Source organism: Oncorhynchus mykiss, chromosome 15 (assembly GCF_013265735.2).
Source record: "Oncorhynchus mykiss isolate Arlee chromosome 15, USDA_OmykA_1.1, whole genome shotgun sequence".
In the NCBI taxonomy this organism is placed as follows: Eukaryota; Metazoa; Chordata; class Actinopteri; order Salmoniformes; family Salmonidae; genus Oncorhynchus; species Oncorhynchus mykiss.
The window spans coordinates 30,685,066-30,962,565 of NC_048579.1; the positions used below are offsets into that span (position 1 = coordinate 30,685,066).

Sequence of the window (277,500 nt, forward strand, 5' to 3'; positions counted from 1 at the left end):
TGGGGCCCAATCCTCTGTAGTGACTCAGAGGGCTTCTCTATGTGGCTGGCTACACAATGGAGGGGGAAATATGTTCTTTTTAATCAACATTGTTCTACCCATGAGCTGCCTCTTGCTTTTCCAGACAAATGAATTCATAACAGAGAGATTCACCCGGGACACTGGTGGAGAACAATAAAACAGAAGATGGAGACATGAGTTTCAGTCATGAATGAGTTTAGAATAGCCTAATTAATGGTTTAAGGATAAAACTGTCGCAAGCATCTCTCACTGGAAGTGTGTGTGTGTGTGCATGTGAGCCCACGTGTGTGCGTGTGTGTGTGTGTGTGTGTGTGTGCGTATCGTGTGTGAATGTGTGTGTGGGCATGCACTTATGTGTGCGAGACAGAGAGCACAGAGAAGGTGAGCGAGTCTGAGAAGTGTTCCTTCCTGTACAGTGTGTACAACATGTTGGTCAGTTCAAACTCTGCTTTAAATCCCAAGAACTGGCATGGACCACAAACCGCAGAGCTGACCTGAACAGCTTATGCTGCATTGTTTGCCTCCACGTAAATGAAAATCGCAAAGCAGATTAAAGTTGAAAAAGGAATGTAAAATATGCCACACTGCTCGGATAAACCACAGTCCAAAGGATGCAATTGCTAGACTCTTGTTTATCTCACGACATTGGCCATATTGCCGAGGTGAATGTTATACTGCATGTGAATCTGCAATTCGAGAGAAAGAGAAAGAAAGAGAGACGCAGAGAGAGAGAGAGAGAGAGAGAGAGAGAGAGAGAGAGAGAGAGAGAGAGAGAGAGAGAGAGAGAGAGAGAGAAGGGAAGGGAAGGGACTCCCAGAATCACTGTAAAATCATGCTGTAAGCCAGAGAATGATTGTTTTTGAAAAGAACGCATAGTCACATACAAATCAAACAAACAATTGCCATTTCAAATAGCTTCATGTATCCGGAAGCAAGATAAGAGACTGATTCACAATCAGAAAAACACTGTATTTAGGAGTATTCAGGAGGCTTAGACTACAATCAGGTAAAACATATGTCTTGTATACATTTCTGTGCCAATCTGAGCATGACAAAAACAACGATTCAACAGTATCTTTTAACATCTAGAAAACAACATTTGCTCAAACAGTGCTCACCGCTTTATTGAAAAGCGTATATTTATTTAAAGGTTTCATATATAAATGTAAAATGAAGGAAGGTCCCTGTCACCGACGGCAACGTTAAAAACACATACAGATGGGCTAAATTGACAGACGTGTCAAGCTGAGTGCATTTTACTGTATTTTTCGAATGAAAATATGTTTCCAAAAAATAGTGGTGTGTTGGAGCCTGTCTGTGAGGTAACAGTGTCTCAGAGCACTGAAGGCCCTGGCTAGAAGAAGATTCTGGCTAACTCCAAGAATCCTCATTTATTGGTCAGACTGTTATTACAGCATACAGCAAGAGAGCAGGCAGCAAATTAAGCTCGTCTGGACTGTGAAAAGGTCTCAGAATGGCCATGCTACTTATAGATGGGCAACTTTAAAGTATGGTCCTAAGGCTATGTGGCACACAGATTTTTTGGGATACTTTCTATTTAGATTTTATTGTCAAAATATTTCATCATTAATTTAACTTTAATCCCCCAAAAATATTTAGACTTTGTATTTGTTCTTGAAATATTTCAATTGTATTTACAACATTTCATTTCCACCAAAAATGTTGAATACTTTAACTTTATACAAAAACTATTTGGACTTAATTCTCAAAATATATTCTCAAAATATCTACACTTTATTTTAGAAACATGATTTTGACTTTTCATGTTCTGAATTATAATCATCATAATAATGCTTAAATGTTTGTATTTTTTCTGCAAGGCCTCAAAGTGACTTTTTGTCTGTGTTTTAGAGAAACTATTTTCTGCCCTGAAAATGTATTATTTAAATTATGCCATTTAAAGGAAACCTATTTCTGTCCATGTCTATTTTTTTTTCTGCATGGCCCTAATACGCTTCCATAATATTGTACTAAAGCTTCTTCCAGCAAAGTACTTTTACCTCAAAAGTGACTTTTTGTCTGTGTTTTAGAAAATCTATTTTCTGCTCTGAAAATGCATTATTTAAATGTTGCCATTTAAAGGAAAACTATTTCTGTCCATGTCTCTCTCTGGTTAAGAATGAACCATGGGGAGCTTCCATGCTGCAAGAAGTGGGACAGCGATGTTGCTCATCTGAAGTACTTTTACTGATTGGTATGATAGAAAATTCCGCTTTGGTTCGTTCAACCTATTCTATTTCATTTGTCTGAAATCAAATGACAAATGTAGATTTTTTTTATTGAATGAAAGATTCTAAATTGCCTTCAATATCTCATGCTCAAGTGCATTGCAGCCTATCGGAAGAGTTGGGGCGTGGCTTATTGGGTGCATTGCTTTTAGTTTGTTCTTTTTGGCCACCCCTGAGAGTGAATGTCATTCCAGCTAATTTTTTCTTTGTTGTATTCAACTTAGAGAGTTTAATTTCAACACTACCAGCACTAAAACAGTGGTGAAACTTGCATATGTGCATGTGATACTTAATTTTATAACCAATTGTTGACCTTCTTAACAATAGAAGTCTTAACCAGGCACTTAATAGCTAATAAATGAGAAGGTCTTATGCATAGATCAGCTTGAAGTCATTATTTCATCTTATTGAACCGTCATAATTTCTTGATTTGCAAGGAATTGATACAATTGCTTTTAACCCAATTTAAGACATTTGGATTAGTAAGTGAAAAATCAACTTGGAACAAGATGAAAAAAATTGGTTGGTTTGGATTCATATAGGTTATTTACTAGGTTTAATCTAAGTGGAGGGTTGAAAAAAAATGGTTGCAACTTGAAATATAGGTTTGGTAATATTCAAATATAACATTTGGCATTGAATCGTGTATTTGGTTTCAACAAATTTTGTTTTTCTCAATTGTGAAAACTTAACTTATTTACTTGTAACCAGTTGAGGTCTTTGTTTTGTTTGATCCATGGAGTCATTTCTTATAGTGCATTCAGTTAAACGTAATGATTCTTCACTGAGCATCAGAGTACATGATTGTGATATTAATGAACACCAGAAAAAGAGTGACAAATGTTATTTTCCTTCTAGAGCTATGTAGTCATAACATGGCCCCTGAAACAGAGAGAAATACTGCAACTGGCAAAGCTATCATAAAAGCTGCATAACTTGCCAACAACGTGACATTTTTTTTTATCAGAAATTGTGTCTCACCGACACTATGTTGAGTCTTCATTTGAATCAGGAGGCAGGAAATGTGTGATAAGATATTCGACTCAGGAAAACATCTGAAATAGGAAGTAACTTCTTGTAAAACAAAAAATGGCAAACCATACACGGACACCTGTGATACACAAAAGCATAACATAAGCATGAACGCATATGTCTGGATGGTCAGGGACCTCCGCAAGGCTCACAAAATCATTTTAGACCCAAGCCATCCCTTGTACCCGGACTTTGAACTACTCCCCTCTGGGTGCAGGTATAGGGCACCCCTCGGCAGGAAAAACAGAACTAGACAATCATTTGTGCCAGGTGTGATATCCCTCCTAAATAGCTACGGCTAATGTTCCTATCGACCCAATAAGGCCAGCAGGCTAGTCTCTTTTTATTGGTGTGTAACTGTTATGACAGGTGTATTTTTAATTTGTTTTGTTTTGTATTTAACCACCACCTTAAATGTGTACATGACACTGCAACAACATTTCTCCATGGGGACAAAAAAGTCAGTCAAGTATAAGCATTGATAACAAATGACATACAGGTAACTGACAAAATAATGAAAACACTTAGGTAAATTTGGGAAACAAAGTATATTGGAAGTAGGTGCTTCCACACAGGCGTGTTAACTAAGCAGTTAACATCCCATCATGCTTAGGGTCATGTAAAAAATTCTGAAAAGGGGCCTCCTGGGTGGCGCAGTGGTTAAGGGTGCTGTACTGCAGCGCCAGCTGTGCCATCAGAGACTCTGGGTTCGCGCCCGGGCTCTTTCGAAACCGGCCGCGACCGGGAGGTCCGTGGGGCGACGCACAATTGGCCTAGCGTCGTCCGAGTTAGGGAGGGCTAGGCCGGTAGGGATGTCCTTGTCTCATCGCGCACCAGTGACTCCTGTGGCTGGCTGGGCACAGTGCACGCTAACCAAGGTTGCCAGGTGCACAGTGTTTCCTCCAATGTGTCATTGGTGCGGCTGGCTTCCGGGTTGGATGCGCGCTGTGTTAAGAAGCAGTGCGGCTTGGTTGGGTTGTGTATCGGAGGACGCATTACTTTCAACCTTCGTCTCTCCCGCGCCCGTACGGGAGTTGTAGCAATGAGACAAGATAGTAGCTACTAAAAAACCAATTGGATACCACGAAATTGGGGAGAGAAAGGGGTCAAATTAAAAAAATTAATAATTTAAAATCTGGAAAGGCCATTATTTTGGCTACCTTGGCAATGCCCCATAGTATGACAATGACCCCAACCACAGGGCACAAGTGGTCACCGAATGGATAGATAAGCATGAAAACAATGTAAACCATATGTCATGGCCGTCTCTGTCACCAGATCTCAACCCAAATGAACACTTATGGGAGATTCTGGAGCGGCGTCTGAGACAGCGTTTTACACCACCATCAACAAAACACCAAATGATGGAATTTCTCGTGGAAGAATGGTGTCACATCACTCCAACGGAGTTCCAGACACTTGTAGAATCGTTGCCAAGGTGCATTGAAGCTGTTCTGGCTCGTGGCCCAACACTTTATGTTGGAGTTTCCTTTATTTTGGCAGTTACCTGAATTTATCTGAAGCTCTACACACAGGTTGAGTTTTTGACATAAATATTATTCTGTACCAAGACACAACTCTCAGATTCACAAATTAATCATCATCTCAGGTAGAAGTGTTTGTGTTCTCAAGTAAAAAAAAATAAAAAATAATAATCATTATACCTTCTGCGTTTCTGCTTTCTGGTTTTGAGGTCAGAGTGAATTCCACAGTGACATTGCTCTTACCACAGTTCCAGAGGCGTGGAGGAAAGGTAACCTAAGATAGAATTAGTAAAAGACTCATTGCACCTTGCTAAATGTCCATTATTCAATAGGGAAGATTCAACAGAGATTCAACAGAGAATACAGGTCTGTCTATACAAAATCACTCATTATATTAAAATAATTAGGGCGAAACATAACTATTTATAACTATTAATTAATTAATTAATCACTGGATAAGTAAGGGCAGACTCGATGACAGCACAGATCTAATTCTCCAGGGTCATAAACATGTCATCAATGCAGGACATTATCACCTCATCAACAAGTCGTCTTGCATCCCTCCCCAAACTCAGAATATCACTGAATATACTGCACATGCACTCAATAAAATAACAGCAATTTGTAACTGTAAGCTACTATAACAAGTCTTTAACTGGAAATGATCATTGTTCACATTGTTTCACATATCATTTCTCATTTCATTTGTCACGGAAGGCGCGTAAAAACACACAAAGTAGTGCAGAACTAATCAAAATACACTTTCACCTCATAGTCATAAAGTTACTTTAGGAAACAGGTTGAAGATGTGAGCAAGAAAGTATAAAACTATAGCCTTGGGGAATCTAAAGCAATAATTTCCCAAATTGCTAGTCTTTTCTTTTCCTGTCTCACCATAGAAGTTCAAATCTCTCACCCAGACAGGTCTCTTATTACAACTTACTAAATGTAAGTTGAGTGCTAGAATGCCGTTTTCCAAGTAGAAGCGACTTAATCAAGCCACACTAGTGGTTCAGTGATTGTACATCACAATTGTGAGATGCTCAGTGACACTGTCATTCTAGGGGAGGGTATTCAATGAAATCTGAAGTGACGGGAATCTTTCACAAGTTATATTTAATTTTTCACAGGTTTTATTTAAATTAAAAAGTACTTTATAACAATAATAGAACAATATAACAAATGCCTACTTGAATTTGTGTGATAAGTCTTTTATAACTTATTGATGTTGAAAGCTTCAGTGAAATACATGCACCTACGTAATTAAAATGACCAGACGGACCGACCGAGAGACAAAAAAGATAATCTTCCTGGAATTCCCGAAAGACCTTTTCTTGTTTTTAAGGCGAGAGGCGTCGGACAGTGGGGTTGAGAGGTCAACGGGACCAGTTTGCTGAGGACCAGCTGTCGGCCTGTTCTGTTTACGCACCATCTCTGGAGTGAAAGGCAAGCGCCTCAAGAGCTGTTCAAGATTCTCAAGATTCTGTTCTCATAACACTACACCGCTTCATAATGGAGGAGGAGAGAGAGAGAGTCCTCACACTCTGAACCCAGCAGCCTACCAACCAGGTCCACACTCATTCAACATCTAACAGGGCCTCCCGACTAAGGCTAGGTAAAAGATAGAAGAAACTTCAATACAATCGATCATACGTCTCAGCCGGTCCCTTCATTATGCTGTGTATTGCTTTGATTCGAGAACGGTGTGTCTCTTATTGGTAAAATCATATTTTGAAGGCGAGCTGAAGACGAGGCATCACTACTCTACTACACGCGTTCTAATCTGGAGGCCTTCAATAATGCATTTCCTAAATTATATTTTAACTCAACAGTGTGTAGTTTCATTCACAAAGTCTATGATTACAGATTTTAATGATATGATTCCAGGCTACGAGAGAAACGAGAGCTGGTGTACTTATTTTTAAACTGAATATTAATAGGTAATATTTTAATTGAGAGAGTTTTTCCCAAAGATTTGAAATGCTGATACTGTGTTTAAAGTAAATTTTGCCTGCACCTGTGGGGGGGAAAAAATGACAGTGCTCACTATGTATTTAAGTCAAGCTGGATACAGTAAGAGAGCAATATGAGAATACCCCATGACCACATAAAACAGCACTTTAATATTGACTGACTTCAAAGGGACAAATGCCAGAGCACCAGGAGGAAGCACAGACAGCAAAAACAATCATTTAATACATCATCATAAATATTAGGTCAAATTGTCACTTCTGTCATCATCTTTAAAGCAGGAGTTTATTATGTTTAATCGGTGTAATGAGAGGTTATCGGATAATTAAGGCGTCAGTTAAGAGAGAGATCTTGAGGGAGCTAGATTTGATGAAATGACTCACTTTTCACCTGTACACTTAACATATTTACGTGGTTACTTGGAGTAGCTAGCCTACCCGGTTCTGAATAATGTTGGGGTTTATCGAACCTGGTAACACTAAATACAAGGAACGTTTGTTTGTACAGTTTTATATGATTGTTGAGGTTCACATCATATAATTGACAATAAGCCATTTTCCTTTTGCACAAGACACTCGGAGAGGAAGTAATCAGAAGATAACTCTGGGACTTATCTTAACTCCTTTCAAATCAGTCAAGATAAGGTTGCCCAAATGAATTGGTAACGGACAGAGCTGCATTCACACTCTACAGTCACAGTGGCATATCCCTCTTTTAAACAGGAAACAATGAGGCTGAATCTTCCGAGATAACCTCTCTGGCTGAACTGTGTAAACCAGGGAAATTCCTATTGTTGGCAGATGTACCAGTAGGCCTCATACGTCCTTAGGCACTTAACGTGCAAGTCTTGGCTGCACAAGACACTACACAGCCTGGGGAGCTCAGACAGAATATACTGTACAACCAAAAAAATCGAAATCAAATAAAAACTTGGATGCAAGTGAAAATAGAAACTGTCATTCCACCCGGCTGCAAAAGGGCATAGTGGTGTAAAACTGTTAAATACTGTCGACCTCTACTCCTATCGTGTTATTCAGGGTTACAGACTGTCAGACTAACGTGAACGTCATAAAAGCAAGGACCTGAAACATCTTCCTAAACATCTGGACTCGCTTTGTTTACAGGGCAGACGAACTAAGCAAGTCCACGCTTGTGCTTATGAACGGTTTAACAAAGCTTACATTGAAGCAGGCGAACCCTTAACACGACTGATTAACTGCTGACAGTTTTATGGCAAAATGACTATTGTTGCTCTTTGAGCACTCATCATTAGTTAAATCTATGAGAAGGTATGATCCTTTATACTTTTACCACGCGTATTGTGCCTGTTTCTTCCCTTTGAGTTGGTCTCACTCTATCACCATGCCACTGCATTGCAACATGCAGGCACTCATAATTGCCCCAAATATGACAAAAACATGAGTATGACACACAATAAGTAGCTTGCATCTCCGCAATGTGCAGTAGGGGACATATGCAGGTCCCAAACCAAATGGAAAGAATGGCACAATCGTAAGGAAGCCCGGAAGCATTGAAAATATTCTATTTACGCCAAAGTGATTTTTATCAATCACGTTTCCTAAAAGCTCACCTGTGTTGGCTGTGATCTTGCCCCATGGCAGCATAGGTCTACTCCCAACCTGGTCTCAGAACATTTTGTATTTATCTGCACGTAAAACCAAGACACAGATTTGTTACGGTTCATATGGTTTGCATAGATTTGTGGATGTCCACCATCCATTTGGTATGATATGTATAATGAATACAATTTGTACAATATGTCATGATTTTGCAAGACTTATGATATGTTATGAATTCCAATTTGTTGTTGTAAACATTAGCTAGGTGGCTAGGGGTTAGGGTTAAGGTTAGGGTTAGGGGAAGGGTTAGCTAAAAGTGTTAAGGTTAGGGTTAGGGGAAGGGTTAGCTAAAAGGGTTAAGGTTAGGGGAAGGGTTAGCTAAAAGGGTTGAGGTTTGGGTTAGGGGAAGGGTTAGCTAAAATGGTTAAATTTAGGGTTAGGGGAAGGGTTAGCTAAATGGGTTAAGGTTAGGGGAAGGGTTAGCTAAAATGTTTAAGGTTAGGGTTAGGGGAAGGGTTAGCTAAAAGGGTTAGGGTTAGGGGAAGGGTTAGCTAAAAGGGTTAAGGTTAGGATTAGGGGAAGGGTTAGCTAAAAGGGTTAAGGTTAGGGTTAGGGGAAGGGTTAGCTAAAAGGGTTAAGGTTAGGGGAAGGGTTAGCTAAAAGGGTTAGGGTTAGGGGAAGGGTTAGCTAAAAGGGTTAAGGTTAGGGTTAGGGGAAGGGTTAGCTAAAAGGGTTAAGGTTAGGGTTAGGGGAAGGGTTAGCTAAAAGGGTTAAGGTTAGGGGAAGGGTTAGCTAAAAGGGTTAAGGTTAGGGTTAGGGGAAGGGTTAGCTAAAAGGGTTAAATTTAGGGTTAGGGGAAGGGTTAGCTAAATGGGTTAAGGTTAGGGGAAGGGTTAGCTAAAAAGTTTAAGGTTAGGGTTAGGGGAAGGGTTAGCTAAAAGGGTTAGGGTTAGGGGAAGGGTTAGCTAAAAGGGTTAAGGTTAGGGGAAGGGTTAGCTAAAAGGGTTAGGGTTAGGGGAAGGGTTAGCTAAAAGGGTTAAGGTTAGGGGAAGGGTTAGCTAAAAGGGTTAAGGTTAGGGTTAGGGGAATGGTTGACGAAAAGCGTTAAGGTTAGGGGAAGGGGAAGATTTAGCTAAAAGGGTTAAGGTTAGGGGAAGGATTAGCTAAAAAGTTTAAGGTTAGGGTTAGGGGAAGGGTTAGCTAAAAGGGTTAGGGTTAGGGGAAGGGTTAGCTAAAAGGGTTAAGGTTAGGGTTAGGGGAAGGGTTAGCTAAAAGGGTTAAGGTTAGGGTTAGGGGAAGGGTTAGCTAAAAGGGTTAAGGTTAGGGTTAGGGGAAGGGTTGGCTAAAAGGGTTAAGGTTAGGTGAAGGGTTAGCTAAAAGGGTTAAGGTTAGGGTTAGGGGAAGGGTTGGCTAAAAGGGTTAAGGTTAGGATTAGGGGAAGGGTTAGCTAAAAGGGTTAAGGTTAGGGGAAGGGTTAGCTAAAAGGGTTAAGGTTAGGATTAGGGGAAGGGTTAGCTAAAAGGGTTCAGGTTAGGGTTAGGGGAAGGGTTAGCTAAAAGGGTTAAGGTTAGGGTTAGGGGAAGGTTTGGCCTGGCACACGAATCGCCAATGGCAACTGCAACAACAGCCGACATAAAACAGAATTTTAGGTCGCATAACATTCAAATACTCACAGGCCACCTGTTCTACACACTAAAACAAGAAGCAGCTAATCAACCTTCAGATACACTTCTCTGGACATGCAGCTGCAGAGAGAGGCTTTGACCATTGGAGAGTCTGGACCCAAGCTTGCAAGGTAGCAATTCTATGAGATTGCAGTGATTACCTCCCTCACTCCCCCACCTCCCTACCACCCTCTCTTCCTCACTCACTCACCTACTCACTCACACAGTGCTCACCAGCGTTAAACCATAAAAACGTCATCCTTTCTAGTGATTCTATTTCTAGGGTTCAAACCTTGCACAAACTCTACAAGATTGACAGACAGTCCACCTATCTCCATAGAAACGGTATTTCCTGTATTAATCCTGATTGAATGGACATGTATCCTATCTTTCCATTAAAGCAAATCAAGCGTCTTTATTTTAAATTAGTCAAACTGGTGGATATAAAAACAATAGCAAATTGTTTGAGTGAAATGATTAGCCTGGATCACACTTGGTTGGCTAAAGCAGCTTAAAGCAAGGAACATTCATCACCAACAGGGTAATAACACGCTGACTGGAGAGGGGCTTAAACCACGCCAAAATACTGCAACAACCCAAACAATGGTCAAATGTCCACATTGTTTGTGTGCCACGGCATGGCACCACCAGAGTTGAGTTCTATCACGTTTAGACATTAGCATTAGGATGTTGAAATAGCTCACTAGAACATTTCTTTTCAATTAATGGCAATAATCTTCATGTGGAGAATGCAAATCTCTCATGGTGAACTCAATGTTTAGGTGTCCAGGTTTGCTTAGGTATTTTGTAGTACCATGGTGATGGCCGACTATTTCCTCTTTGTTTTTGAGGTTGATAATTTACTCCAGGTCAGGTGAGAGCGGTTTCAGTAATCAATAACAAAGTGATCAATAACAAAGCCCATTCTCAAACGTCAGGTACAAAGTTGGCCCCTCTATGGACATGTAAACAGACATGAGAAAAGATACCTTCAACGCGGACAAAGAAGTTCTTATCAAGTGACACATTGTCATTACTAACCTGGAGAGAACAATTAGGGAAGTGTGTGTGTGTGTGTGTGTGTGGATACATGTGTGTGTGCGTATACATGTGTGTGTACGTGTGCGGATGTGGTACATACGTGCCCACATGCAAGTGTGTATCCATGTGTGTATACAGCTATGCCAGCTGAACCTTCTAAATTCACTCCACACATAAGCCTTTCAAAGGGCAATCTAATATGACCTCCGCCTCGGGTCATCCACTTTTTCCTTGTGTTATTTCAGCAACACAGACCGAGCTAAAGCAGTTAGTAACTTCATCTCTGGACATATTCTTTCACAAAAGGTGTGTCTGTTTACAAAACCCCGCAAACGCGACTCTTACCCAGTCGGCGGGTACAAAGCCCCAGTCGAGTGAGTCGAGTGATCTCGGCACAGGGAGTGAAAGATGAAAGCCAGACGGAGGCTAGAGCTCCGCGCACGTGTCGGGTTGATGCTCTCATCGGCCTTCAATTAGACAGGTGGAAGAGTCTGCTGCAGAGAGGTCCGAGAGAGAGAGACTAGTGGTGGTGGGGAGTGAAGTGGGGGTTAAACCCAGGCCGGTGTTGGTCTAAACTAACTTTGTTGGGTTTGATACCCTTTGATATGTACACGCCACATGAGCAGCCCAGACTGTGTGCGGTGCAGGGCGATGAGCAGGGACTTGTCGGACACTTTATGGGATGCGGCAGTTGTTTATTAATCACTGGGTTCTGTGATGTGTCTCTCATCACTCCAACACGTATAATTAAGCTTTAAAGGGCATGGGAGGCTTGATGTGTCTGAGATTCATTTTTGTTTTATCTCCGTGTCTCTTTTGAAGTCAGTGGTGCAGCTTGTGCGTGTGTGTGTGTGGGGGGGGGGGGGATCAGGAATACTCAGCTGGGGTTGCCATGTTCTTTAAAATGTCTTGCGGCCACCTGCTTACATGACAACTTGTTTAGCCTCACATATCATATTCAGCCTAAATGAATGAATTGAGATTGAGATTGACAGCTCAAAAACCGTCAGTTCCTCAATGAACTGAACGATGAACAACTGTCCCCGTGGCGTCCTTGATTACCCATCAGCCAGCTGTGACACTTTTTGTTCCCAGTCCAAGCGTCTGACAAACTCAACAGCATCACCGGAACCGTGCGGCTTGACTGGCATAGCCCTTATTCACCCCATCGAAAGGCCACGTGAATTGAAAGACAGGCCACCGAAGAGGTTCGGATTCCCTGAGTTCCTCGCCACTTAATCTGGTCTGATATTGATTTACGGTGTCAAGTGGGAGATGTTGAGTGGGACATCAGAGGAGAATGTAAAGGCACTGCACGCCGTGGCCTTGAGATTCAATGTCACCTCTCCAGCCCGGGGACAGGTCCTCTGCCTCACCGCAACGTGAGACCAATCTAGCAGCCAATCACAGCCCCCTTGGACTGAAGTGACATCTCCCTTTATATATATATATATATATATATATATCACTTTCTCTGCTGGCTCTCTATCTACAATAGATAGACAGAGAGCCAGCAGAGAAAGTGAATGGGGGATCAAACCCCTGCCTCCAGGGGCAAGTGGAGTTTAGGAGCAACACCACTACTGCAGGACCTGCTCCCAGCATGATTCACTTACATTTTGGGGGGAATATGCTTCAAACAGAAGTTATGATCTTTTTTAGGGGGACACCTGAAAGATGTCCAATCTGGTGATGTGCCTTGCTGCCGTAGCTAGCGTTTCAAGACGCAGAACCAATGGGAGAACCAAGGGTGTCTAGCTACGCAAACTAATGCTAATGCTAAAATGTGCTATGGCACATTGAATAAAATAGGTGTTACATGTGTGGAAGCAGGTGAGGAGGCAAACTTTCAATAGTAATGGTTCTATTCCATGTACTGTCGTAGAGCTGGAGCTGGGGAGGTGTGAAGAGATGGGGAGTTCACCTGTTTACTTTGGCAAGGAAGATAGAGCAGGCAGACAGCCAATGAGATGTCATCTCTCCAATTTGATCACACAGTAATGTCCCTTCGCGACTCTTACAGAAAAGGCTATCTGACACGGCACATAATAACACTATAGTGGGGCATCCGTAGTCACAGTCTGAACATTTCAGGAACAGTAGAGTTCGAGGATGTCAGTGTATCCATGTCAATAAGGCGACAGGCTAATCAAATTGAACATGTCATAAGCCTGGAATGGACTCCAGCCGTGTTCTCAAACGTAAACATATCCTCCATTAATGAACATGACGTTAGTTCGATAGTGGCATATTAAGAGTAACATCTTCTCTAATTCCCCTAGGCAGGCAGGGATGTTTTAGGGAGGAGGCTTTGTTGATGCTAGAGGCACATCCTAACGCCTGAACAGTAATCAGAACGACATTAAGAAGTCTATTGAGTTTTTATGAATACTTATTTAATACTGTAGCGGGACAGTTACATGGCTACTCACAAAAGTGAAACATAATCACAGACTGAAACGAGTCCTGCAGAGACGGAGGCTGTCCTAATATGGACACCATACAGGTGGAACATATTGCAGTATACATTTTAACTCAAAGACAGACGTGAACATAATCACATACCGTATGTGCAACTGACTGGAGACCGAACTCAGATCTTTGATGTGACTAATGACTGTGTTAGCTTGCTGAGCTAAAGCCTAGGCATTAGCTGAGGGAGCTAACCCAAGTTCTAAGGTGTCATGCAAAAGTTACTCATCCATGTGACCATAACTGACCAATGAACGGTCAAGCTCCTTTGACCTCCTAAACATCACACAAATGTGACCAAAGAGGTTTCCACCAGGTTTGCTAGCACAAAGCAATATAAGCATTACATTGTCAACTCATGTCCTATTCGCAAGCTGACTCCAAAGTTATACATTGCATATTACATTTAACGGTGCATGTAAGGCCTCCATTTATCTCTGACACGGGACGATACGTCCCATGTCTGTATGTGTGTATTACTCATTCAAGCCAAGAGCTTTGTCTCTGCAACGTCAACAGCCGGCAACAGAGCAAATCAAACTGTCCTGCCTCCTCCTAGTCATCAAGCCGACGTTTCAAAGTCATTCGCCACGCAGCTGATGAACGCACCAGTTATGAGGTGACAATCAAGGTGTCACAACATCAAGCCTTACTAAACCACCCTGCACCACAGAAGAAGCCCTTAGCCAGAGAGTGATTTGCACTGACCTCATATTCATAGAAACACAGTGCACTTGTTGCACGTTCATAACATGTCCCGAAACCAGAGAAAAATAAATAAACTACTGGGGTATGAAAATAAACCTTCACTTGGCTGTGTAGTATGGCCCCAGAGACTGGACTGTTCTTCACAAAGTGGTTTCTTTGGTTTCTTCGGTGTTCTACGCAGCCTGGAGGGGTTTATTCCACTTATACCACAGTTCCTTGCCACAGATAAAAGCAATAAAAAAATTGCCAGTTAGAAAATGGATCTGCGTTTTGTGTCTCACAGATGTCATGAACTTTGACTCGTGTAATGAGGTGAATTGTTTAAAAAAAAAAATGTTTTTGAACATTCTCGATCCCTAGATGAGTTATTAGATCTAGGCCTCATTTCACCACAAACCCGAGGTTGAGGTTCATAGATTAACATTAGTCACGTGATAGAGGGGTGGGGGGGGGGGAAAGGGTTTGATCAGATAGAGAACGGAAACACAAACACAACTCACTGTACCTTTGGCACATTGAAAAACAAGTAAATGTGTGACGCTACTTTACCTTTCATCGCCGTCTGGAATTACAACAAGAGGCCAAAAGACGACTTGCATTTGCACAACCTCAACATACTTTGAAGTATCAAAGCAGTGATCAATGACTTGCCTTCTGAACGGCCATTTAGACTGTTGGATTTATTTGCATTTTTCTTGGCTTTTGACAAATAAACCAATATATGGTCATGTATAATGACAAATGTGGTAGTATTGAGTTCACTTGTGGAGGCACTGGCAACAAAGGTACACCTGCCGCAAAAAACACCTTTTAACTTTCAACATTATTTGCATTTTCAAGTAAGCACGGTAAACACAGTAGACCAGAAAAATCAAGGAATGTGCAGAGATCTGTCAGTTTACTTGGAAATGTACATTTAACCACAAACCTCAAGTACCGTTGTGGTTGTTTTTGAGTGGTTCTGAAATCCTGTGTTTTGCTGTTTAACTCTTTGTGACTGGCACAAGAACATCTCGGGCCATGTTGCCAGCTCTCATCGCCTGAACATGGATTCATACAAGCAGAGTGGAGGAAACAGTGGGGTCCTGTACTGCAGACGCTGAAAGTCCCCAATTATGTGGAAATTCTAGAGAGTGGTTGTAATATTTATTCTTATTGCCCAAAGAACTTGGAATTTATGAGACTCACCACAAAACACATTCCACCAAGCACAGCAACGGCAAACTTGAGGCTGCCTTACTCACTCACTCACTCATTCATTAATAAATCAGATGAAATAGCTACTGATTTATGGTGTATTTCGAAGGAAGTCTCCAGGCTTAGTTTTTCAATTCACTTTTTTAAATTAAATCAGTTAATTACCTTTTCTTTGGGGAGGCGTTGGCAAAATTAATGACAATGCTAATAAATCCATACTACAACAAACAACCTGCAGTATTTTCACCTCACACCTCCACCCTTCAATATGACCTCCTTAGGTAGGGTGTGAAAACCATAGCATTAAATATAGAAGCATGGGATCTCTATGGTGAAAACATTGCTGTCAATGACATGATCTCTCTAAATTGTCGTTGACTTTTGCACAAGACAATTTTCATCCAATATATTGATCAGGGTGAGATTCCATGTAGATTCCAATTGTTATTCTGTTTATTCAACAGGCTCAATGTAATCAGGAACAGGGAAAATCCTGTTCACTGTGCTCACAATGTTTTTTAGGCATGGACCCATGTACTGAAAAAGTATCATTTGAATCGTTTCTATGTGCCATGTATGTAATCTGCATGCAGTTGAGGATAAATACCAACCTCTCTATGGAAGTTTCACTGCTTTTCAGACACAGCGAGGTTGGTCAGATATCCTCAGATAATTCCTTCCTAAGGCTCAATGTACGACCATTATGTGAGTCTATTTTTAGCCACAGTGATGGATTCTGCTCGATTATTGTCCATTGTGGAGAGAGAAGGCCTAACATGCGTGACAAGAATTATTGGTTACGGCTGTGACATCCACTGTGAAATCCACTTTGCGCATGTAGCTCAGCTCAGCAACGGGTACAGGTATGTATTTCTAATGCACTACTGTGCAATGGCTGGTGGCTGCGTTCCTGCTTTCTCCCTGCATTCTCATAATAGGTGTCTGTAGTTGATCAATTCATTGGTAAATGCTCTACATACTCAACATAATTGCGCTGACGATGAATAAGTACCCATCACTAACTGTATGCAAACTCTCCTAATAGTCCAGGTGATATGTACAAATACAAAAGCTTGAAAGGTGGTTCACTTGGTACAGTTTGAGGCAGTGCCTTCAGAAAGTATTCACACCCTTTGACCTTTTTCTACATTTTGCTGTGCTACAAAAATGCGATTAAACTGGATCTTTGAGAAATAAAACCCTATATCTTGACTAGATGCGTATTCAACTCTCTAAGTCAATACATGTCATAATCACCTTCTGCAGTGATTACAGCTGTGTGTCTTTCTGGGTAAGACTCTAAGAGCTTTTGCACACTTGAATTGTACAATATTTGCACACTTCTTTTTAAGATTCTTCAAGCTCTGTCAAGTTGGTTGTCGGTCATTGGTTTGACAGCCATTTACAAGTCTTGCCATAGATTTTCGAGCCAATTTCAGTCAAAACTGTAACTGGGCCACTCAGGAACTCCAGTGTATATTTGTCCTTGTGTTTTAGGTTATTGTCCTGCTGAAAGGTGAATTTGTCTTCCAGTGTCTGTTGGAAAGCAGACTGAACCAGGTTTTCCTCTAGGTCAGCTATTCCCAAACTGGGGTACGCATACCCCCAGGGGTACACAATGCTGTTGGGCGTACGCCAAATAAAAATGTGATTCACATTTTCAAACAGTCAAATATTTTCCAAGGAGGTTAAACTTCACTGTAGTGTCCAAAACGTCTTTCAAGCTGTCAGGCATTCCCTAGGCAGCAAGAGCGTCTCGATGGATGATGCAGTGTGATGTTTTTTTCCTCACCTGAGTAGCCTCGTTTCAAAAATGTAACCATCTAGTGTTCAGCGATATAACAACACAATGTCAAATACTAGTCAAATAATTAACATCCAATCACATGAACTGTTACTCTCTCTTGAGCAGACATTTAGAAACAAAACATGACAATTTGAAAAATAAGCCACAGGAGTTTTTTTGTTGCAAGAATTAAGATGACTTTTGAGTAGTAAGACAAGTATAAAAGCAACAGACACCATTAATCAGAAGGGGCTAGAAGCGTCTTATATGGTGAGCTACCGACAGGCATACTATTGTGGAGGACTTCATTCTTCCTGCTGATGTGGATATGTCTGGGACAATGCTGGGGGAAAAGGCCCACAAAACTATACAGACAATTACTTCATCAAACAACAGTGTTTCACGACGCATCGGTGATATGGCAGGAAATGTTTTGAAACAATTACTGCTTCGCATACAAGCCAGTGAATTCTATGCATTGCAGCTGGATGAGTCAACAGACGTGGCGGGCCTGGCACAGCTATTGGTACAGTATATGTCCGATATGTTTATGGGGGGTCAATTAAGGAAGACATCCTCTTCTGCAAACCACTGGAAACCAGGACAACAGGATAATATATTTTTAAAGTACTGGACAGCTTTGGGACATCAAATGGACTTTGGTGGTCAAGATGTGTTGGTATCTGTGCTGGTGCCACAAAAGCCATGACAGGGAGACGTAGTGGAGTGGTAACGCACGTGCAAGCAGTTGCTCCCGACGCCACTTGGGTACACTGCAGCATCCACCGAGAGGCTCTTGCTGCCTAGGGAATGCCTGACAGCTTGAAAGATGTTTTGGACACTACAGTGAAAATGGTTAACTGTGTTAAAGCAAGGCACCTGAACTCTTGTGTATTTTCTGCATTATGCAACGATATGGGCAGCAACCATGTACCATTTTTACAACATACAGACGTGCGCTGGTCATCAAGGGGCCAAGTATTGACACGTTTTTTTTTTTAAATTGAGAGACGGGCTTAAAGTTTTCTTTACTGATCATAACTTTCACTTGTCTGACTGCTTGCCTGATGACGAGTTTCTCACACGACTGGCCTATCTGGGTGATGTTTTTTCTCTCCTGAATGATCTGAATCTAGGATTACAGAGACACTCTGCAACTATATTCAATGTGTGGGACAAAATTGAGGCTAGGATTAAGAAGTTGGAGATCTTCTTTGTCTGCAACACACAGGTCTTTCCATCATTATATGAGCTTACGGACAATGCCTAATGTGATATAGCGAAGCACCTGAATGAGTTGGGTGCACAATTACGCAGGTACTTTCCCGAAACGGATGACACAAACAACTGGATTCGTTTTCCCTTTCATGCCCTGCCTCCAGTCCACTTACCGATATCTGAACAAGAGAGTCTCATCGAAATTGCAACAAGCGGTTCTGTGAAAATGTAATTAAATCAGAAGCCACTGTCAGATTTCTGGATTGGGCTGCGCTCAGAGTATCCTGCCTTGGCAAATCGAGCTGTTAAGACACTGATGCCCTTTGCAACCACGTACCAATGTGAGAGTGGATTCTCGGGCCTCACTAGCATGTAAACTAAATACAGGCACAGACTGTGTGTGGAAAATGATTTAAGACTGAGACTCTCTCCAATACAACCCGACATTGCAGAGTTATGTGCATCCTTTCAAGCATACCCTTCTCATTAACCTGTGGTAAGTTATTCAAATGTTTTGATGAAGAAATTAGATTATATATGTAAGATGGCTAAATAAAGAGCAAAATTATTGATTATTATTATATCATTATTTGTGCCCTGGTCCTATAAGAGCTCTTTGTCACTTCCCACGAGCAGGGTTGTGACGACAACTCACACTCATTCTTATGTTTAATAAATGTATCGTATAGTGTGTGTGTGGCAGGCTTACAATGATGCCAAAAAACAACATTTGAGAGTGCGCTGACCCTGGTGCTAGAGGGGGTACGCAGCTGGATGTTGAATGTTTGAAGGGGTACAGCAACATCTGCTCTAGGTGATTGCCTGTGCGTAGCTCTATTCCATTTATTTTAAAATAACTCACCATTAACCTGTGGTGAGTTATTCCATTTTTTTGATGAACAAATAAGATTATACATGTAAGATGGCTAAATAAAGAGCAAAATTATTGATTAATATTACATAATTATTTGTGCCCTGGTCCTATAAGAGCTCTTTGTCACTTCCCACGAGCAGGGTTGTGACGACAACTCACTCTCATTCTTATGTTTAATAAATGTTCCATTTATTTTTAAATGGAATAGAAAAAAACTCCCTTGCAATGACAAGCATACCCTTAACATAATGCAGCCACCACCATGCTTGAACATATGAAGAGTGGTACTCAATGATGTGTTGTTTTGGATTTGCCACAAACATAACACTTTGTATAAAGTTAATAAAGTTAAAGTGAATTTCTTTGCCATATGTTGTGCATTTTTACTTTAGAGCCTTATTGCAAACAGGATGCATGTTTTGGAATATTTGTATCTTGTACAGGCTTCCTTCTTTTCACTCTGTCATTTAGGTTAGTATTGTGGTGTAACTGCAATGATGTTGATCCATACTCAATTTTATCCTATCACAGCCATTCTACTTTGTAATTGTTTTAAAGTTAACATTGGCCTCATGGTGAAATCCCTGAAGGGTTTCCTTCCTCTCCAGCAACTGAGTTAGGAAGGATGCCTGTATCTTTGTAGTGACTGGGTGTATTGATACACCATACAAAGTGTAATTAATAACTTAACCATGCTCAAACAGATATTCAACAATAAGTCCCCTTCTTTGCTAGGTAGTCACTCAAAGTCCTTGCAACTTATTACGTGACTTTTTAAGCAACATTTTTCTCCTGAACTTATTTATCAATAGACATTGATACATTTCAGCTTTTCATTTTTTATTAATTTATAAAACATTACAAAAACATCCTTCCACTTTGAGGGTAATGTGTGTAGGCCAGTGACACAAAATCTCAATGTAATCAATTTTGAATTCAGGCTATAACACAGCAACATTTGGAAAAAGTCAAGGGGTATGAATACTTTTTGAAGGCACAGTATAATGCTATTTGCATAACCTGCAGTGGTGCTTGTATAATCAAGACAAGTAGAACAGAAACAGGCAACAGAGGTTGAGTTAGTTCCTATAACTCTTCTCCTGGCACTGGGGCACTGCAGTGGATGTCCTCTTGCCAGGGTTCAGCCACAGCAGTCAGCACAAACTGAAGCTAATTGAGAAGAAGATGTGGAAGCCAGTCCTACTGGAGGGCCTGCGAATGACTCTGAGAGCCACCAAGGCCCCTGCCAGAGATTAATCAAAATGGTCGATCGATAACTTCTCAAGTGCTAATAAGCGCTGGCACATTTGGTAATATGTGAGCCCGTTCGTTATTTCAACTGTGCAGAGATTTATGGGAAATTGATTGTTAGGTCCAAAGTATGAGGTAATGTAGCACTTAGTAAATGAAGTAAAACCAAAAGCACTCAGTGATTTGTATTTCATTTACAAAGGACACGTCTAATCATTAGGAGTTCCATCTCTTTGAAACTCATAGAAAATGCTGTAATGACGGCCATGTTTTTTTTAGTCAGCAATGAGCCTATGACGCAGGAGATTACAGCAAATAGTAGAACCTTTCTGTCTTCCATCGTTGATTGGTTCTTTCTCAGATAACCAGGGGAGGGAGTCCTATTCACCATAAGGTGATTAAAGTCATATTAGGAAACCTTTATGTGGGGGAGTCGTAAAATGATTTGATTTCTGTCCTCCACTGTCTCCTATCAAAGTGATTGGTCTACTAGGTCATCTGCAGTGGCTGACATAATTGTTAATGAACCATTATGGCTTGCCCTCTCTCCCCCAGAAATGTAATCTCTGGCCAATTATTCATTTGAAAACAATGCCATATATCACGTGTGATATTACCACAAACTGACACAGTGTCCTGAAACGGTTATATATTTACAATCCAGTCTAGACATTACGTTACATATTGATTTCAATATGAAAATGTAATCATAATATGACAAACATTGCAAGTCATTCCCAGTATATAAATAAACAAGTATTTGATAAACAAATATATTTCAGGCGTCGATTTTTCATTTCACTGCATATTAAATAGTTCAGTCAACCTACTCATCAGATATAGTGCTATATCAAATCAAATAAATTTTTTTGGTCACATACACATGGTTAGCGGATGTTAATGCGAGGTTAGCCAAATGCTTTGTGCTTCTAGTTCCGACCGTGCAGCAATATATAACAAGTAATCTAACAATTTCACAACAACTACCTTATACACACAAGTGTAAAGGAATGAATAAGAATATATACATAGAAATATATGGATCGATGGCCGTGCAGCATAGGCAAGATGCAGTAGATGGTATAGAGTACAGTATATACATATGAGAGGAGTAATGTAGGGTATGTAAACATTATATAAAGTGGCATTGTTTAAAGTGACTAGTGATACATTTATTACATCCAATTATGAATTATTAAAGTGGATAGAGAAAGTGGATTGTGGAAAAGTGGATTGAGTCAGTATGTTGGCAGCAGCCACTCAATGTTAGTAATGGCTGTTTAACAGTCTGATGGCCTTGCGACAGAAGCTGTTTTTCAGTCTCTAGGTCCCAGCTTTGATGCACTGTTCAATGCCTTGTCCATCCAAGTAAACATAAGGCAGACCCAGTTCATAGAGAGAAAAATGGATGTTGGAAACAGGCTGTGTAACTTTGTGGATACTTACCAGTGATATTTTATTTTAAAAGATTTTTAAAAATTCACCTTTATTTAACCAGGTAGGCTAGTGGAGAACAAGTTCTCATTTACAACTGCGACCTGGCCAAGATAAAGCAAAGCAGTTCGACACATACAACAATACATAGTTACACATGGAATAAACAAACATACAGTCAATAATACAGTAGAAAAAGTATATATATATAGTGTGTGCAAATGAGGTAAGATAAGGCAATAAATAGGTGGCGAAGTATTTACAATATAGCAATTAAACACTGGAGTGATAGATGTGCAGAAGATGAATGTGCAAGTAGAGATATTGGGGTCCAAAGGATCAAGATAAATAAATAAATACAGTATGGGGATGAGGTAGTTGGATGGGATATTTACAGATGGGCTATGTACAGGTGCAGTGATCTGTGAGCTGCTCTGACAACTGGTGCTTAAAGTTAGTGAGGGAGATATGAGTCTCCAGCTTCAGTGATTTTTGCAGTTCGTTCCAGTCATTGGCAGCAGAGAACTGGAAGGAAAGGCGGCCAAAGTAGGGATTGGCTTTGGGGGTGACCAGTGAAATATACCTGCTGGTGTGCGTGCTACGGGTGGGTGCTGCTATGGTGACCAGTGAGCTGAGATACGACGGGGCTTTACCTAGCAAAGACTTGTAGATGACCTGGAGCCAGTGGGTTTGGCGATGAGTATGAAGCGAGGGCCAGCCAACGAGAGCGTACAGGTCGCAGTGGTGGGTAGTATATGGGGCTTTGGTGACAAAAATGGATGGCACTGTGATAGACTGCATCCATTTTGTTGAGTAGAGTGTTGGAGGCTATTTTGTAAATGACATTGCCGAAATCGAGGATTGGTAGGATGGTCAGTTTTACGAGGGTATGTTTGGCAGCATGAGTGAAGGATGCTTTGTTGAGAAATAGGAATCCGATTCTAGATTTAATTTTGGATTGGGTCAAGTCCAACCCTTATGGAAAAACCACATGAATTTCACATGTGATCTACTGTGAAGTTAATGCGATAACATGTGACAACATGTAAAAGCAACATGTGATAACATAAAACTACACGTGAAATAAATTGAGCTCATGTGAAAAAATGGTATGTGAAATAACTAGGGATGCAACATTTCAGCATGTGGTACTATGAAACTGCACGTGATAACATTTTAATGTTTGTAAAAATGTAAAAATGCAAATGAGATTTTCACATGTGAATGTTTATTACATGTGGAACTGCAATTTACATTTTCACGTGTTTGTTATCACATATGACCGTGCAATTTCTTTCACATGTGAAAGTATTTTTTACATGTAAAACTGTCAATTTAATTTGCACATGAAATGTTTTTCACATGTGAAAATGATATTCTACATGTGAGAATTAGGAAAAGGTTTAACATGTAAAAATCTATATGAAATTCAATTTTCACGTGAAAGTGTTTCACATGTGAAAATCCAATTCCACATGTGAGAGTTAGATTTTCACATGTGAATGTTTCTTACATGTGAAAGTGCAAATTACATTTTCACATGTGAAAAGGCACATTTCACATTTCAAAAATGTGTTATTCTCCTCACATGTGAAAATGTAAACGATGCATTTAATGCATGTGAACATATGGCTCCACATGTGAACAACTGACCTCACACTGACCTGTGTGTCTTTTGTTTTCAAGTGAAAATTTCAGCTCAACATGTGAAAACAGATATTTTACTTATTCTGACTATTCTCTCATCATTGATTTAATTAACTTCTTTCAGCAATTTGAGGGTTTTCTGTGTAGTTGTCTAATGTTGGTGAGGCATATTATTCTGTTTTAATGTTACTCCTGAATCACTATGATAAATATAATAGTTTTTCTTGAGTGTATAGGAAGTCCAAAGTTTAGGAATAGAGGTAAAATCAGTTATTGACACAGAAATTGTGGTGTGGCAGGAAGATCAGAATGCTGTGAACCAAGAGGTTGTGAGTTCAAATCCCAGGTGAGAACATATTAAATAATAATTACTGTAAATTACTGTAAATAAACAAACATACTCAATGTAATCATGTACAGTGGGGCAAAAAAGTATTTAGTCAGCCACCAATTTTGCAAGTTCTCCCACTTAAAAAGATGAGAGAGGCCTGTAATTTTCATCATAGGTACACTTCAACTATGACAGACAAAATGAGAAAAAAAATCCAGAAAATCACATTGTAGGATTTTACATTTTTAGATCTGCATGAAGGAATGGGCCAAAATACCAGCAACAGTGTGTGAAAACCTTGTGAAGACTTACAGAAAACATTTGACCTCTGTCATTGCCAACAAAGGGTATATAACAAAGTATTGAGATAAACTTTTGTTATTGATCAAATACCTATTTCCACCATAATTTGCAAATAAATTCATTAAAAATCCTACAATGTGATTTTCTGGATTTTTTTTCTTCTCATTTTGACTGTCATAGTTGAAGTGTACCTATGATGAAAATTACAGGCCTCTCTCATCTTTTTAAGTGGGAGAACTTGCACAATTGGTGGCTGACTAAATACTTTTTTGCCCCACTGTATGTCAAATATGTAAACTGAAAACACTGCGTGACGTTCTGGGGCCACCTAATGACTCTGGTTTTTTTTTGTCGGGCATAACCTATGAAATCTCATGTGAAAAATATTGACATGTGCAGATTTGAATCCACATGTGAAAGGTCACGTGAAAATCACCATTTGAAACTTCCTGTGAAATATCATCACATGTAAAGTGTTCCAAAACCACATGTGAAATAAAATGTTACATGTGCAAAATGTGGAAATTTCACATCTGAAATCATGTGGGGGTTTTTCTATAAGGGAGGGTCAAAAATTGAGAAAAGGAGAAGACTGTTTTCTTAAGAGAGACAATACAAGGATTGACAAGACTAAAATGAAAAGATGATTTAAAAATCATGGGTCACCTTACTTTAAACAACAACGATGTGAAAAAAATAGTATACAACTGAATCATTTACAGTGGTATCTGAGAGAATAACTGTATAAAATGTGTCATTCTTGTAGTTAATAGTCGTATTGAAAAAAAAATACATCAGGGGTTTAATAAACATGTGATATCATATTAACCATGAAAAAATCATTTTTTGTGTTCCTGGCGTCTGGACACTAATCACCTAACCTGCATGTGTTTTACAATATAGAAAAATTGTGGAGTTATTTTTCCTTTTCAAGTTGTTGTTCGCTCACAAAGTTTGCAAAGGGGTTCTGCAAAGGGCTCTCTTTCAAAGCTTTACCACTACAGACCACTTTTTTTATTTTACATTTCCTTAAGTCGTCAGCTCTTTGCACAACAAGGTGAGTTTTTCTTTTCAAAATACCACAGAGCATGTAAAGAGGTTCGGGGGGGGGGGGGAGTTAAATAAAAAGCTCTTTAAAATGGTATTTATAAAGAAAAAGACAAACAGTGTCCCTGTTGAAAATAAAAGCATACTGAAATCCATTCTGATGACAGTTGGAAGAATGCATGGCTTTATGAAGGACTTGAGCTCCATTTTTGCCGTATCTTTTAACCACGATTATTTACTTAAAAACACAAACGAGGGCCCTAGTCTGGCACTGTGGATGGCAGTCCTTTGATTGGGGCTCTAAGGCTTGAATTCTTAACTAATAAATTGTTCTACGCCTTTGTCTGAGGCATTAACGGCAGTGGTCTGCGTTTTTCTTTCTCTAATCTCAAGAATGTGCCAGCCTCTTGAGAAGCACAGGGCTTTCCCTCCTCTCTGAGAGTGGGCTCCTCATTTTGTTTTCTTAGACGGCTCCCCAGATTGACAGGCCTCGTCGTCGGGCCCTCTCCTCAGCCATCTGTTTGCACTGATTCTGTCCCAGCACATCAAAGTCAATCAAAGCCGCAAAGCATTTTAAAAAGACACACACCCAACCATACAGCGTGTGAGAAATAAGGCTAACTTTCATCGACCCCACAGAGAAAGATTGTTAGGAACTCCAGTGTTTGTCTGTATGGTTTTCCATGTTGGGTGACCTGAGACGGATCCCTTAGCTCATAGCACAGGTATGAGCAGCTTAGCTATGTTCTGCTCCAGCTCTGACAACAGCTCGGTGAGTAATTTCACCCCATCATAGACTGACCTTTTTTGGTCATGTGTTCTATGCCTTTAGTGCCATCTCTTGACATCGAAGGAATCACCTGTAGTGAATGCAGAAATCGCAGTTCAATTTTTTTTTTGCGGGGGAAGAAAAGATTATTCTGATTTAGGTCAAAAGGAAAACATCAACATGACTATACACTGCATAGTGACGTGAGAGATGAATCCAAGTTGACCATTGTGACTGGCTGGGTATTGTGCCACAAGAGTGTATTAGCCCAGCGAGCGAAAGCCTAGGAATCATTACAGGGAGCTAATACAAGACTTTGAGTTTCAGACAAGGTTACTCATGCAAGAGTTGTTCACCAAACCACATCTGTTCCAACTGCATCTATAGTTTACAGTGTGAAACCGTGCTTTTTACAGTCTCTGGTGTGAACCCATTAAATATCATAACAGAAATATTAGATGCTGTTGATACAATTCATCAATTAATATTGAATCGGGGAATAAACAGCATTTTAGGATGTGTGAATGTGATGATTGGAAAATAGGTGTGGTAGGCCTGCCTATTCAGGTTCAACCCCTGAAGGTAGCTAGACAGTCAGGGCTCAACAACAATAAAATCCAAACATTATTATTATTATTATCATCATGCTATTAGATCCCTGAATACAAACATATTTTATAAAAGCAGCCCTATAAAAAGCAGTCTATTTTCATTAAACTTTTAGGCAGTAAAATCTGAGTAGCCTGGTTCAGACCAATGATGTGTATAAACCCTGGATTGCGGATGCTATGTATTGGTCATTGAGAGGTTTTGAAGCCGTCGGTCGGCCATATTGGCACTCTCCAGTAGGAGCAGTCCTCCACCGGAAAGAATGGAATTCCATAATATTTTAATTCAATGTTTCAAGGACAAAATTGTGTATTTAAGTATTTTTGGGTGTAGTGGGGACAGTAACAGTACTCTCTTTTTATATTTATATATATATTTTTTTAAAATTATTATTTACTTGTATGTTGAGCTAACATAATTTTAAAGTATGCATTAAGGTGTCTGTAATTGTGTGAAAAACAAATGTAGACATGAATAAATGCATTTTTATAGCTTCCAAAATCTGTGTGTTTTTTTGTTGTTGTTTTACAATGGAGGAGTACCAAGATGGCTGCGCGGTGGCTTCAATACAGCGCAACCGTCAGTCATCCAGGTTTTACATAGGCTAGATTATTGAATAAGACACATTTTTTTTTAAATGAAACGCTTACTTGGTAACAAATCACAATTTCAATAATGTAACCCCTTGACTTTTTCCACATTTTGTTACATTAGAGCCTTATTCTAAAATCGATTAAATAGTTGTTTTCGTCAACAATCTACATAATACACCATAATGACAAAGCAAAAACAGGTTTTTATAAATTTTTGCAAATGTATAAAAATAAATAAACTGAAATGTCACATTTACAGAAGTATTCAGACCCTTCACTCAGTACTTTGTTGAAGCACCTTTGGCACTGACTACAGCCTTGAGTCTTCTTGGGTATGACGCTACAAGCTTGGCACACCTGTATTTGGGGAGTTTGTCCCATTCTTCTCTGCAGATCCTCTCAAGCTCTGTCAGTTTGGATGGTGAGTGTTGCTGCACAGCTATTTTCCGGTCTCTCCAGAGTCCTGAAGAGTTTGGGCTCTGGCTAGGCTACTCAAGGACATTCAGAGACTTGTCCCCGAAGCCACTCCTGCATTGGCTTGGCTGTTGTCCTGTTGGAAGGTGGAACCTTCACCCCAGTCGGAGGTCCTGAGCACTCTGGGGCAGGTTTTGAAGTCTCCCAGTCCCTGCCACTGAAAAACATCCCCACAGCATGATGCTGCCACCCCCATGCTTCACAATAGGGATGGTGCCAGGTTTCATCCAGATGTGACGCTAGCCATTCAGGCCAAAGAGTTCAATCTTGTTTTCATCAGACCAGAGAATCTTGTTTCTCATGGTCTGAGAGTCTTTAGGTGCCTTTTGGCAAACTCCAAGTGGACTGTCATGTGCCTTTTACTGAGGTGTGGCTTCTGTCAGGCCACTCTACCATAAAGGCATGATTGGTGGAGTGCTGCAGAGATGGTTGTCCTTCTGGAAGGTTTTCCCATCTCCACAAAGGAACATTGGAGGTCTGTCAGAGTGACCATCGGGTTCTTGGTCACATCCCTGACCAAGGCCCTTCTCCCCCGATTGCTCAGTTTGTTCGGACGGGCAGCTCTAGGAAGAGTCTTGGTGGTTCCAAACTTCTTCCATTTAAGAATGATGGAGGCCACTGTGCTCTTGGGGACTTTCAATTCTGCAGAAATGTTTTGTTACCCTTCCCCAGATCTGTGCCTCGACACAATCCTGTCTCAGAGCTCTACGGACAATTCCTTCGACCTTATGGCTGGGTTTTTGCTTTGAAATGCACTTGTCAACTGTGGGAACTTATATAGACAGGTGTGTGCCTTTCCAGATAATGTCCAATGAAATGAATTTACCACAGGTGGACTCCAATCAACTTGTAAAAACATCTTAAGGATGACCAATGGAAACAGGATGCACCTGAGCTAAATTTAGTCTCAGAGCAAAGGGTCTGAATACTTATGTAAATAAGGTACTTCTGTTTTTATTTTGAATAAATTAACTTAAATGTCTAAAAAAAGTTTTTGCTTAGTCATTATGGAGTATTTTGTGTTTTTTACCAATTCGACAGTGATGGATTTTTTTATTTTGTTTATGCGACGTTCATGTGCTACTCGGAAGTAGGAAACTCTGGAATATACCATTTGTTAACTGGTTGTAGTTATACACGTGCTGCGTTTAACGAATCAGCAAGACGAACAATTCAGAATTTCCTAGTTCTGACTAGTATGTGAATGCGGCAGAACGTTCTTTTTCGCGACAAATGGAAACGGCGTTTTTCGAATAAATTATGAAGGTACGCGGGGCACTTGACCACGTAACCATAACGTTCCACTCTACAATTAATTATATATGTCTACTGCTTGCTAAATATATTTTTTAGCTATAAAAATGATGTTACTTTGCAGAACTAGGATTGTCCTGACTTTCAAGATTCCCTGAATCTTGTCGCCTTGCTAATCTGGTTGGCTGGCAAGCTTCACCATCCATTTATTTCAGAACAGGAGTGCATGTTTTACCATGGCACGAAACATGGTGATAAATTGGCGCATGTAAATTATTAGGATATGGCAAATAGCCTATTAGTCAATGATTGCATTCTATCAATGCTGGCTTTCTCAGGCTACCTGAGACATTAAACAGATAGGTGGGAGGACATACAGGTTGATATTTAGGGTAGTATTTTTATTAGACACTAGTAGGTTTTTAGAGAAAATTAGATGTGTGTGTGTGACGTCATTTCGTCCAGCTGTTTTTGTGAGTGACATGACAAGAGGAACTAATGATGCACTACCCAATTTCGAAATTGCACCTTGTGCATTATTCTATTACAACTTTCAAGAGTACGTTTAAAGCCGGAATTAGTTCATTTAAAAAAATAATGGGGGAGAAGGGGGACCTTCGTGCCTCTCCCGACGATCATTCGCGCCCCACAGTTTGGGAACCACTGTTAAGGCTACAGATGAAATAAATGATGTTGAACTTCACAGAGTGGTGAAAGTGCACGGTACGTCATCACGCACTGATTTTTATCCACAAATCCGTTTAGTGGAAACACTCCGCTGGTGGGAAAATGAGCATAGTTTCTTTATGCCGATTCTAGAAAATTCGCATGAAAAACTGTCGCTAATTGGATGGAAACCTAGCGACTGATTCAATTGATTAAGGAACTTGTTGGGATGGAGAGGAGGTGATGGAGGACTGCCTCCTTGGTTACTAAGTAACGTAACCATACAAACACTACCTCCAACAGATCACAATGCGGAAGGTTTGAATTTTACTCGTTGGTATTTTCCCCCGAATCATTTCGCTCATTTAATAGTTTTTGCAACAATTGTAGCAAGTGTCCTTTCCCGACACTCTTTCAGACGCATGCATATTTAGCAAGTCGTTTATGTTAATTTACTTGTAACGTTAGCAGTTGCTTAGCTAAATGTAACAATGTAATGTTAGCTCGCTAGATGGCTAACTAACAAGTTACGTGGGCATCTTTCAGAGTGAGTGACATTATCGTAACGTCTTCAGAAAAGTTGTGCGTTATGCTTGTGATCTGAGAAACAATGTTTGAAAATAAGAAAGTGCATTTGACATAAACAGATAATGCATGAATTTAGATTTTTGGGTCCAACCATAGAAATTGATATGGTTATGAGTCTTCGAAGGGGCCACACGTAGCCTATTTGTCTGCCATAAAGCCACAGAACAGATGCATGTCCCATTTGGCTAAATACCTTTTTCAACCTGTGTACATTTCCACAATCGAAGGTCAGATTTACTGAGTCAAACTTTCCTCTCATTTTACAGGGCTCGAACTCAAAAGCAACCAGTGGAAAGTTAGCAATCACCTCAGTTGCTCTTCAAGACCATATCGCACGAAACTTGCTGCTTCAGAATTTGTCACTGTGTGACCCTGTGAAGACAAGATGGTGCCGAAGAGCCGCCACTGAAACACACTGCAAACGAAACCATGGAACTGTGAAACAGAAAGGGCCCCAGCAACACAATGGAGAGGAGAAAGAGTATGTGCTTGACCCAGCAGCTCCACCACTGACATTAGGTAAGCTAGCAATCAATCAAATGTATTTTATAAAGCCTTGTTACATCAGCAGTTGGGAACTAGTTCAACAACACTTTGGGAAGGAGGAGGTCTCATTGTGAGACCTGAGCTATTATGCATGACTTTTTTCATTTGTTGTTTGATATTGGGTTGTTGTCTGCCTCTGCAGCCCAGAAATTGGGTTTGGTGCAGTCCCCGGCCAGAAAACTGACAGTAGATGAATGGAGTCAGGTCAAGTCGAGGTCTATTCATGAAGGGGACTCCAAGCAGCCCTGTGTGATCTGCAGGGAGGAGTTTCGCTTACAGACTCAGGTATTCCTCTGTTCACAATACCTGATGTTTATTCTCAAGTCAGTCAGAGGACTATTTAAAAAAAAAAAAAAAAAGTTTTCACCCCTCTAGGGCAGCCCACTCCCCTTCCCAAACACACTCTCTCCCCCTCCCTTAGGTCCCTGTGTGTTCTAATCTGTGTAGACAACTGTACAAATTTACCCATACTGCCTTGGAACTCAACTGTGACACGATGATGTAGCAATCAGTGTGTTCCTGTGAGGGTCGTTCAGTCTTTTACACCTTTCTGATCCCCTTTTAAGATGCCAATCTCCTGAAGAATGCGGGGTAGAATAGACAGCCTTACAAAGCACAGTTTCCATATAGATGCACGTGTAAATATTAATTTGACTCGAGGGAAAAATGTTAATTATAGCCTGCTAACAAGGGAAAGGGACAAATGTGAATCTTTGTGGATTTGTTGATCTGTTTGACAAAAACATGTTAAATGGGTTTGTTATTAGTGAAACTACAATGATTTGAAATTGTATTTTAAGAGGTTTAGCCATTTTTGCAGGCCTAAATCATTTCAACATCAATTATGGCTGATTATGATTTCAGCTAACTAACACTTTACTAACACCAACCACAGACCATCCTTCCGTGGCCTCCAACTGCTTTTAAATGCCAGGAAAAACTAACCGCATGTTCTTCAACCGATTGCTGCCCGCACCCTCCCGCCCAACTAGCATCACTACTCTGGACGGTTCTGACGGTTCTGACTGAATATGTGGACAACTACAAATACCTAGGTGTCTGGTTAGGAGTAAACTCTCCTTCCAGACTCACATTAAGCCTCTCCAATCCAAAATTAAATCTAGAATTGGCTTCCTATTATTTTGCAACAAAGCCTCCTTCACTCATGCTGCCAAACATACCCTCGTAAAACGGACTATCCTACCAATCCTTGACTTCAGCTATGTCATTTACAAAATAGCCTCCAACACTCTACTCACAGTGCCATCCGCTTTGTCACCAAAGCCCCATATACTACCCACCACTGCGACCTGTATGCTTTCGTTGGCTGGTCCTCACTACATATTCGGCACCAAACCCACTGGCTCCAGGCCATGTATAAGTCTTTGCTAGGTAAAGCCATAGCAACACCCACCCGTAGCACGCACTCCAGCAGGTATATTTCACTGCTCATCCCCAAAGCCAACACTTCCTTTGGCCGCCTTTCCTTCCAATTCTCTGCTGTCAATGACTGGAAACGAATTGCAAAAATCACTGAAGCTGGAGTCTTATATCTCCCTCACTAACTTTAAGCACCAGCTGTCAGAGCAGCTCACAGATCACTGCACCTGTACATAGCCCATCTGTAAAAATCCCATCCTACTACCTCATCCCCATACTGTATTTATTTATTTCTTGCTCTTTTGCACCCCAGTATCTCTATTCTCTACTTGCACATCATCATCTGCACATCTGTCATTCTAGTGTGAATGCTAAATTGTAATTATCTCGCCTCTATGGCCTATTTATTGCCTTACCTCCCTACTCTACATTTGCACACATTGTACATAGATTTTTCTATTGTGTTATTGACTGTACGTTTGTTTGTGTAACTCTGTTGTTGTTTTGTCGCACTGCTTTGCTTTATCTTGGCCAGGTCACAGTTGTAAATGAGAACTTGCTGAACTGGTTAAATAAAGGTGAAATAATAAATCAATAAAAAATACTATAAAAACAGTACCATGTAAAAACATTCAGAAGTGGCTCAAAAACAGTCTCTCGGTTTCCCAGTCCTCCATATTCAGCCCCTCTCTGTGAAGCTTGTAGCCTGTGGGGTAAAGCAGACTTTTCTTGCAAGAGCTAAAATTCACTCCAGTCTAATGGCTTGTCGAGCCCCTAGATATAGATTGTGCACTGCAGGGGGGCCTTTCACTGGTGATGGAGTATGTTGGTTGGGCCAAAAACAATGGGAAATCAATATGGCTCCCCCTGCCCTGCAGAGCTTTGAGTACACTGGTTTGTGTGTGCCAATCACCATAGCTGAGGCTGCTGTCTCCTCTCTCCTTGTGAGTGCAGACGACAAAAGAGTCTGTGGGAGGTGGAGGAGAGGAGACTGCAGCCCCAGGTCCCAGCCCTCCCAGCATGGGCTCGCTGACTCCCACTGGCTCCTGAGCAAATAGTACACCACACACACACACACACACACACGTTATGTTCTTCTATCCTCATGAGGACCTCACATTTATTTCTATTCAAAATCCTATTTTCCCTAACCATAACCTCCACCCTAAACCCCTTACCCTAATTCTAATTGTAACCCTAAGCTTAAAATAGTCTTTGTCCTCATAGGGATGTGGGGACTTTTGAATAGAAGACCCACACACCTCTCACAGGACTCACCAAAAACACTTAAGAGATGTTGAAAACCAATACATACACACCAGCATACCCAGGAGGCTCTGCATGCCACAATCATTTCAAAACGACAAGTCATTCAGTGAAATGCCAAGGGAATTTCAGACGTATAAGAGGGACCGATTTTAAAAACAAAAATGAAAAATCTAGTTAAGGCTAAAGCTGATTTAATTCAAATATAACTATATTTATATAAGTGATTATAATGCATAAGTATACTGTATAATATTCAACAATCAACACTAATAATGATATTCATATTGTGTCTAGGTTTTGCTCTCCTGCTCCCATGTGTTTCACAGAGCCTGTCTGCAGGCCTTTGAGAGGTTTTCAGGCAGGAAGTGCTGTCCTATGTGCAGGAAGGAGCAGTATGAGACCAGAGTGATCCACGATGGAGCTCGCCTCTTCAAAGAGAGGTGTGCCATCAGGTAAACATCGCCAGAGATTGGACTGCATGTTTAGCTGGAATCAGATTAAACCTCGGCATGGACTAAAAAGCATACTCGATGGAAATTCCCCACTGAGAATGATTTTTAATCCAAGACTAATTTTAGGCCTAATCTAGATCCAGGAAAACCATACCTTATTGATCAAGTTACCATGTTCACCCTGTGTTAGGCCTGTATCCTTGCTGTTTTACCTACTTAAATGTTTTTCATATGGTCAATGATAGAATTCAAGCGTGTTGGCGTGGCTATGTTGTTCGGAAGTGGTACGGACATATGAGGAAAACAGTTCCCCCAAAAGACAAACAGCTACGACGAAAATTCTTTGAGACAAAGGTAATTTTAACAACTGTGTCATTTAGGAGTAGGGTTGAGGTCAATTCCTTTTTGATTCAGTCAATTCAGGAAGTAAACTGAAATTCTCAGAGATACATTTTTGGGGGGAATTTCAGTTGATTTCCTGAATGGAAAAGCAATTCAACCCAACCCAACCCTGATGAGGAGGGACTGATATGTGTATTATGTACACTGATTATGAAAGATGAAACCCTGAGAAGGTTCCACATCATGTACAGTTGACGTCTGAAGTTTACATACACCTTAGCCAAATACATTTAAACTCAGTTTTTCCCTGTCATAGGTCAGTTAGGATCACCACTTTATTTTAAGAATGTGAAATGTCAGAATAATTGTAGAGAGAATTATTTATTTCAGCTTTTATTTCTTTCATCACATTCCCAGTGGGTCAGAAGTTTACATACACTCAATTACTATTTGGTAGCGTTGCCTTTAAATTGTTTAACTTGGATCAAACGTTTCAGGTAGCCTTCCACAAGCTTCCCACAATAAGTTGGGTGAATTTAGTAACGGAGTCAGGTTTGTAGGCCTCCTTGCTCACACACACACACCTTTCCAGTTCTGCCCACAAATTTTCTATAGGATTGAGGTCAGGGCTTTGTGATGGCCACTCCAATACCTTGACTCTGTTGTCCTTAAGCAATTTTGCCACAAGTTGGAAGTATGGTTGGGGTCATTGTCCATTTGGAACCAAGCTTTAACTTCCTGACTGATGTCTTTAGATGTTGCTTCAAAATATCCACATAATTGTCCTACCTCATGATGCCATCTATTTTGTGAAGTTCACCAGTCCCTCCTGCAGCAAAGCACCCCCACAACATGGAGCCACCGCCGTGCTTCACGGTTGGGATGGTGTTCTTCGACTTACAAGCCTCCCCCTTTTTTCTCCAGACATAACAATGGTCATTATGGCCAAACAGTTATATTTTTGTTTCATCAGACCAGAGGACATTTCTCCAAAAAGTACGATCTTTGTCCCCATGGTGTTTATACTTACATACTATTGTTTGTACAGATGAACGTGGTACCTTCAGGCGTTTGGAAATTGCTCCCAAGGATGAACCAGACTTGTGGAGGTCTACAATTTTTTTTCTCTGAGGCATTGGCTGATTTCTTTAGATTGTCCCATGATGTCAAGCAAAGAGGCACTGAGTTTGAAGGTAGTCTTTGAAATACATCCACAGGTACACCTCCAATTGACTCAAATTATGTCAATTAGCCTATCAGAAACTTCTAAAGCCATGACATCATTTTCTGGAATTTTCCAAGCTGTATAAAGGCACAGTCAACTTAATGTATGTAAACTTCTGATCCACTGGAATTGTGATACAGTGAGTTAAGGGAAATAATCTGTCTAAACAATTGTTGGAAAAATGACTTGTCCTAAGACTTGCCAAAACTAGTTTAACAAGAAATTTGTGGAATGGTTGAAAAACAAGTTAATGACTTCAACATAAGTGTATGTAAACTTCTGACTTTAACTGTAGTTCTTCTACTTACTATATACTGAACAATGCCGTGTAGGGTCAAAACATGTGCCCTTATCTGGTGAGTCGGTCCACTGGTGACTGACTACCAGGTCACATTGCCGAGGCTTTCCCCACTCCTATAAGCTTTTGTCCCAAATGGCACCCGTTTCCCCATAGTGCACTGCTTTTGACCAGAGGTAATAGAGTGCCATTTGGGATGCAAGTCTCCATTCTTCCTGAAACTCACCCTGCCAGACATTCCTCACCTATTTAGCAGTGGTGGACTTTAGGTTGCTGTGATTGACGGATCGACAGCCGATCTGATCCCAGGTCAGTATGGAGTGGACACGGGCATCGGTGGAGGTGCAGGGTAGGGGAACCCAACTCTCTAAGCAGCTTCAGAGGGCCTTTGATGCCATGTGAATCATACACTGTTTGTAAACTAATTACGAAGAGTGTGTGTTTTGGTCAAACAGTCTGGACATTCCAGGGTCAACACAAAAGCAAGGGCCCACTGTGTGTTTGTCTGTGTGCTTGCACCCCCCCTCGGAAAGAGGGGGTTGAGGGAGGGTGCATATTTGTGGCAGGTTCCCTGGTTGTCATTTGCACTGGCTTTCTTCACTGTCCCACTTAAGAACTAAAATATTCCACAGGATTTGACTTTGATCTGAGGACAGAATACACATTATAAAGGGGTTAGTCCTTTCAGCTTTGGCTGGCTGTTGGTGGGTTCCAGCAACTGGATGGGGGCCTATCGACACTAAGGCCTCTGCCTTCTCTAGTCTGTGGCTCCCTGGAAAAGGATAGATTGCCACCTAGTGAGACTGAAATCTCCCCCTCCACGGTGCTGACTTACCTCAGACTGTAGTGGCGATTTGCAGAGACACAGCTGAATAGTAAACGCGCTTGAGAAGCACATATACTGATTTTACTGGTATATTTGTGTGAGCCTTGGGATGTCTAACAAATGCAGCCGGTTCCCTATAGTGCACTGCTTTTGCATTGGGCTCTGGTAAAAAGTAGTGCACTGTATGGGAATAGGGTTCCATTTGGGACTCATCCTTGGTTAGGGGTCCATTCCATCACTAGCCTTTCTGATAGCTAATTAAAGAGATGCCACTCATGTCGCTCTATCTAGAGCTCTTTGTAATCAATCAGAGTGCTTCAGTGGGTTCAGAGAGACCGATATTACGAGTGACACCTTGATTGCGCCCAACTTGTAATGTGCTCGGAGAGGTCAATGTCCTACCCACAATCCCCTTCTCTCATCCTCCATCTATAAACACTGCTTTAGCATGTCACGTAAACACGAGCAGCAATTTTATTGGTCTAATTAACTCTGTTGGAAAACATTAGCCCCATCCTGGTGACGGCCACGTCAAGGATGGGGATTGTCGGCTCCGAGGAATCTGAGACAGTGCAGGACTTCCATCACACAGAGACAAGTTGAGTCCCAATGGCATCCTATTCTCTATGTAGTGCACTACTTTTGACCAGAGCCCTGTGGGCCCTGGTCAAAAGTATTGCACTACTTTGGGAATATGGTGTAATTTGGGAGTGCCAACATGTCTGTCATCCTCACGGTAAAGCCGCAGTTGCCCTCAGGCAGCAAAGCCTTTAAGATATTCTAGTTTTCAGTCTTATCAGGTGATTCCGATGACCAGCTTTCCATTTTTAGCTTTTTGAGGTCCGACCCTAAGTCAACACATTAAGGAGGATAACTGCTGACATCAAGATGGATTGCGGTGAGACAACGCCATTCCCTCTCCCATTCCTTTGTTCCCCTTGCTCTGTCCCTTTTCCTGTCCTCTGCAGTGAGACAAGGCAAAGTTCACCAGGGCCCGTGTTGTTTGCCTTCACTGTGGAAAAGTCAGCCCATAAAACCTCATCTGAATGGCTAACAGTTGTTTAATTAGTGATAAAAGCCCAGCAATAAAGTACTTGGGATGTCACTGTGACAGGAGCGAGCTCGGTGGGGCAGCCTTTGTGTGTGTGTGTGCACGTTTCCCAGCACCAGCTATCTTTTCACTGGTTTCCATACATTTTCCTTGTAAGTCTGAGACGTGTCTGTATCGATCTGGCCTGTTAAACAACTTGACTTTGTCAGCAGGCTTCAAGCATTACAATATAGCACCAATTACATCTGATAAAGAAACAGAACTCTATTTGGTGTCCTATTGAATGATTCCCCTTTGTGTAACTAAATTGTTTCCAATTAGTTGCAGGAGTTGAATGACAGCTTTGTCCAATACTGTCATATGGACGTAGAGGCTTTCCTGAACGATATCGACCAGTCGGTGTCATCAAGCAGAAGAGTGTTCCATCAGTTTGAGAGAGAGCACGTCTCGGAGCCGCAGGAAGACGACTGGCAGAAAATACAGGAAAAGGTTTGGAATAGGGTTGCAAAATTCCTGTAACATTCTCAGGCTTTCCGGAAATCTCCACGTAGGATTTCTGGACAACCTGAACATTTTGGGAATTGTGCAACCCTACTGTGGAAAAAAACCTCACCATACAAATACCATGGTGCACTATCAAAAAGACTCTCATGAGGTCCTAATCCTGGTCTAATTCTCCCTGTAGCCATGCCATTCATTCAACATGCTAATGCTTGTCCAGGAGAGGCTGTGCTGCAGCTGCTACACAAAGTCAAACCTCCTAGAAATGATCATTCACTTTTTTTCCAAATGAATGAAGGAAATAATCCTCTGTGTTTACAAGAAAACAGAGCCAGTCTAATAATGCACGCCAACCCTTTCATCGTCCCGTCTGAGCCATCTGTACTGTGGTTCAAATTGAAAAGAGATCTAGATTTGCTGTTCCATAGGCTCTGTTGTACAGTATATAGGGCCTTTCAATGCCAGCCAATGGAGTTTCCCACAATCCCACAGGTTGAAAAGGGTGTTTTAAATAATAAAAAATAAAAAAAAATATTGTGTTAAGGTTGTGCGCAGGGCAACAGGTGTTGCTCAACCTCGACTCGTACAGAGAGAATCAAACAGTGAACTCACAGCGTGTTTAATCGCACACCGTGCACCTTCCTGGTGAAGGTAAACACCATAAATGTCGCAAAGCTCATTATCAAGCGTTTAAGCCTTGAGCGCGTTGACCGTTTTCTTTTCTGAATAAAGGAAGGAAGTTAATTATTGGCGGAGCTGCAGTAGATACCTGCCCCACAACGGTATCTCAGAGACACACGGCCAAACAATCAAGCTTGTGTGACACGCTAAACCAGATAATGTCCATTGAACTTAAGATAAAGGGGTGTGTATGGAAGCTATTGTGAGAGAAGATAGCCATTATAAATGTCTGGTAGCAGGGTTGGGGTAAATTCAGGAAGTAGATTTGATTTCTATTCAAAAATTTTCTCCTAGAGGCATTGAGGAAAATTGGAATTTCAGTTTCCTTCAGGAATTGGTATTGACCCCAACCCGATGTGGTAGTGTGGCGGTATTTTATTGAAGACCGCTTTTATTTTTAGGAATACTGGTCCATCCCTACAGCCCTGTCTGTCTCCACTGTCACAGGTCATCCAGAGAGATACACAGGACTGTCCCATCTGTCTCACCGCTCTGTGCAGCGCCAGACTAGAGACGGAGGCAGGGAGGACACTCGCCCCACACCACAGCAACAGACGCACTGTGCTCCTGTCCTGCTCACACCTCTTCCACCAGCCCTGCCTAGAAGCCTTCGAAGCCTTCTGTGTGGAGGGCCGACCTACATGTCCTCTGTGCAGGTCTCCCTACCACAAAATACTGGTCTGACCTCAGAATAGTTGATATAGAACTTCACAATATGAAAGATAGTTGGATGTAAGTAAAACGTATACACTCCCCTACGTATGTATTTGGACAATGAAGCGAAAACTTTTAATTTGGCTCTATAAGCCAGTATTTTGAATAAGATCAAATATCTTATTTTTGTGTATTTATATACATGTTTCACTGTTTAGAAATTGAAGTACTTTGTGTCTAGTCCCCCCATTTGAAGGTGCCATAACTATTTGGACAAATTCACTTAGTGCATTAAAATGTCAAACCTTTTAGTATTTGGTCGCATATTTCTAGAACGCAATGACATCAAGCTTGTGACTCTACCAACTTGTTTCAGATTATGTAATGTTATGAGTCACTTTTTGTAAATAAGAATAGAATGTTTCTAAACATTTCTACATTGTGGATGCTATCATGATTACGAATTACTCGTAAATAATGAGGAAGTTAGATGCATATATAGTGGCTTCGCAAAGTATTCAGATCCCTTGGCTGTAACCTAACAAAATGTTGAAAGTCTTATTCTAAAATGGATTAAATACATAATCCTCAGCAATCTACACACAACACCCCATAATGACAAACCAAAAACAGTTTTTTTGAAATGTTTGCAAATTAACAGAAATATCATATGTAAATAAGTATTCAGACCCTTTGCGACTCTAAATTGAGCTCAGGTGCATCTTGGTTTCCATTGATCATCCTTGAGGTGTTTCTACAACTTTATTGGAGTCCACCTGTGGTAAAATCAATTGACTGGACATGATTTGGAAAGACACACACCTGTCTATAAGGTCCCGCAAAAACCAAGGAATAGTCCGTAGGGCTCGTGTCGATTGGGACAGCTCTGGGGAAGGGTAGCAAAACATTTCTGCAGCATTGAGACTAGTCAGGAACGAGGCAAAGTACAAAGAGATCCTTGATGAAAACCTGCTTCAGAGTGCTCAGGACCTCAGACTGGGGTGAAGGTTCACCTTCCAACAGGACAACGATCCTAAGCACACAGCCAAGACAACACAGTAGTTGCTTTGGGACAAGTCCCTGAATGTCATTGAGTGGCCCAGCCAGAGACCGAACATGAACCCGATCTATCCCCGGAGAGACCTGGAAATAGACGGGGAGCGTTGCTGCACATCCAACCTGACAGAGCTTGAGAGGATCTGCAGAGAAGACTCTGCTGTAATCGCTGCCAAAGGTGCTTCAACAAAGTACTGAGTAAAGGGTCTGAATACTTGTGATAGTTTACATTTGAACTAATTTATTAAAAATTAACTTTTTGCTTTGTCATTGTGTAGATCGATGGGGGGAAAAACGATATCAATTTTCGAATAAGGCTGTAACGTATCAAAATGTAGAAAACGTCAAGGGATCTGAATACTTTCAGAAGGCACTGTAGATATACTCTAGAAAATGCTAACCTGTTATTGTAATGGTTTAACGTTAGCATGTTTTGGGGGCATGATCTTTCGGCATCTACCTTTCTCACTCATGATTATCCGTAATCATGGTAACATGTAGAAGTATTCAGAATCACACTATTCTTATTTAGAATATGGGACCAAATACTAAACTTGACAATTTAACACACTAAGTGAGTTTGTCAATACTTATGACACCTTCAAAATGGAGGGACTAGATACATAGTGCATCAATTTCTAAACGGTAAAACAGGTATGAAAACACCCTCAATGTGACATTCTGTACTGTAGTATCATAAAATGGGTCCAACATGCTGGAGTATCGAGTCAAATAAATTATATTTAAACATTTGAGAAATCATATAAATTTGTCAATGTTTAGATTGAGCTCTTCCAGCAGGTCATGTTGTGGTTTGCAGGCTGTAAATTACAGAAGGAAGGAAGGTGAATTAAAACAGGAAGTTATTCCTGTTGTTTTAATGAACAGACTTTAAATGCATTCATCAGAGGATAAATGCACAAAACAATTATCACAATCAGGCATCCATACCAATAAAGTGCAATTCTTCCTCAAGTCTCAGTCCTCCAGAATACGGTGACTTGTCAGGAGTTCATAGACATACTGCCATGGTAAAAGCAAGCTAACTTGTGCCAAGTGTGCTCTTATATATCAAAAAGAAGCCTGTGATGTACACCACAAATGCTGTTGAAGTTACAGATGAAAAAGCAATGTCAACTTAAACATGAGTTGTAAATGAGAACTTGTTCTCAACTTGCCTACCTGGTTAAATAAAAGGTGAAATAAATAAAAAGTTCATTGTTTTATTTGCAAACAAACCAACAAACACAAATAGCCAAGAACATGGTAAAAAAAAAAAAACACATTCATGTTAATTTGCAAAAAACTACATGCAGAGACACAAACTATAGCTACATCCAAAAATGTGAGAGGGGGCACAAAGTACGTGACAATCGCTTGGGGGGTTGTGTAGGTTGGAGAATTTAGAATTTTTCAAACATCCAAAACAGTTTTTTACTGCATTCTAGAGCCATAATCATGCTTATTTCTATGTAAAAAAAAAAATATCTAAGCATACCTCTTTTTAAACGAAATCTGAATGCAAGTCTCATTCAGTGCACTAGGTTATTGCTTGCTTTTCTAAAGTGTACCAGCTAAGATAGACAAGCTAGCTACTCGAACTTGACAGATAGCTTTAAAATGGCTTTTTTGGTGGCTAGATATGAGGTTGGGAACCTACCTGGGCTAGCTAAAGTCAACTTCATGACATTTCTAGGTCTAGCAGTATTACAGAGAAACAACTAAACAGGACAAATCTGAGGGGGCACATGCCCCTGTGGGCATAACGCTTCTGATTAGCTACTCCACCTACAGTACAGGCCACGCTTCAACATTTCAAACCCTCGGCAAGTGAGGGAAAACTAAGGCAACCAAAACTGTTCCCTTGGGCTGGAACAGGCCCAGACCGTGTGCACCTCAAACTCATTGGAAAAGTATGATTGTAATCTTGTGCTTATGGTGTGCTCCCTCGACCAATAATATGCAGCGACAGCATAATTCCGTCTGGTTATGTTTGTCCCAAATGGCACTCTATTCCCTACATATTGCACTACTTTTGGGGATAGGGTGCCATTTGGGATAATTTGCTATTGACTATAATAACGTGACATTCAGTTCGACTGCCCCCAGCCTCTGGAACGCTCTCCCGGACCACCTGAAGGCACCACAGACTCTGGGCTCCTTTAAAACGGGCCTAAAGACCTTTATCTTTAGGAAGGCTTTCTGTTGACAGCTGTGCTTGTAGTGTCAGCTGGGATCTTTGTCTCAGTGACCCGGTCTAGTTGCGTTAAAATATGTATTTCAATTTTTTATATTATGCACTTTGAGATTATTCTTCATAATGAAAACTTTACAAAATGTACAATAAAAAGGAGGTTCAACAAAGCTTAGTGCCCCGTGAAATACATTTGAAAAATATGTTAAAATAGCATAGTAGTTATTTGGGGAGATCAAGCTTATGACCAACACAACATTTTCAGAACATCCACCCACAGGACCAAACTCTGAAAGCAAAAAAAAGACGTGTGGAACACTATAGTTTTCCCATCTCGAGAGTGATCGCAATCAACAGCAACTAAACAAGAGATTCAAATTGAGACAAAATAATGAACGCACAGTACAGAGTGGGTGACGCAAAATAAAATGAGCACATTGTGACACATTCACAACTGGCCTGAGACGACCAGAAAGATGGAAGGATGGGCTAGTTCTTCCCCATTCAGTCTGTGTCAATGGAGGAGACACTGACTGATCTCTGGTGTGGTCACTTAGGTGAACGGGTACTAAATGTATCAGCAAGCTCTGCAAAGAGGGAAGACGTGGTGATACACAGACGCCTGTGAGGACATGTAAAACGGCTAAAAGCGATATGCAAAATGAATGAGTAATCAGTACTATTTTTTTTTTAATGCAGGAGAGTTCAACAGCAAGTAAGTCTATCAAAGAATGCCCTCGTCTTTTCAAAATGTGTGGATATTTTAAAATAAAATACAAATAAAATGTCCACTTATCAAACCAGAAGCCATCCATACCAAATACTATACACCAGGGCTCGCCAACCCTTTTCCTGGAGAGTTACTGTCCTGTAGGTTTGTCTGCAACTCTAATCCATCACACCTGATTCTAATAACTACCTGCTTGATAAGCACGAATCAGGTTGGTTACAACTGGGGTTGGAGCGAAAACCTACAGGAGGTTAGCTCTTCGTGACCAGGGTTGGCGAGCCCTGCTATACATACGAGATACTGAATAAGGTGACTATGGGAGACCACCAAGTCTTTACATATAATACAGATATTCTATTGTGAATGCCCCGTGGGCCACTGATACACGTCACATTTACTTCCTGATTCTCAAAAAAAGGAATTCTCTTCTCATTATACTTGTGAGAAGGTGCTGTTTTTTCTCTCTCTCCAAATAACACACTGAGGTGCATTTTATAACCAAAATGGGTTTTAAAATTGGTGAAATGCACTGCATGGGCTCAGTAACTGTGGTGGAAATAGAACAGGTTGGAAACAGACAGACATTGAAATAGGACATAAGTGTAAAAATGGCTACTAGTCAGCAAGCATCTCTTCAGCCTCTGCATCGAAAGGTTACATTGCACCTCCAAGCCAGTAGGGCATAGTGCAATTACGGGGGGGGAGATAACAGATAAAAAGTGATCAGGGAAGCACGGAACGCAAGAGGTTAGAGTGAGATGGGTAGAGGGTAGAATTCGAATGTATGAAAAGATTGAGGGGGGGAGAAGGACAGTAGTGCTGAGAGAAAGTCCCCCAGACATCGGCTGAGTGGCCCATGGTCAGAGTCACTGTTGAGGTCAACATCAACTGTTGTGATGATGCCAGTCTGTCAGGGGGCTCAAATGTGTCCCTGTTCAAGTCCTGCATCGATCGATCCAGGAGGAAGAGGATGGAATGTCACAAAGCTAAATTACTCTTCCCCTCAGCTCGCAGTGCCGTCAGACACTGTCGGTGTATACTAAGTCTCTTACACAGACTCAATCCCAGTACTGTCAAAATCTCCCTTTGGCTGCCATGAGGTGTGTGTGTGTGTGTGTCGGTTGTCTCTTTCACAGAGTCTTCTGATGCCCGTTGGCCGCGATCTTCCCAGACTCAGGGTCTGTGGGGCTGTTTGACAGTTGTAATTTATCCAGACCTGGCCAGGAGGAGATAAGGGGCAGAAATGTCATTACAAGACACACACAGACGATGAATATGTATATATATTTTTTGAAAAACACTGCCTCCGTCATTTGACATTTTCGACATCAGACATCCTGGGCCTGTCACAACAAGCTTTAGAGACTTTCCCCCTTTGCCTCGTCATCTTCACATCAGTCCAAAGGTACAGTGAATTTTGATTATCTATCTACATGGCTGCAGCCACAGTAGTCATATTGCTACCTAGGTTGCAGGGAATGCAGACCCAGGCAGCCTTGGAACAGGTTATGAGTTATGACAAAAGCCGCCATCTCTGACATATGATGTCATTTGGATTGATTATTACTGAAATGACCAAAAACCAAAAGGTTAAACGTCTCGTCAGTGCAAATAACTATGGTAAAAATGACAGAGCATGCAATCATACAGCACTAATTTGGTTCAGACAATCTGAGCACAAAGTGTATAATAATAATACAACTTTATTCATTTGGCACAATTCATACAGAGGCAGCAACTCAATGTAAAATAATACAAAATAGAGAAAGAAATGACAAAACAGTAAATCTGCAAAAAATACAAATACAAAAGTACAAACAGGATAGGACACGAGAATATTAATAGGATATTAAAATAAGACAAAAAAGTCAACTAAATCTAAAATATCCAGACTAATTCAAAGCAAGCTAAAAAGGTGAGTCTTAAGCCCGGTACAGATACAACTACCAGGACAAGACATGACGGTGTTACTTGGCTTTACAACGACGTTCGCTTGATCTGAACGGTCTAGTTTTAGAACGTCTCATGATGGCCGCTGAAGTTTCCAAGATTAAACCCGTCAAACGACACTTGTCAGTTTTGTCAATCAAAGAAAAATGCTAAGATGCTCTGTGTTTAGCCAAGAAGACAGCAAGCTAGCTATTTGCTGTAGTTAATAGCTAGCTTAAATTGCTGATATTTTCCCTGACAGGTCAAAGTGTGCCCTGTTTCTGGCGCATGTATTCTATGATACTTGTCTGCTGAAACACTTTGATACAAAACGACCCAAAAAATTGGTTTCAAAAGTTTTATCAGGTCATTGTACAGAGACATCGTTACCGTAGAAACAGTCAACCGACCATCTAATTATTTTTTAAATCTTTATAAAGCTTAGAAAAAAATTAAAAGACTGTCTGGTTTTGTCTCATCTCTGCTTATGACGGCTGTTGTATCTGTACCAGGCCTTCAACCTCTGGACTCTAAGCCCTGTCTAAGCCGGGGGGAGGGTTCTTAGCAAACATATGGAATTGTTTTAAAAAAATGGTCATACCAAGGATTATTTAGCCCTTTGATTTTGACATTTAAGACCCCTGAAGGTATCAATAAATATATATTGGATGAAACATAGAATTTGGAGTTACTGCTATTAGCCAATAGAAATGCGCAGAGTAACAGAGTCACAACATGGAACAGACAGTCCAAAGAAAAGTCCCCCAAAAAATCTAAAGGAAGTTTGTTCTATCTCAACGATAGAAGAGCAGGATTTTTTTCATGTATTTATCCCCTTATTTTAGCCATTAAACTATCTCCATATATACTTCCATAAAAAAAATGTAAACTGGTACTGGGGCCCTTCAGATGAGTCCAGGTCCGGCCGGCCGGCCAGCCAGACGGACCTAGACATTTTCATAATTTGTGAGACTCAGCTTTCCACAGAGGGGTTATATTGGTGTGTAGCCCAATCCGTTCGGACACTACAGACCCTGACAGGAGAGGCTGTACCGACTTCAGACGAGTCTTGTGAGGCTTTTTGGCACCCTAGAGCAAAACGGAGAACACCACTGTGTTCGTGAGAGTCATCTTTCAATTGAGTTTGTACACCAAACTGGTCGGACGCTACATACGATTTTGTGAGAAAACCGATTTTCGGGATGTCTTATGGTCTGACAAACACCGCTCTAGCTCTGCCACCTTTCACTGCAGGAGGTATCGGCGGATGGAGTTGATTGAGACACAGCCCACGCAGAAAAACATGTCTCCAGCTTAGACAGATTTTTATAGAGATTCTTTTGTTATGTTAATTATATTTCCTCGGGGCGCGACCACTGTAGGCTAAGGGTTAAGTACGAGACACACCATGAGTCAAGGATGACCCCTAGGTTCCTAACCTCATTTTTACTAGTGCCAGGTGACCAAGTTCGCTGTCCCCTCTGGACTCTTAAGCCAAATCACCAGATCCTCAGTCTTGTCCTCCTTCAAATGTACCAAGTTGTTGGACATCAAATGTATTAAGGCTCCCAAAAACAACTAACCTATCAGTTGATAGCATTAAGGTCATCTGGTGCTGCACATATGTCTAGCTGCATGTCATCTGCATAGCTATGAAGGGGTAACATGTATAGTGAGAACAAAAGAGAACCAAGAATAAATCCTTGAGGGACTCCACAGGTGATATCTGCTCTCCCTGATACCTACTTCCCCAAGCAGATCGGGATCAAACCAGTTTAGCACAGTATCAGAAAGACCAAACCATTTCTCCAGACTACCAGTTCTATCAATAGCTTATGGTCAAAAGTATCAAAAATGGCATTTAAATCTAAGACTCTGTACAGGTGGAGGATTTCAAATGCTCTTTCATTTATGGAAAACTAGCGCAATGTTGGGAGGCCAAGTTAGGGGACCATCTGGTTCCGTATTGCACAGGGACTGCACTGCAATGCCATAGCTTATGTTAACCATTTTTACAAGGAAACATAACGCAAACTCCTCACATTTAGACGATGAAGCCTGGCTGAGCAAGTCTGCCGCCGGGGCTGGATAAAGTAAGAAATGAACAACTGAAAACAATATCCTTGGATTTTTCTAGATGTCTGTAATAATCTTTGAGAAATGGGCTTGCCTTTCTTTTCATACAACTTTATTATAGATAGCAATATGTTCTTAAATAACACATAAATGAACCTGTAAGCAATCAATTGTTGAAAACAGTGTCCTCGGATTGTTCTCATTGCCCGTATTAATCTTTGACTAGGCTTAATTATTGTAAAAAGCAATGCATTCTTTAACACCACCGGTAACTCAATGAACCAGTCATTTTGTAATTTCTGCTTTGTTTGACATGAACATGAATATATGAATATAAAGATGTTACCTAATGCTTTCAAGAGTTCCTCTCGGATCGCTGAGGTGAACTTCCGGACTAGGCAGAGGGTAGTTACCACGGCAAACAGCAAGTTGTACGACAGGACGATATAGAAGTTTCCCAGCCAATTGAATCTCCCAAAGTCTCCGAGAAGGTCAAACCTGGTGATACCTGTGAAGAGTGTTAAGATATTAAATAAAAGACCACCAGATGCAATGTTCTTCCATTTGAGTGGATGGATTTCATGAACACAAAACAATCTACTATATCATGATGATTTTGAGATACTGGAACATAGGGGCTTGTCATGAAACGTAACATTATTTTGCGTAACATTACTTATTTTCCACCATAATTTGCAAATAAATTCATTAAAAATCCTACAATGTGATTTTCTGGATTTTTTTTTCTCATTTTGTCTGTCATAGTTGAAGCCTATGATGAAAATTACAGGCCTCTCTCATCTTTTTAAGTGGGAGAACTTGCACAATTGGTGGCTGACTAAATACTTTTTTGCCCCACTGTACATGTTATTTTTTCCCAAACACCTTTGGCAAGACGATCACTGTGTTTATAAGCACAAACCCTTCCCTTTCCACAACTGCATGGGGTTTCAGTGAATTAACTATTTAAGAATGCCTGTTCTTTCGGCAGTTGAGGCACTTTGGAAAGTGTCTCTCTTCAATAAGCCAACTCTTTCAACAGGCAAGAAAGGCCAAATTGAAAGAAGGGCTTATACCCCAAAACCATTTGATGTACACTGCATATTAAGATACTCAGGCTATGACGGATCCAGGATAGACAAACCCTTTATGTAACGGATTTAGCAGCCAATGCCACTCTTCCTGAGAAAAGGTCATTTTCATTGTCTGACGGATTACATATTATTCCTTTCATAGGAAACGGTTTTGTTAGTTGGACCTTGGACAATTTGTTAGCGTGTAAAAACCGAGTGGGGGAAAAAAAGAAAGAAATGAGCAACACCCCAGGCATCGTGGTTATCAATGAGACCACCGTCACCTGCACACATACACCTGAGTCAACTGCTCTGAAGTACACATATCTAATTCAAACAGTAAACAAGCAGAATCTTGTAGGTTTCCGCTGTAGCCAAGACAGATTGTGCAACTCATGGCGGGCGGGTCTGACCCCCTGCCGAGAGGGAATCCTCCATTCAGAATCATAAACAGAACAACGCCTGAACTTCATTAGAACTTCACAAAAATGACTTGTAGACTTCACAATGATATTATTGCTGGCAAAAATGCTCATCCCTGAGATAATAGGGCCAGGTAGCCACTTCCTCCTGTCCTCTATGTGGCTATGTACACCTCTGGGTTATTCTGATGAGGAATTCATGTGTGAGACCTGCTGCAGACAGTGCCAGTGCATGGTGAGGTTGATTCTCTCCTTCATCTATCTCTTCAGCACTGACAGAGACAAAAGAGTGTCTGTTTATTTATCCCCCCCGTATAGCACATTCTGTTGGTTGGAAGTATTTTATATAATCATTTCAATTGGAAAACTCATTTTGTGTATCAGTTTATAAACCATGTGCTATTTTTCAACTTGTATAGCACAGCTGTCATTTTTTGGTCCTTAAATAAAACTGGTATACTTTTTTTCTATAACCAATTTGTCTTTAATGCAAGGACGACAAACAAGTTCCTTACCTTCTCCCCCTCGTCTCTTCCATTTTTTGAATAGAATTGAATTGAATTTTGAATAGAGCATACATTTTCATGTATTCTTGTTAGCTGCATGTGTGAGACAACTCCACCAGTCCGATTTATGATATATATTTACAAAGATTAAACCGATTTTAATTCCCCCCCCTAAAAATAATGTTTTTTTACATCAATTAGTATATTTCAGTTTAACCATAATATTTGTTCGGTCTTTTCTGGTGGATTAATCTGAAATAGCAACCAACTTTCTATGGCTTGTTTTAAAAAGTGACATTTTGGAGATTATTTCATTTTCAAACAACCAAAAGTGAGATGTTGTAATCTGAATAAAGGGGAAAAGTGCATTCTTGAACACTGGGTGAGCCATTCTTACTAATCTGATAGCCAACCAATTCTGATTTAAGTATAGTTTTGTATGACTGAAGCCTTTAGTGACAGATCTAATGCTTTAATATTTAATCGTTTCTGACCTCCAAATTCATATTCATTAAATAAATAGGCCTGTCTCATTTTGTCTGGCTTGCCATTCCAAATTAAATGCAATATTTTTTATTCATATAATTTAAAAAAAAAACAAGCCGTGTAGGCAGGGCCATAGACAAATAGGTAAACTGGGATATGACTAAAAAGTTCAAATCAGGATGATTTTTCCACAAATAGACAGGTATTTTCCTTTTTTCCTTTCCATGGTAACAAGATCTTATCTACTTTTGCTAACTTTCTATTAAAATGTATTATAAAGAGAATTTCTTTCTTTCGGAATATGAATACCTAGTATGTCCACTTCACCTTTGCTCTCGAGTGGCGCAGCGGTCTAAGGCACTGCATCTCAGTGCTTGAGGCGTCACTAAAGACACCCTGATTCAAATCCAGGCTGTATCACAACCGGCTGTGATTGGGAGTCCCATAGGTCTTCCAGGTTTGGCCGGTGTAGGCCGTCATTGTAAATAAGAATTTGTTCTCAACTGACTTGCCTAGTTAAATAAAGGTAAAAAAAAAAAAAAAAAACACAAAAAAACACCATTCTATTGGTAAACGACACGTGAATGTAAAAGTTGTATCCAAAGAAGTTAGAAAAATGATCAAGATCCTCTATTTTTAATTGTACCTTTATTTAACTAGGCAAGACAGTTAAGAACAAATTCTTATTTACAATGACCGCCTAGAGGCCTTGTTCAGGGGTAGAATAACAGATTTTTACATTGTCCAGTCTGGGATTCAATCTAGCAACCTTTCATTTACTGGCCCAACGCTCTAACCACTAGGCTACCTGCCGCCCCTCTATGAGGCTGTGGAGGGATCCAAATTGTGGATTTAAAAGAAAACATGAATCATCAGCATACAATGACACCTTTGTTTTTAAGTCCTGGATTTCTAGCCCCTTGATATTATTGTTGGAGCTGAATTTTATAGATAACATTTCGGTGGCCATAATAAATAGATATGCTGATAGTGGACAACCTTGTTTTACTCCGACAGTTTAATATTTTGAGAAATTGCCATTATTTACTATTTTACACCTAGGGTTACTGTACATGACTTTAACCCATTGTATACAAGATTCTCTAAAATGTTAATATTCCAGTCATTCATACAGTGCCTTGCGAAAGTATTCGCCCCCCTTGAACTTTGCGACCTTTTGCCACATTTCAGGCTTCAAACATAAAGATATTTCAAACTTTTTTAACAAATCAAAAACTGAAAAATTGGGCGTTCAAATTATTCAAAATTATTCAGCCCCTTTACTTTCAATGCAGCAAACTCTCTCCAGAAGTTCAGTGAGGATCTCTGAATGATCCAATGTTGACCTAAATGACTAATGATGATAAATACAATCCACCTGTGTGTAATCAAGTCTCCGTATAAATGCACCTGCACTGTGATAGTCTCAGAGGTCCGTTAAAAGCGCAGAGAGCATCATGAAGAACAAGGAACACACCAGGCAGGTCCGAGATACTGTTGTGAAGAAGTTTAAAGCCGGATTTGGATACAAAAAGATTTCTCAAGCTTTAAACATCCCAAGGAGCACTGTGCAAGCGATAATATTGAAATGGAAGGAGTATCAGAGCACTGCAAATCTACCAAGATCTGTCTGTCCCTCTAAACTTTCAGCTCATACAAGGAGAAGACTGATCAGAGATGCAGCCAAGAGGCCCATGATCACTCTGGATGAACTGCAGAGATCTACAGCTGAGGTGGGAAACTCTGTCCATAGGACAACAATCAGTCGTATATTGCACAAATCTGGCCTTTATGGAAGAGTGGCAAGAAGAAAGCCATTTCCTAAAGATATCCATAAAAAGTGTCGTTTAAAGTTTGCCACAAGCCACCTGGGAGACACACCAAACATGTGGAAGAAGGTGCTCTGGTCAGATGAAACCAAAATTGAACTTTTTGGCAACAATGCAAAACGTTATGTTTGGCGTAAAAGCAACACAGCTCATCACACTGAACACACCATCCCCACTGTCAAACATGGTGGTGGCAGCATCATGGTTTGGGCCTGCTTTTCTTCAGCAGGGACAGGGAAGATGTTTAAAATTGATGGGAAGATGGATGGAGCCAAATACAGGACCATTCTGGAAGAAAACCTGATGGAGTCTGCAAAAGACCTGAGACTGGGATGGAGATTTGTCTTCCAACAAGACAATGATCTAAAACATAAAGAAAAATCTACAATGGAATGGTTCAAAAATAAACATATCCAGGTGTTAGAATGGCCAAGTCAAAGTCCAGACCTGAATCCAATCGAGAATCTGTGGAAAGAACTGAAAACTGCTGTTCACAAATGCTCTCCATCCAACCTCACTGAGCTCGAGCTGTTTTGCAAGGAGGAATGGGAAAAAATGTCAGTCTCTCGATGTGCAAAACTGATAGAGACATACCCCAAGCGACTTACAGCTGTAATCGCAGCAAAAGGTGGCGCTACAAAGTATTAACTTAAGGGGGCTGAATAATTTTGCACGCCCAATTTTTCAGTTTTTGATTTGTTAAAAAGTTTGAAATATCCAATAAATGTCGTTCCACTTCATGATTGTGTCCCACTTGTTGTTGATTCTTCACAAAAAAATACAATTGTATATCTTTATGTTTGAAGCCTGAAATGTGGCAAAAGGTCGCAAAGTTCAAGGGGGCCGAATACTTTCGCAAGGCACTGTATATAAATTCCAGTTGTACTTTATCAAAAGCCTTTTCAAAGTCAGCTATGAATACTAGGCCTGGTTTCCCATATTTTTCAGTGTTCTATCGTTTCCAGTACTTGTGAAATCATACGGAAAAACCACATGACTTCATGTGGAGAATCGCAAGTGTTTTAGTGCTCTTTAAAAAATATATATATAAATAAATAAGTAAATATGCTAAACTCTTATCATTCATTCCTGTGCTTTCTTTCAATGTTCTGAGTGTGAACTAACTCACAGTGGATGCACCCAAGTTGTGTGTGCATACATTTTTTATTAAAACACGACAAGCAAACCCAATATCGATACATCAACCAACCATTCAATTCATCACATTTAGCTATTCCAAAACTGTCATAGCTCACTGAGGTAATATTTGTGGATTTTTTATTTATTTTTATTCGGTAATGCCTGTGAAACCGCTGCACAACAATTAGATTAGGAGATTGATTGAGTGTCTGTAAAGATGTATTTACAGCCTCTGCAAGCAGTTGGCGAGCATCGAGGGCCTTTAACCAAATTGCCTGTAAAGAGACAGGAAGAGGGGGTGGAGAGAGACCGCAGTCAATACACCATGCCACTACGGTCAAGCTAAATGAATTTCTAATGCTAAAGGTTTAGATCTCGGGTTTGGTATTAGGAGAAAAGCTGATGGGAAGTAAAGGGGTTCTTGGCATTAGAGGAGACAACACTTACGTCCCAAATGGCACCCTGTTCCTTATATAGTGCACTACTTTTGACCACAACCCATAGGGCTATATGGCATATGTCTAGAGATGATGTAACCCCTCTTAGAAGAACCGGTCTTCCTCTGATCACTCGTTTCACATCAGCACCATTATGCAGAATGTAGCATTGTGTGTGTGTGTGTATGTGGGCCAAGTGGAATCCATCTCGTCTCACCATCCAGTCCAAGTAAGATGGATGACGCCGTGGTGATTACATTAACGGATTCATTTTTAATAATACATCCACTAAAATTGTCGGAGAAAGGTGGCTTATGTATTCAATCGACAGATTAATACGATAAAAGGACAACTAGAATAGCATCTATGTAATAAATGGTGATTTTCTGAGATGGTTGTACTCCGTTTGATAGTGTGCGCACCAAATGGCACCCTGTTCCTTATATAGTGCGCTACTTTTGCCCAGCCACAGTGTATTATCCCAGGAACAGCAGCCAGGCTGACAGGAGTGACTAGAGTCCTCTTTGCTGCAGTCTCTCACTGCGCTTTTGGGGACACTGCAGATAAAAGTTACACAAACATACATGGGAAGAAAAGTAACTTCTCAATGGGGGCGGGGTTTCTAGTGCATGCCTTCGTCCTTAATGGCACCCAATTCACCATGGTTCAAGTAGTGCACTATGTCGGTAGTAATAGGGCTCGACGCTGACCTTTTCACAAGTTGAAAAATGGAGGAGCACACAAAGAAATGTAGGAGCACAATGAAAAATATTTGAGGTAACAAGACGTTGTCTTTGTAGTAATGGTGCAATCATGACGGTCATGAATCTGCGCTCATTGTCCTCTCCATGGCACTCAGGGGCTGCGGTACAGTGAAGTAATCATTGCAACAATTATCATCAGGGTGATCATTTTTTTTCTTCTTTCTCCATAGGCGCACTGGTGCTCCTAAATTACAATTCCTGGTCGCGCCGCAAATATTTAGGCGCATATGCAAGTAAAATATTCACACTCTTGAGCCTGGGAATAGGGTGCCATTTCGGAAGCAGGCTATATCACTCTGATGTTTTCAAACACACACACACTTACATAACTGGTCGTTTTTAGCCGTCCGTTTCCCTTCCCTGAAATGTGTTTATGGGACTTTTACCCTTGTCTGCACCCTGACTAACCCTGCCACGGGGGGGGAAACAACAGTACAGAGCACTCCCATTTCAGCAGCGTTACAGGTCCCATGGCTCCCTTTCAAGAGAAGCTTAAATAAAACATGGCGTCCGTCCGACAGGAATTTTGTACAAGCAGCGGTTATCACAAAGACGTCAGACCCATTTTCTCCCACATCACCTCAATTCTTAGTGATGTTTGTGTTCATGTCAGTCCTGGGTTCAAATACTTGAAAAATGTATTTCAAATACGTTGAGAGTTTGCTGGAGTCTGCTTGGAGTGCCAGATTGGTAGTATTTACAATTTGGAGACTTTCCTATTGGTTTGTTAAGGATTTTCCCAAGCAGTTGAAACCCAAGTCATCGGACTTACTTTGCTTAAATCGACCATGCCCTCCGGTTCTCTCTCTCACAAACACGTTAATATCTTCACAAAATGGCAGAACGGTAACAATGAAGAGTTTTGATTTCCCATAACACACATATCCAAAACTCCATCTCCCCATGTCTTCCTCCGGAGGGCTTTGGATGAGGGTAGCCTTCAGACGTTTAATCCATCTCATCTATTCAGCGTCACAGAGCAGAACCTGTTGGTATTTTGCTACGCTCCCTACGACTCACTGTACGCCAACACGCACACAGACAACGCTATTTAAACAGCTGTGGCCTGCTCGCTGCGTGTCTATTGGTACCATTGTGAATGCGCTGCTAAACCTGTCATTTCGCCCTCTCTTGCTCTATTCTCTTCACAAATCGCCATGGCAAACTGTGAAGGAATTTAACTTGTTAACCATAACGGTTTGAGGGGCGGGGGGCTGGGACGGCAGGGGGTAGCTGAAGTTCTCTGACCGGCCCTTGTGGCCGTTTACTTAAGACCGGGAATGGGATGGTCACCTCACCTCCCTCCATCACTGCCCTCCAATACGTTCGTCGTGAAATCGATCCAAAGCAGTCCACTAAACACGTGCATCTGTGCTCACCTGTCGGTTCCATCAACTATGCTTTAGTGCCCTACGTAGGGAACGAGGTGCCATCTGGGACCCCCCAACCCAAAATAAAAATAAAAAGGTTGAATGAATGGCAGGAGAGACTCACCAAGTGTTCTGGACATGACTGGCAGGGCTGAACTCAGCACCAGGATGGACACACAGCAACCAATGATCTACATGAGGGAGACAGACAGGGTTAGAGTATAGAACTTTAACTCGTGAACTCGGGTTAACAAATAGATAGGCCGCGATGAAACGTTTGAGTGTGAGAACTGGGAGGGCGAGAATAGCTTCGCAAGTCAGTGTGTGAGTGTGTACACACACACACACACACACACCTCTTCAGAGTAAATGGATTCCACATATTGTGCAATTAGTACCTCTGAAGATGCTCATTACCAGGTTCTGCTCCTTTGTGGCTTTCGAGTCCTTTCACCGAGTCGTCCTGGCTAGTTACAAAGCCTCACCGTTCCCCCTGCTCATTACCAAGTGAATGGCTGCCACCGTGGGCCAAACAGAGTACACACACACACACAGCCCCCCCCCCCCCCCCCCCCCTCCCCGATTCTCTCTCACTGAAAATAAGAGCTTGCACGGCGTCCGTGTTTACGCAACACACAAACAAATATTGGGGCGAGAGGTCAACTGAACCATTCAGGTTGAGGGCTGGTGAGGAAGATGCCAGAGGAGAGGAGTGAGAGAGAAAGAATGAAAGCAAGGAAGAGAGAGAGAGAGCGAGGGCTGAAGAGGATGAAACAAAAGGAGGCCTAAATATATCACCTTCTTCATGTGTGTGTGTTTACCGTTGTCATGGTCGTGTCGTCTTTCCTGGGAGTGAGGCCTTCAAACACTCGCAAGCTGTAGAAGCCGACAACGGAGGACACCATCAAATAGCTGTTGCTGAATCAAGGACAAGACATCCTTACGCTTTCGAGACAAAACGCCGTAACATGGACATTTAGTGACATTTCAAGTGGTAAGTTGGCACCTTTTCACCAAGGGTAAAGGTGAAAAGAGGTGACGGCAGAATGTCCCGGGAAGTGTCCGGCTAAGCTACGTCTTAAGTCAACACCACCAGTCCTAGGAATGTCACTGGGGTCACCACGGAGCAGGGGCCCATATGTATCAAGTGTCTTAAGAGTAGGACTGCTGATCTAGGATCAGTTTTGCCTTTACGATCACAATGAACACAATTACATGGCCAGAGAGGACCTGATCCTGGATCAGTACTCCTTACCTGGAGACACGTTATACAGATCTGTCCCCGGTGCAGAGGGGGTCATTAAAAGGATACAACATGAGGACGATCTCCACCACGGCCTGGACGACTCCGAACGTGGACAGTGAGGTGTTCCCAAGTCCCCGATCCTGGAACGACAGAGAGGGAGAGTGTGTTTTGTTAAGGGCAACTTAGATAGGATAGAGATGAGGAAAGGAGAGAGTGTGCTGAAATAGCAAATGGGCTGGATTCAAATCCCATGCTGCAGGTGGTAGTGACCACAAGGCTAGACCATAAATCAAATCACCATTAGAAAATTAGGATCTCTCATGTCGTTGCGTAGTCGGAAGAACACAAATAAATCACGAGTAAAATAATTGTACGTGACAAAGTTAGAGTGAAGTACTTCGTGAGGTTCTATAATCTGTGGGCATGTGATTACAGAAGGAGAAGTTCCGACTTGGTACAAATCAAAGTTCTCTCTTCAACACAGACAGACAGAATCAAAACCGGCTTAGTAATGGATGGAAAGCGATGAAAGAGAGAAAAATACTCCCTTTTTAAATCACTGTCGATCATACAGCATGTGAACAGGTGTTCAAACAAGCGAAAAAGGCATTGAAGTGCTGACGGTAAAAAAACGTGGAACATTTAAAAAAAATTTTTTTTTAAAACAACAAAACAAATACTTTGGCAAACATATCGGATCTTTTCTGCCCTGCCCGTTTGAAGTTTGTGCCGGGAAAGAGATACATCTATATATACACACACACGCCACTAGCCTCGGCATCTGTGGGATATTTGCTTTTGTCAGACTTGGCACCTTAACTGTTTACGTTAACCACTTTTTTTTAACTTCAATCCAAGGCTCAATGAGCCGCTTTCTCTGTGTTGGAGCGACACAGCAGAGGAAGACAACGCCTGAGTCCCAAATGGCACCCTATTCCCTTTACGGGGCACTTCACCACGGCCCAAGGGGCTCATTTTCAAAAGCAGTGCATATACCGAGTAGGGCGCCATTTGGGACACACCCAAAGTCTTTGTCTGCTGTGGTGCACTACTTTGGACCAGGGCCCGTGGGGCTATTCTCAGAAGTAGTGCACGGTTTACAGAAGAGGGTGGCATTTGGGATGCTGGCCTGTCCGTTGGAGAGATCTATGCTGTGGCGCACAGCAGCACAGGGACACGTCATTGTTCAGAGTGCTGCATTTCTATCAAGTTGAACACTTCACCGGCGTCATGACTAGGAGCTAGCCGCGACAGCATTCAAACCTTAAAAAATAAATAAAAACACTTGTTCATACACTCTGCACACTTGTTCTAACACAAGCGATCTCTGGTGCACGCAACACACACACACACCACACAAAGAGAAAAAAAGGGAAGCCTGACAGGTCGTTTCACGCATTTTTATGCAAGTGGCATCTAAAGGAGCTTACTGTGGAGATGTGCTGCAGAGGCCCCCTCAGAGAATTAGCACACAGCATCTGGTGTCATCTATTAATAGTGGAGCGGGAGGGGTTGTGTGTGTGGGAGAGGGAGTGTGTTATGCTTGTGTGTGTCAACGCTATGGGAAAGGTAAACTCTTCAGTGTTACCGTTCTGCCATTTTGTAAAGATATTAACATGTCAAAGTGGCAGGTGTGTGTGTGTGTGTGTGTGTGTGTGTGTGTGTGTGTGTACGTGGCAGCTTTCTCATTACGCCTCTCTCCAACCTGGTCTCCTTTGCATTCTAGTGGTGGGTTGGGGCGGGCTGGGGCAGAGGGTAAGGTCGGTGTCGGTCGCAGCCTGCCGCGGCTGGCTCATTCAGACACGCCTTGGTGTGTTTGTTGCTTCTGGGATTAGCGGTGAGCAGCACCTGTGTGCAGGTGAGGTCGTGAGCCCGAGTGCAGAGCGTGTACACACACAGCGGTCGGGGCCCGCTGGGCCCTTCAGGTGTGTCCCGTCCTCCTCCTCCACACTTTGATGTACTTCACATAGTTTTAATGACGGATAATAACAGAAAGAAAAATATATATATTCTGTGGATTAAGATGTTTTTTTGTTGTTGTTGCAAAGCTGCAGATTGACAAGGAACTGACTGTCATCAGTAGGGTTTACAAAACTCTGGGAACTTTCAATACATTCCCTGGTTTTCTCAAAATCCCAGTTGGAGGATTTTGCGGAACAGGGAGGGAATAAGCAGGAAATCCCGAATCCTCCAACCAGGGATTTCTTGAAAACCAGGGAATTTATTGAAAGTTCCAGGAATTTTGCAACCCGAGTCATCAGTCAAACGTTCAGAGGTATGCGGTGGTGGGAAGGTGGGGCTCTGGAGGAAGGTTTCCCTAGGTACAGATCTAGGATCAGCTTCCGCAATTGTAACCTTTATAAAAAAATAAAACAATTTTTAAAATGGGACAATCCACAGTTGCTACATCCATTTTTGGAATTTAGAAATGAATGAAATACACTCAATGAGTCGAACCTAAGAAACCTAAGAATGCCTCGTGAGCTTAGTTCAACTGTCAGACCCCAATCAGAACCCAAAATATGAGCCTGTTTTACTCCAATGTTTGGACACAAAAATAAGTTTAAAACTATGAATGTGTTTATCTTGGATTGGTCAGTCATTTCATCAATAGCTCTAATGAATTTTAGAGTGGTTACATTTCTTCAGGCCCATCCCTCAGCTTTTTACTAAAACCGTGCGATGCTGTGACGCCCCTAATTCCACAGGGGATGATCCGGCAATAACACACACAAAAAAAAAGAAGAATAATGATTGGTCCTCTTAACACCCGTTCGCCAAGCTGTAAAAGGCCCTGTCCTGACTGGATCGGCCTCCTCTCCTCTCCTCCCAGGCTGTCTGAGTCAGAGAGAGGTGGAGGATGCTGGAGGTCGGAGCAGCCTGTGGTACTCAGTATGCCGAGTGCCACGCAGTGTTGTGAGGGAGTGAGAGAGGGGAGGGAGGGGTACGGACAAACATCCGCAGTGCCGTTCCATTGTGCTGCTGTACTCTGCTCCTGGCCCTACGGCTCATTTGACTTTCCCACAGTCTGGAGGTCATGGGCCCTCTCTTTTTCACCCCCTTCCATCTTCCTTTCTCCCTGTCCCTTCTCCATCTCTTTATCCCACCTGGCCCAGTCCTCCCGCTCTCCCCCTTTTCCCCCTCCTCCTTCCCCTCTTCCCTCTGAGCGCATAGGCGGCGTATGAGGGCATTGGGACGCAACCCCCCCCCACCCCCTGTCGCCGTAGCGATGTGAGATCAGAGGCGTGGCATCCATCCAGCTCATCAAACTCGTAAACCATTTAGCAGTGCTGTGGCTGTCAGGCGGAGGGAGGGAGGACTCAAGCTGCATGACAAGCGTAATTTGGGGGATTTTCAGCGATGCGTCATGCCAAAGAAAATATCTCCTCGATAAAATAATTGGAATGTCGAGGAGGGCAGCCATTCGCCCGCAAGATGAGCCGAGAAATGAGGCAGAAATAAGATACATTTTGTTGCCTTTGTCAGACGAAAGGAAAAAACACACACACGCACGACACTAGCGCACACGCACACCTCGGTCGTACCAGATGAAACGAGATAAAGAGATTAAGAAAGTACATTGCATGCAAGAGGAGATGCAATCTGGAGGGCCATTAAGCACTCCAGTCAGACAGACCGACTCATGAAAGGAGTTCACCTGGCCTGCCTGGTGCACACAGTACCACAGAGCTACTGACTGAACACACACACACACACACACACACCACAGAGAGGAGAGGGTAAATGCAGCTTATTTCACCTGCCGTGGACACACACACATCACACATTTCATCTGTATACCACTGTGAAATGACTTTCAATGAGGAGCAGCACAACAAAAAGGGGATCTGCTACGATTAACATCTGGCCCAGAGCTCTCTCTCCTTTCTTCCCAACATGCACCTGAGCATATCCGGAATTTGATTTATGTCCCCGGCGACTGCCGAGCAGCTTCGCAACGGTCTAGTTTAGTAGCGGCCTGGCTCTGAGTTTATCTGTGTTGTGTGTGTGTGTGTGTGTGTGTGTGTGAGAAAACGGGCTCCGGTGTGCATCTGTTTAAAAGGGGGGGGACCAGGAAGTAACTCTAGCCAGGCCTACCGTTGATCCCTTTGGCATGGCCGTCTCATCCACCAGCAGATAAAGGATATTCAGCGCCACCAGCAGGACTGAGATGGTCTACAGAGGAAGGGAAGGAGCCGAGAAACAAGAGGGGTTTTAACATGATTAGGCCAAAGACAACACAGAACTAAATCAATAAGTGGTCGTTTTGTCCGTCCCCTGGAATGCGTGTGTTCTGTAAGCAGTTCCACACTTAGCTTGAAGAATCTCGGGCACTTGGGCTCAGCAAACGCACCGCCGCTGTACAACACTGAGCATGCTAAGAGAGGCAGATTACTCTGTATGTGTGTGTGTGGTTCAATTGAAAGCCCAGCTGTCGCAGCGGTGGCTATTTAGCCGAGCCTTTCCTTAAACACGGCCGACAAAAGACACCACACCCTGGGGCTTGATGCTCAGCGCTACAGACGGGGGTCGGGTGGCTCCCTGTTCCCGATACAGTGCACTATTTGGGCCAAAGCAGCGAACCATATTGGGAATGTGGTGCCATTTGGGACGTAGACTGAGTTGACCCAGGAATACACCCCCAGCCGCCACCAAGGTTTTCTACTTTATATACGCCATGGGTAAACAGAAGAGGGGGGGGGGGGCTTTAGTGGGACTGACTGGCTGAGGTAGTATCAATCTGAAGACTCACCGTCCCTGTGAGCAGTATTAACATCACAATGGGGTACAGCAGGTTCTTCTCCCATGCAGAGGCTTTCTTCCTCCTCTCTAGGGGAAGAAAGAAGGAAAGGCAGGGGAGAGAAAGAGGATGAGGAGGGGTAGAGAGAGACAGAGAGGAAGAGACTGCGTGCGGAGAGAGAGGTCAGTGTTGAAAAAACCCCACATTTGCAGAATTTCTACCGTATATGCAAATACGAGCACCGCCTCAAATCAATCAAGAGCACCCCTCCGCGCCGGTCGGGTAGAAACCAGAAGCATCCGGTTTTCAGGGGGAGAGGAGAGGCGGAAGCAAAAACAGACACTTCTGGGGGTTCTTTTGCCAACCCACTCAGGAGTTTCTTCTACGCCTGGTACATTAGGTTAAATCAAGAGTGATATTATTAGACTGTTTTCCTAAATTGGCTCATTAATATATCAAAGATATTAAAAGGTGAGTAGTGGCACCTCATGGCCTCAGGGTTTATTTAGAGTTAGTTGGTTTGGTTCAACATCTGGTGAACGCGTACCAACACCATCTCTTCTCTCAGGGCCCAGAGGGGCTGAAAGTAATATGGCCTTCACAACAAACCAGAAAAATCACAGTCTTCCTCGTTAATTAGTCAGACAAATCTTCATTATAGAAACAGATCAAACAAAAGCTGAGATTCTGATGAAAAACTAGATTTTTAAGTCTACCTGTTAAAAATCAAGAGGTCGTGCTGAGAGGTCGTGCTGCTGCTGCTGATATGCCTTCTTGTTCGGATATAAACAGATGGTTGCAGAGATGAGGTCTCAATCGTTTTAAATCACTCTACACATTGAGAACCTGCCTGACCATAGTAACACGTCAGCATTGATGGCTTCTGAAGATGGACTGATGGGCCATGGACAGTAAAGGACTTGTGATGTAATGACCCTTTTGAAATCACTTTATAACACTGTGGTCCAGGTCCTCTCTCCCTCCCTGACTCCACCTCCCTCTCTCCCTCCCTGACTCCACCTCCCTCTCTCCCTCCCTGACTCCACCTCCCTCTCTCCCTCCCTGACTCCACCTCCCTCCCTCCCTGACTCCACCTCCCTCCCTCCCTGACTCCACCTCTCCCTTCACCTTTCTCTCCCCCTCCCGACATCTCTCCCCCTCCCGACATCTCTCCCCCTCCCGACATCTCTCCCCCTCCCGACATCTCTCCCCCTCCCGACATCTCTCCCCCTCTACACCTCCGCCCCTCATCTCCGCCCCTCACCTCCACCCCTCACCTCCACCCCTCACCCCCAGGTTTTCCTGTGTCTACCCTTCTCAATGGCAAGGCTGTGCTCACTGAGCCTGTACTTCGTCAAGGTTTTTTTAAGCTTTTGACCAGTAAACATGGTCAAATAGTTAGCCACAGTGTACTGTCGATTTAGGGCCAGATAGCACTGCATTTTGCTTTGAGCCCGTTTCTCAATAAGCACTGTAGTTTTATTTTGACTGATTGGATGTTCTTGTCCTGAGGCTTCAGTGTGTTGGTAGAACAGGTTTGTGAACTCAGCCCCAGGACCAGCTGGATGAGGGGACTCAATTCTTTGCTCAGCTCTTGGCATTGCAGGGCTTGGTAATGATATGAGGGGGGGGGGGGGTCACTATATTGTAGATGTTTTTTTATTATTAGTAGATCTTGGCCTAATTCTGCACTGCATGCATTGTTTGTAGTTTTCCTCTGGACATGTAGGAGAATCTTAAGGAACGCTGCATCATTAAGGGTGTCCAGTAGAGCTTACTTTTTAAACCTAAGTCATTGTAGTGTGTGCAGTACTCTATATATTTTGTAACAATTGAGAACTTTGGTCTGATTCCCTGAGATCTGCATCTTCTCTGGAAAATCATATTTTTTTGTATTTTTGGGGTTTATTTTATCTCCCTCTCTCCCTCTGTGCCAGCCTGGGCGGCCTGTGAAGTTTGCCAAGGCGCACTCTATATGCACCATTCTGCTAAATTAATGACATCACTAAAAGGCTGGGCACAAGATAAAAGTTTGCATCTTGTCTAATATCGTAAGTGCCTTTGTGGCCTCCTCTCCCCCTCCTAACCCCCCAAAAGCCTCGGTGTGCACCCACTGTACCTCATTTATAATATCCTAAAAAGCACAGGAAAGAATAATTATTGAGCAGAAATGCTTTGGAACTTGTCCAAATTAAGAAATAAGACCGAGGAGGGAGAAGGGGTCGTCAGCTCTTAGCAATATCCGAAAAGCCTACTTTTTTACACGTGTTTCAATGGGAAATTGAACAGGAAGTCCCGAAAGACAGCATCTGTCCATACATACTATCATTCGAGTGAAGCGTAAAAACGCGGCAGCGGAACTCACCCAGTTTATTCCTCTGATCTCGGACGATGTCCAGTTCTTTGTTGAGTTGGTGAGCGTTTCCGTGGGAACGAGAGTGAGATGATGTTGACCCTGCGGAACACGGAAACAACCACGTCAAAATGAGGGTTTTGTCAAAGCTTTTGACTGGTCGTCATCCCTCGTTATTCTTTTACACGTCACTCACCCAGGTGCCAACTTAAGTCATTGTGATTAAACTGCCAAGTATCGGGCCAAGTTTGTTCATTTGATAGAAATAGGAAGGCTAAACAGACTGTTCGACTAGCTACACGTGATCAATGTCAAAGACTTGCTCATAGTCGGAGAGCAAGTGGTGTCCCTTTAACAGTTAGATGAATCATTTGTCACTGCTCACGTAAGTACAGTTATTTCTCCAGAAAAGGTTGAAGTGGGTTTGCACTAAATGCCACAATTAAGAGCGTGTCAATGTCACATATGTATTTTCCTACCTCAACCTTTATGGCATTTCACTTATTTTATCTGAATGGGTAATCCTGCTTAGTACATAACAACGTGATCTCTCAAACAAAGTTTTAAAAAATATATATATATAATCTTGTGTGTCAGTGCTGTCTAGCGAGCGAACGGGTGCATGCTCCAACTAGTCTCGGGGCGAGGGATAAGACAGCGAGGGATTCTCCATGAAAACCGCAAAGGCAGCTCATTTAAGGCTAATTTATTTGGTTTTACTTCCAGCCATGACATACAGTTTGGAGGCCTCAAAGCCAAGTGGAAAGAGTAACCATTTGCATCCCCTGGGGTGATTGGCAGATCAAGACCAATTAGTTCAATGTTACACTGTTACTAGCGTGCAATAAAATATGATCCTTCATCTTTGTTACAGGGGTGAAGAACCAATCACTTCTATCAAATCTTTTTTCCACCCCCAACTATTATGACACACCCTGTCTGGATGGGCTTTGGGATCCAAAGAGAGAAAAAAACGACAGAGTAAATGGAGGACAAAAAAAATAAATCCTGTCTGTGCCCTGTCTAATACCTGTCCCAGGAACACAATTTGGAAACATTGAATCCTCAACCCAAATGCAGTCACGGTGCAACAGGAAATGACACTAGTAGTTCAACAGGACGTGATTTGAGTCGGACACAACATTGAGCCCTGAGGGGCGCCGTGGCTGTTCAGCCACAACATATTTTATCTAAAATCGCTCATCTATCTGGGAGAACGGATCCAAACAAACTCTGCACCCTCACCTTACCACAGTAATCCTTTTATTACACTGACTCCAAATGCATTTCAGGCTCCAACTAGACATGACTATTATTAGGAACATCAATTCATCTGAACACCAACCAAGAACAACATCATTACATGATAAAAAATCTAACGCAGGAGATAAAGGAAAAGTGCATAACAGCATTTTAAGAAGAGACATCGCTCAAGCAAAAGTAAGCAGAGTAGACAGCACCCCCCCCCCAAAAAAATAAAATAAAAGAGTTCCAGATTTAGTGCACGTATAGACGTTGCTACATGTTTCGAAAAATAATTTCACTTTCCAACCTTCACCATAGCTTAGCCATTACGTCACCTAGCATTATGCTAAGCAGAATGCTGAGGTGACGGGCGGAGGCGCTGGCAAGGTTGTTGTGCCGCATAGCATCTGGACCAGAGTACACGGCTGCTGCCTCGCAACACACCGCGTGAACCAGAGCGGCTAGCGAGCCTCAGACACATACTTCACATTGTAGTCATTTAGCAGACACTCTTTTCCAGAGCGACTTACAGGAGCAATTAGGGTTAAGTGCTTTGCTCAAGGGCACAAACAGATTTTTCCCACCTCGTCGGCTCGGGGATTTGAACCAGCGACCTTTCAGTTAACCGCCGACAACCCTTCTTCACCGCTAGGCTGCCTGCCTCCTATTGTTACGTCGCCCTCTCGCCTAATTGGGAACTGCGTCAGAAGATGTGGCATGAGGTACAAAATGAAACCCATCCTTATTACCCTCAACGGAACGCCGTAAAACTACATAGACCTAAGCATTGACAGCAAAGTACGGGAAGTAAAGCTATGAAAAAGGGAGAATTTGATATCTTAATCCATTGTCAAGATATTATTGTGCCATATCATTTGTAGCCTAACGTGCATAATCAATTTCCTCAAAATGACCAAACACACTTCATTAATCCCAATGCCCCAAATTGCAATAACTTAACGAAAGATGCGTCCAAATTTGATCTCCTTTCTCCTGAAGTGTAAACTCGTTCACTACTTCCCACAAATCAAAAATCATTGCCTAGAGGGAGTTTCCGCCTTATTTCTTATACTCATTTCGAATCAATAAAGGGAAGTGAACAAGTGCATACTTTGGAAGCAGAGATAAATTGGGACGTAGCTAGACTCTCTCAATAAAAATAGGCTATAGCATAGCAAACAGGGACACCTGGTGGAGGGGTTGTACCAAATCAGATTGCACCATTTTGTCAGGCCAGTGTAAACTATGCATACGTAAACGATCCTGACATGAATGACAGGCAGTTCAACCTTGTACATACATACGCAAGACATTTTTTAAAAGGACAAGCTTGCTTTCCCATGACTGGCCAGGTAGCCAGATCTGATATTTTAATGAGCGTGCCACTGCGTGTCTACCGGCGGTTCGTACGGTCCTATCAAACCTCTCGCAGAGTAAACACACACACACACAGCCGGAATAACCCACCGCTCTTTTCCATCTAGAGCAAGCAAACAAATCCTAAATGTAATTTGGGATGTAATTGCACAAAGAGATGCAAACTCAACCCCCCCCCCCCCCCCCCGAAGAGTAAATATACATCAACACAACCCATTGACTCCACTCAATAATCCCAAACAGCAAACATAAACAAAGTTTAACGAGAGAGGTCTAAATCTACGGGATGTCGGGCAAGAGATGCGGAGGACACAGGCCAAGCGAGGAGAGGACATTGGGCGCTTGTGGAGTGTGTCCTGTGAACTATCCCTGAACCTCTTCCTTCTTCTCCCCTTCTCGGGAAAGATCAGAGGGAATCTTACCCTCCACTCGTACCCTCCGAGTTTCACCCGAGTGTGTGTGTGGCGAACCCCCCCCCCCCAAAAAAAAATAATTCTGGGATTCCCGATAAGGCGACACGGATCTCGCTACTCAACGCCTGAGCGAGAGCTCTTTTCCCATCCTGCTCGGCCCGACGATAAAGGAACAGATTATACTTATTTAATCAGGTGTTCAAAGCACCAGCGTTTGGCGTAAGCCCTAGGACTCCAAGCAGCTAAAGAGAAGGCCTATTGAGAGGAGGAGCGGCGGAGCGTTTGAAAACAGCGTTATCAGCCCAAGCCATCTCCCGTACCTCCCTGGTTTGTAAAGACACTCATCCTCTTTATTTACTTGCATCTGTACACTTGGTTGCGTGCTTCACTTGATGTTAAAGTAAGTTTGGCGGTACTCTCAAATACTTCCTGCTTTGAGGGATTCCTCAACACTAAAGGAAGGAATCTGGGAACAGTGGCGGTAGATAAAAAGGCAATGCAGGCAGGTTTACAAATTGTGTATTTTACTGAGCAACTTCCCTAAACTAGAGCCTTTCCAGGTTGAATCAGAGTCCACCGTACTTAGACTACAACTAACTAGGCTATAGTTTATCAACATCTAATACACCACCATCAGAATCACAAATGGCACCCTATTCCCTACACAGCGCTGTGCCATATTCCCTACACAGTGTGCCATTTGAGACACAACCATTGTCCAGGATGATTTACATTCCCTCCTAATGAGGGGCCGGTAATTACCCGTCTGGGGGCTTGAGATCAAATGAGGAAATCACCTGGACAGTAGTGACAGTGTGGTGTGTGCTCAGACTTCTTAAATTGACTCTAAAACTCTCCACCAACGCAATTTATGGTCTCCGACCATGGCAGCTGCAGTATGTCCTTGAGAGAAAATGCGAGAGACAAGGAGCGCGAGAGAGAGAGAACGAGAATGAGAGAGAGGGCGAGAACGAGAGAGAGGGCGAGAACGAGAGAGGGGGCGAGAACGAGAGAACGAGAGAGGGCGAGAACGAGAGAACGAGAGAGGGCGAGAACGAGAGAACGAGAGAGGGCGAGAACGAGAGAAGGCGAGAACGAGAACGAGAGAGGGCGAGAACGAGAGAGGGCGAGAGAAAGCGAGAGGATGCGAGAACGAGAGAGGGCGAGAGAAAGCGAGAGAACGAGAGAAAGTGAGAACGAGAGAGAGAAAGCGACAGAGTGGGGAGGCTGATTTGTCAATGCTAATCGATTTCAGTGCGGCAGTGCTCCATCACACCTAATGGGGTAGTCATCTCCCTGTAATGAGCCATCACATTTCCTGGCCTACATCCCAAAATGCCACTCCACTCCCTACATAGTGCACTACTTTTGACAAGGGCCCCATACGGCTCCGGTCAATTTAGTTGACCATTTCGCTCACCAAATAGGGCGCAGGGTGTTATTTGGGACACGGACGTACGAACAACCTACCGTTCAATCTCCTTTGAAGGGCTTCTTCTTGCAAAGTGACGCAGTAAATCTGCTCATCCAGGTCCTCCAGGATCTGAGGAAGGGAGGATATGGCCCAGAGTGGGGCCGGGGAGAAACAGATGGGTGAGTCGGTTGGTTACATATTTGTAGTCATCGTGTCCTCAAGTCGAGTGTGTTAACAACTCAAAAAAGTACCCGTTTTCCAGAGTCTGACAGAGGAAAGCTAGACATCCAATATGTCTGTCAAACTTATAAACGGTCACTCATGTTGTATTACAGTACACATTAATACATGAAGCAGTGTGGGGGGGGGGGGGGGGGGGGGGGGAAATGGATCTGCTACCACCCAATTTGTTGAAGTCAATTAGGTAGCCAGTCGTGAGGGTTAAGCCAGTCGTGAGCCAGTCGTGGGGGTTATCTGACACTTATAAAACACACTGATTAAGGCATTTTTAAGAGATAGTGAATGGAAATTACTACTCACGGTTGGTTTGACTAGTAACTGGCCCATGACTGTGAACATCCTGGACAGGCCCACAGGAGTACACACTGGGTACGAAGCAAGTTACAAGTGGTGAGACACAATCAAAACACTTCCAGAACTTAGGGATGATTACAGAAATTGTATTTTAGTCCAAGCGATGTGTGATCCCCAACCAACCACCACCCAATTTTCCCTAAAAGCATGAAACTTGGTACACTTTGGGGAGCTCTTCAAAACGTGTTACATGAACTTGCCGCACATCGATCGTCAACTGAGATAATATTCCATTTAAAATGTGCACATATCCCATTGAATGTGCTCTTACGACCCAACACCAACACTCACTCAGGAGGAGCAGTCCCCCCATCAGAGAGATACAGGAGTAGAGGTACGGTAAATAGAACTCCCAGAGATCTGAAGGAAAGGAGAGGAAACATTATCCAGACCTGAACAAACACATTCAACCACAGCTAGACAAATACAGACCGGCCGCGTTCCCAAATGGCACCCTTTTCCCTGGGTAGTGCACTACTTTCGACCAGGGCCCATAGAGGTCTTGGTCCAAAGTAGTGCACTGAGGAGGGAATAGGTTGCCATCTGAGACAACACGCCAGAATCCCCATAGCCTTACCATAGAGCGACTCCATACTGGCTGCGTCATTGTCGATGAGCGCGGATGCCACCCAGACTATTCCTAGGATGAGCAGTCCGAGGAGGAAGAGCATCACAAAGGTCTCTAGAACCCGTGACTTAATGCCCTGCGAAGAAACACAGACAGGGGGGGAGACGTGAGGAACAGAAAGAGCCACGTCACCGTTTTTATTCATAACAAGCTGGGATTTTTTCCCCCAGTTCTCCCGAGGCCATTCACCTTGCAAGGAAGGGACGGCAAAACAAATTGTGCCCTATTCCCTACGTAGTGCACGACTTTGGACCACAGCCCTATGGTAAGTGTTGTCCGAGCCGGAACGGCCCATAGGGCAGTAGCCCATCTACTGTTTCTGGACAGGACGCTAGTCTATTGCAGGGATTTACCCTGAACCCTTCTCCTGAACACTGAGCACCAAGCAGAGGCATCAGGTCCAATTTTTTATTATTTTGTAGGACTCGACTCAACCCCACCTCTATATAGTACTACAGGGTTTTGACCGGATTTATTAGGATCCCCATTAGCGACGGCTTGTCTTACTGGCGGCCGACACATGACGGAAAAGACATTAGAGACAAAATGACAATTGACGTACATTTAAAAACACGAACGTGCAGTGTGCATGTAGATTGATCCGTTACACATCCATGTCAGCACATACACCCGGTGGTCACATAGGGGGAGAGGCTATGGTCAATAATATCAAAGGCTGGACTGAAATCGAACAGTACAGCTCCCACAATCGTCTCATTACCAATTTCTTTCAATCACCAGTCATTTGTGTCAGTGCAGTGCATGTCGAGTGCCCTTTCTCTATAAGCAGGCCGAAAGTCCGTTGTTCATTTGTTTATAGAGAAATTGCATTGTATTTGGTCAAACACCATTTGTCATTTGTTTGTAATTATTGATCAATAACAATCAGGTTTTTTTTTTAAAAACACCACTCCCACGCTAACTTGACAAAATTCAAACTTACACAAGGCTTTTCTTTCATTTTTTATGCACGAATACGATAACTCGCTGTTCGCTGTTGGCATATCCTGCCTAGGTTTGCCCACTTTGCCAATGAAGTAATCATTAAATAGTCGTTGGAAAGTCAGCCAGTCGGAGGTGCAGTCAGACTTATTAGCTGCTCCTTTTTTCCCCCCCATCTCTTTCATCTCATCAAACCATGGAGGCTCAACAGTTCTAACAGTCCGTTTCTAAACAGGTGCATGTTTATCAATAACTGGAAGGAGCAATTTCATAAATTCATAAAGTGCAGCGTCTGGATGCTCCTTATTAATCACAATCAGACCCACAAATATTTTTAACATCATCCACATAAGAGTCACAGCAAAATCTTTAGTATGATCCCTTATACACTATTTTAGGCACAGTTTTTTTTTAAATTGTGGCTTTCCTGGACATAGCCACTATATTGTGATCACTGCATCCAATACAGCTTCAGAACAAAGTTCTACAGTATTATTAAAAATGTGATCGATAAATGTGGATGATCTAGTTCCTGTAATGTTTGTTAACACCCTGGTAGGTTGATGAATAACCTGAACCAGATTACAGGCACTGGTTACAGTGAGAAGCTTCCTCTTGAGTGGACAGATTGATGAAAACCAGTCAATATTCAGATCCCCAAGAAAGTAGATGTCTCTGTTTACATCCCATACACTGTGAAGCATTTATACTTTCTCTATAAAATCACCCGCAATAATCTCGCGCTCTCGTATTAAAAACGGCATCGTTTTACATTCATCCTGCGTCCCAAACGGCAGCCTATTCCCTATGTAGTACGCTACGTTTAACCAGACCTCATAGGGGCCTGGTCAAAAGTAGTGCACCGTGTAGGGAATAGGGTGCTGTTTTGCAACGCAGCCTCAGTTCCAGATTGCAGCCCCACACTTACTTAACTGATCCCGGTGAAGTCCACGTTAAAGCACCTTTTCTAACAGTATATTGGGCCTATAAAAAGGGTCTAACCAGACTCCCAGCCGGGGCTCGGAGCAGACTGGAGGTTAAAGCATAAAAACGAGCTGAAGTGAAGCCTCACTACTGTCTGCAGATTAAGAGCAGGCCTCCCGTTACATCTGGGGGTGATTAGGGGGGCTCTTAACGCGCCCATTGCCCGGCGGCCCAACGCAGACAGGAGTTGGGGTAATTTGGGTTTTCCGGGTCACAGACCGCTGAGTGGTTAATAAAGTCCTCTCTACCTGTTCAAACAGAGACCACCCCCCCCCACCCGCCGGTGGAGGTGGACAGGCTCTGTCTGTGTCCCAAATGGCCCCCTATTTCCTGTATTTCGCACTACTTTTGACCAAGGCCCATATGGCTCTGGTCAAAACGAGTGTACTATAAAGGGGTAGGGTGCCATTTGAGACACACCCTCTGCCTACAACACTGTAGAGGAGATACCGTCTGGCACTTACAGGAATGGGCTGCAAAGAATGACTTACACATGGCTTGCGGATAGCCTCAAATTGGGCATCTAATCAATTTGTTACTAGGTAGCTGATGATGTGCTAACTGATGTGTGGCGTATTTATGATCAGGTACTATACATAGTGCAGTGATCCTCTGTTTGAAGGCGTCCTTTCATGTCACTTAACAGTTGTTGATCCCCTGTCTGAACTCTAAGGTTACCTATGACCATCGCCACTAGTACCACTGTCTTCCCAACCATTCTGATAATCAAATCACGTTCGGCAAACGGGTCTCATCTACACAGCTGTAAAATCTACATCCGCGTCCCAAATGGCACCCTGTTCCCTATATAGTGCACTACTTTCGAGCCCTGGTCAAATGCAGTGCCCCATATAGGGAATAGGGTGCCGTTTGGGACACAACCTAGACTCCTCATTCTCTCTACCTCACAGCATCATGAAGGCTCGATGGAAGGGACAAGTGTAGAATTTTCTAGCACAGCCGTGGGTGTCGAGTCTAGAGCGCCCCAGTGTGGCCACGTCTGATACAGCCGCAACTCTGCAGGTACAGCAGGCCTCCCCGAGTCTCTAAAATGTGTCCCAAATTACACCCTATTCTCCATTTAACCACCCGGGCCCTGGTTAAAAAAAATATTTTAAAAAAAGTACTACACTACATAGTGAATAGGGTGCCATTTTAGACGCAAAATATTTCCCCCGGTAGCCGTTATTAAAACCTATCTAGACTAGCGTCTCATGTTCAAGATATGGAAAGGTCTAAAATGGTATAATGACAGGCCCTTCATCTGACCTGCTCACTGAAACCCCTAGTGAAACCCCTACCCTCTCATGTGCTCAGTTCTTCCTACTGGACATTGGCTACATAACTACTGTGATGCTGACTGCAGTCTAGCAGCTCACATCAGACCTGAACTGGCCAGTGAGAAGATCTCAACGTCGGAGAAGAGGAGATGAGAGAGAAAGAAGGGGAGGGAGAGATATAGATAGACGGGGGAGGAGGAGGAGAGAGAGAAGAACGTCTGCGAGTATCTCGTCCCCAGAGGTGAGAAAGGAATGCTTTCAGAGACTTCTGTCACGTCCCACACGCGCTCTCTTAAGGAGGCCTTGGGACGGATAGGACCGTGCACGGGCCTGCTGCAGGAGGCGGCTCCACTCAGGTGCCTCGGTCCACCTTAACCAGCAGCCCATGCCATGCTGAAGGTGTATCTCCTCTAGTCCGGGCCTCTCAATCATTTATAAGCCTAAAATCATTACCCATTCAGATCATTTAGGGCAAAGGCAATGCCTGTCACTTCCCCAAATGTTATTCCTGGTTTCAGGTGTATTGGAGGGCCAAGTGGAGTGTCAGAAAAAAGTGTTTGGAAGTGTTTGGAAACAGAGGGTCTAAATTGTAAGCCCTTGAATTAATCACTTAACATATGGCATATTGCATTACTTATACTCTGCATTGTCCTGGTTTCTCTTTCATAAATAAGCGTCAATTTTATTCTTAAATAGATATATTTTTTCATGCCGATTGTAAGCAATGCAGACAGTTGCCACAATCATCGAAACGTGGGAAACGTAGACAACGCTCGTTTAAAAACAGGCAAATCAAATCCCCGCTGATCACGTCGCAGCGACTGTCTCCCGGGAAAAAGAAAGGGAGAAACATGGAAAAAGATCTGCGCCATCCAGAGCCCAGCGCCATCCAGAGCCACCCAGAGCCCAGCGCCATCCAGAGCCACCCAGAGCCCAGCGCCATCCAGAGCCATCCAGAGCCACCCAGAGCCCAGCGCCGTCCAGAGCCCAGCGCCATCCAGAGCCCAGCGCCATCCAGAGCCCAGCGCCATCCAGAGCCATCCAGAGCCCAGCGCCATCCAGAGCCCAGCGCCATCCAGAGCCCAGCGCCATCCAGAGCCACCCAGAGCCCAGCACCATCCAGAGCCACCCAGAGCCCAGCGCCATCCAGAGCCCAGCGCCATCCAGTGCCCAGCGCCATCCAGTGCCGAGAGTTTCTATTCTTGCCATTCTAAAATGTGTACACCACCTCTATATATAGCAGCTCTGAAATATTCAGCATCCCCCCTCGATCCTCACACCGCCGAGCATGGGGATAGCTGCCTGCTCTGCCTAGTGCAGCTCCACTGGAATACCAGGGAATCAGAGACTTCAAAGAAATGCGTGTGAGACACTGCACTGTGTGTGTGTGTGTATGCTCACCCAGACCCATCCCAAACCACCAGCAACCCAGGGGATACTGAATCAGAGGTCTTCACGGGTCCACCGCAACTCAAAAAACCTGAGACCCGGCCCGAACCCCCGAAACAGGTTAGAGTGCAAACGGGGCCTTGGATCTATGCAACTACAGCTGATATACCGGAGTGGACCAGACCACAGCTCTGCATAAAGCCTATTGCTTTTAGGTTAATAAGGGGAAGTTGTTGACTTATATTAAGCCTAGCCAACTACACATTAACCTGAATAACTTAGCTGACAACAAATAAATCAAGTTGTTACTGGGTCCGTTCGGGTTTGTGAAGGAAATCGAGGGGTCCAGTCCTGGTTGGATCCAACTTTTTGGACCCGTGAAGACCTCTACAGAGAATCACTGGATGCCTTAATACCAAAACTGAACATCCTTTTACTCCGTAGGATCAGAAATGACATATCTGGGTACTGCAATGTACAGCACAATGGCTACATGCATCCCTGTAACATGTCCTTGGAGAAGCATAGCTAGGCAGTGCCTGTGTCCCAAATGGCGGCCTAATTCCCTATTGAGTGCACTACTTTGGGGGTCAGGTCAAAAGCAATCCACTATATAGGGAACAGGGTGCCATTCGGGATGCAGACAGACGGTGTTTCATCAAATAGAGAGCCAGTTCTCTGGGAGCTGAATGTCATTGTGCCATGGTGTGCTATTCCCTCCACTTCCCCAGGGCAGAGAAAGGCAGAGAGAAGAGAGAGCGAAATACAGACAGAGAGACAGTGAGAGAGAGAGAAAGAGAAAAGAAAGAGAGAGAGAGGAAAGAGAGAAGGGATAGGAGATGGTACAGAGAGAGGGATAAAACGGAAAAGAAAGGGCGGGGCCACGCTGCAGAGAGATAGAGAGAGGGGGACAGGAGAATAAGGAAACAGGAGAGGGAGTACAGTAAATCTCACAGGGATAGAATAAAGAAGAGGATGCATAGGAAACACGGAGAGCCACAGAGAGAGATACTGATAAGAGAGGAGCTTCCAGCCCACCCATTAATTTGCAGCGGGTCAGCACAGTGGCAGAGATCATCCCACTGCCCATCACTCCTCTTCCTGACAGGACCATGTGGGATGGAGGGAGGGAGCCGAAACCCATCCCACCACTCCACTTCTCTACCTCTGCCGCGCCAGATGCCAAGGGCCCTTATTAGTGTACCCTTCAGCCCCGGCCTTCAGCTCTGGCCGTGTCAGAGACAGAAAACAGAGAGGGAGCCGCTGGACTGGAGAGCCTCCCCCTGTAAAGCCGTCGCAAGCTAAAACTTCTAAAGACACGGCAGTAGGCGCATGGGGAAAGCGTTTGCTTCCCGTTGTAGCTCCATCGTTCGTTTTCCCCCTACAGTGACTCCATCTTGTTGTCATTACCAAGAGGTGTCAGGCTGATAAGTCTCCAAAGAATAAATTACTGTCACCTGGGTTTTGTCAAGACAAGAGGACGGTTATATCGACGAGCACAGAGTGGCTCAATAGAGAAGGCCTGCCAACAAGCAACCTCAATAACATAACTGAAAATCATCCTTAAAATCGTGAATACAACTTTTTTTCCCCTTGACAAAACCCGGGATCAAACCAATGAGTAAGACTTTTTCTTGTGATCCAAGTAAACAAATAACAGTTGATGTGAATCTCAGGCTTGTATGTCAAGCACTATAATTTTAGACAGAAATATGTGTAATACCCCAAAACACTACCACCAGCTAGCTAGAAAATAAACAGACAATTTCATCCAACAATTCAAACGCAGTCCCTCTCTAGGAGCTGATCATTTGGTTTGAAAGACAGAGAGGAGAAGAAGAAAATCCTGAACAGTGCACTTTTCAAATGCTCTGCTCAAGCCAATGTGTTGCCATGGCGACGGACATTGTAAAGGAGGGGCTTTTCGCAAGACATTCTGACCTTAAAGGAAGGTACGTAAACATCACTTGCCAGAGCGAAGGCCTGGGAAAAATGTCTACATGTGCAGGGAGATTTGAAATAAATATCCAGGCTCCATTGTGGAGCACCAACAAAGAAGAGTATCTTAGTAACTAGCACAAGGCGGTTTTTGCCTCCGCAATAAAACACACTTTTTTTTTTTATCACCGGCTTTAGCCTAGGCCTGTAGATTGATGAGGAGCTTCTTTAAGCAGCAGATGAAAACTGCTGGCCCATAGCTGGGACAATTTCTCAGTCAGACTAAGTCTCTGTCCCAAATGGAACCCTATGCCCTATATAGCTGGGCAGGGGACTATACCAGCATCGTCACAGCCCTACTATATAGTGCACTAATTTTGAACATAACCTAAGTCGGCGTGGTCCATCATACAAATATTGACCGACCATCATAACAACGCTATCTACTGGTGGTGCATACTAGGGCTTGTAACCGGTTCAGGGAACAGAACCGAACAATTACGTTTTTCGAGGAACAGAATCCGAACCAGGAACGAAAGTGATCTACACTGTTCCAGAACAGAACCGTTATTTTAAAAGCATGGGAAGCAGTTAATAACGTTATTTTACAATACGCCTATGCAAAGCCCTCACTCTGTCACTCAGAAACGTATTCCAGTGTCTGCCTGCCAGCTGAAAACATTTGCCAGTGTTTGTGAGCGTGTGTGTTGCCCCTCCAAAGCGTGCAACCGACTGATATTACAAGCGTTATTCCAACATTTTTAGGGAGAGATTTTACGGATGCTTAGTTCTCACGTTTCACATTGGGTTAATTAAGTACAAAAAGGTAAGATGTTTTTAATTCTGGTGCCGCTCTGTGCACACTCAAGCTTGTTAGCTACAGTGCCTTGCGAAAGTATTTGGCCCCCTTGAACTTTGCGACCTTTTGCCACATTTCAGGCTTCAAACATCAAGATATAAAACTGTATTTTTTTGTGAAGAATCAACAACAAGTGGGACACAATCATGAAGTGGAACGACATTTATTGGATATTTCAAACTGAACTGCTCAACTGAAATTGAACTTTTTTGGCAACAATGCAAAACGTTATGTTTGGCGTAAAAGCAACACAGCTGAACACATCATCCCCACTGTCAAACATGGTGGTGGCAGCATCATGGTTTGGGCCTGCAGGGAAGATGGTTAAAATTGATGGGAAGATGGATGGAGCCAAATACAGGACCATTCTGGAAGAAAACCTGATGGAGTCTGCAAAAGACCTGAGACTGGGATGGAGATTTGTCTTCCAATAAGACAATGATCCAAAACATAAAGCAAAATCTTCAATGGAATGGTTCAAAAATAAACATATCCAGGTGTTAGAATGGCCAAGTCAAAGTCCAGACCTGAATCCAATCGAGAATCTGTGGAAAGAACTGAAAACTGCTGTTCACAAATGCTCTCCATCCAACCTCACTGAGCTCGAGCTGTTTTGCAAGGAGGAATGGGGAAAAAATTCAGTCTCTCGATGTGCAAAACTGATAGAGACATAACCCAAGCGACTTACAGCTGTAATCGCAGCAAAAGGTGGCGCTACAAAGTATTAACTTAACCTGTTAGAGCTCTAGGGGCGCTATTTCATTTTTGGATAAAAAACGTTCCCGTTTTAAGCGCAATATTTTGTCACGAAAAGATGCTCGACTATGCATATTCAGTTTTGGAAAGAAAACACTCTGAAGTTTCAGAATCTGCAAAGATTTTGTCTGTAAGTGCCCCAGAACTCATTCTACAGGCGAAACCAAGATGATGCATCACCCAGGAATTAGCAGAATTTCTGAAGCTCTGTTTTCCATTCTCTCCTTATATGGCTGTGATTGCGCAACGAATGAGCCTACACTTTCTGTCGTTCGCCCAAGGTCTTAGCAGCATTGTGACGTATTTGTAGGCATATCATTGGAAGATTGACCATAAGAGACTACATTTTCCAAGTGTCCGCCTGGTGTCCTGCGTCGAATTCGGTGCGCAATTGCCAGCTGCTTCTACTTTACCATTTGATTCAGGGGAGAAAGCATGTGTCCAAGAACGATGTATCAATGAAGAGATATGTGAAAAACACCTTGATGATTGATTCTAAACAACGTTTGCCATGTTTTCAGTCGATATTATGGAGTTAATTTGGAAAAAAGTTTGCGTTTTGAGGACTGAATTTATGGATTTTTTTTGGTAGCCAAATGTGATGTATAAAACGGAGCTATTTCTAATACACAAGGAATCTTTTTGGAAAAACTGAGCATCTGCTATCTAACTGAGAGTATCCTCATTGAAAACATCAGAAGTTCTTCAAAGGAAAATTATTTTATTTGAAGGCTTTTATGTTTTTGTTAATGTTGCGTGCTGGATGCTAACGCTAATGCTAACGCTAAATGCTAACGCGAAATGCTAACTCTAGCTAGCTACTTTTACACAAATTATTGTTTTCCTATGGTTGAGAAGCATATTTTGAAAATCTGAGATGACAGTGTTGTTTACAAAAGGCTAAGCTTGAGAGATGGCATATTTATTTCATTTCATTTGCGATTTTCATAAATAGTTAACGTTGTGTTATGCTAATGAGCTTGCTGATAGATTTACACAATCCTGGATACAGGGGTTTTTTCATAGCTAAACGTGACGCAGAAAACGGAGCGATTTGTCCTAAACAAATAATCTTTCAGGAAAAACTGAACATTTGCTATCTGAGAGTCTCCTCATTGAAAACATCTGAAGTTCTTCAAAGGTAAATGATTTTTTTGAATGCTTTTCTGTTTTTTTGTGTAAATGTTGCCAGCTGAATGCTAATGCTAAATGCTACGTTAGCCATCAATACTGTTACACAAATGCTTGTTTTGCAATGGTTGAGAAGCATATTTTGAAAATCTGAGATGACAGTGTTGTTAACAAAAGGCTAAGCTTGAGAGCTAGCATATTTATTTCATTTCATTTGCGATTTTCATGAATAGTTAACGTTGCGTTATGGTAATGAGCTTGAGTCTGTATTCACGAACCCGGATCCGGGATGGGGAGATCAGAAAGGTTAAGGGGGCTGAATAATTTTGCACGCCCAATTTTTCAGTTTTTGATTTGTTAAAAAAGTTTGAAATATCCAATAAATGTCGTTCCACTTCATGATTGTGTCCCACTTGTTGTTGATTCTTCACAAAAAAAATACAGTTTTATATCTTTATGTTTGAAGCCTGAATTGTGGCAAAAGGTCGCAAAGTTCAAGGGGGCCGAATACTTTCACAAGGCACTGTAGCTAGCTCTGGTCCAACGTTAAGCCGACTCTCGGAAGTTCAAAGACATTCAAAGCCGGTCATTGCTAAAAGGGATCGTCGATTTGAATGAATTTACTTTTTGTAGCAGGTTTAGAAGAACTTAGGCAACAGGTTAGGAGAATTAACTTGGCAGATAAGGATACTTTTATTAAGGTTAGGAAAAGGGTTAGAGTTAACAAAAAAATAAACTTGACAAAGGCTGGATTTCTTCTATACATGATAAGCCGCTCCTCCGTAGGAAAAATTCTGTGGTCCTAATTCAGATAACGCAGCGCTACTAGCTAAACCTCCTCCAAGGAACAAAGTAACAATAAACCTGTACTTTGTTGGGATATGAATCGGTTCAGGACTTTATTTTGCGGAATAGTGTAACGAAACAATTTTTACAAATTTAAATGGCTCTGTTTAGGGCTGTTGCGGTGACCGTATTACCGCCACACCTGAGGTCACTAGTCATGAAGGCAGTCAAATTCCATGTGACCGTTTAGTCACGGTAATTAGGCTTCTCCAAGCTTTGATGGTGCTGATGGTCATTAGTAGCCAAGCAAACTTGGTACTCAGCACTATTGTCCTTCTAACCACTCTGACACCAATGCAAACCAATCAAACCCTTAATGAGAGCCCATGAGCTCATGTTGCACAACATTTCTATAGGCTATGCAATCACGTGAGAAAACAGAGTGATGGCCTCTACTAAAAACAGGAGGATCCCATCAGCTTTCTATAGGCTAGGCCTACTATATTTATTTCTCAACTTTCCTCATTTTAAGCACATTGTTTATCTTTACAACAGGAGTATAGCCAACCTGGCTGGCATGAAAATGAACCACGGGAAAAGCGTCCTCCATTCGCTATTTAAGCCCATAGATGACATGTCTTGAAGCAGGAGAAACGGGAAAAAATACAGGTGCATGAAAATGGTCCATTCTAAGTCAAAACAAATTTCACACATATTATTTAGTATATGTAAAGACAAGATTCAATCAAGAATAGTCCGACGGGTGACAATATTAGCCTATCACTTGTAAATTATATATTTAGTAGTGATGCAAACCTTATCAAAAACATATGCTGGGCCCATAGGCCTATATGTTTTGATAAGATAACTAAAGTGGCCACATATCTTTCAAAAATTAAGCACATTAAGCCACTTTACAAGGGGTTTAGAGCCTAACTGGCATACATAAACAGTGTGAGAGTTTCAAGTTTGGGGAAGAAAATGTTCACCATAAAAATGCACCTTCATAATAAAAGCATTACATGCATAATCGCATTTGCGGTCACTTTTGATAAATGGTGTTTTCCCGCTAATGGAACATTTGCGCTTATAACCTACTGCTGTGTGTACATTGCTGCGCTTATAATGTGAAGAAATGGCCTAAAGGTTTATCATCAACATTATAAGCGAAATGTTCTGTTCTGACAAAAAGTAAATGTGGACAGTTCTTCCAATATCTTCAATATGCACCTCGAAATTGGATAAGGACGCGTCCAGTCGCGTCCCCGATGTGTCTGTCTTCACTTGCAGCCTATGAGAAAGACCTGCTCACGTGATGGGAGAACCGTGTGAGTGAGAGGCGCTTAGGAGCACGCTCAACACAGAATAGCCTGCATGTGCGCACTCCCTCAAATCGTTTGGAGAAAATATTTATATTTTATTCAGCTGTGTTCAATTGTATTCTTCATACTATAAAATAATGCCACGGAATTCCAAGCAAATCTTGTCTGCTAAATTAACTAGTGTAGCCCACAGCCATATGGCATAGGTCCTGATCTGACTAACATAAGGACAACTCAAGAGTATGCTATTCTGTTCTTCTGAAATAGAGACTACATTTTCTTCATATCATGCTTCTTTAGACCAGTCTAAAATAAAACAGATTTATTGTGAAGGTGTAGGCTATATTAACATGGATTTATTTGACTTTTTAAAATGTTAAATGTCGATGTTCCAAAGGTCTGCATCAGTGGCTTGTAGGTGTAGGAGCAAGGAGATGCTAAATGGGTTTATGTTAATTAACGGTCGTGAGACAGACAGTTATTTGCTTGACAATCACCGGCGGACGAAATTTCGTGACCGCCACAGCCCTAGTTCTGTTCAGAATGAAACGATTGGGGAAAAGACAAATCGGTTCCAACCCCTGGTGCATACACAACAGTCCCTTTTCCCTCCATGCCAGAGGGATCATTGACCAAAAGATAATGTTGTTAATATCTTCAACAACAACAAAAAAAATGACTTAATGTGCAGGAATCATAGCCAAAATGTGAAGGGGGGTAAAAACGGTTTGATTTAAAGTCTAAATGATCTGGCCCTTCATCACAAAATAGAGCTGGTCTAATATCTCTTTATAAGCGTGAGGTGATACCGGGTTGGCACACGGGCTGCAGCATAAAATGGGTTTCTTGAGCCAAAACGCTCAACTACAGGATGACGTTTAAAAATCTGCCACTTCTCGGCAATGAATTTAAAAAGCATTTTGCAGCCATTAGTAATTAATAATTGCGGGTAAAATTTGAGTCAGTCCGAGAGAGTTTGAGAGGTAATATGGTTAGTATTGGGTATTTCATGTTGGTGAATAAAGTTAGTTCATACCCACATTTTGACGGTAAGTCAATCCGATTCATCCACAATTTAGACAATTTGAAAGACTGGTAAATCACCCGGACAGCAGAACCTTTGAAGAGTGAGCTAATATATATATTTTTTAAAGCAGAGATTTCAATCTCGATTCAACTCTGAGAACTTTAGTGCCCTCATCAAAACTAAAACAAAGCCACTTGAAAAGCCTGACTTAAACCGTTACCAGCTCAATTCATCGTTCACTTCATTTCCGCAGTCAAAGGAACTTTTTCAGTGGCGTCACATTATGGCCACATAAACCCCTGAGATGTAATACTCAGTCTCTAATACTCTTTATCGGGAGAGGGCTAATATCACATTATAAAAACGGAAATACGCCTTTCATGTCATCCTGTGGTCGGTTTGTTGAGTGACACAGCGGGGTGCTTTATTTGGCCAAATGAGAGCAGTTGGGTCCCAGCCCTTTTCTCTGTTCACACACACACAATATACCTGGATGTGTAGCCAACATTAAGCAGTGCTTCCTCTCAGAAAACGTATGGACGATCAGTAGCAAGAAACAGTCATAGAAGTTCAAAATGAAAGAGTACAAAACCATAAAGTGGCAGAGGCTGGTGTGTTCCACTTCCTAGCCATCGTGGACTTTATTACAAGAAATCCAACCGAAACAAATTAGCAGCCGGGCCCCAAACAAACGGGGCCGTAAACTACAGTAAGAGACAAATTTTTATTTAAGTTTGCCAGGAGGGACATAAACCAGAGGGGTTTCAAACTGTGACATAGAATAGAGGTGCATTTAAAAGTAAATCTCCCCCCCCCCCCCCCCTCTCTATTTGGGCTCTATTGTGCTGTCATGTTGTTCCGTCTTTATGGACTCGCAGAACACGGGCCTCTGACTTTTTTTTTTCTTCTTCGGGATAATTAATTCAAACGAGGAAGTTCGCGGAGCCTTACAACTCGATTATTAGGCTGTCCTTTTGAAGTTTTATTTTAGGGCGGAGGAGGGAGGCCGAATCAGGCCCTAAATCACGGGGGCCGATGTCGTGGTGTTGAACTGTTTGCAGCGTCTGGCTTATTGGAACGGCTTGTCAGGATGTGGCGGCCGCCGAAGACCAGATTGTCGCCGTTTCATGGTTAATGAGGTTTTTGCGGCCGCAGTTTTACGGTCAACTGATGAGAGTCAGAGAAAGAGTAATGACCAGGCACCTGCTGCTGCCACTAGACATCCTCTCAAATCAGACAGAGACAGACAGAATGTAAACAGGAATAGATAGAGATTCTTAAACAATGAAAGGCAGGCAAACAGAATGATCTACTCTGAAACCTGCTCTGCTTAAGCCAGTCAACTCAACAGCCATTGGTCATAATCAAAAGGATGAATGACCGATGAAAACTGTGCTGTTTTGATAAGGCACAGCGGAAAAATTCAAACAGTTGTGTGACAACGGAGAAACCAATCACAAAAGATCACAAGTTCATCAATACTACAAGAGCATGTTAAAACCAAAATACACAGGTTTTAGCAGGTTGTTAGCAACTGTGCATTTTGTACCTTTTTTGATCCAGCAAATCCCTCGGACTCCAGAAAGAAATAGGCAAAGGGCATCAGGACGAAGAGGCAGAGATTGGAGAAGAGCGACACCAGATTCCACAGGCCTGTATGGGCAACATTTTATCTACTTAACAATCAATCAATCAGTCTTTCAAGAATGTCACCAAGCCAAATACAACATGACTGAAATCACAACTTACAATAAAACACCTCCTCCTCAGACCTCAGCTGCATACTAAATGTCACCCTATTCTCCACAGTGCAATACTTTTGACCAGGGCCAATAAGGCTCTGGTCAAAAGTTGTGCACTATGGAGTGCAATATACAGGGAATAGGGCGCCATTTGGGACACATCTCTTGAGTCATGAGAAAGAGTTGCTTTGGATAGATAGAAAGCACTGCTGCGTCCACTGGACACAATCCATTCCTGCAGTCATCTGCTAAACCGTGGACTCTGATGACCCCTTGTGGCTGGAAAGCAAGATTTATTTACTACCCTGATCTTGTAGATGTATGGGTGTGCAGACCTTTGTTCTAGGAAAGAACTAATCACACCTGTTTCAGCTAATGATATGTTAATGACTTGAGTCAGGTGTGTAGAATGTGGCACCCTGCAGGCCACCGGGACTGTGGTTGGTGACTATTTCCGTTGGAGTCATGTTTTAGGCAAACTTTGCAGTCATGCACAAATATTAATCAAGTCTTGACAAATGTAATTTTCTCTGATAGACCACCAGGTTCTGTCCAAAATGGCACCCTATTCCCTTTGAAGTGCACTTCTTTTGATGAGGGCCCATAGGGCTCTGGTCAAAAGTAGTGCACTTAACAGGGAATAGGGTGTCATTTAGGACACAAACCCACCAGTTTCTGTGGGAAGCAGATCTTTGTGACACGATGTATAAAAGGAGCGATTCTGTTATGTTACATGTGGTTAAGTGAGCGAAAAGCACTCAAAACAAGGAAGTCAATCCACATTGAACCTCTGTCCTAAATGGCACCCTATTCCCTACACAGTGCAATATTTTTGAACAGTACCCTATGGGTCCGGGTCAAAAGTAGTGTACTACATTGGGTGCCATTTGGGACGCACAAAAATAATAGAATGCTATGTGAATGACAGTACTGACCATGGATGAGGGAGCCATTGAGCCACTGAATGTAGTAGTTTCTGGGGAAGGAGAGCAGGATCTCATTGCTGATGATTGAGAAAGGCAGGAGGAGAACAGCCCCACCCGACATGGCCAGGGTGAAGGTGCACATGTACAGTCTGTGGGGAGGAGCCACACACACACACACACACACAGAGTGAATGAGAGGAATTAGTAAGAAAGTCTAGTTTGCTGTGGTATCAGTTTTGTTAAAAATAGAATCCTTACTTGCTTTAGCAATTTTCATATATGCCCATTGATTCTTGAAGAATATAACTAATGAATTGTTAGTTTTACGCCAATGTTTGTAAACAAACACTGTACAGCCTCAAAACATGGTTAAAACTATAAAACTTGTTTGTAATTAAGAATTCTAGGTTTAAGGAATTGTTAAATGACATGTATCGTAGTATTTATTCATATAAAATTGTCAGTGTCACAGCTCTGCACATCAGCATTCAAATACATACAATGGCGACATTCATGCAGCGGGCTATGAATCATTTGACAAAATTGTATTACTCAAGTATAACTGTAGGCCGGCCAACTGTCATTTAAGGATTAGTGTTAGATTACACGTCGCATTAATAGCGACTCTGCCGGTGTATACAGTGTGACAGGGATTAACAATAAGGGAATGAAGTTGTTGAGTGTCCCAGGGAGCCTCCCAAATGGCCCCCTATTCCCTATATAGTGCACTACTTTTGACCAGAGCCCTATAAACCCTGGTCAAAAGTAGTGCACAGCACTACATAGGGAATAGGGATCAATTTGGGACGCACCACAGTCGACAACTTAACTTAAATACTAGTGGTGCGGATGGCCACTTCAGTATCTATGAGCTAAATCTCAATATGACCCTCTCCCCCCCGACAACCTGGCATCCCAGCCGAGCAGGGGCCTGGGCTGCAGCCTACACGTGGAGGTTGCCAGATTCTGCTGCCCAGAGGACGACACCACACCATCTGCTCTGGTTCTCCGCGGGAAGCGGGCAAGGTCGCCGCTTTGATATATGGCTTGAGAACCTAATTCATTTAAAATGTTGAACCATTTACTTGGCTCAGCCGTTTCCCCTTGCAATATCACCGTCAGCTGGACCAAAGAGGACAAATGACAAAGGGGGCCGCAAACATATGGCCACGTAAAGGCCATTGTTATTGCTTTATTACCAGAGTTGTGTCAGGCCCTGCGTGCAGTGGTGATGCAACGTGAGTGACAAGTCACATCAGCCATTCAAACCGAGACAGGCTACGCTGTTGTTTCTCCAAAACCTGACTGCCTGACCCTCAGCCGTTCCACATATCTGATTTATTCCAACATTAGCACACCTGATTCATCAAAACAGGACTTGCTGATTGGTTGGCTCGTTGAATCAGGCGCTAATATGTGGAATGGCTGAGGGTCACGAGGATCGTTTCAGGAAACACTGAGATACTAAAAGTAAAGCTATTGCTCAACCGCTTTATTGAAAGTAGTTCCACTCACGATATTCTGTTGACGACAGCATCTTCATCCTCCTGGTCATCTGAGGGAGGGGAAACCACTTAGTCACAGCAGGTACAGCAAGTGAACCTTACAGAGACAGCCAATGGGCCTCTTGGGACTACAAACCTCATGTTGCCTGGTTCAAATCCCAGATGGTACGACAATTAATGCATCAATGGAACTTAGGGAGTCCCTTTTTCCTACAGTCCTAGTCTACGGACCAGTACCAAACGGCAATATATTCTCTATATAGTACACTACTTTTGACCAGTGTCCACAAGGCCTATGTAGGGAATAGGATGCCATTTGGGATAGTTTAGCTACTGTACTGGGTGCAGAGAAAAGAACAACCTAGCTTTTGTGGGCACAACAATCCCCAGAGGATCTTTGACGTGGTCTACTTTTAAAGGAGCTTCGAGAAACCAGGGCGACCTGGGCATCCCACATTTGTCCAAGAACAACGGGTGTAGAACAGACTTCACGACGCCTCGTTAGAGTGATTCGTCTTTGATTCTACATATTGTCCAACTTGCAGTTAGGCTGGCTATAGGACCCTTTTTACACATGATTATGGACCATCTGTCTATAATATCAACACACTTCAATGTGGGTGTGGGGTCATTATTTGCATCGTATGGAACATAATATGGAAAGCCATATACGTTCATCTTGAGAGAATTGCTTCCCTCTGAATGAATATCAAAAGGGTGATTGCATTTGCTGTCCACTACTGGCAATGCATCGGATGTACATGCATTTTCACCAGGTACAAGTCTCATAGTATAATATGCTGGGTTGGGGATATCTCTTTCTGTCAGTCAGACACAGGTCAGCTCCTCGTCACTCATTTACCATGAGGTGTGTCTAATGTACGTTACATAGTCATATACAGTCTTTACACATGTGAGGGTCTATGTGCAAACACAGCATGAACAAAAGACAGAGCTTTGCAATATTTGCTGTGGAAACAAATGGGACTGTGTGTGCAAGTATTAGGTGTGCGAGTACTACATAGATTTTTTTTATTGATAGATGTGAAGTTGGTACCACCGCATATTTTGCTATTTTAAGTACAATATTCACCATAAAAACAGAACATGACCACTAACCTGTTTTCCTCTTGTACCTGGTGATGATGCAATACGACACAATGTAGAGTACCGCAAACAGTAGGAAACAAATCTGAAAAGACAAACAAAAAACAATTATGAACACTTAGAAAACTGCCCTAGTGTACATACATGATCAAGGTTTACAATATCCGGCATGGCGCTGACGTGAACGCGTAGCACAACTTGACACACTTTATTAGCCTCCCCTACAAACATGGGCGCCATCCCAAATGGCTCCCTATTCCCTACTGAGCGCACTACTTTTGACCAGGGCCCATGGGGCTCCATTTCAGGAACCTGATATGGTACTACTACATTTACTATACTAATACAATAAACAGGCGACACGTGGTCTATGACAGCTAGTGTGTTAGGATATGCATCATTGGCATCATGTACCGTATACATGGAGTTAGTTCCTTAGGACAGCTATGATTGACGGAAGTTGGGATAGTTGCCTGGATGAATACCAGTCATGCATGTAGCCTTGATCAGGTTACAGACAGACCCCCCCCTACAGGAAAGGCCTCTCTCAAGTCTAGGTAATTCACTCATACAGGGAACGAATAGCCTGGGTGGGACGGTGCCGACACTGTTGCTGCCCATTATTCAACAGCACCTTGTCTTGTTTAATGAATACATGCCCAGTCTACGTCTCAGAGTAGGACCGCCGATGTCGGATCAGGTCCCTTGTGTCCGTGTGATCTTATTCATGATGATCCAAAAGTTGAAACTGATCCTAGGTCAGCGCTCCTAGTCTGAGAGACTTTATGAATCAGGTTACAGGCCACACCACACCCAAAGCAAATTGTGTAAACAGAATAGTTGCATTTGATGTCGAAGGCAGATCTTACTTCACATATACTGTTCATGTAAAAAGGCCCTAAGACTGGGTTAAACCATAAGTCATAATAGTTTGACACGAGATAGGCCAACATTTCCAATTTGAACGAACGCCACAAACTAGGCTAATTCATTAATTAGTCGACATGCAGCATGATCTGGAATTAGGCGTTCTAACAACGACTGAATGAAATTTTCAGAGTGCCATTCCCAAACCCTGGTCCTCAGAGACCCAGCATTGACAGAAATATCCCACATTCCCCTTCGGACAGTGGGACAGACAGCAACTAGGCCTAACGTTAGAATCATCCTCCTCTGCAGCAACGGCAGCACTATCAGCACCATCTCCACATTACACAACACGACAAGAGTCAGCAAGAGTGCAGGCAGACAAGACACATTCAACCTGGCTAAAGTACGCATAGATAAAGAATGGCTAAAAAAAATCTATAGTAATAATAATAATAATAATAATAATAATAATAATAATAATAATAATAATACACACACACATACATACATACACATACATGCATGCATGCATACATACATACATGCATACATACATACAGTGAGGGAATAAAGTATTTGATCCCCTGCTGATTTGTACGTTTGCCCACTGACAAAGAAATGACTAGTCTATAATTTTAATGGTAGGTTTATTTGAACAGTGAGAGACAGAAAAACAAAACAAAAATCCAGAAAAACGCATGTCAAAAATGTTATAAATTGATTTGCATTTTAATATATATATATATATATATATATATATATATATATATGAAATATATATATATATATTTTTGTATACCTTTATTTAACTAGGCAAGTCAGTTAAGAACACATTCTTATTTTCAATGACGGCCTAGGAACGGTGGGTTAACTGCCTTGTTCAGGGGCAGAACGATAGATTTTCACCTTGTCAGCTCAGGGGATCCAATCTTGCAACCTTACAGTTAACTAGTCCAGCGCAATAGCGACCTGCCTCTCTCTCATGGCACTCCACAAGGAGACTGCCTGTTACGCGAATGCAGTAAGCAAAGGTAAGTTGCTAGCTAGCATTAAACTTATCTTATAAAAAACAATCAATCATAATCACTAGTTACCTACACATGGTTGATGATATTACTAGATATTCTAGCGTGTCCTGCGTTGCATATAATCTGGCTGAGCATACAAGTATCTGACTGAGTGGTGGTAGGTAGAAGCAGGCGGGTAAACTTCCATTCAAACAGCACTTTCGTGCGTTTTGCCAGCAGCTCTTTGTTGTGTCAAGCATTGCGCTGTTTATGACTTCAAGCCTATCAACTCCTGAGATGAGGCTGGTGTAACCGAAGTGAAATGGCTAGCAAGTTAGCGCGTGCTAACTAGAGGGATGGAAGCTATACTGTTACACTGGCAATACTAAAGTGCCTAAAAGAACATCCAATAGTCAAAGGTTAATGAAATACAAATGGTATAGAGGGAAATAGTCCTATAATTCCTACAACCTAAAACTTCTTACCTGGGAATATTGAAGACTCATGTTAAAAGGAACCACCAGCTTTCATATTTTCTCATGTTCTGAGCAAGGAACTGAAACGTTAGCTTTCTTACATAGCACATATTGCACTTTTACTTTCTTCTCCAACACTATTTTTGCATTATTTAAACCAAATTGAACATGTTTCATTATTTATTTGAGGCTAAATAGATTTTATTGATGTATTATATTAAGTTAAAATAAGTGTTCATTCAGTATTGTTGTAATTGTCATTATTACAAATAATAAAATAATTAAAAAAAGCTTTTTTTTTCTATTTTTTCTTCTTCTTTTTTTATAAATCGGCTGATTAATCGGTATCTGCTTTTTTGGTCATCCAATAATCGGTATCGGCGTTGAAAAATCATAATCGGTCGACCTCTACTTGAGATGTTGCTTCAATACATCCACAAACTTTTCCTCCCTCATGATGCCATCTATTTTGTGAAGTGCACCAGTCCCTCCTGCAGCAAAGCACTCCGACAACATGATGCTGCCATCCCTGTGCTTCACGGTTGGGTTGGTGTTCTTCGGCTTGCAAGCCTCACCCTTTTCCTCCAAACATAACGATGGTCATTATGGCCAAACAGTTCTATTTCTTGTTTCATCAGACCAGAGGACATTTCTCCAAAAAGTACAATCTTTGTCCCCATGTGCAGTTGCAAACCGTAGTCTGGCTTTTTTTATGGCAGTTTTGGAGCACTGGCTTCTTCCTTGCTGAGCGGCCTTTCAGGTTATGTTGATATGACTCGTTTTACTGTGGATATAGATACGATTGCACCCGTTTCCTCCAGCATCTTCACAAGGTCCTTTGCTGTTGTTCTGGGACTGATTTGCACTTTTCTCAACAAAGTACGTTCATCTCAAGGAGACAGAACGCGTCTTCTTCCTGAGCGGTAGGACGGCTGTGTGGTCCCATGGTGTTCATACTTGCGTACTATTGTTTGTACAGATGAACATGGTACCCTCAGGCATTTGGAAATTGTTCACAAGGATGAATCAGACTTTGAGGTCTACAATTTTTTTCTGGGGTCTTGGATTTCTTTTGATTTTCCCATGATGTCAAGCAAAGAGGCATTAAGTTTGAAGGTAGGCCTTGAAATATATCCACAGGTACTCCTCCAAATGACTCAAATGATGTCAATTAGCCTATCAGAAGCTTCTAAAGCCATGACATCATTTTCTGGAATTTTTCAAGCTGTTTAAAGGCACAGTCAACTTAGTGTGTGTAAACTTCTGACCCACTGGAATTGTGATACAGTGAATTATAAGTGAAATAATCTGTCTTTAAACAGCTGTTGGAAAAATTACTTGTGTCATGCACAAAGCAGATGTCCTAAACGACTTGCCAGAACTATAGTTGGTTAACAAGAAATTTGTGGAGTAGTTGAAAAAACATTTTTAATGACTCCAACCTAACTGTATGTAAACTTCCGACTTCAACTGTAAATTTTCACACAAAAAACTGACGGTTTACAGATTAACGGTTAACAATCCTAGTCCCTGACCATTCACAGCCCTATAATTTATAAATAACGAAAGTAACTCCAACGGGTAAGTTCTCTGAACGGGAAAAAAAAAAATCTGATTCACAGCATTACATAGGATGAAGATGGTATAGTCCAAGCCGCAGCTCCATAGATGGCAGCATGTGTACAAAACAAAGCGCGAACCACCGCTTTTAATCATGGCAAGGTGACCGGAAACATGGCCGAATACAAACAGTGTAGCTACTCCCTTCGCAAGACAATCAAGCAAGCGTCACTATAGAGACGAAGTAGAGTCGCAATTCAAAGGCTCAAAACACGAGACGTATGTGGCAGGGTCTACAGTCAATCTCGGATTACAAAAAGAAACCCAGCCCCGTCGCAGACACCGACGTCTTGCTCCCAGACAAATTAAACAACTTTTTGCTCGCTTTGAGGACAATACAGTGCCACTGACATGGTCCGTGCTACCCGTGGGCTCTCCTTCACCGTGGCCAACATGAGTAAAACATTTAAACGTGTTAACCCTTGCAGGGCTGCTGGCCCAGATGGCATCCCTAGCCGCATCCCCAGAGCATGCGCAGACCAGCTGGCTGGTGTGTTTACGTACATATTCAATCAATCCCTATCCCAGTCTGCTGTGCACACATGCTTCAAGAGGGCCACCATTGTTCCTGTTCCAGGAAAGCGAAGGTATCTGAGCTAAACGACTATCGCCTCGTAGCACTAATTTCTGTCACAATGAAGTGCTTTGAGAGACTAGTCAAGGATCATATAATCTCCACCCTACCTGATATCCTAGACCCACTCCAATTTGCCTACCACCCCAATAGGCCCACAGACGACGCAATCGCATCTGAACAAGTGGAATACCTATGTAAGAATGCTGTTCCCTAGCACCACTCCCTAGCATTCTTCTCACCAATGTCCAGTCTCTTGACAACAAGGTTGATGAAATCCGAGCAAGGGTAGCATTCCAGAGGGACATCAGAGACTGTAACGTTCTTTGCTTCACGGAAACATGGCTCACTGGAGAGACGCTATCGGAGTCGGTGCAGCCAACTTGTTTCTCCACGCATCGCGCAGACAGAAACAAACATCTTTCTGGTAAGAAGAGGGGCGGGGGCGTATGCTTCATGGTTAACGTGACGTGGTGTGATCATAACAACATACAGGTACTCAAGTCCTTCTGTTCACCTGATTTAGAATTCCTCACAATCAAATGTCGACCGCATTATCTACCAAGGGAATTATCTTCGATTATAATCACAGCCGTATATATTCCCCCCCAAGCAGACACATCGATGGCTCTGAACGAACTTTATTTGACTCTTTGCAAACTGGAATCCATTTATCCGGAGGCTGCATTCATTGTAGCTGGGGATTTTAACAAGGCTAATCTGAAAACAAGACTCCCTAAATTTTATCAGCATATCGATTGCGCAACCAGGGCTGGAAAAACCTTGGATCACTGCTATTCTAACTTCCGCGACGCATAGAAGGCCCTGCCCCACCCTCCTTTCGGAAAAGCTGACCACGACTCCATTTTGTTGATCCCTGCCTACAGACAGAAACTAAAACAAGAAGCTCCCGCGCTGAGGTCTGTTCAACGCTGGTCCGACCAATCTGATTCCACACTCCAAGACTGCTTCCATCACGTGGACTGGGATATGTTTCGTATTGCGTCAGACAACAACATTGACGAATACGCTGATTCGGTGAGCGAGTTCATTAGAACGTGCTTTGAAGATGTCGTTCCCATAGCAACGATTAAAACATTCCCAAACCAGAAACCGTGGATTGATGGCAGCATTCGCGTGAAACTGAAAGCCCGAACCACTGCTTTTAATCAGGGCAAGGTGACCGGAAACATGACCGATTACAAACAATGTAACTATTCCCTCCACAAGGCAATCAAACAAGCTAAGCGTCAGTATAGAGACAAAGTAGAATCTCAATTCAACGGCTCAGACACAAGAGGTATGTGGCAGGGTCTACAGTAAATCACGGATTACAAAAAGAAAACCAGCCCTGTCACAGACCAGGATGTCTTGCTCCCAGGCAGACTAAATAACTTTTTTGCCCGCTTTGAGGACAATACAGTGCCACTGACACGGCCCGCAACTAAAACATGCGGACTCTCCTTCACTGCAGCCGACGTGAGGAAAACATTTAAACGTGTCAACCCTCGCAAGGCTGCAGGCCCAGACGGCATCCCCAGCCGCGCCCTCAGAGCATGCGCAGACCAGCTGGCTGGTGTGTTTACGGACATATTCAATCAATCCCTATCCCAGTCTGTTGTTCCCACATGCTTCAAGAGGGCCACCATTGTTCCTGTTCCCAAGAAAGCTAAGGTAACTGAACTAAGCGACTACCGCCCCGTAGCACTCACTTCCGTCATCATGAAGTGCTTTGAGAGACTAGTCAAGGACCATATCACCTCCACCCTAGACCCACTCCAATTTGCTTACCGCCCAAATAGGTCCACAGATGCTGCAATCTCAACCACACTGCACAATGCCCTAACCCATCTGGACAAGAGGAATACCTATGTGAGAATGCTGTTCATCGACAACAGCTCGGCATTTAACACCATAGTGCCAAGCTCGACATCAAGCTCGAGACCCTGGGTCTCGGCCCCGCCCTTTGCAACTGGGTACTGGACTTCCTGACGGGCCGTCCCCAGGTGGTGAGGGTAGGCAACAACATTTCCACCCCGCTGATCCTCAACACTGGGGCCCCACAAGGGTGCGTTTTGAGCCCTCTCCTGTACTCCCTGTTCACCCATGACTGCGTGGCCACTCACGCCTCCAACTCAATCATCAAGTTTGCGGACGACACAACAGTGGTAGGCTTGATTACCAACAACGACGAGACGGCCTACAGGGAGGAGGTGAGTGCCCTCGGAGTGTGGTGTCAGTTAACCTCTTTCAGCTAGGGGGCACTATTTTTATTTTTGGAAAAATAACGTTCCCAAATGAAACGGCCTATTTCTCAGGCCCATATGTTAGAATATGCATATAATTGCTAGATTAGGATAGAAAACACTCTAAAGTTTCCAAAACTGTCAAAATATTGTCTGTGAGTATAACAGAACTGATATTGCAGGTGAAAACCTGAGGAAAATCAAACCAGGATGTGGCTTCTACTTTAAAAGCTCCATATTCCATAGCCTGCCTTCGCTCCATTTAAAGGGATATCAACCAGATTCCTTTTCCTATCGCTTCCTCAAGGTGTCAACAGTCTTTAGACATAGTTCCAGGCTTTTATTTTGAAAAATTAGCGAGAAAGATAACATCGCGTCAGGTGTTCGCATGAGTTTTGCTTGCGCAACAGAGCTTGGGCAGCCATTGTGTCTCCCTCTCCTACTGAAAAAGAGACAGTGCCGGTTGATATATTATTGATTAAATATTTTAAAAACAACCTGAGGATTGATTATAAAAAGCATTTGACATGTTTCTGTGGACATTACGAATACTATTTGGAATTTCCGTCTGCGTTGTCGTGACCGCTTGAGCCTGTGGATTTCTGAACATAACGCGCCAAATAAACAGAGGTATTTTGGATATAAAAATATTTTTTTGGAACAAAATGAACATTTATTGTGTAACTGGGAGTCTCGTGAGTGAAAACATCCGTACGCGATTCATTTGATTGCTTTTCTGATTTGTGACCAAGCTACTTTGATGCTAGGTGTTCATAATGCTTTGTCTAGTGATCAATAAACTTCCACAAACGATTGGATTGCTTTCGCTGTAAAGCATATTTAAAAAATCTGGCACAACAGGTGGATTAACAAAAGGCTAAGATGTGTTTTGCTATATTGCACTAGTGATTTCATGAATATAAATATTTTTAGTAATATTATTTGAATGTGGCGCTCTGCAATTCAGCGGTTGTTGATGACAATTATCCCGCTAAAGGGATGGGTAGCGTCAAGAATTTAAATAACCTCACACTCAACGTCAACAAAACAAAGGAGATGATCGTGGATTTCAGGAAACAGCAGAGGGAGCACCCCTCTATCCACATCGATGGGACAGTAGTGGAGAAGGTGGAAAGTTTTAAGTTCCTCGGCGTACACATCACGAACAAACTGAAATGGTCCACCCACACAGACAGCGTGGTGAAGAAGGCGCAATAGCACCTCTTCAACCTCAGGAGGCTAAAGAAATTTGGCTTTCACCGAAAACACTCAAACTTTTACAGATACACAATCGAGAGCATCCTGTGGGGCTGTATCACCGCCTGGTACGGCAACTGCTCCACCAACAAACGTAAGGCTCTCCAGAGGGTAGTGAGGTCTGCACAACACATCACCGGGGACTAACTACCTGCCCTCCAGGACACTTACATCACCCGATGTCACAGGAAGGCCAAAAAGATCAAGGACAACAACCACCCGAGCCACTGCCTGTTCACCCGACTACCATCCAGAAGGCGAGGTCAGTACAGGTGCATCAAAACTGGGACCGAGAGACTCAAAAACAGCTTCTGTCTCAAGGCCATCAGACTGTTAAACAGCCATCACTAACATTGAGTGGCTGCTGCCAACATACTGACTCAAATCTCTAGCCACTTTAATAATTGGATGTAATAAATGTATCACTAGTCACTTTAAAACAATGCCACTTTATATTATGATTACATACCCTACATTACTCATCTCATGTGTATATAGTGTACTCTATACCATCTACTGCATCTTGCCTATGCTGCACGGCCATCACGCATCCATATATGAAATATGTACATATTCTTATTCATCCCTTTACACTTGTGTGTATAAGGTTGTTGTTGTGAAACTGTTACATTACTTGTTAGATATTACTGCACTGTCGGAACTAGAAGCTCAAGCATTTAGCAAAAGTCCCGTTAACATCTGCTAACCATGTATATGTGACCAATAAAATGTTATTTGATAGTACTTGTCAGACAGAGAACTTACAGTTTACTGTATACTGGTTGTTAGGGTGGGATTGGCGTGGGGTATATGGGTTCTGTGAGTGGCTTTGACAATTGTATTGGATTCTTCACATTTTACTCAACAGTAAAAAGAAGTTTGGTTCAAATCAGATGTTGGGAACTATATTTATTGAATATTATGTTTATTCTAAAAATGTAAAGGGACTATTTGGGTACAATCAATTAGCTTCATTTCTACAGAGATCAAATACAATTTTAACAAGATAATTTGGCAGGAATACTAATCTGTTTCTAACTGCAGAATTGATTTCAGAACCATCTGAGACGGTGGGTGTCATGGCTTGCTGAAATGACATGGAATGACTCTGAAGGTAAGGGGGCATTGAAGTGCCATCCTGCAGTTCATGTCATTATTACTTCACACATATCAATAACACGCTCTGGCCTGTCTGGTGCAAGAAACCCTATACACCCTGGTTTAGCTGCAAATACACTTTAAAGTCATATACACGTGAAAGTCAAACGTGTGACGCCAGTGACATAAGTAGGCTAAACAAGTTATAATTAGGACAGCGGTTACGAAACTCGGTCCTGGGGACCCCAATGGTTCACATAACCAGCTGATTCACATAACCAACTCTTGATGATTAGTTGATTACTTGCATCAGCAATGTAGTGCTAGGGCAACAACAAATATTTAGCATCTCCTGGGGTCCGCAGGGCCGAGTTTGGTTAACCAAGTATTAACACATCCATAGGACAGCATAGTCAAGCAGTTTCAGTTTTACATAGTTAGAATATGAGAGCTTGAGTTGAACAACAACGTTACGCCCAAGAGAGCAACATGTAAGAGGCAGCTCTATCAGAACCAGTTTAGTGTGTTTAACTGTTACTGTCCTAGCTCTTAGCTAGCAAGATAATAATCCTAATGGATTAATCTTATCGGCAGACTCAACAGCCTTGGTTTCTCAAATGACTGCATCGCCTGGTTCACCAACTAGTTCTCAGACAGAGTTCAGTGTGTCAAATCGGAAGGCCTGTTGTCCGGACCTCTGGCAGTCTATGGGGGTGCCACAGGGTTCAATTCTCAGGCCGACTCTTTCTCTGTATACATCAATGATGTCGCTCTTGATACCATTCTGTATACTTCTGGCCCTTCTTTGGACACTGTGTTAACTAACCTCCAGATGAGCTTCAATGCCATACAACTCTCCTTCCGTGGCCTCCAACTGCAAGTCAAACTAAATGCATGCTCTTCAACCGATCACTACCAGCACCTGCCCTGACTTAGAATATGTGGACATCTACAAATACCTAGGTGTCTGGTTAGACTGTAAATTCTCCTTCCAGACTCACATTAACCAATCCAAAATGTAATATAGAATCGGCTTCCTATTTCACAGCAAAGCATCCTTCACTCATGCTGCCAAACACACCCTCGTAAAACTGACTATCCTACTGATCCTTGACTTCGGCGATGTCATTTACAAAATAGCCTCCAACACTCTACTCAGCAAATTGGATGCAGTCTATCACAGTGCCATCCATTTTGTCACCAAAGCCCCATATACTACCCACCACTGTGACCTGCATCCTCTCGTTGGCTGACCCTCGCTTCATATTCGTCGCCAGACTTATAGATGGCTCCAGGCCATCTATAAGTCTTTGCTAGGTAAAGCCCCGCCTTATCTCAGCTCACTGGTCACCATAGCAGCACCCACCCGTAGCACACGCTCCAACAGGTATATTTAACTGGTCTCCCCCAAAGCCAACTCCTCCTTTGGCCGCCTTTCCTTCCAGTTCTCTGCTGCCAATGACTGGAACTTATTGCAAAAATCACTGAAGCTGGAGACTAATATCTCCCTCACTAACTTTAAGCACCAGCTGTCAGAGCAGCTCACTGCACTTGTACATAGCCCATCTGTAAACAGCCCATCCAACTACCTCATCCCCATACTGTTATTTATTTATTTGCTCCTATGCACCCCAGTATCTCAACTTGCACATTCATCTTCTGCACATCTATCACGCCAGTGTTTAATTGCTAAATTGTAATTTTGTTGCCACTGTGACCTATTTTATTTCCTTACCTCCCTTATCCTACCACATTTACACACAGTCTATACGCTTTTTATCTATTGTGATATTGACTGTATGTTTTGTCTATTCCATTTGTAACTCTGTGTTGTTGTTTGTGTCGCACTGCTTTGCTTTATCTTGGCCAGGTCGCAATTATAAATGAGAACTTGTTCTCAACTAACGTACCTGGTTAAATAAAGGTGAAATAAAAAAATATCTTTAAAAAAAATTGATATTTAACGTGGCTAACCATCGATGTGGCGCTCAAATAAAAGCGAGCTAACCAGCTAGCTAGTTAACTACTATTATACATTTTGAACGCATAGTCAACCGTTTACATTGTGGGTAACCTTAGACTATTGGCACTGGTAGCTAGTTACGTGCAACTTGCTATCTAACAAGCCAAAGTTAGCTTAGCTAGTTTTGACCTGTCAGCTGTAAGCAGCATCGCCACATATCAAACGTTAGCAAGCTAGCGAGACGAACTTACAATGTATTCTCGAACTTGGCTGTGGAAATTCTGTTCTCTGATAGTAACATCGTCTTCTTCCATTCTTCATATTGCAAATGCAAGTAAATTGCCTCACTACACACTAGTCGTACAACTAACGTCCATAAAAACCTGTCTATGGTCAAACGAAAAACAGCTCAGGTAACAGCCAAAGCTCACTGTTGCCGTTCCAACGAAGTCCGCTCATTTTCCACCGCCCAAAAAAACGCCCCAAAATAAATTACGTCATCATTCCTCGACGAAAAATAATGACCCGGAAGCTGTTTTACCCCCCGGTGTGTGTGTTTCCTGGGTCGATTGTCAACATCAATGGCTGCCGTCATGAATATACACGTGTCTACAATTTGACGTTTTAAGATAGTTTTGTTTATATATTTCATGTGTTCCAAGGTAACGACTGGTAGGTTTTATATTTTTATTTATTTGAACCTTTTTGGTACCTCTTTGCTTCATAAACAAGCTTTTCTTGCTTCATAATCATAAACGAGCTTGTTTGCTTCTCGCCACGCTTTAAACTCGGTGAGACACAGAAAATAATATAATTATAAAAGTCAGTGTCTTTCGCCAAGTAATAATAATAGCATAGCTAGGTAGTTAACGATAGTTAGTAATATCTGTTGCAGAGATGAAAGGCAAGGGGAAAGCAAAGAGGAAAGGAAAGAAAGACACTGGTAAATTGCAAAAGTATATGATGACAGTTAACGACTTTGTAAAAAGTAAGGTAGGCTGTGATGAAACTGAAGAAACGGAAGATGGCAGTGGCTTGAGATTTGTTAAGAAGAAAAATAGAAAAGAAATTCGTAAGGAGCAAAGAAAGATGAAAAAGGCTAAAATTAAGAATCACTATGAAGGCTACAAGGCTCTCAAAGCATCCACTGGTGACAGTGTGGAAGTTGCAACCCTATCTGATAAACAACAAACAAAGAAGGTTAATGGAAAAGTAAAGGAAGACGAGCCAGTATCTCAACAACTCAAGTCAACTCCTGTTGTGACTGCCACAGGAGAGAAGGCTGAGAAAAAAGGACCTAAGAAACCTTCTAAGAAAGAAAAGAAAAGAAACAAACTTGAGGAATCAAGAAAAAAAGCCCTTTTGGAAGCAAATATTGCTGAGGACAGAGAAATTAAGAGGTTGGAGAGATCTCTTGGGTATAACAAAAGGAAAAACAAACAAAAACTTCCCCAGTCATTCGCTGATGATGGACTGGATTACATTTTGGGGGTGCTGGATGCTGGATCGGCAGCTTCGGGGATAATGCATGACAGTGATGATGACATGGACATTGCCAAAGAGAAATTAAGGAAATTGGAAGACAGTGAATCTGAAATGTCCGGCGATGAGGAGGAAGAACAAGGAGATGACTCGGAAGAGGAGGGCAGTGAACTAGGCAGAGATGGAGACCTGGATACCATCGAGGAAGATGAGATAGAGGAGGAAGAAGATGGGATGGATGAGGGTGGCGAAAGTGAGATGGATGAGAGTGGTGGAATAGCTTCGGAAGAAGAGAATGTAAAGGATGAGGGAGTTGAGAGTGGAGACTCAACGCTTGCAGGGCCGAAAGCTGACACTGTAAGTTGCCCAATTCGAATCTAATTTGTGAATTTTAGCTAAATTTAAGGACCTGTTTCCCAAGACATCGATTAAGCCTTGTCCTGGACAAAAAATAATCAAGCTCAGTGGAGAATCTCTGCTGAAAACACTTTTTAGTCCAGCATTAGATTTAATCTGTGTCTGGGAAACCGGACCTAAATGTATAGACTGAGAATGAAACACTACTCTGTATGTATAGGCTGTCCCGTCAGCAGGAAAATACGTGCCCCCTCACCTACGGGACACCGGGGATGATAAGCGCAGAGCTGAGTTGGAGAGACTGAAGAGACAAGTCAAAGGACTTGTGAACAGGTAATGAATGGTGTGATGATCTTGACTACTATATGCTCTTTCATCTTAATCAATGTACCGTGGCACTGTTTTATCTGATGTCACACTGGATTTGTCTCAATTCATATTTTGGTGCAAGGGGTGCTCAAGGTCCATATGTATCAAGCGTCTCAGAGTAGGAGTGCTGATCTGGGCCTGTATCCACAAAGCATCTCAGAGTAGGAATGCTGATCTAAGATCAGATTGAGCTTTTAGATCATAATGAATACTATTATATGGACAGATCCTATATCAGCACACTTACTCTGGGATGCTTTGTGGATACGGGTCCAGGTCCCCCCTGTCCGTGTAATCGACCGAAAAGGCTAAACTCATCCTAAATCAGCACTCCTATTCTGAGATGACTGTGTAGCTCAGTTGGTAGAGCATGGAGCTTGCAATGCCAGGGTTCGGTTCCCACAGGGGACCAGTGTGAAAATGTATACAGTTGCTACTGTAAGTCGCTCTGAGTAAGAGCGTCCGCTAAATGACTAAAATGTCAAATGTAAACATACAACCCCGAGTCTTGTGTTTTGGTGTCCATCTTGGTTCAAACATTGTTGTCCTGTGCTGCATTCTCCTCCGTAGGCTCAGTGAGGCCAACATGGCGTCCATCAGTGGCCAGCTGGAAGAGCTGTACATGAGCTCCAGCCGGAAGGACATGAACGACACCCTGACGGAGATCCTCCTGGCAGCCTGTGTCACCCCAGCCCTGATGCCTGACAGACTGCTCATGGAACACGTCCTGCTTGTCAGCATACTGCATCACACAGTGGGGCTTGAGGTAGGTTCGAACCGCATCAACACAATTACCTGTCATTCAACACACACACAGCTGTGTCCCAAATGGCTCCCTATATAGTGCAGGCCTCTGGTCAAAAGTAGCACTCTATATGGAATATGTTGCTCTTTGGGACATAGGCATAATTTATAAGTGAGGGGGTTAGTCACAATCAGCTATAAATGACAGTTGAATCCTAATGGATTGGTAGCAGGTATAAATGTCTAGACCTCTGTTCTCTCTTGGTGACCTTTAGTTCACCCCTGTATGCTCTTCTGATAAGAGCACAGAAAGAAGAAAATAGTATTTTGTAACAGTTGGTGTGAGAAAAGGAGTAACCATTTAACCTGTGAAAGATCGTTAGCTTGTGGTTTGTTTGATTTACGTCCTCAGTGTGACTTGTCTCCAGTTCCTTTATAACCTAATTCCTCCCCTTTTGATGAATGGTGAAGTAGCAATTCACACCTTCCTATTAGCATTATCTCTTTCAGTCTTGTTTACTCCCCATCCATCAGTAAATAGCCACATACACACATTCACATGCCCCCAGCATTCTCGGTTCCATTGACTTCTTTTCTCTATTTTCTGACCTTTGACATGATGTACCATTTTGCAGGTGGGGGCTAATTTCTTGGAGACGGTGGTGCGGCAGTTCGCCGAGTTGTACAAGAGCCCCGGCGAAGGCAAGGAGTGTGACAACCTGGTGGCCATGGTGGCACATCTCTACAACTTCCAGGTGGTGCACGCCCTCCTCATCTTTGACATCCTGAAGATGCTGTTGGGGGCCTTCGCCGAGAAGGACATTGAGCTGGTCCTGTTCGTGCTGAAGAACGTAGGATTCGCCCTGCGGAAGGATGATGCCCTTGCGCTGAAAGAACTCATCTCTGAGGCCCAGAGCAAGGCCAGTGGTGTGGGCACCAAGTTCCAGGACGAAAATAGGGTACGGTTTGTCACAGCAACACCACTCTCAACATCACCCGCTGTCTATACGCACCTCATTGTTGGTAACATTATTCAACCAGGGTCATTTTACATTTTGATTTTGGTCATTTGACAGAGACTCCTGTCCAGAGCAACTTGCAAGTCAAATGTATTAGCAAGCCAACTCTCTTCTGAATATCTTCTCAATCTTTAGGTGCGCTTCATGCTGGAGACCATGTTGGCTCTGAAGAACAACGATATGAGGAAGATCCCTGGCTACGACCCAGAGCCTGTTGAGAGACTCAGAAAGCTGCAGAGAACTCTGGTGGGTTACGGATCTGATTGACTTACGCCTTTACAACTGTCATACCATATCCTCAAAACCATTCTTTGCTCAGCCATGAAATATTCTTCCATTGTTGACGTTTCCCCTGGTATCTTTTAGCTAAAACCGCCAGGGGGCGCTATAATCTCATTTAGGAGTTTATGTGATAGGTTTGAGCACCCAGATTAGGGGAGCATGAAGAAGTAAGGTGGGTTTGCCACTAGACACTGATCTTGGGTCAGTTTTGCATTTCCCCCACTAACATTGAAGGTTGGGATTGGGTAAGGAGAAATTGATCCTAGAGCTCTATTTAGGGGAAACTTCACCCCAGAGCGTTATGTGAATGAGTTGTAACTGTTGAGTTCAGATCCACCAGAGTTCGGGGGGCAGTGATGTGAAGCTCAGGGTCTCCCTGGAGAACCTCCTGGCTGCAGAGCAGGTGGGCCGCTGGTGGATCGTGGGCTCATCGTGGTCCGGACTCCCCATGATGGGTGACCAGGGCAACAAGACCTCAAAACAGACTACTGCAGAAGGAAAGGTACAAAAAAAACTAAAAGATCTGGGGCCGTATGCATCAAGTGTCTCAGAGTAGGCGTGCTGGTTTAGGATCATTTTAGTCTTTTAGATCAAAATGAGTAAGATTATATTGACAGGGGCAGACCTGATCCTACATCAGCACGACCACTCTGAGCTGTTTTATACACATGGCCCCTGTTGCTCCACTAAATCATTACTGCAGCTCTTTCATATTAACATTTGAGTGGTCATTCTGAACTGGACAGCATTTTCAATGTATTTTACTGATCATAATGGCAATTTCCCTTCATCCGTCTCCTCAGTTCAGCGCCAAGGTCTTAGACCTGGCCCGGAAACAGCGAATGAACACGGACATCAGACGAAATATATTCTGCGTGATCATGACCAGCGAGGATTACCTCGATGCCTTTGAGAAGCTGATACGGTGTGTTTTTGTTTCCCTACCCTTTTTGCAACATTGAAATGCTTGCATACCAAGCTAGCCACTGCCACATGTTTTAATATGTGGCACTACGTTATTTTCTGTGCGCAGACTGGGGCTGAAGGACCAGCAGGAGAGGGAGATCGTACATGTGCTGATGGACTGCTGCCTCCAGGAGAAGAGCTTCAATGCCTTCTATGCTGTACTGGGAGAGAAGTTCTGTGAGCACGACAGGCGGTTCCAGGTAAGAGAACAGTGCCCGCAATTAGAAAGCCTCTGAGTGCTGATCTACAATCAGTTTAGCCTTTTAGATCAAACTGAGTAAGATAACATGGACAGTCTCCTACTCTGAGCTTAATGATTGCTCAGGCATTCTGATGGTTCTTAATTGCTCCATAGCGTTGTGATTGGGACATTCACTCTATAGCCACCCAACTATGACCCTCAGTTCACCTCAACGGTGTGGGGAAAACAAGGGAGTGTCTCTACTCCCTCTCGCACCTTTCTGATGTTTCGTTTCATGCTGTGAAAGTAGACAATGGTCATAACCCCTCACTTCCCCTTAAGCTTCCCTTCAGGTTACTACCCCATCTATGATAGTGATAACCATTGTCCCATTAAAGAGCTTTCATCTGAAGCGGTGCAAATGTTTGGTGTTCACAAGCGGATTAGATCAGGATTATGCGTTTGCTTGCTGTATTTAATGGGTTGGAATCACAGGAGGTTGGTGGCACCTTTAACTGGGGAGAACGTGGTAAGGACCGGAGCGGAGTTCATGGAATGGTATCAAATATATAAAATGCATGGTTTCAAGGTGTTTGATGCCATTCCAGTCACTATGTTCCGACCATTATTATGAGTAGTTCTCCCTTCAGAAACCTCCTGTGGTTGGAATGGGTCATGGATTGTAATACTGGGCCCGTATTCATAAAGCGTCTCAGAGTAAGTATGCTGAACTGGGATCTGTTATGTTTTTCTCTCTTGGATCTTAATGAACATGATTGCACATGCACTGGTACTCTGAGACGGCCCCAGGCTTTTGAATTGATTAGGGGAACTAGGATAGACTGCTGGATTTCTTCCATATCCTCCAAACCCCAAGTAGTCCCACAGATCCTCTGTTGTATGTTTCCCCAGATGACATTTCAGTTCAGTCTGTGGGACAAATTCAAGGACCTGTCCAGCCTATCCACCAGCACCTTCAGCAACCTGGTCCAGCTGGTCACACGCTTCCTCCGGAGAAAGTGCCTCTCCCTCTCCATACTCAAGGTCTGACACACCATGTTATAGAGATGAAATCCAGTCATAAGGAAGTGATTTGATGAATGTTAAAGGGGAAGTTCAGTATTTTACAACCTAATGTTAGGTTTTCTTCTGACCCTGAAAGTAGTCTATGGGCCAGGAGAAACAAATCCGTGGTTCGGGTTTCTTTGAACTGCCACTACAAACGTCAGCTCGCTAACTTACCTTCGGATTAACTTTTGGTGCCACTTTCGCTCTTGTCTCTTTGTAGGTGATAGAGTTTGGTGAGTTGGACAAGCCTAAAGTCAAGTTCCTGCGTCAGGTATTGACTAAGCTGTTAAAAGACACAGAGATGGAGGATCTTACAAACATATTTGGAAGGTGAGTGACGTAATGCATCAATTTCCAGTCCAAACTGAGTTTAGACTGAGTTTCTCAGTTTCCGTTAATGCCATTTTGCATACGGGCCAGGGTATATCAATGATAAACACGTGTTTTCATCACGTATACATTTTCTGAGTCATTCTATAATTTGTTGAGAAGAAATTCTATCAGGGCCAGATTGCTCTTCTCTCCCAGTCATGAAAACATCTCCTCCTTGTACTTCGCCTATCCTGTAAAACCGCACTGCTGACGATTGACTATGTGAAACGTCTGGTATCAATGTCTTTCATTGTGTTCGGTCTCCTCAGGATTTCGGGAATTCCCAAGCTAGGAATGCTGCGGGAGGGCTTGAAGCTGTTCATCAGTCACTTCCTACTAAAGAATGCCCAGTCGCAGGGACCAGCTGAGCAAGCAGACCTTCTGTCAGAGCGAGCCGAGGTTGCCACCAAGGCCATGGAGGCCAAAGAGACTAAACTCAAACTGTAAAACACAAACACACACTGAGACCCTGGGAGAACACCAGGAGAACAAAAGAGCCCTGTTGGGGGAACATGCTCGTTTTTTTTACAGACAACAAACCCAAGAGATGTTTGTCTCTGCGTGCAGTATGAAGGTGGTTAAGAGGTAGTTTTGTGAGCCAATGTGGCATGCTAGCGTACCTGTAGACTTCCAGTCATTACGCTAATGCTCGTTAGCATTGGTTCGAGAAACTACCTCTAACATCCTTCATACTGCGCACGGCGACACAAAAATGGTAACCCACGAGTTCATCTGACTCTGGCTAAGTAGCACTATTCCTTTAAAGATTTCACCATTTTGTGTTTGTGTGAGTTTGAGGATTGCCCCAAATACGGACAGACCTCGTTTGAATGATCTCCGTTTCGTAAACAACAGAGATGACTTCTGATGACATCGTAAATATCCAAATGAAGTAGGGGCTTCATCAAGTGGCACTGCTAATGAACATGACGGTGGAAAATATTTCCAGAGTGCAGTTACTCTAATGTATTGAAGTCACTGTCACTCACGGTGGATATTTCCTTTGTCTGTATATTTTAAGATTAGGATCACTTTATTGGTCAGTTGCACTCAAGGCCCAATCGAAAGTTGACTTCTGCTCTTAACCCAATCCCTACACATACAGATTGTTTTTTTGGGGGGGGGGGCTGTTGTTGTGCCTTGCTCAAGGGCACAAAGGCAGGTAACGGCATTGAGGATTTGATACCAGCAACCCTCCAGTTGTGAGCAGTTCCCAACCGATTTTTCCCGTCTGACCCAGGATTCTAACTGGCAACCCAACAGTTGCTGGCTCGCCTCTCTAACCGCTAGGTTACCTGCTGCCCCCTTTGTACAAATTTCATGGTTTTCAGTTTTTAAGCTACATCAATGGTATGTAGTGTACTAAAATGTATTTTACAGATGAATACAGGATTAACCCAGTAAAATGTTTCCAAACTGTTTATAAACATTTGATGTCGGTGCATGAGGCAATAATAAACCTTTTTTTCACGTTGATTAATCTGGTTAACTGGGTCTCAATGCATTTGTGTTTTTTTCATGGCAGTGCATTAATTAACTTTATTTGCATAATGTCAATAGCAGTCAAACTGGGGTCATATTCATTAATGTACACAGTAGCAAAATGTCGTAAAATATTTTATATGGGAAATGAAAATGAGGGTTTCTTATTTGACAACTTCAGGCAGTTCTTCCCAGTTATGGTGTGTATTCTTCAATTTAGTGTCTAGTGAAGAGCTCTCCAACAGGTGGATAGCGAGCTACCAAGCATTTCTGAAAGTAAATGCATTTTTTTCCCCACGTGTCCCATCTCAAACTTTCAGAAACATAAAGTTCCCGTCTACTATCCAATCAAAGCCTGACATTATCCCACTCCTAGTTAGCAACTATTGGGTTAAAAAGCCCAACGTAATATAAACTCAGCAAAAAAAGAAACGTCCTCTCACTGTCAACTGCGTTTATTTTCATCAAACTTGTGTAAATATTTGTATGAACATAACACAACATTCCAACAACTGAGACATAAACTGAACAAGTTCCACAGACATGTGACTAACAGAAATGGAATAATGTGTCCCTGAACAAAGGGAGGGTCAAAATCAAAAGTAACAGTCAGTATCTGGTATGGCCACTAGCTGCATTAAGTACTGCAGTGCATCTCCTTATGGACTGCACCAGGTTTGCCAGTTCTTGCTGTGAGAGGTTACCCCACTCTTCCACCAAGGCACCTGCAAGTTCCTGGACATTTCTGGGGGAATGGCCCTAACCCTCACCCTCCGATCCAACAGGTCCCAGACGTGCTTAATGGGATTGAGATCCGGGCTCTTCGCTGGCCATGGCAGAACACTGACATTCCTGTCTTGCAGGAAATCACGCACAAAACGAGCAGTGTGGCTGGTGGAATTGTCATGCTGGAGGGTCATGTCAGGATGAGCCTGCAGGAATGGTACCACACGAGGGAGGAGGATGGTCTTCCCTGTAATGCACAGCGTTGAGATTGCCTGCAATGACAACAAGCTCAGTCCGATGATGCTGTGACACACCGCCCCAGACCATGACGGACCCTCCACCTCCAAATCGATCCCGCTCCAGAGTATAGGCCTCTGTAACACTCATTCCCTCGACTATAAAGTTGAATCCGACCATCACCCATAGTGAGACAAAACTGCGACTCGCCAGTGAAGAGTACTTTTTTCCAGCCCTATCTGGTCCAGCGACGGTGGGTTTGTGCCCATAGGCGACGTTGTTGCCGGTGATGTCTGGTGAGGACCTGCCTTACAACAGGCCTACAAGCCCTCAGTCGAGCCTCTCTCAGCCTATTGCGGACAGTCTGAGCACTGATGGAGGGATTGTGCGTTCCTGGTGTAACTTGGGCAGTTGTTGCCATCCTGTACCTGTCCCGCAGGTGTGATGTTCGGATGTACTGATCCTGTGCAGGTGTTGTTACACATGGTCTGCCACTGAGAGGACAATCAGCTGTCCTTCCTGTAGCGCTGTCTTAGACTTCTCACAGTACGGACATTGCAATTTATTGCCCTGGCCACATCTGCAGTCCTCATGCCTCCTTGCAGCATGCCTAAGGCACGTTCACGCAGATGGGCAGGGACCCTGGGCATCTTTCTTTTGGTGTTTTTCAGAGTCAGTAGAAATGCCTCTTTAGTGTCCTAAGTTTTCATTAATTGCCTACCGTCTGTAAGCTGTTAGTGTCTTAACGACCGTTCCATAGGTGCATGTTCATTAATTGTTTATGGTTCATTGAACAAGCATGGGAAAGATCTGTGAAGTTATTTGGATGTTTACAAATTATTTTTGAAAGACAGGGTCCTGATAAAGGGACGTTTCTTTTTTTGCTGAGTTTATATGCCAATTAATTTCCAGCAAAATTACCCATCTGTCTGTTTCACACATTTGTCTATTACTCCGTATGTAACCAGCTAGCGTTACTAATGATAACCTTCTTGTGGATAGAAGTTAACAGTGTGGTTAGGTTTAGAAACAGATTTTAATTAGAGACATTGCAGAAATAGGTGGAGTTTATGACTTTGTGGCTGTAGTAACTAGTGACGACTCAGAAACATCGCTTGACAGACAAATTCCTCTTTTGCTTTATTAACTAGTGATGACCCAGTAACATGCTTGACCGAGAAATTCCTCTCTTGCTTTATTAACGACCCAGTAACATTGCTAAACCGATACATTCTTCTCTTTTGCTTTATTAATGCTCAATTAAAGGGGAATTACTTTTTTTTTAATCACTTTTTATTTTTTTCAGACCTCAAAATTGGTCTTCTGATTTGATTTCATCATTGACATAGACTCAGAACATACATTTTTGTGGGGCTCTAAGAGTTGTTTATTAACCATTATTTTACCAAGTATAGTACCAGTCAAAAGTTTGGACACACCTACTCATTTCAGGGTTTTTCATTATTTTTGCTATTTTCTACATTGTAGAATAATAGTGAAGACACCAACATTATGAAATAACACATGGAATCATGTAGTAAACAAAAAAGTATATTTGGGATTCTTCAAAGTAGCCACCCTTTGCCTTGATGACAGCTTTGCACACTCTTGGCATTCTCTCAGGCAGCTTCATGAGGTAGTCGCCTGGAATGCATTTCAATTAGCAGGTGTGCCTTGTTAAAAGTTAATTTGTGGAATTTATTTCCTTCCTAATGCATTTGAGTCAATCAGTTGTGTTGTGACAAGGTAGGGGAGGTATACAGATGATAGCCCTATTTGGTAAAAGACCAAGTTCATATTATGGCAAGAACAGCTCAACTAAGCAAAGAGAAACGACAGTCCATCATTACATTAAGACATTAAAGTTTGAACATTTTTTTTCAAGTGCAGTCACAAAAACGATCAAGCGCTATGATGAAGCTGGTGCTCATGAGAGCCGCCACAGGAAAGGAAGACCCAGAGCCACCTCTGCTGCAGAGGATAATTTCATTAGAGTTACCAGCCTCAGATTACAGCCCAAATAAATGCTTTACAGAGTTCAAGTAAAATACTAATTTCAACATCTGTTCAGAGGAGACTGCGTGAATCAGGCCTTCATGGTCGAATAGCTGCAAAGAAACCACTACTAAAGGACACCAATAAGAAGAAGAGACTTGCTTGGGCCAAGAATCACGAGCAATGGACATTAGACCGGAGGAATTCTGTCCTTTGGTCTGATGAGTCCAAATTTGACATTTTTGGTTCCAACTGACATCTTCGTGAGATGCAGAGTAAGTGAACGGATGATCTCTGCATGTGTGGTTCCCACGATGAAGCATGGAGGAGGAGATGTGATGGTGTGTGGGTGCTTTGCTGGTGACAATGTCAGTAATTTAGAATTTAAGGCACACTTAACCAGCATGGCTACCACAGCATTCTGCAGCGATACACCATCCCATCATCTGGTTTGCACGTAGTGGGACTGTCATTTTTATTTTTTTTTAACAGGACAATGACCCAAAACACACCTCCAGGCTGTTTAAAGGCTATTTGACCAAGAGGGAGAGTGGTCGGGTGCTGTATCAGATGACCTGGCCTGCACAATCACCCGACCTCAACCCAATTGAGATGGTTTGGGATGAGTTAGACCTCAGAGTGAAGGAATGCAGCCAGCAAGTGCTCAGCATATGTGTAAACTCCATCAAGATTGTTGGAAAAGCATTCCTCATGAAGCTGGTTGAGAGAATGCCAAGACTGTGCAAAGCTGTCATCAAAGCAAACGGTGTCTACTTTGAATAGTCTCAAATATAAAATGCATTTAGATTTGTTTAACACATTTTTGGTTACATGATTCCATGTGTGTTATTTCCTAGTTTTCATGTCTTCACTATTATTCTACAATGTAGAAAATAGTAAAAATAAAGAAAAACCCTTGAATGAGTAGGTGTGTCCAAACGTTTGACTGGTACTGTATATTGACAGAAAACACACCTCTTGTGCACCAAAGACCCGGGGAAGAGTTGCAGGGTAGAGGATAAGAGAAGAATGTGCCTATGTAAAAGCTATGAAAAAAAAGGAGTAGCTTGCCACATGTTTGATTTTTTTTTGAAGTAGCTCTCATGCTAGAAAAGGTTGGAGACCCGTGGTCATACAATCTAGGAGTCTGTTTTGAGCAGACACCGTAGTTATAAGAAATAATCCTCTCGGGGGCAGTGTGAAACAATGTCTGAGCATTCATATAGAATTTACGGGACCATCATCACTACTTGTATGTTTTTATAGGTACAGTATATTAATATTACATTGTACTAAAGCATTCTATTGAAGCCTGTTTTAAGCTTGAATCTCTAGTTGATTAATCATCTTCCTGAATAACAAGGGGTTGTGTACTCCCTATGTTAAATTATAAATCCTACACAGTTACATTTCCTTGGTGTACAACCTTAACCATGACTTGCGGCTGAGGAGGAGGTGGTTGAGGAGAAAATGAATGGCTTGGTGTATGCCAGTGGCATCTGCTTGTCCATAGCCAACTTTATAGGTCACTTTCTAATCTGTTGTCAACGCCATTAGCGTTCCTCTGTGAAATGATTGACCTCTTCCAATGCGCAAGCGTCCATGTTTACGCCTTCTTCTAGATGTGCCAACTGAATCACTATTCAATCTTTTGGTGTTTTTTTTTCCCCCCCTTGAATGTATCAACATTTCGTTAATGAGTATTTGTGATGTCTAATCTCATGTTCATTCATATTCTGCGTAGACTACCCATCAGAATGAAAGGACACTGGGGTTTTTATTCCGTCTCTGACAACAGTGGCTGCATGTGTCGCATAGCAGAGTCATTGCGTTACATTTGATGCCTGCTCCTATTAATTAGCTCCATTAATAACGTTTGCATTCAGCTGTGTGTGGGCCTGAGTGGCCAGAGGGTGAGACAGGGCCACAGGGGTCACTCAGAGGAAACATCTCTCTCTCAGACCTTACAATGGCTTCTTTGGGAGGGTGGCAGTGCCTTCGTCCTCAAATCCTTTGTGATGTCTAATATTGATGTATTTTGATGAATGCGAAAGTTGAATCATATGCATTTTCTGAACCGCTACATGAAGAGACTCCCATGACGATATTGCTGGTCTGAATGAGTCAGTCTCTGTGGTTTACAACGAGAAAACCCAGTGAGTCAACTAGAGGCAGATTGGGACTGCAAGATAAATAGACAGACGAGTCAGTGAAGATCACACAGGCTATTGTATGCAGGTGGGAGTCATCAGGTTGGTATTGACCCCTGGGTGACCCTGCTGTAATGGGTCTGCTAAGATGTTCTACTGAAACCTGTCCAGATAGCAAACACAACCAGCCAGTTAGGTGTCTGTAATCCCATCATCTGTAGTACGTACTACTTAATCAACACTATACAGTACTAACATAGTCACACAGGAATAAACTAAATATGGAGAAGCTAGGCCTATTATTAGCCTAAGAGCTCAATATTTTACAACGCTTACACTGTAGTACAGTGACTGTAATTGCCTATTTATGTGTGTTGATTGCTACTATCAATGGTTGGCTGTGTGTGTTCCATTCAGACTGACTCTGGTAAATCACAAAAGGCAACTTATTCCCTATATAGTGCACTACTTTTGACGAGAGCCCTGTGGGCCCTGGTCAAGAGGAGTGCACTTTAAAAGGAATAGGGTGCCATTTGGGACACGTGTCGACTCTTGTCTACTGTTCAAAGCTCTGTTTCCTCAAACTTTGCTCCCCGTCCTGCCCTCCCAACGAGTTTTCCCGTCCAATACCTGGCTGGGAGGTGTTGATGAGCTGATAAAGGAGCTCGCTCTCTATATACCCACACAGCTGGGCAAACTCAGCTGTGAGGAATTACTCCTCAATCAATAACCAATACTAACACAGCAGGAACTCCAAACTTCTGGAACAAATTTTGGAACACTTCTTTTCTCAGTAAAAAAAAAAAAATGCATAATGCATTTGGTCGAACATGAATGAGAAGCATGGTACACTGTTAAACACATCACACTTTATAAATGTATAGCTGCAACGCAACACGTCTGTGTTTCCTGAACAAAAAGACACTGCATGTGAATGTGAACAGGCAACCGGCACATGTGGATCATAGGAGAGCTATTGGATATAGAGAGATATTAGAAAAGGCATTATGGCTAATAGAAGTGGAATATATTGCAAAGGAAATGCTCTTCATGCCTGGAGCACTGTGGTGATATTTACAGGCATGTAATTGCTCTGACATAGAACTTCTTAGGTGCTATGTAGGCCTAATTAGTATATATATAGCATGACTACTAACCTGGACTGAATTACATAGCCACAAATGCCATTGCAATTACTAAGAGCTCTACTTTCTTCCCATAGTGAGCTCAGTAGCCTTTAATGTTGTTGCCTTTTATACATTTGACTCATAAAGGCATACATGTTGTTGAGTTGCATATAACATAGTATAATCCAGAAAGACCTGCATTATAGTGTGTGGTTCATGTAATCTACACATGTTAGTAGGCTATTATACACTTTTGAAGATTCTGTCTTCCTCCTTGGTCTGTCTGACAGGTCGGGTCATGGGAATCGCAATAGCACTATTGGATCTGTGCAAACGTGCTGGGAGAGCAAACAAACCAACAAGGGGATCGTATTCATAAACCTTTGAAACCGCGCGTTAATCAGTATAGGCAGATACACAACACAAGTATTATTTTCAAAGGCTTGAACTCATCCGATTGCCATTCGATCTGCTAAATATAGACATGACGTCGTGACTAATTAAAATAACCTGCTAGTTCGCACGTTATGCACCACAATATGCATTTAGTCATCAACATTATTGCATCCTGTGCAAGATGACAGACTTCCCGACTATGTGTTGATCAAACAAAATCAACAGTCTTTATCAATCAAAGTTATACTGAGACCTGAAGGTAAATGATGGGGCGGCAGGGTAGCCTAGTGGTTAGACCGTAGGAATAGGAACCGAAATGTTGCAAGATCGAATCCCCGAGCTGACAAGGTAAAAATCTGTTGTACTACCCCTGAATAACCCACTGTTCCTAGGCCGTCATTGAAAATAAGAATGTGTTCTTAACTGACTTGCCTGGTTAAATAAAACATAATGACCTCTAAACTAAAACCAAATTGCCTACAAAATGGGATCATAGTTGGAAACGTGTGTTTAATAGATTCACATTCGTCAGCATGGAAAAACACATTTATTTAATGTCGCCTGTACCATGGGAGACGGTAAACAATAATTTAGCATGCAGACATGTAGACATTTTATAAACACAGTGTACAAAAATAAACGCATAACATTTTTCTGCACGTAAATGGTAGGCCTATATGACGCAATGACATAACTGTAAAACCACACAATGTTCAAAAACATGACACAAAAGAAAATGCAAAATGTGGCATGTCTGAATTTACAATTGGTCGCCATATCAAAATATTATGATAATAACCCCTATAGTGGAGAACCCATATGATTGTAGTGGACATTAGGGTCCTAAAACAACAGAGAAAACATGACATTGTCACATAAAACCATGCAATGTTACAAATAATGTACCTCAATACTACCTTCTAAAACGTCAATCTGACCTTGCTTGCTAGAGCCATTCTGCACACACTGAATCTCAGTCAGGCATGGATCCTTTAGTGTTTTCCAAATTATTCTCATTTAATTTCTGAATTTCCGGGTAGGTTTTAATGTTTTTATTACTGTAGGCCTACATGCATCTGTAGTTTATGGAGTGTATAGTTTTTCAAAAATGCACGTTTCCTTGTCCCACGTTTCCTTGTCCCTGTCTCAAGGTTGTGGACTTATATCACTGGTGTGGTTTCTCTCGTCGTCTGAAGAGCAATCCGAGGAGTTGTACAGGAAGTTACCACCGTCATCATCGTCACTGTCCCCGAAGTCTCTTATTCTGTTACTTTTTGCAGAACCAGTCTTTTGATAATCCGTTTGTTCCTGTCCGTCAGATTTCTCCTGGCCGTTTTTGTTGTTTTTCTTATTCTCTGCCTCCTGCGCGGCTTGCTCTTTGGCCTTCTTGCTCCGTTTCCACTTCATCCGCCTGTTCTGGAACCAAATTTTCACCTGAAAATAAAAATAACAAATATTTATGAGGCAATGTTTTGAATTTTTTATTTTTTATTCAATTATTAATTGGCCGTTTTTGAATACGCGTAAGCGCCGTGCGTAATAGGCACCTCCAGCACCACCTGACTTGACTATATAACACACAACTAAATAACAGTGTAAAACTGATTGAATAGCCTAATAGTGGTATGTTTTACAATGTCTCTCAAACAAACATGTATTTGTTAGAAATGTAGCTCTTATATACCTGCGTTTCAGTCAGCATCAAGGATGTAGCCACTTCAAAGCGCTTTGGTCGCGACAGATACTTATTCAGTTTGAATTGATGCTCGAGCTCCAGGAGCTGCTGACTTGTGAATGCAGTCCTTGGTCTTCTGCACTTTCCAAGCAAGTTTGATTGGGCCTGAGCTAGAAAACAAAATATAAGTCAATTTCTAGTAATAAGGTCAAGAAAAAAGCATGACAACGGGCGTGCATGTTTTTACATTAGGAATATTCACGCATTTGGATGCATTATTCGATAGGCAGTATATAGCAGACCTAGGCTATATTAATAATCCTTATATGCCTGCAAAACGGAGGAATAATAGGCATATGGGTCCTAATTGAGATAGGTTTAAATGCAATTGCTATGATATTGGCTTGCAAGATACAATTTTGTAATAAGCTAATTGAAAAACAAACGGTAATAATTTTAGGTTAAAATGGGGAACTTGTTGCTGAATATTAAATGGCGAAAAGCTTGAAATGAAACCGATTTAAATTGAACATATATAGAGACCACATAGCCTTTGGGATAAAAAATGTCTGCGTTTATGCACACTGCCTCCTCAAGAAACAGTACGAGTTCCGGTTCAAAATTGCCAAAATATTGTTAGAGCCAACATCTAACATTGCCATAGAATAAGTACTCAATGAGACCTAAGCTATTTGCCACCTCATTTTGAACAAATCTGTTAAAACGAACAGGAACAAAAAGGCAGTATCTGGTGAGCAAACAGTGTGTCGGCTGTGGGTTTCACACTCTTCTGTCACTTTCCCACTGTCCATTATCTGTCCATTTTAGTTCCTCTCTGAAAACCTATCACCCTCTCTCCTCTCAGTCAAACAGCCTTTTTGTCTGGGAACATTTCTTCGAGTCACGGGGCCATAATGTAAAGGCACCAATGGATCAATAGTGTAAAATGCATGAATTTACTCGCCACGTGTAAAGCAAAAACAATTATTTATTAGAAGTCCAAAAATAATGTAAAAGCATAGACGACAAAACGATGAAAAATAAACAGGTATACTCACAATACTCACAGTTAAAATCGGGCATTTTGGGCAGCATCATTCCCGCTGTGGAGACTCGCAGCCAGTGGTCGAGCTGAAAGGTCCCGGCAGACAGTTTGAGGGAGTCACTGGGATGGTGGTGATGGGACCCATGAGGATATGAATAGGACAGGGCAGGGTGCTGCCCGAGGGAGTAGGTATACATGGGGTGGCCGTAGAGAGCCTGGGAAGGGATCCCTGCGCTACTCTGTGGATGTAATCCAACAATACTGTGGGGACTGTTCAAGAAGCCCGGTTTAGGAATCAAACCACAGGAGGAAATCCTCGGTGGAGACGGAGTCTCAGTCCTTAAAGAGTCGGCATTCAATTCTGAGGCTTGTACACTTCCGGACGATGAAATGGAAGAGGAGGATAAAGAAGTCACAAGCGCAAGCGGAGATGTCTGCACCTTCGGCGGGTCAACAGCGAGAAGCGCATCGATGCGGAAATTTGTAGATTTCTCCATTTGAACCAGTGTCCCCGTCCTTTGCAGACGTTGAACAGTTAGTTGCCTATGAAAACGATGTTGAAGTGTCGTTGTTGTTCCACCTCTCAAAGTTTTGATCTCGGTTAAAGTATGAACGGTGAAACTCCACATGACACTTAATTCCTATTCGGTAGGGGATTGGTTCCACCCATTTGGCATGGAGTTGTCCCATTGGTCAATTCAAGACATGTTCACGGTGCGTTTTTTCGGCACATTGCATACCTCTCCAATAAATGAACCGCCCCACGTTGGTTGTTGTTTTTAAATAAGTTTTTTTTTTAAATCATATTTTCATTATACAAGGAAAATGATCGAAATGTTGCATAAAACGGATACATTTAAGAAAAAAATTTAGAGAGCTTGTATTGACATTATTTCGAGTTACAGTATGTAACTTTAATTTAATTCCACTGTGAAGACTTCAACGCCTGGTGATTGCAACCATGGGAAACTATTAAAATGTTTTTTTTTTTGTGTGTACATCTTTGTGAAGAGAATCGTTTGCCATTCACCGTAGTGACAGGGCTCGTTATTGTAGACTACAATATATATTTATTTATTTCTGCAATGTAAGATAATGGGGTGGGCATCGAGGGGCCAGGGGAATCCTAACTTCAGATCCGCGCGCAATTCCAATTTTCGACATTGTCGCATGCATTTCATTAGGCCTACATTTTGCCCCACAACCATGTAGGCCCATTCAATATTTTGGATTTTCATGGTTTATCTAGCCTACGTTTCCGTCATGTTGGTAATGACATACATATTCCCCAAAATATTTTGGATGAGGCCTATACAGTAGCATAATAGTAGCATTTTGTTATGTCTGAAAACGTATGCCTTCATCGCGCCATGCAATACATATTCCTCCCCCCGAAAGTTTAACGTCACAAATGAAAAACTGTGTCTATGCATGACCCGGAGATCTTACGAGCCCAACTGGGAAATCTAGCTGAGAGCCTGCCTTATGCCACTACCCAAACCCGAGAGATCGAAAAGTCCTACATTTTTTGCTCTGTCCCACAATATAAATGTGAAATGTAGGCCTAACTGTCTTGATATCATGGAGTGCATAGCCTCCCGGAACCCTGAAAAAATAAAGGTTATATGATGACTGGAGTTTTTTTTGTGTGTTCTGGGATGAACTCAATGCAACACATTTTCATCCTTTAATTATATTTGACTTTTCAAAGTGTATTAAATGATAAAATATTTCTAATTAGGGTAAGACCATATATATTTGAAGATTCTGAACTGACCTAGCTGCCCCCTGGATCTATCTATTCCTCTATGTCTCGGCTTGCAGCTGCTAAATGCACACCCCGCCTCATGCTGTAGACTTCGTTTTCCAAGAAAACATGCAAAACCACGACACATGTTTGAGATTTTAGGCTCTAATGTATGGCAATTATGGAAACGCAATTATGAAAGTGCACTAATTGTCATCAATTGAGACAAAAATCTGTGAAAAATCCGTAGTAGCCGGATACAATTGAGCGCACAAAATATGAAGCATAGATTAGTTAGTTATTTGAGCTATAGTTTCCGTGTAGGCCTATAGCTCTGGGGTGGTTGCCTTTTGGTCTAATAAGCCACTTAAAGTTAATGGAAGAAGAGGTCAAGATGAGAATTATTGACACCCTGTTGCCCTTAACTTGTCTCCCAATAAAGCTGATTAGTTTTTGTCAATTCATCAGCTAACCACTCTCTTGGGAACGGCGCAGACGTTTATTTTCTCTGGGGAAATCAACAAGTCACTGGGTAGTTCCAAGTAAAGGATCACCATTTAATTGGAAACCTTGATAATATCATGACCGATTACGGAATAATAGCTGAGTCTTAGATTGATGTGTGGCATCATGTAAAGTGAATCCACGTATGCACCACACAATTAGAAGGCTTAAACCTGAACCTAAAAGTTAATCAAATAATGGCATTGGGGTTATCTTGATATGACTTTTATCTCGCTCAGGCCTCAGATCATTTTCTCCTTTCGACATTTCGAACATGGATTAATTTGTATTTTTTTATGATGAGCTTTGAGATCCATTAAGAAAACGTTTTGACAGTCCAATTTCGGTAGTTTTGGAATTTATGAACAGCATCTGTGCCTTCTGAATCACTAAAACATCTCGCTTTCATTATTTTCTTAATATCTTAACAGTGCCACACCGTTAGATCTGTGCTTTGTCCCCACCCCCGTTTTAATTTCATTAAGGGGCCACATGAATATTTCTATTAAAGCACCAGTGAAATATGAAGCCATTTACTATTGGCCTGCACCAATCACGGAGATTTATTCCCCTTTTTCATCACATCAACAGGAGGTAAAATTAATATGGCACCCTGAGATGGAAGAGGACCCTAAAACCCCAGTCTTTCCTGAAAGGTGTTCATTTGCGCCGTAATTACTTTCACAATTAACTAAAATACAAATCAAAGTGACAAATCGAGATAGTTTATATATTAATTACCCTCGGTAAATGTGTTCATTGTGAAAATGCAATTTAAAGGGGACCTGCACTGTCTCTTCTATTGCAATAAACACATTCAATTAAATTGGCACAAATGACCACTGGCTTGAAATGTATAGGACTTTTTTTTTAAGCACATTTGTGGCACATAATCATTTTCTCAATGTCATTTGTTGAGGAAGCAGAGCAGGCCTATTTCTTTCCATATAAGACCTTGGACGATAGACTCCATTATTGAATATCATTAGTGGGAAGATTACATTCTGCAAGACCTGTGCATATGCTTTTTGTAGACTGCTGGACCTGAGTAGAGATCTAATTTCTCTGCATCACACACAATATGTCTAAACGTCCTTCTTGAAATTCAGTATTGCTGGCTAATTTGTTGGAGACGTGCCATCAATTTTGTTTGGCTGCAGAGAACTATTGATCATTTATCTCAATGTCCTTCAGCATGGTGACATGAACCACTCAATAGAATGTAGCTTGTGTTATAGGCCTATTATAATGCAGATCTTGTTTTATTTTGGAGGAAAATAGCAGTCGTTTTTAAGGTTCTCATAAAAAAAGTGACCAATTGCAATGGCCTAATAATTTATTTTGAGTAAACATCCAATGAATGAAAATTATTCAAAACTTAAAAAGTTTTATTCAAAATTGTTGATAATTTTCTTTCTAAGATAAATATCCATTATTGTTTATAGTGCAACATTGTTAAAAATAAATTATTATTAATATTATTATCTATATTGGTGTTATTGTTGTTTAGGCCAATCACATCGTCATTAACAACAAGTAGCCTAGGCCAATCATCAACACCACCATCCACTTCCGTCATCAACCTATAGTCTGCTGGAATTATACCCTTAAAAAGTTATAGGTTTACCTTTCTGTAATCCAACGTGTTTACGGTGAAACTATTTTATTTCATGAACCCAACGAACATTTTCAATTCCATGGAGTGACGGTCAAATCAGTCTGCTTTCGTGTTGTAAAATTTCAACCAAACGAGATGACGCGAGATAGGCCATTCATTCCGCCATGACACGAGACACCGTGATTGACGATCTGAAATGTTATCGAGGGAATCTTCGAAAGTTTGTTTCCAATTGACAATGGAATTGATTCATTGTGCACCTGTCAAAGTGTTAAGAAACCATGTTTATTATTTAATAGAATTACTTTACAGATCTTCTACAGAAGTTATTAGGCCGAAGGAGTGCTATTTGTTTATTTGGTTTTGCAGAAGCAGCAGCTGGTCAACCTGCATGCTAATAAGAAATCTCGCTGTGATTTGTTATTTAATTAATATATTGCCTTCATGGATTTTTAAACACAAGCAAAGAAAATCACAACTAATGGATGTGACAAAACAGGGCGCTATTTAAATATAATAAAGAATAAAGTGCACTTGTGTTCAGCACAATGAATGTTCAATGCCTTCTGCTCAAAGGCAATACATTGATGATGACACAGTTGAGTATGATTAACACTATCACTGTTTAGACTTTTACATCAAGTGTTTTTAAGAAAAAAATATACTAACATTTGCACCCCCTAAAGCGTCTTTTTATCCATTAGCAAACTGCAATGAATTTCCTTGAGGAGCATCCATCACCCAAAAACCCGTTTCTCCTTATTTTCTGTCAAGCCTTTCCATTTCGTATTCAGGGGAAATGTAGTGACGTGACATCCCACAGACAGTACATTATGATGATTTATTTTATAAAAAGACACTTCAAACCTGTGTGCTTAAATTGATTAGATTAGATGTAGCTACAACACCATGCAGTCCTTCATTTTTCAACGCTGAATTAATCTTTGACAGGCCAGAGGTTTATGGTATCTTGAAATGTGTACCTCTAGTCCCGATCTTGATGTCTTGACTTGGTCCTGAGACAAAAACAAGTTAACATGTATAAGCACAAAATGTGAGGCCATAATGGGTGCCTTTATCCTTTGTCCATTACTGTGGCAACTCTAAACAGCTAACTTACCACTTGTGATTTGTCCAGGTTAAGAAATTGTTCAGCTGTGCAGTGTGAATGTGTTGGTAAGTTTTCATGGAAGTGTTTAAGACATAAATTATTGTGGGGGTGAGCAGGTAAACTGAAAACTTGATGTCTGAAATTTCTGCAGATCACTGTAACAATAAAATAATGAAAATATCTTGACAATGATATACTGTATGACTTCTAATTGCACATAAAATGGCACAAATGATTGACCTTCTTTGACTTAATGGAGGGTGGAAAGTGGCTTAAGTATCTCAGGAGAGTTACTGGATTAGCTCTTTATATCTCTTTTCACACAGAAAAAGGATTACATCAATCAATCCTTCTGAACAGAAATGGGAGATTGAGGGAACAGTAGTATTGGTCATCAAAATAGTTAAAAGGTTTTAAAAACAATTCTAATAACTGCAACAGTTGGACAATGGATCCGAACTTTTAGAATTGTAAAAATCCTTCCGATATTGACTGAATTATAGCACAGACAAATAATGGAGGTTAGGGATTCAATTTAATGTAAAACGTCACCTTCTTTCTTAGAATACACTCGTATATATTGTGTTTATATTTTGTGTTAAAAGAAAGACAATTATTTGCACAAATACAATGGGGTATGTGCATTATGAAGAAATTAACAAACAGGTGGAACAGGGCTGTAACCACAAAAAGCATGCTCTATTTAGGAGAATGACTGTAGTATATATGAGGCTAGCCCTTGATCATGACTCTCAGTTCCATTACACATAAGAGTCATTGGATGAAAGCACAACCTGTATGGGGGAGTTTTGTTTAGAGCCCCAACCCTCAATCTGAACATTAACATGCGTTGCTTGAGGTATGGTTTTGGAAGCATAAGGACCGTCGTATCTTTCATATCAGCAAGAAATTATTGTCAAAAAACAAAAGGTTCAATTGATACACACCTTGTTAGGCTTAGTGTTTCCATATATCCATGTTACAGCGATTGTTTACAGAAAACAGAAGGAAGACCAGCACTAATTAGCTTTCTAGCATGTTCCAAACACATGTGGGTAAGAATACCTTGGGAAGTGTAGCAGAAGTGTAGTCTAGTTGGATGGAGGCACCCATAGCTGGATGGATCTATGCAAAACTACTACAGTAAGTACATATTTTTTATTGGAAGGATTCTTTCTCGCTGATGAAAGATAAGGGCCATAATCTTCCAAAGACATATCACAGAAGATCAATCAAATGGTATGTTTGCAGATATATTCAATCACTCCCTATCCCAGTCTGCTGTCCCCACATACTTCAAGATGGCCACCATTGTTCCTGTACCCAAGAAGGCAAAGATAACTGAACTAAATTACTACCGCCCCGTAGTACTCACTTCTATCATCATGAAGTGCTTTGAGAGACTAGTCAAGGATCATATCACCTCCACCTTACCGGCCACCCTACACCCACTTCTGTTTGTATACCGCCCCAACAGGTCCACAGACGATGCAATCACCATCACACTGCCCTGTGCAATTGGGTCCTGGACTTTCTGTTGGGCCTGCCCCAGGTGGTGAAGGTAGGAAACAACATCTCCACTTCGCTGATCCTCAACACTGGGGCCCCACAAAGGTGCGTGCTCAACCCCCTCCTGTACTCCCAGTTCACCCACGACTGTGTGGCCATTACCAACAACAACGAGACAGCCTACAGGGAGGAGGTGAGGGCAATCGGAGTGTGGTGTCAGGAAAACAACCTCTCACTCAAAGTCAACAAAACAAAGGAGAAGATCATGGACTTCAGGAAACAGCAGAAGGAGCACCCCCCCGGCACTCCCCCATCCACATCGAAGGGACAGCAGTGGTGAAGGTTGAAAATTAAGTTCCTCGGCGTACACATCACAGACAAACTGAAATGGTCCACCCACACAGACTGTGTGGTGAAGAAGGTTCAACAGTGCCTCTTCAACCTCAGAAGGCGAAAGAAATTTGGCTCGTCACCCAAAACCCTGACAAACTTTTACAGATGCACAATCGAGAGCATCCTGTCGGGCTGTATCACAGGCTCTCCAGAGGGTGTTGTGGTCTGCACAACGTATCACCGGGGGCAAACTACTTGCCCTCTATGACACCTACAGTACCTGATGTCACAGGAAGGCCAAAAAGATCATCAAGGACAACAACCACCCGAGCCACTGCCTGTTCACACCGCTACCATCCAGAAGGCGAGGTCAGTACAGGTGCATCAAAGCTGGGACCGAGAGACTCAAGGCCATCAGACTACTAAACAGCAATCACTAACTCAGAGAGACTGCTGAGTTAGTGACTGGCCACTTTAAAAAATGGATCACTAGTCACTTTAAATAATGTCACTTTAATAATGTTTACATATCTTACATTACTCATATCACATGTATATACTGTTTTTATACCATCTGTTGCACCTTGCCTATGCCGCTCAACCAACGCTCATCCATATATTTATATGTACATATTCTCATTCACCCCTTCAGATTTGTGTGTATTAGGTAGTTGTTGGGAAATTGTTAGATTACTTGTTCGATATTACTGCACTGTCAGAAACTAGAAGCATAAGCGTTTCGCTACACTCGCATTAACATCTGCTAACCATGTGCATGTGACCAATAACATTTGATTTGATGACATGATTATTAACACTGTTAAACTTTAAAAACAGCATTGGGATTGTAGTTCACGTGAGGTAGTAGCGGGCAAAGCTAATGGCTGAAAATGGCAGAATGCCGCCTAGAGTTTGAGAGCTAATATGACGCCTACCTACACCTGCGCTGTCGAGACTGCCTAATGAATTTTGTTGTCAAATTATGTTGCATAATTCAACAAGTGTGTCAATAGCAGGATAATCCAGGTGTCATTTTCGTTAGTTGCTTACATTTCAGTGCATCTAATTTGTAAACATTTCAACTGTATTAAATTAAACTTTTTCAATTCCACAAAAAAATGAAAACTCATTGAAATAAAGTTATTTATTTCTTATCTTTCTTGTGATGTAAGTGCCCCGACTAAGCATTCTTATAGACGAGTCCATTTCAACCATTACCAGAGTTTTTGGACAGGTCATTAAAACGTTTCCGTGGTCAAAACGTTAACGAAAAAACGACAGGCACAAGCAAGAGGAAGAATGAGTCACAGGAGTAAAATATAAGCAATCAATCCAGCGAGATTTAAGTGCCAAGTACATTTGGGACCCCTCCAACACAGGAAATACTATAGATGGGTGAAACATACAGATAGTCAGGTGGGCGGGGCATGCACGTTGCTAATGAACAGCAGCAGTTTCGAGTCCACTCCTAAATAAGACAGCCAGGGTCATATGCACAAGTAATTTCGATAAACCTGTATAATAAAACAATATGTTTAAGGTTTGGATATCTTGACATCTTGTCTTCTTTCCATTCATAAATGTACACTATTAATGCATCTAACATTGTATTCATATTGCATATCACAGACCTATATATATTTTATTTCTTCTTTAGAGATAGCTGAAGTTGAACTAGGCCTATTGTATACTCTAATTGCAGTATAAATAATATTAGCATACTGTATGTCAGTGGTTCCCAACCTTTTTCAATTACTGTACCACCAACTGAATTTTGCTCGGCTCGGGGGACCGCCTCTTGTGCATTTTACCTCATGCATCTCATAATTCTTCTCAAGTACCCCCTGTGGATTTTCGAAGTACCCACAGGGGTCCTAGTACCCCTGGTTAAGAACCACTGCTGCATGTTGATTTGAATTCGTACCAAATCCATTGAAAATCCACTCTGCTTCCTGTTGCTCCCGGGACTAAGGCACAATTGCACCAGCTGAAGAGGATCCAATGAGAGGACCAAGAATGCCAAACCGAGTTTTGTTGACATTGCATTCAGCTAATAGCATTTGAGCATTGAAACGAGCGTCCAATCGGATTCCATTATTCTGAAGAGGCGGATGTATTCGTTTATGTTGTGTTTCTGGAAAGAAGGGGAGAAGGAGAAAACAATACATGTTTGTTTAATTTAGTATCGCACAAAAGTCTTATGTACTTTTTAATTTGTTGGTCATTTCATAAATCAAAGGTAATCAACATACAGTTTCTGCATTTTTTTTGTCCAATCTATGTATTGTGTTATAACAAAGATGTCTAAAGAGGATAGACATGATTAGCTAGATAGCTAACGTTAGTAGCTAGAAAGGCGTACTTCCCACGTAAAGTTAGCCAGCTAACGTTTGCTAACTGGCTAGCTATAATGTCAAAAGAGTCATGTACATGTACGCACAAATAAAGTAACCTGGGGATTGTCTGTATGTCTGGTGTGATTGAATTTCTGAAGCAGTGGCAGACAGACCACCAACAGCGATGTAGACACAAGCTGCTGAGTCATTAACGTTAGCTAACCTATCTAGCTAAGTTATATATGTTGGGGAATTGTAGCTACAGTAGCTAGGCAGTTCCACAACCAGTGAAAAGTATATATTTTTTCACGTCTCTTCCACTAATAGTGTCGATGTGGGAAGTGTGGCTAACAATTTCACGTGTCTAACTACACGTTGATAATTTAGCTAGCTAGTTCTGGATGGCGTCAAATTGTCAGACCGCCAGCCAGCCAGCAAATTAATGGCATGTTTTACTTTCTTTTTCAGATTGCTGTAATACCCACTTTGTAAAGTCCTGAATTGAACCAAGTTAAGGGTCTTTCATTGATGGTTCGAAAAATCTAACCATGAGCTTCAGCTTTGAGGGAGATTTCAAAACAAGACCTAAGGTGTCTCTTGGGGGAGCGAGTAAAAAGGTAAGACCACTATGCGATTTACCTTCTGTATAGAAATGGCTATTTCTATAGCTAGCTAGCTTCTTCACTTAATTTTTCTACTAGTCGTGCCAAGCACAGGAGGTTGGTGGCACCTTAATTGGGGAGAATGGTTTTGTGGTAAAGACTGGAGCGGAATCAGTGGAATCGTATCAAACGCATTAGTGTCCAGGTATTTGATGCCATTCCATTTGCTCCGTTCCGCCCATTATTAGCAGCCTCCACTGGTGTCAAGCTATGTTAATATACTTTGGCTTTCAGGAGGAAAAAGCATCTCTTCTACACCGGACACAAGAGGAAAGGCGAAAAAGAGAGGTAGTCCTTTGCGTGAAACACACTTGTGATGTAAAATCGTCCTACGTGAACCTGAAATACAAAGTTGGATTGTAAACCAAACATTATTTAATTTCACTGTGTATTTATTTACTCTGTTTTTCAACTTCAATAAGGATGAAAGACGAAGATTGAAGAACGCTATTGTCATTCAGTCCTATATACGAGGATACCATGACCGAAAACAGCAAGTATGTCTACTAACATGAACTAGCTCATTCTTGGGTGTCTATGCCATACCCTTCCACTCTCACTTATCTTGCCAGCAATCCCATTTCCACAGCCTCGTATTGCTGATGGCAATGTGGTTAGATACTTCATTGTGTACACTATCAAGTGATCATCCCTATAACTGTCAATGAACTTTGACCCTGCTTTTTTCCAGTATGCCATCCAGAGGGGCAACTTTGACCGCTGCGTCTGCCAGGCACAGTCAGAAGGTGGACCGCCAATGTCCGACGCTGCCAGTCTTAGTCTCCTAACGAGGCAACTCCTTTTTTTCTACAGACAGAGTGAGGATTCACGGAGATTGGTGAGGACCAACATTTTTTGGAAGTGTTGTTACAACTAATTCAAAACTTGTGTAAAATGTGATGTCTTGCGTCTGGGAACCTGACGCAACATCTCTGTCTGTGTCTCTGTAGATATGGATTTGTCAGAACCTAGTGAAACACAATGGGCAGTTTTTGAAGCTGCTGGCAGGGCCCGAGAGACAGACGTGTGTGTTTCAGATCAAGAGGGTCCTGGGCTCCTGCTGCAGGTAATGGGGCCTACACCTATTCTTCAGGAATGCGTTCTGGGGGGAAGTTTCCCCTAGGTATAAATCTTGGATCAACTTCCCCTCCTCCAATGCTAACCTTAACCATTAGTGGGGAAGAAATGTTAAACTGACCCAATATCCAAGAATGGTATGGCTGTTGAACAAGTTGAGGGGACTAAAATTACTTGGTGTTACCTTAGATTGTGAACTGTCATGGTCAAAACACATAGATTCAATGGTTGCAAGGATGCTGAGATATCTGTCCGTAATAAAGAGATGCTCCGCTTTTTTGACACCACACTCCACAAAGCAAGTTCTGCAGTCTCTAGATTTATCTTATCTTGATTATTGTCCAGTCATATGGTCAAGCGCTGCAAAGAAAGACCTAGTTAAGCTGCAGGTGACCCAGAATAGAGCGGCACGTCTTGCTCTTCATTGTAATCAGAGGGCTCATATTAATACTATAAATGACAGTCTTTCTTGGCTAAGAGCTGAGGAAAGACTGACTGCGTCACTTCTTGTTTTTATAAGAAACATGAATGTTACAGGAAATACCAAATTGTTTGCATATTCAAATTACAGACAGCACTGACCCACACTCTTACTCCACCAGACATGCCACCTGGGGTCTTTTCGAGTCCCCAGGTCCAGAACAAATTCAAGGAAATGTACAGTATTATACAGAGCCTTGAGTGCATGGAACTCCCTTCCATCTTATATATCGCAAGGGAACAGCAAACCTGCTTTCAAAAAACAAATAAAGCAACCCCTCATGGCACAACGCCTCTCCCCCATGTGACCTATTTGTTGTGTACCTACAGTGCCTTGCGAAAGTATTCGGCCCCCTTGAACTTTGCGACCTTTTGCCACATTTCAGGCTTCAAACATAAAGATATAAAACTGTATTTTTTTGTGAAGAATCAACAACAAGTGGGACACAATCATGAAGTGGAACGACATTTATTGGATATTTCAAACTTTTTTAACAAATCAAAAACTGACAAATTGGGCGTGCAAAATTATTCAGCCCCCTTAAGTTAATACTTTGTAGCGCCACCTTTTGCTGCGATTACAGCTGTAAGTCGCTTGGGGTATGTCTCTATCAGTTTTGCACATCGAGAGACTGACATTTTTTCCCATTCCTCCTTGCAAAACAGCTCGAGCTCAGTGAGGTTGGATGGAGAGAATTTGTGAACAGCAGTTTTCAGTTCTTTCCACAGATTCTCGATTGGATTCAGGTCTGGACTTTGACTTGGTCATTCTAACACCTGGAAATGTTTATTTTTGAACCATTCCATTGTAGATTTTGTTTTATGTTTTGGATCATTGTCTTGTTGGAAGACAAATCTCCGTCCCAGTCTCAGGTCTTTTGCAGACTCCATCAGGTTTTCTTCCAGAATGGCCCTGTATTTGGCTCCATCCATCTTCCCATTAATTTTAACAATCTTCCCTGTCCCTGCTGAAGAAAAGCAGGCCCAAACCATGATGCTGCCACCACCATGTTTGACAGTGGGGATGGTGTGTTCAGGGTGATGAGCTGTGTTGCTTTTACGCCAAACATAACGTTTTGCATTGTTGCCAAAAGGTTCAATTTTGGTTTCATCTGACCAGAGCACCTTCTTCCACATGTTTGGTGTGTCTCCCAGGTGGCTTGTGGCAAACTTTAAACGACACTTTTTATGGATATCTTTAAGAAATGGCTTTCTTCTTGCCACTCTTCCATAAAGGCCAGATTTGTGCAATATACGACTGATTGTTGTCCTATGGACAGAGTCTCCCACCTCAGCTGTAGATCTCTGCAGTTCATCCAGAGTGATCATGGGTCTCTTGGCTGCATCTCTGATCAGTCTTCTCCTTGTATGAGCTGAAAGTTTAGAGGGACGGCCAGGTCTTGGTAGATTTGCAGTGGTCTGATACTCCTTCCATTTCAATATTATCGCTTGCACAGTGCTCCTTGGGATGTTTAAAGCTTGGGAAATATTTTTGTATCCAAATCCGGCTTTAAACTTCTTCACAACAGTATCTCGGACCTGCCTGGTGTGTTCCTTGTTCTTCATGATGCTCTCTGCGCTTTTAACGGACCTCTGAGACTATCACAGTGCAGGTGCATTTATACGGAGACTTGATTACACACAGGTGGATTGTATTTATCATCATTAGTCATTTAGGTCAACATTGGATCATTCAGAGATCCTCACTGAACTTCTGGAGAGAGTTTGCTGCACTGAAAGTAAAGGGGCTGAATCATTTTGCACGCCCAATTTTTCAGTTTTTGATTTGTTAAAAAAGTTTGAAATATCCAATAAATGTCGTTCCACTTCATGATTATGTCCCACTTGTTGTTGATTCTTCACAAAAAAATATAGTTTTATATCTTTATGTTTGAAGCATGAAATGTGGCAAAAGGTCGCAAAGTTCAAGGGGGCCGAATACTTTCGCAAGGCACTGTATTTGTTGTGTGTATGTACTGACATGTATGTGTAATTGATAGATGCGCACACACACACACTACATGTATTCGTTTTATGTATGCAAATTGTAAAGTCTTATGTCTGTAATGTCTTTCATTATGTGTCAGACCCCAGTAAGACTAGCTGTTGCCATTGGCGTCGGCTGATGGGGATCCTAATTAATCTAATCAAGATCAGCTTCTATGGGAAACTTCACCCTACCGCCATGAATGCATTGAACAATGAAATATGGGGTTATTACACCCCTATAACAGTGTTTCTCCATCTTTCCTAGACTTCTGCAGATCTGCAAGGATGACAGTTTGAATGTTGCCGTCCCCATGAGGATGCTGGAGATCTTTTCTTCAGAGAGAACTTATCTTCCTGTCCTTGAAGACATGAATTGTGTAGCGTCGATAATCGAGCAGATTTTGCACTATATGGTACAGAAAGGTAAGTGTCCTGATGGTTTCACTGCTGTTACAGTGCAAAATACGTTTTTTGTTTGTTGTTAATGCTCACTTTCAAGCCCCATTGAATTTGACCTCTTGCATCTCTCTCTCTCAATCTCTCTCTCTCTCTCTCTCTCACTCACTCACTCACTCACTCAGGATACTACAGGTCACTTTATATTCTAGTGAATCACAAGCTCCCTTCCAGTGTGGAGTACAGCGATGCTCCCTATGGTGCACACGCTATCCCCTTGGCAAGCACACTGCTGGAGCACACGCTGAAGCCCCTGCACTTTACCTACTCCTCCTGCACTACAGGCGCAAGGTATGTTGAGGTCTCCCCTAGGTACAGATCTAGGATCAGCTTCCCCTCTTCCAATCAATCCTAACCGTAATCATTAAGGCACGGACAGACCAGTAGGATTGCCGAGTGTCTGCCGACCGAGAGTACTTACCTCTGAACAGAGTACCGGCCGTATACACTTTCAAACCGATTCTACATGTAGAAATGGGCGAAATTGACAGCTGTCAGTTGTCCACTGGCGGGTGGTCCCTGTAGCACACTGCGCCGAAGGCAAGCAGGGAAACGGTGAATGTGCGGCCCCTGACTGTACAGAACGACAATCGGTCTAGTGAGTTTTCTCTTTTATTGGGAAAAATGCTAAACTGACCCAAGATCAGCATCTATGGGTAACTTTACCCTACTCCAAGTATAACAGCAGGAGTAGCGTCTGTAAAACCACACCAGAACAGTCAAACGCACACACAAATTAACTGAAGCTGAAGTTAACTAGAACACACACACAGAGTGTCCTGAAGTCTGACCCCCTCAAAGTTGAACCTTCAACACATGAAATCCCCCTCGCACACAAAGCATCCCTGCATCAGCGACTGCTGAGCACGTGGGAAAGAGAAGAGCGAGGGGCTAGGAGCGGAATGCCTTTGTCTGTGGCGTATGCTGTTAAAATTGTCCAGTAAACCGATAATGTAAACTTGGGGCATTTGTTTGTCCTTCGAGTCGGCGGGGACACTGTAATTGATTCACCAACCTGTTTACAACGAGCAATACAACTGACCCAGAGTCTGAGTACAGAATATCGACTATTTGCTCTCAATTATAAACATTCTTAATGACAAACGAGGGGGGGGGGGCATTCTTTTCTTTTTGAAGAATAGCAGGGGACAGGGTGTGAGAAACTTGGGTACACACTCACTCCAACAGCTAATTATCTGACCGGGACCACCAGATGTGAGAGTTACTCGGGTCAAAACAGCTCTGTTTGACAAGACAATATTGGGGCACTCAGAGCTGAAAGGAGACACCCACTCTATCAGTCAAACTCTATTGTCCTTGTTTGGGTAGCCTAATGAGTTTAAAGGATCACCTTTCTTTAGAAACTGACTTTTGGCTCTGTACTGAAAGTGCTCAATCTTCAAGTTGACTGCTGACATTTTTTTGGGATTGTATAAACAGTGTGAACATAATTTTTTTGTTGTAAATACATTTTCATATTTTTGATATCTGACCTAGTATTTGAACACTATTGTTGAGGACAAGCTTGTAGATAAGCATTTCGCTGTTGTGTCCTGTATACGGCTCGTTCCATGAAATTAGTCCCTTTTGTGGCCATTTGATATTTTAAGTAGAAATGGAAAATTCAATACATTTATTTTTTATTTTTTTTATAAAATAAAGACTTAAAGTGCTCACCTTCTGTGACTTCTAGGAACCTACTTATCTTTCTGAAGATTGTTATTCATTCCATGTGATTAGTGATTCATTTTAAGGTTTAAAAAAAAACCTGTCTCTTATTTTAAGGTCAACCTTGTTACTTAAACTAAACCCTCGTTTTAAGATGATGAAACTATTCCTTAAAATTATTATATATATATTTTTTTTAAATCTTAAGAGATATTGAACATCTAATAGTCAAGTCATAGTGTTAGCAGTTGAGCTCGTTCTACTATTAATGGAAATGTTCTGGTAATGAGCATGTTGAGTGTAACGCGTCAACTCTGTTACCCATAGATAGACAGGCTAGAAATGTTTGAACAATTTAAACTTTTTTGTGAAGCTTGCATTCAATTGCCCCTTCCTGTTGCACACGATAAGCTTCCATTCCCCCCATCACAAGGGGATTCATGGCGAATTTAAGGTGATATCGTCAACCCTGTTATGGTCAACCCTGTTACTTTTCAACCCTTTCCATGTTCCGTGTGCTCTTTACAGCAGAATGTTCAGTCTGCTCTTTACGACAGAACATTCAATCTGCTCTATACAACAGAACATTCAATCTGCTCTTTACGACAGAACATTCAATCTGCTCTTTACGACAGAACATTCAATCTGCTCTTTACAGCAGAATGTTCAATCTGCTCTTTACGACAGAACATTCAATCTGCTCTTTACGACAGAACATTCAATCTGCTCTTTACGACAGAACATTCAATCTGCTCTTTACAGCAGAATGTTCAATCTGCTCTTTACGACAGAATGTCCAATCTGCTCTTTACGACAGAACATTCAATCTGCTCTTTACGACAGAACATTCAATCTGCTCTTTATGACAGAACATTCAATCTGCTCTTTACGACAGAACATTCAATCTGCTCTTTACGACAGAACATTCAATCTGCTCTTTACGACAGAACATTCAATCTGCTCTTTACGACAGAACATTCAATCTGCTCTTTACGACAGAACATTCAATCTGCTCTTTACGACAGAACATTCAATCTGCTCTTTACGACAGAACGTTCAATCTGCTCTTTACGACAGAACATTCAATCTGCTCTTTACGACAGAACATTCAATCTGCTCTTTACGACAGAACATTCAATCTGCTCTTTACGACAGAACATTCAATCTGCTCTTTACGACAGAACATTCAATCTGCTCTTTACGACAGAACATTCAATCTGCTCTTTACGACAGAATGTCCAATCTGCTCTTTACGACAGAACATTCAATCTGCTCTTTACGACAGAACATTCAATCTGCTCTTTACGACAGAACATTCAATCTGCTCTTTACGACAGAACATTCAATCTGCTCTTTACAGCAGAATGTTCAATCTGCTCTTTACGACAGAATGTCCAATCTGCTCTTTACGACAGAACATTCAATCTGCTCTTTACGACAGAACATTCAATCTGCTCTTTACGACAGAACATTCAATCTGCTCTTTACGACAGAACATTCAATCTGCTCTTTACGACAGAACGTTCAATCTGCTCTTTACGACAGAACATTCAATCTGCTCTTTACGACAGAACATTCAATCTGCTCTTTACGACAGAACATTCAATCTGCTCTTTACGACAGAACGTTCAATCTGCTCTTTACGACAGAATGCTCCATGTGCTCTTTACGACAGAATGCTCCATGTGCTCTTTACGACAGAATGCTCCATGTGCTCTTTACGACAGAATGCTCCATGTGGTCTTTACGACAGAATGCTCCATGTGCTCTTTACGACAGAATGCTCCATGTGCTCTTTACGACAGAATGCTCCATGTGGTCTTTACGACAGAATGCTCCATGTGCTCTTTACGACAGAATGCTCCATATGGTCTTTACGACAGAATGCTCCATGTGCTCTTTACGACAGAATGCTCCATGTGCTCTTTACGACAGAATGCTCCATGTGGTCTTTACGACAGAATGCTCCATGTGCTCTTTACGACAGAATGCTCCATGTGGTCTTTACGACAGAATGCTCCATGTGGTCTTTACGACAGAATGCTCCATGTGCTCTTTACGACAGAATGCTCCATGTGGTCTTTACGACAGAAGGCTCCATGTGGTCTTTACGACAGAAGGCTCCATGTGCTCTTTACGACAGAATCTAAAAATTAGGAGAAAATAAATAATCTAGACAGTTCATATGTTTATTTATTTATTAACATATTTGTATATAGTGATTTGTGATCAATTGGCTTAATCTAATGTCATTATCATGTAGTGAACATTTAAAACCAACTTTCCCATTCTACAATGTGGGGAATGTACACAGCTCTACTCCAGGCATTTGTGTAGTGACATTTCTCTCCCTCTCTCTCTTTGGTTCCACAGGCAGTTTGTGTTTGCGGCCTTCACTGAGGAGTTCACCTCGGCGCCTTTCACGGAGCAGATCTTTCATTTCTTTATTCCGGCGTTGTCCGATCGGCGCCTCCACTTCCCCTTCGAGGCCTTCCTGTGCTCCCTGCAGGCCACCGTAGTCTCCTCCGCAGCGGCGCTGAAACGTGCGCCATGGCTCTTCTACTTTGTCCTCTCGGTCGGGGAGACCTGCTTGGGTAAGTGTCTGCGTCCAAAACAGTACTTCTATTCCCATAGGGCTCTGGTGAAATGTACTGCACTATGTAGATGTATATATTTTTATTGAACCTTTTATTTAACTAGGCAAGTCAGTTAAGAACAAATTCTTATTTACAATGACGGTCAAACCCGGACGACGCTGGGCCAGTTGTGTGCCGCCCTATGGGACTCCCAATCACGGCCGGATGTGATACAGCCCGGATTTGAACCAGGGACTGTGGTGACGCCTCTTGCACTGAGATGCAGTAGCCTTAGACCGCTGCGCTACTCGGGAGCAACAATAGGGTGCCATTTGGGACACAAGCTTAGTGTCCAGCATGTAGGGAATTGTACTCTCGTGTGCAGGCACATTGACACGTGGAGTTGGAGGGAATGGCCCTGAAAAAAAATACATCTATAGGGAGAGGGGTTGTAATGTTGTCTGTGTGCACAGGTTCATTGTCAGAGGAGGGCCTCCAGCTATACCTGCGAGCTCTGCAGGCCCTCCTGCCTCTCCTCCCCGTGTCAGAGAGCACCAGCAGGCCGGAGGTCATCAGTGACTCTGAGGACGAGGAGGACACCAACACCCAGGCTCCGTCCACACAGGTTGCTAGCTCACACACACACACACACACACACACACCACTAATATGTTAATACGGGTAACACCAATTTTCAGGAATGGCACACTGCAGGTCACAGGTAATGCGTATCGTTCAGAATGCCCAGTTACTTTACAGGCAACGTTTTCTAATGAAAACGGCTTACATCTGACCACAGGTATTGCACACACTACAAGCAAACCATAGCCCTATCGACACTACCCCTAGGCACTTCACGATAAACACCCTGGGCCGTATTCATAAAGCGTGTAAGAGTAGGCGTGCTGATCTGGGATTAGGTCTGCCACTGGCCATACAATCTTATTAATTGATTGATTGAAATTCGAAAACTGATTCCAGATCCCGCTGACGCTTTATGAATTCAGGCCCAGCTATAGCCTACTTACTGCAACAACTCCCTCACCTATTGCGTGTGAACTCGATGGTTGCAGGACGACAGCTATCGGATATCGGTGCAGCTGATCACGGAGGAGTGCGTCCACAAGCTGGACACAAAGCAGCAGACGAACGCGCTGCTCAACCTGGTGTGGAGGGACTCGGCCAGCGAGGAGGTCTTCACCATGATGGCCTCCATCTGCCACACACTCATGGTGCAGCACCGCATGATGGTGCCCAAAGTCAGGTCCGTGTTCTACATCGGATCCAGTTACGTTGTTTTTTTGTCCCAAATGGTACCCTATTCCCTATGTAGTGCACCGCTAGTGCAAAATTATTGCACCATCAGGGGAATAGGGTGCCATTTGGGATTCACACACCTAAAGGTGTTCCATGTCTTTACAGTGCTAGAATATCCGCTTATGTTTTGTTTGAATCCTCCCCTGAAGTCGTTTTGAGAACTGTCCTCTCGCTGCGATTGTAGTGAATTTTTCCCATATTTAGTCTTTGTATATATTTTTCTCCCGTTTGAATTGTAATTTTTAACTTCATCATGAAACTGGTGATGAATCAGCGTTTCTGTGTTGTAAGCAACTAATGTGAATAACGAGGAAGAAGCTCAGCCGTTATTGGCGTATACAACCAGCGGAGGAAGCACTCGGGAGGTCAGGGAGGCTCTGAAGCTGTCACTCCTCGATTAGGGTAATTACTCCTGGGATGGCTGATTTTGGGTTGATTGCATTCGGGCAGGATGTGGATGTGAGAGGGGGAGATGGTCGCTGTCGTGGCTGAACGAGGGGGCCACCTTCCTGGGCTTTACGGCACACCCTGCGTGGTCTCTCAACCCTTCTGGTTAATGGTTAGTAGAGCCAATGGAAGACACTACCCGTCTGTACTGTGTGGGGATGAGAGAGTGAATGTATATCCCAGCATATTGTCATTACTGATGCGTTGCTTTCACCTCTACAGGGTGTTTAGGGCAAGAGAGTGTTACCTGGGTCGTATCAACTAGAACCAAACGGAAGCAAACATGCCAGACCGAGGAGGGACTACCTGAATTTGTCCAGTGAGAAAACCAAAGTTTTCGTTGCAAAACGTTCTAAATTGCAAAAAAGGAATAGGACCCTGTCCGATCTCATGCAAAACCTGATTCAGACATCTTTCAAACTCGCACAAAACACAAAATGCCCCCCAAAACTCTACCAGAGAAGATGTGTTGATTTGGTGGAATAGGCATAGAATCCTCCTCCCTAAGTATTTTCTATAATTTTTACAGCTTCCTTTGGTCCAAACGCTTTTACCATAAATCCTGCCTCTCGTCCTCCATCATTATCGGATATCTGTGCAAAATAATTAGCTCACTGAGGAAGATTAATTAGTGACCAAGTAGACGGGATAGCTTTACAAGAGGCTTAGGGGAGCAAATTGCATCCCAGGGCTGATTTACTGCGTTTGAAAAAGAGCTAGTCTGCCTAGCCGGCCCTCCTGCCTCCCGCCCGACGGCCAGCCCAGCGCAATGCCTCGAATAAATGTGTATCTTGTCAAAATGCTCTTACCTCCTTTCTTGCTTTCTTCTGTTCATAAGAGCTCGATTCAGGCCCTGTATGTTCTGTAAGATTTGAGATATAATCTTTAAATTTAAGGCTTTTCAATTCAGGCCTGAATGTTCTGTAAGATAAAAAAAAAAAAAAAAAGATTTAACAATTTTTTTTAGATTAGCTTTGTTTTTTGTTGCTATAATCTTTGTCTTTATGGTTGGTAGGCTAAATGGGTGTAATTTCACTTTAATTGTTTAGTGTTAGGTATTTGGTGTAATTTTACTTTGATTGTTGTTTAGCCCCTGTGGTGGCACTCTGTCATTAACTGATGGTCCCTGACAATTGTAAGTGTTAGCAAGTCTCTTTCCTTCATTTTTTTTTGTGCGCTTGCTGTGATTGTGGAGTTTACATGAGATATTGACACTCGGGCAACGAGAACAAAGTCTTTCTGCCACTGGCACTGACTCGCAGGCCCTTATGAATTAGGCCTGAGCTAGTTTTACATAAATAAAGCAGAATTTGAAGCAAATTACTATTTTAGCTCGATTCAATCCGTACTTTAGCGTGATTCGATTCATTTCAGATTGGGCTGACATATGTAGCGTTTGCCGTGAATGCATTCTCCACCAACGTGGGAATATTGCCTTAAAATGTATATTGCGCTGTAGCGCAGCTCTTCAGCGCTACGGATTGAATCGTGCCCTTCCTCTTTTGTTTTTCCTAGTTTTCTCTTTTTCTGCGAACATACGTACATTCTTGCATTATGTCAAAATAAAATAATCTGTGTTTTGTCCATCAAGGTCATTTTTATGGACACACACACACACACACACACTCATGACCCCTTTTGATGCCTGTGACTTTGTGTATTAGTGCCTTCATTCCGTGATTGAAATGGAGCTTTGGTTTCTAGCAGGCCGTATATCAGGCTGTCAGTCAGCATTTTAGTGCTTTGTTTCCCATTTCAATCAAACACCCGGCTGCGCACTGTAAAGGCCCAGAGCACTATGCTATACCCGGCTCCCCTCCTCTCTTGTACTGACAGATGGGAGGGGCACGGCAGAAACTATTTCTCAAACATAGTAAGAGGTGTCACTCACCCCCCCCCCCCTCTCTGAAGGCTCATTTTAATTTTCAGATATTCTCTGCTGCGCAATGGTGGCCGAGGTATTGTTTGTCCCAAATGGCACCCTATTCCCTTTGTAGTGCACTACTTTTGATCAGAGCCCATAGGGAATAGGGTGATATTTGGGACGCACATTGAGAGATTGGAGGCCGACACCAACGTGTGTTCACGTGAGATTCAATCCACCTCCCGGTCTCCCTCTCTCTGTTGTGTCAATCTTTTACCTCTCATAATGTGAATAGAAGGCAATAGCTTGTTAAGTGGCAGGCATCCTTATAGGTGACAATACCTTTGCCCCTTAGACAGAGGCCCATTATATGCAAGGAGCATTTATTTAGTTTTCAGCTTAATTACCGCATTAATGTTACCTGACATTAACCCTCGGTGTGAAGGACACACAATCTAGCCGGAGCGATTTAAAGGAGGGTACACACACTTTGAACAAAGAGCAGCTTCACACCCAGGTGCCATAGGCCGTTTAGTTAGACCGGCCGGCCGGAGTGTCGGGATGAGGGCCCAGTGGCTGCGTCTCAAATGGCACCCTGTTCCCTACATAGTGCACTACTTTTGACCAGGGCCAATAGGAGGCCGACACGAGGGAATCGGTTGCCATTGGGACGTAGCCAGTGGCTCATTCCCTCCCTCCTTCCCTCCTCAGTGTTATCATGTAATTCAGGGAGAGTGTGGAAGCATGCTTGCGCTCTGGGGTCATTGTGAGGGCCATGCCCCCCCCTCTATTGTGTCCCCCCGTGGCCATTAAGTTAAATGGGGCTCCTCCAGGAAGCCAGAGGGCCTGTTTATGATCCTGGGCCGATCTCCTCCTTGCCAGCAACTAGTTTACTAATGGAAGGTGCCTCGCCTAAATAAAGCTTAATGGGTCGTTTAATCTTTTTTTCGTTACGGAAAAGGGAGAGAGGGGACTAAAGAGGGAGAGGAAGGGCCAAGAAAGAAAATTCCTGCGGGATACGCTATGCTGCTGTTCAACAGCTTTTATTTGATATTTTTCCCTCTTTATGTGCGCCCTCTGGTTACTTGGGCAATGTTAACGATATCTGACTTAGAGGGCATCGAGGCAGAGAGCAATGTATATGTTCAGACGTACAAATTGTGTCAACTCTTTTGTCCCATATCTTTGAGACATGCATCTTTATAGATATTTTGTAAATGTTTGTTTACTTTCTGTCTTTCTATTTTGTCCCCTCCAGGCTTCTGTACAGTTTAGCGTTTAATGCACGTTTCCTGAGACATCTCTGGCACCTGATACAGTCCATGACCACCAAAATGATCACGGGGTGAGTTGATTTGAATGTCGGTCAGGGGCTGTATGTATCAAGCATCTCAGAGCAGGAGTGCTGATCTTTGATCAGGTCTCCTCCCCCTGTCCATGTAATCTTATTCATTGTGGTCTAAAAGGGCAAACTGATCCTAAATCAGAACTCCTGCTTTGAGACACTTGATATAAATATGCGACCCTGAACAAAGTGACGGTCCTCGAATGGTTCTCGGCGTCTGTAAGTCACTTCAACGTGCTTTATTGACATAAATAAACAGGTCAATATAGTGAGTCTCTCTCTTCAACTCTCCTCCCAGGTCCATGGTTCCGCTGTTGCAGGTCATTTCACGGGGGTCTCCCATGTCCCTGGAAGACTCCAATCGCATCATTCCCCTCTTCTATCTCTTCAGTTCCCTCTTCAGCCACTCGCTCATCTCCGTGCACGACAGCGAGTTCTTTGGCTACCCTATGGAGGGCCATGGTAGGCCACTCCCTCAGTGTTTCCTCTAGGATTTTTTGGGGCCGTGGTGGCAAAGTTAGCGTGGTTGGGGGGCGAATGTGGGTCCAACAGCACCGTCTCCGACTTAACATTTTAGAGGCTCTCATCTTGGCCACAGAGACGACATTTTTCTGTTTTAAAGAGTTTTCTGTTATTCTACACATTTAGTCATAGGGCAGAGTGAAAAACTTCAGCAATTCTACACATTTTGCCATGGCTTATGCCATGTTTTTATGCTATCTCAGTGACTCAAACATTATAACGAAATCAATGGGGGCCCTATGCTATGAATTATTTAAAACGTATTCTCCTGACTGTCTACTTTTTATTCTGGTGATTGTTTGGCCAGTTCTCAAAGATTATCTTGTTAAAAAAAAAAAAAAAAAGCTCCATTATCTTTGCTACATACTTTATATCTGGTTTTAATCGTTTAGGGTTTACATTTTAAAATCCCCCAAAATTATCATATTTTTGGAAGTGGCGGCAACAATTTACCAGTGGCGCCGCGCCGCTGCTAAATGAATATAGAGGAAACACTGCTTCCTCCAAACTCTGGTCTCCAAGGTGGCATCCCAAATGGCAACTGATTCCCTATGCACTACTTCTGACCAGAGTATGTAGGGTGCCATTAAGGACGCAAACCAAGTCTCAAAATCACCTGCCTCTTGTTTTGAATCAGTGTGAAGCTGACATTTTGTTTTACTTTGAATTGAAATGCTTCTAGAAACAAATCTATATGTATCCAGATGGATAGTTTCACACATTCTTTACACTACACTGCACAACATCCTCCACCTTGCTTGATATTCAGTGGGTAAGATATGTAGGGCGATATTTTCTCCTCGCAAAGACAGCAACCTTCTGAATAACGGGAGCTCTGATACAGTACCTCACGATTGCGTTGCGTTTGCGGTGCGTGTGGCATGTGTATCACGTTGTTTACTAAATCCCTGGTTTAACTAGAGATCTTCCTCACGGAAATTGTCAAAGAAAAGTGTAAATTGCGCTGCAAAATGATCATTTCGCTTACAGTGCAGGTGTCTTGGCGATAGGAAAATGTTGCCTTGTACTGTGTTCAATGGCTGAGTAACAGTGAACAACCGTCCATTCCTTCTGTCCACCCCCTTCTCAGGCCACAGCAATACCACCATGATGCCGTTCACATTGTCCGAGCTGGTGAACCTGTCTCAGTTGCTGAGGGACGCGTGTCTGGGCATCATCAAGCTGGCCTACCCCGAGACCAAGACGGAGCACCGCGAGGAGTACATGGCCGCCTTCCGCAGCGTGGGGGTCAAAACCAACACAGAGGTGCAGCAGCGCATCCAGGCCGAGCAGAAACGCTGGGTTCAGCTCTTCAAGGTGATTTCCCCCCCCCCCCCCCCCCCCCCCCAAGCACCTATCGCCCTAGCATGACAATGGCTTCAAATCTGATTCAAAGCATGTAGAAACTGTGACTGTGGCTTTAGTGTGTAACACCGGCACGACTCTAGTCTGCATGTTGTCCCCTGCCAAAGTCCGGAGTTCTGCCTCTCCTCCCTTCTCAGTCTCCCCTTTTATATCCAACTGTCTAAATATATACCAAATAAGGAAAATGGGATTCCATTCTAAAAAAACAAAATGCTTCCCGAGTCCCAACTGGCCTCTGTCCTCACTCTGAGGCACCTGTAGCAGATTTTGAAAATGGTTGCATGTTGTATGTATCTTTTAAAGGGTCTTCTTTGACTTCTGTTGCTCTCATAGCAAACATAATTGTAAATAACAAAAATATGTTTATCAGCAACCGTTGAAACTCAAATTGGGTCAGTTAGGAGAAACCGAGTATATGTGGCTAGACTTGGCTGAGTGAGGACGTTCATTGGCTGTTTACTGAAAGGAAATGAGGCAGATGACAACATTAGGTTAATTATTTCTCTCTCCCTCGCTCACTCACTCTCACTCTCGTCCTTACACCCCCCTCTCCTCTATCCTTCTCCTCTCCCACTTACTTTCCCTGCAACAGTAATTAAGCGACTCTGGCTGCGAGTCTTTGAGAGAGGGACTCGAAAGTGAGCAACACTTTCTTTCAGCAGAGGTGGTGGCGGGGTACGAATGCGGCAAGAATTTCATAACAGTTCAAGGCGAGCAAACACCTCCCGTCAGCTAAAACGACCCATTAAAGAAGTGGGAGAGCAGTGGAAATGCATTTTCCAAATTGAACGGGGGGGGGGTCTGGATTTACAGTCGCTTTAACGCCCGCTGACCCCGTAACACGCTAATGTTTGGTTCGAGTCATCAGCCGTCCTTCGCCCATCTTTTATCACCCCCATTGTCGAGCTATCTATTTAATTGAAAGAAGTTAATTGAATGAAAATGATCAACTAAGCTTATATTAATATTGCTAATGGAACTTCTCTTCTTGGCCATGTTTGGAGAGAGATGTCACCGCAGAGTTTGGGAAAGCCCATTAAGTCGTGCACTTAACCCGATGTGCTAATTAAGGAATGCTTATTCATTCCTCCGAGTCGGGGGTAAGTCTCTCTCCTAACCCATCGCCGGCGGCGCGAACAGCGTTTTGCACTCCCCGTTATTACCGAGAATACCGACTCTGGTCGTTGCTGATGACGGCCCGAGATTGATTGTGTCCTGTATGGAAAAACGCTGTGCGTTTTTAAAAATAACCCTTCCATTCAAACGATGTTGCCTGGTTATTGTATTGAAGATTGTTTCAGGGTAATTATGTGTCTGAATACTCCCAGCTAGTGCCGGTAATGACTGTGGAGTAAGATTTTGGAAATGATCAATATAGATGTGACAAGTTCAGTCGCTACAGTGGAGTCTTCTCTCCGCTAATCATCTGAAGTTGTGAACTCCACAAATATGACCTACACAGCTGACGAAAGTGATGATCAACTTCTATCTAACATTCCTATCCAAAGGCTGCACAGAGTAAGACATGGGATGGGATGCAAAATGGCATGTTTTTCACTGGACTGGACTGGACGGTACAGAAAAATGATTAGGACAGTACAAGACAGACCATATTTTTGTTATTAACAAGGACAGGAATGAATATTCACTCTTGTTTCACCCTCTACTGCACAGTAAGACAATGGCTATCACAACAAGTCTCAACCCTGATCCCATCTCACAGAACAACACAGAGTTACATTGGTCGTTGCCACAGTTTATCTTTTGCCCTCAGTCCCGCGGCTGATGTCAGCAGACTGGACAGACTAGCCCATAATTAACCCTGGTGCTGGACGTGGAGGGACGACCCCCCCCCCCACCCCCCCCACCACCATTTCTCTTTTATACTATCGTTAAATACCACTCTAATGGCTCAGCTCGCAAATTGCTTTTTTAAGAGGAAGCATCTTATTGTCGAGCATCCACGCAAATACATTTGTTTGTTAACAAGTGAAAGGATGTATGCTTTAAAATGACGTCCGTATATCACGTATCTTTAACTTTTTGTACTTTTAAGTCATTTAAGCAGACGCTCTTATCCAGAACGACATAAAGTAGTGAGTGCATACATTTTTCGTACTGCTCCCCCATGGGGAATCGAACCCACAACCCTGGCGTTGCAAGTACCATGCTCCACTGGCCAAGCCACACAGGACCTGAAAATGACATGGTTAAAATGACATATATCTTTAATGACATATATCTTGTTTCACTTTGACTTATGTATTACAGCCGAAACCGTTTAAGCCATTTTTAAAAATTAGTTTTTATATTCTACGAAGAGAGTGAGTGGCATGTTCTCTTGAGAGTCCAGTGTGTGACTTTTATTTGGATTGTTCATTGTTCTGCGTTTCACAGGTGATCACTAACTTGGTGAAGATGGTGAAGGCTCGTGACATCAGACGTCCCTTCTGTCCGGCAGGTCATTGGCTCTCTGAAGAGGTCAACATCAGAGCAGATAAGGTAACCGTGGGTAACCGTGCTCTCAGCCCTTAGATTGTTACCCTTAATGAGGTTATCAGGCAAATCATTCATCTGGTTTACTCTAACGCTTCACTAACACTTGCTTTTATCAATCCTCCGTTATGACTGCATACAGTGGTCAGGGACACAACTTCGAGCTCTTGGCATTACATGTAATTATAGTTGATAAACAACTTTGTGACATCTACGGCGGAGATGCACGCAATGTTTTCACGAACTGTGTCACTGACCTGCCTTTTGAGGAGTATCTGCGTAAATGTACATGGATACATTACGATCACTTTATTGTCCGTGTACATGGGGCATTCATTTTGTGAGGCCAGCATACAAAATATACTACAACAATACACCGTAATGCATGCATACTGTAAATACTGGAAAGTGAGCATTAAACATAGTCCCTGTGGCATACTGTTAGGCCATTATGTTAGACCCACGTTATTTCCTATGTAAGGTGTTGTTAGCACAGTCACTGGAGCCCTGCTCTTCCCTCTCCAGGTGACCCAGCTGTACGTCCCCTCGGCCAGACACGTGTGGAGGACACGGAGGATGGGACGCATCGGGCCCCTGCAGTCCACACTGGATGGTACGACACAATATAGATCCCACAAGAAAAAGTAGTCCCAGTTAGGTTTGTTCACGATACCAGTATCACGATAACCCGATTTTCCATGGCAAACAAACAGGAAGCAGACTTAACTCTATGATAATTGGAACTAGTGAGACAACCCTAGTTCCTGCTATGCGTGAACCGACCACTTATTGTCGTCACAGATTTTAGAAGTGCAATGGAACACCCTAGTTGCCGCACCATAATTGGGGTACAGGGAACACTGTGCCATCTCTGGTAAATGAAGCTCTTAGGTCAGCTCAGGTGTAATCTCAGGTATGTTATTTTCCTTCGATTCACTCCCGATGCCTTAGCTAAGAGCCAGGGATGGCAATGGGCCGAGAGCGAGACAACCAAGATCATATGTTGTTTAATTTAGAGCTGCATCAAAGGGCCTCCGGCAGCAGGCAGGTGTGAAAACAAACGGATAACAATGCGTGTATGATCTGCCTAATGCCACTCCAGCCAGCCCCGATACAGGATCAATTAAATTAGCCTGAGAGTCCTGATGAGCTCAGACATATCTGGCTGTATGTTTGTCTTCCCTTTTTTCATTTCCTTAAATGGACAGGCCCTCGGGTGATGAATGGCTAACGTATTGACCACCCCCGGGCCATATTTCTCCTCACCGATGGAAACCTGATGGCTGAAATGCAGATAGGATTGACTAATTGAGCAGAATAATTGCGCTCGAACGGGGACAATGAAGGGGAAGGGGGGGAGAATGGTGGTTTAACTCTGCTGTTGTGGCAGTTTTGGGTTCTAAACGGTTACGAACGCCGAGTTGAATACAAAACAAACGTCTGCTTAATGGAAACGGCCAGTCAGGTGGACGGGCAGCTCACCGTTGAGTTCATTAAAAGTGTGTGTTAGTGAGAGCGGGGTTGAGGCAGGATTGAGCACTCTGTGACGGGCTGCCTGTAAACAGTCAGCTGGGTGGGGAGAGGGCCTAGCGGGTTAGCAGTTGGGGAGGGAGTAAGGTAGCAGGCAGGTAGGATGGAGGGGCTAACTGTGGAAAAATGGGGTCTGCGTGTTATCTGGGTTTAACCTCTTCCATAAAGAAGTGTCTGGGTTTTCTGGGAGACTGCAGGGAAGGAGTTTGGGTTTAGGTTCTGGTAAAGGAACCCCTGGGCTCCGTGCAGGCTGGTTAAACATTTACCACACGGTGCTGTCTCAGCATCTATCCACACACTATGTCGTCATGGAAACCCTTCATGGCGCTGCATTGGGCATTTATAGAGTGATGGATGGATGAATTAGAGCCGGATGGATAGATACCTAGATGGAGGATCAGATCGATGAATGGTAGGATAGTGTGGTTAGATGGGTTAATTGATGGAGGGATGGATAAATGAATAGATAAATAGATGAATGGGTAGAAGACAGACAGATTGACTGTTGTAGAGCAGTTTAAGCATTGTTGTTGTACTGTATTTATGTTGAAGAAGTTCCCTTACAGGACAAACACATGTTCTATTCTATTCTAGTGGGGATGGAGCCTCCACAGCTGTCTGTTTCTGAGGAGAGACACTTGGCCATTCTGACCGAGCTGCCCTTCGTCGTGCCCTTTGAGGAACGAGTTAAGGTACTCTACATCTCATCTCTGCATATTGCTCCATACAGATGCGTTCAAATATATTGGCACCCTTGCATGATTCACACTTTCTTCTAAAATAAGTTGAAATGGAAAGAGCTTTTGGTGTTTTCACATGTATTTGTTTGATTTACAACTGCAAAGGACCAAGAAGAATAACAAATAAATAATGAAATGGATGTAAAAAAAAAAATAAAAAAATGGCCCGGACTAATTTATTCAAAATCCGAATGAATTTGGTCGGAGGCGAAGATTCTCATTTACTGTGTAATTTCTCACCTGTGGTAAGTTGCCGGTGCCTACAGGGTAAAAATAGCATTCAATAATTTTTTAGAAGAAAAAACAGAACATTCTGCTCCATTGCACTCCATTATAAAGTGCAAGGGTGCCAATATATTTGAAAGCGAATGTGTACTTGTTAGATAACCAAAACCCTTGTGTAATATGTATGACTGAATATTTATTTTCACCTCAGTTAAATTCGTTTAAAATAAAATAGCCTTTTATGGTTGACTACATCCATTATAAATAGTCCATGTAGTCAATAGAGGTCCTTTAAAACCTGGCTTGCCATATTATCTCTGTCTGTCCCTGTGGCGAAGATCTTCCAGAGATTGATCTACGCGGACAAGCGGGACGTACAGGGAGACGGGCCGCTTCTGGACGGGATCATCGTCACCATCAGACGGAACTACATCTACGAGGACGCCTACGACAAGCTCTCCCCAGATAACGGTACGTGGTTAGGCTGAGGAGGGATACGGCTCGATGAGGAGGGATACAGTGCCTTCGGAAAGTATTCAGACCCCTTGACTTTTTGCCACATTTTGTTCGGTTACAGCCTTATTCTAAAATTGATTATAGTTTTTTTCCCCCTTATCAATCTACACACAATGCCCCATAATAATAAAGCAAAAACATTTTTTAGAAATGTTTGCTAATTTATTAAAAATCCAAAATGTAAATATCACATTTGCGTAAGTATTCAGACCCTTTACTCAGTACTTTGTTGAAGCACCTTTGGCAGCAATTACAGCCTCAAGTCTTCTTGGATATGACACTACAAGCTTGGCACACCTGTATTTGGGGAGTTTCTTCCATTCTTCTCTGCAGATCCTCTCAAGCTCTGTCAAGTTGGATGGGGAGCGTTGCTGCACAGCTATTATCAGGTCTCTCCAGAGATGTTAGATCGGGTTCAAGTCCGGGGTCTGGCTGAGCCACTCAAGGACGTTCAGAGACATGTCCTGAAGCCACTGCTGCGTTGTCTTGGCTGTGTGCTTAGGGTCGTTGTCCTGTTGGAAGTTGAACCTTCGCCCCAGTATGAGGTCCTGAGCTCTCTGGAGCAGGTTTTCATCAAGGATCTCTCTGCATCTTTGCCTCGATTCTGACTAGTCTCGCAGTCCCTGCCGCTGAAAAACATCTCCACAGCATGATGCTGCCACCACCATGCTTCACCAAAGGGATGGTGCAAGGTTTCCTCCAGATGTGACTCTTGGCATTCAGGCCAAAGAGTTGAATCTTCATTTCATCAGACCATAACATCTTGTTTCTCATGGTCAGAGTCTTTAGGAGCCTTTTGGCAAACTCCCAAGTGAGCTGTCATGTACCTTTTACAGAGAAGTGGCTTCCGTCTGGCCACTCTAGCATAAAGGCCTGATTGGTGGAGTGCTGCAGAGATGGTTGTCCTTCTGGAAGATGCTCCCATCTCCACAGAGGAACTCTAGAGCTCTGTCAGAGTGACCATCAGGATCTTGGTCACCTCCCTGACCAAGTCCCTTCTCCCCCGATTACTCAGTTTGGCCGGGCGGACAGCTCTAGGAAGAGTCTTGGTGGTTCATAACTTCTTCCGTTTAAGAATGATGGAGGCCACTGTGTTCTTGAGGACCTTATTTGCTGCAGAAATGTTTTAGTACCCTTCCCCAGATCTGTGCCTCAACACAATCCTGTTTTGGGAACTCTACGGACAATTCCTTTGACCTCATGGCTTGGTTTTTGCTCTGACAGGCACTGTCAACTTGGGGACCTTATATAGACAAGTTTGTGTCCTTCCAAATCATGACCAATCAATTGAATGTGGACTCCAAGTTGTAGAAACATCTCAAGGATGATCAATGGAAACAGGATGCACCTGAGCTCAATTTCAAATCTCATAGCAAATTGTTTGAATACTTATGTAAATAAGGTATTTCTGTTTTTTTATTTGTATTACATTTGAAAAATTGCCTTAAACTATTTTTGCTTTGTCATTATGGGTTATTGTGTGTAGATTGCTGAGGATTTATATTTATTTAATACATTTTAGAATAAGGCTGTAACGTAACAAAATGTGGAAAAAGCGGAAAGGAGATATTATTGAGACGCAGCCCAAGACGGTATTTGTCTTCTGTTTGCGGTCCATAAAAATCCAGATATTCTAGCCGAGGTTGCAGATCCCATTAGAAATGAAGGTTAGCGTTCCCATCGGTCTCTGAAGTATTGGATTTCACTAAAGCATAATTGTGATCGTGGTTATTCTAATGGCTCACATAAAAGCGGGGAAATCAATTATTTTAAGTCACCTCTTTTTGTGTTTGAATTTCGAAGAGCACTTTTGTTGGGTCACGTGATTAAAAACTGTAGTAGTAGTAGGTGGCCCTGCCTTCGAGGGGCTGGAAAGGTGATCTATATCATTCATGTGTCTTTATAAGTTATAGCTGCTCTGATTTATCACCATACATTCATTATTCTGAAACGTGACCTCTTTCATACGGTTTGATTTGATTATTCCTCAGGTCAAAGAAATCATGCCTCTTGACATGTGGAAATGGGGAGAAATATAAACTCTAAAATAGATACACTATATATATAAAAGTATGTGGACACCCCTTCAATAGAGTGGATTTGGCTATTTCAGCCACACCTGTTGCTGAAGGTGTATAAAATCGAGCACACAGCCATGCAATCTCCATTGACAAACATTGGCTTTCACCGTGCAGTCCAACGGACAAATCTGGGTTTGGAGAATGCCAGGAGAACGCTACCCCAATGCATAGTGCCAACGGTAAAGTTTGTTGGAGGTAGAATAATGGTCTGGGGCTGTTTTTCATAGTTCGGGCTAGACCCCTTAGTTCCATTGATGGGAAATCTTACCGCTACAGCATACAATGTCATTCTAGACAATTCTGTGCTTCCAACTTTGTGGCAACAGTTTGGGAAAGGCCCTTTCCTGTTTCAGCATGACAATACCTGTAACGGTTGTCGTTGGTGGAAGAAGGAGAGGACCAAGGTGCAGCGTGGTACGTGTTCATGATATTTTAATTACACTGAACACTAGAACAAAAATAACAAAACGGAACAAACTAAACAGTCCTGTCTGGTACAGAGACAGAGTCAGAAAACAAAGTATGGTTCTCAATCAGAGACAACGATTGACAGCTGCCTCTGATTGGGAACCATACCAGGCCAAACAAATAGAAATACAAACATAGAACAAAACATAAAATGCCCACCCCAACTCACACCTTGACCAACCTAAAATAGAGACCTAAAAAAAGGAACTAAGACAGCCTGGTCCTCGGAGGAGGCACAGGATAGACCGGGCCGTGGAGGCACACTGGAGGTCTCAAACTAAGGGCCTGCACAACCCGTCCTAGCTGGATGGTGACTTTGGCCCTGCACGTGTGGGGCGTAGGCACAGGACGCACTGGGCTGTGCAGACGCACTGGAGACACAGTGCGCAGAGCTGGCGCAGGATAACCCGGGTTGAGGAGACGCACTGGAGACCAGATGCGCTGAGCCGGCTTCATCCCTCCCGGCTCGATGCCCACTCTAGCCCGGCCGATTCGAGGAGCTGCGAAGTAATGTACCGGGCTGTGAACGTGCACTGGAGACACCGTGCGCTCCACCGCATAACCCAGTGCCTGAGCAGTACGACGCCCCTCCCGGTAAGCACGGGGAGTTGGCTCAGGTCTCCTACCTGACTCCGCCAATCTCCCCGTGTGCCACCCCCCAATAAACTTTTGGGGCTGCCTCTCGGGCTTCCTTGCCAGCCGTGTTCCCTCAAATCGCTGGCTCCCTTTTCCTGCAGCCTCCACTCTCCTGGCTGCCTCCACCTGTTCCCATGGGAGGCGATCCCTTCCAGCCAGGATCTCTTGCCGTCCAGAATGTCCTCCCATGTCCATTCCTCCTTATAGCCCTGCTTCTCCTTACCACGCTGCTTGGTCCTTTGGTGGTGGGTAGTTCTGTAACGGTTGTCGTTGGTGGAAGAAGGAGAGGACCAAGGTGCAGCATGGTAGGTGTTCATGATCTTTTAATTACACTGAACACTAGAACAAAATAACAAAACGGAACAAACGAAGCAGTCCTGTCTGGTACTGAGACAGAGACAGGAAACAACTACCCACAACTCAAGGGCGAAACCAGGCTGCCTGGTTGTACCTCAGTGCCTACAGTCGCCCCCAAGTTTGGCAACGTGTCTATGCTGTCTAAGTCCTGCTGGGGATCTGCCTTTTTACTGAAGTTGCTGGGAAATGGCTGACAACACAGCTCTTAGCTCCCTCAGTAGATGCCTACTGGAGAACTTATTTGTATTGCCTTTAATCTTTTTAAATGAATTTATCTTATTAACACTTTGTTCTAGCTAGCTATTTGTGTAGGTAGCTATCAAGTAAACTCAATCAGAGACAACAATTGCCTCTGATTGGGAACCATAACCAGGCCAAACACATAGAACAGAACATAGAACGCCCACCCCAACTCAATGACAATACCCCTGTGCACAAAGCGAGGTCCATTCAGAAATGGTTTGTCAAGACCTCTTTTCCTACCCAATTGGTAGTTACATTCTTGTCCCATCGCTGCAACTCCCCTATGGACTCAGGAGAGGCGAAGTTCGAGAGCCATGCATCTTCTGAAACACTGAAACACCAAGCCGCACTGCTTCTTGACACTGCTCACTTAAACCGTAAGCCAGCCGCACCGTTGTGTCGGAGGAAACACCGTCCAGCTGTCAACCAAAGTCAACTTACAGGTGCTAGAGCGCGATGGGACAAGGGAAGCCCGGCCGGGCCAAACCCTCCCCTAACCCAGACGATGGGAGACCCATGTGTGCCACCTCGTGGATTTCCCGCTCACTGCCGGTTGTGACACAGCATGGGATTGAACCCAGGTCTGTAGTGACGCCTCAAGCACTGCGATGCAGTGCCTTAGAAAGCTGCGCCACTCGGGAGGCCCTCTGTGCCCTAGGTGTGGAAGAACTTTACTGACCTGCACAGAGCCCTGACCTCAACCCCTTCCAACACCTTTTGGATGAATTTGAATGCCGAATGCAAGCCAGGCCTAATCGTCCCAACATCAGTGCCCGACCTCACTAGAGTGGAGAAGAGTGGAGGCTGTTATAGCAGCAAAGTGGTGACCAACTCCATATTAATTGCCATGATTTTGGAATGAGATGTTCGGCTAGCAGGTGTCCACATACTTTTGGTAATGTCGTGTATTTTCCCTATTCCTACACATAATGTAGATTTTATTGTAAATTACATTTTAATTATTACATGCATGTACACTGAGTGTACAAAACATTAAGAACACCTTCCTAATATTGAGTTGCACCCCTTTTGATCTCAGAATAGCCTAAATTCGTTGGGGCATTGACTCTACAAGGTGTTAAGCGTTCCACAGCGATGCTGGTCCATGTTGAATCCAGTGCTTCCCACAGTTGTCAAGTTGTCTGGATGTCCTTTGGGTGGTGGACCATTCTGGGGACACACGGGAAACTGTTGAGCGTGAAAAACCCAGCGGCGTTGCAGTTCTTGACATACTCAAACCGGTGCGCATGGCACCTACTACCATACCCCGTTCAAAGGCACTTAAATGTTTTGTCTTGCCCATTCACCCTCTGAATGGCACACATACATAATCCATGTCTGGATTGGCTCAAGGTTTAAAAATCATTTAATCTGTCTCCTCCCCTTCACCTACAATAATTGTAGTGGATTAAATAGAGGACATCAATAAGGGATCAAAACTTTCACCTGGATTCATCTGGGCTGTCTTTGTCTTGTTTTAAACACTCAGTGTATATTTTCTCTACTAACTTGATTTCCCTTCGTGTCCCGTGTATCCAGAGCCGGACCTGAAGAAACGTGTCCGGGTGCACCTACTCAACGCCCACGGCCTGGACGAGGCGGGCATCGACGGCGGGGGCATCTTCCGCGAGTTCCTCAACGAGCTGCTCAAGTCGGGCTTCAACCCCAACCAGGGCTTTTTCAAGACCACCAACGAGGGCCTGCTTTATCCTAGCCCCACCGCCCAGATGCTAGTGGGGGACTCCTTCGCCAGACACTACTACTTCCTGGGACGGATACTGGGGAAGGTAAAGTTTTAAATAGAAACATTTTATTGCATATTTTTATATAATAGAGGAGAGACGACAGAGGAAAGATAGATATATAGTGTGTCACAAAGGCAGTGGGTTGGATTCAAACCCACACCAACACAGGAAAACGTGCTGTAGCCGGGGCGCCACTGACCACTGGACCACCCAGGCCCACGGGAGAGCTGTCTTAGCTGACAGACAGACTGCTCTGATTCCAGGTCTCTGTTAAAGTCAACAGAAATCAATGTGTGTGATCAGTGTTCTTGTGTAGCCAATACAGTGTAGAGTGGGGACAATGTCAATTAGAGGTCGATCGATTAATTGGAATGGCCGATTAATTGGGGGTCATTTCAAGTTTTCTTAACAATCGGAAATCAGTATTTTTGCACACTGATTTTGCCGATTTTAAAAAATATATATATTTTTTTTACACACTTTATTTAACTAATCAAGTCAGTTAAGAACACATTCTTATTTTCAATGACGGCCTAGGAACGGTGGGTTAACTGCCTTGTTCAGGGGCAGAACGACAGATTTTTACCTTGTCAGCTCGGGGGATTCAATCTTGCAACCTTACAGTTAGTCCAACGCTCTAACCACCTGCCTCTCATTGCACTCCACGAAGAGCCTGCCTGTTACGCGAATGCAGTAGAAGCCAAGGCAAGTTGCTAGCTAGCATTAAACTTATAAAAAACAATCAATCAATCATAATCACTAGTTAACTACACATGGTTGATGATATTACTAGTTTATCTAGCGTGTCCTGCGTTGCATATAATCGATGGGGGATGATTTAACAAAAGCGCATTTGCGAAAAAATCACAATCGTTGCACAACTGTACCTAACCATAAACACCAATGCCTTTCTTAAAATCAATACACAGACATATATATTTTTAAACCTGCATATTTAGCTAAAAGAAATCCAGGTTAGCAGGCAATATTAACCAGGTGAAATTGTGTCACTTCTCTTGCGTTCATTGCATGCAGAGTCAGGGTATATACAACAGTTTGGGCAGCCTGGCTCATTGCAAACTAATTTGCCAGAATTTTACATAATTATTACATAACATTGAAGGTTGTACAATGTAACAGGAATATTTAGACTTAGGGATGCCACCCGTTAGATAAAATACCGAACGGTTCCGTATTTCACTGAAATAATAAACGTTTTGTTTTTAGAAATGATAGTTTCTGGATTCGACCAAAGGCTCGTATTTCTATGTGTTATTATGTTATAACTAAGTCTATGATTTGATAGAGCAGTCTGACTGAGTGGTGGTAGGCAGCAGCAGGCTCGTAAGCATTCATTCAAACAGCACTTTCGTGCGTTTTGCCAGCAGCTCTTCGCAAGCACAGCTCTGTTTATGACTTCAAGCCTATCAGCCTAATGGCTGGTGTAACCGATGTGAAATGGCTAGCTAGTTAGCGGGGTGCGCGCTAATAGCGTTTCAAACGTCACTCGCTCTGAGACTTGGAGAAGTTATTCCCCTTGCTCTGCATGGGTAATGCTGCTTCGAGTGTGGCTGTTGTAGATGTGTTCCTGGTTCAAGCGCAGGTAGGAGTGAGGAGAGGGACGAAAGCTATACTGTTACACTGGCAATACTAAAGTGCCTATAAGAACATCCAATAGTCAAAGGTATATGAAATACAAATGGTTTCGAGCGAAATAGTCCTATAATTACTATATTAACTACAACCTAAAACCTCTTACCTTGGAATATTGAAGTCTCATGTTAAAAGGAACCACCAACTTTCATATGTTCTCATGTTCGGTGCAAGGAACTCAAACGTTAGCTTTTTTACACGGCACATATTGCACTTTTACTTTCTTCTCCAACACTTTGTTTTTGCATTATTTAAACCAAATTGAACATGTTTCATTATTTATTTGACACTAAATAGATGTTTATTTATGTATTATATTAAGTTAAAATAAGTGTTCATTCAGTATTGTTGTAATTGTCATTATTACAAATAAATAAATAAAAATCGGCCGATTAATCGGTATCGGCTTTTTTATTTATTCCTCCAATAATCGGTATCGGCGTTGAAAAATCATCATAGACAATGGAAGAATGGGATGTGTTGCTAAAAAACTTGCAGCAGGAACTGACCAATTGAAAGCTGCAGTATGTAACTTTTTGGGGCGACCCGACCAAATTCACATAGAAATGTGTGTTATGGAACTGTCATTCTCATTGAAAGCATTTACTAAGAAGCGGTAGATCTGTTCTTTTGTGCGCTATTTCTAAGCTTCCCGTTCTTGGGTTCCGTTTTTTGCGTCTTACTTTCGGTTTTGTACACCAGCTTCAAACAGCTGAAAATACAATATTTTTGGTTATGGTAAAGATATTTCACAGCTGTTTGGATGGTACAATGATTCTCTACATTATACTTGCATGTTTTGTCACATAAACTGAAATTAAGAAAACTATTTGAATTTTAGCATCCAGGAAATGACGGAGTGATTTCTGCATAGTGCACCTTTTTAATAATTAAGAAGCACCCAAGGGTGAAGTTATTAAGCAATACAAGGTGTTTGTGTGCATATCTGTATGTTGGCTCCAAATGATCACCAGGTGTCTTCAAGCATTAACTGAAACAACAAGCACCTCCTAATGTGGTAATTAGATGGAAAACCAACCAATGTGTGATGAACGTCTAATCAGTTAATGAGATGTGAAATGCAGTCAGCAGCACTGTGCTCCGCTACCTCTTGCAGGGGGTTTTGCCATGCCCCCTGGTGTTCCCTCTGAGGGTCACACTGTGCCCCAGACACCAGCAGGTCATCTGGGAGTCAACCCACCCTATGTCATTGAATAATAGAGGTACAGTACAGAGATGAGGCTGATTCATTATAAAATCTAATGGCTGCTAGTATTTTAACTTGACTGCATATCAAACAACTGTGTTCATTGTCCTTGATTTTGTGTTCGATGTCCAAGAAAGTGACAATTTTGAATGAAATAAGACAGAACTTGGACCCGATTCTTGTACAAAGCATAGTTTGGTTCATTAGTCCTATGCATAATCTGTTGAAGGCATTGTTTTCCCTGCCCCCTCCTCCCCCTTTGACCGCACTATTTATTATAGCCGAATGTTTTTAAATCTTATTTAATGCATGTGCCGGCAGATTGTTTATCGAGATGCTGTGGGAGTGTGTGTGTGTGTCTGGGAGGGGTCATCTCATTCTCAACGGGAGAAGAATTACCTCATGACAACCAACCGCCTCTCAATTAGGCATTCCATTAGCCTATGATTCCTGCCTCGTTGTTTGTGTAGTGATTGCATTTGGCCGGGCGCTAAATCAGTGCTAGCCCCCCGCCGACAAGGACATAAATAAGCGGTCAAAGAATGTGGTAATAGCATTTTGATCTGTTTTACAGTCTGGAGCGTCTAAAGTTCTCTCTCTCTCTCTCTCTCTCTCTCTCTCTCTCTCTCTCTCTCTCGCTGTGCTCTTGCGCTCTCTCTCTCTTTGCATGATGGTCCAGTCCACTCATCAGGGCACCATAACTCCTCCTGGGCGTTGTCCCAAATGGCACCTTATTCCCTATATATCGTGCACTACTTGTTAAAAGTAGTGCACCACAGAGGGAATTAGGGTGCCATTTGGGACGCGACCCCTGGTGTCTCCACGTTTCCCATCCCCACGGTGAGAAATGGCTAGTCAGCTGATAGAAACGCGCTCTGCTCCCCCTTCCCCGATCACTACAGCTAATGGCTCAGGCAATTAAGGCAGGAGAAATTAATTTGAATTTGACTTTCAATTAACCCTACCTTAAGTTCCCTTTTTTTTCTTCTCCATAAATACAACGTGTGAGTGCTCGTTTGAGTGGTGTATTGATATTTGTTTAGTGCCGTTATTACCTGCGCCCGGGTGGGGGGGGGGCGTTATAGATTAGGATTGCATCACTGCTGCGTGGAGAGATGCGCGGTACACACACTAAGACCTATGGGACACAGGAGATTAATATAGTTCAATAATGACCTCCCGGCCTGCCATTGTCGTAGAGGTAATGTATTAACATCAGAAGTGGGCCAGTCTGGGGTACTCACTGAAATGGGATTGGACATCACAATATGGGACGCCGATCATCCCTCTTCCTCACTTGTCCTCCCAACTGACACGTATAAGATTTGACGCCACAAACGGAAACCACTTAACAACACGTGTGTATGATTTACATTTTTTACAGACCTCATGGGTATACAATTCCACTGAGCATAAAAGCATATTGAATTCTCATAGTCTTCAGTATTATTATCTGTGCTCTCTAGCATCTAGAGTCCAAGGTTGCTGGTGTCTCTCACTGTTCCTACTAGTTTCTACAAGCCATTGGAGGCGGCGGGCAGTGCTTGACTTGGACAGGCGCTCTGCTGAGCCGAGTACTGGCACCTCAAATGTTCTACTGCTTGTGCTCCAGTTCCTCTTGTGGAATATTAGCTCAAAAGTGTTGTGGAGCTCCTGCACCTGAATATAAACAGTACGGACACCTATTTCAGTCCAAGTCTAGCACTGAATAGGGGCAAATGTGTAATGTAATTTTTCTTTGATTTTAAATCACCTCAAGTTAACTTCAAACCAAATAATTGTGTTGATTTGATCGTGAAATAAAAAAATGCACTGTTGCTAAAGTTAGGCTAGCTGTAGTTTGTAGTGACTGTTTAAAGAAAACCAAATGGATTACAGTTTCTTCTGCCCCATAGAATACTTTCAGGGCGAGGAACCGACGAACATCAAGTTGTAAAATACGGAACTTCCCCTTTTTAAGCTGTTTTCGGTGCCTCTCTTCTTCTGGACAATTTTGTCGGGGTAGTAAAGAGAGAGGTCTCCTGATGCCAGTCTCACTGCCCCACATCACTGTCACCGTCCAGCCAAGATCCAGTAAACTTCAGTAGGACATGTGGAGCAACCTCCCCCTCCTCGCTATGCCTCACCCATCTGGAACACCCACAGCATGCCTCTTCATGATAGTACAAAGCCCGGCATTAGCCCTGGCATAGCCTCCAAACTCTTTCAGCGGGTGGCTGAAGTTTTGTGTGTGTTTGTACCCTCCCTCCCACTTCCCCAGTGCCTTTCCTCATTAATCTCCCCGGTCGGACTAAAAGTTCCCCTTTAGAGGTGCGTTGGGTTGCACCCCTGATTGATAGCGATGCGTTTGAAAGGCATTATATTTTTATTGATTCTTAATGTTGTAAATTAAGGAATTTATTTGGCAGCTAACAGAAGGCAACCTGCGATGTTGTTAGGCGTTTATTCTCCCTGATGGCGCTGCGATCTGCTTTAATTGCGTTGCCACTGCACTCACTTATATTAAAAGGGGTTGGGCCATAATTAATCTGTTTTATCCCGAGTCATTTTGGCACAATTTCTGGCAATAAACACCCATAAATAAAGTGGCTGTAAAAAAAGAAAATGCCACAGGTTTTTTTTTCTCCCTCCATATACTTAGTGCCACCTCTTCCCGGCACTGTGTTATTGATAGGTTTCAAGTGGGTACGCAGCGCATATGGTCAAGGAATCCAGAAGGAGCCACCTGAGAAATGCTAAGTGGATTAATTTGCATTAAAAAAATCGAATGTGTTTGAAGTTGCGCAATTAACCTGTGTTTAGAAAATAGACTCTGATTTATGCCTGCCTGTATGTTTAAGATGCATGCATTATGGAAATGGCCTAGATTTATAATCCATTTAGCTGATGTGGTCAGGGTTTTTAGTGCAATCATTTATAAGGACCTCTATATTTTAATGCCTGGAACGGGCTCTTTTTTTTAGGACTATTCCAGTACATTAGCTCCCGGTTTTATGAGTCACCTGCTCGGCCAAGGTTCTTAATGGCAGCCCAGGTCAAGGTGAGAATTGACATTTATAAAGTTTGAGGCAGGCAGATTTTAAGGCCGGTGTGTTTTAGACAGATTGTGTTCTTGTTTTGTGCTCTTGCACCGATGTGAACTGATTTACTGTCTTATCGCATCTTTATCTGATGTTCGGGTCAGTCTTTTAACCTCTGATTTTAATTGCAAACAGCAAAGATGGCTCTCTCACCGATGTCCATTGTTGTTATTGATTGATTATTCTGTTCACTGTTCTGTTGAGGTTTTTATGCTAGTCTGATTTGTATGACTTTATCATTACCAAATTTTTATCATAACACCTAATATATAAACAAAAAAATATAAACAAAAAAAGAAACATCTATGGGCACAAACTCACCGTCGCTGGACCAGACAGGACTGGCAAAAAGTACTTTTCACTGATGAGTCGCGTTTTTGTCTCACCAGGGGTGATGGTCGGATTCGTGTTTATCATCGAAGGAATGAGCGTTACATCGAGGCCTGTACTCTGAAGCGGGATCGATTTGGAGGTGGAGGTTCCGTCATGGTCTGGGGCGGTGTGACACAGCATCATCGGACTGAGCTTGTTGCCATTGCAGGCAACGCTGTGCATTACAGGGAAGACATCCTCCTCCCTCATGTGGTACCCTTCCTGCAGGCTCATCCTGACATGACCCTCCAGCATGACAATACCACCAGCCACACTGCTCGTTCTGTGCGTGATTTCCTGCAAGACAGTAATGTCAGTGTTTTGCCATGGCCAGCGAAGAGCCCAGATCTCAATCCCATTGAGCACGTCTGGAACCTGTTGGATCGGAGGGTGAGGGCTAGGGCCATTCCCCTCCAGAAATGTTCGGGAACTTGCAGGTGCCTTGGTGGAAGAGTGGGGTAACATCTCACAGCAAGAACTGGCAAATCTGGTGCAGTCCATGAGGAGGAGATACACTGCAATACTTAATGCAGCTGGTGGCCACAACTGATACTGACTGTTACATTTGATTTGTAACCCTTTATTCAGGGACACATTATTCCATTTCTGATAGTCACATGTCTGTGGAACTTGTTCAGTTGATGTCTCAGTTGAATCTTGTTATGTTCATACAAATATTTACAAGTTTGCAAATATTTACAAGTTTAAGTTTGCTGAAAATAAACACAGTTGACAGTGAGAGGACATCTCTTTTTTTGCTGAGTTAATATTTATATATAGACTACCGTTCAAAAGTTTGGGGTCACTTAGAAATGGCCTTGTTTTTGAAAGGAAAGCGCTTTTTTTTGTCCATTAAAATAACATCAAATTGATCAGAAATACAGTGTAGACATTGTTAATGTTGTAAATGACTATTGTAGCTGGAAATGTTGAATGATGATTTTTAATGGAATATCTACATAAGCGTACCCATAAGCGTAAGAGGCCCATTATCAGCAACCAGCACTCCTGTGTTCCAATGGCACTTTGTGTTAGCTAATCCAAGCTTATCATTTTAAAAGACGAATTGATCATTAGAAAACCTGTTTGCAATTATGTTAGCACAGCTGAAAACTGCTGTGCTGATTAAAGAAGCAATAAAACTGGCCTTTAGACTAGTTGAGTATCTGGCGCATCAGCATTTGTGGGTTCGATTACAGGCTCAAAATGGCCAAAAACAAAGAACTTGTTCTGAGAAATGAAGGCTATTCGATGTGAGAAATTTCCAAGAAACTGAAGATCTCGTACAACGCTGTGTACTACTCCCTTCACAGAACAGCGCAAGCTGGCTCTAACCAGAATAGAAAGAGGAGTGGGAGGCCCCGGTGCTCAACTGAGCAAGAGGACAAGTACATTAAATCGCCATAAAAAAAGCCAGAATGCACATGGGGACAAAGATCGTACTTTTTGGAGAAATTTCTGGTCTCTGGTCTGATGAAACAAAAATAGAACTGTTTGACCATAATGACCATCGTTATTTTTGGAGGAAAAAGAGGGAGGCTTGCAAGCCGAAGAACACCATCCCAACCGTGAAGCACGGGGGTGGCAGCATCATTTTGTGAGGGTGCTTTGCTACAGGAGGGACTGGTGCACTTCACAAAATAGATGGCATCATGAGGGAGGAAAATTATGGGGATATATTGAAGCAACATGTCAAGACATCAGTCAGGAAATTAAAGCTTGGTCGCAAATGGGTCTTCCAAATGGAAAATGACCCCAAGCATACTTCCAAAGTTGTGGCAAAATGGCTTAAGGACAACAGTCAAATTATTGGAGTGGCCATCACAAAGCCCTGACCTCAATCCTATAGAAAATTTGTGGGCAGAACTGAAAAAGCGTGTGCGAGCAAGGAGGCCAACAAACCTGACTCAGTTACACCAGCTCTGTGAGGAGGAATGGGCCACAATTCACCCAACTTATTGTGGGAAGCTTGTGGAAGGCTACTTGAAACATTTGACCCAAGTTAACCAATTTAAAGGCAATGCTACCAAATACTAATTGAGTGTATGTAAACTTCTGACCCACTGGGAATGTGATGAAATAAGTAAAAGCTGAAATAAACTTTCTTTCTTTCACTTTCTACTATTATTCTGACATTTCACATTCTTAAAATAAAGTGGTGATCCTAACTGACCTAAGACAGGGAATTTTTACTCAGATTAAATGTCATGAATTGTGAAAAACTTAGTTTAAATGTATTTGGCTAAGATGGATGTAAACTTCCGACTTCAACTGTATATGTGTGGACACCCCTTCAGCATGACAATGCCCCGTGCCAAATCTAGGTCCGTACAGAAATGGTTTGTCGAGATCGGTGTTGAAGAACTTGCCTTGCCTGCACAGAGCCCTGACCTCAACCCCATAGAACACCTTTGGGATGAATTGGAACGCCGACTGCGACCCAGGCCTAAATTCCCAACAGTGCCCAACCTCACTATGGATCTTGTGGCTGAATGGAAGCAAGTCTCTGCTACAATGTTCCAACATTTAGTGGAAAGCCTTCCCAGAAGAGTGGAGGCTGTTATATCAGCAAAGGGGGGACCTACTCCATATTAATGCCCATAATTTTGGAATGAGATGTTCGATGAGCAGATGTCCACGTACCTTTGGTCATGCCATTTAGCAGATGCTTTTATCCAAATGAACTTACAATCATGTGTGCATACATTTTCGTATGTGCAACCCCAGCGGGTTGACCTGAGTGCATCTATGATGACCTATGACCTTTTTATTTCACCCTATAGGCCCTGTATGAGAACATGCTGGTGGAGCTGCCGTTTGCCAGCTTTTTCCTGTCCAAGCTGCTGGGCACCAGTGCTGACGTGGACATCCACCACCTGGCCTCGCTGGACCCCGAGATGTACCGCAACCTGCTCTTCCTCAAGAGCTACGAGGACGACGTGGAGGACCTGGGACTCAACTTCACCATCGTCAACAATGACCTGGGAGAGGCACAGGTGGGTGGGGCTTGTGTGTGTGTGTGTGTGTGTGTGTGTGTGTGTGTGTGTGTGTGTCGATGGGGGGGACGTAGGAGTTATCCCAGCATCGCCCTCTTTGATTGCCTGTGACTCCATCCCTCTTTCCTGCCTGTGTCTCTGGCCTTGTCATTCTGTCCCCCTCGCCATTCCCTTTTCCCTCCCTGCAGTGTTAATAATTAATTTCCCTCACGTTGTCTGTATTTGGCACTGAGAGAGATAAAGCACGTCGTCAGCTCTCGCCCTGAGTGGTGCCGTGCCGCGGGGAATAGGAGGCTCTCTGTTGACCATTCTACCAAGCCGGCCATCAAGCAATTTTCTCAGAACACGCCTGAGAGGCATGCCTTTTACTTCTTTGGCACGTCCAACACGTCTGAGCCTGTTTTTTTAGACAGAGAGGGGTCTATTCACTGCCCTCTAGTCACCCTCACCAGTCACCCCGGGCTGGGCTAAGCACTCTACCCGCTCGCCCTGTTTGCTCAGGGCCTTACCTTCTCTTATTAGCTCCTCTTTAAACAGGCTTGAACAGTCGCGCTACAGTGTAGCCCGCGGTCGCAAATAGGGCATCCCAAATACGATTCGGAAAACAATTTGCGGGAGATAAGGCACACACTCGGAGGCAGACTGGCCCGTATATGCCCTCGGAAGATAGCCAAAGCAAGCAAGATAAAGACAATCATTCTCAGACATTAGCACATAATCAGAAACACAAAATGAAACTCAGATAGTGGGCCTGCTGGCTACTAACCCTTATGTGGTTAGCTACTTAATGTACTTTTTAATCGATTTTGTAGGGTGACTGGCTACCCCCCTGACTGGCTACTTTTTTCATTAAGGTGGCTACTTCAGATTTTCGGGAACATATTGATCTTAGAGTATTAGAAAAGTTCCTTAGTGATCTGGATTATTTTACTGTGATTATGTGGTATGTGTCCTTACTCCTCCAAGACCATTCAACCAAAATGCAAAAAAAACCTCCAGGAATGAGAGAGATCAGGTTTTGTGACCCAAAACCCAACACTATAGCCGATCATAGAAAACAACTCAAGTAAAAGTGAAAGTCACCCAGTAAAATTCTAAAAGTGTTTTTAAATATACTTCAGTGTCAAAAGTAAATGTAATTTCTAAAATATACTTAAGTACAAAATTAAAATTATAAATAATTTCAAATTCCCAAACCAGACAACACCATTTTCTTGTTTGTTTTTTAATTTACGTATAGCCAGCGGCACACTCCAACACTCAGACATCATTTAAAAAAACTAAGCATGTGTGTTTAGTGAGTCCGCCAGATCAGAGGCAGTAGGGATGACCAGGGATGTTGTCTTGAGAAGTGCGGGAATTGGACCATTTTCCTGTCCTGCTAAGCATTCTAAATGTAACGAGTGCTTTTAGGTGGTCAGGGAAAATGTTTAGAGTAAAAAGGACATGATTTTCTGAAGGAATGTAGTGAAGTATAAGTTGTCCAAAAAATATAATTAGTTAAGATATCCCCAGAAAACTACACAAGTCATACTTGAAAGTATTTTACACCACTGCCCCTGGGCCCCTTGATCAGTGACTTCTCCCCTTGCTCCACTGGTACCTTCTCTGGGTCGACACACCCTAAAAAGCTGATCTTGACGCAATAATATTACATGCTCCACTATGAAATGTATATTTTGCATGGAGTGACACTTTCCGGTGAACACATTTCTTGACTTTTGAAGTTGAGAGCATTGAGAAAGTAATAACCTAAGTGAAGTGTGAGGTTGACATATGGTGGCTTTCGCCTGGTTGCCCTCTACGTGGATATGAGATAAATGCCTGTAGGTCTGACAGGGCCTTTCTTCCAGGTGGTTGAGCTGAAGCCTGGAGGGAAGGACATCCCTGTGTCCACGGCCAACAGGATAGCGTATATCCATTTAGTGGCAGATTACCGACTCAACAAACAGATCAGGCCCCACTGCCTGGCCTTCAGACAGGGCCTGGCCAATGTGGTCAACCTGGAGTGGCTGCGTATGTTTGACCAGCAGGAGATCCAGGTAACGTCAAGGATATTCACTAGGTTTGCAAAATCCAGAGGATTTCTGGAAAACGTCTAATTTTGGGAAAGTTACCAGAATGTTGCAAGTCGATTCACATTACTTTTACAAACATGCACACGTAAATATACACTTCAACATTTTCTTCATCGATCTTTGCTTTCCCACTACAGGTGTTGATATCTGGAGCTCATGTACCCATTTGTCTTGACGACCTGAAGACGTTTACAAGCTACTCAGGTATGATCACATTAATGGATGGTTTGTAAAAGTTTATTTTAAGAAACAAGCTACTCAGGTATGATCACATTAATGGATGGTTTGTATTAGTTTATTTTAAGAAACAAGCTACTCAGGTATGATCACATTAATGGATGGTTTGTATTAGTTTATTTTAAGAAACAAGCTACTCAGGTATGATCACATTATGGATGGTTTGTAAAAGTTTATTTTAAGAAACAAGCTACTCAGGTATGATCACATTAATGGATGGTTTGTATTAGTTTATTTTAAGAAACAAGCTACTCAGGTATGATCACATTATGGATGGTTTGTATTAGTTTATTTTAAGAAACAAGCTACTCAGGTATGATCACATTATGGATGGTTTGTATTAGTTTATTTTAAGAAACAAAACTATTTAGGCTCTGCCATAATGGTGAAAATGATATTGAAGTTGTACTCATTAATACTCGGTGATAGTCCGTTTCTAGTAGTAGTGAGTACTTTGACCATTTTAATGTGCTGTAAAGTCAGGAGGATTTCCATAGAGCTAACTGTCAAGCTCTCCTGCCAACTTCATGGGACAGGTGGCCTAGTCACGGCATACGGTTGCGCTTTAGAGTAATGTGTTTGTTGAATGGGGGGTAGTCGAGATGGCATGGCTGCATCATGAGTCTTAAACAACACAAACAATGTGACAGCTACGTCTGTCAGACAGTGGATTCACTCGGTTTACAGGTGTTTTTTTTTTTTTTAAGATTTAAAACCCAGGTGTGTCAGATTTATCATTTCTCTCTCTCTCTTCACCAGGTGGTTACACTGCCACTCACCCTGTCATTACCATCTTCTGGGAGGTGGTGGAAAGCTTCACCGATGAAGAGAAACGCAAGCTGCTCAAGTTTGTCACCAGTTGCTCGCGGCCTCCCCTCCTGGGCTTCAAGGTGAGGGTTGACCGAAAGTTCATTACGTCTGCTTTTTTTTCTTTCCTGACCCTCTTTTCTACCCTCCGTCTGGTATTATAGACTGTTGATTGTAGCCGGCGCCATCACGAGTTCAACCAAAGACTGTGAGAGTCCAAATTACACCCTATATTTTTTACTAAAAGTAGTGCACTATATATTATAGGTAATAGGGTGCCATTTAGGACGCAACCCAAGACTAAATCCAGCGCTAGGGAGTGTTCACTGTTGTAATGGGCATGTAATGAAAATGCCTGGCCTGATAACTCCCTCCGATGATCCTTTTCAAATTAGGCTCGGTGATAAGACTCATAATGCTCCCTAGCTCGTGCTTATCTCCTATACCTGCTCACTGCGGTTCACAACCCTCCTCTGGATTATAAGTCCATTTGAGCCCTTTGCCCGACCGTTTGGGCGTGAGCTCGGTTGGCAGGTATCACCCGCCGGACAAATATTGACGTTGGTGTCAGACTAAGCCGGCGGCACGGTGAACGTTTGCACTGTTGGCTCCTGTTTGACCTCGATGAGAAATGGGGAGACGTTAGTTTCACACACAAAATAAAGGCATAGAGTGCATTCAGAAAGTATTCAGAAACCTTGACTTTTTCCACATTTTGTTATGTTGCAGCCTTATTCTAAAATTGATTTTAAAAGAAAAAATGCTTCTCTTCAATCTACACACAATACCCCATAATGACAAAGCAAAAACAGATTTGTATACATTTTTGTAAATGTATTAATATTGAAAACCATATACCTTATTTACATAAGTATACAGACCCTTTGCTATGAGACTCCAAATTGAGCTCAGTTGCATCCTGTTTCCATTGATCATCCTTGAGATGTTTCTAAAACTTGATTGGAGTCCACCTGTGGTAAATTCAATTGGTTGGACATAATTTCAAAAGACCTGTCTATACCTGTCTATATAAGGTCAAACCAAATCAAATTTTATTGGTCACATACACATATTTAGCAGATGTTATTGCGGGTGTAGCTAAATGCTTGTGTTTCTAGCTCCGACAGTGCAGTAATATCTAACAAGTAATATCTAACAATTTCATAACAATACACACAAATCTAAGTAAAGGAATGGAATTAAGAATGTATAAATATATGGACGAGCAATGTCAGAGCGGCATAGACTAAGATACAGTAGAATAAAATACAGTTTATACATATGAGATGAGTAATGCAAAATATGTAAACATTATTAAACCTCTTAGAGCTACCCCCTACTTTTTTCAATTTCCGCCTGAAGACATACCCAAATCTAACTGCCTGGAGCTCAGGCACAGAACCAAGGAAATGCATATTCTTGGTACCATTTGAAAGAAAACACTCTGAAGTGTGTGTAAATGTGAATTGAATGTAGGAGAATAAAACACAATAGATCTGGTTTAGATAATACAATGAAAAAATATGTTGTATCATCATCTTTTAAAATGAACAAGATTAAACAAACATTCAGATAGGATGGGGACAATTTCAGTGAAAAACATAAGAGGGCAACAGTACTTGTGCAAAGTTTCAGAATGATAACTTCCAAAATGAGTGTGCTACATGACATTTATCATGAAGTCACCCAGGTGTCCCACACAAGTAGCCCAAATGTACCCAAGTGTCCAAATTGCTGAAGTTATACATTTTGAATGGAATAACTATATACAAAATACCAAAATGGTATTCTAACACACCGCCCCAAAAAATGGAGAAAAAACATGAAAGAAAAAAAAATACACATTTACAAAATAACACTTTCAATATTTGGAAGACCCCCAGTCCTCTACACAATATTATGCTGCTGATGCCAGGTGCCATAGCACATCCATGCCTGCAGAAATACATTTGGGCAGATGAACACCACTTGTGGCAGGAGCTGGATGAACCAGCTTCAGTGGGGGATGGACACCTTGGCACTGGGGGCTCCCATTCGGAGTCAGTGTCACTGTGAAAGAAAATGTTAGAATAGTTTCACCTATGAGCCCTGTATCAACAGGTATAATAAACATATATATATATATAGAGAGAGTACAGGGAACATATAGGGTTGAATATATTATTATAGACCTGCTAGATCTACTGTCTCATTTATATTATGACATTTCAGCTAGATCTACTGTCTCTATAATATTATGACAGACCAGCTAGATCTACTGTCTTTATTATATTACAACAGACCAGCTGTATCTACTGTCTCCATTTCACTGGGCCTGCCCTCCCCTCAACAGCCTCAAATAGGCTATTTCATTTCACAAATAATATTTTATATTATTAATTTCAAACAACGGCATTAGCATGAGAAGAACTTACCAGTCCAAAATGATGTCCTCTCCGTTCAAAAAATATTCCTCCATTTGGGAATTGCTAAATTAATCGTCCTCGATCAATTTCTTCTAAAATTGTGTGTACATCTGTATATCTAGACTTAGATTTAGCTTTTCCTGACTTAGTCGCCATACTGATTGATATATAAACTGAATATGCGCTTTACCCAAACAACGCTGTGCGTAACATGCGTTGCTCCTTCCGGTATGAATAGTCAATGGCGAATGAACCTCTTTACGCCGGAGTTTACTACATGGGTTGGTCTTCCAACACATAAACATTACATATTGCCGTTTACCTCAGCTCATTGGCTATCTACCCAGCTAGATTTCAAGACTATCAGTGGTCATTGGGTTAAAATACAGTCAATCAACGAAACAGCGGGCAAATCATTGGTGCACAATGATGTCACTTGTTGTCTTCAAATCGGTTTCTTTCAGTCAATACGTCCCGCGAAATGACCCATCAGGTTTGGTTGTGTTACAAGCAAACCAGTTGATTGCAATGAAACCAAACATGACTGGAAAAGTCATGTTCTGTGTGTGTATTTACCTCGAATGTGTCGTCGAAAATGGAATGAGACGGAATTCACGACACAAGCGGTTCACAAAATGTTTTGTGTTAGGCTATAAAAATGGATTTTATCAAACAAAAAACATTCATTGTGTAACAATGAGCATTGGGATTGCAAACAGAGGAAGATCGTCAAAGGTAAACAATTTATTTTATTGCAGTTTGTGATTTTGTTGCGCCTGTGCTGGTTGAAATAGTTTTTTTTTATGGGGCTCTATCCTCAGATAATCGCATCGTATTATTTCGCAGTAAATCCTTTTTTAAATCTGACAACGCAGTTGGATTAGCAAGATTCTAGGCTTTCGATACATGTGAGACACTTGTATTTTCATTAATGTTTATGTAGCGATCACCGTATGTTGTCGAATTTCATCCCGCTACCGGGTTCCGTGCGCAGAGAGGTTAAAGACTAGTGTTCCATTTATTAAAGTGGCCAGTGATTTCAAGTCTATGTATATAGGCAGCAGCCTCTGTGCTAGTGATGGCTATTTAACAGTCTGATGGCCTTGAGATAGAAGCTGTTTTTCAGTCTCTCGGTCCCAGCTTTGATGCACCTGTACTGATCTCTGGATGATAGTGGGGTGAACAGACAGTGGCCTGGGTGGTTGATGTCCTTGATGATCATTTTGGCCTTCAAGTGACATCGGGTGCTGTAGGTGTCCTGGAGGGCATGTCAGAGCATAAACCAAGCCATGAGGTCGATGGGATTGTCCATACAGCTCCGAGGCACAGATCTGGGGAAGGGTACCAAAAAAATTCTGCAACATTGAAGGTTTCCAAGAACACAGTTGCCTCCATCATTCTTAAATGGAAGAAGTTTGGAACCATCAAGACTGAACAATCAGTGGAAAGGGCCTTGGTCAGGGAGGTGACCATGAACAAGATGGTCACTCTGACAGAGCTCCCGAGTTCCTCTGTGGAGATGGGAGATCCTTCCAGAAGAACAAGCATCTCTGCGGCACTCTACCAATCAGGTCTTTATGGTAGAGTGCTCCTCAGTAAAAGGCACATGACAGCCCACTTGGAGTTTGCCAAAAGGCACCTAAAGGACTCAGACCATGAGAAACAAGATTCTCTGGTCTGATGAAACCAATATTGAACTATTTAGCCTGAATGCCAAGTTTCACGTCTGGAGGAAACCTGGCACCATCTTGGTGACAGCATCATGCTGTAGGGATGTTTTTTTAGGGGCAGGGAATGGGAGACTAGTCAGTATCGAGGGCGCAAAGTACAGAGAGATTCTTGATGAAAACCTGCTCCAGAGCGCTCAGGATCTCAGACTGGGGCGAAGGTTCACCCTCCAACAGGACAACGACCCTAAGCACACAGCCAAGACAACACAGGAGACACTCCGTGGAAAAGTCTCCAGCCAGAGCCCAGACTTGAACCCGATCTAACATCTCTGGAGAGACCTGAAAATAGCTGTGCTAATCGCAGCCAAATGTGCTTCAGCAAAGTACTGAGTAAAAGGTCTGAATACTTATTTAAATGTTATATTTCTATTTTTTATTCTTAATAAATTTGCAAAATGTCATAAAATCCTGTTTTTGCTTTGTCATTAGGGGGTATTGTGGGTAAATTGAGGAGGGGAAAAAACTATTTAATCGATTTTAGAATAATGCTGTAATGTAACAAAATGTGAATAAAGTCAAGAGGTCTGAATACTTTCCTGAGGCACTGTATATTTTATGTTGTTAGATGTCTTTATTTGGGCAAAGGGTATAACCTCAGAAGCATATACTTGTTTTGAATCACTACCCCCAAAAAAACTAGCACCAAAACATTGCTGCAACATCATCGAAAGCTGTTTGTTTCCAAAATGACTTCAGCCAAGAGCTGAAACTTGTGCTGAAATGGTGGAATTGTGTTTATCGGAATTACCGTTGCTGTGTCATCAGCTGATGATTCCTCCAATCGAGAGCCGTTTCACTTTCCTAATGACTTGATTTAGAGAGACACTAAAACAGTTGGAAATAGAAAGGAGAAGAGCGCTGCTGAAATCCATTAGGATTTTTATACGCCTTACTTAGGATTACCAGAAGCTGTAATTGTCATATGATTGGTTTTATTACTGTTTATTGCCATCGTTAGTTAAGAATACTTAAGTGCTCCCACAGCGGGGTGAGGAGGGTATAGATGGGAACGCTCCTAAAAATCTCCCTTGGTGGCTCAGGCTGGAGAGTCCCCCGCCCCAGTTTAATGAATTTGACTTTGGGGAGTGTGCGGATGTTCCGTCCCCTCCCGGTCTCCTTCCCCCCTCCCTGTCTCCTCCCCAGGCCAGAGGGGGGTGGGGGGTTCATGGTGATTGGTGGGGCGGAGAGCGGCCCCTGACCCTAACCCTGAGCCCGTGCTAGCCCAGCCTTAATTAGCTGCCGTAAATGTCCAAGGATTCATTAGCGGAGAAATAGCTCTGTCAGGAGAAGCCATTTAAAAAAGATGATGGAGAGCCTTTTTTCCAGAATGATCGTTCCCGTAATGACACTTTCTCAATAAGCAACGATAGTTTAATACAGTAATTGTCCGAAAAATTGGGTCGTTACTGCAGAGCCCCCCCAGAACCATTTAACCGGGCTGGTACAGGCGCTGAACCCCACACGCCACACTCCTAATCTTTAAATAGCCTGACAAATTAATTGCTGTAGAGCGGCGGGACGTTAGAAACAGAGAGGATGTTTCCTGTGGATTCTGATGGAAAACGTCAGTGGGTGCGCTCCAAATGGCACCCTATTCCCTATATAGTGCACTACTTTTGACCAGGGACCATAGGGAAACACATAGGGCCCTGTTCAAAAGTAGTGCACTATATAGGGAATAGCGTTCCATTTGGGACGCAGACAGTGTCTTGGCCTTGATGATGTGGGTGGAGATGAGGTGACCTGGCCTCATCACCAGAAAGCATAATTTGAAAAGTGCCAGATAGACAACATGAAGTGACCATTCGCTGCTCTTGCTCAGTACCCAATCCAAAAGGCTACCAGTGGGGAAGTGTCTCCTTCAAACATCGGCAGCCTATTTTAAATTTATATCCACGCTGAATTAGCTAAACACTTAACGTCACGTCCTATCACATTTATTCCCTGATGTCGCTCGACATTTACGGCTTAATTAGAATTGCCCGGGATATGATGATCATCAGCGGTGACATCAGATGATCCATGTCTTTCTGTCTGGTTGGGCCAGGACGATACCAGTAACGCGATACTCGTTAGTATCGTGGCAAGGAAACGAAACACGAAGCTGATTTGAACTTCTTTAGGAAAACAAAACCGCCCGGAAACAAACATTGTTACGTTGTCGTCTAGAGTCACACGTGTTTATTTTCCCAAGCTATAGCAACACAATAATTGACATGCAGCGTTTGGTCTGCTTCATGGTTTCATTTTTGTCATGGACAAAATATCACGGGGAAAAAATATAGATCACGATGCTGGTATCGCACTGTTGGTCTTCAATTATCCTTATGTACCTCTGTTCAGCTTGTTGTATTTCAGTAACTGAATGATTCTGTCATTCTTTGGGGTGCCCCGTACACACTTAGATTCTACAACTAAAACAATGGTTGTAATACAACAGATATTTTTGATAACAGCAAGTCTGTCGGCATAAAAGTGTCCACAACTCTTGTGTAATTATTTTTGTCAAGAAAAACTCTTGCTATATAAGACGTGTTGTGCCAAATGTGTTGTTTGTCAATTGGATAAACGGAATGTATCGAGAGCCTTCGTGGCACAGATAGAACAATGAGACCGTTGTTTCACCGGATGTATGAATCTAAAACATCCGGTTAGCATTTCCACTCGCCGCCAAAAATGGTGATGAGAGGAGGCCCAGTGGCCGGCGGTGGGAGATGGTGGAGCGAGATGGATTTTGGCCGACATTCTGCTAATTCTGTAATGTATGAAACATTTGATCTCAATACAGTTTTCTGTTCCCCAAACTAGAACCTTGTTATGAACAGCCGGTACTAAGTTTTGTAGACGTATCCCTTTGCCAAAGTTTCTAAACTGCGTGTTGTTTAGGAGTACAAGGGTGAATTGAGTTATTGCACACGCGCACTTCAACGAGTAGGCGTTCCCTAACGGAAATATGCAAATACATGCTAGAACACTCTAATTGAATCTCGCTAGCTTGTGCTTGACTCTGCTCAACTCCTTGTTCTGCCTTCTATAATTTATTTGCTCCCATTGGAAACGATAGGCCGCGGCCTATCTTAGGTTATTCATAAAAACTTTGTCTGTGACCCTCTGAATCTCTTATTTGACAAGGTTCTCCCCACTGTGTTTCCAGGAGCTGTACCCAGCCTTCTGCATCCATAACGGGGGGAATGACCTGGAGCGCCTGCCCACGGCCTCCACCTGCATGAACCTGCTCAAGCTGCCCGAGTTCTGCGACCAGCACCTGATGAGGAACAAGTTGCTGTACGCCATCGAGTCCTCCGCAGGCTTCGAGCTCAGTTGAGGGGGGGGGGTGTCTGTCTCTGACTCCCTGAAAACCACTGACTCAATGGACATGGATGGGCCAGAGAAGACTGTCTGTTGAGAAAGAGCGTGAAACAAAGACTTATGGGAAAGATGCATTGGTATCTCTCTGACTGGGTGGAAAACAAACAGGGGTGAAAGGAGTGTCACCCAAATCGGATGAGGAAGAGGGGGACGAGGGAAGAATGGAGGGGAAGGGAAAAGTGCAGTGATTTTTTAATTTTTTTTATATAACTTAAATGTGTATTAAAAATCTACAAAACGCAAAAAAGAGCAGCAACAATAGAATCTTGGGGCTGTTTTATTTGAAAGACTTTGTGCAAAAGTAAATGAACAGACGAGATCTACTGTGAGTGTGTCCATGGCGATACATTTGACCCTTAAGCACAGCGAGTTGTGAAATTATCAACAGAAATAAACATCAACAACAACGGAGTGTTCACCAAAGATTGACCCGTGCTGTGCTGTTGGAAAATGGGTAGAAGAGAGGCACAGGAAATAAGAGGACCGAGGTGGGAGATGGGGTGACATACAGGACTGCAACACTCCTAACATCCCTGTGTCAAGGGTTTTAAGAGGGTCTAATAGCGCCTGTTCCAAATGGCGCCCTATTCCCTATATCGTTCACTACTTTTGACCTGATCCCTATGGGCCCTGGTCAAAAGTAGTGCACTATTACGGGAATAGGGTGCCATTAGGGACATTTTTAACTATAGGTCATGTTTTGTGATTACTGTAATGGTTATTATCGTTTTCAGAACATAAAAATGCTAATGGTTTGGGCAGGCTACTGTGTTGGTTTTTCAAGGCAAAGACTAGTATTGTTGATAAGAGATTGGACACAACTATTGATTATGATGATCATGGAATATTTGTTAATATGTATATGTGTTTACACCACTCTTGTACAATTCCTTCACTCATTATTTGTACAGGCTGCTTTTCTCTGTTTCTTTTTCCTCTTGTGTTTCGAATGAAGGCCTGGTGTTCTCACACACAGATTAAAGTGAACAATCTATTCTACAGTACTTGCCCTGGCTGTAATGCGTATCCACCAGAGCATGTGAGCAGAGTTGAGCGGTTGGAAAATCCCGCACATTGTTCCAGCACTCCATGTCCTTTCCTGCAGTTCCGCTAGAACCTATCCGCGCTCAAAGGGGGGAAAACTGCCACTCCAAATTCACTCCATTCATGTAAATGACCATTTAACCAGCACCCATCTGTTTTTGTGACTGCCTGGACCTACCGTTTTGTTTGAAGTATTTAAACCAAGCCATATGGATTTGAATGAACATGAAAAGAAGAATGTAAGAAGCGAACGTCATTTCAAATAGACTACATGTCATATTAAACAGCCTAAGGAGGAACGAAAATGTATGAATTATTTCAAGGCTATAGCCTACAAAAAAATACATTGTGAAGCATTTGCGAGTGAGACACAATAGGCTGGTATGGACATTAAGCGCTTAAAGCATTTAAACAACATATCGTTGTATGAAACCATTATAGTCTATAAAATGAGCATATAGGCTGTGACTTAGAATTAAATACAAATTAAATGATAAAAAATACTTATTAGTGCCTTTTGAATTCCTTTGTAGAAACACGAGTTTGGCCAGTCTGTGGCTTCAGGCTCATGCGATGGTGTCTGGGGAGCAGGTCAGCAGCGGAGAGTATCCTCTCCACACCTACAGAGCCACTGAGGATGTTAAACACCCTTTTGACAACTCTTACAGGCTGGGCGGAGATGCAGAGGTTTTTTTTTCTTTCTTTCTATAAACAGGCCTAAATGTTTTTAGCCAAAATACCCCAATCGTAACGGAAAGCTCAATGAACGTGGGAATATGTCCACTGTAGGGCCAAAATCATTTATGGCATATTGTGTAGATTAAAGAATGAAAATGAACGAAACGTTTAAGAGATTTAATGTTTAGTTTATAAATGGTTTGCTACAATCTACCCATCTCTTTCCTTTTTCTTTTTAGCATGTGCACGTAGTAAAAGTACGCCATCATGCTTTTGGGATACGTATCTTTTCAGATTCCACAATGATTCACCTCACTACCTCGCTTGCTCTTGGTCCTTATCTTTGCAAGTCACCCCGATTTAGCACCTGTGTGTTTTATCAGTTTCTTTATGAAAATATTTAGCGAACTCCATGACAGTAGCTAAATCAAGGGGCTATAGCAGCACACAAGTAGATTACAAATGCATGCCGGGGCGGGCATGCCCTGAGCTCATGAAGTGAGTGCCACTGGAGCAAAGTTGGAGCGGGTGATGAGCCCTAGGCGCCAGCCTTTGGGAATCTCGCTCCACGCTCCAGTCAAATAAGGTACATTCCGCTCACACACTCTGACATCCACCTTATGGAGCAACAACTGTGATTTTGTTTGAAATGTCACCCTATTCCCTATATAGTGTACTACTTTGACCAGAGCCCTATAGAAAGTTGTGCACTACCTAGGGAATAGGGTGCCATTTACTACTGAGAATGGCTCGTGAAACCTGATTATCCACGTATCAAAAGAGTGGCGAAAAGTGTCTGAATATGATTAAATACGATTTTTATTTTTATTGAAGTGTATTTTTTGTTGCCGGATAATTTAGAGTAAAGGACCCGGGCATAAAACAAGGTGCTTTGTGGGAAATCTCCTCTGGAGTTTTATTGCCCTCTGACATATAATGAAAGAAACATCCAGTTAAGAAACATGGAGCAGAAACTATTCTGGCTTTGAGATGCATTATCGTCCCGGGCACAAATTAAGATTGTGGGGCTTTGTCATAAATCTACCAGAGCCCTATGCAGTTGGGCTGAGGGGATTTTTGTATCCCTCTTTGAACCGTTTCCATCCATCCCTCCTCTCCTGGGGCTGTATCCTAAATAGCACCATATTCCCTATATAGTGCTCTACTTTTGACCCATAGAGCTCTGATAGTAGTGCCATTTGGGACGTAGCCATGGAATAGCCAAGCAGTCTCCCCTGGTCCCGAACAGAAATCCCATGCATCCTACAGGCCAGGGGGGAACTCAAAGCGGTAATTGGGTCTTAAAAAGCTGACTTGTCGAGCTGAAATTAGGGATTCATCTCAATTAATTAAAGATTTATTTAGGCCTATTACCTTGTGATGGATTATAACTGACAAACTTAATGCTAGTGGCCATGAATCATTTCATATTGCAAGATATACTTAAGATTGCTCAAACCCTTTTAAAAGGGTCATTTAAGTTTTTGAAGTAGTTCATTTTATGCAAAAATCATTCATTTAAGCAGGGATGTTATTCACCAAAAGGCCTTAATTAGAAAATGTAGCCTTAGTTCAGCCAAATGTCTGAACATGATTGTTAGGTTACAGGTTGAAAGTTTGCAGAATTAAAAATAACAACGTAATGTGTATCTCTATGATCAGGTTACTCCATAAATGAAATCTACGACGAACAAAAACGTAAACGCAACATGCAACAGTTTCAAAGATTTGACTGAGTTAGTTCATACAAGGCAGTCAGTAAATTGAAATAAATTCAGCAGGCCCTAATTTATGGATTTCACATGACTGGGAATAAAGATCTGAATAAAAAGTGTTGGTCACATACCTTTAAAAAAAAAAGGTAGGGGTGTGGATCAGAAAACCGGTCAGAATCTGGTGTGACCACCATTTGCCGCATGCAGTGCAACACATCTCCTTTGCAGAGTTGATCAGGCTGTTGATTGTGGCCTGGGGAATGTTGTCCCACTCCTCTTCAATGGCTGTGCAAACTTGCTGGATATTGGCAGGAACTGGAACACGCTGTTGTACACATTGATCCAGAGCATCCCAAACATGCTCAGTGGCTGACATGTCTGGTGAGTATGCGGGCCATGGAAGAACTGGGACATTTTCAGCTTCCAGGAATTGTGTACAGATCCTTGCGTCATGGGGCCGTGCATTATCATGCTGAAACATGAGGTGATGGCGGTGGATGTATGGCACGACAATGGGCCTCAGGATCACGTCACGGTATGTCGCATTCAAATTGCCATCGATAAAATGCAATTGTGTTCATTGTCTGTAGCTTATGCCTGCCCATACCATAACCTCAGTGCCCCATGGTGGCAATATGTCGACATCAGCAAACCGCTCGCCCACACAATGCCATACATGTGGTCTGCGGTTGTGAGGCCAGTTGGATGTACCGTCTAATTCTCTAAAATGATATTGAAGGGGGCTCATGGTAGAGAAATTAACATTACATGATCTGGCAACAGCTCTAGTGGACATTCTTCCAGTCAGCATGCCAATTGCACACTCCCTCAAAACTTGAAACATCTGTGGCATTGTGTTGTGTGACAAAACTGCAGATTATAGAGTGGCCTTTTATTGTCCCCAGCACAAGTTGCATCTGTATAATGATAATTATTTTAATCAGCTTCTTGATATGCCACACCTGTCAGGTGGCTGGATTATCTTGGCAAAGCTGAAATGCTCACTAACAAATGTGTGCAACAAAAATTGATAGAAATAAGTGTATGAAATATTTCTAGGATATTTTATTTCAGTTCATGAAACATGGACCAACACTTTACATGTTGCGTTTATATTTCTGTTCAGTGTAATATGGAAAACTTGAAGTACTGACATTTCATTGCTTCATGTATCTTCTTTTTTGCTCATTGATCGCTGATTTAAAGTAGTCAAATGTTAAGATGAAATTACATCCCACAACACTGGTTGTGTAGATCCAGCTATCTGCCTCCACCCCAAATGAATGGAAAAGATAAGCACTGAATAAAACCAGGAGATTAAATGGTACTTATCTTTTCAATTTATTTAAGATGGAAGCATACACAGTACCAGTCAAAAGTTTGGACACACTTACTCATTCAAGGGGTTTTCTTTATTTTTACTATTTTCTACATTGTAGAATAATAGTGAAGACACCAAAACTATGAAATAACACACATGGAATCATGTAGTAACCAAAAAAGTGTTAAACAAATCCAAATATAATTTATATTTGAGATTCTTCAAAGTAGCCACCCTTTGCCTTGATGACAGCTTTGCACACTCTTGGCATTCTCTCAACCAGCTTCATTAGGTAGTTATCCGTAACGCATTTCAATTAACAGGTGTGCCTTGTTAAAAGTTAATTTGTGGAATTTCGTTCCTTCTTAATGCTTTTGAGCCAATCAGTTGTGTTGTGACAAGGTAGGGGTGTTATACAGAAGATAACCCTATTTGGTAAAAGACCAAGTCCATATTATGGCAAGAACAGCTCAAATAAGCAAATAGGAATGACAGTCAATAATAACTTTAAGAAATGAAGGTCAGTCAATGCAGAACATTTCAAGAACTTTTAAAGTTTCTTCAAGTGCAGTCGCAAAAACCATCAAGCGCAATGTTAAAACTGGCTCTCATGAGGACCATCACAGGAAAGGAAGAACCAGAAGACCCTTTGCTGCAGAGGATAAGTTCATTAGATTTAACTGCACTTCAGGTTGCAGCCCAAATAAATGCTTCACATAGTTCAAGTAACAGACACATCTCAACATCAACTGTTCAGAGGAGACTGCTTGAATCAGGCTTTCATACAGTGCCTTGCGAAAGTATCCGGCCCCCTTGAACTTTGCGACCACATTTCCACATTTCAGGCTTCATTTTGCCACATTTCAGGCTTCAAACATAAAGATATAAAACTGTATTTTTTTGTGAAGAATCAACAAAAAGTGGGACACAATCATGAAGTGGAACGACATTTATTGGATATTTCAAACTTTTTTAACAAATCAAAAACTGAAAAATTGGGCGTGCAAAATTATTCAGCCCCCTTAAGTTAATACTTTGTAGCGCCACCTTTTGCTGCGATTACAGCTGTAAGTCGCTTGGGGTAGGTCTCTATCAGTTTTGCACATCGAGAGACTGAAATTGTTTCCCATTCCTCCTTGCAAAACAGCTCGAGCTCAGTGAGGTTGGATGGAGAGCATTTGTGAACAGCAGTTTTCAGTTTTTTCCACAGATTCTCGATTGGATTCAGGTCTGGACTTTGACTTGGCCATTCTAACACCTGGATATGCTTATTTTTGAACGATTCCAAAGTAGATTTTGCTTTATGTTTTGGATCATTGTCTTGTTGGAAGACAAATCTCCGTCCCAGTCTCAGGTCTTTTGCAGACTCCATCAGGTTTTCTTCCAGAATGGTCCTGTACTTGGCTCCATCCATCTTCCCATCAATTTTAACCATCTTCCCTGTCCCTGCTGAAGAAAAGCAGGCCCAAACCATGATGCTGCCACCACCATGTTTGACAGTGGGGATGGTGTGATCAGCTGTGTTGCTTTTACGCCAAACATAACGTTTTGCATTGTTGCCAAAAAGTTTAATTTTGGTTTCATCTGACCAGAGCACCTTCTTCCACATGTTTGGTGTGTCTCCCAGGTGGCTTGTGGCAAACTTTAAACGACACTTTTTATGGATATCTTTAAGAAATGGCTTTCTTCTTGCCACTCTTCCATAAAGGCCAGATTTGTGCAATATAATTTGTTGTCCTATGGACAGAGTCTCCCACCTCAGCTGTAGATCTCTGGGCCTCTTGGCTGCATCTCTGATCAGTCTTCTCCTTGTATGAGCTGAAAGTTTAGAGGGACGGCCAGGTCTTGGTAGATTTGCAGTGCTCTGATACTCCTTCCATTTCAATATTATCGCTTGCACCGTGCTCCTTGGGATGTTTAAAGCTTGGGAAATCTTTTTGTATCCAAATCCGGCTTTAAACTTCTTCACAACAGTATCTCGGACCTGCCTGGTGTGTTCCTTGTTCTTCATGATGCTCTCTGCGCTTTTAACGGACCTCTGAGACTATCACAGTGCAGGTGCATTTATACGGAGACTTGATTACACACAGGTGGATTGTATTTATCATCATTAGTCATTTAGGTCAACATTAGATCATTCAGAGATCCTCACTGAACTTCTGGAGAGAGTTTGCTGCACTGAAAGTAAAGGGGCTGAATAATTTTACACGCCCAATCTTTCAGTTTTTGATTTGTTAAAAAAGTTTGAAATATCCAATAAATGTCGTTCCACTTCATGATTGTGTCCCACTTGTTGTTGATTCTTCACAAAAAAATACAGTTTTATATCTTTCTGTTTGAAGCCTGAAATGTGGCAAAAGGTCGCAAAGTTCAAGGGGGCCGAATACTTTCGCAAGGCACTGTAGTTGAATTGTTGCAAAGAAACCACTACTAAAGGACACCAATAATAAGAAGAGAGTTGCTATGGCCAAGAAACATGAGCAATGGACATTAGACCGGTGGAAATCTGTCATTTGGTTCGATGAGTCCAAATTTGAGATTTTTGGTTCCAAACGCCGTGTCTTTGTGAGAACGGATGAACTCTGCATGTGTGGTTCCCACGATGAAGCATGGAGGAGGTGTGATGGTGTGTGGGTGCTTTGCTGGTGACAGAATTCAAGTCACACTTAACCAGCATGGCTACCACAGCATTCTGCAGCGATAGACCATCCCATCTGGTTTGTGCTTAGTGGGATTATCATTTGTTTTTCAACAGGATAATGTCCCAGTACAACTCCAGGCTGTGTAAGGGCTATTTGACCAAGAAGGAGAGTGATGGAGTGCTGCATCAGATGACCTGGCCTCCACAATCACCCGACCTCAACCCAACTGAGGTGGTTTGGGATGAATTGGACCACAGAGTGAAGGAAAAACAGCCAACAAGTTCTCAGCATATGTGGGAACTCCTTCAAGACTGTTGGAAAAGCATTCCTCATGAATTTGGTTGAGAGAATGCCAAGAGTGTGCAAAGCTGTCATCAAGGCAAAGGGTGGCTACTTTGAAGAATATAAAATATAAAATGCATATTGATTTGTTTAACACTTTTTTTGTTATTAAAAAAATAAACTTGAATGAGTAGATGTGTCCAAACTTTTGACTTGTACTGTAGCTGGATCTACACAACCACAACACGTGGGACCTGGTTTCATTTGGACATTATACTACTTTTGTGGTCTGAAAACATCGGACAAACTTGAATTTATGCGTGACATGTCTCTTTGAGCTCAGATCTCTCTCAGGCCAATATTTTTCTCCTCAGCAAAAATGCACATAAATAAAACGCCTCTGGAGGCTTTGTGGTTTATTGACCATGAGCGCCATCGTGTGGCCAATTTATGAAAGAAAAGAGATGAGCACACCGATTGATAGGTAGGCCTAGTTTACACTGAATTTGACACTGAAAAATGCTTACAAGTAACTGCAATACATTTATCACTATTTCCTTATTTTTAAATGCTTAAAAGTAACTCCAATACAATTCACTATTTATCTCTAATTATAAATAAATAGTGATGTTTTATCAAATTAAAGTAATATCTTATCAATGACAGTCACCATATTTGCATAAAAGTTTACCCTAATGCTCTGTTTCTGACGTGATGTTGCGTCATGGTTAAGCTAGCCCAGGCACGACTGGGGGAGTGTCACATACCTTGGCTTTGAATTGTGCACATTTCCATTTAACCCACACAAGTTCTTGAGTCACTTCCACGTTTTTTACTGTCAGTGGTTTTAAGCAGCTACGATTAGCAGGCCTATATGGTTACTCATTTGTTTAGGCAAATTGTTCCAGGTTTTGATGCTCAAATGTCTATTTAAGCAATTACACGGTTAATATACCACGGCTAAGGGCTGTTCTAATGCAAGACGCAAAGCGGAGTGCCTGGATTCAGCCCATATACCACAAACCCCCGCGGTGCCTTATTGCTATTATAAACTGGTTACAAACTTAATAAGAACAGCACAATAAATGTTTTGTCATGCCCGTGGTATATGGTCTGATATACAAAGGCTGTCAGCCAATCAGCATTCAGGGCTCAACCACTAAGTTTATTATATCGTTGCGTCTTGCATTAGAACAGCCCTTGGCCATGGTATATTGGCCATATACCACACCCCCTGGGGCCTTATTGCTTAATAGACAATTGAGCATCAAAACCTAGAACAATTTGCCGAAACAAATGAGTAACCATATAGGCCTGATAATCATAACTGCTTAAAACCACTGACAGTATAAACGTGGAAGTGACTCAAGAACTTGTATGGGTTAAATGGAAATGAACAGCCCGTAGCCATGGTATATTGGCCAAACACCACCCTCGGGCCTTATTGCTTAAGAATAACATTATTAAACATAATAGGGCGTTTTCGTACACAGATGAATCTTAGTCCTATAAAACACAATTTCAAAGGAGATTCTCCATTGAGCATGCTTTTTTTCGGTTCATAGACATGCACTAAAGTCCTATAATCTCTCCCTCTCATGAGAAAATATAATATTGTGCCATAAACGTCCACCCTCATTATCTATTGCGCTCCATATTCTGATCCTATTTTCCTTATAGGCCATGTTCACGAAGCTAATTAGATATTGACCGCCACAATGTCCGTAATTAATAGACTATCTATCACTTTCATTGAGACTGCGTCCCTGGCACCTGCAGACGGCCTTGACCGCTTCAGTGTCGTTGTGGGTAATCGTAATATCGAGCTGGTACAATTACAGTTGAACAGTCGGTGAACTCGAAGCAGGCTTGGCTGCTCCGTTTTGGGGTCAATTTCATAAAAATTCAGGAATAGACTAAATTGAATCATTCTAGATTTACTATTAGGGGTATTGTAATTTCAATTGGGTTATTTGCCTATTCACTGGATCAAAATAAGGTTTAGGCTACGCATAACCTTTAGATCTATCCAAATAGCACAGGAATATTTCAATTCTTGCCCATGTAGTTTAGAAAAAATTCCATTACTTATTCTATGCTATTGAATGAGATTATAATAACACAATTTGCAGACTACATCAGGCTACGTTTGCTCAGCAGATGGCGTGAATTTGCATGATAGAATTGAACCTTTCCAATACTTTCGCATTCCTTCATACACTTCTAGCATTGAAACGCAAACCGGTGTTAAGTAATGTCAATAACCCTTTGAGCAAATTGGCCATTTCCAGAACATTAACAAATTCCAGCGTCACCATTCACAACGGTTCCCAACCCCCCTTTATCTAATGCAGGAAGTGACAGTTGTTCACATGTGCGCAGAGCGCATCAATTGCACAGCTCCTATTGGCATACGGGTGTTTTACAGTCACGAGACTATCCATGTATATATGACATCTGAGAAAGCGTTGCTCTGTTCAAACACTGATGAGGTACCACAAGCACGAGCAGAATATCCGTAGACGCAGTTTCCAACTATAGACGGATCGCTAAAAACAAAACCTAGTTCATTGGAATTCACATAGGTCAGTAAACGAAGGCACTGACACATCTCTTCAGCTGGGGTGGAAGGTGAGCGCATTTTTCCTCAAATATTTGGACGTTAATGTAGTCGCTGGTGATGATTAATTTGGGTTCTCGGGGGGCGAGGTCAACTCACGACCTCGGTGATCTTCAGGTCGGGAAAGTCGAGCTCTAGAAAGATACCAGAGATCGGACTTTGAAATCTGAGTTGGATGACCATTAAAAAAAATCTCAGTCGGATCTCGTGTTTTTTTGGAGTTCCAATTTGCCATGAACGCAGTAATTGTGTCATTGTTAAAATCCGCTGTAGCGTCTCGCTCCTGTCAGCGTCGCGAGCCCACGTATACCAGTGTTTCCAATTCCGGTCCTCGAGTACCCCAAACAGCACACATTTCTGTTGTTGTCCCAGACAAAAACACATGGTTCAACAAGTCATTGGCTTGATGACAAGTACATTCAGGTGTCCTTGTCCGGGGCCACACAAAAAATATGTCCTTGGGGTACCCGAGGACTGGAGTTGGGGAAACACTGACCTAAGTGATTCGACCGGAGTTGGGAGCCGTTGTCACTTGACTATATTCTGTTGCAGCTGCGTATTTGAAGCCCTTCAGTCAGCTCAAACGAACTTCATCATTGGTATATAATATTGTTTCAATGGGTGTCATATTAGTTATTGCTTTTGATCTATGTATAGGTAGGTACCTAGCCCTTGATAATGAATCTTTGCCATTACATTACACATACGAATCATTGGACGAAGGCGTCTTCAGTAAGGGGGAGTTTTGATAAGAGCCCTGATAACAGCATCACGCAGTTCATCGACGCACAATTGGCCCAGCGTCGTCCGGGTTAGGGTAGGGTTTGACCGGGGTAGGCGTCATTGTCAAATAATAGTTTTTGTTCTTAACTAACTTGCCTAGTTAAAGTTTAAATAAATATGGGTTTGGAAGCATAAAGACCTTATCTTTCATATCAGTGAGGAATAAAAGGTTAAATTGATACACACCTTTTGTAGGGTTAGTGTTCCCATATGTCCATATCTCCATGTTACAGTGCGTGTTTAGCTTAACAGAAATAAGACCGAGGGACCACCAGTGCTAGTTAGCTATTTAGCATGTCAACAGAAGGCCGCCAGAAACCTGTTGTCAATGGAAAAAAAATATCCGCTGAAAACTCTGAAGCTGGTTAAAAGTCTACAGTGTATATTTAGCATTTGCGACATTATTTGAATGTGATATGAAAGTAAAGGGCTTCATGTTTCTAGAACCGTATCGCAATTGAGAAATCAATTCACGTTTAGATGGAGTATTTAGCTCCCAGAGACAGTGAAAATAACACACAAGGATCTTGGACCTTAAGGAGTAATGGTAGGCTCCTTAAGAGTACATCTTGGGGTAATAGGTACCATGCATTTATGCATCAGTAGTATACAATATGCTAATGACACACCTTTGCTATAACATTTCAAGGAGATAGTTTAGACTTATTCTCAAATCTAGAATGACAAAAACACTATCTTCAATATTTACAGTTGAAGTTGGAAGGTTACAGACACCTTAGCCAAAAACATTTAAACTCAGTTTTTCACAATTCCTGACATTTAATCATAGTAAAAATGCCCTGTCTTCGGTCAGTTAGGATCACCACTTTATTTTAAGAATGTGAAATGTCAGAATAATAGCAGAGAGAATGATTTATTTCAGCTTTTATTTCTTTCATCACATTCCCAGTGGGTCAGACATTTACATACACTCAATTAGTATTTGGTAGCATTGCCTTTAAATTGTTTAACTTGGGTCAAACATTCTGGGTAGCCTTCCACAAGCTTCCCACAATAAGTTGGTGCATTTTGATCCATTCCTCCTGACACAGCTGGTGTTACTGAGTCAGGTTTGTAGGCCTCCATGCTCGCACACGCTTTTTCAGTTCTGCTCACAGAGGTCAGGGCTTTGTGATGGCCACACCAATACCTTGACTTTGTTGTCCTTAAGCCATTTTGCCACAACTTTGGAAGTATTCTTGGGGTCATTGTCCATTTGGAAGACCCATTTGCGACCAAGCTTTAACTGATGTCTTGAGATGTTGCTTCAATATAGCCACAAGTTCCCCCCTCTTGATGCCATCTATTTGTGAAGTGCATCAGTCCCTCCTGCAGCTAAGCAGCCCCTCAACATGATGCTGCCACCCCCATTCTTCACAGTTGGGATGGCGTTCTTCGGCTTGCAAGCCTCCCCCTTTTTCCTCCAAACATAACGATGGTCATAATGGCCAAACGGTTCTATTTTTGTTTCATCAGACCAGAGGACATTTCTCCAAATAGTATGATCTTGTCCCCATGTGCAGTTGCAAACCTTAGTCTGGCTTTTTTATGGCGGTTTTGGAGCAGTAGCTTCTTCCTCGCTGAACGACCTTTCAGGTTATGTCAATATAGGACTTGTTTTACTGTGGATATAGATACATTTGTACCTGCTTCCTCCAGCATCTTCACAAGGTCCTTTGCTGTTGTTCTGGGATTGATTTGCACTTTTCGCACCAAAGCACGTTCATTTCTAGGAGACAGAACACATCTCCTTCCTGAGCGGTAGGACGGCTGCGTGGTCCCATGGTGTTTATACTTGCGTACTATTGATTGTACAGATGAACGTGGTACCTTCAGGCGTTTGGAAATTGCTCCCAAGGATGAACCAGACTTGTGGTGATCTACAAAAAAACATTTCTGAGGTCTTGGCTGATTTCTTTTGATTTTCCCATGATGTCCAGCAAAGAGACACTGAGTTTGAAGGTAGGCCTTGAAATACATCCACAGGTACACCTCCAATTGACTCAAATGATGTCAATTAGCCTGTCAGAAGCTTCTAAAGCCATGACATAATTTTCTGTAATTTTCCAAGCTGTTTAAAGGCACAGTCAACTTAGTGTATGTAAACCTCTGACCTACTGGAATTGTGATACAGTGAAGTAATCTGTTCGTCAACAATTGTTGGAAAAATTACTTGTGTCATGCACAAGGTAGATGTCCTAACTGACTTGCCAAAACTATAGTTTGTTAACAAGAAATTTGTGGAGTGGTTGAAAAACAAGTTTTAATGACTCCAACCTAAGTCTATGTAAACTTCCAACTTCAACTGTATCAATTGCCATTCTTTGCCACTAAGCATATTACAGAACAATTAAGCATAAAGTATTTTACTGTAAGTAATGAGGCATAGGTGATGCTTCATAAAGAGAGCACAGTAACTATTAATTATGTCATTGAATTACCACCTCAACTGCCACAAGATAGGGCCAACTCTGTCTAGCAGAGGACAGGAGTCCATTAAGATGCCTGAATTCCAGTGGGCTCACAATGACTTTACAGCATGGTGCCACTAATCTGGGGATTGAATGCACATTGTGTTGTTCCCTATGTCACAGAAACCACGTTCTCACTAGATGCCAGTTATGAAAATGAGTTAAATTGCATGTAGCCTACATACAGAAGTTATGCATGAATTAACTTGAATGTCTGATACTGTTTGTGGTTCTATGCATCCCCCTAACAACTCGACCCGATTCTTACCATCAGGCAAATGTGAATCTAAAACAAGTTCGCTAGCCTTTTCCCTGTGCGTTTTACACAAAGGTAGGCAAAGAGTTCTTAGGAAGAGTTAATGATAGTACTTCTCCCTAATTCTAGTGGCTGTCTCATTTCCCCCTTATCCCTGGCTGTAACTTTTTCACTAGTTGGCAAAGAAGTGAGTCATCATATTTTAGAACCTGCCCTGGGCGATAGGAACCTCTGTTAGTCTGTAGAAGTAGGCTACTCTATCTTTCCTTTACACAGGAATTATTGATGAGGTTTGACTTCTTCATACTGGCCCGTACACACTCGGGTTGCGTAACACATTTGACACAATGGCTATGATACAACTGATATTCTTGTGACGCAACAGAGTTTGTCTGCACCAAAATATTGTCTCCACAAGAGCTGTGTAAACATTTTTGTTCAGACAAATGCTCAGTTCGATCACAACAGTTTTGTCAAATGCGTTCTACATCAGTTGTACCATATGGGTGTGTATGGGGGCGTTAATACTATGGACTCTAGATAGTAGTCGATCCAGTCAAATAGATTTATAAGTGTACAATAGTTATAAACTGCCTGGAAAAGTTGTGAGGCGCATACTATCGTTAGACATGAGATATTATGCTGGCCCCATGGGTATATTTCCAAACTCAAACAATTTTTTGGTCTGATTTTACCACAGTTGGATTTGGCAATTGAATCAAACTGTCTGGGAAGATTTAACATCTTGGCACCCTTGTGTGCTCACTTGTTTTTCTAGTTTTCATAAATCCCCATGAAAGATCTTTTAATTGCTTTCATCAAATATTGTATTCAGAAGCTTCCACCTTGTAATGTATTTTGGCACAGCACTACAGTATAATGCTTAACAAACTGAAAATGTTTGTTTTAGTCTCGGCAACCCAGGATCAAATCGCGCAAGATTGGGCCAAATCGGCAAATCGGCCAAAATTGTGATTCGCCAGAAATAATGAGTGACTCAAAAAAACAAAACAAAAAAACAGTCTACCGGTAGAAATGTTTCTCATAATCCATATCGCTCAGCCTACCGACAGATGTAACCTAACATTTGAATGTTTTGTCTTTCATGAGAGACTATAGCCTAACAAACTGAACGTGTTTTGTGTGAACTTCGTCTGCTTGGCTTACACACTGTGGACAAACGTCTTCAGTGTGTGTCTCTCTCCACTTCTAACCGGGTAGGCTCTGGGGCTAGGTACCTTGTCTGCGTCTTCACACTAATAACCCCCCTCAACCTAACCTCTGTACCTCAGCTGTCACTCACACAACTCAGTTACCCTAGCAACCAGCTGAAATGAGAATGCAAGAGTACATTTCCTGCACCATTTGCATGTGCCTTTAAAGTGGATCATACAGCGGTTTAGCAACATTAAATCTTGTTCAAATCTGTTCATATACTTTTTCAGCTTGTAGTTTGCTATCAAAATTGAACTGTTAAACGATGGGGAATAGTAGCCTGTTCGCCCCTTCTGCAGTTTGCCTGCCAACCTGGTCTTGGAGCATTTCATATTATTCTGTACGTAATTCATACTCCATTTAGTATGATATGTTACATTTCGTATGGTATGGACATCAACAAATTAATACATAATTCATTTCATATATGTTAACAATTATAATTCGTATTTGTTACAAATTTGAAAAATATACAATATGTTACGAATTTTCAAATATACAATATGTTACCAACCACCTTAGGCCTTAAGTAACTATGATGGAAAATTTGTTGTGGAAATTCAACACCAGGGACACCTGAGGTCAATATTAAATGAATCGTCTTTTATTATCAGTGAGAGGTTCCAGGGAGAGGTTCCAGGTTATCAGGGAGAGGTTCCAGCCAACTCAATGCACCATGTACACATGTCGGTCAGGAGCTCCACCGGGGCAGTCCCGTTAGTTCTCTTATATACTGCTTACACAGACAAGTTATATTTGCATGATTTACATAATTTTAAATATTCATCATTAATACATCATTAACTTTAGTTCCTGCATGTGACTGACCAATACCTCACGAAGCTTCTTCGCTCCAAAGCTGGGACCTTGAAAATGAGATGCCTTTTGGTTCTCAAAATGATATTCTGGGTGAATTTGCTTATAGTGAGGATTCCTCCCAGGCACATTCAGTCACTTGCATGAACACAGACATTGGTTATTAGAAAAGCACAAACATTTTCCATCACATTCCCTCTTATCACTCACTCTGATAATTATCATGACATTTTATTAATTTGGTTATTACTTAACCTGTTAGATCTCTAGGGGCGCTATTTCGTTTTTGGATAAAAAACGTTCCCGTTTTAAGCGCGATATTTTGTCACGAAAAGATGCTCGACTATGCATATTCCTGACAGTTTTGGAAAGAAAACACTCTGAAGTTTCAGAATCTGCAAAGATTTTGTCTGTAAGTGCCCCAGAACTCATTCTACAGGCGAAACCAAGATGATGCATCAACCAGGAATTAGCAGAATTTCTGAAGCTCTGTTTTCCATTGTCTCCTTATATGGCTGTGATTGCGCAAGGAATGAGCCTACACTTTCTGTCGTTCGCCCAAGGTCTTAGCAGCATTGTGACGTATTTGTAGGCATATCATTGGAAGATTGACCATAAGAGACTACATTTTCCAAGTGTCCGCCTGGTGTCCTGCGTGGAATTCGGTGCGCAAATGCCAGCTGCTCGTACTTTACCATTTGATATAGGGGAGAAACCATGTGTCCAAGAACGATGTATCAATGAAGAGATATGTGAAAAACACCTTGATGATTGATTCTAAACAACGTTTGCCATGTTTTCAGTCGATATTATGGAGTTAATTTGGAAAAAAGTTCGCGGTTTGAGGACTGAATTTTCGGATTTTTTTTGGTAGCCAAATGTGATGTATAAAACGGAGCTATTTCTAATACACAAAGAATCTTTTTGGAAAAACTGAGCATCTGCTATCTAACTGAGAGTATCCTCATTGAAAACATCAGAAGTTCTTCAAAGGTAAATTATTTTATTTGAAGGCTTTTATGTTTTTGTTGAAATGTTGCGTGCTGGATGCTAATGCTAACGCTAACGCTAACGCTAACGCTAAATGCTAACGCTAGCTAGCTACTTTTACACAAATGATTGTTTTCGTATGGTTGAGAAGCATATTTTGAAAATCTGAGATGACAGTGTTGTTTACAAAAGGCTAAGCTTGAGAGATGGCATATTTATTTCATTTCATTTGCGATTTTCATGAATAGTTAACGTTGTGTTATGCTAATGAGCTTGCTGATAGATTTACACAATCCTGGATACAGGGGTTTTTTCATAGCTAAACGTGACGCAGAAAACGGAGCGATTTGTCCTAAACAAATAATCTTTCAGGAAAAACTGAACATTTGCTATCTGAGAGTCTCCTCATTGAAAACATCTGAAGTTCTTCAAAGGTAAATGATTTTATTTGAAGGCTTTTATGTTTTTGTTGAAATGTTGCCAGCTGAATGCTAATGCTAAATGCTACGTTAGCCATCAATACTGTTACACAAATGCTTGTTTTGCAATGGTTGAGAAGCATATTTTGAAAATCTGAGATGACAGTGTTGTTAACAAAAGGCTAAGCTTGAGAGCTAGCATATTTATTTCATTTCATTTGCGATTTTCATGAATAGTTAACGTTGCGTTATGGTAATGAGCTTGAGTCTGTATTCACGATCCCGGATCCGGGATGGGGAGACCAGAAAGGTTAAACTATCAAAGTAGTAAACAATCCACGCATAAAACCACAGACACTTTCAAACCCTTCATTCTGGGTTGTACAATCCAATTTGTAAAACCATGGCTTAAGACCTTTGCTTCAAGCAGTTACATATGTTTCATTACACAATTTCATTTATGGATTCTGGCAATGACATTTCAGCCGTAGCTTTTGTCACGAGTGGCATGTTGATGACGGATCGGTATCTCAATGCATTTTTTGTCTAAATTACTATACATTTTTCAGTGTGCAGACCTCCACAATCAACCTGATACCACAAATGAACTATTTTAAACAAGCCCATATCAATTATGGACACGTTTGACCACACCCTCCCTCCCGGCACTTGTTCTTCTGCCACCTCTTTATTTTCTTCAGATAATGATAGTGTTGTTGTTAGAATTAAATATTATTGGATGTAATGTATTTGTATTGTTTTAATGAGTATTTGTATAGTGGCTGTGTAAATGCCCTTACCTGCCCATGGGCTACGGGTGCAATTTAGCTTTTGGCTAACTGCGGGAAATTTACAGTTGAAGTTGGAAGTTTACATACACTTAGGTTGGAGTCATTAACTCATCTTTGAACCACTCCACAAATGTCTGGTTAACAAACTATAGTTTTGGCAAGTCTGTTAGGACATCTACTTTGTGCATGACACAAGTAATTTTTCCAACAGTTGTTTACAGATTATTTCACTTATTATTCACTATCACAATTCCAGTGGATCAGAAGTTTACATACACTAAGTTGACTGTGCCTTTAAACAGCTTGGAAAATTCCAGAAAATGTCATGGCTTTAGAAGCTTCTGATAGGCTAATTGACATCATCTGAGTCAATTGGAGGTGTACCTGTGGATATATTTCAAACTCTGTGGCTCTTTGCTTGACATCAAGGGAAAATCAAAATAAATCAGCCAAGACTTCAGAAAAAAATGTAGACCTCCACAAGTCTGGTTCATCCTTGTGAGCAATTTCCAAATGCCTGAAGGTACCATGTGTACTATTGTTTGTACAGATGAACAAGTATAAACACCATGGGACCACGCAACCGTCATACCGCTCAGGAAGGAGATGTGTTCGGTCTCCTAGAGATGAACCTATTTTGGTGCGAAAAGTGCAAATCAATCCCAGAACAACAGCAAAGGATTTTGTGAAGCTGCTGGAGGAAATGGGTACAAAAGTATCTATATCCACAGTAAAACGAGTCCTATATTGACATAACTGAAAGGCCACTCGGCAAGGAGGAAGCCACAATATTTCTTGGACTACCAAGACATGTGTTGGTGAATTATAGTAATCATGCAATGAACTGCATCGATCTATTCTGCCAACAATGCCTTACTCTACATCAGCGGTTCCCAAACTAAGGGTTGCGACCCCATGTGAGGTCACCTGACAATGGTGTCGCGGGAGAATTGACAAAATCCTGAGAACAATGTATACCTTTTATTTGCATACATGCATACAGTCAAGTTTGGAAACACCTTCTCATTCAAGGGTTTCTTCATTTTTATTATTTTCTACATTGTAGAATAATATTGAAGACATCAACTATTAAATAATACATATGGAATCATGTAGTAACCAACAAAAGTGTTAAACAAATCAAAATACATTTTATATTTGAGATTCTTCAAAGTAGCCACCGTTTGCTTTGATGACAGCTTTGCACACCAATTTCACAAGGTAGTCACCTGGAATGCATTTCGATTAACAGGTGTGCCTTAAGTTCATTTGTGGAATTTCTTTCCTTTAATGCGTTTGAGCCAATCAGTTGTTGTGACATGGTAGGGGTGGTATACAGAAGATATCCCTATTTTGAAAAAGTCCATATTATGTCAAGAACAGCTCAAATAAGCAAAGAAAAATTACAGTCCATTACTTTCAGACATGAAGGTCAGTCAATCTGGAACATTTCAAGAACTTTTTTTTTGAAAGTTTCTTCAAGTGCAGTCACAAAAGACATCAAGCGCTATGATGCAACTGGCGCTCATGAGGACCGCCATAGGAAAGGAACACCCAGAGTTATCTCCGCTGCAGAGGATAAGTTTGAGTTACCAGCCGCAGAAATTGCAGCCTAAATAAATGCTTCAGAGTTCAAGTAAGACATATCTCAACATCAGCTGTTCAGAGGAGACTGCGTGAATCAGGCTTTCATGGTCGAATTATTTCGAGGGAAAAAAAAACACTACTATAGGACACCAATAAGAAGAAGAGACTTGCTTGGGCCAAGAAACATGAGCAATTGACATTAGACTGGTATAAATCTGTCCTTTGGTCTGATGAGTCCAAATTTGAGATTTTTGGTCTTTGTGAGATGCAGAGTAGGTGAACGGATGATCTCCGCATGTGTGGTTCCCACTGGGAAGCATGGAGGTGTGATGCTGTGGGGGTGCTTTGCTGGTGACTGTCAGTGATTTTATTTAAAATTCAAGGCACACTTAACCAGCATGACTATCCACAGCATTCTGCAGCGATACACCATCCCATCTGGTTTGCCCTTAGTGGGACGATCATTTGTTTTTCAACAGGAAAATGACCCATCAAATCTCCATGCTGTGTAAGGGATATTTGACCAAGAAGGAGAGTGATGCAGCACTCCATCAGATGACCTGGCCTCCACAATTACCTGACCTCAACCCAAATGAGATGGTTTGGGATGAGTTGGACCACAGAGTGAAGGAAAAGCAGCCAACAAGTGCTCAGCATATGTGGGAACTCCTTCAAGACTGTTGGAAAAGCATTCCAGGTGAAGCTGGTTGAGAATTCCAAGAGTGCGCAAAGCTGTCATCAAGGGAAAGGGTGGCTACTTTGAAGAATCTAAAATATTTTTAGATTTTTTTGCTTACTACATAATTCCATGTGTTATTTCATAGATTTGTCTTTACTATTATTCTACAATGTAGAAAATGGTAAAAATAAAGAAACCCTTGAATGAGTAGGTGTCCCAACTTTTGACTGTGTAACTCGTTATTCTTGAATGTCATTCATTAATGCCTCATGAGCTTTTTTCAACCGTCCTACCCCAACAGCACCCAAAATATAAGCTGTCTTCATCCCCGTTGTTTGTAAACGATGTAATTATAAACAAATACTTGTATAGCCTCAACACCACTCTGTATAGCTGGGATAATTGATATTGAATAGACGGTACCACAGACTGACGCATTAAACCTAAACTCGGCAACCAAGAACCACTTGGACATCGTCAATTTTTACGATGCTGCGCGATGATCCTGAGGTTGCCAACAAAAATAATAGCAATGGTGGTGGGGCGGCCTGTGGCGCCGTTTCCCCCTACTGCTGATTCTGTCTTTATTGTAGGATTGTTGCATTTGACTAAGGTAATGTCTAGGGCATCACTTTATGAACTTGTGACATTATTATAACTCAACTGTTTGGCCATTCATCTAATAACATGGCACATTTGTTTTGCCCTCTCTAACAATGCCAAACTAATTGGTCGTGATGACTTGCATTTCCTGTCCATTAGTCAGCAGTCTAGCTCTATGCCTGGCCACTGTAACAGTTCAATACTGTCGAACGAATGGCATCGATCATTGCATTGAGTAGGGATCTGATGCACTGAGGCATTGTTGGATTGATTGACCCACATTCAGAGCTCAGACGTGCACTCGCACAGGGGCACAGGTAGCTGTCAAACACCGACAGTATTCTAATCCATTAGCTAGAACGGACATGAGGGATGAGGGAGACTTGCAGTACATGTGCCTTGAGTCAAGACATTGAGATTGTTGAGAGAGTCATGAGATGGGTCAGTGGCCAGGGCAATATCAGAGTAGGAGTGCTGATCTAGAATCAGTTCTCCTGTCCATGATATCTTATTCACAATGGTATAAATGCCAAGACTAATCCTAGATCAGCAGTTAAATTCTGGAACATTTTATGAATATAGGTCCTGTGCTCATCTGTATGTCTATTGAGCATGACTCCTATTCATGATCTAGTTCTATTGGAAGGGTGCGAGGGGGGGAAAAATGAGGGAAAGGACCGAGCAAGCGAAGGAAAATGATAAACGAGAGGGAAAGAGTGTAGGATGAAGAGAGGAGTGTATCCCCTGCTCTGGGACAGCAACACTGACCAGGCCTGCTAGAAGTTTACCATCACTGTGCCAACCAGGAGGTGCATGAGGCATCATCTGCCCTCCCCCCTCCCCCCCCAAAAACCACACGCTCACATACACTAACAGAGCAGAAAAGGGCACAGAGGTTATTAATAGCAAACAAACAAACAGGATACAACTGGACTCCCAGTGGAACTGGTAACTGATTGCTCTACAAAGTTGATTTCATTGATTGTTTGTGGTTAAGAACATATTACTTGACTAATATCCTTCATGTATCAGTTTGTTTTAAACCTGGGCTTGGGGTCGTATGTTTATGCCGTATTTCTATCTTTGGTAAGTATTGTTTGATATAGTAGACATGGCTATTAGCTTTGAACATGTCTACGACTTTCGTTGGTCGTGTTTTCTCCGTCTATCTTTGAAGAACTTGGGCTGCTCTACGGTTTCAGGTTTAGTTGAGGACCAGGCTGATTTGACCCATAAGTAGTGTGCTGTGGAGTAATGGTGTTTGTTTACCTGGTTTGTGTATCTACTGTAAGCTATGTCAGTTAGTGTAAGACAAGTGAAGTTTGTGTTTTTAAGGTCATTTGAAGGTCATTGTAAACAGCAGAGAGATTCTCCCACTGTCGATTTAATATGTAAACAGATCTGTCTCTCTGGCTGCGTTTACACAGCCAGGCCAATTTTGATATATTTACCACTATTTGGTCTTTTGACAAATCGCATTAGATCTTTTCACATCAGATCTTTTTCAGAGCTGATCTGATCTGAAGTCAAAAGACCAATTAGTGAAAATAATATAATAAACTGGCTGCCTGTGTACATGCAGTGTGTGTTTCTCACTCTCTTTCAGCCAGGATTTAACACTTGGCAGGTTCATAGCTTTTGGAATAACAACATTTTATGGTTTAGTATGGATCGTATGACCGTGACTACAGTGTAGTAATTATTTATTTTTGATATGCGACAACAGACTAACTGCTACAGTAAGGTACTCAAGGCTAAGTCCTAAATGGCATCCTATTCCCTATATCGTGCACTACGTTTGACCAGAGCCCATGGTTAAAAGTAGTGCACTATTTAGGGAATAGGATGCCATTTAGGACATACACTCGAGAGCATAGAGCTTCACTTCAGGTCTGTCCTCTCTGCTTTGGCCGTCTACAATTGAGATCTGCTGTCTCTGGGACTTCCATTGGGCTACATAGAAATAGAAACCCTTACAAAAGACCCACCGTTGAAAAGTTGCCTCTCTGTTAGCCACGTGGCCGTTCAGCAGATACAATGTACTATCGTTAGGTATGCACCTTGCGCTATGCACTTTTTACCTGGTAATCTTGCTCAATAGGGCATGTCCTGTTTTGATGACTGGAGTATTGGATCTCTCTCTCAACTTTCTTTGTTTCACAATGCTCCATTTGTACTCTTTTAAACATCTGATGTGATTTCCAAATAAACCGGGAATACCAGGCCTCGGGCAGAGACCTAGTCGCGTTATGACTGTTACTTAGTCATGGATGTTTCATTAAGTGTTGAACAGTGTGAGGCCACAGTAAGGAAATCATGCAGATTTTCTCCCGGTGTTGTGTGAAGGATTTCCTGTTAGACCAGGGGCCGTATGCATCGAGCATTTCGGAGTAGGAGTGTGGATCTAGAATCAGGCCCCTCCCTGTGTAGGTCATCCTAATCTTTGTGATCTGAAGGCAACGCTGAGACACTCAATAAACACAGCTCTTACTCTCTATATGTTTCCCTTCCTATACCCCCTGTAGCGCTCACTAGGCACCCCATATACACCCACTAGGTATACTTTGTATGCTCTATACATTCTAGGAAATATCTCATCTGCTGCTACACTAAAAAAAATAAATCTAAATACAACATGTGAAGTGTTGGTCCCATGTTTCATGAGCTGAAATAAAATATCCCAGAAATGTTCCATTCGCACAAAGCTTATTTCTCTCAATGTTGTGCACAGATTTGTTTACATCCCTGTTAGTGAGCATTTCTCCATTGCCAAGATAATCCATCCACCTCACAGGTGTGGCATATCAAGAAGCTGATTTAAGCAGCATGATCATTAGACAGGTGCGTCTTGGGCTGGGGACAACAAAACGGCACTCTAAAATCTGCCGTTTTGTCACACAACACAATGCCACAGATATCACATTTTGAGGGCGTGTGCAATTGGCATGCTGACTGCAGGTATGTCCACCAGAGCTGTTACCAGATTATTTAATGTTAATTTCTCTACCATAAGCTGCCACCAACGTCATTTTGGAGAATTTGGCAGTATGTACAACTGGCCTCAAAACCGCAGACCACGTGTAACCGTGCCAGCCAAGGACCTCCACATCCAGCTTCTTCGCCTTCATTAGAAACCGTCTCGGGGAAGCTCATCTGTGTGCTCGTTGTCCTCACCAAGGTCATGACCTGACTGCAGTTTAGCGTCGTAACTGACTTCAGTGGGCAAATGCTCACCTTTTGATGACCGCTGACGTTGCTGGAGAAGTGTGTTCTTCATGGACGAATCCCAGTTTCAACTGTACCGCCTGATCAAATCCTATGTGAAGAAGATGTGTTGCGCTGCTTGAGGCAAATTGTGGTCACACCAGATACTGACTTATTTTCTGATCCACATCCCTACTTAAAAAAATAAATCATAATCTCTGGTCACAGATGCATATCTGTATTCCCAGTCATGTGAAATCCACAGATTAGAGCCTAATGAATTTATTTTAATTGACTGATTTTCCTTTTTATGAACTGTAACTCAGTAAAATCTTTGAAATTGTTGCAGTTTGCATGTTAAAAGTGAATTTCTAAATATGAAGGCTACATTGAAGCTTTTGTGTGTGTGCGGAATAGCCGCTCGGATTGGAGAAGAGGCAGAGCGCAAGTTAAGCTTTCCTGAATAACTGGGCCTGCCTGGAGCATATGTGACCACATCCTCATTATTATTATTTTTATAGGATGCCTTGGGAGAATAATGATCTGCAACAGACAGCAAGTCTCTGTATCAAAAGTTTTAAAAAATACAGCCAGACTGGCCTGCTAAGGTGTCTTTCTAGACCTTATAAACTGTCGACTAGACCCACAACCGATCCAAATGAAATATTAAAATCACAGGAATTTTGCGCCGCTATTGAAAATGACATTTTCACTGCAGCTGGGAGTAGAATTTTTGTACTCACTTGAAAACAATAATGCAATTATTCGTTATGTTGTAGGCTAGTCTAGGTAGGCTCATTTTGTATTGTCCCTAAACAAGATCAATAGGGGAGCTTTTCGAGCTGCGTGTCTCTTGTCTTCACTATTATTTCATGCGCAATGAGGGACCTGGCCTCTCTGCTGCCTATCAGCTATTCCTATTTATTGTAGTGGATTCATATTAAAAATGGATGCAGCTTTGAATGTGTTTTTTATGTGGTATTATGCTAGTTAGCCTATTGCAGATCTGGACAATCGATCCACCTTTGCTGGATATACTGTTATACTGGTAGATTATACTGACCTGTGGTATAGTAAAAGTTAGCACACAGAAAAGCATAAGGGAAGTACCAAAACATATAAGGGGACGTACATGCAAGCACATGAGGAAATTTGGCTAGTATGGAAGAAATGCTATAGTAAAATCTAAAAAAGAGATCATGTAAACCATGAGGGAAATACACTACCCTCCCCTGTGCCTTTTAAAAAAATATTTTTTTAAATAACCACACAAAAAAAGGATGGACAAACTTCCCCTATTTTGGAGCCCCCCCCTTCCAGTAAATTTTGATATGTCCCTAATGGTACAACTCTCACATGTTTGGAAAGTGGTCAGACACACACCCACTTTTGCATGAAATCAACCTGTTTTAAAGAGGATTTTAGGAATTTTTCCCATGACAATAGTTGATGTCAGTGATAGACACTGTATGTTAATTGAGTTGTAATTGGACCGTTAATATGTGAAATTAATAAAGGGTGTACAGTGTTGACTGGGGTGTCAGTGGGGGTTGAACGTGTGGTACGGGAGTGTTAACACTGTCTGGTGGATCATGCAGATGACTACAGGGGCTGTAAATTGACAGGGGAAGACGACGTCCCATAGAGATCCACTTTGGAGTTTATTCTTTTCAAAGCTGCCTCCCATTGGCCACATTAAGTAGCGAGGAAATGGAAGAGTTGTATGGGATGGAAGTACTGTATATCTGGGCATGTTTCGCCTGGTACTCCAGGCCGTCTATGATATCAGTAAAGAAATGCTTATGGAAAGGGGGTCAGGTCACTTGGGCGTTTTGGCTGTGGCTTCAGATCTTCATTCGTCCATATGCGATCGTAAATCACACTTTCACTTTTACTTATATTGGCAGGCCAGGGTATCCACTCTACCCCATCAGTATGTAACGTTAGAGCTAATGTTAGCTTAAGTCTTGTCCCCAGCGCGCTCTCATTTCTCCTCTTTCTCTTGCGCTCTCTCTTGCGCTCTCTCTTGCGCTCTCTCTCGCTCGCTCAATAGGGCTCTATTTTAAGGGCAGTTGATTACATTGTTTAGTTGTGCCACCCTGTGAAACCCTGCCCCCCTCCCCCTTCTATCCTCACCCCACTGGGCCTGGAGGGAGGGAGGGGAGGTTTCTTAGCTGTCACACATGGCTGCCTCTGTCACGGCCCCACTTTGTTGTGCTTTTCCCCTCATTGAGTTCCTCCACATTGTGTTTGTTTTTTTTTAATAAACGGCGCTTTGCTCCCTCTGCAGAGAGACGGCTGAAGACTGCTGTCTAGAAGAAGGAACCAGAGAAAAACAGCCATGACAGAATACTACCAGATTTTAGGGGTCCAGAGAAACGCTTCGGCCGAGGACATTAAAAAAGCGTGAGTACCCGTGTTCGGCATGGCCTCTTTTTTTTTAAACACGCATGTCGACTTTAGTAGTGTGGGACACTCTCTTTAGGATGTAGTAGACTAATTATAGAAACGGAGGAGAAACGGAGAGAGCGCTAACCGCTAATGCTTTAGAAAGTTTCCACTCTTCTCACTCCGCTTCCCGTAACCTGGCTGAGTACCGCTGTCGCAAACCTCCTGCATGCTCACACACCGGCAGACACACTGAGCAGCCCCGCTCACGCACAGTGATCAAGGTTTCCTATTGTCTTTTGTGAACCGTTACGCGTGTCGTTTTGCCAGTAATGTGTTGTGAATGACGGACACGCGCACCCCTCTTTTTAAAACCGCGGTATGATTGTGAGATGATTATCTGCCCTTTTGTGCTGCTAGGCTTGGGAATCTACGGTATGCTTTTTTATTTATTTTTAGGGATTAAGTTAGTACCGACTCCACTGTGAAGGGAGTGTTTTTCCTCTCTTCTCGTTTTTCAGTTTAAGTGTTGAATACAATGGTAACATAACCGCCTGTCACTAAATTAACCGAGAAGTGGTCTTTTAAACACAAGCGAACTGTTTTTTCACTTTCAGTTTCAACGCTGACTAGGTCAATTGTGTAACCCCATCTCTCTGATACACTGGGCTACCCACTTCTAACCCTGCCAATTTGAACTGCTTTACCTCAATCTTGGAACCTCTTCGCACTTAATAGACTTCCTGTAAAAATATCGTCTGTTACACATATTACTCAAATGTAAATTTGTGCCCTTACTACATCTCGACCTCTACCTCCGAAGGTAGTTCATGACACTCGCCAGACAGTTGTTCCCCTTGAAGCAGGGCAGTGTAAAACAAAGTTGTCTCGTTAAGCTAACACACCTACGGTGTATATGGTAATGGCAGAGCATTGTTTTTGAAAAGGCTACAACTTAATAGACATTTTCCTAATATTTGAATCATGTTTTTATTAAGTTTTAACTTGAAATTGCAGTAACAGCCTGCTACATTTGAATTTTTTAAATTTAACCTTGTATTTAACTAGGCATGTCCGTTAAGAACAAATTCTTATTTACAATGACTGCCTAGGAACAGTGGGTTAACTGCTTTTGTTCAGGGGCAGAACAACAGATTTTTACCTTGTTAGCTCGGGGATTCGATCTAGCAACCTTTCGTTTACTGGCCGAACGCTCTAACCACTAGGCTACCATTCTGAAATTGACGCTGTAGCTGCCGGCTGCACTGAGCCACGTAAAACTATGGGAGCCCATCCCCCATCCTTATCTGGTAGCAGGCTAACATAACCAACTCCGAACCTTAGTTGTAGCGTATAATGTAGTAATAAACCAGCTGTAAATTTTATTTTTTATATTGGTTCTGATGGTGACCAGATTATTATCAGGTCATATGGTTTAAACATAAAACTCCTGTCCCAGGGAGGATGAAAACCCTTTAGACAGAGACAACTGCAGTTGAACAAAAACTAACAGGGTTGAGATCGCCGTATGCAGGGTTGCATCATGTAGGCCTTTGCATCAGTAATTAAAAATGATACTCATACACCGTCATCACTATTGTCTTGAATGATTAATCCCAGTCAATCATTTTGGATTTAAAAAGGCCGAGGTAGCCTAGCCACCCTACGTGTGATTATCAACCACATTCACATTTTCTCCGAACACAAAAACGTTTTCCTATTTCAGGCTATATATCCATTGCTTAGGCTATATATCCATTGCTTAGGCTATATATCCATTGCTTAGGCTATATATCCATTGCTTAGGCTATAAAAACATGGTGTTACATTTCCCCTGGCCCCTATGGGATCAGAGCGCATGGGCTTCTCTAGGTTACCTGCAGCTGTGGTAGTTATCGGAAGGCTACAGTTGATCAGACTGTAGCATTTTATTGTGCACGTTGAAAAAATTGTAATTTTATTAAAAAATAATTGGTGGCAGGTATGGGCTTCCATATAAAACAGCGTGTCGTGTGGAATTCACCGATTTATCCACGTTTCAGTAGCAATTTGCTTTTACCACATGCAATGATTTGCGTTATATTGATAAATGAAGCCTGTTTTTTTTAAATGTAAGGTGTACTTTTTATATTTGTATGGGAGGTTTAATTGTTCATTTTTGGATAGGCTAATGTTATGTGATGAAGACATGCTGTAGCAATTGTCTGGACATGATTTTGATTTGTTTAATATGGTTTGGTTGCATTATTCAATCGTTTAATGTTTTAGAAGAAAAGTCTGTCATTGTTGAATAGTTTGTTTACTGGATAGTGGCTACTATGATATTTACAGTCAATTTGAGCTGCGGACCAAGAATGTCGCGTTGCCAGCCGCAAGGCAAGAATGTCATGTGAATTGTAAAGTAAAATTATCTTTCGCCATACCGCTCCTCAGACTCTCCTTCATATCTCGTAGTGGGAATAGGACCTTAGCCGCCTTGGTCATGTAGCCTGTTAATGTCAATTGTACTATACTGACTCTGTTTTACACATCCTTTATTGAGTATTTTTTTTAAATCTTTTTGTATTGTTTGTTGGTTTGGCAATGCCACTGTCAGCCAGAGAAATATGCTGGGAAGGATTATCACCACAATAAGCAATGTACTTTGAGTCAAACAGACAGGCCTGGATGAGATCTTTCAGGTCAGGCCACTCCGCAAGGCTCACAAAATCCTCTTGTACCCAGACTTTGAACTACTCCCCTCTGGGTGCAGGCCAGGTGTGATATCCCTCCTAAATAGCTACGGCTAATGTTCCTATCGACCCAATAAGGCCAGCAGGCTAGTCTCTTTTTATTGGTGTGTAACTGTTATGACAGGTGTATTGTCAATTTGTTTTGTATTTAAACCTCACTTTAAATGTGTACATGACACTGCAACAACATTTCCCCATGGGGACAAAGTCAGTCAAGTAAAGTAACAAGAAAACCCCTGTTTACACCTCTCTGTGACAGTTAGTTACAGGATGAAGTAGTTTGCAGACAGAAGCTCTTCTGAAAAATGCACAGGAAAAGCACTTAAGTATTTGTAGTTGTATTCTCTCATGCAGGCCCGGTCCTGGCTGTTCTGCCACCCACTGATTATCATGTCAATTTAGCCCACGTTCGAAACCAATGATGTATGCAAAAGTATGTGGACACCCCTTCAAATTAGTGGTTTTGGCTATTTCAGCCACACCCGTTGCTGACAGGTGTATAAAATTGAGCACATAGCCATGCAATCTCCATAGACCAACATTGCCAGTAGAATGGCCTTACTGAAGAGCTCAGTGACTTTCAACATGCCACTATCATAGGATGCTACCTTTCCAACAAGTCAGTCAAATTTCTGCCCAGCTAGAGCTACCCCGGTCAACTGTTAGTGCTGTTTATGTTGAAGTGCAAAGGTCTTGGAGCAAAAACGACTCGGCTGCAAAGTGGTAGGCCACACAAACTCACAGAACCGGACCTCTGAGTGCTGAATTGCATTGCGCGTAGAAATCACCCGTCCTCGGTTGCAACGCTCACTACCCACTTCCAAACGGCCTCTGGAAGCAACATCAGGGAGTGTCATGATATGGATTTCCATGTCCCAGCAGCCAAACACCAACCTAAGATCAGTGGAAGCGCATCTCTGTCGTGATGAATCACTCTTCACCATCTGGCAGTCCAACGGACAAATCTGGGTTTGGCAGATGCCAGGAGAGCACTAGCTGCCTGACTGCATAGTGCCCAACTGTACATTTTGGTGGAGGAGGAATAATAGTCTGGGGCTGTTTTTCATGGTTCAGGCTAGGCCCCTTATTTCCAGTGAAGGGAAATCTTAACACTACAGCATACAATGACATTCTAGATGATTCTGTGCTTCCAACTTTGTGGCCACAGTTTTGGGGAAGGCCCGTTCCTGTTTCAGCATGACAATGCCCCGTGCAAAAAGCGAGGTCCGTACAGAAATGGTTTGTCGAGATCGGTGTGGAAGAACTTGACTGGCCTGCACAGAGCCCTGACCTCAACCCCATTGAACTCCTTTGGAATGAATTGGAACACCGACTGCGAGCCAGGTCTAATTGCCCAACGTCAGTGCCCAATCTCACTAATGCTCTCGTGGCTGAATGGAAGCAAGTCCCCGCAGCAATGTTCCAACATCTAGTGGAAAGCTTTCCCAGAAGAGTGGAGGGTGTTATAGCAGCAAAGGGGGGTCCAACTCCATATTAATGCCTGTGATTTTGTCCACATATTTTTGGTCATGTACTGTATATAGAAAGCATTCACACCCCTTTACTTTTTCCACATTTAGTTGTTTCAGCCTGAATTTAAAATGGATAAAATCTCAATTTTATGTCAAAGTGGAATTATGTTTTTTGCATTTTTCACAAATGTATTAAAAGCTGAAAGGTCTTCAGTCAATAAGTATTCAACCACTTTATAACACATACTGTCCACATACTTTTGTTAATGTAGTGTATATAAACCCTGGATGACTGGCAGGGGGCGCTGTATTAAAGCCATCGCTCAGCCATCTTGGTACTCCGCCATTGTAAAAAAGATTTTGGAAGCTTTACAAATGCATTTCTTAATGTCTACGTTAGTTTTTGACACTTGTTAATGCATAGGGCTTACTTTTAAATGATTATTTTAGCTAAACATACAAATAAAATTTAAAAAAAAAAATATATATATATATATATATATATATATATATATATATATATATATATATATATATATATATATATATATATATATATATATATATATATATATATATATATATAACATTTTCCTTAGTGTTTTTGTCTTTTGAAACATTTGAATTGAAATACTGTAGCATTCCAATACCACTGCTCTTACTGGGGAGTACCAATATGGCTGACCGGTGGTTACTAAGACTCAATGACCAATAGATAGCAATCCAGGCTTTATATACAGTGCCTTGCGAAAGTATTCGGCCCCCTTGAACTTTGCAACCTTTTGCCACATTTCAGGCTTCAAACATAAATATATAAAACTGTATTTTTTTGTGAAGAAGCAACAACAAGTGGGACACAATCATGAAGTGGAATGACATTTTATTGGATATTTCAAACTTTTTTAACAAATCAAAAACTGAAAAATTGGGCGTGCAAAATTATTCAGCCTCTTTACTTTCAGTGCAGCAAACTCTCTCCAGAAGTTCAGTGAGGATCTCTGAATGATCCAATGTTGACCTAAATGACTAATGATGATAAATACAATCCACCTGTGTGTAATCAAGTCTCCGTATAAATGCACCTGCACTGTGATAGTCTCAGAGGTCCGTTAAAAGCGCAGAGAGCATCATGAAGAACAAGGAACACACCAGGCAGGTCCGAGATACTGTTGTGAAGAAGTTTAAAGCCGGATTTGGATACAAAAAGATTTCCCAAGCTTTAAACATCCCAAGGAGCACTGTGCAAGCGATAATATTGAAATGGAAGGAGTATCAGACCACTGCAAATCTACCAAGACCTGGCCGTCCCTCTAAACTTTCAGCTCATACAAGGAGAAGACTGATCAGAGATGCAGCCAAGAGGCCCATGATCACTCTGGATGAACTGCAGAGATCTACAGCTGAGGTGGGAGACTGTCCATAGGACAACAATCAGTCGTATATTGCACAAATCTGGCCTTTATGGAAGAGTGGCAAGAAGAAAGCCATTTCTTAAAGATATCCATAAAAAGTGTAGTTTAAAGTTTGCCACAAGACACCTGGGAGACACACCAAACATGTGGAAGAAGGTGCTCTGGTCAGATGAAACCAAAATTGAACTTTTTGGTAACAATGCAAAACGTTATGTTTGGCGTAAAAGCAACACAGCTGAACACACCATCCCCACTGTCAAACATGGTGGTGGCAGCATCATGGTTTGGGCCTGCTTTTCTTCAGCAGGTACAGGGAAGATGGTTAAAATTGATGGGAAGATGGATGGAGCCAAGTACAGGACCATTCTGGAAGAACCTGATGGAGTCTGCAAAAGACCTGAGATTGGGACGGAGATTTGTCTTCCAACAAGACAATGATCCAAAACATAAAGCAACATCTACAATGGAATGGTTCAAAAATAAACATATCCAGGTGTTAGAATGGCCAAGTCAAAGTCCAGACCTGAATCCAATCGAGAATCTGTGGAAAGAACTGAAAACGGCTGTTCACAAATGCTCTCCATCCAACCTCACTGAGCTCGAGCTGTTTTGCAAGGAGGAATGGGAAATTTCAGTCTCTCGATGTGCAAAACTGATAGAGACACCCCAAGCGACTTACAGCTGTAATCGCAGCAAAAGGTTGCGCTACAAAGCATTAACTTAAGGAGGCTGAATAATTTTGCACGCCCAATTTTTCAGTTTTTGATTTGTAAAAGTTTGAAATATCCAATAAATGTTGTTCCACTTCATGATTGTGTCCCACTACAGTTTTATATCTTTGTTTGAAGCCTGAAATGTGGCAAAAGGTCGCAAAGTTCAAGGGGGCCGAGTACAGTGCCTTGCGAAAGTATATCATTGGTTGAAATTCCTGGACAGCAGTTGTGAGGAGCCTGATTTTTCCATTCCAGATATTGTCCATTTAACTTTGACCTTTCCTGTTTTTAGCGTTGTTTGTTAACATGTCATATTCACATCGAAGCACATTTGTATTTGACTGGGACACCATTTTAGGTTAGCTATTTGATCGGAGAAACATGCATGATGTACAAAGTATTTGTCTCATGACATTGTCAAATATATCTCCAGCCTGTAGGCTACAGAAAACTGCACTTTTTTTATACCGCAGGCTACATGATTTATGGTCCATTTTTTTTTTTACGGAACATTGTGGAGCGACTCAGCGGTGCGCGTCTCTCCAACAACACTGTCGAGAGGCACGCTGGGCATGGATAATAATTTGCTCCCCTGCCCTTTGACAAAGTGGTTAGGCCTACTGCTTATCATGGGGCGGCATCAGCGCTCACCTAAGTAACCCATATGCCACTGACTGAGAGAAATGTACATTGTTTTGGGGCAGAATTCTTTAAGGTATGTGTGTTGTTGCAAGTCTTTGTCAGTTTAGCTCGGGAAATGCCGCCCCACGCCAATCTGCCGCCGACTAATCGTTCCTATTTGGCTGGCCTGCCCTGCCTTCAGGTGAAACTGCTGCCTTACGACCAAGATGTGGTTTACCTCGGGCCTGAAGCACCCCACCAGTGCTCTTGTTGTTTTCCTTTTTTGTTTTTGTCTTTCACCTGTAGGTGAGTTTGGACACCCTTTTTACAGGGGCTGTATGTAATCCAGCGTCTGAGTAGAAGGGCTGCTCTAAAATCAGTTTAGCCTTTTTAGATCCCCATTTTAATAAGATTACATGGACAGGGAAGACCTCGTCCTAGATCAGCACTCCTCCACAGAGAAGCTTGACTCCATGCAGACCTCGGGCCATAGGAGTCCTAGGTCTTAATGTGCTTCTCAGCAGAATATATTGTCATAAAAGGATAAATCCCTTCTCTGTGGTCTCTATGCAGCCTTATGGAGGAGCTCTGAGTCAGGCCCATCCTCCATAGTGTCTGTGCCCGTGTCTGTAACGGCACCCTAGTTTCTATTTAGTGTGGGTCAAAGGTGGTGCACCCGCTCCTCCCGTCACATTCTGTTCAAGGTCCCCAAAGCGCACACATCCCTGGGTCGCTCCTCTTTTCACTTCGCTGCAGCTAGCGACTGGAACGAGCTGCAACAAACACTCAAACTGGACTGTTTTTGTCTCCATCTCTTCAAAGACTCAATCATGGACACTCTTACTGACAGTTGTGGTTGCTTCGCGTGATGCCTTGTCGTCTCTACCTTGCCCTTTGTGCTGTTGTCTGTGCCCAATAATCTGTGTACCATGTTTTTGCGCTGCTACCAATGTTGTGTTGCTGCCGTGCTATGTTGTCTTCGGTCTCTCTGTATGTAGTGTTGGTGGTGTCTCTCTCTCTTGTCGTGATGCGTGTTTTGGCCTATTTATATTTTATGTTACATTCTTCATCCCAGGCCCCCATCCCCTCAGGAGGCCATTTGCCTTTTGGTAGGCCGTCATTGTAAATAAGAATTTGTTCTGAACTGACTTGCCTAGTTAAATAAAGGTTTAAATATCATTTTATTTTATATAGGGATGCATTTGGGACGTAGCCACTGTCTGCCGCAGGCCTGGCTTAGTCCGAGAGAACTGCTGAATCAGTACAATCCGCTGTCCTGGACTGCAGAGTCATGGAGTTTACACTGCCTCCCTTTTTTTTAAATATTTATTTATATATACTTTTTTTTTTTGCTGGGTGGGTGAGAATTGAGCTAGCAGCCTTCAACACCTTGCTGCTCTGCCTGCACTTGTGGTTGTTTTTTTGTCTTCCAATTAAGTGTCACGACACAGATGGTTGTGTAATTTGAATGATGAAATCGGACTACTGAATCTTTTTTTTTTTAATCCTCTGTTTGCAATTCAGCAAACAGTTTGAGCAATTATCTGTTAAATTGATTGCACTCAGCCCTCAGTCGTCAACCCACAATTCTATCAGCGAATGATAAAAGAACGCCTCTCTCAATTGAATTACTACTCATGGAACAATGTGGCATATTGACGGTTATACGTAGTTGGTATTTGTTATGAAATGAATGGTGAGATTACCAATCTCCTTAGATGAGAACTGACGGTGGTATCTTTGGGCTTTACATGTCTGTGCATGCGAGTCTATTTCTATGTGTAGTAAAATATGTAATCTGCCATACTGTAGGTACAGAAAGCTAGCACTAAAGTGGCATCCAGACAAGAACCCAGACAACAAGGAAGATGCAGAGAGGAAGTTCAAAGAGCTTTCAGAAGCCTATGAGGTCCTGTCAGACGGTAAGATTCCCCCCTCCACCTATGACTCCTCATTATGCTAATGCACATGTCACGAATCCCGGATCTCATTACCACATCCGGTTGTAAAATGTAAAAAAAAATATTAATAATAATATAAAAGCGTGAAACTGCAGCGTTGCAGTTCTTGAACCAAACCGTTGGACCTACTTACCATACCCTGTTCAAAGGCACTTTCTTTTCTCTTGCTTATTTACCCTCTAAATGGCACACAAAAAAACAATCCATGTCTGAGGCTTAAAAATCCTTTAACCTCCCCTTCAGCTACTCTGATTTTTAAGTGGATTTAACAAGTGACATCAATAAGGGATCACAGCTTTCACCTGGTCAGTGTACATTTTCGAAATGTTACAAGAACCCGTTACACTAAAATGTGTAACGTGATACGACTGCAACCTGTAAAATTGTACGATGTGGTGGACAGACGGCTAGCTACATAGCATGCACACACGAGGTCTAGGCCTTCTTGATTAGTGAGATCTCTCTGCTATACAGATTACATGACTGCTTAAAATCCCCCCAAAAGGTACATCACCCTAGGTGTCTTTATGATGTTTTCACCTCTTTGTTTCCACCCAAACATATGACCAGTCATGTGTTGCTGCCAGATGGTGAACACACCATAACTATTGTCTTTGTCCACATTGAAAACAACCCTTTGTCTGTCTGTTACAGGACTAAAATTATCTATGTACTTGACAGCGCTGAGATGTCAGTTGTGTCCTAAACGGCACCCTATTCCCTATGCAGTGCACTACTTTTCACGGGCCCTGGTCAAGAGGAGTGCACTGCATAGGGAATAGGGTGCCGTTTGGGACGCAGTTGTAGGCCTGCGAGCACAACTGAGAACTGTACTGTCTCGATTTATTTGTCCCCGTTATGTCCTGCTCTCCCAGCAACAGCAGCTAACAACAGGCCAGTAATTGTTTCCCTTCAAAGCACACGTCAGGACCGCTTGTGCTGTGGAGTATACACACTTGAACATCGACTTTCCTCTTTTGGTTCTCGTATAAGCCTTTAAGTAGTCGCTCTTTTTGTCGTTTCACTTTTTTTACGCCTATCAAGTCATTTGACCTTCATGAAAATAGGCATAAACAGCCACGCTCTCGCCCAGTTGTCCAATGGTTTGTCTGCATCGTACACTCTCAGGTTTCTGACTGGGCCTTTTCCCAGCATTCACCTCCGAGACAGAATTGTAACCTATCGGTGAAAGAAGAGCACAGGTGGAAGACTATGAGAGGTCTTCGAGGAAGGATGTTAAGACTTAGGAGACAGTATTGTAAGACCGGTTGAAAAGGCATGATTTCAACCAGTTTTGGCATTGAAATTATGTATTTTTCTCACTGGGTAGAAGAAAGGGTCTTAAGACTGAGATTGCGCTTGATGGTTTATTAACTCTTTGAATGTGAACTCTAAAACATTGAGTGTAATTTGGAAGCAAGCATCAAGTCAATAGATTTGTGTATACATTATAACTAAGCAGGTAGTAAGTAATAAGGAGCCACTAAGGCCATTTCACATGTACCACGTGTATCAAGTTATGAAAATGAGGCAGGATCTGTTTCATATCCAGGAAGCTATTATTATCCAAAGGTCGCAGCGCTCTCTCATTTAAATGGAGAACAGAAATGACACTTTGTCAAGTTCAAAGTGCCCCAAATGGCAACCTATTCCATAGTGTTCTACTTTTGACCGAGGTCAGACCATGGCCCATAGAGCTCTGGTCAAAAGTAGTGTGCCCCATAGGGAATAGGTTGCCATTTGGGACACATCCACAGTGACCATTGCCTGACAGTTTCAGATCTCTTTAATCCCTCCTTTTCTTCGTATCCCTAGCAAACAAGAAGAACCAGTATGACCGGTATGGTAAAGAAGGCTTGGCTGGAAACGGAGGCAGAGGTATACATTACTCTTCATGTTTTGATATGTAGAGCCTCTCTAGGAAATCTGGAGGTTAAACATGTATGTTATATGATACAGTATTATGACATATAATGACACAATGTCTGAAATGACACACAAAGCTAGCTAGCAATCCTCTACCAATGTACAGCTCTATGGGGTCAACATCAGTGTGTTTACCATAAACCTGACCGGGCAATATACCAACCTCGCTCTTTTTTTTCTGAGGACTCAAAACCATTTAGCTGTCAACTAAGCCTCGTAGTGCCATGCTACCCTCCTAGTTCCCTCGAGTAATTGAACTATGTTCAGATCGCCACGTGTACTGAAGGACCATGAATATGTTTCCATCGCTCAGTAACTCTCATGGAATGTTCTTATTCTCTTGTTTCTTCCAGGAGGGCATTATCACAACGGTGATCCCTTCAGTGGTGGGTTCACATTCCGTAACCCCGAGGATGTCTTCAGGGAATTCTTCGGAGGTCGAGATCCATTTGCCGATTTCTTTGGTAAGTCTTTTCCTCCCCCGGGAGCCTAGAGAATGCCCAGAGAGAGCCTAGCTCCTGGAGACACCAATGCCAATTGCCCTTATTCTATAGAGTGGAAAGAGTGATTGAGGATGGAGCCATACTTTGGTACGCTCTGTCTCTCTGACTACTTTTATTTACAATTCATCCAAGTTTGCTCAATTTTGGATGTTATGTAACCGCTTATCCCTGTGTAGATAATATTCAATAGGAATCTATCGCTATACTGTTGATATAACCCATACGGCTTTGATCACCAAAACTGATGCAGGAATTGAGATTACGTTATTCAACGCTGCCTCGAGCGAGATCTGCGCTTTTTAATTCCTTGAACAGTCCCAAACTTTTCACTGTCGATTATACCCACAACTAGATTCACGTTCTTAACCCCCTGTGGACATGCTACTAATTGTGTGCCGATCTGGGTCAACCTTGCTGGCTGGATGAGACCGTCTGGGCTGTTTGCTGGCCTGCCTGACCGTAGTGTTTATGTAGCTGTTACAGAGAGTTCTACAGAACTGGCTACACTGCAGACTGATTAGGGGTAAGTGAGGTAGCCAGGGTGGGAAATTAACACCATCCTCCAGCGAATTGCTGTCTGTTCTTACCAGCCACATTGGCGGGGGTCACACAGAGCATTTGGGAGCAGTTTATTGTTTGATACAAAGCCCACATGTAATAAAACTACATCTCTTTGAGTGTGTGTCAGCTCCGGAAGAGAGAATCTCAATGCTACAGTTGTGAAAGTTAGGTGGGGGTACAGCATAGGTTCAATATCTGGTTCAAACGATATCGAGAGCGATGGAGACCTTGCCTGCTGGAATAGGTCTGGCTGACTGGCTGTTCTTTGAAATCCATTTGAAAACCATTCAATATATGCTATTCTATGCGTTTTCTGTGATTTATCAAAAAATGTGGCTTGTAAACAAATTGAGTATCTGGTCAATTTGGCCAACCACTGCGGCTAGTGGACCAAAAAGTAATATCCCTCCCTGGAGGCAGCCAGGACTGTGCTCAGGGTCCCGTCTAGCCTAACTGTCGTAGCTTGGGTGTGACTCAGGACTTTAGCAGTCAGTTAACCCCTTGTGTGTTTTACTAGTCTTCGCAGGACCCCAAGCTGCTGCTGTGTCTAGTGACTGACTGACTGACAGACAGACTGAATGACAAACCATCAGCACCAGCTGGCATAATGACAGCCAGCTATACAATCACCATGTCTCTGGCTAGAGGGGCGGGTGGGTACTGTATTACCCATAGAACTGGCTTTCGAGAAGAAGGGGGAAAAAACAGCCATTGCATCCTTTAGACTCTTCCAACCACAGACTGGATAGCCTAGATGGTCTGGGTTAAAATGTAACGTTTACGAGCAAACAGGGACGCCTATTAAGCCAGGAACATAGTGTGGTGCTCCATGCCATCAGCCTAGCAGGTACTATCTTCTTACCGGCTGCATTGAGGACATGCTGTCTGATGCTGCTGCTGGACACTGCCAACATGGGAGTAAACAGCAACAGCTGTCCTCTGCACTCTGTGGATGCGTCCCAACTGGCACCTTATTCCCTATATAGTGAAGGAGTAGGCAGTGTTGGGGAGTAACTGACTACATATGATTACAAAAAAACGAACTAATCAAACCAAACTTTATTTGTGTAGACTTTACCGTAAAATGCTTACTTACAAGCCCTTAACCAACAGTACAGTTCAAGAAGTTACATGTAATCTGATTTTAAAAATAATCATGTAAAACATCAGTTTTTTTTACGTTACCAGCAAAAGTATTGTAATCGGATTACGCTAAAATGCGTAACATATTATACGAAAGCAACCTGTAAAATGTATCAACCTCGGAGCTTCCTGCATACTCCTACACCACACACATTCATCAAGTATCATTGTAACCCCTCCCCTGTTTCACATGTGTTTCCACACACACAGACACATGCGTCTGACGCTATTACAACTGGTCTTATTTTAATACAGAAGCTATTTTTGAAAGCATTCCAGCTGAATGATGTAGGCTCTCATATCCGTCCACTGTCTGAGGCTCGCCTCCATATTTAGAGCTCTGTGGGTGAACCGTGGATGCCTCGCTCTCATTCGCTGAGCAGATGCCGGCTTTTACACCACTGACTGAGCCAATAGGCTCCCTACTACAACACGTCTCCCATTGGTCAAAACAACACCTTCCGTAACCGCAAGTCACTGAACATTGGCTGAGTTTAGTAATAGTTTAGCAATAGCTTTCAAAGGCCATTTTCAAGTCCATTATATTATAAATAACCCTGCAACATTAAATCCTCGCCTAACGACATAACTAAATAAGTCACATCAAGGGACACCGAGATAAACAAGAAGGGTTTTAATTCTAGATCATAAATGATATTATGACCAGCCTCGTTAGAAACATCTTCCATGCTCCTCTGCATCCCAAATGGCACACTTCTCCTTACTTGGTGCACTCCTTTTGACTAGGGGCCCATAGTCATGAGCTCTGGTCAAAAGTAATGCACTATATGGGGAATAGGGTGCCATTTAGGACTCAGCCCCAGTTCCAGTAGCAGTGGAGACCTCCTGTGGTGGGGGGGTCACCACATTGTGGTGGGGGTCAGTCCATTTGAGATGCACAATGGAATACAGAGAGGATTAGAGGGCGGCTTTATGGAGAGCTTGCTGCTGGGTTTAATACGGACCTTTTCTAAGGGGAGAGGGAGTGTGACTGAGTCCTCAGGGTCTTCATGCATAAACGATCCAATTAATAAATGAATTCTGACATTGTGTGGTGGATTGGAGAGTGGAAGCAGCAGGGGATTTTTTTCTTTCTAATGGGGAGGACAGCTATTTTTCTCAGCACAATCACGTCTGTCCCTATGGGAGGGGAGGGTCTCCCATGTGACTACTGCAGCCATTTCTGGTTAAGACTAACACAAACCTCTGAATGATGATGATGTGATACTGTAAATGATTGAACTCTTTATTTAATTTTTTTTTTATCCGGTTGAAACCAAAACTCCTCAAATATTATTTGATGTATCAGACATTTCCTTCCAAAAAGTCTGTAGGTTAATGCACTTTACCCTTTGGGGAATGGGGACACAACATCAGTGAATGAGCCAGCTCAATTTATAGATATGTATTTATTCTCAACAACAAAAATAAACACAACATGTAAAGTGTTGGTCCCATGTTTTATGAACTGAAATAAAGATCCCAGAGATCCATAAGCACAAAAAGCTTATTTCTCTCAAATTTTCTCCTTTGCCATGATAATCCATCCACCTGACAGGTGTGGCATATCAAGAAGCTGATTAAACCGCATGATCATTATACAGTTACACTTTGTGCTGGGGACAATAAAACAGCACTCTAAAATCTGCAGTTTTGTCACACAAAATTAAACAAATGTCTCAATTTTTGAGCGAGTGTGCAATATGCATGCAGACTGCAGGAAGGTCCGCTAGAGCTGTTACTGATAATTTAATGTTAATTTTTCTACCTTAAGCTGCCTCCAACATCGTTAGAGAATTTGGCAGTACATCCAGCCGTCCTCACAACCACAGACCACGTGTAACCCCGCCCAGCCCAGGACCTCCATATCCGGCTTCTTCACCTGTGGGATCGTCAGACCAGACACCCGCGGAGCTGACAACTTTGGGTTTGCACAACCAAAGAATTTCTGCACGAACTGTCAGAAACCGTCTCATGGAAGCTCGTCTGCATGCTCATCGTCCTCACCAGGGTTTTGACCTGACTGCAGTTTGGTGTCGTAACCAACTTCAGTAGGTAAATTCTCACCTCCGATGGCTACTGGCACGCTGGAGAAGTGTGCTCTTCACGGATGAATCCCGGTTTCAACTGTACCGGGCAGATGGCAGACGTGTATGGCGTTGTGTGGGCGAGCGGTTTCTGATGTCATCGTTGTGAACAGAGGGCCCCAAGTGGCGTTGGGGGTATGGGCAGGCATAAGCTACGGACAATGAACAACACAATTGCATTTTATCTAAGCAATTTGAAAGCGCAGAGAACTTGACGAGATACTGAGGCCCTTTGTCGTGCCATTCGTCTGCTGACATCCTCATGTTTCAGCATGATAATATACAGCCCCATGTTGCAAGGATCTGTAGACCATTCCTGGAAGCTGAAAATGTCCCAGTTCTTCCATGGCCTGCATACTCCCCAGACATGTCACCCATTGAGCATGTTTGGGATGCTCTGGATTGGCGTTGACAACAGTGTGTTCTAGTTCCTGCCGATATCCAGCAACTTCGTACAGCCATTGAAGATGAGTGGGACAACATTCCACAGACAACATTCAGCAGTCTGATCAACACTATGCGAAGGAGATGTGTCGCACTACATTCCGACTGGTTTTCTGATCCACGCCCTTTTTTTGTTTTTTTTAAGGTATCTGTGACCAACAGCACTCTGTATACATCTGTATTCCCGGTCATGTGAAATCCATAGATTATGGCCTAATACATGTATTTAAATTGACTGGTATCCTTGTATGAACTGTAACTCAGTAAAATCTTTGAAATTGTTGCATGTAGCGTTTATATTTTTGTTCAGTGTAGATGGGCCTATGCCATTTCCAGTGGTGTAAAAATACTTTAAAGTAGGTTATTGTGGTATCTGTACTGTACTCTTTATATTTTTGACTACTTTTACTAAACTACATTCCTAAGTAAAATGATGTACTTTTTACTCCATACATTTTCCCCTACACCCAAAAGTACTCCTTACATTTTTTTATATTTAGCAGGACAGGAAAATGGTCCCAATTCACGCACTAATCAAGAGAATATACCTGGTCATTCCTACGGCCTCTGATCTGGCGGATTAACGGACTCACAAAATACAAATGTGTTGTTTGTAAATGACGTTGGAATGTTCCCCTGGCTAACTGTAAATTTAAAAAGATTTTTTACTTTTGATACTAAAGTATATTTCGAACCAAATACTTTTAGACTTTTACTCAAGTAGTATTTTACTTGTTGACTTTTACTGGAGTCATTAAGATTTCTTTACATTTACTGAAGTATGACAATTGGGTACTGCTATGTGGGTGAAAGTGAACTTGACTAATGTGTTGTCATGGTCTCTCCCCAGCAGACGATGACTTCTTCGGTGGGGGACACAGGCAGCGGGTGGTGAACCAAAGTAGGACCGGAGGATCCTTCTTCCATGGATTTGGTGGCTTCCCCCCCTTCGGGGCGGGCTTCCCAGGGTTTGGTTCAGGTGCGCTTCCCCTGCAGCACGGTAATACTTCAAATATGTGTGTACTAAAACTCTGGTTAAACTAAACCTTCTTCTCACGGAAGTTGTTTACAATTTAAATCATTTCATAATTCAATCCCATCTATTTGAAATGTTACTATGCCTTTCACTCACGGGTGTGTTTGTAAGACAAATGTCACCCAGAGAGCTGAAACATTATTTGATGTTACTTTTCCTTTAATGAGATCTATCCTGATGTTATCCTATGATAAGTTTCACGCAGTTCTTAGCTACAGTCTCAATTGAGATAAATGTCAAAAGGAGAAATGGTGAGATTTGGAGTGGGTGGGATTTGGCGTGGGTGGGATTTGGAGTGGGTATATGAGTGTGACCAGTAAAATGAAATGCTTACTCGTAAGCTCTGTGTGTCCCTCCTAGGTTTCACCTCCCTGGGACATATGGGTGGAGGAGGCTTCGCCTCGTTTTCCTCTTCATCTTTCGGAGGTGGAGGAGGAATGTGCTCCCGCTCGGTGTCTACCTCCACCAAGTTCATTAACGGAAGACAAATCACCACAAAACGGTACAGCTCAACACAGCTAGTCAGTCAATGACGTCTATGCTTCACTGACTTGTCCTCACCCTCTGTTTTAAAGGGATAGTTTCCTCAAAATAAAAACACAGGACTTTCCTAGGATGTTGTCGTCGATTCATCAAGACAGTCGGGAATAGAGAAAAACAGAGTAACGTATAACAAGGTTATGATTTAAAATAATCTGTTCTAAGTCTGTTTCTATCTCCTGCAGGATTGTGGAGAACGGCCAGGAGAGGGTGGAGGTGGAGGAAGACGGTCAGTTAAAGTCTCTAACCGTCAACGGTAAGGAGCAGCTCCTAAGACTGGATAACAAGTGATGACCTCTGCACAACGTTTGAAATACTCACACCTGACCTGGAAACAAACTAAACTAACTCAGCGTGACGATGCTGCTCAGGGTCGCGACCTTTGGTTTCTCTCCTCTCCCTCCCCTGTTGACATTTGTAGTTAACATTCCTCATGGCGAGGAAATGTGTTCTCAACTGAGTTTAGCCGCAGGAGCGAGGGACGTTCAGATACGGTTGTATTTATTCCCGTTTCACCTTTTTTTTGTTCTGGGACCTTTCTCTTACTAGGACCACTGTTTATTACTGATTTTTGTACTATTCATTTATTTTTCTGTATTGCAGTTTTTCCATGAGTAGACTTCTTGTCCTTTTAGTTCTAAAAGCCAAGGGCACAAGCTTTGCTTTTGAACTATCTCAGCTTTAACCCTTTGTCTCTCTAACCTTTTTTTAAAACCATTTTCACACTCCTACGTTTCAGATGAACACATCTAGAGGATTAGTGCGTTGATACAATAGTCCTGTGCATTTTGTTTTTGCTTTCTGTTGGTTTGTTTGCTTGTTTTGGAATATGAGTGTTTCTTTCATCTCTGCATGATTGCCAATGACGAGGCTGTTCATGTTCCTGACTAACTGTTTCATCAACTCATCATAAACCATAAACAGAGACTATATAGCGTACTGGTCAAAAGTTTGGACACCTACTCATTTGAGGGTTTTTCCTTTTTTTTTTTTTCTTTTTTTTTTTTTACACTGTTCTACATTGTAGAAGAACAGCGACGACGTCAAAACTATGAAATGACACGTATAGAATCATGTAGTCAAAAGTGTTAAATAAATCAAAATATATTTTGTATTTGAGATTCTTCAAAGTAGCCACCCTTTGCCTTGATGACAGCTTTGCACACTCTTGACATTCTCTCAACCAGCTTCACCTGGAATGCTTTAAGTCTTGAAGGAGTTTCCACATATGCTGAGCACCTGTTTGCTGCTTTTCCTTCACTCTGCGGTCCAACTCATCCCAAACCATCTCAATTGGGTTGAGGTCGGGTGATTATGGTGTGTCCAAACATTTGACTGGTACTGTGTATATCTATCTCAAAATAGGGGATTTTGTGTACTTTGTAAAACAACTAAAAAATATACTTTGGTCAATAAATCTCAGCTTGAACCCTCTTAGGGGCTGTTGCATTCACAATGAGTGTGTGTGTGATGATTCTGTTTTGCTTGAGTGACACCCACCCACTCCCTCAATGTGTGTGTGCTTACTTGATGACCCCTGCTTCACACAAACACACAGAGAAAAGCAAACCGCCCTCACTGTTTTTCCAATAAAACTCACTCATCACGTCACTCTCACGTGTTCATTTGAACCTACTAATGAAATAGTTTTACTGCTAAGCTAATCGATTACGCCTGCATTTTATAGTGGTGCATCATATAAAATTCATTCAGTGATAGCAGTCACTTCGTGGACTATCAGTATAGAATGATTAGCTAGCGTCAACATAAGATGCACTGTGGCAGTAATTAGTTGCCTTTGGTCAAGAATGTCCATTTCAACAAAAGGTACGTATTCCTACACTCACACATCCCTCTTGAATCCATTAAGCGGTGTCCCTTGCCCTCCTAGTATCAGTAAATGTGATGATGTGTTTGCTTAGAGACTGGGAGTTATACACATCCTCACCTCAGCGTTTCCCCAACTGTCACAGCACAGTGTTTGCATCCCAATTGCACCCTATTCCCTATATAGTGCACTAAATAGGAAACGGTGCCATTTGGGATGCAGGCGGTGTCTGTTTTTGTCCTTCATCTAGCAACATGTCAGCTGTTTATCAGATGTGATTACCAGTGTTTTGTTTATAAACCGTTAGGTTTAAAACAAATCGGCACTGCTTCGATGTTCAATGCAATGTCTTATAATGGAGACTGGGCTTCTTCAACTGGTACCCTGTTACCTACATAGGGCTCTGGTCAAAAGTAGTGCACTATATTGGGAATAGGGTGCCATTTGAGACGTAGCCCGGGTTGTATTGTCCCTCAGCAATGGGCGGTTTTGTTCAGATGCTGTCCAACCGTGCCACTGTCTGACACTGGCTGTGGGTACAGGTGGTGGCAGGACTGACAGCAGTTGGCACAAGTGGTTACAGCTGTTTATTTTGCCCTGGCCTGCGGTAGAAGGGAAGTGTGTGTTTTTGAGGGTGTATATTTGGGTGTGTGTGCGTGCGTGTAAAACAGATCAGTCGTGCACAGCAGTTCTGAGGAATGTGCTAAAAGGGGGTCAGTTTATTTACACAAGCTTCAGTGCATTTTTGTGAGAGGCGTTTACATGAGGGGAGAAAGCTGTCACTGTGGAGCAATGAGAGCAGAGCGAACAGGTCTCTCCACCCAATTTTACCGTCCCGTTTTTGTTTTGTGTAAGAACCACCATCCTCTCATGGGAAACGTCTATAATAAAGCTGCAACAGGCACATTGTAATACACCCTTAGCTGACCGTCCTTGGGTTGTATGCATTAATGCATACTGTCGCAAAACATTTTGCAACGGAAAACAATAAGCGTTTCTTACTGGATAAGCTCAGGTAGTCCCTTCCTGTTTGTCTGTTTTCTTCTGTTTGGTTGTCTAGTCGGTACGATCCTGTATTTCACAATGTTGGCGTACAGCTCTATTTGTCCTTCAAATTCCTTCAGCTGTGGCAGCCATTTTTTCCATCACTCTGCTGCTCTGTTGGTTTTAATTCTCACCTGAAGGTTGATGGAAGATGTGGCTGCGTTGCTAGGTGACATTGTGGCCCTGTCCTTGTGGCTGCCTGGCTCAGGTTACCTGTTAGTGTGTGTGTGTGGGGGGGAGATGTGCTGATGAGTGGAGGAGATTATTGTACCCTCCACTGTGGTAGAGTTGACATTGTAAGGAGAGTCAAGGTCCCTGAATAAATACCGGGACTAGCACTGCTGTTAAAAATGTTAACAATTCCTGTTAAGGCCTTGCATTCAATTGAATTACAACACACTTTGCCCTCGGTGGGAGACAAATATATATTTTAAGGGTCAGAAAAGCAGCTTGAATTAGTCTTCCCATTTGCTTTTTAATAACTGTTTGAGCCAGGGGCAAGATTACAGCTTTGATTATGAAAACATAATTAAAATGAATGTAGGGCTTGAATATATTGATTTCCTCAATTGTAATGAAATTAGTCAAAGTATTTTTCCACGGTGCAATAGCTCCTCCTGTTGACTGAAAACCGCCATTGCATTTCTTTGTTAAAAACGCAATAGAACACAACAGTATTTTGTAATGATTCAAATAATTGAATCTGCATTTGTTACAAACGAGTTAGGTGTTGTATACAACAAATTATGAAATGTAGGCCTGAAGACAATCCGGAAGACAGTGTACTTCTCTCTCTCTCCCCCTGTATTGTAGAGTATGTTCCTGGCACTAGGTTGCGCTGTCTCTACATTATTAACAGGAGAGGATGACATCACCCTATTCTACAAGTAACTGTCAAAATAGTAGAAAAACTTGAGTAAATGAGGGACACAAAGTATATTGAAAGCAGGTGCTTCCACACAAGTGTGGTTCCTGAAGTAATTAAGCAATTTAACATCGTATCATGCTTAGGGTCATGTATAAAAATGCTGGGCAGGCCATTATTTTGGCTACCATAGCTATGCCCCTGTCCACAGGGTGTGAGTGGTCACTGAACGGTTTGATAAGCATGAAAACAATGTAAACCATATGCCGTCTCAGTCACCAGATCTCAACCCAATTGAACACTACTGGGAGATTCTGGAGCGGTGCCTGAGACAGCGTTTTCCATCAACACACCAAAGTTATGTTATTTCTTGTGGAAGAATGGTGTCGCCTCCTTCCAACAGAGTTCCAGACACTTGTAGAATCTTTGCCAAGGTGCATTGAAGCTGTTCTGGCTCAACACTTTATGTTGGTGTTTCCTTTATTTTGGCAGTTACCTGTAGCTCTACCTACAGGTTAAGTGATTAGTATTATTTTTTTTACATTAATATTATACTGTACCAAAGTGAATCACAAGTGAATCCTAATTCTCAGGTAGAAATGTTTGTGTTCTAAAAACAGCTTGTATTTGGTTATTGCAATGTAAAATGCCTTCCAGCTTAGTGAAATACATTTTGAGTTTGTTTTTTGATATCGTGGACCAAAGTCCAAAGTCACATTTGCACTGAATTTTTACGTATGCTGCAAAACCAAAAAACATTCTGCTACACTGCATACCTGTAACCTAAACGTCTGACATTGTGCTACACTGCATACCTGTAACCTAAACGTCTGACATTGTGCTACACTGCATACCTGTAACCTAAACGTCTGACATTGTGCTACACTGCATACCTGTAACCTAAACGTCTGACATTGTGCTACACTGCATACCTGTAACCTAAACGTCTGACATTCTGCTACACTGCATACCTGTAACCTAAACGTCTGACATTCTGCTACACTGCATACCTGTAACCTAAATGTCTGACATTGTGCTACAATGCATACCTGTAACCTAAACGTCTGACATTGTGCTACACTGCATACCTGTAACCTAAATGTCTGACGTTGTGCTACACTGCATACCTGTAACCTAAACGTCTGACATTGTGCTACACTGCATACCTGTAACCTAAACGTCTGACATTGTGCTACACTGCATACCTGTAACCTAAATGTCTGACATTGCAAATGTCTATATATATTATTTCCTCATCTTTGAAGTGGATGCGTACACATTATTAATGTGGACTCGCACAGTGGAATGTAGGTACTAGCGTGCCTGCCAAATGACACCCAATTTCCTAATATAGTGTGCTACATTTGACCAGACTCCGTAAGGGCTATGGCCAAAAGTAGTGGCCTATGTAGGGAATAGTGTTTTTATGTCCCAAATGGCAGAGTTGAGCTGTCTTCCCCTGTCTGTAGTTGTCAGCCACACAATGTAATTAAACTGTCGTTCATCTCTATGATGTACTGAAAGTCTTGTTGTTGCTTCTGTAGTTCACTTTCTTCAGTGGCTGAACCACTGGGCCGTCTGTCAGCCTGTCAATCTCTTTACATACGTCTAGCTTTGTTGTGACTAGCCCTACTAGTTTAGCTACGATAACAAAGTGGAATGAGCAACGACACGATACTACTATCCATGTCTCAAACCACAAGCCACTTTATGGTCAAGTTGCCCGCACCTCCGTGAGCACAGGAGGATTCCATTGTTCATGCAGTTGCTAGAGGCAACAATATGAAAAATGAACACCGGTAAGCTTTTATGATTGAAAACCGAAAGGCTGGATCTCATGCTCATCCATCACTAATGACAGATCATGTTTTGATTTCCTGTCCCGGGGCCACAAAATGGCTTCCTGGTCGCAGCAGGCAGCATCCTGTTCGGATTGCATTCTATGCAACTGTCATCGCTTGGAGTAGCAGGGCCATCTCTGGCCACCATCAACGCCAGGGTTGTCGGCTGCCTTATGAAAGATAGAGGAGATGGAGGCTAACACCGGGACAAACCCAGCTGTTGCCTGACCACGTTTGAACATGAGCACAAAATTACATCCTGTTCTCTGTTTATAGTGCAAAACGTTTGACCAGGGAACATAAGGTTCTGGTCAAAAGTAGTGCACTATATAGGGGATAGGGTACCCTTGACAACGTAGTCATTCTCGGTGTGCTCAGCAGTGGTGTCGCCTCAGCAGACTTCTGCGGCTGCTGATGGGCACCCGGCCGGGGATGTCAGTCGATTTACGTTGACAGGCGTTGGATGTTCAAGCCCAACCAACAGTGTGTGGCCTTCTTCAACGCAGTCAAATCCAGTAGACCTACATAAGGTTTGGCCAACGTGATTAAGGTATGTGTGAGTGAGTGTCTGGATGTAGACTCGTACACCCTGGACTGAAACAAAACAAATGATAGGCACCCTTCAGACAATGGATCTAAATGTATGCATGGAGAAGCGGGAACGTCTGTTCTGTAGTCAAATTAAGTCTTTGATCCAGAAAATAAAAGGCTGCCTTATGACTATTAAAATATCTCATTATCATCAATGCAGTTTGATATTGTTTTGTTTAAATTAATCAAATGATAATGGATTACACAGCTCTGTGAGGCGGGGAGTCTTATCGCCCAGGTAACGACCTCATAATACAAACAAATATTGATCCGCAGAGCAGGGACATGTTGACAATACGCCTCACGGCCCTGGATTCTCACACGGTAAAATGCAATTACTCTCCATTTCTCCAATGCAAAACTGATTTATATATTCAGGCAGTCTGCAGAAGGGAATATGCACTTGGATTAGTTGTCTTTCAGAGCTAGAAGCAGACCGGAGCCAGGGGAATACCTGAGCCATAAACCACCAATTGTGTGTGTTACTCCGCCGAGAGGATTATCACTCTGTGGTGTCAATCCTCCATTTGGGATGTGGACTTTGGAGACTGATTTGTTTGGCATCCCTTTATAAAAGACTATTGCGCCCGCTCGCCTCTCGCAACATAGACTGCCGATTTGCCAGGGTCGCGATTGCTGACCTCACGGTAATAAGTCTATTCATCCAGTGAGTTGAAAGTTGCGTCCCAAATGGTGACCTAAGCCCAATGTAGTGCACTACCTTTGACCAAGGCCCGTAGGGATTTGGTCAATAGTACTGCACTATATAGGGAGCCATTTGGGACAAAGACAAAGTCTCGCCGTGCTTTTTCCTTTGTCTCAGACAAGGTTTATTACTGCCTGAATGAGGACCGGCTTATCCAATCTTCCGCTACCTTCCAGCATCCTTCCCATCAGTTTTTACTTTCTCTGCCATGTCTGCAGATTGGACAAGTGATATTTATATTTGTTATGGATCCCCATTAGCTGCTGTAGGACAGCAGCTACTCTTCCTGGGGTCCAGCAAAATTAAGCCAGTTTATACCATTTTTTTTTTAAACATTACAATACATTCACAGATTTCACAACACACTGTGTGCCCTCAGGCCCCTACTCCACCACTACCACATATCTACAGTACTAAATCCGTGTGTGTGTGTGTAGTGCATTTGTTATCGTGTGTGTGTCTGTGCCTATGTTTGTGTTGCCTCACAATCCCCGCTGTTCCATAAGGTGTTTTTTTTATTTTTTTTTATCCGTTTTTTTTTATCTAATTTGACAGTGCTGTCAAGAAGGCAGAGCAGCGCCTTATCGTGGACATACTTCTCACCATCTTAGCTACCGTTGTATCAATATGTTTTGACCATGACAGTTTACAATCCAGGGTAACTCCAAGCAGTTTAGTCACCTCAACTTGCTCAATTTAGGGTTTAGTGAATGATTTGTCCCAAATACAATGCTTTTAGTTTTAGAAAAATGTACGACTAACTTATTCCTTGCCACCCACTCTGAAACTAACTGCAGCTCTTTGTTAAGTGTTGCAGTCATTTCAGTCGCTGTAGTAGCTGACATGTATAGTATTGAGTCATCCGCATACATAGACACTCTGGCTTTCCTCAAAGCCAGTGGCAATTCATGATGTGATTTGGAGCTTGATAACTATGAAAAATGGAGTTTCAACAACTACGTAGATGAAATAATGAGTGGCTGAGGAAAGGGTCACACATCCAGAAATGAGAGAGAGACGTTTGTTACCTTGGTGGCTTGTGCCAGTCAGGACAAAATGGCACAACACACACACAGGACCTAAACTGTTGAGAGAGAGAAAATACAGTAAGAGACTTGAGGCATACAAGGCTTTACTTTGAAGTCGTTAATAGATCTCGTCCGACTCAGAAAATGTGCTAAATACTAAATACTTGTGTGTAATTGTATGTTACAAAAGGTATACCTTGTAAAGCCCAGAATACAACCCAGTGTCCTCCAAGGCTATTTTTTTCAATGCAGTTTACATGCAGTGCATTACTTAGGTTTACTCTTATTCCAAGCAGATTGGCCAGTGTGTCCCTAAACACATCCCCTGGTTTGATATGTCACTCTAATGGCATGTGATGTGTTAAAGGCTTGACGGTTGGAAATGATGGAGGGATGATGGAGGGGGTTTGAAAGTTGGTGTAGACCTTTCTCTAAATGAAAACCGGTTCGGCACGAGAGAGCATCTGGCTCCATTCTTGCCCTCTATCTCTCTCCCCCCCCCCCCCCCCCCCCTATTACAAAACACAATGGCGGTGAAATCTGCCTGTGTAATCTGAGCATAATAAATCTCCCTTTATACGCTGCGACTAATTCAATATAAATGTAAATTACCGAGACAAAATAACAAAATCTCTATTTACATGGCTAATCACAATAAAAGCGCGGCCACATGAAATATGACTGAACTTTATGGTTGCAATATGAAAGCAACTGGTTGCTGCAGCCAGAGGGGATGCTTGAAGATCTTTGCGTTTCATCCTCTTGGTTTTCCTGGTATGGCTACACAGGTTTGAATCGCACTTGTCCTCTTTTACAGGCAACATATAATCGGAGAAGCTTCTCGTTCTCACCTGGATTGTGTTCCTCGGGACAAGGATGTCACGTTGTACTTGAACAGGGACTGTTCGGGAATCCCAGGCGTTTTAACGAGCACCACAGCTGATGCCTCTGAATGTGTGAGAATGATCACTTTATTAACGCGTGGCCAATGCAGCTTAACACTCAGGCTTCATAAAGGAGATTCTCCCTCCCCACAAGTCATGATCCAAGGCCTTGTATAAAAATGGTTTTTGACAGCTTAAGATTCATTCACTTCACCACGGGTGGGCAGGCCCAGGGTAACCTCTTCTCGACTCTATGTGGGTCCTTGTGGCACTGCCTTTGACCGTGGGGGAGTTGGTCGATAAAGGTAGATTTACATCTACCAGTGGCGGGGCGACTTAGTGCTGGTTCCGTGTGATCGTGACTGATGCCTTTTTATATCAGATTCTCCCGGAGAATCATATCGCCCTTCGTGCTATCACTTGGCATTAGCATGCGCTGCCGGTGACCATCAATTGCACCGGCATAAACTGTGTACACACTGCGATGTTGGAGCTGGGACTGTCCTTCCCCCTATCTCCGCAAAGTAAATCTAGTTTAGATTTACAGATGTGTGTTCTGCTCGCAGGTCCTTGCTAACTACTCTGACCACCCCTACAGGTCTGGAAGATGACAACCGGCAGCAGAACACCCTCCTTGGTCTCCCCTCCCACCAACGCTTCCTGAGGAATAGCCCACAGAACCCCCCAGAGGAAGACGAAGAGCGCGGCCAACAGAGCCTGGGACTCGCCAGAGGTGTGTCCCCCCAATTTAGTGTTCTGTCCTGAGGTGAAAAGCTCTAAGGCGTGGAGGTTGTACAGAGAGACCCAGGAACAGGCCTGCTGTGTCGACAAGATCTCATAGTGTCCCTTTTGAAATTCAACGTATTATGTATGGGTAAACCTCTATTTCTTGACACATTAAATCCACATGGCTACCGGGTTAATTCCGTGCGGTTGAGGTTTAAAACAGAAACAACTCTACTGTTAACCATTCGGACTGAAGGCCTAAACTGTTAAGGTTAGGGCTATGGTTTGGGGAAAGCTTAAACAACATAATAAAAAAACAATGTGCTGTTTCCATCAACTATCACCAAGTATTCTCTTGGCTTGCTAGAGTATTGAGAATTGTGGTGGCGCAGTGGTCTAAGCTGCATGCTCTACCTCCAAGCATTGTGAGTTTGCACCCAGTTCTGGGTGAGCTAATTTTATTGGGGGAGCGAAGAGGAAGACATATGTCCAATGTTCTGGGGACATTTTTTAAACATCCGAAATCGAAGTGACCAGGCTGGTTCTAGAGTAAACTGTAAAGCACTTTGTGACGACTGCCGACGTAAAAGGGGCTTTATAAAATACATTTTCTAAACGGGAAGGACTTCTGTCAAGACTGAAAGGGACACATATTTCCATTGAATTCCAAATTCAATTTGTTGCGTTCCTAAACCTTTACGTTGTAAATGAGGTTGTTGATTGTACACCGCACTTAATGTGGTGTTTGTTTCAGATGGATCAATCAATGGCCTCCAGGCTAAGCTTTGTTCAAAGACGGGAGCTAAACACCTTAATAACGACAGCTAATTGGTTGTTGTTGTAACGGGTGGCTAAACAAAAGGCCAGTGACAGAGGCAGACATGTTTGACTGGTAGAGGTCAACATTGAGGGGAATGAAAGGACTGAAAGTGTTCATTAAAGGGCTCTGTTGATCTGCAGTGTAATGACTCGGGGTCAAACACAAAAGCCATGTAATTATCTTACACACACTCAGAAATAGTTCACTCGGGCAGATATACCGTTGGAAAAAAAAACGGTCGGTTCTGGTCTACTTCACGGGGAGAGTCTCCCATAGACACCAATGCAAAAGCAGCTGGGTTTGGATCGTTGTCCACAAACGCAGAGCTGTCAAGCTACTCCTATTCCTCTTTTTGGATTGGAATCATTTCTTTGAATATTTGATGAGGAGTGTTATCAACCGCCTGAAATCTATTTTTTTTTACACCTTTATTTAACTAGGCGGGTCAGTTAAGAACAAATTCTTATTTTCAATGACGCCTAGGAACAGTGGGTTAACTGCCTGTTCAGGGGCAGAACGACATATTTGTATATTGTCAGCTCGGGATTTGAATTTGCAATCTTCCGGTTACTAGTCCAACGCTCTAACCACAAGGCTACCCTGCCGCCCCGTTCTATGGTGAACGTATTTCAAATTCATCGTCCTCATGAATATGCATAGACTGTCTTGGATTTAAACAGGGATAACTCTGATATAAAGTGGGGGGGGGGGGGGGGGGTTTCTCAAAGTTTCCAGGATGTCACGTGGATCACACTTATATCAGAAAAAAAATCCTCACTTGCTTAATAATTAATGATCTGCTTAAGGTGTACCGTATTTTTGGTGGAGAAAACCCTCTCGCTGACAGTTTGACTAAAACGTTAACATGCTTTGCAAGAAGAACGAGTTCCCTAATAATCCCAGTTTACATGGACACATTTGAAATCCGGCTACCTGGTGGCATTCTGACCGTGTCATTTTTGGGAAGCATATTTTACTCTAAATTCGGACAGACTGTATAACATCTGTGTGTGAGAACTATTTCTAAGATGCATTCTGAACTCGCGCTAAAAAACGGAAGGCTCGCTCGCTGGTGATAGCACATGCAGAGATCAACTACACCCATGGAACGCCGATTAAGGTGTTTACATGCCCAAATAATTCCAAAAATTGCCCAGAAAACCAGGCGTCTGCTTACTTCGATTATGACCTTTTAAGATGACATAATACGTTTAATACCGAATTTATTTGCGTACGTGTGAACGTACTCGCTGACACACAGGGGTCCTCCTGGTTATAATGAGGCCTCAATTTGCTAAATTGTAATTACTTCGCTACTATGGCCTATTTATTGCCTTACCACCTCACGCCATTTGCACACACTGTATATAGACTTTTTTTTTTATTCTATTGTGTTATTGACTGTACCGCTTGTTTATTCCATGTGTAACTCTGTTGTTTGTGTCACACTGCTTTGCTTAATCTTGCCTGTGTGTGTGTGTGTGTGTGTGTATATACACATACACACACACACCTTTTTTTTTTAATTATGTTGTGTGTGTATATATACACACACACATCCTTTTAATTATGTTGGGGATGGACTGGGGTTAGATTTTTTTGCAATTTCATGTTTTTTTTTCAGGAGTTTACACTTTTACCAGGACATTGTGTAAGTTTATGCCTGATAAGTTATAATGTCAATAATGAAGTATTGAGGAATATAGAAGTCTAGATCTGGTGCACATTCTGCCAACATTAGTAGCATGTAATTGTCTGTTTGATGGCCATTTCTCCGTAGGACACATGGACACCAAGAGGAAGAAATATCCTTGGAGGCAGGAGGCGGAGCTCAAAAAGAAGAGAACACCTCGATTGGCTCCTCGAATCGGTGCCTGGTTCTAAAGCACCACCTTGGCTCCGCCCTTCCCTGTACGTGTCATCTGGAGGGGAAGAACATCAGTAGATTAACACAACTCAGCCGTAGGGTTGCCAAATTCAGGTTACTCTTCCAAAGATTCCAGATTTTGTGGAAATCTCAGTTGGACGATTCCCAGAATCAAGAGGGAATAAGCAGGAAATCCGGATCCTCCAACCACAGGTTTTCTGGAAAACCTGGGAATTTTGGGAAAGTTACAGGAATTTTTCAAACCATGCCAGCCCACCACCAGCCCACCACTGTGCCAGGTCTCCCCTTGTCTATCAACTTCTCAGTGCAAACAGCAAATCTCATTAGCCATCTTCTATGCAAGACATTAGACTTTGTCAAGGTCTGTTTTCTGTCCTCATGGCTCTGCTGTGTTCTCTACGCAGTTCAACTTTCATTACCAGTAGAACTGCCAGTAGAGGCCATAGTTTATTTATTTTTGAAGATGTCAGTAGAGAGGAGAAATTCTGTTTTTTTCTGGATTTTGCATTCCTCACAAATGGTAGGACCGGAGGACCTTAGCATGAGCATGTGCACATTCGGTCATAATTTGTCCCCTCTGAATGGAAGTATACATTTTTCCTCAAATGCAATCATCAGTAGCTACATCCATTTTTGCTCTTATAAATGAATGATATGTCCACATTGATTCTTGAAGAATATAATTTATAAATGCCTCATGAGCTTAGTTCAACTGTTGTACCCCATCAGAAGCGAAAGTATATGGGCTCTATTCAATCTACATCGTGGAAGTTGAGCATCACAGCATGATTTGACATTTTAAAGGCAATGTTCCCGCTTTCGCAGAGACTGCATTCACGGTAAACTGCTGCATATGTGTCGGCTCAATCGGAAATCACCTTTACATTTCTATCGCGGAATCTGCAACACTTCAGCTTTACAGATTGAATAGAGCCCTAAGCTTGTTTAACTCCAATGTTTGTAAACAAAGTAAATGTAAACAAACACTACGTAGCCTCAAAACGTGGTTAAAAATAGTGTTGCTATCAAGGCTGTTCAATCCTTGCGTTCATAGATCAGTCTATGAATTTGAGAGTGGTTACATTTCTCCAGCCCCATCCATCAGCTTTTTACCAAAACAGGTGCGGGGTAGTGGCTTTGTTATTGTTTCTACTGCTAATTGCCACTTTTTAAAGGGATGTGATGTAGCAGAGTAAATGTAATGGATGTGAATGGTCTGGAAGAGCCTGTAACAGGAATCTAAGTGATGATGCCAGAGACTCTGAAGGAAATAAAGGTATAGGGGAGTCTTTAAACCTTAAAGGGATAGTTCATCCAAGTGATTTGGGTGAACTATCCCTTTAAAGACCCATTTGAGGTTAGAGAGACAACTGTCCAGAGACCAGAGAACTTGGCTTATCTTAAACGCAGAAGAGCAAAAAAATAAAGAATTGCTGATCAAAAACACACTTATTGTAAAAAAATATTTTTGATTGATGTAGAAATCATAACCTACAGTATATTGTTGTATGTCTGCACTGAGTGAAATATTGTCACTGTCTGCACCAAAGAACAGTAACACCAAAGTAGCCATCTCACTTTCTCCCCCTTTCACTTTCTCCCCCTTTCACTTTCTCCCCCTTTCACTTTCTCCCCCTTTCACTTTCTCCCCCTTTCACTTTCTCCCCCCTTTCACTTTCTCCCCCTTTCACTTTCTCCCCCCTCTCTCACTTTCTCCCCCTCTCTCACTTTCCCCCCCCTCTCACTTTCTCCCCCCCCTCTCACTTTCTCCCCCCCCTCTCACTTTCTCCCCCCTCTCTCACTTTCTCCCCCCTCTCTCACTTTCTCCCCCCTCTCAAAAAGGTTTGTCACTCGGTTTTTACACTCCACTGCTTCGGTTGGGATGGAAACCTGGTATGGAAGTTTCTGTGTTGAACATGTTTATAACTCTTTACAGAACAGTTTTTTTTTTTTAAATTTTTTAATATTCTTTGATTGGTTTAGTTTATTGTCAATTTGCTTTTATTCATGCCCAATGCCAGGGGAGATGGAATGCATGCGAGTTTCCTTCTCTATAAACACCCACCAATAAAGCTTCATGTCAACCAGATATATGATGGTTATGTAGTCACATTGTTGTTAGGTGGTTGCTGAGGGACGTATCACATTATCCTTCAATAAAGACAGAACGTATTAGGTTCCCAAGGTAGTGAAATAATGGATGTAATCTATTGAATACCTTTACTCTCATTTTTAGCCTTTTGATGGCATCTGAAATGCTGCTTTCAATATGATGCATGGCCTTGTATTCATTGTGACACATGCATGCTGTAGCTGTGTAATTATGAATTGTAGGCATTAAATAGTGACACGGTCCAAGTGAAAAACATTTCCGGCGTCACTTGCTTTTCCTGAACATTTGCAATTTTAAACGTATTGAATGCATTTCTTCCCAGTCATTGGTCGGGAAAAAAAGCATTCAACGTCAGTTCTATGTTTAGCAACTTTTAGAACTCAATGAACATGCACCTCTGGACTTCAAATATGACTTATTTTTTGTTGAAAGTTTATTCTTCCAGATTATTTCAAAGTCTGTACTCTAGGTTGCTTGAAAAAAAAAAAAGGTAGCGGAATTGGGCAGCATAAACAAAGCAAAATAGACCAGTGTCCCAAATGGCACTCCCTGTATAGTGCACTTCTTTTGACTAGGGCTCTATGGGGAATATGGTGTAGGGGATAGTGTGCCGTTTTGGATGTTATACGCTCCTCTTTTAAAACTGCACTCCTTCCTTAATTGAAAAGACCTCTTCAGAACAGCCCTGGATTAGGCTGTCATTGGCAGGGCTGTGAAGGCAGCGGCATTCTCTGTGTGAATGTCGACAGTGTGTTGTATTATTCATGGGCGAAAAAACATGCACACGACCTACAGAGTAATTTGGCCCTTGTTCCTAGGAACCAGGCTCCAGTCTCTAAGGGTTTAATTAAAGTCTTTGGAGGCAGTGGCCCATCTCCCTCCATTAAATGAAAGGCAAACACTCTGTGCATCCCAAATTGCACCCTATTCCCTATACAGTGCACTACCTTTGACGGGCTCTGGTCAAAAGTAGTGCACTACCCTTTCGTTTAAACACAGCCTTCCTCCCTGAGTTGTGTGTCTGTCCTCCTTACTTAGGAAGACGGTGAGAAGTGTAGTGCCCATTCAAAAAAAGACAAACATTATTTTTCCTGTAAGAGAAAAATGAACATTTGGAAGTCAACAACGGGTACTGTAAATGTATGGAGATTTTAGTTTTTTTTTTTTTATATTTTCATGCTAAAACCAAACATTTGTTATTGTTTAGAGTGATAGACATAAATTCGGTGTTGTTATAATTACCAGAAGTGTCTCAGGCATTATTAGGTCGCGGCCAAATCAAAAGTACAGTATTGTTAGAATTAATATTGTAATTGGATTTTTAATTGCCTTGGATTGGATTGATACAAAAAGAACAAGAATGGGAAATATTGCATAGCAAAGAGCTGTCTTTTTACTTTAGCGCTTAACTGCTTGGATGAATAAAATGCACTTTAGTCCCTCCTGTGAATCAAATACACTTGAAACATATTCATGACTGGAGAACAACATGCATCATGTATATGGTGTCCATATTAGGACAGCCTCTGAAGCTGGTCACGTCAGCCAATCACGTGGTTGCCGATTCGGGTTTGGAGAACGAGTTAATGACTATGACGGTCATCGTAAACTCCTGAATCAAACTTTCATGTTGTGCTGCTGTGGTGTTTGTTTCAACATTTTCCAATAAAACTGTTCAACCCCCCCCCCCCCCCCCCCCCCATATAGCTTAGTTTGTTGAATAAGACCTTTGGTGTTATATAGTTGACTCAGCAGCACACTGCTCTGTGGCTCAATAGCAGCGGGAGACATGATTTATGAAGGGATTTAATGGAGCAATTAGGCCATACAAGTCTCCAATGGGAGGACATCTACTAATGAGTCAACCTAAAGTGGTAATGAACAGCTACCTGCCTCTGCACTCTTTTAAAAGGGCAATCTGGAATTCAAACAACCACAAAGCTGTCTCCCTGACACTTGTTTTTTTTTTTAGAAATGCAGCTACTCAAATTCAAAGACGGAGCTATGGATGCAAGGACTGACCATCCATGATTAAGACTCATTGGACTAAGCTCATGAGGCATTTCGAAGTTATATTCTTCAAGAATAAACATGTGTAATCTATTTTAAAGTCCACAAATGGATGTACCAATCCCAGATTGCACATTTAATGGCTGTTGACGTCTTGGTTGCGTGGGGAGTGTGGATATAGGGTTTGTTTGGAGACTGGACTCAGCAGATTCAGTCAACTCGGAGACCACGGCAGGGGCCTCATTTTATAAAATGTTGTTAGATTTGATACTACAATCATTTCTTAAATAGGAAAACATTAGATTTAAAATCTACATCCATGTACAAAGTGGTGTCAGTCACGTATAAACCATATTTCGTTTGTAAATCACAAAATGTCACGCAGAATCTATTCACTTTGCATATTTTCATGTCAAATTCGAGATTCATAAATCTGTGGCTGTGGATTTCGTGATATATGCACAAATCTGTGCAACACAATCTCACACTCAATTCATGCAAACATGTACAAAAAGTATTTGTGCATTTTTTTTGTGTGGCAATTCATGTGAAAATACACTTGTGACTTCGTTCATAGGATAATACATTTCGGGTGGGGCAAACTTCGGGAACAACCTTTTGAAAGTTAGCAGAGCAATGCACACCTACTCATTCAATAGTTTCTTTATTTCTACTGTTTTCTACATTGTAGAAAACTATGAAATAACACAATCATGTAGTAACCAATAAAGTGTCAAATAAATCAAAATACATTTAATCTTTTAAATTCTTCAAAGTAGCCACCCTTTGCCTTGACAGCTTTGTACACTCTTGGCATTCTCTCAACCAGTTTCACCTGGAATGCTTTTTCCAACAGTATTGAAGGAGTTCCCACATATGCTGAGCACTTGTTGGCTGCTTTTCCTTCACTCTGCAGTCCAACTCATCCCAAACCATCTCAAGTGGGTTGAGGTCAGGTAATTGTGGAGGCCAGCACTCCAATCTCCTTCTTGGTCAAATAGCCCTTAAACAGCCTGGAGGTGTGTTGGGTCATTGTCCTGTTGAAAAACAAATGATAGTCCCACTAAGCGCAAACCAGATGGGATGGTGTATCGCTGCAGAATGCTGTGGTAGCCATGCTGGTTAAGTGTGTCTTGAATCCAAAATGAATCACTGTCAGTGTCATCAGCAAAGCACCATCATACCTCCTCCATGCTTCACGGTGGAAACCACACATGCGGAGATCCTCTGTTCAGCTACTCTGCGTCTCACAAAGACACGGCGGTTGGAACCAAAAATCTCAGATTTGAACTCATCAGACGAAAGGACAGATTTCCACCGGTCTAATGTCCATTGCTCATGTTTCTTGGCCCAAGCAAGTCTCTTCTTATTATTGGTGTCCTTAAGTAGTGGTTTCTTTGCAGCAATTCGACCATGACCATGTCTTAAAGTAATGATGGAATGTCGTTTCTCTATGCTTATTTGAGCTGTTCTTGACATAATATTGACTTACCCCTATTTGGTAAAATACTATATTTTGTATACCACCTCGACCTTGTCACAACACAACTGATTGGCTCAAACGCATTAAGAAGGAAAGATATTCCACAAATGAACTTTTAACAAGGCACACCTGTTAATTGAAGTGCATTCCAGGTGACGACCTCATGAAGATGACTCCCAAGTGGTGCAGGGGTCTAAGGCACTGCATCTCAGTGCAAGAGGCATCACTGCAGTCCCTGGTTTGATTCCAGGCTGTATCACAACCGGCCGTGATTGGGAGTCCCAAAGGGCGGCGCACAATTGGCCCAGCTTTGGCCTGGGTAGGCTGTCATTGTAAATTGACTTGCCTAGTTAAATAAAGAGGATGGTTGAGAGAATGCCAAGAGTGTGCAAAGCTGTCATCAAGGCAAAGGGTGGCTACTTTGAAGAATCTCAAATATAAAATATTTTGATTTGTTTAACACTTTTTTTGCTGACTACATGATTCCATATGTGTTATTTCATAGTTGTGTCTTCACTATTATTCTACAATGTAGAAAATGTGATCAAACTTTTGACTGGTACTGTATACATACACTCATTTTATTTGTAGTCATGTTATAGCCAACTCTTGACCTTCGTATTAATTATTTAAAAAAAAATATTTGTATCTAGTTGTCATGTATTCCCTATATTTAACTGGTTAAATGTTTGTAGTTTACATGTTTCAGTAATGATTAACATGGATAAATAGTCATAAATCTGTGCGCTGAGTGTCGGGAAGCAAGTACAGGGAGTGAGTGTTTAAATAAATAAACAAAACAATAAACACGAAACACAACGCACCGACATGAAACAGAGTCAATAACACCTGAGGAAAGAACCAAGGGGATTGACAGATAGGGAAGATAATCAAGGAAGTGATGGAGTCCAGGTGAGTGAAATGAGGGACAGGTGCGCTTGATGATGGTGACAGGTGTGTGAGATAATCAGAAGCCTGAGGAGAGGCCGGAGAGGGAGTTTACGGGACAGTACCTCCGCTTGATTTAGCTTTTGGTATACAGTTGAAGTCAGAAGTTTACATACACCTTAGCCAAAAACATTTAAACTGTTTTTCACAATTCCTGACATTTAATCCTAGTAAAAATTCCCTGTCTTAGGTCAGTTAGGATCACCACTTTATTTTAAGAATGTGAAATGTCAGAATAATTGTAGAGTGATTTATTTCAGCTTTTATTTCTTTCATCACATTCCCAGTGGGTCAGAAGTTTACATACACTCAATTAGTATTTGGTAGTATTGCCTTTAAATTGTTGAACTTTTGTCAAACATTTCGGGTGGCCTTCCACAAGCTTCCCACAATAAAGTTGGGTGAATTTTGGCCCATTCCTCCTGACAGAGCTGGTGTAACTGAGTCAGGTTTGTTGGCCTCCTTGCTCGAACACGCTTTTTCAGTTCTGTCCACACATTTTCTATAGGATTAAGGTCAGGGCTTTGTGATGGCCACTCCAAGACCTTAACTTCATTGTCCAAGTCATTTTGCCACAACTTCAGAAGTATGCTTGGGGTCGGTCATTGTTCATTTGGAAGACCCAAGCTTTAACTTCCTGACTGATGTCTTGAGATGTTGCTACAAAATATCCACATAATTATCCTACCTTATGATGACATCTATTTTGAGGTGTGCACCAGTCCCTCCTGCAGCAAAGCAACCCCACAACATGATGATGCCACCCCTGTGCTTCACGGTTGGGATGGTGTTCTTAGGCTTGCAAGCCTCCCCCTTTTCCTCCAAACATAACAATGGTCATTATGGCCAAACAGTTCTATTTTTGTTTCATCAGACCAGAGGACATTTCTCCAAAAAGTACGATCTTTGTCCCCATGTGCAAACCGTAGTCTGGCTTTTTTATGGCGGTTTTGGAGCAGTGGCTTCTTCCTTGCTGAGCGGCCTTTCAGGTTATGTTGATATAGGACTCGTATTACTGTGGATATAGATACTTTTGTACTGGTTTCCTCCAGCATCTTAATAAGGGCCTTTGCTGTTGTTTTGGGATTGATTTCCACTTTTCGCACGTTCATCTCTAGGAGACAGAACGCGCATGACGGCTGCGTGGTCCTATGGTGTTTATACTTGTGTACTATTGTTTGTACAGATGAACGTGGTACCTTCAGGCATTTGGAAATTGCTCCCAAGGATGAACCAGACTTGTGGAGGTCTACAATTATTTATCTGAGGTCTTGGCTGCTCTTTTGATTTTCCCATGATGTCAAGCAAATAGGCACTGAGTTTGAAGGTAGGCCTTGAAATACATCCACAGGTACACCTCCAATTGACTCAAATTATGTCAATTAGCCTAGAAGCTTTTAAAGCCATGACATATGTTCAATGCCAGCAGCATCAATGCCAGCACCAGTGAGAAATGCTCAGTCTGAAGCCATTCGGCTGTGGGTTTCACAGCCCTATAATAATGATAATCGTTATATCACCTTAAAAAGTGTTTATTTACAATGTCTGGGGTATAACATGTTGGGCAAAGTAGTATAGGAGGGTCTGATATACAGTATATAACCCCTAACTTGAGTTCAGTCTTCCTTAATGAGAACCAAGAGTGCCCTAGCTTCATCCTTCATGACTGGGAAAGGCCTAAATTCTAGACATCAGAGACTGTAACGTTCTTTGCTTCACGGAAACATGGCTCACTGGAGAGACGCTATAGGAGTCGGTGCAGCCAGCTGGTTTCTCCACGCATCGCGCCGACAGAAACAAACATCTTTCTGGTAAGAAGAGGGGCGGGGGCGTATGCTTTATGGTTAACGAGACGTGGTGTGGTCACAACAACATACAGGAACTTCTGTTCACCTGATTTAGAATTCCTCACAATCAAATGTCGACCGCATTATCTACCAAGGGAATTCTCTTCGATTATAATCACAGCCGTATATATTCCCCCCCAAGCAGACACATCGATGGCCCTGAACTAACTTAATTTTACTCTTTGCAAACTGGAATCCACATATCCTGAGGCTGCATTCATTGTAGCTGGGGATTTTGACAAGGCTAATCTGAAAACAAGACTTCCTAAATTGTATCAGCATATCGATTGCGCAACCAGGGCTGGCAAAACCTTGGATCATTGCTATTCTAACTTCCGCGATGCATATAAGGCCCTCCCCCGCTCTCCTTTCAGAAAAGCTGACCACGACTCCATTTTGTTGCTCCCTGCCTACAGACAGAAACTAAAACAAGAAGCTCCCGCGCTGAGGTCTGTTCAACGCTGGTCCGACCAATCTGATTCCACACTCCAAGACTGCTTCCATCACGTGGACTGGGATATGTTTCGTATTGCGTCAAACAACAACATTGACGAATACGCTGATTCGGTGAGCGAGTTCATTAGAACGTGCATTGAAGATGTCGTTCCCATAGCAACAATTAAAACATTTCCAAACCAGAAACCGTGGATTGATGGCAGCATTCGCGTGAAACTGAAAGCGCGAACCACTGCTTTTAATCAGGGCAAGGTGACCGGAAACATGACCGAATACAAACAGTGTAGCTATTCCCTCCGCAAGGCGACCAAACAAGCTAAGCGTCAGTACAGAGACAAAGTAGAATCTCAATTCAACGGCTCAGACACAAGAGGTATGTGGCAGGGTCTACAGTCAATCACGGATTACAAAAAGAAAACCAGCCCAGTCACAGACCAGGATGCCTTGCTCCCAGGCAGACTAAATAACTTTTTTGCCCGCTTTGAGGACAATACAGTGCCACTGACACGGCCCGCAACCAAAACATGCTGACTCTCCTTCACTGCAGCCAAGGTGAGTAAAACGTTTAAACGTGTTAACCCTCGCAAGGCTGCAGGCCCAGACAGCATCCCCAGCCGCGCCCTCAGAGCATGCGCAGACCAGCTGGCTGGTGTGTTTACGGACATATTCAATCAATCCCTATCCCAGTCTCCTGTTCCCACATGCTTCAAGAGGGCCACCATTGTTCCTGTTCCCAAGAAAGCTAAGGTAACTGAGCTAAACGACTACCGCCGAATAGCACTCACTTCCGTCATCATGAAGTGCTTTGAGAGACTAGTCAAGGACCATATCACCTCCACCCTACCTGACACCCTAGACCCACTCCAATTTGCTTACCGCCCAAATAGGTCCACAGACGATGCAATCTCAACCACACTGCACACTGCCCTAACCCATCTGGACAAGAGGAATACCTATGTGAGAATGCTGTTCATCGACTACCGCTCAGCATTTAACACCATAGTACCCTCCAAACTCGTCATCAAGCTCGAGACCCTGGGTCTCGACCCCGCCCTGTGCAACTGGGTACTGGACTTCCTGACGGGCCGCCCCCAGGTGGTGAGGGTAGGTAACAACATCTCCACCCCGCTGATCCTCAACACTGGGGCCCCACAAGGGTGCGTTCTGAGCCCTCTCCTGTACTCCCTGTTCACCCACGACTGCGTGGCCACGCACGCCTCCAACTCAATCATCAAGTTTGCGGACGACACAACAGTGGTAGGCTTGATTACCAACAACGATGAGACGGCCTACAGGGAGGAGGTGAGGGCCCTCGGAGTGTGGTGTCAGGAAAATAACCTTACACTCAACGTCAACAAAACTAAGGAGAGGATTGTGGACTTCAGGAAACAGCAGAGGGAACACCCCCCTATCCACATCAATGGAACAGTAGTTGAGAGGGTAGTAAGTTTTAAGTTCCTCGGCGTACACATCACAGTCAAACTGAATTGGTCCACCCACACAGACAGCATCGTGAAGAAGGCGCAGCAGCACCTCTTCAACCTCAGGAGGCTGAAGAAATTCGGCTTGTCACCAAAAGCACTCACAAACTTCTACAGATGCACAATCGAGAGCATCCTGTCGGGCTGTATCACTGCATGGTACGGCAACTGCTCCACCCACAACCGTAAGGCTCCAGAGGGTAGTGAGGTCTGCACAACGCATCACCGGGGGCAAACTACCTTCCCTCCAGGACACCTACACCACCCGATGTCACAGGAAGGCCATAAAGATCATCAAGGACAACAACCACCCGAGCCACTGCCTGTTCACCCCGCTATCATCCAGAAGTACAGGTGCATCAAAGCAGGGACTGAGAGACTGAAAAACAGCTTCTATCTCAAGGCCATCAGACTGTTAAACAGCCACCACTAACATTGAGTGGCTGCTGCCAACACACTGACTCAACTCCAGCCACTTTAATAATGGGAATTGATGTAAAATATCACTAGCCACTTTAAACAATGCTACTTAATATAATGTTTACATACCCTACATTATTCATCTCATATGTCTACGTATATAATGTACTCTATATCATCTACTGCAACTTTATGTAATACATGTATCACTAGCCACTTTAAACTATGCCACTTTGTTTACATACTCATCTCATATGTATATACTGTACTCTATACCATCTACTGCATCTTGCCTATGCCGTTCTGTACCATCACTCATTCATATATCTTTATGTACATATTATTTATCCCTTTACACTTGTGTGTATAAGGTAGTAGTTTTGGAATTGTTAGTTAGATTACTCGTTGGTTATTACTGCATGGTCGGAACTAGAAGCACAAGCATTTCGCTACACTCGCATTAACATCTGCTAACCATGTGTATGTGACAAATAAGATTTGATTTGATTTATTTGAGAAAATCCTACATCCATCTCATTAGATCAGAACAGGATGGATCAACATTGATTCATATTACTGGTTTGCTTCTTAAAAAAACGGATGGTAGTGTTTTGCTGGATAGCACACTTACATTATTTGTCTACCCATATGGGGCGGGCAGGTTGCCTAGTGGTTAGAGCGTTGGACTCGTAACCGAAGGGTTGCAAGATTGAATCCCCGAGCTGACAAGGCAAAGAAATCTGTCGCTCTGCCCCCGATCAAGGCAGTAAACCCACTGTTTATAGGCCGTCATTGAAAATAAGAATTTGTTCTTAACTGACTTGCCTAGTTAAACAAAGTAGCTATGAAATAACAATATAACAATATTTGTCTAACCATATGATGTGGATCATTGTCAAGCTATTTTATGTATAAGCTTCAGTAACAAAAGAACACCATGGTTGTAATAACACTGTCAACAGGCTGTTTGTAAATGTGTATAATGTGTTTGTTTTGGGTCCACACTGGTAAGTTTACTTATGTAAATTAGACAGCCACAGAGAATTTTCTTCTGAATAACTGGTCAGGGTTTAGCACTTTCCATTCAGCTTCAGGCAACTTTTGTATAAGGCTGGATCGCACCTGTAGTGACTATTTCTATCTGTCACACCCATTTATGCTTCTCCATTGTTCACTAGATGCAGCAATGTAATTACACCCAACGCAATGTTGAAAAACACAATGTTTTTATACCACATAACTAGACGTGAGCTGGACGGGATCCCTACGCTGCCACCAATGGAGAGGAAGAAAGTGAAAGCTGCAACAGGGACTCTAACCAGGGCTCATACGTGGCGAAGGGAGCTCTAATAGACCGTTGACATGAAAGCCGAGTAGGCGTCTGGGCTGAGGCAGTAGGATAACAATGCTGGCAATATGCCTTGTTACAATAGCCTATTGTAACAAGGCATGCAACATGATTGTAACGTGATGTAACATGATTGACACTACCGTAATAATCAACCTGAAACGGCCGTGGAAGTGTAAGCCAAGATAATTCATTATTTTACATTAATTAACCTGTTACACTACATTGACACTGCTTAATTGATTATAGTCCAGACTCGTTAGAGTTGCAAATATCATGCTGTTGCATCAGGGGAATTACTTTTTTTTTTTTGCAGGTCTTCTCTTTCCCCACATGTATTGATGAATTGTTTTCCCATCATGAAAATGTATCCCCATTACCCCAATCAAATACCTTCATCGATACCACAAAAGAAAACTCCAATCTGGCAACCCTCATAAAATCCGACATAGCACCAGTATCCAAAGTATTAAGTGAAAACAAGCATAGAAAACAGCATTGGCATTAATACAAAAAAAATGTAAGGGTACTATTATATTGTAAGTATTTCGTTGACAACCTGGTTGATTAACAATATTGGGTTCTTAACACTTTTTGTTATATACAAATTAATGTGGGACACACAAAAAAACACCATTGCCCAAAAGAACACCATTGCCCAAAATGCATTGCTCCAATTTCTTTCAAAAGATTGTTTCACGAAGTTAACCCCCCCCCCCCAATGTATTTTCCTACGAATGAAGTCGCACAAAAATGTGTGTCTTTTCACATGCGTACATACTTTTAAAAATAAATGATGCCCCCTGGATTTCTGCTGTTTCTCACAATGATGTGACATGTAATAGTGTACAGTAGCTGTGTCCCTGAGTGAGGGACACAGCCGCTACGTGTGGCGTCAGTTCCATAACGATTCAAACTGGCTAAATGTCCCTAATTATTGCACAACGCTAGCCTAATGTGATCCACTAATACACAGACGTGACAGAGGAAAGAAAGGTACACGGAATGGAATGATGCAGAATGTAAGCTACAAATTGAAGAAAATGAACACCACAGTGACAGTTATGAATGTATGTGGGTATTACTGACTGACGCTCTCTCTCGATAGTGGCAAATATTTAACATGATACAAATTGTCAAATAAAATGGGGAAAAGCGCGGGTAAATAATGACAACATTCTAAAGGGCATACATAAACTCGGCAGGTTCAGCCCTACAGAAGTATACCTTGGATCTCCAGGTTTCCCCCGCACAAATTTGGAGTGCACACAATTAAAATTCTGAATAACGGGCACAGCTATTTATAGCCTACTTCACTGTGGAAAAGGGGCCACAATACGTGAAGTTTATATGATTTTCAGTTTGCTTTCATATGACTGGTTGAAATCTAAAACAATTGCTATGTGTACTCATAATCCCCTTCACCAAACAGATTACTCATATACCTAGCTTTTAACAATAGCTCTAATCAATGTATACATTACAGTGCATGGAGAATGCTGTTATTTATATTGGGAAAAAGTATATGCTTTTTCCATTTGGAACCGACAGGTTCGCTTGGCTTTATTTAAGGTTTCCTCGTGTGTAAAACTGGTGGAATTATGAGGGATTTAAATCAAGGTCAGAAAACGGCTAATCTGTAGACACACCTCCGCCACACCTTAATTTCTTAGATCTCCACCCCAAAACGAATAGTGGGTGAATAGCATGCTATTCTCATTCTTAAATTCAAGGTCAGAATACGCATTGAGGGAAAAGTGCGTAGAAAATGAATTACATTCCTTTTACAAGCGCGTACGTTTAAATCGGGACGGAATCGAACCCTTTGGGAGCTCGGTGTATCTTCACATGTGCTGTGGACTCGCTAACCCTATTCCCTACATTACTTTTGACCAAACTGACTAGACTTTTGACTGGTAAAAAGTAGTGCACTAGGGAATAGGGTGCCATTTGGGATGCTGGCTCAGAGTGAGAATAACAAGTAACAAGTAAGTACTAAAAAGAAAACATCAAGAATGATCAACATGATGGGACTTATGAGGTAGGCATTTTCATTCATGTTAAAGTCCATAGGCCTACATTTTGTGATTGGCTGAATATACAGATGTAGGATCTTAATTTGAGCCCGTTTGTTACAGCAGGAAAATAATCCTGCAGCAACAGTAAATGTGAATTATTATGTGGATTATAATTAGTGGAATTGTTTTGTAGGGCTTGATACATTTTTCTTTAGGGGCAAATCAAGTCTGACATTTTAAATTGGAAAATTCTCAACAACAAAAGAGTGAGCAAATTAAGATCCTACATCTGTACTGTATGTTCTTTCTCCTTCGAGGAAATATACATATACTCTAGCGATGAATCTAATGATCCTCTTCTTCTTATGTATATTTTCTATCAGTCAGACAGGAAGTCCCTGACAGAAATAGAATCCCTAGAACGGGCACAGAACCTATGATGGTACACTCTAATTGGCAACCAGTCCACCCAATTACAGTGCATTCGGAAAGTATTCACACCCCTTCACTGTTTCCACAATTTCTTAGGTTACAGCCTTATTCTAAAATTGATGAAAGATTTTTTCCCTCCTCATAAATCAACACACAAAACTCCATAATGACAAAGCGAAAACAGATTTTTAGACATTTCTGCAAGTGTATTATGAATAAAAACAGAAATACTGTTACGTTCCCCAGTTTCTGTGTTGTTGTGGGTTTGTATGTGTGTGTATTTCAATAAATGGCTTCCTGGACTCCTAAAGCAGCTGATTGGTCGGCCCCATCGCTGATTGGAGCTCTGACCCCACCCTCTCGTCAGGGGATACTGCTGTCTCTTCAATTACCAACTCCTTCTCCAGCTTGATAAAAGCCAGTGTTCCTCCCTCAGAGGGGAGAGCTTCTTCTTTTTTATGGCCTGTGTTGGTTGTTATGGCGGTCAGTGAAAGTTGTTTTGATATTATTTTGTAGCAGCTCCTTCGGAGGTATGTGTATGACAATAGGACTTTGTGTTTGTGGTTATTGAAGTTTCACACCAACAAACAGATTACCGACCATTTTGAATCTCACCATACCTTCTCTGCTATGCAATCTGGTTTCAGAGCTGGTCATGGGTGCACCTCAGCCACGCTCAAGGTCCTAAACGATATCTTAACCGCCATCGATAAGAAACATTACTGTGCAGCCGTATTCATTGATCTGGCCAAGGCTTTCGACTCTGTCAATCACCACATCCTCATCGGCAGACTCAACAGCCTTGGTTTCTCAAATGATTGCCTCGCCTGGTTCACCAACTACTTCTCTGATAGAGTTCAGTGTGTCAAATCTGAGGGTCTGTTGTCCGGACCTCTGGCAGTCTCTATGGGGGTGCCACAGGGTTCAATTCTTGGACCGACTCTCTTCTCTGTATACATCAATGAGGTCGCTCTTGCTGCTGGTGAGTCTCTGATCCACCTCTACGCAGACGACACCATTCTGTATACTTCCGGCCCTTCTTTGGACACTGTGTTAACAACCCTCCAGGCAAGCTTCAATGCCATACAACTCTCCTTCCGTGGCCTCCAACTGCTCTTAAATACAAGTAAAACTAAATGCATGCTCTTCAACCGATCACTACCTGCACCTACCCGCCTGTCCAACATCACTACTCTGGACGGCTCTGACTTAGAATACGTGGACAACTACAAATACTTAGGTGTCTGGTTAGACTGTAAACTCTCCTTCCAGACCCATATCAAACATCTCCAATCCAAAGTTAAATCTAGAATTGGCTTCCTATTTCGCAACAAAGCATCCTTCACTCATGCTGCCAAACATACCCTTGTAAAACTGACCATCCTACCAATCCTCGACTTTGGCGATGTAATTTACAAAATAGCCTCCAATACCCTACTCAACAAACTGGATGCAGTCTATCACAGTGCAATCCGTTTTGTCACCAAAGCCCCATATACTACCCACCATTGCGACCTGTACGCTCTCGTTGGCTGGCCCTCGCTTCATACTCGTCGCCAAACCCACTGGCTCCATGTCATCTACAAGACCCTGCTAGGTAAAGTCCCCCCTTATCTCAGCTCGCTGGTCACCATAGCATCTCCCACCTGTAGCACACGCTCCAGCAGGTATATCTCTCTAGTCACCCCCAAAACCAATTCTTTCTTTGGCCGTCTCTCTTTCCAGTTCTCTGCTGCCAATGACTGGAACGAACTACAAAAATCTCTGAAACTGGAAACACTTATCTCCCTCACTAGCTTTAAGCACCAACTGTCAGAGCAGCTCACAGATTACTGCACCTGTACATAGCCCACATATAATTTAGCCCTATCAACTACCTCTTTCCCAACTGTATTTAATTTATTTATTTATTTTGCTCCTTTGCACCCCATTATTTTTATTTCTACTTTGCACATTCTTCCATTGCAAAACTACCATTCCAGTGTTTTACTTGCTATATTGTATTTACCTTGCCACCAAGGCCTTTTTTTGCCTTTACCTCCCTTCTCACCTCATTTGCTCACATTGTATATAGACTTGTTTATACTTTATTATTGACTGTATGTTTGTTTTACTCCATGTGTAACTCTGTGTTGTTGTATCTGTCGAACTGCTTTGCTTTATCTTGGCCAGGTCGCAATTGTAAATGAGAACTTGTTCTCAACTTGCCTACCTGGTTAAATAAAGGTAAAATAAATAAAAAATAAAAAAATTGGTCAATTATTCTGTTTTATTTGTTCCCAGGGGGGGAAGGGGAACGCACCGAGAGTGTTTAGGCAAGAGGCCTGCGGGCATACATAACCCGTAGTATTTAATCTGTCTGCACACTAGGTAAGACCTGGGTGGACAACCCCCTGTATTTTTGTTAGCGTTCCAGGTGGTGCTAAAGGTTTGGTTAGAAGTGGGAAGGCAGGTAAGGTAGGAGAGGGGACTCTTTCACTTTCTTTGGTTCTGTCCAGCCCCTTTTCCCCACATTACTGTGTTTAGGAATAATACATTCCCTGTAAACTGTATTTTTCTGTGCCTCTGTTGTCCTTCCCCGCACCTACAATCACATACATTTTTCACCCTACGGGGAGTTGAGATGTAGAGGGGTGTTGTGTTCCCTCCAAGAGGCGTATGTAACGAATGACTTATTTACATAAGTATCCTTTGCTATCAAATTGACCTCTGGTGCATCCTGTTTCTATTGTTCATCCTTGAGATGTTTCTAAAACTTGATTGGAGTCCACCTGTGGTAAATTCAATTGATTGGACATGATTTGGAAAGGCACACCTGTCTATATAAGGTCCCACAGTTGACAGTGCATGTCAGAGCAAAAACCAAGCCATGAGATCAAATTAATTGTCTGTAGAGTGCCGAGACAGGATTGTGTCTAGGACACAGAGCTGGGTGAAGGGTACCAAAAAATGTCTGCAGCTTTGAAGTTCCCCAAGAACACAGGGACCTCCATAAATCTTAAATGGAAGGAGTTTGGAACCACCAAGACTCTTCCTAGAGCTGGCTCCCGGGCCAAACTGAGCAATCGGGGGAGAAGGGTCAAGGTCCGGAAGGTGACCAAGAACCCGATGGTCACTCTGACAGAGCTCTAGAGTTCCTCTGAGGAGATGGGAAAACCATCTCTGCAGCACTCCACAAATCAGGCCTTTATGGTAGAGTGGCCAGACGGAAGCCGCACCTCAGTAAACGGCACATTGACAGCAAACTTGGAGTTTGCCAAAAGGCACCTAAAGACTCTCAGACAATGAAAAACAAGATCCTCTGGTCTGATGAAACCAAGACTGAACTCTTTAGCCTGAATGCCAAGCTTCACATCTGTAGGAAACCTGGCACCATCCCTACGGTGAAGCATGGTGGTGGCAGCATCATGCTGTGGGGATGTTTTTCAGCGGCAGGGACTCTGAGATGAATCAGGATCGAGGGAAAGATGAACGGAACAAAGTACAGAGCGATCCTTGATGAAAAACTGCTCAGGACCTCAGACTGGGGCGAAGGTTCACCTTCCAACAGGACAACGACCCTAAGCACACAGCCAAGCAACGCTCCCCATCCAACCTGGCAGAGCTTGAGTGGATCTGCACAGAAATGAGAGAAACTCCCCAAATACAGGTTTGCCAAGCTTGTAGCGTCATACCCAAGAAGACTCAAAGCTGTAATTGCTGCCAAAGGTGTTTCAACAAAGTACTGAGTAAAGGGTCTGAATACTTATGCAAATGTGATATTTCAGTTTTTCTTTTGTTTTAGTACATTAGCTCAAATTTCTAAACTGTTTTTTGCTTTGTCATTATGGTGTATTGTGTGTAGATTGACATTTTGTAGAATAAGGCTGTAACGTAAACAAAATGTGGAAAAAGTCAAGGGATCTGAATGCTTTCCAAATGCGCTGTATGTTATCATTGACTTGAATAGGGATTAGCATTCTACTAATTCTATTTCTGTGGTCCCAGACACACCAGTCTATGGCCGTTTCGCCAGCTGTTAGAGGCCGTGGTGGAATAAGTACCCATTTGTCATACTTGATTAAAAATAAAGATACCATAATAGAAAACGACTCAAGTGAAAGTCACCCAGTAAAATACTACTTGAGTAGAAGTCTAAAAGTATTTGGTTTTTAATATACTTAAGTATAAAAAGTAAAAGTATTAATAATTTCATATTCCTTACATTATGCAAACCAGATGGCACAATTTTTTATTTACGGATAGCCAAGGGCACACTACACCACTCAGACATTAATTTGCAAACAATGCTTTTGTGTTTAGTGAGTCCGCCAGATCAGAGGCAGTAGGGATGACAAAGGATGTTCTCTTGATAAGTGTGTGAGTGGGACCATTTTCCTGTCAAAATGTTACGAGCACTTTTGGGTGTCAGGGAAAATGTATGGAGTAAAAAGTACATTATTTTCTTTAAGAATGTAATAAAGTAAAAGTTGGCAAAAACATAAAAAGTTAAGTACAGATACCCCAAAATGACTTAAGTAGTACTTTCAAGAATTTTTACTTAAGTACTTTACACCACTGGTTAGAGGAAACTCATCTTTTCCCTCTGTCCCCCCTCTACCCATTGGCTCAATTTTGATCAGCCATCAAAGATCCTGATAGGCTGCAACGGAGAGTCGTTCCTGTTGCTAGGATTCTGTTGCTAGGATCGTTGCCATCTCGGGCGGCTCAGCAGGAAACATGTCATGAATCATGGATGGTTGATTTCTCTCTGAGAAGCCTAATCTGTAATGCAGATTAGCCCAAAGCCTGCCTTCTTCCCCCTCCCCCTCTCCCTGCGTGTGAGGGTTCATTCAAAAAATCCATGTTGAAATCAGGAGCCTGGCATTTCACAAAGTCTGTGGTTGCCACAGCTGTGACCGGCGGAATACTGATGTCAATTGTTATGAAAAAGGGAAGGTCAAAGTTCATGATCGGTTATTTGCTCAGGGAAGGTATAGGGGACTCACTGTGACCCTGAATGACCTTTGGGATTATTCCTGGTTAAGTGACTTGCGCAGCAGCCAAGCCAGAGATATAGCCACACCACACACCTAGAAAGGGATCTAGACCTAGATTCAGTCAGATCGAGCTTTAACCGGTGATAGCCGACACCCGCATAGTTGATGTTTTGTCGGTGTCAGAGGTGAAACTGCGTTGGAGCTGTCAAATCAGTGAGCAGCTGCACTTGTAATCATTGTCACGAAACCACACCCTTCCCACTCGTGTTAGAAGTTCAGAACGAGAAAGTGTAGACTTGTCACGCCCTGGCCATAGAGAGGCGTTTATCCTCTATTTTGGTTAGACTAGGGTGGGCATTCTAGTTTCTTTATTTCTATGTTTTCTATTTCTTTGTTTTTGGCCAAGTGTGGTTCCCAATCAGAAGCAGCTGTCTATCGTTGTCTCTACTTAGGCAGCCTTTTTCCCACCTGTGTTTTGTGGGTAGTTGTTTTCTGTATAGTTTATTTGCCTTACAGAACTGTTCGTTTTTCACTTTGTTATTTTGTTCGAGTGTTTTATGAGTAATAAAGAATTATGAACACTTACCATGCTGCGTTTTGGTTCATGCCGTCCGACGAGAGCCGTAACAAGACTATATATAAATAATGACTCTCAAAGTGAAAATCATGAAATGAAGTAATGAGGATTTGTATCAGCCTAATCAAATAATTAGGATTTCTATCAGCTTAATCGAGGTGGAAATTACATTTCACGTTCCAGTGTTCGAACTTGTAAAGAAGGCTGCCTGGGATAAATTTGAATGCCACTCCATGCAGCCAATTGCAATGTCTGCTTGAAGTATAATACCGGGAGCTGCTTGTGGATTTGAAAGCTCTAACCAAAACATCAGCTATGCGGATGTCGGCTAAAGCAAATATAATTGAACTGAGGAAAGGTGCCTGAGCTTCAGACTCAGGCCTGGCTTGATGCAGAACCTTCATCCTGACATACTGTAACACATTCTACTGGTTTGTTGTAGATCTCCAAGTTTCACACTGCACACCAGTCTTTGCTTCGCTCTCCCAGAGTAACTTTTGGTACTCATTATTCATACAGTTTACTTCCCGATGCCAGAAAAGCCTTATTCAATATTAATAGTACAACCAACACTGTCAAAGTCAAAGCAGTTGCACAGACAGTGGTAGGTTGATATTCTGATCTGATGTATTGGTGATGAACATTGAGATTGAGTGCAAATACCAAGTACTGTTTATGATATGATTTTACTCTTTTAGCATCATGAAGAACATCTGGGTGCTGTCTTGACAGCAAAAAATGTCTAACCCCAGTTATTGCTCCTTATGATACTGTTTTGTTACTGTTTTGTGGAGAAAACTCATGAAACTGCCTCATTACAATGCACCAAAGGTTGTCCATCTTGGTGAAAACGTGCACGTTATTGAATTGTGCACGGTAAATACAGGTCTGTACTAGGCAGGGAGGAACACATGGTTCATGTCCCAAATGGTACGCTATTCCCTTTATAGTGCACTACTTTACTCCTAAAGCACTACACTTCTCTATTATATCCTTCCAATTAATCACCTTCCAGTTGGGGAATATTTTAGCCCTATGAAAAGTCTGCAGCTGTTCCCTATGGAAAGGTGAACAGTTCAACTGTCCATGTGGAACTGGTGTCTCGTACAGTGGAGATTAGCCACAGTGGGTGAGAAGGTCTAAAGTGTTAATCGACTGAAACAGACGACAGACGTGGGCCTTTCTACTATAATGCCACATGCAACAGATGAGCCTGAAGAGTCCCAGATCCCACAGCACGTCCCCAAACAAGATGAGCAGCGGAGAGGTGAGGAAGAGGAGGAAGGAGCAGAGAGGAAAGGGAGCAGAGAGCTGTGAAGATGAGAGCAACAGCTCGTCCTACAGCGAGTCTTGTAGTCAGTCTGACAGCACACCAGAGAGCAAGAGCGATGAGGAGAATGGTGACAGTTTCGAGCCCGCCGGTGAAGAGCCATCCCAAGACTCTCCCTTCCCTGATGAGGTCCTGCAGCAGAATGATTCACTCAAATAGAGGCTAATGATGACGACCCACCAAACCTTGCCAGTACTCCGGGTGCCTCCCACTTCCTTGGTGGCTACCCTCCTCTGTCCCCAGACACTTCCAGCTCCATCGATGGTACCCGCCTGTGAAAAAGTGTTAAGAAATGTCCTGGACCACAAAAAGACCAAGAAAATAGATTTTTTAAATCCCTAAATGAGTATCATGAATGACCAAATTGACACGATTAAAAATCTGTCGATGTGCACATAACGCTCTGGATAATAGCTCCTGCTCATTCTGTATATCTTGTACTGTTTAGCCCTTTCCATCCACTGCCTCTCTGAATGTGTTATAAAACCTTGTTGCATATCTAACGCTAATATGTTATGACACATTTGTTGGCGGTGTCCTTATCGTTAATAATTATGCAAAGGAGGTGGCAATCTTAGTATGCAACTGGTTAAGGTCCCCCCCGGAGTGCGCCGGTTAGATGTGTGTTGATAAACTCACTTATGATGAGTGACAGTGAGCAACATTGGGGTCACGCTGGTCAGTCCCGCTGCCACTGCTGATGAAAACACACGGAAGCAAAATGCCAGGAGTGTCCCTGATGCAGGATAGGACAGAAATAAAACACTGTAAAACGTGGGTGTTGTGCATTTTTGCCAGTTAATAACCAGGGAGAGGTGTGTGTGTGTGTGTGTGTGTGTGTGTGTGTGTGTGTGTGTGTGTGTGTGTGTGTGTGTGTGTGTGTGTGTGTGTGTGTGTGTGTGTGTGTGTGTGTAATGAGCAGAGATATCCATCATGGTTGAAGGCTGCTTATGAACCTATCACCCAGTCGAATAACTGTTCCACAAAAACCTCTAGTTTTACAGCCGTGTCCAAGCTCAGGTGTTATATTCCAAGGGACAAACACACATCTGACCTTACATTGACTGGTTAAAACCTGAGACTGAGCTCTGTGTTAGACTTGACTCAAAATATAGTCAAAATGTAAATATAATGCAAGTCTGTCTCACACCCACCAAAGCCAAGGATTTCATACGTGAAATTTAAAGGTAATTTCCGATTGAGCCGACATATGCAGAGTTTACCGTGAATGCAGTTTCTGCTAACACAGGAACATTGCCTTTGGATCGGGCTACAATGCGAAACTTCAGCGCTATGGATTGAATCCAGCCCTAAAATGCAAGTGGCTCTGTCCCTGTTGAGCCCTTGGTGACAGTGGCTGCGTTTAGACAGGCAGCGCAATTCTGATTTTTTTCCCCCACTAATTTGTGTTTTGACCAATCAGATCAGATCTGAAAAAGCTCTGATGTGAAAAGATCTAATGTGATTGGTCAAAAGACCAATTAGTGAAAAAATATCTGAATTGGGCTGCTTGTGTAAACACAGCCAGTGACACACCTGTGTGCCCAGAGCGAGTACATATACTGTAGGCTACATCTCAATTGTTTCCCTGTTGCTGACGTGTCCCTCCCCTGACAGCTCTAATAGCTGGGGCTGAGACAAGGCTTGCTGCTGCTATTCGCCATTCCTAAGACCTCAGCTTTAGAGGCGTGCGGATGAGCTACCACGGTCAGCACCAGCAAACCCTACTCAACCATAACATTATGAATATTCCTCAGTTATAGGATTTAAAGTACACAGACCTAATCAGTTTAGAGATGACTGTATGGAAACCATAATTCTGCATGTTTAAATGCTTATATTCTGAAGGATACACGTCTTTTAGAAAATGTATTTATTGTTATTGCTTTCTCCTGCTGTCAATTACATAGAGTGTTCCAATGCCAATTGATATCTTGCCAACTCCCATTTAGGAGGATTAATATGTAAAAAAAAATATATAGTTCAATATTACAAAATTAAATAGTTTATAGCTTTTAATGATGACTGGTTTAACTGAAAGTGATTTGTGATTTTAGCGATTCAAGATGATTGTTTGAGCTAGGATGCTTCCTCTATTCTAATGTCACTGAGATCAATCTGATTAAACTATCAGGAACTTGTTTTCTATAGATGTGCATTTTTTTGTACTTTCACAATGTGGTTACACTGCCTGTGACAGGTCCTGGTCAAAGAATACATTGGAATGCTGTGGAGAGGAATGGGGGAATAACTGATATCAAATCGGAAAATGCATCTCTCCGAGCAACAACGTTAAAGATTATCCTCAAGTGTATGACTAATTCAGTCCCCAAACAAGCAGCTTAAAAATATATATATATATCCTGTCAGGATAGAGCAGGTCCCCAAGATACAGACCGAGCCTCCCCGGCCCTGAACGATGAATGGATCTTTTCAGTCTCGGACCTTTTCAATTGCACTTAAAACTCTGTTTCAACCCACCCTTTTAATGACCTCACATGCTCCCCTCTCCTCAGGCTCTCAGCCACTACCTCGTTTTAATCACTTCTCGCTCTCAATCCCTTAACACACTTGTAAATTCATGGTCTCATTTGTGGCTGGTCTTAGCTAACGCAATACTTCACCAATCAATAGGTCCTTTGTACATTGTCCCACTCCAGATAGTGCGGCGGGCCATCTGCACAGATAACTCGCAAACAGTCATGGGATAGCTAAAAAAGAAGTTTGGCTACAATATCATGTCCTAACATTCGAAAATGTTACAAATGTGACATCGTCCACTGAACCCCCTTTAATCGTCAAGAGTCAGAGTTAATCTTACCAAAAACGAAAAACCTGTAGCTAATATTGGTGGGTGGGGGGGGGGGGGGGGGGGAGTTCATGAGCATGTCTTCACTACCTAATTATACATCTAGCTAAGGTGTTTTGCGGTGGTATAATCAGTACTTAATGTTTGAAATGTGTACGAATATTTGGTAGCTAACGCATTAGTGTCTGCTTGCTGGCTAAACCAGTCTCAAATAAATCCATATGAAACAAAAGGCAGGGATGCTAACAAGGCAAGTTCACACATTCGATGCTGAATACTCCCTCTAGCTAGCTAGCTAACTAGTGTAGTGAAGATTTAGCTAATGCACAAATGGGTTTTCATGATATCTGTCCTGCAATGATTAGTGCGGAGAGTTCTACAGCACAGCTGACTGCTCTCTGTGAGGTTATCATGCCGTCCCAAGGAGGGGTGCGTCACTTGAGTGGGTTGAGTCACTGATGTGCTCTTCCTGTCTGGGTTGGCGCCCCCCCTTGGGTTGTGCCGTGGCGGAGATATTTGTGGGCTATACTCGGCCTTGTCTCAGGATGGTAAGTTGGTGGTTGAAGATATCCCTCTAGTGGTGTGCGGGTTGTGCTTTGGCAAAGTGGGTGAGGTTATATCCTTCCTGTTTGGCCCTGTCCGGGGGTATCATCGGATGGGGCCACAGTGTCTCCTGACCCCTCCTGTCTCAGCCTCCAGTATTTATGCTGCAGTAGTTTATGTCGGGGGGCTAGGGTCAGTTTGTTATATCTGGAGTACTTCTCCTGTCTTATCCGGTGTCCTGTGTGAATTTAAGTATGCTCTCTCTAATTTTCTCTTTCTTTCTCTCTCTCGGAAGACCTGAGCCCTAAGACCATGCCTCAGGACCACCTGGCATGATGACTCCTTGCTGTCCCCAGTCCACCTGGCCAAGCTGCTGCTCCAGTTTCAACTGTTCTGCCTGCGGCTATGGAATCTTGACCTGTTCACCGGACGTGCTACCTGTCCCAGACCTATTATTTGACCATGCTGGTCATTTATGAACATTTGAACATCTTGTCCATGTTCTGTTATAATCTCCACCCGGCACAGCCAGAAGAGGACTGGCCACCCCTCATAGCCTGGTTCCTCTCTAGGTTCCTTCCTCGGTTTTGGCCTTTCTAAGGAGTTTTTCCTAGCCAACATGTTTCAACACCTGCATTGCTTGCTGTTTGGGGTTTTAGGCTGGGTTTCTGTACAGCACGTTGAGATATCAGCTGATGTACAAAGGGCTATATAAATATATTTGATTTGATTTGATCATGTTGGCCAAACGTTACAAAGTAGTGAGGCACAGTGCCTGCTGTCAGAGTCAGATACATGCTGATTTCTGAGAACAGTCCTATAACTTTGTTGCCTATTGTGACTTGTGACTTTGTGGATTTTGTGAGGGTGGGTGTTGGGACATGGTGAAAACCGATTTGATGGAGTGGGCTGTGGTCTGTTCAGAAACCCCAAAACCTTTAAAGTTTCAATCATGCTTTATTAATAGCCTGAGATGTGAATTTAAAATTATGCCAATCATGATTAATTAATTTATAACCAGAGAATTGGGATGATTACAACAAGACCAAACATGCTTATTTTTTAAATGAGTCCATGTCAAGGAAGGTTACAGGCACATCTTTTCATAAGAGAGACAAGGCTTTCGGCAGGAGTGAATTTCAAGAGGATGGCTTACTTCTAAAAATATATATATATCACCAACCTAATTTCTTGTGATGGATTGTATTATATCATGAATATAATAATATATTTATTTCCACTCACGTGTGTGTGTGTGTGTGTGTGTGTGTGTGTGTGTGTGCGTGTGCGTGTGCGTGTGCGTGTGCGTGTGTGTGTGTGTGTGTGTGTGTGTGTGTGTGTGTGTGTGTGTGCGTGCTCGTGCATGCGTGTGTGTTTGATTGTGAGACTTGGAATAATGGCTCTTGCTATTTGGGATACAATAACCTATTGTGACTTTGTGGATTTGTGAGGAGGGGTGTTGGGGCATGGTAAAAAACGGTTTGCTGCAATGGGCTGTGATCTGTTCAGAAGCCCTAAAACTTTGAAAGTTTCAATTATGATGTGAATAAAAAATCATACCAATCATGATTAATGAACTAATAATCAGAGAATCTGGATGATTACAACAAGACCAAATGTGCTTATTTTTTAAAAAGTGAGTCCATGTCAAGAAAGGTTGTGTGTGTCTGTGAGTATGGGAGTAGCCTGTCAGGTGTGGGTGTGACTCCATTACCACTGTCCAAATGTCCAAGCCTGTAAGATTGCATGAAGTTGTCAGGGGCATTTCAAAAAGGTATAATGTGGGTGTGTCAAAGGCCAAATGAGGTATAAATAAAGCCCAGCTAACACCACAAACTAAACTTATAGCAGGCTAGTTGATTTCATCTTGGAGTGGGTTCGTTCTGGGAAAGGTAACCACTTATTTATATATATATATAAAAAAGTCAGATCTTTTTAATGCTTTTTTTTCTAAATCATCTTTCTCAATGTGTGTGTGTGTGTGTGTTGTCTGCCTGTGTGTGTATGTATGATTTGAAAATAGATGTGTTTTAATTTAAATGGATATGATTGTGATTTATAACCAGCTTTTCTTTTCACTATTAGAAGTTCTGGGGGAAATGTAATTGATCTTTTCATTTATTATTTAGTATAATATTTTTTACATTTTTTAAATTGTTGGATAAAACATTTCTACCCCAGATACAAACATATGCAAACAACAACTTACAGACGCACACAAACAACGAGTGCATCTCATCTGCCCAGACCCGCATGCTCACACCCTCATCCCTAGTGCCTGCATTATTGTTTGCCACTTGGCCTTAAATTGTACCAATTTGTTTTTCTCGGTCACCCATGCAACTTCAATATTTCAATAATAAACCTCGAGATTTTCCACTTTGTTAACGATGGCGGACTGATTGATTTTTAGTATATGTTTTCTCAAGATGAGTGATGAGAAGTGAATCGTCCATCCCATTAGGTATCTCACTACACCTAAATGTGCAATTTTCTTGAAATATGCAGACAGATGGATTAAAAGTCATGTTACATTGTAGTACTTCTCGCCCCGTCCATAACGTTTGGACTTTGTAGCATTCCCAGAAAGCATGGATTATTCAGTCATTGTTAGTTTTACACTTAAGACATGACTCTGCCGTTGTGCTGTAGAATTAGTGCATTTTGTATCTTCTATAACACATGCTATGCATTAGTTTATGCTGCATTAAGTGTACATTTTCGTGATGTACGTCATTTGCTATTTTCAATGCAGCACCAGGAGAGTTTACAGAAATCTGTAAGTACAGCTACCTTCTGATATTCATTCACTAGTTCATCAAGGGCTAATTTCTGTGCTTTTAACTTGATTTGTATTGTCTTTATAGACCTGTTATCCACAGCTGAGAACCAGGGGCCTTCATAGCATGGGCCAAGTTCAGCTAGCACGGCCAGTGTAGTGCCTAGTAAACGTATGCTGTATATATCTGCTGATTCAAATGGTAGCACATAGAGTGATTGTTTCCACTTTATCCTATTAAAGCACACTGGCTGATGGAGAATGATAAAGTAGAATTTACAGTCCCAATTCATACATGATTTGGTTTTACCTTCCAACATACAGGGCCTTCGGAAAGTATTTAGACCCCTTGACATTTTCCACATTTTGTTATGTTACAGCCTTATTTTGAAATGGATTAAATACGTTATTTTCCTCAGCAATGTACACATAATACCCCATGCTGACTAAGCGAAAAACAGGTTTTAGGAATTTTTCGCAAATGTATTAAAAATAAATAACAGAAATACCTTGTTCACATAAATATTCAGACCCTTTGCTATGAGACTCGAAATTGAGCTCATGTGCATCCTGTTTCTACAACTTGATTGGGGTCCAGCTGTGGTAAATTCAATTGATTGGACATGATTTGGAAAGGCACACACCTGTCTATATAAGGTCTCACAGTTGACAATGCATGTCAGAGCAAAAAACAAGCCATGAGGTCAAAGGAATTGTCTGTAGATTGCCGAGACAGGATTGTGTCAAGGCACAAATTTGGGGAGGGGTACGAAAACATTTCTGCAGCATTGAAGGTCCCAAAGAACACAGTGGCCTCCATCATTCTTAAACGGAAGAAGTTTGGAAACAACAAGACTCTCCCTAGAGCTGGCCGCCCAGCCAAACTGAGCAATCGGGGGGGGCCTTGGCCAGGGAAGGGCCTTGGCCAGGGAGGTGACCAAAAACCTGATGGAGCTTTAGAGTTCCTCTGTGGAGATGGCAGAACTTTCCAGAAGGACAACCATCTCTGCAGAAACAAGATGCTCTGGTCTGAAGAAAAAAAGAAAAATCTTTGGCCTGAGTGCCAAGTGTCACATCTGGAGGAAACCTGGCACCATCCCTTCAGTGAAGCATGGTGATGGCAGCACCCAAGATGTCTGGAGGCTGTAATCACTGGCAAAGGTGCTTCAGCAAAGTACTGAGTAAAAAAATGGAATACTTATGTAAATGTGATTATTTGTGGTTATTAATTTATATTTCTAAAAACCTGTTTTTGCTTTGTGATTATTTGTGGTAATGCATTTTATTTCTAAAAACCTGTTTTTGCTTTGTCATTATGGGGTATTTTGTGTAGACTGAGGGATAAAAAAAATATATTTTTCAATAAGTCTGTAACGTGACCAGTGTCCAAAACACATCAAAGGCTGGTCACCAGCGAAAACGCAACAAAGGCTGGACACAAGCAAAAACACAACGAAGGCTGGTCACTAGCCTATGTTGGTCTATGCAATTTTTTTCAGCAGAGTGATCAATGAATGTGATAACAAAACAAGCGTACAAACATATCATTTGTCCATGGAGCGCATCTTGAAATCCCAAGGGTTTGCTGGGAGCTGGCTGGCATGCTTTCCAGGATTTCCAAAGAGAAGGGTCCTGGTGTTGTTGGGAGTGAATGGGGAGCAGATTGCTGAGGCAGTCTCTCATGTCTATCCAAGGCCTTGATACCTTTGATCTCCTTCACAAACAAACAAGCTTTTAAACTAGTTGGCGCTGCTGGGCAATATCTCCCCGCTTGCTTTATTTTTCTGTCTGCCTGGTAGAAATGCTGATCCTGAGTAAACTGCTCCAACATGAATAGTTATGCACAAAATGTAGTTTACGAAGGTTCAATCAGGAAGGCTGGTCTGAATGCTCATTTAACTTCTTCCAGCAAGCATAACATAACTCACTTTGTTTCCTGTTCTACGGGCATTGTGGGAATGAATAACAACGTTTCATCAGCATAGCATCTTGTTTCTTCTCCTCTTTCCTATGAGCCATGTGTGGAATGTCATTCACCTATTTACCTTATAGCCTGTAAGCGCGGCACAGTAATGCATTTTCCTCATGCTTGCTGTTAAGCTCTGGGCTCACTCTTGCAATGATCACCTTCCCTCTCTCTCAACCAATGGGCGTAAATCTTAGGATGCATTTATACGTCAACTTACCCTCGTTCTCCACTTGCTGTTTTACAGTAAGTTTTTGACAACCATCCAACTCCCCACCACCACGAGCTATTTATAACCTTAAGGCCTGTCATTGGAACTTTTTTACTCTCAGAGGTGGGGGGGGGGGGGGGGGGGGGCAGGAGCCCCGCAGATGGCTACCTGCCATTACATCATCTGGCTCCGAGGATCTTCCCTCGGAGACGAGGCCATTCCCTGAGCTATTTAATAAAATGTCATATTTCATTCTGGTCTTTGTTGTTCGTTCAGCTAAGCCTGTACTCGTTTCGAAGTGTACGGCAAGGAGTTGTGGGTAGGAATATCGACGCCCACCATCTTCTGAACGACATTCAGAAGCTGAAAAGCGCTATGAAAACCTAGGAAGTAAAGGTGATCAGTGCCCTCGGTGCAATAGGCTATAGAAACCGGACATGAGATTGAAATGAAGACAATCTGATTGTTATCTCCCGTATAGGCTATGGCTTATACCTCAACCATGTATCGTAAGACAGCCTGAGAAGTGCCCAGACCATTCACGCCTGATATTACCCCCAAAGGATTTCAGTGGGTAAAATACTGGGCTGATTCTCTTTCATGGTCTGCCCTCTCTCTCATCTGAAAAATGCGGTAAGAAGACAATCATTGGGGCGGCAGGGTAGCCTAGTGGTTAGAGTGTTGGACTAGTAACCGGAAGGTTGCGAGTTCAAACCCCCGAGCTGACAAGGTACAAATCTGTCGTTCTGCCCCTGAACAGGCAGTTAACCCACTGTTCCCAGGCCGTCATTGAAAATAAGAATTTGTTCTTAACTGACTTGCCTGGTTAAATAAAGGTAAAATAAAAAATAAATAAATAATCTGTCCAGGGATGGAATTTTCAACCTGCATTTACATAACTATGGTTAACTGTACTGTGAACTTCGACACCTTCTCACAAAGCAACTGTTATGATTATGGTGTTCACAAATCCTCATTGTCAGCCCTAGCTATGGAAACACAATTTCCCTAGTATAACACAAGGGTGTATACACTGGTGAAACAACAGTGTCACAGGTGAAAAGCAGCACTAGGGCTCTATTCAATCCATATCTCTGAAGTTTGAATAGTGCCCTTAATTTCAGGCATGGAATTCAGTCAGTGCACTCTTCCTGTCTCTGTGCCAGTTCGTCTTGTTTGCCAAGTCAACCAGCGTTTTTCCTTGCTCCTATTTTTTACCCAGTCTCTGTTTGTTTCGACCATTGCCTGTCCTGACTCTGAACCCTCCTGCCTGCCTGACCACTCTGCCTGTTCTGACTACCAGCCTGCTTATCCCCTTGTACTGTTTTGGACTCAGATCTGGTTTCTGACCCCTGCCTGACCTCGAGACTGCCTATCCTCTGGTACTGTTTGGACTCTGACCTGGTTTATGAACTCTCGCCTGTCCCCGACCTGCCTTTGCCTACTCCCTTGGTTATAATAAATATCGGAGCTCTACAATCCGCCTCCTGTGTCTGCATTTGGGTCTCGCCTTGTGCCCTTATACAAATACCATAAGTACTCTTTTGAATGTTTTGTAACGAGCTAGTGGAAAAAAATGACAGACAAATCTCTGGTCAACCGTTCTATGGTTTATTATCAATCGGATATCATTTTTATTTCCACACAAAATATATGGTTTTCATTGAAGAGTTCAGTAAACATTTTAATAGCACTACAGGGATCCAATCATTTATATTCTATACATCAGGGGTGTCAAACTCATTTTGCCCCAGGGGCTGCATTCGGTTTTCAACGAGATCCAGAGGGCCGCGCTGAAAATTGGTTATATTGCAAACATTTTTATAGTCCATCGTTTTTGGAATTTTCTAATCTTCCTGACTGTCTAGTTTTCATTTCGGTGATTATTAGCTAGCTGGACGCAGTCAAGAAACTGTATGAGTGTAGGTCCATTATAATTTCTACACAGTTTCCATTTGGTTTTAGTCATTTTAAAGTGAATTAAGTTAATTTCCCCCCTCCCCAAACAAATATTTCCACCCACGGGCCAGACTGGACTCCCTCACTGTATGTTTGACACCCCAGCTATGGACTTCACCTGCACACGTCACAATATTCTGTCAATTAAAAGGACATAACAAATAGAATGAACAATGTCAATATAATTCAGCTTAATCATATCATATTGTTAATAGCTATATTTATCACTCTATTTGTAATCACTATATTTCGGTGATTCTTAAATATTCCCGGTATTACATTCATATACATAACAATGTCAAACAAACGAATACAGTCTGCTGCAAGAATCCCTGCACAAGAGAACAACTACACCTCACAGTCCACCCCTGTTCAAATACTTCAGGAATGTATCCTTCCTTCCAACCTTCAGTAAAATATTCACATTTATGAATTGGTTGGATTGGTGGAAGTAAAAGGACGATAACCTTGCTTACACCGATCCAATCATATACAGATCTGTTAACTCAATGACGGAAGGATGCAGCTCGAAAGTACAGTTGAAGTCGGAAGTTGACATACACTTAGGTTGGAGTCATTAAAACTCGTTTTTTTTTTCAACCACTCCACAAAAGTCTTGTTAACCAACTATAGTTTTGGCAAGCCGGCTAGGACATCTACTTTGTTCATGACACAAGTAATTTTTCCAACAGTTGTTTAAAGACAGATTATTTCACTTATAATTCACTGTATTACAATTCCAGTGGGTCAGAAGTTTACATACACTAAATTGACTGTGCCTTTAAACAGCTTGAAAAATTCCAGAAACTGGCCTTAGAAGCTTCTGATAGGCTAATATGCTGATAGGCTAATTGACATCATTCGAGTCAATTAGAGGTGTACATGTGGATTTATTTCAAGGCCTACCTACAAACTCAGTGCCTCTTTGCTTGACATCATAGGAAAATCAAAAGAAATCAGCCAAGACCTGAGAAAAAAAATGTAGACCTCCACAAGTCTGGTTCATCTTTGGGAGCAATTTCCAAACGCCTGAAGGTACCACGTTCATCTGTACAAACAGTAGTACCCAAGTATGAACACCATGGGACCACACAGCCATCATACCGCTCAGAAAGGAGATGCGATCTCTCCTAGAGATTAACGTATTTTGGTGAAAAAGTGCAAATCAATCCCAGAACAACAGCAAAGGACCTTGTGAAGATGCTGGAGGAAACAGGTACAAAAGTATCTATATCCACAGTAAAACGAGTCCTATATCTACATAACCTGAAAGGCTGCTCAGCAAGGAAGAAGCCACTGCTCCAAAACTGCCATTAAAAAGCCAGACTACGGTTTGCAACTGCAAAAAGATCGTACTTTTTGGAGAAATGTCCTCTGGTCTGATGAAACAAAAATAGAACTGTTTGGCCATAATGACCATAGTTAAGTTTAGAGGAAAAATGGGGAGGCTTGCAAGCCGAAGAACACCATCCCACCGGGGGTGGAGGCATCATGTTGTGGGGGTGACTGGTGCACTTCACAAAATAGATGGCATCATGAGGCAGGAAAATTATGTGGATATATTGAAGCAACATCTAAAGACATCCATCAGGAAGTTAAAGCTTGGCCGTAAATGGGTCTTCCAAATGGAAAATGACCCGAAGCATACTTCCAAAATTGTGGCAAAATGGCTTAAGGACAACAAAGTAAAGGTATTGGAATGGCCATCACAAAGCCCTGACCTCAATCCTATAGAAAATTTGTGGGCAGAACTGAAAAAGCTTGTGCGAGCAAGGAGGCCTAAAAACCTGACTCAGTTACACCAGCCCTGTCAGGAGGAATGGGCCAAAATTCACTCAACTTATCGTGGGAAGCTTGTGGAAGGCTACCCAAAACGTTTGACCCAAGTTAAACAATTTAAAGGCAATGCTACCAAATACTAATTGAGTGTATGTAAACTTCTGACCCACTGGGAATGTGATGAAAGAAATAAAAGCTGAAATAAGTCATTCTCTCTACTATTATTCTGACATTTCACATTCTTAAAATTAAGTGGTGATCCTAACTGACTTAAGACAGGGAATTGTTACTAGGATTAAATGTCAGGAATTGTGAAAAACTGTTGTAATCTATTTGGCTAAGGTGTATGTAAACTTCCGACTTCAACTGTATTTGAAGGGGGTCATAGTATATGGTTCAGAACTTAAATAGTAAAGATCACTTCGACATCCTTCTCTTAAGCATCTTCTCTATATACAGGACACAGATGTCTGGGCCTTGAATACAACATTACATGCATCACATCAATAACCAAGTATCTGATCCTATGTTTAACACATTATTCAGATCACAAAGAGAGAGAGAGAGCGAGAGAGAGAACACACGTTATCTTGTCTAGCTATCTGTTAGTGGCACTAAAACCTATGTTCGATAACAACCGCAAAACAGAATACATCACAGTTAAGAAGACCAGGTCGCTCAAGTATCTGGCACAACATTCATAAGTACACCAAGAGAGAGATTGAGAGCGAGAGAATCAGAGGGGAGAGAAAGCAGGAGAAGAAGTATGTTGTCCCAAATGGCACCCTATTATAGGACCTGTTATATATAAAAAAAGAAAGTAGTCGGCTATGTAGGGAATAGGGTGCCATTTGGGACATGGACGAGATGTCAGTCTTGAATGGGCAGAGGAACGTGTGTTTAGACAGCGAGACATGGCATGGTGCGGTGCGCTGCGGTGTCGTTTCACTGCGGAAGTGCTTTCAGGATGGCATTCACCTCCTCCGCCACGGCTGTCAGCGCAAACTCAAACTGCTCCTGTGGAGAGAGAGAGAGCGAGAGAGAGAGAGTTGGACAGGATTGAGTGTAAAGTTACAGGACTGCCAGTGAATCCTATCTGAGAGACACTTTTTATAACTACCTCTTGTTGAACAATATATTGAAAACAATATATATACAATTTTTTTCCAAATCAAACATTTTTGATTTTCAATATTCATGTTTATAGTTTTCAATATTCATACTAAAGAAATTACTAAAATACTACTCTAATACTACTAAAATAATATTACAGAGGAAGTGGTAAAGCTTCGTATGACACCAACTTTTGCTTTGTAGCACCTACAGATGAAACATTATGGAGTCTTAAAGAAGGTCTGGGTAAGGCCAAAATGTCACAAATATTCCAACTTCAATTAAGTATTTTTTAATTATGCTTCAATATACAAATGTCAAATATATGTCAACAATCTTTCCTCCAAAGGACCCTTATATGGATAAAATACCCCAAATCATGGTCTCACTTTGTTCTAGTTGCGTGAGGAATCACCCCAATGCCTACACTTTCTCGTTCTGAACCTCTAAAGTGGGTGGAACGGGTGTGGCTTCGTGACAATGACAACAAGAGAAGCCACTCACTGATTTGACAGCTTTTAACGTACTTACACCTCAGACACCCACTAAACATCAGTTATGCGGGTGTCAGCTAGCACGGGTTAAAGCTTGATCTGAATGAATCTAGGCTTAAGTCAACTCTTCTCACAAGTGTTGATGCGTGTGTATGTGTGTGACTCACTGTGCTCCCTCAGGAGCACAACAGGACCCGATCGTTTTTCACCCTGAAGACACACTGTTTCACATTCCACTCCTCAACTCTCACTCAGGATCCAGGCGCTAAAATAAACTCACTGAGGAGAGGTAGGCATTTGCAAGAATCAGACTTCAGATGTGTCAACACAAAACCTGCCACATTGTCGCCCGGAGTAAAATACAATCTATACTGAGGAGTTCTTCACAACAAGTAATGTGAATATTTATTTTTGCCTAGGTTGTTCTTATTTGTATTTGTACTTAATAAATTACATTTAATAGCTGTAGTTAATTACAACATATTTATATTTTTTTAAATTCCACAAATCTTTAAGCCTTGGAACATATTGATTAAGCTGTCTCGGTAGGCATTATGGTGGCCTAGGAAGAGAGTTTCACATTTCACCACTGGAGGGAGTGAAACCTCTGTCTTTCCCCCACAAAGTTACAGGAGACTTGCTCTTGAGCATAGAGTCAGTATATTGTCTATTGGTATGAAAAAAAGTGTTCTTTCAACAATGTAAAATCTAACACATCTATCTAAGACCAGAACAGCTGGTCTTAGATAGATGTGTTAGATTTTACATTGTTGAAAGAACACTTTTTTTCATACCAATAGACAATATACTGATTTTACAGCTAAAAGCTGTCCTTAAAAAAAAAATGTAAATCAATTTATGCTCTTGATGAACCTGTGCTGCAACATAGTAGCATCAATAATATTGCTAGTTCTCTGCTGTAAATTGAATTTGCCCTTAGATGTTTCAGTGAAAGGCTTTTAACATTTACGTTTGCCAAAATGCAACCTTCCCTTAAAAAGCTCCAATCAGATACCTGAGTAACCGGTAAATATGATTCAGCGAAAGCTGCATTAAATACATTTCATTTACATAAATAATAACTTCAGGATGTCTCCACTAAACAACTTTGATAAACGTGATACAGCCTAATTTTGCCCCGATTGCCTTTCATTTGATATTTCCGGAGCTAAATGCAGCCGTCTTAAACGACAAAAGAAGCTTTCGCTAGATGAGCGAGCACGGTCCGTTTAAATACACACATTCTCCAGGGAACCGACCAGCTTGTAATGAGATGTTTCAAACCTCCCTCCCTCCCAGGTAAACGAGTTAGATTCTTTTAGTGAAAGGTTGAGCAACATTAACATTCAGTTATTGCCGTTTTTGTTCCATTTCCGTACTTTGTCTAACAACACTATCATTAATCGAGCAAAGAAGTTGTGGGTCAGAGTGCAGTATTTATTTCGTTTCATCACAGACAGACGCGCTTCCTAGAAAGTTTCTCACACTGGCTTTAGCTGGGGGGCCTGCCTGGGCAAGTCCAGGGGGTTGCCTAGCAACACTTGCCTCAAATCCGAGGCAATGTTTGCGCATAGCATGACAAATTCCCATGATTTGTGAATCTGTTCGGATCGAACAGCTAAAAAAATGGCTTTGAAAAACAAAAAACGATTTCAGCTAATAGGGAGAAGTATAAAAAAAAAAATGACGATATCATACTGTAGCATTGACTAATCTATAAACTATTTACATGTAAGACAAATGTGGGTACATTGGTGGACAAAATTCGGACTTGCTCAACCGTTTAAAGAAAAGAGCAATGGGAGTTAGGAGGCCTCTCTAAATTCTAGCGGCAAACAAGAATGACATGTATTTCTTTATTTGAACACGGAGTCCCATTGAGACCAAGGTCTCTTTCACAAGGGAACCCTGCATATACACATCATTTACAAAACACAATCTAATACTAATATGTGAAAAATGACAATAGGGGAGACTGGGGTTAGTTGTCTCATGGGTTGGTTGTCACAGTGCACATTACTCCCAATCCAGATGGTGCTGTGTGATAACTTTCAGATCAAAATATGTGAATTCTTTGAAAGACCTCATCCACCTGGTCACTATCAACTCCATTATAACCATATTGTTTGGCGACATTGCCACCATATAATAAATCCCAAGCTCTTTTGTGATGTTGCTATAAAGACCTCCCTTTCCTGTAAACACAAATATCTGTTTGACCGACGTATCAAAATGTGTTTGGAAAATGTGACAGTTATTTTTAATTCCACGAGAGGTACCGGATCCGGCCAAATACTGTAGGTTCCGGGAACGAAACAGTCGAAAATGGATCCTGTACCGCTTGGCTCAAATGAAGCACTGCTTATAAGGATACAAAAAAAAAAACGCTTCCTATTTCAACCTGGGTCTTTCTATTAATGTTGAAAATAATCTTGTACGATTTACTGGTGCTGAGAAGTACACGCGTGACCCAGGTCTCCTCTACATTCAAGAAAAACAATCACATTCATCAGCAAAGAGGTCCCCAATCAACATTTTGAACTGCCCGAGAGGCACCAGAACATCCGGTTGTAGGGAACTCTAGATTGTTCCATACATGGGATGCAAAGAAACTAAAAGCGGATTTACCTAACACTGAGGCGATCGTAGCGATTTCCAGTTAGCCATCCCTGAGACCGGGCATGGTAACTCATCAGTCTAAAGGTTATTAATAAAGTAAGGTATGGCAGGAGTTTTTGTAGGAGAACATGAGTTTTGGATATTGCAACAAAAAAAATGCTAAGCTTACTTCCACTTAAACTCTGAGATCTTAAACTCGGAGATCTTAAACTCTGAGGGCTGGTTTCCCAGACAGAGATTAAGCCTAGACCTGCACTAAAAAGCGATTTCAAAAGGGGTTTCTCCATTGAGCATGCTTTTAAGTTCAGAACAAGGCTTAATATGTGTTTGGGAAACCAGCCCTCAGTGTCTGTGGACATAAACTTCCTCATGTGTGATTTTGAATATGAACAGACTGAGAATCTAAAAAAAAAAAAAAAAGCTCCTCCAATTAATAAGTGGTCTTGATCATTTCAAGCAACCAATCATGTCATTGTGCGCTTACCCGTGAACTAGACGCACCTCTTTGTGAATGACATGAACTCCCCCACTTCTCCCCTCTCCCCACTCCCTCCTTCCCTCCCTCTGAGCGAGGGACCGTACCTTTGTCTGGACCATGCCGGGTCTTTGGTCTCTCAAGTGCTCCAGGGTAGCGGCAATATCAATCTCTTTAGCACCTGCAACAGACCGCACATTGGACTGAGTTCAAAGCAGCAGAGTAATCCAGCTCACATCTGTCAATCTCCTTTCTACCCGGCTCCCTTTGGGTAGGCATGGCGATTGAAAATTATTACATTCATCCCTCGAAAGACTTGGAAAGGAGCCACTGACTGTTTTCACTAGAATAATATATGCATGGGGATATTTCTGGGGCAGGGAATATTGTACAATCAATGATGCAATCAAAGAAACTGTGCCCTGCTTGAATAAGAACCATGCATTGTAGTAGCAGGCATAAAATTGCACTATGCCCAACTGTGATTCAGAAGCTTGCATTCTGATGTCTGAGATAATCGGAAATGAATGGAAAATCAAGCCAATTTGCTATACCTCGTATGATGTGGGAAATATGAGAGATGTGTTAGATTTGATATAGTTGACCTTCACCATACAATAAATGTTTTTGTGTCATTTGAAAATTCAGCAAGTTATGTGAGCTGAGTATCTGTAATAGACTCAATAATGCCAACGTGCAATAAACTCTCATTTGAAATCTCCTTTCACCTTTAGCTTGAATAACTTCAACAACCAGACTATTGTGGGAGTCTCTAATAAATGGCGAGTTGGAGGGGACCATGAGGGCTCATTTGAGATTCACTCCCAAAAAAAGAAATAGAGGGAGAGAAAGCCCAGAGCCCTTAAAGACGTTTTGAAAGGGGGAGAGAGGGAAGGGGCCGGTTAATTCAGCTGGACTCCCAGCTCAAAGTGATCCAATACAACTTTCATGTTTTAGAAGTGTTGGAATCTCAAGTTTAAGAGGGGAGAAAATTCTCCAACAATAAAAGGCTTCGGAGTGAAATTATTCTTGTGTACAATTCACTCTGGAGGAGAGAAGAAGATGAAGAAGAGAAGGAGGAAGAAGAAGAATAAGGCGAAAGAGGGATTTTATGTCTGGGCCCCCCGGGCTTTTCATTCTGTTTGGGAACACAAGGCCTCACACTTCTCAAGACCAGATGAGCCTCACACCAAACAAAGAGGGATAGGCCGCTCATGGTCTGGGTTGCTCATTGCTCAACATAACAAAAACGTGTGGGTCTGGTCCCAGGCCCAGTCACAATCACATCCACTAGCTAAAGCCACAGCCACAGCCCAAACCCAAACCCTAGCCCCACACCCCATCGCAAACCTCTAGCCTGAACCCCAGAACAGGAATGTGTGTGACAGCCTGAGAAAGACCTCCATCCAGCAGGACCATGCTACCCTGACTCTGCCCTTTGATTTCCCCCATTAAGACCAAAGCTATAGAGCAAGGGTCCAAAGACACAGAGAAGCAGGAGGTTAGGGTCAGGGCCAGATGTACGGATGACCTGCTCTGATAGGGGTGGGAGGCCAGGGTCAGATGTACGGATTACCTGCTCTGATAGGGGTGGGAGGCCAGAGGGCATAGGGGGACATCTATTGTATCCACTGCTGGAGTTATTTCTCATTATGCAATACAGAGGCTGGTGTTGTATAGTAAATCAAATCAAATCAAATTGTATGTCACATGCGCCAACTACAACGGGTGTAGACTTTACCATGAAATGTTTGCTCTACGAGCCCTTCCCAACGATTCAGAGTAAAAAATAATAATACAATTTTTATATATATATACTGTATGCCTTCATGTAAATATCTACCTCAAATACCTCGTACCCCTGCACATTGATCTGGTACTCCCTGTATATAGCTCCCTTCTATATATATATATAGCTCCCTTATATATATATATGTGTATGTGTATTTGGGTTGTGTCGGTATGCGTGTGTGTGTGTTATGTGTGTGTGTGTGTGTGTGTGTACGTATGTAGTGTTTGTGAATGTGTGTGAGAGAGTCAGTGTAGTGTGTGTGTGTGTGTGAGTGTGTGTGTGTATATAGTGTGCATATATAGTCTTGTGATTGTGCATAGATTGGGTCAGTGCAGATAGTCCGGGTAACCATTTAATTCAATATTTAGCAGTCTTATGGCTATTTAGTAATCTCATGGCTCAGGGGTCAAAGTGGTCTCGGAGCCCGTTGGTTCGAGAGCCGATGCTTCGGTACCGTTTTCTGGACGGTAGCAGAGTGAACAGTCTATGACTAGGGTGGCTGGAATTTTTGGCCATTTTTTGGGGCCTTCCTCTGACACCGCCTGATATCGAGGTCCTGGATGGCAGGGAGCTCAGCCCGGTGACGTACTGGGCTGTCCGCACCACCCTCTGTAGCGCTTCACCACCCTCTGTAGCGCATTTGCCATACCAAGTTGTGATGCAGCCAGTCAAGATGCTCTCGATGGTACAGCTGTAGAACTTGAGAACTTTGAGAATTTGAGGGCCCATGCCAAATCTTTTCAGCCCCTTGAGGGGGAAGGAACTTGAAGCTCTCAACCCTCTCCACAACAACCCTGTTGATGTGGACGGGGGCGTGCTCTCCCCTCTTTCTCCTATCGTCCACTAACAGTTTCTTGGTCTTGAGGGAGAGGTTGATGTCTCTCATGTCCTGACACCACACCACAAGTCTCTGACCTTCTCCCTGTAGGGAGGTGAGGGAGGTGTTCAGTCCCAGGGACCCTAGCTTGGTGATTTGCTTGGAGGGGACTATGGTATTGAACGCTGATCTATGAACAGCATTCTCACATAGTTATTTCCCCTCTTGTCCAGGTGGGAAGGGCAGTGTGAAGTGCAATTGAGATTGCATCATCTTTGGATCTGTTGGGGCGGTATGCAAATTGTGGGTCCAGGGTGTCTGGGATGATGGTGTTGATGTGTGTCATAACCAGCCTTTCAAAGCATTTCATAATTACAGACATAAGTGCTATAGGGCGATAGTCATTAATGCAGGTTACCTTGAAGTTCCTGGGAACAGGTATAATGGTGGTCAACTTGAAACATGTTCGAGATTACAGACTGGGACAAGGAGAGATTGAAAATGTCCGTGAAGACACTTGCCAGCTGGTCTGCGCATGCTTTGAGAATGCACCCTGGTATTCCGTCTGGCTCAGCGGGCTTGCGAGTGTTAACCTGTTTAAAAGTTTTACTCACATCAGCCATGAAGAGCGAGATCACACAGTCATCCGGAACAACAGGAGCTTTCATGCAAGACTCAGTGTTGTATTCCTTGAATTGAGCATAAAAGGCATTTAGCTCGTTTGGGAGTTCTGCATCATTGGGCATCCCACGGCTGGGTTTCCCTTTGTAACCCGCAAGCCATGCCACATATGAAGTGCTTCAGAGCCGGTGTAATAGGATTCCACCTTCCTCTCATATTGTCCTTTTGCATGTTTGATGTCTCGTCGGAGGTCGTACCGGTCATACTATATGAGCATAATATTCTGAAAACATACTCAAAGGTGGTTGTGTGATATGCATGTCAATTAATATATCAATATTTGCATCTTGTGAGAAGCCAAATTAAGATGGAATATATACTGTATAATTATGATAAATTAACTTGCCCTTTACAGGGGAATGAATTTGACATTGAAGATCGTTGAAAAAAAAAACAGTTGAAAAATGACTCTTTTTTTAAAAGAAATTTCAAAGAAATAAATATGTACAAAAACACAATCATGGTCTTAAGGCCAAGGAGTGTTGTTTTTTGGTGAATGTTTATGATAATTAATTTCAGTTATGAGTAGCCATGCTATTGCTCTCTCCCTCTTATCACTGTCTTTCTCTCTCCCTTACCCTCTCTCTCTCTCTCTCTCTCCCTCTCTTCTCCTTTCTGGAGATCCCTCCCGAGAGTTTTCAGCAGAGGCCTCACTCAGTCACCCTCTAATGCGTCCCAAGACCTTCGGGCTGAAAATGGAGGCGTTTCACCGTTGCCGTGGCAACGTCTCCACACAAGCAGAAAAGAGTGCGAGGCGGAGAGGCCCATCGACTCCTACCTTTAGCCATCCTATTGAGGACCATGTCAATCAGGATGTACGTTCCGCTTCTGCCAGCTCCGTCACTGCAAAGCAACCAGAGAGAAGAAGATGCTCATTAGTGAATGCAGAAAAAGGACACAGAGCGGATCCCTCAAATACAACAGTAGTGTTTGCCTCTTACATTAAATGAAATAGCTCATTTAGAATGTCTTGCATTATTGCTGTAGAGTCTGAGGAAATACAAATGATGAGGAGAGCATTTCAAAAGATATATTACATAGCTTACTGTACAGTATATGTACATGCGGGTACAAATGAGTTGTGTATGGTAAATAGCAGTTATTTACCATACATTACCCACAGTTATTTACCATAATTACCCATTTGATGATGATATTAAATTGAAGAACATAAGATATTAATAAAAGCTGTAATAACCGTTGCGTACAAAGTTGTCATCATTATAAAAATATAAACATATTTACTTGCAGTGTTTAGATTTTTAAGAACAAATAATACAAAACATGCACTAGTGTGTGTGTGTGTGTGTGTGTGTGTGTGTGTGTGTGTGTGTGTGTGTGTGTGTGTGTGTGTGTGTGTGTGTGTGTGTGTGTGTGTGTGTGTGTGTGTGTGTGTGTGTGTGTGTGTGTGTGTGTGCAAGAATGTGTGTCTTTGTGTGTACACCTACATGTGTGTGTGTGGTCCAAATACTTCTATAGAAAGGACTGGTTTGGAACTGGCGTTATGAGGGACAAAAGCTTTCAAAAGCAGCAGCAGCGTGAACGTGTAGCAGACAGGCACCTCAGGAGCAGAGGAGAGGCGGAGAGGCCAGAGGCCATTAGCAGAGCAGCTTTGGGGAGCCTGCTTTGCTATTCCACCAGAGATAGGCACATAAAAAGCCTCTCTTTGTGCCTGCCGGGCATTCAATCTGTCTGCATGTTAATTGCAAACAAGGCGTTCACTATCTCTCTAATAAAGGCAAAGCCAATGAAACGGGAGAGACCGCGAGAGCGTTGTGAGGCGAGGAGCGCCACTGTTTATTTAATCCACTGTTTCTCATATAGAGACCAGGCAGAGACCTCTATGGCCAGAGACAGACAGACAGACAGACAGACAGACAGACAGACAGACAGACAGACAGACAGACAGACAGACAGACACAGACAGACAGACAGACAGACAGACAACTCTTTGTGCATGACTGAACACGATTAAAGATATGGAGGCAGTTACCTGCTAAGAAATAACGAGTGAAGCTTCACTAACTAAACAAAACGAAAAATATATATATACACATTTGTATGGTCAGTGAATATGATCCAAAAAATAAAAACATCAATATTTTATGTAACTCTGTGTCTAACTGTGTCTTCCTATACCTTCTTATGTATTTCTTTGGACAGCGAAGCTAAAACATTTGATCCATACTAAAACATGATCCATACTAAAACATGATCCATACTAAAACATGATCCATACTCCAGCACTTTGGATTTGAAATCAATTGCTTCATATGAGGCCACAGTACAGAATGTCACCTTTTATTTCAGGGTATTTTCATGCATTTCTGTTTCACAGTTTATACATGAGAGCCCTTTATGTATCTAGTCCCCCTATTTGAAGGGCAGGTTGACAGTTATTGGGATGAATCTTGTCTTGGAGGCAGAGCGATTTCCCGCTAGATGGGCCAGTTGCAAAGTCAAAATTGCCTATATATTGTAACAATTCATGTTGTTTTTGGTCTTAATTTAAGGTTAGGGTTAGGCATAAGGTTAGCAGTATTGTTAAGGTTAGGGTTAAGGTCAGGGTTAGGTTTAAAATCAAATTGTATTACTTTGTGGCCTTGCCAGCTAGTGACTACGCTGCAGAGCTGTCTCCTGTACATGAGTCATCCCAATCAATGCCAACCTGCATTTGAAGATGTCATAAGTATTTAGGAAAATTCACTTTTACTGTATGTGTAATAGAATTGTCAAAAGTTCAGTATTTGGTCCCATATTCCTAGTATGCAATGACTACATCAAGCTTGTGACTCTACAAATGTCATCATAAATGATTTGTGAATAATGATGAGTGAGAAAGTTACAGAGGCACAAAGACCATACCCCACAAGACATGCTACCCTCTCACCATTCCCAATAACAGGGGAGGTTACCATTTTCTTTGGGGGGGGGGGGGATATGATATTTATGCCTCTGTAACTTTCACACTCATCATTATTCACAATGCGTTCACGATTATCTGTAATCATGGTAGCATCCACATCGATGTAGGTGTTCAAAAACCTATTCTATTCTTATTTACAATAAAAGTAACAAAAGACATGATTTATTAGGCACAACATAAGCACAACCAAAACAAACCGCAATCTCACCCAACAATTTCGAAGAGTCACAAGCTTGATGTGGTCATTGCCTGCTAGTAAAATTGGACCAAATACAAAAATGTTCACTACTTTAACTAACATATAGGTGAATTAAATACACATGACACCTTCAAATATGGGGGGGGGGGGGGGGGGGGGGCGAGACACATGAAGTGCTTTCATTTCTGAATGGTAAAACAGAAATGTATGACAATAGCCTCAAATAAAAGGTGACATTCTGTACTGTAGCCTCATATGAAACATTTGATCTCAAATCCAAAATGCTGAAACATAAGAGTCAAATTAAAAGTTTTCACTTCCCTGTCCAAATAAATACATAGTGGAGCGTATATTCTCAGTCTGCCATGTAATGCAGTTGACACCCATTCAGCCAGTGCATCGTTACAAGGTTATAATTATTGTAATATACTTGCCTGCAATGGACAATTATTGGACAAGACCGACCCCGGTAGCACTTGTTAACCTTTCTGTAATGAAACAGAAGAAAGTCTGCTATTAATGTCACACTTCAAAACAAGCACATGTTTTGGAGAACATCTGCTAAATTTGACTAGATCAAAGTCATATGGTATATTGTACATCACCAAATCAAATATGTGGACGACTCACAAAAAAGGGTCACATGCTGCTTACTGTATTTCAACGATCAGGAAAAATCCCGGTTGTACTTTTAAGAGGCAATAAAAAAATGATAAAACTAAAATTATGTAATTCAGTAATGTTTGAACCTTTCGAGTCCCCTTGCCAATCAAAATAATATGAGGGCAAAAGTATTCCATGTTGAACAATTGGAATGAATGAAGGGTAATTTAAAACACCATACTGTGACATGTATTTACTGCCATGATGGATGCGGTGGTAAGATGGTCGTGATCCGCAACGCATTAACCTTGCACAATTATAAATGTTACACACCACAGACACACAGTGGGAGCCAACTAGCCGTCGACACCCAGCTGTTGCCATGGAAACTACTGGCTACATCGGTCCTGTTTTTTTATATTTTTTATTAGTATTCTTTTTTTTTTTTACACTAAATGCTCAGAGGGGATTTAGACAAGAGGCTGTTTTTTTTTGTTCAAACTTCAACAACGTTTAAAAAGAAAAAAAATGTCTAACCCGATACAGGAATATTAACATTTTATATACAGTAATTGATGAAATACTAGCATTGTACGTGATATACAGTAGCATATAATTGTTGTCACCTAGCATGCATATAACATTTATAACAAACCGTATTCCATTTACTACATATTTTAAAATAAACATTTAAATGAATAACACTTTTTGAATAATGAGAAGGAGCATTTGTCTGTGAAAGAAAAACGTCATTAAAGTAAGATGAAAATAAAATGCATTTTACAGGTAATTTATCAAACAAACCAGGCATTTTGAGTAGTTTGAGAGTGAACAGAGTTATTATGCAAACCAAAAGGATGGAAAAGTGAAAGTGAGAGGAGCGGAGAGAGAGAGAGAGAGAGAGAGAAAGTGTGTGCACAGGCCTGGCTGAAGAGACACGGTTTCCAATGATCACTTTTGTGACTATGCAACTGGGCTCATATTACTAGCTGCAACATCACAAAAATGACACTGGCAACCGCTAATTTCTTAGTTGGCCAAAACCACTACATGAGTGGTGCATTGTGGGGATATGAGGGTCAAAGGTGGGATCTGAACTCTGGTCTCCTGCGCCGGGAAACCAACCTCTTAATCATTAGACCAAGAGGACATTTCCTCACGGGCTGAAGGTGACACTGATTTTGAAGTCGCAGGTAAGACTACCTTATCATGAGAGCGCAAATCCTACTCACCTCCTCTACATGAGCCCGCTACCGTAGTGAGAGAGCTGGACACCAAATGACCTCTAGTGTGATAGCAATTACCCTTTTAGCATGGTGAGCTCTCGCTAACCTGCAGAGCTTCTCCAATTAGACGGACTTACATACCAGCAAGAGAGCAAGCCCTGCCACAGCTGAGTTCTGTATTTGTTATAAAACATCAGTATGTTTAGTATTTTGACTCAGCCAATTGGGTAGCGTGAACAACCCAAAAAGTTGGGTGCTGGGATTACCCCAAACATGGGTTAATTTAACCATCAATTGGGTATTTTTTACTCTAATGCTGGGTTGACCTAGCAGCCGGGTCTTTTTTTAACGTAATCCTAAGGGTTATTTTGAGGAGGCATGTCGTATTAGGGTGTGGCTTTCAGCTAGATCTTATTGGCCACCCATGAGAGTAAATGTCTCAATAACCCAGTACCCAGCATCAATAACCCAGCAGTTTTTAAAGAAAACAACCCAACTAAGTGACCCAATGTCTGCAACCTAGCAGTCGGGTCAACCAAACAAGCCTGCATTTATTTGAGCGTAGGTACGGGCTTTCAGCACCAGTAGAGGTCACAGAGGTTTCAGATGATAGGATAAAGAACTAGTGCCTTTCTTGGACATCATGTTTTTGCACTTCAGTTTTAAATACAGCACAAATACGAGAAGAAAAAAATCACAGAAGTACAAAGCAATTCTTAACTTTTTTTTTTTCTGGTCTAAATTGTGAAGAAGGAGGATAGAGTTCCATCCACCCACACATCTGAAGGCACATATTCTTATTTGGAGTGGGATTTCCCATTCCTTTCAGGGTGTTTCCCTGGGGGCCTATTGCGGCTCTTCTGCCAGCATACATCAGATGAAGAACAAGGGAGGAGAGGTTAGACAGTCATTGGCTTCCCCTTCCATTCGCCCAGGTTTTTAGCTTGACATTTACCATTTAATTGGCTGTTTGAATTCAAAAAATGTCAAGCCATGCCATGAAGACGGTTAATTTTCTGACTTGCAATGAGCAGAGGAGAGAAAATAGCCCTACGATCAAAGAAGTAGTGCAGAAACACAAGTCTTACAGGAACAACCATATAAACCCATTCTCTACCGGAGTTAAAGAGAAAAGATCAGGAGGGCAGAACAGGTAGACAAGTGAAAGCAGGGCAACAACAAAATGAGCGTTATCATATCACAAGCTAACCCCTAAGGTTACAAAATTCTGCTTACTTTCCCCAAATTCCCCCAAATCCCGGTTGGAAGATTTCCAGAATTAGGAGGGAATAAGCAAGATATCTGGAAAAACCTGGGAAAGTTACAAGAGACACAAAGGAGCAGCCGTTGGTCAGACGGGGACAGGTGACCTACCTACGGAAGTCCAGCATGATCCTGGCTGAGTCAGGGATGCTGCGGTCCACCCAGGAGAGGAAGTGGAACTGCGTGACGGTGCGCGTTTCGTTGGTCTGCAGGTTCTTCAGGTAGAAACTCCTGACCAGGAAGTCCTCACACCAGATGTGTTCCGATACCAGGTTCACCTGCATAGACAAGGGAAGGGAGGTGAGAACAATAGAAATAGAATCAACAGAACAGGCTTAAAACCTCTGGCCATGGCAATTTGACAAGTAAACTCATGGGTACACCCATTATGGCACTATTGACTTGAATAGAGATGTCTCTTCTAGTGATTCTATTTCTGTGGTGAGAACGACAGTATTACCAGGTACAGGTAACTGCCAAAATAAAGGAAACACCAACATAAAGTGTTGGGCCACCATGAGCCAGAACAGCTTCAATGCACCTTGGCAAAGATTCTACAAGTGTCTGGAACTCCGTTGGAGTGATGCGACACAATTCTTCCCATCATTTGATATTTGGTGGAAACCGCTGTCTCAGGCGCCGCTCCAGAATGTCCCATAAGTGTTCAATTGGGTTGAGATCTGGTGACGGAGACTACCCTGACATATGGCTTACATTGTTTTTATACTCATCAAACCATTCAGTGACCACCCATGCACCCCATGTGCATGTTGATTTTGTCTATCCCCACCAGACACGATCATGACACCAACTATATTAATTTGGGGACAGGTCAAAACACACATGAAACATTCATGGACATTCCGCTAGATAGGTGTGGCTAGCAGTTTGTCATGGGAGATGAACATTGAGTTGTTAATTAACCCGATCATGAATATGGTCCCTTTTTTAAATGGTTCTTTGTAGAATTCTGCAACAATCGTGTGTTTCTCTATTCCGACGATTAATCCGCAGATCAAAATGGAAGCCTAGTTAGTTTTTAGTTAGTTATCTTTGATTAATATCCTCTCATTCGTCTTTCAAGCAACCATGTGGGATTGTATCCAACAAGGAGGGGACTTGCAGCTCGTGGCGTGTCTCAAATAAAACCAAGTTCTATTTTAGTGCTTGGCTACGCAGACACTCGTTCACACGTGCAAAACAGTGTGGGGGAAATTATGAAGTAACATATGTGTGTACATTTGTTTTGCACGCTCAGTGCACGCATCTTGGCCAATAAGGTTTGCATGTAAGCATGATGGGATGTTAACTGCTTAATAACTCAGGAACCACACCTGTGTGGAAGCACCTGCTTTCAATATACTTTGTGTCCCTCATTTACTGGTGTTTCTATTATTTTGGCAGTTACCTGCATATCAATTACTGTACAATAACTCTCTCTGAGTGACACCCCTGGACCAAATCAACTTCAAACAGATATGTGGAAGGACAATACCACACCATTTTGGAAAAATGAAGATGAATAATATATGAAACAAATGAAGAACACATCCTGAACAAGGATCATTGTTTTACCTCATAAACATGGTAGACATTGAAGCCCTCGTCCGGCCAGTACTGTTGACACTGTTTGACTCCATTTTCCGACAGGGGCGTCAGCATGACGATGACCACACAGCCATTCTCCCACACCATCTGAAGACACAAGGGAACATAGGAGGGCTCAAATCTAGTCCTATTAACAACGGCAGGGCACTCATGAAGGATGAGTCAATGCAGCATGAGTTAATACAGGAGGAGTCAATACAGCTGGAGCTAATACAGTAGGAGTTAATACAGTAGGTGGTAATACACTATGAGTCGATACAGTATGAGTTAATACAGCAGGAGTCAATACACTATGAGTCAATAGAGTAGGAGTCAATACACTATGAGTCACTACAGTATGAGTTAATACAGCAGGAGTCAATACACTATGAGTCAATAGAGTAGGAGTTAATATAGTAGGAGTCAATACACAATGAGTCAATAGAGTAGGAGTC

General features: G+C 42.3%; 7 protein-coding genes and 1 long non-coding RNA gene across 21 annotated transcripts in view; 5 read left to right on the top strand and 3 right to left on the bottom strand.

Annotated features, from left to right (window-relative positions):
• Positions 1 to 29,646: 29,646 nt before the first annotated feature.
• Positions 29,647 to 40,113, top strand: rnf32 (ring finger protein 32). Of its 2 annotated transcripts, XM_021563034.2 has the most exons (7): positions 29,652 to 29,993; positions 30,530 to 30,782; positions 30,952 to 31,094; positions 33,753 to 33,910; positions 34,156 to 34,264; positions 37,974 to 38,141; positions 39,282 to 40,113. In XM_021563034.2, the coding sequence occupies exons 1-7, from the start codon at positions 29,985 to 29,987 to the stop codon at positions 39,516 to 39,518; spliced, it is 1,077 nt and encodes a 358-aa protein (XP_021418709.1). In that variant the 5' UTR covers positions 29,652 to 29,984; the 3' UTR covers positions 39,519 to 40,113. The 2 variants fall into 2 exon arrangements, with proteins under 2 accessions (XP_021418711.1, XP_021418709.1); XM_021563036.2 differs by lacking the exon at positions 37,974 to 38,141 and having other exon boundaries at positions 29,647 to 29,993.
• A 1,277-nt stretch (positions 40,114 to 41,390) lies between these two features.
• lmbr1 (limb development membrane protein 1) lies at positions 41,391 to 98,807 on the bottom strand. Of its 3 annotated transcripts, none has more exons than XM_036944285.1 (17): positions 98,568 to 98,805; positions 87,218 to 87,290; positions 86,109 to 86,148; positions 84,603 to 84,742; positions 83,475 to 83,578; positions 69,461 to 69,587; positions 69,175 to 69,243; positions 68,830 to 68,894; positions 68,346 to 68,418; positions 63,853 to 63,942; positions 61,500 to 61,576; positions 60,845 to 60,922; positions 56,813 to 56,886; positions 56,322 to 56,412; positions 55,625 to 55,691; positions 47,820 to 47,981; positions 41,391 to 44,684 (listed from the first exon to the last, which is right to left on the bottom strand). In XM_036944285.1, exons 1-17 carry the CDS (start codon positions 98,628 to 98,630, stop codon positions 44,599 to 44,601), a joined length of 1,479 nt encoding a protein of 492 aa, XP_036800180.1. In that variant the 5' UTR covers positions 98,631 to 98,805; the 3' UTR covers positions 41,391 to 44,598. The 3 variants fall into 3 exon arrangements, with proteins under 3 accessions (XP_036800180.1, XP_036800179.1, XP_036800178.1); XM_036944284.1 differs by lacking the exon at positions 41,391 to 44,684 and adding an exon at positions 44,728 to 46,486 and having other exon boundaries at positions 98,568 to 98,806; XM_036944283.1 differs by lacking the exon at positions 41,391 to 44,684 and adding an exon at positions 46,493 to 47,481 and having other exon boundaries at positions 98,568 to 98,807.
• Positions 98,808 to 98,857: 50 nt separating this feature from the next.
• nom1 (nucleolar protein with MIF4G domain 1) lies at positions 98,858 to 106,636 on the top strand. The gene is made up of 11 exons (XM_021563039.2): positions 98,858 to 100,155; positions 100,376 to 100,488; positions 101,095 to 101,290; positions 101,904 to 102,227; positions 102,423 to 102,533; positions 102,901 to 103,071; positions 103,373 to 103,494; positions 103,603 to 103,735; positions 104,629 to 104,760; positions 105,005 to 105,114; positions 105,426 to 106,636. The coding sequence occupies exons 1-11, from the start codon at positions 99,214 to 99,216 to the stop codon at positions 105,601 to 105,603; spliced, it is 2,532 nt and encodes an 843-aa protein (XP_021418714.2). The 5' UTR covers positions 98,858 to 99,213; the 3' UTR covers positions 105,604 to 106,636.
• A 4,385-nt stretch (positions 106,637 to 111,021) lies between these two features.
• mnx1 (motor neuron and pancreas homeobox 1) lies at positions 111,022 to 116,611 on the bottom strand. 2 transcript variants are annotated; one of them, XM_036944286.1, is made up of 3 exons: positions 116,012 to 116,611; positions 114,954 to 115,114; positions 111,022 to 114,703 (listed from the first exon to the last, which is right to left on the bottom strand). In XM_036944286.1, exons 1-3 carry the CDS (start codon positions 116,484 to 116,486, stop codon positions 114,416 to 114,418), a joined length of 924 nt encoding a protein of 307 aa, XP_036800181.1. In that variant the 5' UTR covers positions 116,487 to 116,611; the 3' UTR covers positions 111,022 to 114,415. The 2 variants fall into 2 exon arrangements, with proteins under 2 accessions (XP_036800181.1, XP_021418715.2); XM_021563040.2 differs by having other exon boundaries at positions 116,003 to 116,610.
• An 8,291-nt stretch (positions 116,612 to 124,902) lies between these two features.
• Positions 124,903 to 172,887, top strand: ube3c (ubiquitin protein ligase E3C). Its single transcript, XM_021563041.2, has 24 exons — positions 124,903 to 125,050; positions 125,616 to 125,764; positions 126,044 to 126,097; positions 126,232 to 126,306; positions 126,501 to 126,647; positions 126,760 to 126,875; positions 129,621 to 129,778; positions 129,937 to 130,102; positions 133,853 to 134,073; positions 134,529 to 134,680; positions 135,129 to 135,319; positions 138,942 to 139,028; positions 139,327 to 139,490; positions 140,641 to 140,867; positions 143,313 to 143,417; positions 143,937 to 144,024; positions 145,536 to 145,633; positions 146,245 to 146,377; positions 151,747 to 151,994; positions 161,048 to 161,260; positions 163,114 to 163,302; positions 163,476 to 163,542; positions 164,335 to 164,465; positions 171,672 to 172,887. Exons 2-24 carry the CDS (start codon positions 125,696 to 125,698, stop codon positions 171,840 to 171,842), a joined length of 3,270 nt encoding a protein of 1,089 aa, XP_021418716.2. The 5' UTR covers positions 124,903 to 125,050; positions 125,616 to 125,695; the 3' UTR covers positions 171,843 to 172,887.
• A 9,025-nt stretch (positions 172,888 to 181,912) lies between these two features.
• On the top strand, positions 181,913 to 229,050 carry dnajb6b (DnaJ heat shock protein family (Hsp40) member B6b). 7 transcript variants are annotated; one of them, XM_021563042.2, is made up of 10 exons: positions 181,913 to 182,199; positions 198,293 to 198,408; positions 207,153 to 207,262; positions 209,117 to 209,179; positions 209,581 to 209,691; positions 214,816 to 214,965; positions 215,362 to 215,503; positions 215,727 to 215,797; positions 224,927 to 225,061; positions 227,655 to 229,050. In XM_021563042.2, the coding sequence occupies exons 2-10, from the start codon at positions 198,344 to 198,346 to the stop codon at positions 227,756 to 227,758; spliced, it is 951 nt and encodes a 316-aa protein (XP_021418717.1). In that variant the 5' UTR covers positions 181,913 to 182,199; positions 198,293 to 198,343; the 3' UTR covers positions 227,759 to 229,050. The 7 variants fall into 7 exon arrangements, with proteins under 7 accessions (XP_021418717.1, XP_021418722.1, XP_021418720.1 ...); XM_021563047.2 differs by having other exon boundaries at positions 214,816 to 214,944; XM_021563045.2 differs by having other exon boundaries at positions 214,819 to 214,965.
• On the top strand, positions 225,068 to 226,555 carry LOC118938793. The gene is made up of 2 exons (XR_005036080.1): positions 225,068 to 225,246; positions 225,350 to 226,555. It is a non-coding gene; the product is annotated as an uncharacterized LOC118938793 (long non-coding RNA).
• A 32,451-nt stretch (positions 229,051 to 261,501) lies between the features above and the next one.
• Positions 261,502 to 277,500, bottom strand: part of ptprn2 (protein tyrosine phosphatase receptor type N2) — a 261,633-nt gene continuing 245,634 nt past the window's right edge. For 3 of the 4 annotated variants that reach the window (XM_021563054.2, XM_021563052.2, XM_021563053.2), the window contains 6 exons: positions 277,034 to 277,153; positions 275,570 to 275,736; positions 272,801 to 272,854; positions 270,020 to 270,084; positions 266,059 to 266,132; positions 261,502 to 262,267 (listed from right to left, as the gene is read on the bottom strand). In XM_021563054.2, the coding sequence (XP_021418729.2) occupies positions 262,196 to 262,267; positions 266,059 to 266,132; positions 270,020 to 270,084; positions 272,801 to 272,854; positions 275,570 to 275,736; positions 277,034 to 277,153 (552 nt within the window). In that variant the 3' untranslated portion in view covers positions 261,502 to 262,195. Of the gene's footprint in view, positions 262,268 to 266,058; positions 266,133 to 270,019; positions 270,085 to 272,800; positions 272,855 to 275,569; positions 275,737 to 277,033; positions 277,154 to 277,500 lie in introns of those variants that run through there. The other variant, XR_005036081.1, reaches the window with a different exon arrangement.

Bases quoted from the DNA above. Each gene is read 5' to 3' on its own strand.
- lmbr1 (XM_036944283.1), bottom strand. From the start codon at position 98,630: ATGGAAGAAGACGATGTTACTATCAGAGAACAGAATTTCCACAGCCAA. The intron at 68,419-68,829 runs GTGAGTAGTAAT...TCCCTTCCTCAG, and splicing joins AGTTACTAGTCAAACCAACC to ATCCTGGAGGACCTGGATGA. The intron at 56,413-56,812 runs GTATCCTTTTAA...ATTCAGCAACAG, and splicing joins GTGGAGATCGTCCTCATGTT to CTATTTGATGGTGTCCTCCG.
- mnx1 (XM_021563040.2), bottom strand. From the start codon at position 116,486: ATGGAGAAATCTACAAATTTCCGCATCGATGCGCTTCTCGCTGTTGAC. The intron at 115,115-116,002 runs GTGAGTATACCT...TTTGTTTTCTAG, and splicing joins CGATTTTAACTGTGAGTATT to CTCAGGCCCAATCAAACTTG. The intron at 114,704-114,953 runs GTATATAAGAGC...TTTTATTTTCAG, and splicing joins TGATGCTGACTGAAACGCAG to GTGAAAATTTGGTTCCAGAA.
- nom1 (XM_021563039.2), top strand. From the start codon at position 99,214: ATGAAAGGCAAGGGGAAAGCAAAGAGGAAAGGAAAGAAAGACACTGGT. The intron at 102,534-102,900 runs GTGGGTTACGGA...TGTTGAGTTCAG, and splicing joins GAAAGCTGCAGAGAACTCTG to ATCCACCAGAGTTCGGGGGG. The intron at 103,495-103,602 runs GTGTGTTTTTGT...TTCTGTGCGCAG, and splicing joins GCCTTTGAGAAGCTGATACG to ACTGGGGCTGAAGGACCAGC.
- dnajb6b (XM_021563042.2), top strand. From the start codon at position 198,344: ATGACAGAATACTACCAGATTTTAGGGGTCCAGAGAAACGCTTCGGCC. The intron at 209,692-214,815 runs GTAAGTCTTTTC...GTCTCTCCCCAG, and splicing joins TCCATTTGCCGATTTCTTTG to CAGACGATGACTTCTTCGGT. The intron at 214,966-215,361 runs GTAATACTTCAA...TGTCCCTCCTAG, and splicing joins TGCGCTTCCCCTGCAGCACG to GTTTCACCTCCCTGGGACAT.
- ube3c (XM_021563041.2), top strand. From the start codon at position 125,696: ATGAGCTTCAGCTTTGAGGGAGATTTCAAAACAAGACCTAAGGTGTCT. The intron at 126,307-126,500 runs GTATGTCTACTA...GCTTTTTTCCAG, and splicing joins ACCATGACCGAAAACAGCAA to TATGCCATCCAGAGGGGCAA. The intron at 145,634-146,244 runs GTACTCTACATC...CCTGTGGCGAAG, and splicing joins CCTTTGAGGAACGAGTTAAG to ATCTTCCAGAGATTGATCTA.
- rnf32 (XM_021563034.2), top strand. The intron at 34,265-37,973 runs GTAATTTTAACA...GTTTCCAATTAG, and splicing joins GAAAATTCTTTGAGACAAAG to TTGCAGGAGTTGAATGACAG. The intron at 38,142-39,281 runs GTTTGGAATAGG...CCACTGTCACAG, and splicing joins GGCAGAAAATACAGGAAAAG to GTCATCCAGAGAGATACACA.